We start from the raw sequence: 226,882 nt of genomic DNA on the forward strand, positions 1-226,882 counted from the left end.
CACTATTATCCTTGAGTTCTAACGTCAACCTATCCATTTCAGCACAGGATAAAGTCTTCTGAGGGTGTCTCATTATCTTTCCATCTCTGTGCAAAGACTAATCTTGCTGCTGTTAGCATGTGTAGTAATAGGTATGGGGATCCTTTATTGTATTTATTCTTGGTAATAACCAACAGAGAGTTCTGGCTTTAACTGTATATTCTGCATTAGTATCTCTTCTAACCACTGTTTTATCAAATGCCAAAATTTTTGTGCTTTTGAGCATTCCCACCACATATAGTAGTAGGTCCCTAGCAATTCTTTGCATTTCCAACATTTCGGTGAGGTCTTTTTATCCATTTTAGCTAATCTCATGTGGGGGGAGGTGTTACCTATAGAACATCTTATATAAGTTTTCTTTGTACGCAGTAGCTATTCCTTTCCCATAATTCTTGCCAGTTATCTAAATCAATACCATAACCAAAAGTTTTACTCCAAATTAACATTGTGTCTTTTACTTGCTCTTCCAACATATCCTGTTCCAATAAATATTGATATATCCTTTCTATCCCTTTTTCCTCTGTTCCTAATAAAATTTTATCTAATTCTGTACGTTGTAGTTTTATTCCCCATTCTTTTTTATCCTTCATATATGGCAATTGTATTTGGAGGTACGCCCACCATTCAAGTTCTATCCCTTCTTCTAATAACTTTTTCCTCGATTTTAATTCTCCTCCTTTATCTAGGATGTCTTTGTATATGGTCACCTTTCCTAATTTCATGAAATTTGGGTGTATGAACATCTCCAATGTGGATAACCAATTAGGGATTTCCATATAATTGCGTTTTTTGATTCTAACCCATACATCTAATAGTGCCCGTCTGATGTAATGTTTCTGGAAGTATTGATGAGCCTTGTGCTTTCCTTCCCAAAGAATTGCGTGCTACCCTATCTGCATATCATGGCCTTCTAAGGCTAGTAATCTCCTGTTTCTCAAATGTATCCACTCTTTCACCTAGGTGAGCATGGCTGCTTGATAATATTTTTCCCAATCTGGAAGGCCGAATCCACCTCTTTCTTTAGAGTCCTGTAAGAGTTTAAATTTGATTCTTGATTTTCTCCTTGCCAATTAAATTTAGATACAATTTTATTTAAATTTCCAAAGAACTCCTTTCCTAATCTGATTGGTATACATTGAAATAAAAAAGAGTAATTTAGGTAGTACATTCATCTTTATTATTGCAACTCTTCCCATAAAGGAGAGCTGCAAATTTTTCCATCTGTCTAAATCTGTTTTAATTTAATCAACTAATTTATCATAATTATCTCCTTTAAGTGTGACACATCTTGCCATCAATTGGATCCCTAGATATTTTACCTTCTTTGTTATCTGAATATTTAATTTCCCAACTAGCTCTTTTTCTTGTAGTTTCGTCATATTCTTAACTAACATTTTAGTTTTTTCTTTATTAATCTTTAAACCTGCTACTTCTCCATATTCTCCCAATACTTCCAACAACCTTACACCAGACTTCAAGGGCTCTTCCATGATGAAAACCAAATCATCTGCATAGGCCTGTAACTTAAATATTTCCTTTTTGGTTTCTAAGCCTTTAATTTGTTCTTCTTTCCAAATTATTCTAGTCAAGACTTCTAGAGAGGGGACAAATAGTAATGGTGATAATGGACAGCCTTTTCTTGTGCCTTTTTGTATTTGAACACTTTTGGTAGTTTCTCCGTTTTTTACTACTTTTGCTTCCTGTTTGAAATAAATTGCTTTGAACATATTTATAAACTTTTCACCAAATTCCATATATTTTAACTGATTCAACATGAAATCCCATTTAACATTGTCGAATGCTTTCTGCACATCAACAAAAACAAGCACCATATGTTTTTCATTGTGGGTCTCATAGTATTCCAACATGTCTAATATAATCCTGACATTATATCTTATCTGCCTGATATTATATCTTATCTGCAAAAAACCATTTTGATCAGAATGGATAAAATCAGCCAAAAACCTTGTCAATCTTTCTGCCATTATCGCCATAAAATTTTTATAGTCCGAATTAAGTAATGATATGAGCCTATAGCTTTGGATAAGTGTCAAATCAGAATTTTCCTTGGGTATTAATGTAATAATTTCCTCTTGCTTTTTTTAACACTTCATTGAATACATCTAGTAAGATTAGACCTAAAAATTCTTGAAAGTTCTTATATATTTCAGATGGTAGTCCATCTGGGCCTGGCATCTTGTTGCTTTTTTGCTTTTTAGTTGCCTCTGTGATTTCTTGGCATGTTGTATCTTTGTTTAAGATGTTTTGGACTTCTTCTGGGACCTTCAGTAGGTAGGCTTCCTGGAGGCATTGTAATATTTTATCTTCACTAATACTTTCTTCATCTTTATAGAGTTTCTTATAAAATTCATACGTCACATTTTTTTCCCTTCACCCTGATAGATCATCTCCCCCTCTTCATTACATAATTTACTACTCCATCTTTTGTCTTTTTGTTTCTTTAATCTGTAGGCTAGCCATCACCCAGGTTTGTTTGCATGTTCAAAAAAAATTTGTCTAGCATCTTTTATTTTCTGCACCAGTTCCTCCTTCTCCATAATATTCAGTTTGTGTTTAATTAGATCTAATTGTTGTTTCAGATCCTGACTTTGTGGGTTTTTTGTAGTTGTATTTCCAATTTCCTATGTTCTTCCTCTAAGTTTTTTTGGTGTTGCCTTTTTGTGTTGTTGTCATTGGCCATATACACAATTGCAATTCCTCTCATAACTGCTTTGGCCATATCTAATAGGTTTTGGCTGTTTGTATCTGCCCAAAGAAGTCCACATTAGATTTGTTAAAAAATTGATCAGAGATGAAATTTTACACAGAACCAGAGATGATCCGATAGAATTTAGAGGAAAACAACTAGTTGTTCTCAAACAAATCCCTAGAAGAGTAAGAAATCTAAGAAGGCCATATCAACACATAACATCTAAACTAACAAGACAAAACATTAACTTCAGGTGGTTGACGCTGGAAGGAATCATGGCGACATGGCAAGAAAAAAGATACAGGTTAGACACAATAGATAAGGCAGAAGAGTTCTTTAGGCAATATGTTGGTAGTGAAGAAGAGTTAGAAATAGGAGAACTGAGAGAAGAAGGTGCCACAGAAGAACAGGTTATAGAAACAAGGGAATTACAAAGTAAAGAAAAGGAAACCGTGAGAGGGGGAAAAGTGGATAATGGAAATGGCGATGAGGGCAGATTTAAAGAATTTAAAGAGATCAGACCAACAAGGGTGACAAGATTGAAATATAAGCAGTGATATGGAAGAAACGGCGATTTTATCCTTAAATATCAATGGCTTAAACTCCCCTGCAAAGAGGAATAAAATTCTCAATACGCTTAGTAAAATGCATCTGGATATAATAATTCTACAAGAAACACATATAAATAGGCAACATAAAGACTTACTGAATTATCCCAAGTTAGGAACTATGTTTGTGTCATCATCACAACAGAAAAAGGGAGGAATAGTGGTGTACATTAGGGAAGGAATCTCGGCAAGACAAATTTATAAGGATGAAGAGGGTAGAATATTAATAATCAAGGTTCTTCTGAATCAAAAAAAGTAGCCCTCATTGGAATTTATGCCCCAAATGAGAGACAAAAACAATTCTATAAAAAATTGCATAAGGCTAGTGAAGAAATCGAAAATGAGAACATTTGCTTAATGGGTGATTTTAATGCAATAGAGGATAGAGAGTTAGATTGCAAAAGTGGTATAACAAGGAAAGGAATTACAAGAACACTACCAGTACCTTTTAACATACAGGATACCTGGAGAGAGAGAAATTTAAAAACAAGGCAATTCACATACTATTCTGGTCGCCACCTATTGTGGTCTAGAATTGATATGGTCTGGATATCAAAAGAACTAAACCTGAAAGTGTCAAGCCCCGCCGGTCCGCCGCCCGCTCGGGCCTCGACATTGCCACCGTCGGGCCCCGGAACCTGCCGCAATGGGCGTGGCCGCATCCAAACACTGCGGAGCGCGCCGCAGCTCCGCCGAACAGCTGGACACTGAAAAGATGGGCGTGGCTTTGCCCGAGCACCGCGGAGCGCGCCGCGGCTCCGCTGATCAGCTGGCCAGCGCCCAGCTGATCGGCGCACCCCGTCCGGATCGTCGGGCCCCGGGCAATCGATCGAAGGGCGTGGCTTCATCTGCCGCCACAGCATGCCGCCGCAGCCCCGCTGAGCGGCCAGCCGCTCCCCAGCTGATCGGCAGAGGACGTCGTGACAGTAAGTCAGCGTTATCCTAGGATACCTACTGCTGTTACTCACGTTTTGGGCATGGCAGAGGATCCATCGGGGCTTGATCTGGCAGCCGAGGAGGAAGGGGCTGTTGGGGCTGAAGATGCAACCCCCCCTGATCCTGGCGAGCCGGAGGGGCCAGCAGTGCGGCCGAACACCAAGGGGGTTAAAGCCTCGGCTGAAGCTGGTGACAGTTGGGAGGTAGGGTCTCTGGCTCAGAGCGGGGGAGGGTGGCAAAGCCCTCCCTTGGAGCGTTGGGACCAAGACCGTGGTGAGGGCCGTCCACGGGCTGGTGTGCCGGCTTGGAGGGAACAGCGGCTGACGGAGGAGGAAGGCGAGGAGTGGAGCTACTCTACGGCCCCAGGGGCCTACACGATGGACGTGTTGCGGGACCGTTTTGGGGAGTTTGGCTATCAGGACACTGCACCTTGGTCACCTGCGGGACCGGCTCAGGAGTTGCGGCGGTGGTCACTACAGAGGCTGACACCCGGCCAGGCGGGCCAGCCCAGTTTCCGCCTGGCAGGCCCAAGGTTTCGGGCCCCACCATCACGGCTGACGGAGATGGGAGCTGTTCAGACCGAACGACAACGCCCCGGGGTGTCAGACCAGGCAGAGGCCACCAGGTGGGCAACAACGGCCGGGGCTTCCGCCCGGCCATGGAGCGGGCGGCACCAAGCGCCAGGTACAAGGGGGGCCAGGCCCCAGGTGGGCCCCTGGGGCCCGGGGGTGTTCTGGGGCCCTCCACCACTGCCGGTTACGTACGACGGCCACCCTGACCGGCTTGCCATGTTCCTAAGCCACACCATTCACCACCTGGACCAGTACGGTGCAGCCTATACCTCCCAATGGGCCATGGTGGTGGCTATCACAGCAAGCCTGCAGGGAGAGGCCGCGGCATGGGCGGCTGACCTGTACGGCGAGCATGCATGGGAACTAGCTGACGTCGGGTTGTTCCTGGAGTCACTGCGGACGCAGTTCGAGGACGTGGCCCGTACTCACAGAGCCGAGGCGGAGGTGGTGGGGCTGCGACAACAAGGCAGGCCCGCAGCGGAGTATGTCGCTGAATTCCGCCGGGTGGCTTGTAAGCTCCGCTCTTGGCCGGAACGCTTGCTGGTTCACCACTTCCAGTCGGGGTTGGACGGCGCGCTGCGGAGGGCGTGCGTGGTGCGTGGAGTGCCCGAGCGACTGCTGGAGTGGTACCAGGTCACCGTAGAACTGGACGTCCGGCTGCGTGAATGCAGGGGTAAGGCGGAGGGGGTGGTCGGGACCCGTAGGACCCCCGAAAGGCCGAAGGAGGAGGGTCGGAAGGCCGTGACCCCAACGGCAAGCCCACCTGTGGCACCTCCAAGACCGGCTATAAGGTGTTTCCGGTGCGATCAGCCGGGGCACCGAGTGGCTGCTTGCCCCTTGCCGGCACCTCGTGCCGCCGCAGCAACTCCCGCCGGAAAAGGCCCTACCGCACGGAAGTCGCTGGAGCGAACAAGAGCAGCTCATCAGCTGGCATCCCAGATGACCACAGCAGCAATCGGCACAGAACCACCCGAGGCCAATGACCCAGAACCCTACGAGAGCCTGGAGGAGGAGGAGGACCCTATGGTGAGTGACCCAGTGGTGCCCTTCACAGTACCGGTCGTACTCGTCAACCTGCGTACGGGACGTAGGGAGGCTTGCCCAGCACTGATCGACACAGGCAGCACCCGGTGCCTTATCAGCCAAGTGGTGGTTGCTCGGATGGGATTGGAGGTACGCCGCCTGCCAACTCCTCTTCGTTTCCAGCAAGTGGACGGATCCCTTTTGGGGGGGGCTCCAGTCACTCGGGTGAAGGGTCCTATTCGATTAGAGATGGGGACCCACTGGGAGACTTTGCGCTTCCTTGTCGTACCATCAATGACGGAGACAGTGATTCTGGGACTGACATGGCTCGACAAGTGGGGTCCCACGATCTGGTGGGGGGAGGGTTGCCGGCACCTGCGGTTGGGGACAGGGCCACAACCACCACCACACGCATATGTGGGCCCTGCAGAGCGGCCTGGTGGTGAGCGGGTCCAAGGGGCAGAGGGGGTGGCGGAAGCCTGCTTCCCACAGGTGTACGCCGACCTAGCAGAGGTTTTCGACGAAAAAGAGTGCGACGCTCTGCCTCCCCACCGAACGACGGATTGTGCCATCGAGCTGGAGCCGGGCGTAAAACTGCCGAAACCGCGCATGTACGCGCTGACGCCTCGCGAGATGCAGGAGCTACGTCGTTACATCGACAAAAATCTCACGAGGGGGTTCATCCAACCTGCCCGATCCAAGATAGCAGCGCCAATACTGTTTCGGCAGAAGAAGGATGGCACGCTTCGCTTGTGTGTCGACTTCCGAGGCGTCAACGCGGTCTGCGTTGAACATCTGTATCCGCTGCCACTCATGAAAGATCTTCTGGCACACCTGTTGACGGGACGCATCTTCACGAAGCTAGACCTACGGGAGGCGTATTACCGGGTGCGGATCAGAGCTGGGGATGAGTGGAAAACGGCGTTTAACTGTCCGCTGGGCAGTTTCCAGTTCCGTGTCATGCCGTTCGGACTCCAGGGGGCCCCAGCCATTTTTATGCAGATGATAAACCAGGTGCTTCACAAGCACCTGTACCGCGGGGTGTTAGTGTACCTGGATGACATTCTGATATACACTAAGACTATGGAGGAGCACGTTGCCCTCGTGCGCCAGGTGCTTCGAAAGCTGCTGGCTGCCCGCCTCTATGTGAAGCTCACCAAGTGCGAGTTCCACAAGACGAGGCTGGATTATCTGGGGTATCGCGTGTCGGCGAGAAATGGACCCTCGCAAAGTGGAAGCCGTCCTGCAATGGCAGGCGCCGCGGACGCGGCGACAGCTTCAGAGTTTCCTGGGGTTCGCGAACTTTTACCGCCAGTTTATTCCAGGTTTTGCAGCGACAGTCCTGCCGCTGACGGACCTGTTGCGGACGCGGAACTCCGGGGTGAAACCACGTCTAGGGTTGAAGCTGGCATGGACCACCACGTGTCAACGGGCGTTCGAGACATTGAAGACCCTGTTTGCGAAGGAGCCGGTGTTGGTACATCCTGATCCCGACCGTCCGTATGTGGTCCAAGTTGACGCCAGCGATGTCGCGGTAGGGGCTGTGCTGCTGCAACGGAACACGAAGGGCGTGTTGCAACCCTGTGCCTATTCTTCCAAAAAACTGTCATCGGCGGAACGTTCATGGGCGATCTGGGAGAAGGAGGCGTTCGCTGTGCGCGCGGCCTTGGAGACGTGGCGACACCTTCTGGAGGGGGCTGTCCATCCCTTCGAGGTCTGGACAGACCACAAGAACCTGGAGGTTCTGCAGTCCCCGAGGAAACTGGCGCCCAAGCACGTCAGATGGACTCTCTTTTTCCGGCGCTTTAATTTCGTCCTGAAGTACGTACCGGGGGGGCGGAACTTCCTTGCTGACGCACTCTCACGGCTGCCGCAATACGACACCAAACGAGAAGCAGTGGTGCAAGAGCTCATCCCGCCCGGCGTATCCCCGAATGCGACCCAGGCAATTTGCAGTGTGGGGGACGACTTGTCCCGTGCCATGGGTGAAGCCTTGATTACAGACTCCTGGCTGAAGGAGCATCCTGGTCTTCTAACTGTACGTGACGGCTTGGCCTGGCACGGGGATAGGCTGTATGTGCCCCAGGCGCTACGCCCCGCCATTCTGCACCGATGTCACGATGCCAAGCAGGCCGGTCACTTCGGCTTCCTGAAGACCTTACACTTAGTACGCTGCCAATTTTGGTGGCCGTGCATGAAGGCGGACGTAGAACAGCACGTCCGGGACTGCCACGTGTGTGCCACAGTAAAACCCCGCGTCGGGAAGCCATTAGGTCTGCTACAGACAGTTTCGGATCCCGTGCGGCCGTGGCAAGACATTGCCATGGACTTCATCGTCGGGTTGCCGGAGAGCAGGGGTTGCACGGTGATCTGGACAGTCATCGACCTTTTCTCCAGACAAGCACACTTCGTCCCCTGCAAGGGGTTGCCGTCCGCCAAACGGCTGGCACAACTGTTCCTGACTCACATCTATCGGCTGCACGGGGTCCCCCGACGGATTATTTCAGACCGTGGGGTCCAGTTTACAGCACAGTTTTGGCGGGAGTTCCTGCGGCACATTGGGTCTACCCAGGGACTCAGCTCCGGTTACCACCCGAGCACTAACGGGGCCGCAGAAAGGGCCAACGCCACGGTGGAAAGGCTCCTCAGGAGTTATGTGTCGTACCAGCAAACGGACTGGGTAGACCTCCTGGTATTTGCTGAAGTTGCTCACAACAACGCCGTGCATAGCAGCACGGGGTTGACACCGTTTCAGGTGGTGGCAGGGTATGATTTCGTCCCCGTCCCTGAGTGTGGACAGGGATCGACGATACCCACCGGGTTTGGGGAGTGGACACACCACTTAAGGGCCGCTTGGACAACCGCTAGGGAGGCGATGGTGAAAGCCCAGGCACGGGTGAAGGAGCAGGCAGACAGGAAACGGGAACCCTTTGACACCCCCAAGGTCGGGGAGTGGGTGTACCTGTCGACCAAGTATTTGCAGTTACAGGTACCGAGCAGGAAGCTAGGGCCCAAGTACCTTGGCCCGTTTCAAGTGGTCCAAGTAATCAACCCTGTGACTGTTCGTCTACGATTGCCAAAGTTCCTGGGGAAGATCCACCCTGTCTTCCATAGTAGCCTACTAAAGCTCGCTAGAGGAGTTCCAGGGAAGGCGGGTGGGAATGCTCCGGGACCTGTTCACGGGGACCGGTACGAAATAGAGGCAATCTTAGATTCTCGGGTACGGAGGGGGCAGATACAATACCTCGTGATGTGGAAGGGGTATCCACTGGCAGAGGCCTCATGGGTGGAGAAAGGGGATGTGCAGGCATCTCGCCTGATCACGGCTTTTCACCGTGCACATCCGTCCAAACCGGGGGGTAGCGCTGGGGACTCAGCAGCCTGTCTTCGCAGAGGTCTATCCTGTTGTTCTTCTTTTGCAGGAGGGCAGGTGGTAGGGGAAGCCGACTGTCAAGCCCCGCCGGTCCGCCGCCCACTCGGGCCTCGACATTGCCACCGTCGGGCCCTGGAACCTGCCGCAATGGGCGTGGCCGCATCCAAACACTGCGGAGCGCGCCGCAGCTCCGCCGAACAGCTGGACACTGAAAAGATGGGCGTGGCTTCGCCCGAGCACCGCGGAGCGCGCCGCGGCTCCGCTGATCAGCTGGCCAGCGCCCAGCTGATCGGCGCACCCCCTCCGGATCGTCGGGCCCCGGGCAATCGATCAAAGGGCGTGGCTTCGTCTGCCGCCACAGCATGCCGCCGCAGCCCCGCTCAGCGGCCAGCCGCTCCCCAGCTGATCGGCGCGCCCGGGCAGCACCTTTCCCGGACCCCGGACGCCCATGTAGGGGGCGTGGCTTCGCCCGGACTTCACGGAGCGCGCCGCTGCAACCCCGCCGAGCAGCTGGCCGACGCTGGACTGCGGATGGCGCCCGGGCAGCAATGGGCTGAACCAAGCGGGCAGTTGGACACGCTCCAGCAGACTGTGGAGGGGGGGTGTGGCTGTGCCTATTTCGCCACCCTCTGTTACTGGACTTGGGGGGAGTTTAACGCCCGCAACACCAGCACGGACTGGGGCGCGCAAGGGAGCGGAAGGACAGAACTCACCTGGGAGGGGCTTTGACGGGCTGCAGCAGTGCACACGATGGGTGGTGGCTATGCACGGTGATGGGTGGGGTGTTTATGGGGAGGTGGGCGGATGCCGGTTTGCTTTGAAGGGGTGGGGTTAGGGTGTGGTAACATGATAAAAGAGCGTTGAGGCTAGGTGCCTCAACGCTGACTTTACCGCGGTTTGCTTTGGAGAGGAAATAAACCTTGTTACCCGTTCCTTTTGAAGTGCCTTTGTTTCCTGGCAGAGGACGTCGTGACAGAAAGTAGAGGATGTCACAATAGATACAAATCTATGGGCAGATCATAATGCAGTCACAATCAGATGGAAAGGACAGAAGAAAAGAAGGAGGTGGACCCTAAAAAGAGCAATTTTGAACCAAAAGCAATTTAAATCTAAGATGGAAGAGCAAATGCGTATGTTCCTCCAAACAAATAAGACAATCTTATTCTTGAGGATCTCATGCCAGTTTTTGGTGAAGGTGGCTTTCTTTTCTAAGTTATTTTTGAAATTTCATCAGTGCAGCCACAGGACAAGGCATCTGCAGTAGAGTTCATCCTGGTCTCCTTGCCAAATGACATGTGTCATTCAAATGGCTCATCAATGCCAAGTCTAGAAAGGCTCTGACTAGAAGCGAGTTCAGATAAAGTACTTCTAGCATTTCAAAACTGGAGGCATTGTACAACCTTCCTACTTCTTCCTCTATGGGAGTTTTTCTTTGTTTTGTTTTTTAAAAAGTAGTCAGAATATAAGACAGTTGAACACAAAGAAGTAGTCTCTGTTCTATCCATAACACTCAGTGGATGAGGCAGAGTATTCAGTGCCATTCATTAATTTCTACAGCAGCAGAAACTTTTTTACAGCAGTAAATTGCAGTAAGGATCTAGATACTGCTGTTTGTCAACCAAATTCTTGCAACTCCCATTTGGTACTTCTAGTACAGTCACACTCATGAATTGATGATCTGTCCAAAATGAGAGCCTCACAAACTAAAAGTTCATTGGGAAAAGAAAGAGAGTTTGTACGTTCACTGAATATTTTTTATAATTTCTGAACTTCACATTTCATGGAACTTTTAGACAATCTCCTAGAAAGAGTGAGCCAATTCAATATGTGGTTATGCAACAAGAATAACAGTTGTTTAATTAAGCTTCCAAAGGTATTGTGTGGGTGTCTTATTGACTGAGTTCTCAGCTTACTCTGAGTTATAATTACATATGGTTAGTTTTGACATAGTATATTGTGCAAATCTATCTCCTGTGGTGCATAAATGATTTAATGTGTAATGCAAAGCCAGTTAATTATGGCTTGATCATTAAGCCATATTTCAACATACCATAGTTTGAAATGGCAGTTGAACCTGAGGATGCCATCAAGGAGAAGGAAGACTCTTCCTTATAAAACCAATAAGTGTGGGGAAAAGATTATATTCTTATTGCCATTAGAATGAAAAGAGAATTAATAGAATCTCAGAGAGATTCAACTCTGACTGCATGGTGGGGAATGGAAGGATTTATATTCCTTGCAGATAGCTGATCATTTGCATTCTTTTACAGAGTTGTTGAGTCATGATCTGGATGACTGAGAATCTCCATAGACATTTAGGTATGCACTTTGGGATGAACACCCTTCAAATGATGTGGGAGCATGAACGGATTTCCAGAAAAATTGCAGGATCCATTTGCACTTCAGTTTGACATGCAGACAACACAGACTCATCCCCAACAGGCTGTGCTTGTCTTCAAAACAGTGAAGGGACACAGGACAGAAAACATCCTGCAGAAAGCACAGCTCCACAACACAGTCTTTTCAGTAGTTCCAAGAAGGCTCCACACCCATTTGCATTACTCAGGTGACCCCAAGGACACAGACAAACCTCCAAGTGGCCTCAATGACTCTCTAAAAGAATGCTAAAGACCAGCTGTCTGCAAGGAATATAAATCCTTCCATTCCATACCATCCAGTCAGAGCTGAAGAAGTTTCCTGGATGAGAAGTGAAACGTCTTCAAAGAAAAACAAGAAAGTCCAGCTGTCTCTTGAAAAAGCACCTACGGGACAACCATGACCTGGATGACTGAGAATCTCTATAGTCACTGGGACATTTTCCGGCTCTGCCCTTAAAGTGCTATCCTTCCTTGAATCAGAACTAAACAATAGCTATATACATTTACAATTAAAAATGAGCCTTGGTGGAGCAGTGGGCTAATGCCTCCTTAAGTAACACCAGCTGCCTGCAATTAGTGCAGGTTTGCATCCCACCAGGCTCAAGGTTGACTCAGCCTTCCATCCTTCCGAGGTAGGTAAAATGAGGACCCAGATTGTTGGGGGCAATCAAGCTGACTTTGTAATAATGCCGCTTGGGGGGGGAGGGTGAAAGCCCTAATAAGCAGGCATATACATAGAATGAAGGCTACTGCTAAGCTTGTAAGCCGCCCTGAGTCTTCGGAGAAGGGCGGGATATAAATGGAATTTTAAAAAAAATTATCTTTTTTGTTCCACTTATTGTGTGTGTTTGTTTGTGTTGGTATGCAATGTATTTATGCAATGTATTTATAAGAGGTCTCATGAGGAAGGAATAACTTACTGTTGGGATAAAATTTAAAATATTAAACCTTCATAGAGTTGTGTTACAATGAAAGGATGATTATATCATTTGTCTAGAAAAAAAGTCAGGTAAGTTAGAAGTAGCAGGAAGCACACTAATGGATTACAGGAAACAGTCTTTTAGTCATTGGGTGTTTTACAACTAGCCATGCACATTGCTAAGCCTTCTGTTGCAGTGATAGTTGCCAAAAACATGTTCACAAAATTACCAGTGCTCTCACAAATCAATAAAATAAGGAACCTCTTGTATAAATATGAAAACATATTGTAAGGACTTGCCCCAGCTGGCCCCTCAGAAAAGCAAAACTCTTGATTCCATTGAATTGGATCAAAAGAAAATTTACTGAGAGAAAGTGGTTGCAGTAAAATCAGACAAAATCTGAGAGCCCCATGCAAAGTTCAAAGCAATTTTTCATTTTCCCAAATCCATCCCCCTTGACCAGTCCACCAGCAGCCAATGTGATGTCACAAGATTGTTTTGAAAATGCTGAGGTGCTGGGTAGATAACAGGACACCCTCATGGTGCAACAGCCTTGAAACCAGGCTAGAATCAGCTGGGAGAGAGTCTTCTTCATCTCCAATGGAATAGGACCTTTAGGCTCCCACCCTTGCCCATGCTTCCTTCTCCCTCCTCCCACCTCTGCCCATTTTCCTCCAGTGTTCCTCCTCAGCTGGTCCTCCCTCACCCATTCTCCCTAGCCAATGGGCCCCTTTGCCCTCCACCCCACGCCCTTTGGCCTGGCCCTTTTGCCGAGGCACACTTTGTCCCGGGTCTTTGGCTGCACAGGACAGATAGACACCAGTTAATTGGGTGGGTGGCAGGCAGAAGCGGAGGTGGAGGTGGTAGAACGGAGGGGAAGGAGGCGTGGCCAAGGGTCCATGTCTGAAGGTCCTAGACCCGCCTCCAAAGACAATCCCCCTCCCTAATTCCCAAGCAGTTACAGCAAAAGTGAAAGCATGTGATAGATGCCAGCAAACTGTAATGGTTCTGATAGATGAAACCCATTAAAAACTTTAAGGCAAGAATTCTTCCTTAGAGAACATTTTATTCAGGAAACAAAATATCGGCATAGTTGAACATAGTTGAACCCAAAACTAGATTCCCTTCCTCAGATACAAAGTAACAAGTTGTAAGTTCCACCCCTACGAAGCAGTCATAAATCACATTCTCCAATTAGCCCAGAGTGCAGGTTCTCTCCCCAGCGCCTCAGCCTGCCAAAACATTATCAGTTTGTGTCCTTGAGTTCTCACGGAGCTGCATTATTATTATGGCTAGCTGAGCTCAAGCATTCTCCCCATTCCCCCTTCAACACCTGATTTCTAAACAGAAGAAAAAGCATGTTAAAAGCAAAGTAAAAATGGCTGCAATTTCCATCAGTTGTCACAGCAGGAACTTCCATTGTTACAGCGTTGACATCCAGCCCCCCTTTACAAAAAGGATAAATCCTGCAATTCAAACAAAACCATAGGTTAGGGGTTGCCTCTCAGTTTATTAGGGTGTTTATCATAGAATTTATGAATGAACCTGTCAGCTTTTACATCACTAGATTTCACCCAAGTGGCCTTGGGTAATGGGTATCCTTTCCACTGTACTAAATACTGCAACTTTCCCTGTAAAGTCTAGAATCAAGAATACACTTCATAATGTGTCTGTCCAGCTATGACCAGCAGGCCAGGTGCCTTCTTAGGGGGAGGTCATAGAGTAGAACCCTGAAAAGGTTTCAATAGGCTACAATGGCACACAGGGTAAACTTTCCCTAAGAGTCTGGGAAGCTTTAACTCCCTTATGATGGGGAAGGGACTGAGGTATTTAGGTCTCAATTTCTTACTAGGCAACTTCAGTCATAAGTATCTTGTGGACAAGTAAACTTTCTCCCCAACTTTTTCCTGGAATGACCTTTGGGGAGCCCTCTTTTTATCCACTTGTTTTTTATATGTCTCAGAAGCCTTTTTCAGAGCGACTTTTGTTTTGTCCTAAACCTCTCCCCACTCCTTCACCCACTGGTCAAGAGTTTGGGAAGCAGAGGGTCCCTGAGGATACTCAGATATTGGGTTGAATTCTTTTCCCATGGCAATCTTAAAAGGCATGAAACCGGTGGTGCTGTGAACAGTGCTATTATAATCCATCTCTACAAAAGGGAGGAGATCAGTCCAGTTCCTTTGCTGATAATCCACATAGCATCTGAGGTACTGCTCCACCACTGAGTTTTCCAGCCGCCCCATTCATAGATGGATGAAAAGCCGATGACAGCCCCTGTGATGAGCCAATTAGTTTGAGAAAAACCCTCCAGAATTTGGCCGTAAATTGCACTCCCCTATCAGAGATTATTTGCTTTGGCATGTTGTGTAGCCTGTAAATGTGTTTAAGAAACATCTTAGCTAGTTTCTGGGCCAATGGGAGTCCTTTTTAGGCAATGAAATGAGCCTGCTTTGAAAAAAGATCAATCACAGTCCAAATCACCGTCTTTCCTCTACTCTCAGGTAACTCAATTATAAAATCCATAACAATTTCTTCTCATGGCTGGGAAGGGTCTGTGACCGGTTGTAGTAGTCCAGGGGGCTTTCCTGGAATCCTCTTCATGGTGGCACACACCACACAGCTTTTGACGTAGTTCTATACATCCTATTCAAACCTGGCCACCAAAATTGCTGATGAACCAAATGCAGTGTTTTTAAATAGCCGAAGTGTCCAGCTTGCTTCACATCATGACCGTGCTGGAGAGCATTGTGATGGAGGGTTTCGGGCAAATACAACTTCCCCCCTTTGTAGGCTAATCTGTCCCTACGCATCAGGGTGGTTTGTCCTTGAACCATAAATCATTGAGGAGTTCCTATTTTAGTTTTCTTGTCCCAGGATAGTCGGGGTTTGGGACTCTCAAAGATGGGGCTCTTGGCAGCATTAATTGAGATGCAACTTAGGGTGTAGGTATGATTGATTCATTAATCTCTTCATGCTGACTCTTGTATTGAGGCAATCTGGATAAAGTGTCAGCTAAAAAGCTTGCGAGAAGTTTTCAGTGCCTCTTTGTGATCAGCCCATACTTCGAAAGGCACCTTGCTCCCCTCTAGATAATGCCACCAGTATAACAGAGCCCAATGAATGGTGAAGGCTTCCTTCTACCACACTGCCCACTTTCTCTCACAGTCAGTGAACTTTTTTGATGTGTAGGCACAGGGTTGCAGGACCCCCTCATGGTTCTTTTGCAATAGTACAGCTCTGATGGCCATATCGCTGGCATCAGCTTGAATCACAAAGGGCTTCCGTGGGCAGGGATGCTTTAGGACTGGCTCAAATGCAAATAGTCTTTTCAAATTCTCAAAAGCAGTTTGACAGTTCATAGTCCATGTTAGAGGCTGGCCCGGTCGCGGCTTTTCCCCATCTTTGCCAGTTTATAAAAAATCCATGAGAGGTAAAGCAATTTCAGCAAATGAGGGGATGAATTGTCGGTAAAAGTTGGCAAACCCCCAAAAGCTTTGAAGCTGTTTGTGAGTCTTTGGGGATTGCCATTCGATTATGGTTCTCACTTTTCCAGGATCCATTTCAATACCCTCACTGGAAATTCTGTAGCCTAAATAATCCAGTTGGGTCTGATGGAATTCACAGTTTGACAATTTAACATATACTTTGGCTTTCAATAATTTCCTTAACACCTCTCGCACTAGCTTTACATGGTCAGCTATGTTATTGTTGTATATCAGGATGCCATCAAGGTACACCAAAACCCTCTTGTATAAATGATCGTGTAGCATCTGTTTGATCAGCTGCATGAAGACAGCTGGAGACCCTGTAGTCCAAACTGATAGCTACCCACAGGACAGTTAAAAAGCAGTCTTCCGTTCATTTCCTTTTCTTATTCTCACTCGGTAGTATGGTTCTTTTAGATCTAATTTGGTGAAGATGCACCCCTTTGCAAGATGGCTTAGTAGGTCCTTCAGAAGGGGAGGGGTACTTGTTTTCTATAGTCATAGCATTTAACCCTTTATAATCCACACAGAGATGAAACATCCTGTCTTTTTTCTCTTTAAATAACACCGGATCCCCCACCTGGGATTTGGCTGGCTTAATGAAGCCTCTCGCTAGGTTTTTGTTCACATGTTGCTGTAGTATATCCATTCTGAGGGGGGACATAATGTACATTCTCAGCCTTGGGAGTTTAGCCCTCACTAATATTTCAATGGCCCAGTCATTTGGCTGATGGGGCAACAGGATGTCACATTCTTTCTCACTAAACACCTCTGCTAAATCTTGGTATTTGCTGGGAATGAGTGGTTCACCTGGCCAGGGAATGGCAACTATCTTTGCTGATTTGGTAAATGGCTTAGACCCTCCGGTAATGTTGGGAGACTCAAGAGGGGGCTTGGGCCCTATGGGCAATTTCACAGTCCTCATCCCCTTTTTCCACCAGATAAAAGGTTTCCACTTGTCTAACCAGGCTAGACCTAAAATCACAGCCTCAGTCATCTTCAGGGCCACCACGAAATGGATGAACTCCCAATGTTCACCTATTTCTAAGTGTACAGGTTCTTTCAGATGGGTGATTAAAGTCCCTCCCATTAAGGACCCATCTGCCTGTTCAAACCTCATGGGCCTAGAAAGCATTCTTGCTCGTATACCCATCTTGAGGGCAATTGGGAAACTGATAACACACCAGAACATCCTGTGTCCACTAGCACTTTCAGATCCATTTGTACCCTTGTCTTAGGGACTACAAACTTAGTGAGAGAAAAAGGTGGAATGGGTCGACTCACCATCAGGTCGTTCTCCCCTTCGTTGTTGCTGTCATAGGAGGGCAGAGCGATGGTAGGCTCAGCTTGGGCCTTGGTGCTCTCCTGTGTGGGTGACGTGACCTTGGTAACAGGTTCTTATGTGATCCAGCTTGATTTTTCTTTTGCCAGCTGTTGGGCTGGTTTCTTCCTTACCGGTGGCCCTGATCTACCTCCCTGTTGGGGGTATGGGATCAGACAATTTGCTGCTTGGTGTCCCTGTTGTCCACACCTGAAGCATTTGATTGGTGGACCAGCAAGTGGCTTGAGGGTTTCCATGAATGCAATGGCTGGGGGGTCTTCATGGAGGTGGCTGCCTGGTCTGTTCTGGTTTCGGCTCAGCTTCTGGAAGGGATGGTTTCTTGTAATGAGCAAGCTCGACATCCAATCTCACTGCCGCTTGATACCACTCTTGCAATTGATCAGGGACAGCCCAGTAGACACAGGCCTGGGAAAGGTGGTCATCTAGCCCCTCCTTGAAGTGATGCACTAGGGATTGCTTAGGCCACCTTTCAATCTGACCTGCTATCTTGCAAAACTCTCGTACTTACTCCAATGCAGGTCTATTGTCTTGCTTTATTTTGTGAATTTGTTTCTCTGGTTTGAGGGCTATGGATTGGTCCTTGAACCTGGCCTTCAATCCAAGGAGGAAGAGATGGAGATTTCTTAGTTCAGGCACTTGCTTGTTGTACAAATTGTTTAGCCACTCAGATGCTTCCCCTTCCAGATTAGCCATGACAACGTCGACCATAGCAGTTGGATCTGGGTGAAAATTGGCATCGCGATTCATGTGGGAACATACTTGATTAAGAAAAAAAATCAGCTTCTCCGGATTGCCATTAAAAGTTGCTTTAAGGGGTGGTGCCATCATGGGCTGCTGCCCCTCCCATTACTGCTGCACCCCTAAGGGTTGTTGTTCTCCCTGCATTGGCTGTTGTCCTCCCTGCATCGGCACTTCAATGGCTGTTGAGCCCCCAAAGGTGGCTGTGGCATTCCCAATTGCTGCAGGCCCCCCATCAGCTGCTGTACATTCATGGGCTGCTACCCCCCATAGCTTCTGCACTCCTTATGGTTGTTGACCTGCTGGTGGCAGCAGCATCCCCAATTGCTGCAGGTCCCCCAGCGGCTGGGGCACCCCAACCTGTTGCTGTCTTTCCAACAGGTCGCGCAGTTGTTGAATCAAATCTCGTTGCATGCCCACATTGGGATTTTCTCCTTGTGCAAGCCTCAGGCTTGTGTGACCAATAGTAATGATGGTCAGGGCTCCCACGATACCTGTGACAATCTGGGCATGGACTGTACTGGTGGTGGCTCAGGATTTGGTAGCGAGGGCATCTGTCGAGGCTGTCATCATAGTCCCGCCATCTGGAACTATTGTGGCAGTGGCACCTGTTGGGAGATTATGATGATAGATGCCGACCAGGGCTTTTTGGGTGGCTGTGGCTCTTGTGTCATGAGCGGCGCTCTGGAGTTCTAGAGGAGTGGCTACAACCCAGACTGCTGTGTCCCGAGTGGCAGCCAAGACTCTCCTTCCTTACTGGGCTGGAGGCTAGCGCTGATGGCTTTGAATGCGGGGAAGCCGCTCACTCTCTGTTGGTGGGGCTGGGGTTTCTCTTAGTTACAGATTGGCATCAGCCCCTCCGGTTTGATTACCTGCAGGTGAGGAGTGGGAGAGTTGTTCCCCGTTTCTCACCTCTAGCCCCTCGAATCTCTCACTACCTTCTCCATCAATTGGCTGTGGACTGCAGACAGGTACTTCCATTCTCCAGAGTTCTCAATGGCTACCAATCTCTTGGCTCCCTGTTGGTCCAGGGAGTGTGATTCTTGAGAGGCTCCTGCCTGCAAATCGGCTTCAGGCACTTTCAAAGGGCTCAACTTTGGCAGGGTTGCCTTGAGATGCTTGGAAACTCCACTGGGCAAGGTCCATTCTGAGGACCAGATCAGCTCTTGTGTCTTTGGTCTTGCCCCCATTTGCAAGGCCTCCAAACTTTCTTTCTCTGTCAGTGTGATGGCTTGCACTTCCTCCAATGAGGCAGCAGCCTCGGCCGGGGTGCTAGTTACAGGTGCTTCTTCCTTTTCCATGCTGAGATCTTCCCCGAGTCTTTGTCAGCCTATTCCTCAACTTAGGAAAGGTCACTGAACCTCAGGACCCCAAGGTGGTCAAGGTAGAAAGGAGTTTTGGGTTAATGTCATGGTTCCGATAGATGAAACCCATTAAAGAACTTTAAAGCAAGAATTCTTCCTTAGAGAGCATTTTATTCAGGAAACAAAGTATCGGCACTACATAGTTGAACCCAAAACTAGATTCCCTTCCCCCAGATACAAAGTAACAAGTTGCAAGTTCCACCCCTATGAAGCAGTCATAAATCACATTCTCCAATTAGCCCAGAGCACAGGCTCTCTCCTCAGCTCCTCAGCCCGCCAAACGTTATCAGTTTGTGTCCTTGAGTTCCCATGGAGCTGCCTTATCATTATGGCTAGATGAGCTCAAGCATTCTCCCCATTCCCCCTTCAACACCTGATTTCTAAACAGAAGAAAAAGCATGTTAAAAGCAAAGTAAAAATGGCTGCAATTTCTTTTTTTTTACTGAAAATTTTTAAAATTTTTAAATACAATAAACTCCCTCCTCCCCCTCCCCTCTCCCCAACCCTCCCCTCCCCTCCCCCCTCCCCAACTTCCCAGAGCTGAATACAGGGTATAATAATACAAACATAAACTAAAATGCTAAATGAAACTTTTTAGTCCCATATTTATTCTGAATATATTCAATCCATCTTCTCCATTCTACAATATATCTCTGTTGCGATTGGTCTTTCAAATATGCTGAAATCTTTGCCATTTCCGCCAAGTTGGAAACTTTCAAAGTCCACTCTTCTATAGTCGGCAATTCCTCCTTCTTCCAATATTGCGCAACTAAAAGTCTTGCCACCGTAATTAGATGCAACATCAACTTAGTGTCTATAACAGTAGTATCTGTAATAATACCCAATAAAAACAATTGCGGAGAAAACTTTATCCTTTTCTTAAATATCTTTTGCGTATTCCACCAAATTTTAATCCAAAAGGATTTAACCTTTTTACAAGTCCACCATATATGAAAATATGTTGCATCCTCACAACCACACCTCCAACATTTGGGCTGGCAGTTCGGATACATGCTTGCTAATTTTTTAGGGTCTAAGTGCCACCTATAAAACATTTTATAAAAATTCTCTCTTAAGTTTTGGGCCTGTGTAAATTTTACATTTCTAACCCAGATCTTTTCCCAATTATCCATTGTTATAACTTCTTGAAAATTCTGGGCCCACTTTATCATACAATCTTTAACAAGTTCCGTTTCTGAATCAATTTCTATCAATGCATTATATATGTGCTTTTTATATGTGCTTGACCTTGATCTCTAATTTGTTTTACCAAATTTTCATCAGTCATCGAAAAGCCAGCTTTCTGGTCCTCTTTCCATCTTGCCTGTAATTGCCCATACTGGAACCAAGTTTGTACAATCTTTTCTTCTTTTAAAATATTAAATGGCTTTAATTGCCAAACATTCCTTTCTAGACTTAAAATTTCCTTATATGTAGTCTCATCCTGTTTGAATCCCACATCTATATTTTCTATTGCATGTTTAGGTATTACCCAAATTGGTATCTTATAATTTAACTTATGTCTATACTTTTTCCAGACTCGCAACAGAGCGTACCTTAAAATATGTATCTTAAACACATTATCCACCTTCTTATCATACAATAAATATGCATGCCAACCAAATAACAAATCATGACCCTCAAGATTTAATAATCTCCCTTGTGTTAAATTAAACCAGTCACTTATCGATGACAAAGCAGCAGCCTCATAATATAATTTAAAATTAGGCATTTTAAGACCACCTCTTTCACGCGTATTTTGCATTATCTTAAATTTAACTCGTGGCTTTTTCCCTGCCCAGACAAATTTATTAATTCCTTTTTGCCATTACTCCAAATTTAAATCCTTTTTAAGTATAGGTATCATTTGAAACAAAACCAAAATTTTGGCAAAACATTCATCTTCACTGCTGCAATTCTTCCCAATAAAGACAATTGTAATTTTTTCCAACTATCAAGTTCTTTTTGTATTTTTCACCATAACATTTCATAATTATTTTTATATAATTTCACATTTGAGGCTGACAGATATATCCCCAAATATTTAATCTTTTTAACTATTTCAAATCCCGTTAGCTCTTCTTGAACAGCCTTTTGTGCTATGGTCATATTCTTAGACAGTATTTTAGTTTTTTGTATATTTATCTTAAATCCAGAAACTTTCCCATATAACATTATTATCTCCATCAATTCTACAACTGAATAATCCAGCTGAGTTACTGTAATAAACAGGTCATCCGCAAATGCCCTCAATCTGTAATCCTGATCTCTTATTTGAATTCCCCTAATTTTATTTGAATCTCGTATTTTAATCAGTAATATTTCCAATGTTAAAACAAACAATAAAGGTGACAGCGGACACCCCTGTCTTGTACCCTTTTCAATATTGCATGATTCTGTCAAACTGTTATTTACTATTATACGAGCTGTTTGCTTCTGATATATTGCCCTAATAGGTTGTAAAAATTTTTCCCCAAATTCCATTTTCTCTAATACTTTCATTAAAAATTGCCAGTCCAATTGATCAAAAGCTTTTTCAGCATCCAAAAAGATCAATGCTGCGGGGATCTGATTATTTCTTTCCAAGAATTCCAATAGATCTACAATATGTCTCACATTATTCTTCATTTGTCTACCACTTATAAATCCAGTTTGATCACTATGAATCACTTGCTGCATTACCTTCATTAATCTGTTGGCTAAAATTTTTGCAAATATCTTATAGTCAGTATTTAAAAGCGATATTGGTCTGTAGTTTTTGGCTTGGGTAGCATCCTGATCTTCCTTCGGGATCAACGAAATAAAGGCAGTTTTCCACAATGGAGGCACTCCTCCCAATTGAATTGTCTTAAACAATTCTCTTAAGGGTTCCACCATTTCTAACTGTAAATTTTTATAATAAACAGCAGTCAAACCATCAGTTCCCGGTGCTTTACCCACTTTTAATTGTTTAATTGCTAAAAAAATTTCTTCATCAGTTATCAATTGGTTCATCCCTTCCTTTTGTTCTTGCGTAAGAACAGGAATATTAGCTTTCAGCAAATATCCATCTATATCTACATCTCTAATCTTATCTCTAGCATACAACTTAGAATAAAAATCAACAAAAGTCTTTTTAATAAGATTCTGCTGATACACTACTTTACCCTTATGTTCTATTCTATCTATATTGCAAGCTCTTTGCTTCTTCCTTAACAAATAAGCTAACCATCTACCCGGTTTATTAGCATTACAAAAAGTGTTATGTCTAGGTTAGTTGCCACTTGATCTGCCATTAACATATCAAACTGACCCCTTAGTAAAGTAATTACCTCTTTGATCTTCCCATCAGATGGATTCAGAATTAAAGCCTTTTCTTTTTCCTTAATTTCATCCTCTAATTCTTTCCTCTTAAATTCCAATTTACGTCTATGTTTATTGTTCAAATATATTAATACACCTCTCATATAAGCTTTACTTGCATCCCAAACCATCTCAATAGAAGTAACTTTATGCATATTAATTTTAAAAAATTCTTTCATCTGTTTTTTACACTCTTCCACATTTTCCTGGTATCTAAACAAATTTTCATTTAAACGCCAAGACCGTCTGTCTCCATTATCTTTTTCTATCTCCAACCATACTGGACTATGATCAGATATAGTTCTTGGACAAATCTTGATCTTCTTAATCCTAGAAAAAAAATCATTAGTAATTAATACAAAGTCAATCCTGGAGAAAGATTGATGCCTGTTGGAGAAAAAAGTAAAGTCTTTTTCTTGCAAGTTCCTTTCTCTCCAAACATCTCTCAATTCCAAGTCATCCTTCATCTCAAAAAAAGATTTAGGCAATTTAGCATGACTTGGTGTACTTTTAAAAAGACCTCCCTTGTCCATCTGTACATCCAAGACACCATTCCAATCTCCCATAAAAATACAAGATTTATAATCCCACTGAATAATCTTGCTGTGTAATAAATTGTAAAAATCTCCTTGCTGCTGATTAGGAGCATATAATCCAACCAAAAGCGTTTTCTTGCCTTCTATTAATAATTCAATTATAACATATCTTCCTTGTTTATCTGCTTCAATTAAACTCGCTGTTAAAAGTATTCTTGACATAAATAACAACTCCATTTTTCTTATCAGGCACAGAAGCAATAAACTGTGTGCCCAACCTAAAGTTTACCAAGTACTTTTGATCAACCGCTCAAATATGTGTTTCCTGTAAGCAAATAACATCGTTTTTAAAATTGCTTTAGATATTGAAATACTTTCTTTCTCTTATGTGGTGAATTTAGACCATTAACATTCCAGGTTAGAAGCTTTGTCACCATCTTTTGTGACCTGAAGCTTTTGGAGCGCCTCTTCCAACATCACCTGCACTCTCTTTGGCTTCGCTTCTCCCACTGCTTCACTGTAAGTAAGTTTTTGAGATGCAATCATAGCTCTCTGCTGTTCTTGCTCTTGTCTCATTCATCTAGCACTAGCTGCAGTGGGTGTCATTCTTTGGTCTCTGACCTCCTCCGTTGATACTAAAATCTGATCCACTCCTGTAGCTTTCTGGAATTCTCCATCTTTCAACTGCGTAACTCCTTCAGCACCTTGTATACTCTCACTTTGTGGTTGACGCTCTCCTTCACCATTCTTCCTTTTAGATTCCAGAAATGGTATGGGGCCTGCCTTCAAAATATTGGCATAAAAATCACGTGCCTGTAAAACTGTGAGGAAATGGCTGCAATTTCCATCAGTTGTCAGAGCAGGAACATCCATTGTTACAGCATTGACATCAACATTGTCCCCCCCCTCGCTTTCCACAGAATGACAGGACATGCTGGTGGACCTGACATGGTGCCCCCCTGAACAGAAACATCACTCCAGTAGGTCATCATTGGAGTAAAGGTCAGTTAGCCCTCAGTCTAACTGATGGGCCTGACACATAATACTCATAAAATTGCTTATCAAGGACCATTGGTCTCTGGTGTGTTTTAGAGCTCTGGGAGACAGGGAGAATCAATTTTGCTCAAGCCACAGTTTGGAGCCTTCAAAGAGACCCTGGGTCTGGCCACTTTCTTAATCACTTTCTCTGTAAATAGCTTGTAAATTGCTTTTTGAATATTAAGAATATTGGAAATGACAAGTTTTATTGCACTGGGTGATTATCCTTCAATGCTCATTGAAAGAAGTTTCATGTATGTTTAAGAATTCAAAGAAAAACTTTGTTATATGGAAATAAGCAGCAAAAGGGTGATAAAAATAGTGATTTTAGAAAAAAATTTAAACAGAGTAAGATGCAGATTGACTAAAAATAAGAATATGAAATCAGTTTAATAATATTTCATCTGGTTTATTTAAAATTATATTAAAATACATGAGGATTTTGAACAAGTGTAAGAAACCTTTCCCTGGGAAAATGTGAACTAGAGAAAAACATGAAAAGAAGAGACTTTAAGCTTGGTTACTAAAGGCAACCAGAAATCTAATTAGATCAGAAGAGCCACCAGTACAGGATGGAAAAAAGTATGTATCTCTAGAATAATTCAAGGATATTTGGCAACAATGTACCCAAAACTTTCTTTTCAGATTGTCCATTACTATAAAAATGTGTTTAACTAAAAATCAGGATATATGGGGTATAGATATAAAATTGATTGGATGTAAGAATGATATAAAGATTTATTTATTTATTTATTTGTTTGTTTGTTTTTATATACCGTTTAATAACTAAAAAGTTCACAAAAATAATACATTAAAAGAATAACTTGCATGTTGGATTTCATCTTGGAAGAGCAACCTGGACAAATGTTCTATTTTGGACTTACAAAAGATTCTAGTCAACTAAAGTTCCTGTGAAAAGAAAGAGAGAATGAAAAGAAATCAGCTTATTGGACATTATTTAAAAGGAATAAACATCATGACTTCTAAAAGTAAAAAGATTTATAGTTGGCTTCTTTGACCAAGGTTAAAATGTATATGATTTATTTTTTCTAGCAGATTTTGATGGGTTTTTCTTGTTCATGATTGAGTGTGAAGCTTTAACAATTTGTTTATACATAACATATGGGAATAATAAGTTTATAATAAGTTTATTTCTATATTTTTAGAGAAATTGGCAACTATGGTATTAAAACTGAAGCAAAGTGTTAGACCTGTGAAGTAGTTTCTGAGAGGAGATGAAGATAAGAAATTATTATTTGATGGAATTAAATTTCAATATGTTGTTTTTGAATGGAAACTTTTCTGATTAACTAAATGATGAAGCTTTAAAAATTTATCGATATATGATACAGGAAGAGGGTATTTTGTATTTTTAGAGAAAATTGGTTACTGTTTAAAGTAAATGAAAAGAACATAAACTTGATTTACCTCTTTAAGGTTAAAATATATATGTTGTTATTTTTGATGGCTTGATATAGGAGAAGAGTAGGCAGAGCTGGGGGATGGAGTTAAGCACATCATCAGCTTAGACTCAGAGTCATCACGTTGCCACAAATGGTCTAAATCCACCCCTCTTGATTTCTGTTGACCCTCATCTTGCGCCAATTCAATATTTAACTTTCATTGACTAGAATCTTGTGTTTAGGCTTGAGCAATATATCCTTTTTGAACTGCAACTTAACATATGGTCCTGATCCTTTGTGCCTGACACTTTTAGTGGATTTTTTGCTGATAAAGATTGAATGATGAGCCTTATTATTTGCTAATAGAGAAAAGATAATATATGGGATGAAGAGATTTTAGGTTGAAATGTTAGAGAAGGTAATACATTATCAAAATTTTATCTTGCTTGCTGAAGAAGGAAGTCATATCTTTCTATACATATCTTTTTTACATTTTTTTTCCTTTCCCCTTTTTTTCTCTGCAGTTTTTTCTTTTTTGTATTTTTCTTGCTTTGTATTAATTTTTTATCTTTGTATTTTAAAACTTCGATAAAATTATTATTAAAAAGTGTTTCTGTCATGAAATGTAGGATTATAAAGAATCACAGTACACATTTTCTGATACTTTCCTCCAGGCTGCTTCAAGCTGCTGTTGCTGACATCAAAGTGACAGGTTTGACGACTTTCTTTCAACTCTGATCTGTGTCCTTCTGCCTTATAAGAGCAAAGTTCTGCTCTGATAGCAAGAAACTTCAGCAGAAAACAAGGCAGGCAGCTCTCCAAGATGCAGCACAAGCCCCACACTCACTCTCCTTATCTTTCATGTGTGGTAAAAAAAATATTTGGTCTTCATCCAGTCATCATTTATTTAATTTGCATCTGCCCAGTCAATCTTGGCAGATTATAAGTCAAGCATTCAATGATCGTCCCTGCCTGTGGCCTCCACCTGGCTATCCAGCTACATTTCTGGCCTGCTCTCTTGAAGTAGTGCTGTCCCCCTGACAATACCCAAACTATCAGAGGACCTTGATAGACAGATACCAGTGGTATCACAGGCCAGCAAGTGGGATAACGAGGAGAACCAGGATCAGGCCCAGCTGCAGTCAAGAGCAAGCCATGCTGTCTCTGACCAGTGTCTCAATAAATCCCCACCCCCACCCCAAAGAAAAGGTTAGAGATAGGTAATGGCTGACAGTTGGATCTCCTCAGATATGGGCATAGCCTCCTGCAAAGATTATGTGAACCACATTTCTGTTACTGATCACTACAGCAATTCAGAGGGTAGTTCTGTAAAATATTATCAGATGGCTGCAAAAATGCAGGAGCTGGCAATGTTCAGTGAGGTCATGATGTCAGCATTACTTAATAGCCATACAATTGCATAGCTAGATAGTCATTTGTTACATCAGCTGCCATTACACAGGCAGAGAATGGCATACAAGGATGGCAAAGTAGGTTTGAGCTACTTAACCGCAATCTCACACATGTGAAAGTTTTGTTAAAGATCAACTTTAAAAAGCTTGTTTGGTTTAGTAATTAAGAATCTTGGACACAGCCCAAAGAGACCCAGGTTCAGATTGACTCAGCCATGAAGCTTAATGGCTGACCTTTGTCATCCACTATCTTACAGCTTAACAACTGCACACAGTTCTTTTAATAAAAAATGGAAAAATTATGAATGTTTTCTAAAAGAAATTAGTTCACCTCCATGTGCACTGTAACAATTAACAAGGCAAGGGAATGTGCGTTGGAAGGAACAGTTAGCACCCCTGCCTTCCCTATGCATGGCACTAAAGATCAAATAATGTGATATCTATATAGCAACCAAAGGAGGGGGGGTCAAAAAAGTCAAAATGGTGACTGGGACAATTTGATTCATGCCATGCCTGTTTAGATGCAAATGAAAGGATTAGGGTTTCAATGACATATCTGCCATCTTGACTTTTTAGCCCCTCTCCCTTCCTGCCAAACACCTCTGGCAAACCTCAGAAAGTGGTAACCTCTTTCTCCCTTGTGAGCTCTTTTCTTTATGAATTTTCCACTCATATACAGTCTATCTCTTTATAAGTTCCTCAAATGGTAGTAAGTGTTGTTGTTGTAGTAGTTGCTTTATCTCAATTTTAATTTTTTTCATGAGGCAAATTCCTAGATATTTTTTTTAAAAGTTAGAGATTTGTGATGAAATTTCCTGTTTATGCAAAACATATGGTTGCAAATATTCTCTGTTTTATAGTGCTCCTAATAAAGAACTTATATTGAAAGTCTTTTATTTAAAAAGTGGAGTACAAAACTGAAAAATATGCCTTTTGGTAGTAATTGTGCTTGCCCTTGTTCAAGAATCTCAGTCCTAAGAAACTAAAATTTAAAAAATCCCCCATACTTTAAAAGAATTGGGATATTACTTTACCCTAGAAATTTATTATTATGAGCCCAGAGCTCTTTACTGTCTTTCCAATTTGGCAAATATTCCTACCTAGAAGTGGATAGCATCCTTTTAAAAAGATACCTATTTATTCCCTTGGAAATAACTTGCAATAGCAATAGCACTTAGACTTATACACCACTCCACAGCAATCTCTCTGCCATTTGCAGAGTCAGTATATTGCCCCCAACAATCTGGGTCTTTATTTTACTAACCTCAGAAGGATGGAAGGCTGAGTCAACCTTGAGATGATCTGGCTTTGGACAGAGTTAGCCTGCAGTACTAATTTCCACTGTGTACATTTTGTGTTTGTGTGTTAAAAAGAGGTCCTCCTGGCTTTCTTAAAAGCAGGATCCTGAAATTCTTTTTGGGACATTTGCTCCATTCCTGAAATTTGGATTTAGAAAGTCAAACATTGAGAAATTATATTAGAAAGTAAGCATCAAACTACTTGGAAGAAACTTTATAACTGGATAAAATAAATCAACTGCTAAAAAGTTAAATGTTTTCCATATTAAAATATGCCACCAGTCTTTAGAAGGTACCTCAAACTCTATCTTGGTCCCAGTACTCTTCAATAGCTTCATAAATGACCTGGATAAGCAGTGGTGTGAACAACCAGTTCTCTATGTGGATGCCACTTCTGGAAGTCCATTCTGGGCCTGGGCAACAAAAAATTAGCTACCAGTTCTGCCAAAGTGGTGCGAACCAGCTGAATCCCACCACTGGGATAAGGGAATCAAAGGGGCATCAAATTTAGTTTAGTTTAGTTTAGTGTTATTGTATTTGTATACTGCCCTTCTCCCGAAGGACTCAGGGCGGTGAACAGGGCATACATAAAAATACAGGATACAAAAATTAAAAAGAATTAAATAGTAGCCCAGCTAAAACAGTTGATAACAATATAAAAATCCCCATTAAAACCCCAACATATCCCCATCAGGCCAGGCCGGCTTGTTCAAAAAGATGGGTCTCCAGACCGTGTCGGAAGGAGCGAAGGTCAGGTGCCATCCGGAGCTCGACCGGCAGCTGATTCCATAAAGCCGGAGCGCCCACAGAGAAGGCCCTTCCCCTGGGGGCCACCAGCCAACATTCTCTGATCGGAGGCACCCTGAGGAGGCCCTCTCTGTGGGAACACACAGGGCGGAGGGAAGTTGACGCCGGCAGCAGGTGGTCCCCGAGGTACAATTTGCAGATAACACTGAACTGGAGGGAATTACTAACACTTTGGAAGGTAGGTTCAAGATCGAGAAAGAAGCTTGGCAAACTTGAGCATTGGGCCCTATCCAATATGATGCAGTTCAATGGTAAGGGAAAAATAAGATCTTGCACTTAAGCAGGAAAAACCAAATGCATTGGTACAGAATAGGTGGCCCCTGACTCAACAGTAGTACATGTGAGAGAGATCTGGGTGTCTTGGTGGACCACATCTTAAGTATGAACGAGCAGTGTGCTGCAGCTGCCAAAAGAGCCAACACAGTCCTAGGTTGCATCAATAAAGGGATAGCATCAAGATCACGAGATTATCACCAGTTTTAAATGTAGGGTATTCTTTCCCCCTTTAGCTTGGGATTACATTTCTGCTAATTCTGAGCCTTCCACACTGCATGGGCCACAGAGAAAGACACTTATAAGTTAACAAATAAGGCAATATATAAAAATGAGAGCTGTTTGCAAAAGGGGATGTGTTTTCAGAGTCCTGGATTGCTCATTTCAAATTAAGAGAATGTTAACAGACCATTTATGAAAGGTTGCAGGAATTGGGTATGGCCAGTCTAGAGAAAAGAAGGACTAGGGGTGACATGATAGCAGTCTTCCAGTATGCCACAGAGAAGAAGGGTCAACTTGTTTTCCAAAGCATCACAAGGCAAGACAAGAAACAATGGATGGAAACTAATCAAGGAGAGAAGCAACCTGGAACTAAGGAGAAACTTCCTAATAGTGAGAAAAATTAACCAGTGGAACAGCTTGCCTTCAGAGGTTGTGGGTGCTCCATCACTGGAGGATTTTAAGAAGAGACTGCCATTTGTGTGCAGTGGTGTAGGGTCTCCTGCTTGAGCAGAGGATTGCACTAGAACACCTTCAAGTTTCCTTCCAGCTGTATTCTGATTGATTGGTAGTATGGCTCTGTGCTGCAGTAGTGAAGTCACTTGGAGTACTGCATCCAGTTCTGGTCACCACAATGAAAAAATAGATGCTGACATTGTGGAAAGAGTACAGGGAAAAACATCAAAGATGATAAGGGTTCTGGATGCTAAACTGTATAACTGTATAAATATGTCTAAAGAAAAGGATTAGGGGTGACATGAAAACTGTCTTCCAGTACTTGAGAGTCTGTCACATAGAAGTGGGGCTGACTTATTTGTAAAGCATTGAGTGTAGGATAAGAAGCAATGGTGGAAGCTAGTTAAAGAAAGATCCAAAGTGGAACTAAGAAGAAATTTCTTAATATTGAGAACAATTAATCAATGGAACAGTTTGCCTCCTGAAGTTGTGGGTGCTCTATCACTGAAGGTCTTCAAGAAAAGTTTGGACAACCATTTGTCCAGAATGGAATAAGGTCTCCTGCCTTCGGTGGGGGGGCTTAGACTGGAGGACCTCCAAGGTCACTTCTAGTCTTATGGTTCTATGTTTTCTATTTCCATAAATATTTCAGATTTGAAAGTGACTTGTAGTGTTAGGGCAATGAGATTGCAAAAGCTATCAAACTGTAAAATTAAAGAATATTTTTGCTGTTTGTCATCAAATACACTGATGATTTATCCCTCTATCTGGGATCCACTGATGACATCATTCTCATCTGAGCCACATGAAAGAGGGTCTGCAGAAAAGCCACTAAATTTCAGTACAAGTTATCCCTGTGTTTATTTATTTATTTTGGAAAAGTTATATTGCTGCCTATTTGGGTAGCGTACAGGAGATAAAAACACAGTAGAAAAGAAATAAAAATAATAAAAAATAAAAATAATAAAATAGCAAACCCCCATCCCCTCACCCCAGTGACAACACAGACTCATACATGGGCTCCATCCCACTCTGGGTTCCCCAGGCCCACTGGCAGAACCAGGTCTTCAGGGCCTTCCAAAAGAGTGTCAGGGTGGGGACCAGTCTAATATCCAGAGGGATGCTGTTCCAGAGGGAGGGAGCCACCACGGAGAAGGCCCTTCTTCTGAATCTGCCAGATGCATCTCCTGAAGGGATGGGACTCCCAACATTCCTTGCCTCCTCAGTCTAGTGGGTCAGGTGGATGTGATAGGCAAGAGATGGCCCCTCAGATAACCTGGTCCCAAACCACAAAGGGCTTTAAAGGTAACAACCAGCACCTTGAATTGTACCCGGAAGGAAATCAGCAACCAATGCAGCTCCCGTAGGAGAGGTGACACATGTGCACACCGAGGTCTGCATAAAACCATGTGGGCATCTGCATTTTGCACCAACTGGAACTTCCAGATGCTCTTCAAGGGCAGCCCCATGTAGAGCGCCTTGCAATAGTCAAGGTGGGAGGTGATTAGGGCATCAGTTACCATGAGTAGGGATTGTTGGTCCAGGAAAGGACATAACTGGCATACAACTTGCAGTTGCGCAAAGGCCTCCCTGGCCATGACTGCCACCTGTTCTTTGAGCAAGAGTTGTAAATCCAAGAGAATCCCAAGATTACACACAGGGTCTGTTAGGGGCAGTGCCACCCCATCCAAGACCAAAGGTGGGAATTCTTCATGGGCCAAAGAACCCCAAACCCAGATCCACTGGGTCTTGCCAGAGTTCAATTTCAACCCCTTCCTCCCCATCCAGCCCCTAATAGCCTCCAGGTACTGCGAGAGGGAGGTCCAGGCATCACTTAACTCACCATGGGCTGAGATACACAGCTGAGTATCAACAGCATATTGATGATATCTCAGTCCATGGTGATGAATGATCTCACTCAATAGCTCCATGTAGATGTTGAATAGGAATAGCAAAAGTACTGAGTCCTGCAGCACCCTGCAAAGCAGTGGGTGAGGACTGGATCTCTCACCTCCTATTTACACTGACTGAGAGCAGTCACAGAGGAAGGAAGTGAACCAGAATTGCACAAAGCCCCCACTCCCAACCCCTGAAGCTGCTCCAGAAGGATACTATGGTCAATGGTATTGAAAACCACCAAGAGGTCAAGTAGAGCAAGGATGGATGCACTACCCTCATCCCACTCCTGCTAGAGAGTATCAAAAAGTGCAACCAATGCCTTTTCTGTCTCATATCCAGGCATGAATCCTGACTGGTAGGGGTCCAGGTAATCCATTTCATTAGAAACCACTGAAGCTGCCGTACAAACCACCTTCTCAGCCACCTTCCCCCAGAAAGGGAAGATTGGAGACAAGTTGGAAATTATTCAACAGGGTGGAAACCAGTGATGGCTTCATGAATAGAAGGTGGACCACAGCCTCCTTAAAATGCTGGGGCACTACCCCTCCTATATGGAAGCATTAATCTCTGCCAGAATCCACCTGCATGTCACCTCCCAGGAAACTTGCACAAGCCAGGAGGGACATGGGTCTAAACACAGGTGCTTGCTTGCATATTCCCTAGGATCCTGTCCACTTCCTCAGGATCAACAGGGTCAAACTGTTCCCAGATAACAGGGTAAGAACCTGCCCCAGGGTCCTCCACCAGACCAGCAACTACACCGACATCTAACTGGGAACAAAGTCAAGTGATTATGTCTTCCAGAAAATTTGCAAATTCCTCAGTGCACCCCTTCAGGTGAACTTCAGTTTCCTTTTTTTCCCCAGGAGAAGATGGTTCACCTTAAAGAGAGTTGCTGGTCAATTATCTGCAGACGCAATTGGAGTGGAGACATATTTACACTTCACCGCATGAATTGCCATGAAGTAGTCCTTAATAGCAGCTCCTACCCATGTTTGATCAGGTTTGTCCCTTGTCTTCTGCCAGCAGCGCTCTAGGCATCTCTTCATTCATTTCATCCCTCTCAGTTCCTTCATATGCCACAGAGGACAGAGAGGTCTACAGGTGAGGCATAACTGTCTACATAGTAGATGCACAGGAATAAGATATTGACTCTCAAGTATGATAGCAGAAATTGGACTATCACTACAAGTCAAAACAGTTCCTGTTAGAGACTAATATGCCTAATTGCTCATTAGATGATGGTTAGAAAGGTAATTTTAATTGAAATAAAGATCCTTAATTTTCTTTTGGATGGTTAGAGAATTGTGGAATATACTCCTTGAAATTGGCCTACAAGACCTATCTTTATTTTTCCTGACTTTTAAAACAAAAAAATGACTTTAACCATTAATATTAATCTATTCAATTTAGTTTTAATGAAGTAAAATTGTTTAAACTTTAAGGTCAACCACATTATCTTAAAAGTTTGATATAGAAATGAAATAAACTGAAGTTCTAGTGTTTCTCTAGTTGATTTTAAACTTTCAGTACATTCAGTGGAATTAAAAGTTTTATCCTTCCTAAATTCCTTTCTGTACAGAAATTTTCTCAACTTTCAACCTTGTATTCTTTCAAATTTGTACTGCTACAAAAGGCATAAGAAATTAGGAGGCAAGGAGAGAGGAGGAGTATATTGTAAGTTAGCTTTGGAAAGAACCATGGCCCTTGTTCCTCATAAACATTCAATAATGTACTTTATGATAAGAAAATTGCTATCTACCCAGAATCATATTCATTTTATTTTCCCATTCATTGCTTTTATGGGAGTCTAATCTGATTAATCATGCCAAAGGAGTGGCAAAGTACAAGTTGTCCTTAGCAAAGTAACACTGAGTAGACCAAATATGGATTCTTCTTTTGCCTCCAGAAAAGTCACTACCCTCACCTGGGGCCAGCAGAAGGCAATAAATACTTTCCCTGAGCAGATGAACAAGACTTTGGAGGAGGAGATTAAGAGGGATGCTTTCTTTCTTTCTTTTTTTTCTGATCATGCACAGAATGAATTAATGAACATTTTACTACAATCCAAAAGCAGGTCTCAGTTGAAACAAGAACAGATCAAGTTAAAACAACCAAATACAATTTAAAAATACAGTAAAATTTCATTAATTAAATCAGTTACGTATTTATTTTATGGCTTGGGCTCACAATTTAGCTATTAGCTAGACAATTTCAGAATGTCCCATGGTACTTTTTCAGGAGGCAACTGGACTTTCTTGTTTTTCTTTGATGATGTTTCACTTCTCATCCAAGAAGCTTCTTCAGCTCTGACTGGATGGTGGGCAATGGAAAGATTTATACTCCTTGCAGACAACTGCTCATCTGCATTCTTTTAGTGAGTTGTAAGTGCTATCTGGAGGCTTATCTCTGTCTTCAGGGTCACCTGAACAGTATAAATGGGTGTGGAGTCTTCTTGGAACTGTTGAAAGGACTGTGTTGTAGACCAGGGCTTTTCAACTGGTGGTACACGTACCACTTGTGGTACTTTGCCACATGGCAGGTGGTACGCAATTGCTAGCCAAGTGTAGCAGGGGAGGGGAATGAGCCTGAGTGAGCCAAGCCTTAGGGAGAGGGAGAGGCAGCTGCAGCTGCAGGACTGTCTGGGCTCAGCAGAAGCCCCAGGAGCTGGCAGGGCTTCAGCTGATTGTCTCCAGCTGATTGGTGTTTCCAGAAGCAGCTCAGAGCTGGAGGTGAACTGAAGAAAAAAGGGGGGGAAAGAGAGAAGAGGCTGTAAAAGAATGTGGTTTGGGTGGGGGAAGGGGAAAAAAGACAACAGGAAAGGTTTAATCCCTTTAAACAAATGTAATTAGTTTTACCCCCTTTAATTGAGTCTGTCTGTGGCTTTTAGAAAGTTTTCTTTAAAGGTAAACTGGCTTAATTTAAAGCTAAAGCTTTTCTCAATTGCTGTAGCCTTTCTGTCTTGGCTTAAAACATTGTGACACATGACACCGTGAGGTAGCTTAAAGAGAGAAAAAATGGAGTTTGTGTTTCTTTATTTTCTTGCTTTGCACTTGATTACTATGTCTTTAAGGGTACAAGGAAGGGATTGGGGGGGATGCATTCTTACTACACTGTGGAAGAACTAAGAAGGGCCAACCAGCTAGCTCAGGAGTCTACAAACTTAGAAACTTTAAGACCTGTGGACTTCAACTCCCAGAATTCCTCAACCAGCCATGATGGCTGAGGAATTCTGGGAGTTGAAATCCACAAGTCTTAAAAGTGCCAAGTTTGAAGATCCCTGAGCTAGCTGGTAAAGGTAAAGGTTCCCCCGCACATGTGTGCTAGTCGTTTCCGACTCTAGGGGCCAGTGCTCATCTCCATTTCAAAGCCGAAGAGCCAGTGCTTGTCTGAGGACGTCTCCGTGGTCATGTGGCCGGCATGACTAGACACCAAAGGCACACGGAATGCTGTTACCTTCCCACCATAGTGGTCCCTATTTTTCTACTTGCATTTTTATGTGCTTTCGAACTGCTAGGTTGGCAGAAGCTGGGACGAGTAACAGGTGCTCACTCCGTTACACGGCACTCGGGATTCGATCCGCCAAACTGCCGACCTTCTGATCAACAGGCTCAGCGTCCTAACCCACTGAGCCACCACGTCCCTGAGCTAGCTGGTAGTGGTGCATATTAATAAACATGGATAAATTCATCATACATTAGTCAGTGCAAAGGGAAAGTGATTCAACAAAGCAACAGCCACTAAAGAAATTAAAACTGGTTCTTTTTTCTTTTTTTTCTACAGTTTGTAATAGTTTATTAGATTATAGAATAAAATACAAAAATACAAAAACAAATAGTAGAACACAGTGGGGAGGAAAAAGGGGGGGAAACTGAGGGGGAGAAGGGAAAAAGAACAGAGTTCCTCTATTGCAGTAGAAGGAAGCATTAACATTAAACCTCAACTTTTTACTTTTCCATAATATTATAAACTAGCCATTTCTATAAAAACAAATGAATCTAATCAGTAAAACCCAAAATCCCCCCCTTTTTTTAGTCATCACGTTTTTGACACCTTGCTAAGCACTGGTGATACTCAAATATTGTCATGTCCTAAAAGTGGTACAATCTGTGAAAAGGTTGAAAAACCCTCCTCTAGGCAAGTTCTCTTTATAAAAAATCTGCTTCTGTACACCATTTCTGTGCAGCTGCCCCTAAAGGCAAACTGTTTTCCTTTTAGGAATAAATATTTCTTCTTTCCTCACAGATGTCTGGATCTCATTTTTATTTATTCTTGTGCAGCCCCAGCTCAAGTTGGAACCCCAAATTATTCTTATGACAGGGGCATCTTCCATGATCATGGAGGCAAAGAGATCTGAAGGTAAGGTGCCATGTTTTTTCTTCCCTGAAATTTTGACAAGAAATATACATGCCGCAGGTGAAGTGTTAGAGGCAAATTTATCCATCCTGATGAGGAATTTTGTATGACACAGAGGAGCTGCTGGCACAGGGACAACAGGAAGCCCCCCAGAAGGTATAAATAAATTAGGCAAAGTAGGTGAAAGATGGAGAATCCTGGCGCAAAGAACCATATCTGCCAAGAAGAACTCTTTGAAGTTTCCAAATACATTTGTCTCCCTAAATTGTCAGCTAGAACAAGGGAGGGAATAAGGAATGTATCCTCAGTGCCTGGTTTATTTCTACACGCTCAGAGGAAGGTGTGAAGGGCCGATGTTATCTCCCCTTTTCCCACGATGGACCTAACATCTGGGGATTGGCCGTCCCATACCAGCTGGGCGGACTATGGGGTGGAGTCTTACTTGGGGATACCTCAATCTATTGTTCTGCATGGGAAATCTCAGATCCTGTCTATTATACTAGCTATCAACTGCTCTTAATAAAAGTTCCTGTTGGAAGAAATTGTTTCCAAGAGTTCTGCTTTCTTAAGATGTGGGATTGAAGTTGGTCATGACAGTCTGGTTTTTAATTTAAGTCTTCATAGAAAGAGTTATGCAATGGGGTATCTCAAGTTTCTTTCCTGGTCGCAACACATTTCACCATTTTTATAAATAGTAAAGAGGATAGTAACTTTGCAAATTATACATGATCAGGGTGGATCAGTAATATACCAGTAGACAGGCTCATGGTTCAAAAGGATCTTTATCATGGGACTTTTCCAACAAAATGCAGTTCACCAGTGAGAAGTATAGAATATTTCTTTTAATTAGGCTAAACCAGATGTACAGATATAACATAAGTGATTCAGAAGTAAAATTTGTGAGAAGAATCTTGATAAAGCACAATTTAAGCATGAGCCAATGTGCTGAAACTGCCAAATAGCCAATACAAGTTTAAGCTGCATCAAAGTATAACGTTGAGATCACAGGAAATAATAATTCCACTCTGCTGCATCTGGTGTCTAGTTTTGGTCACCACACTACAAGTATAATATTGAAGAACTGGAAAGAATGCAGAAAAGAACAACAAAGATAGTTAGGACTTTAGTATGTTTAGCCTAAAAAAAGGAGGCTAAGGTGAGATATGATAGCAGTCTTTCAGTAGTTGAAAGCTATCCAAGGAAGAGAGTGTGAATTTATATTGTGTCCGAGGGTCAGTGAATGACAGATTTACAGAGAGAAATTAAAACTCAAATAAAGAAATTTGTTGACAACAAGAGCTATTAAGCAGCTTTCCTCCTGCAGTTGCAAGTGCTCAATAACCAGAGATTTTCAAACAAAAATTGGGCAGGCCTTTGTCTGGCATAGTCTGAGGATTCCTGCCCTGAGTAGGGGGTTGGAAATGTCAGGATCTCTTCCAATTCATAAAGTATCCCTTTCTGCTGATCAAATTGGGCACAAACTGTGAAGGAATAAAGATTTGACTTTGAGATTAGAGAAGAAATAACTGAGCCAATAAAGGAGGAGCTTCTGTTCTGTAAAAGAGAAAAAAATGAGAAAGACATTCAGAATAGTTCTGTGCCAGGATTATTTTTGAATGAGGTAGGGGGCAAGGAGAAGGAGCGGAAGACAAATTGGTTATGCAGAATTAATGTGGGACAGATTACAATACTTTATCAATTAAGATTGTACTCAGTTTTTTAAAAGTTGTTTTTTTATATTATCTAGGATTGCCTGAAACATTTTGATATATGTGAGTTCAGCATCTGTTAAGCAATATTGAAGTCAGTCTTGTTTTCCAAAGTAGTCACTCAACTATTCTGTCAAACTCTAATCTATCCATCCCCAAACATGTAAGAATGTCATTGCTCTAACATGTATTTTTTTTACTATTATTGACATAGTGTAATCTAGAAAAAGCTTTAATTTTTAAGGACGATTTGGATAGGTTGTCAAATAACTTATGTTACAGATGGCATGATAGCTAATCCGGACTGTTCAATTCTTTCTGAGTTATACTTCTTTACTTGTTAAGGAAAACTTGCAGTCATCTGAATATACAAGATTAAGCCACTAGACCCAAGATAGTTCCATTTTAGCTTTCTGCTACGTATTAAAGGCTGCCAAGAAATAACGCAATATGGCACTTTTAAAACATCTGAATAAAAGTACACCAGAGTGACAGCTTTGCACAAGTGTAAATACGCATTGCTTTTCCTGAAATCACTGATACTATGGAATGCTGCACTTCCTGTTCCTTCATTATATGCTTTGACCTTTTCACTTATAAGACCTCTGTTTCAGTGTAAAAGCAGTTATGAGCCAATCCATTCAGGGGGAGGGTTGTGAATAATTGTCCTTTGAACTATTTTCATTTTTTGGTGACAAATTCATTTCACATGAGAAAGCTGAATACTTTACTGTACATTTTGTTTCTTGTCATCTCATCAGATGGGTAAATATTTAACAGTTGGAAGAACATTACTTTCCAAGACAAAACCTGTCACATTAATTTCTTTTCAGAGTACATTAAAATCACAGATATCACACGGGCCCTGGGCTGCTGCTGCTCCCTCCCTGTTGCTGAAGGAGGAAAATAAATACATTTATTGATTACATTAATTAAGTCAGTGTTGACTCTTAGTGATCTTTCTCCAGAATGATTTGTCCCCAACCTGGCTCTTCAGCTCCCCCAACAGTCCACACATCACCATGTTAATAATTCTATAATTATTCATTCTATCCGCCCCACTGCTAGTCTTTATCTTCTGTTTCCTTCCACCTTCCAGTATTATAGGTTTATATGAGAGAGCTAGGTCTTCACCTAATATATCCAAAATATAATCTAAGCCTGATTATTGATGCATTGAGTAAGAACTCTAGGTTGATTTGTTCAAATATCTGCTTGTTTGCTTTCTTGGCTGTTCTTGGAATTGTCAGGAGTCTTCTTCAGCACAATGTTCCTGTAAGGACCTGCCTCAATTAATTCTCCCAAGAAAGCAGAATTCTTTAAACTTGCACTGTTTCAAGAGGAACTTTTATTGGAAGTTACTGATAAAAGAAGCCTTTCAAACCCCACCCCAAATGTCCAACTGGCTGATTTGAATTGAACCAATTCATAGGTGTTAGGTTGTTGTGGGAAAGATCTGATAAGGCACCTTTCTCAAGCTTCCAGGTTTCTCCACGGTTTCTTCCTATCTGACTGGAGATAAGGCAGAAGGCCAGAGGCACATTCCTATCTTACCCCAAGTAAGATACTTCAAAGAGGGTAGAACAAAGCAAAGCAAATACATTGCAGACGACCCATATGTCGTTCCCCTCCTTTCCAAGCACAAACTTCCCCCCCAACAGAATGGCAGAAGCCAAAAATGAAAGCATAAGAAAGAAATACATTGAGAGTCTGACATGCTGCCCCCCCTTAAAAAAGAGACATCCACCTGTAGAAAATAATAACAGGAGAGAAAATGAAACATTGCAGTTAGTCAGGTTTATCAGGGTAACAAGTATGAAAATGTTTGAGCAGTCTAGGGGCCCTCACATGCTTCTTGTGTGCCCACTCATTCTGGGATGTTGGGAGATCCTTCCCTGCCACTAAGTATTGGGTGGCCCCATGGTGCTTTCTGGAATCTAAGATTTCCCTGGTTTCAAAATGTTGTTCACCTTCCACCATAATAGGTTGTGGTGGAGGGGCTACTGCTGGCCTTAGGGGCGAACTCATCTTGGGCTTTAGCAAGCTACAGTGGAATACCAGATGGATCTGTCTTAATGTTTTGGGGAGTTCAAGTTGTACTATGACTGGGTTGATGATGCCTTTAATAGGGAAGGGTCCCATGAATTTTGGGCCTAACTTCTTGGAGGGCTGCAATGACTGAAGAAAACTAGTGGAGAGGTATACACTGTCCCTCACCCTAAAAGGCTTGGGCTCCACCCTTTTTAAAATCTGCCTGAGCTTTATAGGCTTCTCTAGCTTCATCTAAGGTTTTTCTGACAACTGGCCACATATTTTGCAATTGTGTGATCCATTCTTTAAGGGAAGGGACAGGTTCATTGACAGGTAATTCAGGCATTGGGTTGAAGCTCTATCTTGTAGCCACTTGGAAAGTTGTGTAACCAGTACTAGAATGCACTGCATTGTTATAGGCTACTTCAGCGAACAGGAGCAGGTCAGTCCAATTGTATTGTTGATAATTTATGAAGCACCTCAGGTATTGTTCTAGTATTGAGTTCATTCCTTCTGTCCACCCATTCTTTGAGGATGATGACTGGATGACAGGCTCTGGTCAGTGCCCAGTAGGTCCAAAAAGGCTCTCCAGAACTTGGGGGTGAATTGAACCCCCCTATCTGAGATTATGCATTGTGGGACCCCACGTAGTTGATAGATGTGTTCTACAAATATCTTAACCAAGGCTTTAGCACTGTGGTGGTGAACCTATGCACGCATGCCACAGGCGGCATGCAGAGCCATTTCTGTGGGCACGTGCACAGCTGCTGACACCAGCAGCTCGCACAGGTCCATTAGGCTGCTGCCACCCAGAGCAGCAGCACTGCCCAGCACAAAGGAGGTGAAGCAGGCAGATAGCCAGCCCCATGTAGAGGTGCATGCCCATGCCCAGCAGACAAAAGGCCACCCTGAGTGGGGAAACCCAGATTCCCCATCGGCGTCATGGCTGCCCAGGCCCAGCAGAGACTGGGAGGGGGAAGGCACGCAATCCTGGCTGGGACTGGGGGGCCATGGCACCAATGGGGCTCTGGCTTGGGGTGGCCTTTGGCTTGCTGGGCATGGGCGTGCTCTACTACCTCTATGCAACGCTTGCTAGCTGGCCCTTTTGCCTCCTTTGTGCTGGGCGGGCCAGGCCTCCAGGTGGCGGTGGCAGCCTAATGGACCTGTGGACCCCAGCCCAAATCTGCCTCCCATGCATGTCACCTCGCGTTCCTCTTCTTCTATACCCACTTGCCCGGAGCCTGACCCGGGGGACCTCAGCCACCCATGCCATGCTGCCCTGGCCCCACTGCTGAGCCCTCCACCAGCAGCCGCTGCCAGCACAGCAGCAGCAGGAGCAGCCGCTTCTTGTGACCCAGCTGGGAGCTCACCTGCTGCCTGGCCCGCCTGCCAGCATGGAGTCCCAGTGCGACTACTTCATGTATTTTCCGACTGTGCCCTTCCTGGCCTGTGAGGTGCTCCTGGGGGAGCCAGGCTGGTACCAGGCCTTGCTCTGGAGGAACCATCTCTATCTGAGTGAGACAGTCTGCTTCCTGCTGGTCCTGCAGTGCCACTTGGGAGCCGGCAGTGCTCCACATCTGCCCTGGCAGGAACTGGTAGTCTTGCTCTCGGTCCTGACCAGTGTCAGCCTGGCTGGCATCGGCATTGGCATTAGAGACGAGGCCCTCCTTGGTGAAGCAGTGAAGGAGGGCACAGCTGGAGCTGGAGAGGCAGCTACCAATGGAAGCATCTTCCGGGAGTGCCGGGTGCTCCTGACCCACAGCCATGGCACCCTGGGAATGACTCCAGTGGCCGTCCAACCCAAGGACCCCATCAAGTCCATCGACAAAGTCATCTTTCCACTGACCATTTCTCTGGACAGGCTGACCCCCCAGCACCGTCAAATCCAAAAACGTGCTGGCTGTCTGGAGATGTGACCAAGACAGAGGCGAGGTCCGGGAGTGCAGCTACCTCAGCATCTTGCAGGATCAGATCTTCCATGAAGAGCAAGGCTCCTTTGAAGGGGGGAGGTAGGCAGTGCAGATTCCCTGTGCACAAGACTGGGATTTTCCCCCGCTATTGGATTTTCACTACCAGACTGTTTAACTTGATGCAGAAAGGGAAGGATATGCATTCTGCATCAAGTAAAGTTTTAAGAAGTTAAAGAGTTAAAGAGCCTGGCAGAGAAAATCCTCCCCCTCCCCCCTGTGCCCCGAGCTGGCGCCACCAGCAGCTTGCTCAGGTCCATTAGGCTGCTGCCACTGAGGACAAGAGTGGTGAGTTTTTGTGCCCAGCAAGCCAGGCAAGGAGTAGGTCAGGGTATGGTGGCTGGCTGGCTGGGGAGGGGGAATCATGATCATGGCTGCTGTGGGGGGAGATTTGCCAAGCCTCAGGGCAGTGGCATTGGCATTTCTGCCCACTCGGCTTGTTTCCCCAGCTCTGTTACTCTTTGCGAGCCTGCCTAGTCCGCATCAGTCTTGCTCTCCACAGCGCACTGCAGCTGATCTGAGGCATTGAGAGCACAGCTGACGGGTCAGCGCATAGCAGATGTGCACAGACTCTGCTGTTTTGGGCAGTGCTTCTGATCAGCTGCAGCATGCCATGGAGACCCTGGCAGATACAGGCAAGGCAGGAGCACACATAGACTCCACTTTTTTCCTTTGACAGTGATGGGGTTAGGGTTGCTGCAGCTGATCAGAAGCGCGCCAAAAACAGTGGAGTCTGTGTGCACATCTGCAATGCACTCACCCATCAGCCATGCTTTCCATGCCTCAGATCAGCTGCAACGTGCTGTGGAGAGCAAGTCTGATGCAGGCTAGGCAGGCTTGCAAAGAGACTTCACTTTTTTCAGCGGGGCTTCGGTGCCTAGCCAATTTCCCTCTTTCTTTTCCCCATTCCTCCTCCTCCTTTGACAGTGGTGGGATTTGGGGGATGATCAATCCCCATTTGTGCTGTGGCTGCCAACCAATCACCACACCTTCCTCTCAGGAGGGCAACACCAGCAGCCAATGCCACAGCACCACCCACCAGACCCACCTGGCAGCACAGTAACTGCACTTCTTCTCAACTCCAGGAAGCTTGTGCAATGGAAACTTGATGGTGAGGGCCGTGGGGCACTCGCTGAGGGAGCTGCTACCAGTAACAGAGCCGGGGAAATGGGCCAGGTGGGGGGAGCTGCCAATGCCGCTGCCCTGAGGCTTGGAAGATCCCCTCCAAGCAGCCATGATTCCCCCTCCCCAGCCAGTCAGCCACCATCCCTTGACCTACTCCTTACCTGACTGGCCAGCTGGCACAAACCCTCATTACTTGTCTCCTCAGCAGCAGCAGCCTAATGGACCTGAGCAAGCTGCTGGCAGCACCGGCCCGAGGCACAGGTGGGAGGGGGAGGGGAGGCAGGCAGTGCAGTGGCTTGGGTACCTCAGCTCCATCCAAGTTGAAAGCAGAGGTGCAGCAGCGGGATTGCTCTCAATAAGAGCTGGGTACATTGCTCGCTTGTGTGTGCCCGCCCTTATTGAGAGCAATCCCACTCCTGTGCCTCTGGTTTCTTCAACTCGGATGGAGCCAAGGAGTTGCTGGTGGCCACTTGAGTGGGGAGGACAAGCTTTGCTGCTGCTGATATGCCCTGCCACTGCTTTCCAAACTCCACCTTCGCCACTGGGTGTGAGCAGTGGCAGGGCGCTCTGTCTTGGGGGGAAAGCAGTGGTGGCCTAACCCTAATCCCTGCCCTGCCCCCTCCATCACCTCGCCTTACCCAGCAGGACAAGCCTCCTGCCCACCACCCCACCTGCCAGAGACCCCCTGGATCTCCCCCAACCCTGGCCCCCACAGGCATCCCTCCCCAGGAGCAACATCAAGGTGGCCACACCCACTCTGGCCATGCCCACCCAGTCTGCCATGACCACCATAGCCACACCCACCCAGAGGTCCTCACCCATCCAGCACCTGGCGATGCATAAGTGGTTTTGGGTTGCAGTTTGGGCACTTGGTCTCTAAAAGGTTTGCCATCACTGCTTTAGCAGTTGGAATTTTCTGACAAGGGATGAAATGGACTTGTTTGGAGAATAAATCCGTTACCACCCAGATGACAGTGTTTCCTGCACTTTCTGGTAGCTCTACAAAAAAGTCCATAGAGATCTCTCTCCAGGGTGCTAAAGGTTTTGCAACTGCCTGCAGAAGGCCAGGCATTTTTCCCTGTCTCCATTTAGCTGCTGCACAAATGGGTCAACTGCCCACATAGCTCTCAATGCCCTTTTTTAAAGATGGCCACCAAAACTGTCTCTTTATTAGCTGGAGGGTTTTCATGAACCCAAAATGTCCCACTAGGTTCAAATTGTGGCAGAGCTGCAGGAACTTTAATCTAAGGGTTGTAGATGTATAATTTCCCCCCTACTCAAGATAATCCTTCTTGCATCGAACAGATGTTTTTGTGGCTAAGGAATTACTTGTCCTTCTTCACGGCTTGCTTGAATTCAGTGACTGATGTGCTGCCCAGTGGTGGAATGCTTTTAGTTTGCACCCTCATGGTGACTGGGGCTGCTAATTGCTTTGTGGGTAACAGGGGTTTGACTATTTCAGCCCTCATGCTGTTGTATTGTTGTACTGTACTGTGACAGGGCATCTGCCAAAAGGTTTTTTCCCCCAGGTAAGTACCGGAGAGTAAAATTGAATTGGTGGAAGTGCTGGGCCTATCGAGCCTGTTTAGGGGACAGCTTCCTGGGGGTCTTTAATGCTTTGAGGTTTTTATGATCAGTTCATACTTGGAAAGGGATCTTGTTCCTTTCCAGAAAGTGCCTTCAGGTGAGGAGGGCCCAGCGCACAGCGTAAGCTTCCTTCTCCCAGGTGGCCCATCACTGCTCAGTTTCTGTGAGCTTCTTTGAAGTGTAGGTGCAAGGTTGCAACTGACTTTCCTGGTTTTCCTGGAGTACCACACCCACCACTACATTGCTGGCATCTGCCTGAATGATGAATGGTTTTTCCAGAGCTGGGTGTTTTAGCACTGGCTCTGCAGAAAAAAGTCCTTTTGATTTCTCAAATACCACTTGGCAGTCCATAGTCTATTTTAGTGGCTGGCTAGGTTTTGGCTTGTTTTCCCCCTTGGTTTTCAGTAGGTTAGTAAAGGGGAGTGAGATCTGAGCAAAGGAGGGGATGAGTTGCTGGTAGAAGTTTGCAAAGCCCAGAAAACTTTGCAACTGTTTCCGCCTGCATGGTGGGGCCCACTCCAAAACAGCTCGCACCTTTTCTGGGTCCATTTCCATCCCTCTGTGGGAAATTTGATAGCCCAAATAGTCAATTTTTTCTTTGTGGAATTCACATTTCAAAAGTTTGGCATACAGACTAATTTTACATGCTCGGCTTTCATTTCAGTATAGATTAATATGTCACCAGGTTCACAAAAATCTCCTTGTACAAATGCTCATAGGGGACCTCATTAATTAGTTGCATAAATATTGCAGGTGCTTCCTATAGCCCAAATGGAAGTACTTTGAATTGGAAGAACCCCAGGGGGCAGTTGAAAGCGGTTTCCCACTAATCCCCCTCCTTGATTCTAACCTGGTAATATGCTTTCTGCAGGTCTAATTTGGAGAATACCTTTCCCTTTGAGATGTGGGCTAGCATGTCTTTCATGACGGGCAAGGGATATATATTGTCCATGCACATGGCATTCAAACATCTATAATCCATGCAGAGATGAAGAGGCCCATCTTTTTTTTCTCAAAATATCACCGGTGTGGCCATTTTCGGTCTAGCCAGTTGAATCCCCCACTCTAAATTCTCTCTGGGAAGCTCTTCTCTGATCTGCTTGCCTCTTTTGAATTTCCCTAGTCTTGTTAAGTGCCTCACGCATGGTGCCCCATGTGGATTTCAAAGTATCTATCCACTCAGCCAACAACAGTGAGGATGGGATACCCTTTGGGAGCTCTGGCATGGACACAAACTCAGTTCCCTTGGCTACCTTGAAAGGGATAAAACCTGTGCTACTGTGCACCAAGTTATTATATGCCACCTCCAGAATTCAGCCCACTCAGTCTACTGATAATTCACATAACAGTGCTCTACCAAAGAATTAGTACGCTTAGCAGCTCCAATGGTACTAGGATGATAGGTGGAGTTAAGTTCCTGTGAGGAGCCTATCATTTTCAAGAATTCCCACCAAAACGTGGCTGTGAACTGCACCTCTTTGTCTGAGATCTCATGTGGTCTGTAGATGTGCTGCACAAACATCTTGGCAAGGTCCTGGCTGAAGGAATCTTCGGACACACCACAAAGTGCTCTTGCTTCGAGAACAGTTCAACGACAGTCCAGCGGTACCTGATCAGCTGCAAGCAGGCGGTGGTAAAACTGGACATTCAGCTTGCCTGCTTTAAGAAACCTCCCCCACCTGAAGCCAAACCGAGGCCAGAGCAACCCAAACAGCAACCATCACCCTAAGATCTCCAACTGCTGCAGCTGCTGAAGGACCTAGGCCACCTGCAGGCCTGCCAATCAAGTGCTTCTGATGTGGACAGCAGGGACATCAAGCAGCGAATTGCCCTGTCCCCTACCCCCAATCGCAGAATAGACCAGGACCAGCAGTAATAAAGAAACCTTCCCAGCAGCCAACAAGAGAGAAATCCAACTGAATCACACAGGAACCTGTTGCCCAAGTCACATCCCCCACACAGGAGGACGCCGGGATTCAGGCTGGATCCACCCCTGCTCTACCCTCTTTTGCCAGCGACGACGGAGGAACGACTCGATGGTGAGCCGACACATCCCACCTTTCTCACTACCTGTGAAGCTCATAATCCCTAAGTCGGGTATGCAGGTAGATTTAAAAGTGTTAGTTGATTCTGGATGCTCCTGATGCATCATTAGCTTGCCATTTGCCATGAAATTGGACATACAAGCAAAACTGCTTTCCAAAGCTGTGAGGTTTGAGCAAGCCGATGGCTCCCTGATGGGAGGGACTTTAGTCATGCAATTAATGGAGCCACGACACCTAGAAATAAATGAGCACTGGGAGTTCATTCATTTCCTCGTGGCTCCAAAAAATGGCTGAGGCTGTGATCCTAGGATTAGCCTGGTTGGACAAATGGAAGCCATTTAACTGGTGGGAGAAAGGAATGAGAACTATGAGACTACACATAGGGCCCAATCCCCCCATTGATTCAACATATGTTACAGGGAATTTTAGCCCACCCAATGAGCGAGCACACATGGCTGCCTCACGGCCACCAGGTGAGCCACTCATCCCCAGCGAGTACCGGGACCTAGTGGAGGCATTCAGTGAGAAAGAATGCAATACCTTGCCTCCTCACCAGCCCAATGATTGTTCCATTGAACTGTTGCCAGGGGCCAAACTTCCATGACCAAGAATGTACGCTATGTCTCCCCTTGAAATGGAGGAGATGCAGTGATACGTGGATACAAACCTAGTGAGGGGATTCATTGAACAGACCAAGTCTGCTGTGGGAGCTCCTGTGTTGTTTAGAGAAAAGAAAGATGGGTCTATCCACCTCTGTGTTGATTATAAAGGTCTGAATGTGGTGAGTGTGGAGAATACCCCCTCCCCCTCCTGAAGGACTTATTGACCCACCTGGCAAAGGGGAGTGTCTTCACTAAACTAGACCTGAGAGAAGCATATTACCAGGTGAGAATAAAGGAGAAAGATGAGTGGAAAACTGCCTTCAACTGCCCCTTGGGAAGCTACCAGTTCAAAGTCATGCCATTTGGGCTGCAGGGGGCTCCATCCATATTCATGCAGTTGATTAATGAGGTCCTACATGATCATTTATACAAAGGGGTTCTGGTGTATCTTGATGACATCCTGATATACAGTACGAACATGACTGACCATATAAAGTTGATGAGAGAAGTGTTAAAGAAACTATTGAATGCCAAGCTTTATTTCAAATTGTCAGAATGTGAATTTCACCAACTCGGGTTAGATTATCTTGGCTATAGAATCTCCAATGAGAGCATTGAAATGGACCCAGCCAAAGTGAAAGCTATAATTGAATGGCAACCCCCAAAGCTTCCTAGGTTTTGCCAGCTTCTACTGTCAATTCATCCCCTCCTTTGCCGAGATTGCCCTGCCCCTTACAGAACTACTTAAAATGGGCAAAGGAGAAGGGAAATCATGACTGGGCCAACCACTAGCATGGACTAGGTAAAGGTAAAGGTAAAGGTTCCCCCGCACATATGTGCTAGTCGTTTCTAACTCTAGGGGCCGGTGCTCATCTCCGTTTCAAAGCCAAAGAGCCAGTGCTTGTCCGAGGACGTCTCCGTGGTCATGTGACTAGACACCAAAGGCACACGGAATGCTGTTACCTTCCCACCGTAGTGGTCCCTATTTTTCTACTTGCATTTTTACGTGCTTTCGAACTGCTAGGTTGGCAGAAGCTGGGACGAGTAACAGGTGCTCACTCTGTTGCAAGGCACTCGGGATTCGACCTGCCAAACTGCCGACCTTCTGATTGACAAGCTCAATGTCCTAACCCACTGAGCCACCACATCCCTTTTTTAAGTTTTACCTAATTGCAATAGAATATCCTGGAATAGCCTATTATATATGTTATATAGTGTTAGTGGAATGAGAAGAAGAACATGCTGGCTTGACAACATCAAAGCTGATACAAAGATGAACATCCAACAACTGAAAGAAGCTGTGCTTGATAGGGTAGCATGGAGAGCAATTTAAAAAGACTATTTGCTGCTGAACCAGTTTTAAAGCACCCCCGCCCAGGGGAGCCCTTTGTAATTCAAGCTGATGCCAGTGATGTGGCAGTCAGAGCTGTATTACTTCAAAAGACTAAAAGTGGGGTCCTGCAACCCTGTGCCTACACCTCTAAGAAACTGAAAGCAAGAGGAGGTGGGCAGTCTGGGAGAAGGAGGCCTTTGCAATTAGGTGGGGACTACTAAACTGGCAACACTATCTAGAAAGTAGCAAGGTGCCTTTTGAAGTATGGACAGATCTAGAGGCACTGAAAACTCCCCACAAATTGTCCCCAAAGCAAGTGCGATGGGCACAGTAGTTTAACTGTTTCAACTTCACCCTAAAGTACATACTGGGAGGAAAAAACTTCCTAGCTGATGCACTATTGAGATTGCCCCAGTACAAAAGTGAACGTGAAGAGGTTAATAAGGCAATTATCTGTAGTCCACAAACTGCTGTTCAACTCATGCTTCGCAGGACCCCTAATCCTGATAACCCTGGGGCAAAGAAAATAAAACAAGAGCTCCTCACTGATCAATGGTTCAAAGACAATCAAACCTCCCTAACATGCAGGGATTGTTTGGCTTATAAGGGGTGGGGACTGTATTTGCCTGAAGCCCTCTGCCTTAAGGCTCTAAAACACAGCCATGACATAAAACAGGCTGGACACTTTGGATATCTAAAAACTCTACATCTCATCCACCGGCAATTTTGGTGGCCAGGGCTAAAACGGGATGTGGAAAACTATATCAGGAGTTGTGCTCTATGTGCCAGCATGAAAAGAATTCCAGGGAAAACCCCTGGGTTACTGCAGCTGGTGGCAGACCCTTCTCAACCATGGGAAGAAATAGCTATGCACTTTATAGTAGACATACCTGAGAGTACAGGAAATACTGTCAACTGGACTGTGATAGACCTGTTTTTGCAACAGGCTCATTCCATTGCCTGCAAAGGACTTCCGTCGGCCCAACAACTGACTAAATTGTTCCTGAAACATATCTACTGGCTGCATGGCACCCCTAAGCAAATAATTTCGGACAGGGGGGTGCAGTTCACAGCCACGTTTTGGAGTTTTCTTAAATTAATTGGATCATCTTAAGGCGTATCATCTGCTTTTCATTCGATTAACAATGGGGCCACAGAATCCACTAACAAAATGGTGGAGCAATATCTCAGATGCTATGTTTCCTACCAACAAGCAAACTGGACTGACCTCCTTCCTTTCGCAGAGGTGGCTTACAATAATTCTGTTCACAGCATCACTGGCTACATGCCTTTCACAGTAGCCACAGGAAAAGACTTCAGCCCAATACCTGAATACCCTCAGGTGCCCTCTGCTTCCCAGACACTTGATCAATGGGTGAGAGGGTAGGAAGAAGGTTGGAGAAATGTGAAAACTGCTTTAAAAAAGACTTCTGAGACTTATAAAAAGCAAGCAGATAAAAAGAGAGCCCCTCAAGGAACATTCCAAGTTGGGGGGGGGATTTATCTGTCAACCAAATACTTACACCTTAAATTACCCAGTAAGAAATTAGGACCAAAAGTCTTGGGGCTATTCCCCATTGTAAGGATCATCAACCCAGTCACAGTAGAATTGAAACTCCCTAGGCTTTTAGGGAGAATTCACCCTGTCTTTCACTGCAGCTTGTTGAAACCTTTTCGAGAATCCACTTTAAGACCTCCCCCTAAGAAGGCACCTGGGCCCCTCGTAGTGGCAGGCCAAACCCACTATGAAGTAAAGCATATTCTTGATTCTAGAATTTTTAAAGGGAAATTGAAGTACCTAGTACAATGGAAGGGATACTCGCTATCAGAAGCCACTTGGGTGAAATCTAGTGACGTGGAAGCTGAGAGACTCATCAAAAAGTTTTCGAAGAAACACCCTAACAAACCAAGAGATAGTCCCTAACATGTGCTTTTAATTACACTACAGGGTCTGTCCTTTTTGTAAGGGGGGGCGGATGTCAATGCTGCTAACATCGGATGTTCTTGCTTGACAACATAGGGAGATGTAGCCTTTTTCTTTAACCTGCATGTTACTCTTAGAGTTAGAATTAGTGGACGCTGGGGTGGGGGAGAGCAGGGAGAATGTATCTCAAGACTGTAATAAGAGAAGATAAGAATTGGTGGGTTAATTAAGGGAGGGAATTGTGCTTTGATACAATGTGTTTATGGGAGGAAAATTCAGATCCTGGCTTCCAACATGTATGTGCCAAAGCTATGCTACTCTATTAAAAGATTCTTTAAGGTAAACAATGCCTTGAAGTTCTTTGAAGTACTGCATTTGTCGAAACCATGACAGTCTTGTTGCCAAATGAAGGGTTTTCACAAACCTAAAATGCCCTGTGGTTTTTGCGTTGTGGTTCCTCTGCAGGACCAAAGTTCTCTGGCTGGCTGATATGTACAATTTGCTCCCCTTCCATGCCAAGCCCTCCTTTAACATCAAGTCATCCTTATGCCTTTGGGGGGAAAAAAACCCACAAGGCATCTTTTAGTGGCTACATCAGAAGTCTCTAGCCAGCTTCAGATAGGCCGTTCTCTGCTGCCTCATAGGTCCTGGCACTGTGTGCTGCTGGACAGGAGTTAACAACTTCCTTTCAGGGACTTCTGTATTGCGGCATATGAGAGAGGGCATCTGTTAGGAAATTCTTTCCTCCCAGCAAGTAGTGAAGGGTGAAATTAAAGCAGTTAAAATACTGAATCTACCAGACTTGCTTTGGGGATAGCTTCCTCAGGGTCTTTAATGCCTCTAGGTTCTTGTGGTCTGTTAACATCTTGAAGGGGATCTTACTACCCTTTAGAAATTGCCTCCATGTCAGAAGAGTCCATTGGTGATGGGCAGGGCTATCTGGGCAAAAGTGTGGATGAATTGCCAATAAAAGTTCATGAACCCCAGAAAGTTCTGCAGCTGCCTCCCACTGCCTCCCTCCCATGGGGCCTCCCACTCCAGAATTGCCTTCACCTTACCCAGGTCCATCTCCACCACATCCTTTGAAATGCAATACCCCAAGTACTCTTAGGCTGGCCTTGTGAAAGTCACATTTAGTCAGCTTTGCCTTACCTTTCCACTTACCCTTTGGGCAACAGAAAGGTAAACCAATCTAAAATTTGCTGCCACTCTCTCCCCCCCGCCCCGTTGCATTATGCCATAATCATATTGCTTGCTGCATGCTAAGGTAGGGACTGAGGTTTGACAAATTTTTGAAGAGGGCTAAAATGGCCAAAACCAACTCCAGGAAACATTCAAAATGGTCCAGAAATTACATAGTAGGACAGGTGCTAATGGCTGCTGCTGTAGTGAAGTAGAAGAGTTCTAAACATTTGTTTAGCAGATGCTTCAATCAACATTTTGATATTGCCTGACAATAGCTGACAGGTATATTTTTATTTATCCCCAACATTCATAGTTAAGCTAAGGAAATTGCCCACTTCCCATTGCTTGCTTCTTCATCCAATTCCTGTCCATTCACTGGTAGTTGGCTCTCTGCCCTCCACTGTATAATAAACCAGAACCTCTATTATACCTCCAAAAGCATGGGTTTACCTGAGGGCAACTTTTCTGCCTTAAGAAAATGTCAGAGGGCACCTGTAGTGTATGCTCTTAAGCATACACGGAATGTCAGCACAGCAGGGGGCTGGACAGCTCCAGGCTACAACCACTTTTGGCGGGAAAGCCTGAATAGAGCAAGCCATTGACAGCCCCAGGGCATGGTCAGCTCTGGCGGGAAGCCAGGGTTTAAATCCATTGGCCACCTGCACTGGCGGGAAGCCCAGGTTTGAATCTATTGGTTGCGATTCACCTGGGCAGGTATAAATAGACGCGAGGTAACCCCTTTGCCCAGCTTCATTCCGATCCAATAAAGAAGTTACTACCCAGCTCAAGTGTCCATCTCTCTGTGTGACCACGCGACTTTGCAGCACCAAAGGAAAGTAAAAGTTCTCTCTTGTGCATAGGAACTGACTATACCTGCAAGCAGGGCTTTTTTTGTCATAGAACGCTCAGAACGGAGTTCCGGCACCTTTTTTGGGTAGAACATTGTAGGGTAGGCAAGGCGGTTTGTATGACGTGTGAGTTCCGGCACCTTTTTCTTTTACAAAACAAGCACTGCCTGCAGGTCCCATACTTGCCAAGCTAGTTACCCCTAAGTTATTGTGCCCCTCACTTGATCTTTGTACCTATGGAATTTCTGCATGCCCTGGAAAAACAGCAAAAGCTGGCATTCAAAGTTTATCAGCACCAAAAATGGAAACATGTCTGTCCATGTTATCTGTTCAAACCTTCCTAAATGTGCCCCAAACTTCATTGAAGTGATTTGGCTTACAATTAGACAAACAAAATAAAATTGTCAGAAAACAAAATATTTCTACTGCAACAAAATTAATCATATTAATCATGATAATTGAGATTTAATGAACTGACTCAAGAAATTTAATCCATTCATATTTTTAACAGATGATTATTTAGAAAAGCTACTCAAATAGTCTTGATATGCTACAAATTATGCAAAGATTAATTTCTTAATTACAATGGTTATTACGAAAAAGGAACGAAATGGGGAGGGAAGGGAGGGAACAATAAATAGCAGCCCAATTCCTTGCCAGAGGCAATCTGACTTTGGAGGTAAGACTAGTTGGAAGCAGCAATAACTGCCTTAGAGCAGAGACTGAAAGTTTAATAGGAAACCAGCTGACCTGAAGGCGAATAATTAGAAAGGTTAAATGACTTAATATTAGATTAATGTCTACCTGGAGGAGAAAAGCAGATTTCTGAAAGAAAAAAAAGCACTGCAGCAAATTTGTGTTGTGGTCTCACAGTCCCCCCCCCCCCCGCCTCTTCTCTCAAGGACAAGTTAGCCTCTCCTTCCCCACTTCCCTCCCCAAAGGACAAATCTGCCCTATAGACAATTTATCCTCAGACATATGAGTTGTCAGCTCAGCACAGTTTCCAGAAAATGGTATCTAGTCATCTAACGGCTTTCCTCTCTATGGGGAAATCCAGACTCACATTGCCTGGAACTCTGAAAAGAAAGAAAGAGGAGAGTGTTTCCTGGCAATGTGTATCCCCCCACATGCCTATGTGAATGACAGAAGCCAGAGGCTGAAGAATCTTAGCAAATATTAAACTATAGGCAAGTGTGCTTGAGTGGGATGTTGGGAGTTACCCTTCAAAAAATTGGATTTAAATTAACCTAAATTGGAAGAAATACATTTAATAAGAATATATCACAGAAAGTTATTCATTTCACTCTTTTGTCATATTAACAATTAGAATTCATCAACTGGGATTAGTGGCAATTTGAAAACTAGGGGTATGCTATTGAATGCCCTCACCAAAGGCTCTTGGAGAGGCTTTGGCCTGTCACAGAACAATTATTTCCTATCCAGAAAACCAATGAAGTTATTTTCCTCAAGTGCAGGGGTTTTCAAACTTTTTGAGGCCATAGAACTTGTTAGTAAAATAAAAAAGTAAAAAATCCATGAGCCCCTATTCTCTGCCTCTTAAGACACACAGAGAGCAAAGAATCATGATGAGCACAAGAAACTGCCTGGGGAAGAGGAAAAGGCTTCTGAAGATCACCTGGAAAATCCACCCTTTCCATTGTACCATAGAAAAATGATTAGGGATGCTGCCTCTCATGGAACCCCACTGAGTTCTCACGTAACCTCCAGGCTTCCACAGGACATACCCTCCCTAACACACTAGAAGCTCCACAGCTGAACTTAACTTAACTTTGGCTCTGACTTGTGGCATTTTTGGATATAAATATAACAGTCACTTAATTTTACAACATGCAACTTTCAATTTATTTTCCTTTAATTAAAGAATTGTATTTTTAAAAATCAGTTAGATGGAGAATCTGGCAGGTGCTATGGAAGGAATAGTATTCATTTTTATATATTGTTGAATGTTCTGGTTCTAATTCTGAATCTAGTTTTGGAGGCAAATCAGTTTACAGTACAGAAATTTTCCAGACAACTTCAAAGTTGATCTCATCTAAAATACTTCTTCCAATTCTCTACCATGATACAATATGTCATGTGTGTCATTCATTATCTGAGTTCATTTTAGAAGGAACATCTTCCTTCCAGGACCTGAAAGAGGGGAGGTCCAAGACTGAATGATGCACTAGCCCAAAGAACTGGTTTTTGGTAATTGTTCTTCCTTTAAATTGCATAATATTAGAGTGGGGGACAGAGTATCGATTTCATTTTGATCTGGCTTCATGACAATCTCACAGAAGTTCTCTTCACTGATAAACAATTAATACAGTTCAACAAATCACTGCTGCAATATCAGTTTGAAACTCCATTGGTCCTCTAATAATCTCTAACAGGATGTCCTAAGAAAGTTTAAATTCTAGATAACTGTAGCAAGAAACAAGCAAATCTATCTTGTTTGATACTGATATGGCATGCTAATGCCCCCTGGCAGGAAATATTAAGAGTTGTAGGACATATTGAATGCCACTAGACTCTCGTTTTTGTTGCAGAATACCCTGCTGGTCTGCTTTCATCAGTTTTCATAACCCAATCCTATTGTGTCTATAATGGAAAAATTGTATTAGTTTGGCAAACAATGGGAAAACAGCACCACCAATTGACCAAGGCAATCCTTGTTCCAAATGAAGATCTAAATAAATATGGCCACCTGGCATCACCACTCTTTGTGCAATCTTTTATGTAATAGGGACCTCTAGTGATCTGCTAAATTGTGAACATCATTCATAGAATAGAATAGAGCTGGAAGGGACTTTGGAGGTCCAGCCCCATACTGAAACAGGAGAACCTATACCATTTCAGAGAAGAGACTGTCTAGACTCTACTTTAAATTCTCCAGTGATATAGCACCCACGATTTCTGAAGGCCAGCTGTTCCACTGGTTAATTGTCCTCACTGTCAGGAAGTTTCTCCTTAATTCTAGGTTGCTTCTCTCTTTGTTCAGTTTCCAACTGTTATATATGCAGGCACCTGCATAGCAACAGCCACCAGAGGGCGTTGGCCTGAACGGTTTTGGCGGAAAACCTAGTTTCGGTGGGAAATCTAGGGCCAACCCCATTGGCTGTCCGCCTACCTGGCTAAGTATTTAAGGAGGCCAGGTAACCCTCATTCTCCAGTACGCTACCCCCCCAATAAAGAGCTGAACACGTACTCCAGTTGGCGTCTCTTCCTTGCGTCAGACCCACTACATTACAGTGGCAACGAGGGTGGGATCTGCTGCCGACAAGGAGCTGAAGTCACTTGGGGAGCGCACCACACGCTGAAGGAAGGAGGAATCTTCCCTTCCTCCCAACGCGACCGCCAGCCACCGCCACCGGCCACCGCGAGACACCAGCTCAGGCCACCACGCTAGCAACAGAACCACATGCCGCTACGACCGATGGGACAATGGCACGAGCTGGGCAACCCCGCAAGTTTGACACCCGCCACCCAGAGAAATGGGCCCGGTACCTGTTGCACGTTGAGCTGTACATGAGATTTAACCAAATCTCGGAAGACGGCTCGAAAGCGGCAGCCCTGCTCTGCCTAGGCGGACCAGCACTCCTCGAGGTCGCCACAAACCTGTTCGCTCCAGAGGCCATCGATACCGTCTCATACCGAGACCTCGTAGCTAAGCTGAATGCCAATTTCCGGCCCCGCAGATCCAAGCTGGCTGCCCGAGCCCAGTTCGAGAGGAGGAACCAGCGGCCCAATGAGTCCGGGGCCGATTTCATCGCTGCCTTACGTGAAGCCGCCGTCGCCTGCAAGTTCTCAAATTTGGAGGAGCGGCTATGAGACAGGCTGGTTTGCGGCCTACGGGACATGAGGCTGCAGGAGCGCCTGTTCGAGAGGGAGGAGGTTTTGCTCCAGAAAGCCCAGGACGCCATCCTGGCCCACGAGGCAGCCCGCGGGGCCATCCAGGCCATCCAGGAAGCCAACCCCAGCAGCCTGGCAGCCAGCATCCACCAGCAGGTCGCCTCAGATGAGGACGGACAGAGCATCAACCTCCTCCAGTGGAAGTCAATCCTCGACCATTGAGGCGGACGCCCAGACAAGCCCAGGCCCTCTAGCAATGCTACCAACCCGCAGAAGTGCGCAGGGTGTGGTGGAAACCACGTGCACAGCCTCTGCAAGTTCCGGTCGGCCACATGTCGGGCCTGCAAGAAAACAGGCCACATAGCCGTGGTTTGTCATAGCTGCCACCCCCGAGAGGAGATACACGAGCTGCAACCGGAGGAGTCGCCGTTCGAAGGTACTGGGGCCCCAACCAAAACGCGAATTGGCTATGTTGAGAGCCAGCTGGCCATCCACCACACGGGTAGCCGCTGGCTGCTCAAACCCAAAATTAGATTAACAATCCGCTTGCAAGGCATTCCTTGCAGCATGGAGCTTGACTCTGGATCCGCAGTCTCCATCATTTCGGATGAGACCCTTAACTACATTAATGGCCGGAGCAAGCAGCAGATTAAATTACACCCTTCACATTTAGCCCTGACCGACTTCCAGAACTCACTGGTCAAGGTAAAGGGGGAGGCCACCGTTTCCATGGGGTTTAAGAGTCGTGAAGAGCACCTGGAGGTAGTAGTGGTAGAGGGCCGGAGAGCCAGCCTAGTCGGCCTGGACTGGTTTGAGGCCCTGGGAATCGCCGTCTCTGGGATCCACCGAATCCAGGGAGAATCCATCGAGGCCGTCTGCAAAGAGTTCGCAGATGTCTTCTATGGGACGCTGGGCAGGTACACAGGGCCCCCTATCTCATTCAAACTAAACCCGAACATCCCCCCCTGTTAGGGTCAGGCCGCGGCGAGTCCCCTTCGCGCTCAAGCACAAGATCGAGTGCGAACTGGATAAGCTGGTGGTCCAGGGAATCTTAGAGCCCATAGATGGGGGGAATGGGAGACCCCGATAGTCACCCCACTCAATCCCAACGGGGAAGTGAGGATCTGCGCCTACTACAAGTGCTCGGTGAACCACGCCCTAAACCTGCACGCTTACCCGGTCCCCACGGTCAGCCACGTTCTCGCTTCCCTCCAAGGCGGCGCCATCTTTGCAAGGCTCGATCTTGTGCAGGCGTACCAGCAACTCATGGTAAATAGGCTGCAGTTTGGGATCAGCGTAGCTCCTGGCATTTTCCAGGAGATCATGGAGAAGACGCTCAGGGGCATTCCGGGGGTTTGTCCCTATTTTGATGATCGCAGGAGCATCAACGGAAGAACTATCTGGTAGGCTGAGGGAGGTTTTAACCAGGCTGCGCACTGCTGGGCTCAAATTGAAGAGGGAGAAGTGCAGCATAGGGGTCCAATCCATGGAGTTTCTGGGATTCAGGGTAGATGCCAAGGGAATCCACCCCACAGAGTCCAAGGTAAGGGCAATCAAACTGGCACCCACACCCAAGAACAAGGCGGAGCTACAGGCATTCCTGGGCCTGCTTAACTTCTATCACGCATTCCTTCCACACAAGGCAGCCATTGCAGAGCCACTTCACAGGTTACTGGACAAGCAGGCAGCATGGGTCTGGACTTCCGTCCACAACCAAAGCTTCAGGGCTTTAAAAGCACTACTGTCGGATAAGTCCACAGTAACCCACTTCATCGAGACAAAGCCCATATGCATTGCATGTGATGTGCACCCCCTTATGGTGTGGGTGCAGTACTCAGTCACGTTGAGCCTAATGGGGCTCAAATCCTCATAGCCTACTATTCCAGGACGCTGTCTGGAGCAGAGAGGAACTACACCCAAATTGACAGGGAAGCCCTGGCAATCGTGGTCGGAATCAAGAAGTTCCACGATTATCTGTATGGCAGGGAGTTCACTGTCTACACAGACCACAAGCCCCTGCTAGGCCTATTCACCACGGACAAGCAGACCCCCCAAATACTGTCCCCCAGAATGCTCCGGTGGTCCATCTTCCTTGCAGCTTACAATTGCAAGCTGGTGCACAAGCCAGGAAAGGAGATGGGCCATGCAGACGGCCTAAGTAGGCTACCCATAGACACTACTGAGCCAGACCCAGCACCAGCAACACAAATCCTAGCCCTGCAGGAATGCCCAGTACATGTCAAGGACATTGCAACCAGCACAGCTGCTGACAACATCATGAGCAGGGTACACTCATGGGTTTGCACAGGGTGGCAGGACAAGTCTCCGGGGCCTGAGTTCCAGGCCTATTTCACCAGGCGACACGAGCTCTCCACGCACTGGGGTTGCCTCCTTTGGGGAAGCAGGGTCATCATCCCCACCGCAGTCAGGGGCAGGGTATTGGAATCCTTACATGAGAGACATCCGGGGGTGGTTAGGATGAAGGCACTGGCCAGAAGCTATCTCTGGTGGCCAGGGCTGGACAAGGACATTGAGGAATGGGTCAAGGCCTGTTACACATGCCAGAGATCCAGGCCAGAGATGCCTCATGCCCCAGTGCACAGGTGGGAAGCCACACACACACCCTGGTCCCGCATTCACATCGACTATGCGGGGCCGTTCCAGGGCCAACTGTTCTTAGTGGTAGTGGACAGCCACTCAAAGTGGTTGGAGGTAGTCCCTGTCCCCAACATGACCTCAGCTAGGACAATCCAGGTGCTCAGAGCTCTCTTTGCCACACACGGCCTCCCCGATGTCATTGTATCAGATAACAGGCCTCAGTTTACTGCTACTGATTTCCAGGCATTCTTGAAGGCGAATTGGATTAGGCACACCACCTCTGCGCCCTTTCATCCATCGACTAACAGGCAAGCTGAACGGATGGTAAGGACGACCAAGGACGCACTCCGGCACATCATCAGCGGGTACTGGCATCACAGAATGGTGAAATTTCTACTTGCCCAACACACTACACCATGCGTTGCTACCGGAAAGAGCCCAGCAGAACTTCGATGGGGACGGCGTCTCATCACCAAGCTGGACCGTTTACACCCGGACCAAGTAGCAGCAGAGACGGATAGGCCACCACCATCAGCAGCAGCAGCAGCACACAGGGTTCTCAACATGGGAGACCTGGTCTGGGCAAGGAACTATGGGGCAGGGCATCCATGGATTCCGGGGACAGTGGTTGAGAAAACTGGACCCCTCTCTTACATCGTGGGGGTGGAGGGGGACAGACACATAAGGCGACACATCGACCAGCTCAGAGGAAGGGTCCCTGAGTGCACCACACACGCCCAACAGGATAGCCACACCCCAGGGGAGGTCAGCCCAACCGGAAACAACTCAGAACCAGAACCAGAGGAGGAGGGCCTCCTGCAACCAGCTCTGCTCAAGCCAGCACAGAGGCTTCACGAGCCGGCTGTCCAAATCCAGGGCCAAGCCACACCCAGACAGTCCACCAGGCCCCACAGGACACCTGCCTATTTAGCGGACTATGTGTGCAAGTGACCACCCCACAGTTGCATTGTATTAACACACAGTGTATATAGTTATAATATTGTTCTATAGTTGTTATGTGGTTCTTCTCTAAGGGGAGGAGGGGTGTTATGTATGTAGGCACCTGCATAGCAACAGCCACCAGGGGGCGTTGGCCTGAACGGTTTTGGCAGGAAACCTAGTTTCGGCGGGAAATCTAGGGCCAACCCCATTGGCTGTCCGCCTACCTGGCTAGGTATTTAAGGAGGCCAGGTAACCCTCATTCTCCAGTACGCTACCCTCCCCCCAATAAAGAGCTGAACATGTACTCCGGCTGGCGTCTCTTCCTTGCGTCGGACCCACTACATTGCACCAACCATTGTTTCTTGTCCTGCCCTCTGGTGCTTTGGAGAATAATTTGACCCCCTCTTGTTATATTACAAATATGGAATACCGCTATCATGTCACCCCTATTTCTTATTTTCTTTAGAGTAGCCAAGCCCAAGTCCTGCAGCCATTCTTCATATGATTTCATCTCCAGGCCTTTGATCATCTTAGCTGCTCTTCTCTGAACTTTTTCCAAAGCCTCAACGTCTTTTTTGTAGTATGGTGACCAAAATTGGTTGCAGTATTCCAGGTGTTGTCTCACTAGGGTTTTAAAAAGGGTACTAATACTTTGTGTGATCTTGATTCTATGCCTCTGTTTATACAACCCAGGATTGTATAAGATTTTTTGGCTGCTGCTGCATACTGCTGGCTCATAATCAAGTGATCATCCACTAGGACTCCAAGGTCCCTCTCACAGTTACTGTTTTTGAGCCAGGTCTCACCTAATCTGTACTTATACCTTTGATTTTTCCTGCCTAGGTGTAAAACCTTTGCTTTTATGCACATTAAATTTCATGTTGTTGGATAGGGCCCATTGTTCAGGTTTGTCAAGATCTTTATGGATCCTGGGCATGTCTTCTGGGATCTTAGATATTCCTACCACTTTAATGTCATCTGCAAATTTGATAAGTTTCCTTCTATTCTTTCATCTAAACTTTAAAAGAGCTGATTTTAACAAACTCAGAGCCAGAGAAAAATTCCATGGATAAAAATCCTAAAGAGGAAAACAACTCAAGAAGCTTGGGAAAATCTGAAAAATATGATCCTAAAAGCCCAGTCCAACGCAATACCACTGAAAAAAGAAAAACAAGAAATCCAAGAAGAACCCAGAATGGTTGCACAAAGATCTCTCTGACAAACTGAAAGACAAAAAGGACAAGTACAAAAAATGGAAAGAGGGACACATAACTAAGGCAGAATATCAGCATATAGCCAGAACCTGCAAAGATGAAGTCAGGAAAGCTAAGGCTTAGAACGAACAAAGACACTTGCAACAAAAGTCAAAGATAAAAAAGTCAGTCCACTAAAGAGAGAAGATGGCAAGGAAGTAACAGGCAGCAGAGAGAAAGCAGAGCTGCTTAACTCATTCTTTGCATAGGTCTTCACACAAAAAGAAACCATAGCCCAACCTACCAAAAACATAACTGTAAAAGAGAGACTAGAAACAGAAATTAAAATAAGCAAGAAAATGGTAAGAGAACACCTGTCTGTCCTTGATTAATATAAATCACCAGGACCTGATGGATTACATCCCAACATTCTGAAGGAGCTGGCAGATGTTATCTGAGAACCATTGAACTACCAGAGGATTGGAAAAGAGCTGATGTGATTCCCTTCTTCCCAAAAAGGAAAAGACCTAGGATACTACAGGCCAATCAGCCTCACATCAATACTTGGGAAGATACTGGAAAAAATAATTATTTTTTAAAATTAAATAATTAAAAAACTGATATGTTAACAAATAAAGTTATAACTAGTAGCCCGCATGAGTTTGTTAAAAAAAGATCATGTCAGACCAATCTTATTTCATTCTTTGGCAAAGTGACTAAATTAGTAGACCAGCAAAATGCTGTGGACATAATATACTTAGACTTCAACAAGGCATTCAACAAAGTAGGCCACAACCTACTTCTTGGTGAACTAGAAAAATATAAGATAGTATCATCACCAGATGGAATTGTAACTAGCTGACAAACCATACTCAATGAGTATGGTACTTTAATGGTACTATAACTACACAGATGGAAGTAAGCAGTGTGTCAGAATCCATTTATATTTCATTTCTAACTCTCTTTTCTGTGGAAACCCAAATCTCTCTCTCTCACACACACACACACACCCTTGGATTCTGCCATTCCCAAGGAGGAGAGGGAATAAACATGGGAGTTTATTGCTTTCACTTCCTTTCCTTAGATGTAACTTTTTGTTTATTTCCCCTGCCTTGTTATTCATCACAATAAGATCAATGAGAGGCATTTTCCCTCTCATCTTACGAGCAAATAAGAAAGGGGGTAGGGAAAAAAAACCCTCCGGAATCTGGTTTGTTTCTCCAGATAGAATGTGAAGGGGTGGGATTGATTCTGCTATGAATGGACTGATGTTTCTCCTTTTCCCACGAGGGGCTTACCACCTAGAACCTGGCTGATCCGGAACTGATCGAATGAACTGTGGGGTGGGGCTTGCTTGGGGACATTTAAAAATATCGATCTCTGAAGCAATTTCTCAGATCCTGTCTATTATACCCTCTATAATCTATATCTTAGTAAAAGTTCCTGCTTGGATAATCTTGTCTCCAAGAATCTTTCTTTCTTAAAATGTGGATTGAAGTGGGTTCTGACATTAGACAGGATCAGCATTAAGAGTCAGCCTGGAAGGAAGAACATTACTGGGGGACTTTGCAAAAAATACAATGTCCAGTGATAAGGCAGGGAAGGGGGAAAGCCCCATGGAAAGGGAACTATCCCCCCGACTGACATCCCACCAACTATCAGAAGCTGAAGCGGCAATTTCCTCCGGGGAAGTAGTGGTGGAGATGCACGACCACAAACCATGGTGGTTGATGGGCATTGGAAGGAAAAGCAAGTGGGAAAAAGCATCAAGGAAAGTGACCCTCAGATAGGGTGGCCACCAACCCAAATGGAAGCAAGAGATGGAGACCTCCCTGCACGTCAGCAAAATGGACAGGAGTTATGCACCACAGGCAGACTGGATCCTAGAGAAAGCTATTGACCTGATGAAAAAAGCCCTTGGCTCACTAAGGGAGGAGAAAGCTGAGTCTCGCAGCCGCACCAGCATGCAGCTGGAGAGACAGTGGGGGGATCTGGAACCTGTAGCACCAGGGGTTTCTGCGGAACCCAGAGCTACCACCTCAGCAGCACCCACTCCCCACCGACTCGCAGACGGGGATCAGAATGGGGGGCAATACCGCCAGTGGCATAGGCACCAATCCATTCAAAGATTCCTGCCTCTGAAAGCGAAATTCAAGGGGGAGCCACCACGCTTGGGGTTTTTCCTAATTCAAGTCCTCAGTTATATGGAAGAATATGGACAGGACATCCCCAGCGGCAAAGCCCACATCCGCATTGCACAATCCACCCTGGACAGACCGGCTGCAAACTGGGTGGTGAACCTGCATGACTCCAATGCCCCAGAACTCAATGACTGCAACCGGTTCATGTCATCCTTGAGGAGGCAATTTAAGGACCCTTTGGCTGATTGTAAGGCCCGGGAGAGAATCAAAATGGTGAGGCAGGGCAGATGGCCAGTGGCTGAATATACACAAGAATTCTGGACCATTGCCAATAAATTGAACTAGCCAGAAGACATCCTCCTTAGCCATTTCAAAGACAGGCTAAACTACGACCTGTATGATATTTGCCTGCCTCGAGGAGACCCACACCACCTCGATGACTGGTATGTCCTGGCAGAGGAGGCGGAGATAGACCTACTGAAGAGGCACCGCCAAGGGAAACCATGGGCCCACCTGCCTCCCGAGCAAACACGTGAGCCAGTGAAACCAGCGTCTATGGCTAAGAAATCAATGGGCTGGTTCAAATGTGGGAGAGATGGCCACCATGCTGCAGAATGCCACTCAAAAGCCCCTCAGTGCAAATCAGACCCATCACCAGCCAGGAAATCAGGGAAGTCCCCAGCCAAACAAGAAGAACCCACCATGTGGGGGATAGAGGCTGCAGAATCCCAAACCCCTGAAGGAATGGGAGAGAACTCTGGCCTACACCACAGGAGTGGTAGACACCTCGGAGGACAGCTCAGAGGGCAAAACCCTGGTAACTGGATCCATTCCACCCATCCTCAAGACAGTAACTATATTAGCTCCCTCCATGCACACAGCTGTCAAAGTGAAAGCCTTAATAGACTCTGGCTGCACCCGCTGCCTCATTAGCCCGACACTAATGGGGAACTTGGGCATCCCAGTGAGGAGACCAAAACAACCAATCTCCTTTGGCCAGTTAGATGGGTCAATAGCAGGGGGGGGGTCCCAGCTACCCTAGCCACCTTACCAGTTCACCTGTCCCTGGGACACATGAGGAAGATATAACATTTGTAGTGACCCCAGGCATGGAATGCCCAATGATTTTAGGGTTGGAATGGTTAAAGAAATGGAACCCCTGGGTAATTAAAGGACAGCAGAACTCAACTTCCCAGAGAGAGAGTGTGTGAACTCAGAAGCCCCAAAGCCCCCCCCAAAAAACCTGAGGAATGGAGACAGCACCAGTGGGAGAAGAGAAGGGGTTACCAGAAATACCGGAAGAATACTGGGACCTTGCTGAAGTTTTCAGTGAGGAACGGGCGGATGAGCTCCCTCCTCACTGACCCACAGACTGTGCTATGGAAATCAAATCTGGGGCAAAAGTCCCAAAGCCCAGACTGTACTCCATGAGCCCTAAAGAGATGGAGTAGATGGAAAGAATCATAAATAAAAATTTAGAAAGGGGATTTACTGAACTTGCTAAATCCAAAGTGGCCGCTCCGGTCCTATTTAGAGAGAAGGACAGCACTATGCACTTGTGCATAGATTACCATGCCCTAAATGCAATTAGTGAAAATAATCTGAATCCTCTACCCCGCATGAAGGATATGCTATCCCACCTATTGAAAGGAAGGACTTTTACCAAACTAGACCTAAGAGAAGCATACCACCACATTAGGATCAAGGAAGGGGATGAATGGAAGACTGCATTTAATTGTCCAATGGGTTGCTACCAGTTCAAAGTTCTGCCGTTTGGACTGCAAGGGGCCCCTGCAGTTTTTATGCAATTAATCATTGAAGTGCTAAGAGAGCACTTATTTAAGGGGGTCCTGGTTTACTTAGATGACATCCTTATCTTCACTGAGACCAAGGAGGAGCATATTAATCTAGTCAGAGCAGTTCTAAAAATGTTGCGGGCCACCCACCTATATGCAAAATTATCGAAATCTGAATTCTACCAGGAAAGAATAGCCTACCTGGAATATCGCATATCCCACAGGGCATCGAAATGGACCCTGAGAAAGTCAGGACAGTATTAGAATGGGTACCCCCCCGCACACGGAAGCAATTGCAAAGTTTCCTGGGGTTTACATGTTACTACAGCCAATTCATCCCTTCATTTGCCCAAATAGCCCTGCCCCTCACAAACTTGTTGAAAACGGGGGGGGGGGGCAGTGAAACCCAGCCAGCTCCTGAAATGGACAATGGAATGTCAAGCGGCATTTGAGAGGCTTAAGAGGCTTTTCTCTGCCGAGCCCGTACTGCGACACCCAGATCCTGATAAACCTTTCATAATACAGGCAGACGCAAGCGATGTGGCGGTGGGAGCTGTATTATTACAGGAAAATGATGAAGAGGTACTGCAACCATGTGTACATACGTCCAGGAAACTCTCAGAGACAGAACAATGTTGGCCCATCTGGGAGAAGGAGGCTTACGCTGTGAGATGGTCATTACTTACATGGCGTCATTTCCTTGAAGGAAATAAAATCCCCTTTCAGGTTTAGACAGACCACAAAAATTTGGAAGCGCTAAAAACACCCAGGAAACTCTCTCTTAAGCAAGCCCGCTGGTCTCAGCATTTTCACCGATTCCATTTCATACTTAAACACTTACCGGGGGAAAAGAATTTCCTGGTGGATGCACTGTCTCGCATGCCACAATATAACAGCACATGGGCCACTGACTCTAAACCACTTATGCCTGGACAACAACTGGCAGCAGCAATAACACCAGGGCCCAAGCTAAAATGAATCCGCAACTGGATAGTCAAAGTGGGATCGAATTCCGGAAGTCTTTGGAAAGTGATGAATAGTTCCAGAAAAATAGACATGTGTGCACAATCAAAGATGGATTACCCTGGGTGGGGGAGAAGGTGTACATACCGGCCACCCAGAGGATCAATTTCATGCAGTTGTGCCATGATACAAAATCAGCAGGACATTTAACTAACATTTAACTAAAAGGCAATTTTGGTGGCCATCCATGAAAAAGAACATAGAAAGCTATGTGGCCAGCTGCCAAATGTGCATGATGGCTAAGAGGCTGCAAGGAAAGTCATCCAGACTGTTACAACCAGTGGCGAACCCCTCAGCCCCCTGGAAAGAAATAGCCATGGACTTTATACTGGAATTACCAGAAAGCAATAGGAACACTGTCATCTGGGGGGTTATGGATCTGTTTTCTAAACAAGTACACTTTATCCCTTGCCAAAAGATTCCCACTGCAAAAACCTTAGCGAAACTATTCATGCAGCACATTTACAGTCTGCATGGGTCACCTCAATGCATCATATCTGATAGGGGAGTACAATTTACGTCAAAGTTTTGGAAGGAATTTTTATCCCTCTTAGGGATAAAAGCCACCTCTTAGGGTGGCTTTTCAAATAGCCACCAGTCAAAGTTTTAACCCTATGCCAGAACTAATCCCAACCAAACCGGAAATCCCGTCGCTGAAAGAATGGATGGCACAATTGCAAAACACCTGGCCAATCGTTAGGAAAGCATTAGACAAAGTTAGGCAAGCATACAAAGCACAGGCAGACAAGAAGAGATTTGAACCCACACCATTCAGGGTAGGAGAGATGGTATATCTATCCACAAAATACCTAAAATCTCTACAGCCCTGCAAAAAACTTGGATCAAAATATATAGGACCTTTTTCTAATTAAAGGAATCATAAACCCAGTAACAGAAGAATTAGAATTACCCAAAAACCTTTGGCAAATACATCCAATCTTCCACTGCAGTTTGCTAAAAAGGGAAACACAGTCACCCTTAGAGCCACCTCCACCTCCAATCATGGTTGAAGGAGAAAAACACTTCAAAGTAAAATAAATCCTAGATTCTAGAAAGTATCATAGGGGGATTCAACATTTGGTAGCTTGGAAACGTCTTCCCTCTTCAGAAAACGAGTGGGTCAACAAACACCACATCAGAGCACCGAAGTTGCTAAGGAAGTTCATACAGAATACCCCTACAAGCCTGGCTAACAATTATAATTTATCTCCTCTACAGGTGGATCTTTCCCATCTTTAAGGGGAGCAGAATGTCAGAATCACTTTATATTTCATTTCTAACTCTCTTTTCTGTGGAAACCCAAATCTCACCACCACCACCACCTCCCTTGGATTCTGCCATTCCCAAGGGAATAAACATGGGAGTTTATTGCTTTCACTTCCTTTCCTTAGATGTAACTTTTTTTTATTCTGCTTGTCTTGTTATCCATCACAATAAGACCAATGAGAGGCATTTTCCTTCTCATCTTATGGGCAACTAAGAAAGGGGGTGGGTGAGCCTTGGTGGAGCAGTGGGCTAATGCCTCCTTAAGTAACACCAGCTGCCTGCAATTAGTGCAGGTTCACATCCCACCAGGCTCAAGGTTGACTCAGCCTTCCATCCTTCCGAGGTAGGTAAAATGAGGACCCAGATTGTTGGGGGCAATAAGCTGACTTTGTAATAATGCCGCTTGGGGGCCCCGGAAAGCCCTAATAAGCAGGCATATACATAGAATGAAGGCTATTGCTAAGCACATTGGTTTGTGCTTAAATTGTAAGCCGCCCTGAGTCTTCGGAGAAGAGCGGGATATAAATGGGATTAATTAATTAATTAATTTTTTTAAAAAAACCTCTGGAATCTGGTTTGTTTCTCCGGATGGAATGTGAAGGGGTGGGATTGATTCTGCTATGAATGGACTGATGTTTCTCCTTTTCCCGCGAGGGGCTTACCACCTGGAACTTGGCTGATCCGGAACTGACCGAATAAACTGTGAGGTAGGCCTTGCTTGGGAACATTTAAAAGCATCAATCTGTGAAGGGATTTCTCAGATCCTGTCTATTATACCCTCTATCATCTATATCTTAGTAAAAGTTCCTGCTTGGATAATCTTATCTCCAAGAGTCTTTCTTCCTTAAGATGTGGATTGAAGTGGGTTCTGACACAGTGGGTTACCACAATATTCCATCATAGGCCCAGTACTCTTCAATATCTTCATAACTGACTTAGATGAGGACATAGAAGGGGAACTCATCAAATTTGCACATGACACTAAGTTGGCAGGAATAGCCAACACCACAGAAGAAAAGCTCAGGATCCAAAAAAATCTTGACAGACTTGAACAATGGGCCCTATCCAACAACATGAAATTTAATGTGCAGAAAAGCAAGGTTTTACACCTAGGCAGAAAAAATCAAAGGTATAAGTACAGATTAGGCGAGACCTGGCTCAAAACTGTGAGAGGGACCTTGAAGTCCTAGTTGATGATCACTTGAAAATAATAATAATAATAATAATAATAATAATAATAATAATAATAATAATAATAATAATAATAATAATAATAATAATAATAATAATAAAGTTGGAAGGGACCTTGGAGGTCATCTAGTCCAACCCCCTGCTCAGGCAGGAAACCTTATACCATTTCAGGCAAATGGCTGTCCAGTCTCTTCTTAAAAACCTCCAGTGTTGGAGCATTCACCACCTCTGGAGGCAGGTTGTTCCACTGGTTAATTGTTCTAACTGTCAGGAAGTTTCTCCTTAGTTCTAGGTTGCTTCTCTCCTTGACTAGTTTCCATCCGTTGCTTCTTGTCCTGCTTTCAGGTGCTTTGGAGAATAGCTTGACTCCCTCTTCTTTGTGGTAGCCCCTGAGATATTGGAACACTGCTATCATGTCACCCCTCACCCTTCTCTTCATTAAACTACACATACCCAATTCCAGCAACCGTTCCCTATATGTTTTAGCCTCCAGCCCCCTAATCATCTTTGTTGCTCTTCTCTGTACCCTTTCTAGAGTCTCGACATCTTTTTTACATCGTGGTGACCAAGACTGGATGCAGTATTCCAGGTGTGGCCTTACCAAAGCATTGTAAAGTGGTATTAGTACTTCACTTGATCTTGATTCTATCCCTCTGCTAATGCAGCCTAGCACTGTGTTGGCTTTTTTGGCAGCTGCAGCACACTGCTGGCTCATATTGAAGTGATTGTCTACTAAGACTCTGAGATCCCTCTCACAGTTACTACTATTGAGCAAGGTACCACCTATACTATACCTATGCATTTGATTTTTCCTGCCTAAATGTAGAACCTTACTTTTTTCACCATTGAATTTCATTTTGTTAGATAGTGCCCACTGTTCGACTCTGTCCAGATCCTTCTGTATCTTAAGCCTATCTTCTGAAGTATTGGCTATTTCTGCCAGCTTGGTGTCGTCTGCAAATTTGATGAGTTCCCCATCTATCCCCTCATCCAAATCATTAATGAAGATATTGAAGAGCACTGGGCCCAGAACAGAGCCCTGGGGCACCCCACTACACACTTCCTTCCATGTAGATGCGGTTCCATTGAGGACCACATGCTGAGTACGGCCTGTCAGCCAGCTACGAATCCATCTGGTGGTAATGCTATCTAACCCATATTTTTCTATCTTATCAAGTAGTAGGTTGTGATCTACTTTATCAAATGCCTTAGTGAAGTCCAAGTAAATTATATCTACAGCATTCCTCTGGTCCACTAGTTTTGTCACTTGGTCAAAGAATGTAATAAGATTTGTCTGGCATTATCTGTTTTTGACAAACCCATGTTGACTTTTAGTGATGACTTTGTTTGCATCAAGGTGTTCGCTGATTTGTTGTTTGATTATCTTTTCCAGAATCTTCCCAGGTATTGAGGTCAGGCTGATTGGTCTGTAGTTTCCTGGGTCTATTTGTTTCCCTTTTTTGAAGATGGGAACTACATCAGCTCTTTTCCAGTCCTCTGGTAGTTCCCCAGTGCTCCAGGATCTTTGAAAAATATAGTTCAGTGGTTCTGAGATCACATCTGCCAGTTCCTTGAGAACCTTGGGGTGTAATCCATCTGGTCCTGGTGATTTGAACTCGTCTAGGCTGGACAGGTGCTCAGTTACCATTTTCTTGCCTATCTTAACTTGCGTTTCTATTCTGTTTTTTTATGGCACTGGTTTGGGTAGGTTGGACTGTTTTTTCCCTTTGTGTAAAGACAGATGCAAAAAACGAATTAAATAGTTCTGCTTTCTCCCTATTGCTAGTCACCTTCTTGCCACTTTTACCCACTAATGGACCAATCATTTCCTTAACTTTTTTCTTGTTTTTTATATGTTGAAAGAAGCATTTTTTGTTATTTTTGACTTTGGTTGCAAGCCTTAGTTCATTTTGAGCCTTAGCTTTCCTCACTTCATCTTTGCAGGCACGGGCTATTTGCTGATATTCTGACTTAGTTATGTGCCCCTCTTTCCAATTCTTATACTTGTCCTTTTTATCTTTCAATTTATCAGAGAGTTCTTTATGCAGCCATGGTGGTTTCTTTTGAGAGCTGTTATTTTTCTTCTTTGTTGGTATTGTACTAGACTGGGCCTTTATTATCTCACTTTTCAAAATTTCCCAAGCTTCTTGAGTTGTTTTCCCCTTTAGGATTCTCATCCATGGAATTCTTCCCAAGGTCTCTCTAAGTTTATTGAAATTAGCTCTTTTAAAGTCCAAGACTCTAGTTTGGCTGTGTTCTATTGCTTGTGCCTCCAGAATGTTGATTTCCAATATTGCATGATCACTTCCCCCCAAGGTTCCTGTGGCTTCGACACCTTCTATCATTTCATCTCTGTTTGTGAGAATTAAATCCAATATGGCTAATCCCCTAGTTCCCTTCTCTACTTCTTGGGAGAGAAAGTTGTCTGCTAGGTTTGACAGGAATCTGTTTGATCTTCCACTTGGTGCAGAGTTTGTCTCCCAGTTGATATCAGGGTAATTAAAGGACTGCAGGACTGTCTGGGTTCAGCAGAAGCCCCAGGAGCCAGCAGGGCTCCAGCTGATTGACTCCAGCTAATTGGTGCTTTCAGAAGCAGCTGTAGCTGGAGGTGAACTGAAGAAAAAGTGGGGGGGGGAGAGGAGAGGCTATAAAAGAATGTGGTTTGGGTGGGGGAAGGAGACAAAAGACAATAGGAAAGGTTTAGTCCCTTTAGCAAATATAATTAGTTTTACCCCCTTTATTTGAGTCTGTCTGTGGTTTTTAGAAAATTTTCTTTGAAGGTAAACTGGCTTAATTTAAAGCTAAAGCTTTTCTCAATTGCCAGAGCCTTTCTGTCTTGACTTACAGAAGTCAAGTGAGGGGGAGAAGGGAAAAAGAACAAGTTCCTCTGTTGCAGTAGAAGGAAGCATTAACATTGAACCTCAACTTTTTACTTTTCCATAATATTATAAACTAGCCATTTCTATAACAACAAATGAATCTAATCAGTAAAACCCAAAATCCCCCCCTTTTTTTTTAGTCATCAAGTTTTTGACACCTTGATAAGCACTGGTGGTACTCAAATATTGTCATGTCCTAAAAGTGGTACAATCTGTGAAAAGGTTGAAAAGCCCTGCTCTAGACAGGTGTGCATATCATGTATGTATGTATGCATGCCTTCAAATCAGTGGTGACAATGGTGACAGCTTGGAAAAATCCCTACAATATTTTCTTGGCAAGGTTTCAGAAGTGGTTTGCCCTTGCAACTGAGGGAGAGGGACTACTCCAAGGTCACCCAGCTGGCTCTATGTCAAAGGCAGGAGTAGAATTCCCAGGCTCCTGGTCTCTAGTCTGGTGCCTTAACTACTACAGTAAACTGGTTCTCATGTATGTGAATAATTTTGCAATATTTTATGCAATGCATTATAAAATAATACATGTTATACATGCAGGCATGTATGTGAATAAGTATTAAATTTTCTACATGTGCCACTTGTGAATGATTGTGAGGTGAACAAATGTGCTGTTTAGAATAATTAGGTGGGTCATTTTTGTGTAGGAGGCTATTCAAGTAACCTTTTTTCCAGTACAGACTGCATATGTAAACTATTTTCCTCATATAAGAAACATAATTGCTGTACTATAGTTTGTAACATTGAAGAAACATTAGCATCTCAAGTTGTTATTAAAATGTTTATATATATCTGTAGTTAACTCCCAAACGTGTTTTAAATCTTACATGATGGACTTGTTGACTATGCTTTTTTTTCTTGATTCAGAATTGCTAAGATGCTGTTGCAAACTAGATCAACACACTGGTGGAAAGAGAAATTGAGGTCATTGTTATCAACATATCTCTTTTCAGAAGAATGTTTTCAATCTTATAAACAGTTTACTTAGCTGAACAGAAACTTGTTGTTAATACACATGTGAAGTCACTAATATTATAATTCTATTGAGCTAATTTATATTTTATATTGAGATTCTGGTCTGGCTTCCTGTGGTCCAAGTGCCATAATAGAGATGTAGTTCCAGAACATAGAACCTATACCTATAGCCACCTGTTATAATGATTGCAATCTCTTCCAAATAATCACCGCTGAATTCTGGTTCTTAATGAAAAAGAAAATGATGAGGAACCCAGCTGATGAACATCCCCATTATATTCTGTGTGAATGTAATGACCCACCTCAGCTAACCACCCAAGAAATACACACAAACAAACACACACACACACACACACATATGTGGCTGACTGATGAGAACAAATAAGTTTGAAATAGCTATATCAGTCTCCCTTTAATTCTTTGTTAGCAATCCAAAAAAATTACACACCACACACACACACACACACACACACACACATACATACATATATGTTCACCTATTTCTAAATGTATTGATTCAGTTAGGTGGGTGATGAAAGTTCCTCCCATTAAAGGTCCATCCACTTGCTCAAATCGCATGGGTTTGGAGAGCAATCTTGGTCATATGCCCATCTTAAGGGCAATCGGCAAAATGATAATGCATCAGGAGTACCCTGAGTCCACTAGCACCTTCAACTCCATTTGTACCCCTGTCTTGGGGACTACGAGCTTGGCAGCGAGGGAAAAAGGTGGGATTGGACGACTCACCATAGGGTCGTTTTCTCCCTTGTTGTCGCTGTCATAGGAGGTCACTGTGGTGGTGGTTCCAGCTGGAGTCTCAGCTCTTTCCTGCGTAGGTGATGTGATCTGGGCAACAGGTTCTTGTGCGACCCAGCTTGACTTTTCTTTTGTCGGCTGCTGGGCAGGTTTCTTCCTCTCCAGCGATCCCGATCTAACTTTCTGCTGGGGATATGGGACTGGACAATTTGCCGCTTATTGCCTCTGTTGGCCACATCTGAAGCACTTGATTGGCAGCCCCGTAGGTAGCTTAGGAGATTCCAAACCTGTGATTGCTGGGGTTCTCCACAGTGTTAGCCATCTGGTTTGTTCTGGCTTTGGCCTGGTTTCTGGAGGAGTCAGCTTCTTATAGCAAGCAAGCTCAATGTCTAGCTTCACTGCCATTCAATACTACTATTGTAGTTGATTAGGAACTCCCCAAGTGATACAGGCTGGGATAGATGGTCATCTAGCCCCTCTTTGAAGTGATGCACCAGGGAGTGCTCTGGTCACCTCTCAATCTGACCTGCCACCCTCCAAAATTCTCATACATATACCAATGCAGGCCTGCTGGCTTGCTTCACCTTGTGAATGTATTTTTTGGCTTTGAGAGCTATGGACTCGGCCTTGAATCTGGTTCTCAACCCTTGGATGAAGAGATGGAGGTTCCCTAGTTCAAGTGCTTGTTTGTTGTACAAGTTATTTAGCCACTCAGATGCTTCCCCCTCTAAATTGGCTGCAACAACATCAACCAGGGCAATGGGGTTGGGGTAAAAATTGGCATTTGGTTCATATGGGAACATTCCTGATTGAGGAAGAAAATCAACTTCTCCGGGTCACCATCAAAAGTGGCCTTAAAAGGTGGTGCCATTATGGGTTGCTGCCTGCCTAATTGCTGTTGTCCTCCCAGCTGCGGTTGCATGCCCAACTGCTGCTGGCCCCCCAGTGGCTGCTGTGTGCCTAGCGGTTGCTGTGTGTCCAACAGATTGTGCAGTCACCCCAGCTGTTGAACCAAGTTGTATTGAACCCCCACATTCAGATTAGCTCTAAGCGCAGGTCCTGGGCTTGGGTGATAATGGTGGTGATAATCGAGGCTGTGTGGTCTATGGTAGTAACGGTCAGGGCTCTCATGGTACTGGTAGTGATCAGGGCTCTGATGGTATCATTGATGGTCTGGACTTCAGTAGCATGGGCATCTCTCGGGGCTGTCATAATGATCTCGTCTTCTGGAGCCTTCACGACCGTGATGCCTGTCAGGAGACCGTGATGAATGAACCTGATTAGGGCTTCTCTGATAGCCAATGCTGTCATGTCACAACTGACATTCTAGTCTTCTTGACACTCAGTGATGGTCTGGACTGTTGTCCTGTGATTGATGGTCAGGACTCTTCCTTTCCACTGAGCTTGAGGTCAATGCCGGTGACTTTGAACATGGAATAGCTGCCTGAGCTCTGTCACTGGGGTTAAGGCTTCTTCTGGGCATAGATTGGTGCTGATCTCGCTGGTCATCACACTCACTAGTAGGCAAGGAGCGGGTGACCTGTCCCTTGCTTCCCACATCTAGCTACTCAAACTTCTCTACCAACCTCTCCACTGATTGGCTACGGACTGCAGACAGATACTTCCACTCATCCGAATCTTCTGCCACCACCAACCTTTTTGTTCTTCTCCAATTGGGGGAGAATGATTCCTGTGAGGCACCCACTTGCAACTCTGACTCAGCTGCTCTCTGTTGTGATTCAGGGTCAGCCTGTGGGTTCAGCAGTTGGGTCGGATGATTCAGAGGAGGAGGAGGAGGAGAGCCTGCAGAGGAAAGTTCTGAGGCTTCGCAGAGCTCTCAGCCAGGCCCCTCCCATCTGGTTACTACTCGGACCCAGCTGTGTGAGCCTGACAGCGTGGATGAAGATGACCCACAGCTGGCCCTGTTCAAGGATGCCCGACGCAGGAGGCAGTCAATCAGGAATAACAGAGGAAGGCAATGGGGCACCTTGGAAGGAGGCAGAGAGAAGCCACACCTTGAACTGTTTAAAAGGGGAATGTGTGGAAGGGCTAGTTGCTGAAGGCAACCGTTTGAGCAGCTTCTGTTTTTGTGGTTCGTATTTTGTTTTGCTCAGTTTGCTCTGTTTTGGATCTGTTTTGTGTAAATAAATTTGGTGGGCTCACTTCCAGCCTTTTGCCTTTTGTAAAGGGGTTGTCCCTGACTTTTCTGCAGGGCCGGTAGTAGGCTGGAACAGAACACTCTTGAAGAACTCTTCCTTGATTGGGCTGTCTCAGGATGCTTAGGGTCTCCACTGGGCAGGGTCCAATCCGAGGACCACAATAGCTCCCGTGTTTTGGGTCTTGCTCCTCCTGCCAGAAGTTCTGAACTCACCTTTTCCAATGACACAAGGGCTTGCACTCCCTCTGCTGAGGCAGCTGCAATGGTCAGGGTGTTGGTTGTGTGTTGCAGCAGCCAAAAAAGCCAAGGCAGTCCTAGGATGTATTAATGGAAAGATAGAATCAAGATCACATGAAGTTTGAGTACCATTTTACAAAGCTCTAGTAACACCACACTTGGAATACTGCATCCAGTTCTGGTCATCACAATATAAAAAAGATGTTGAGGCTCTAGAAAGAGTGCAAAGAAGAGCAACAGGAATGATTAGGGGGCTGGAGGCTAAAACATATGACTGTCAGAACCCATTCCTATTTTATTTCATTTCTATCTATCCTCTCTGATCCAAAAATGAATCCCACCTTTCACTGGGTTCTGCCATACTCCCAAGGGGGAGGGGGGGATGTGCCTGCAAGGCTATTACTTTCACTTCCTCTATTCACTACAATGTAATCCTTTACTTTGTTTATTGGGTCTGTATCCTCAACCACCCACTGAAATGTAACAAATTGTTTCCTGCGTTATCTCTCTCTCTGAACTCTATCTTTTAAACTGTCAGTTAAGAACAAAGGAGGAAATAAGGAATGTAACCTCAGTGCCTGGTTTATGTCTATGCTGTCAGAGGAAGGTGTGAAGAAGCCACCAACCTCGCTGCGTGAGCTGGAGACTGGCCAATGTTATCTCCCCGGTTCCAACAATGGATTTAACACTTGGGGATTGGCCACTCCACATCGGGCGGTTGATCTATGGGGTGGGGTCTTTCTTGGGGATACTATAATCTACTGCGCTGCATGGGAAATCTCAGATCCTGTCTATTATGCCTGCTATCACCTACTCTTAATAAAAGTTCCTGTTTGGAAGGAATTGTTTCCAAGTGTTCTGCTTTCTTAAGATGTGGGTTTGAAGTGGGACCTGACATTAGACAGGATCTGCAGTACCTGGAAGGAAGACCCTTACCCGGGGACTTTGTAAAAACTACAACGTCAGACACTGAGGCAGGGAAAAAGGAACCCACTGTGAAGGGGGAGTCCTCCCTCTGGCTGGGACCCTGCCAGCTGTCGGGATCCAAGACATCCTATTCCTTGGAAGAAGAAGTGGGAGAGATGTGCAGCCACAAACCTCAGTGGTCAACAGGAGTTGGGAAGAAATACGAGTGGGAGAAGAGATCAAGGAAGGTGACCCTGAGATGTGGCAGCCACCAACCTGGATGGAAGCAAGAAATTGAGGGATCCTTTCACCTTAGCGAAGAGGAAGGAGATCATGTGCAGCACTTGAATTGGATCCTAGAGAAAGCTATTGACTTAATGAGGAAAACCCACAGCTCTTGGGGATGAGAAACCCGGCACTCTTGGGGATGAGAAACATGAACCCAGCAGCCACTCCACTACCTTGGACCGCAGCCAGAGAAACACTGAGGGGAAATCAGAAGCTGAAGTCCCGGGGACATCTGCTGAGGCAGTAGCCACCTAGAAAGGGGGTTCATTGAGCCAGCCAAGCCTAAAGTGGCCGCTCCGGTCCTCTTTAGAGAGAAGAAGGATGGCTCTTTACACTTTACACTGGATTATCACCTATTGAACACAATCAGTGAAAGCAACCTATATCCCTTACCCCTCATGAAGGACATGTTATCATACCTCTCAAAAGGAAATTTTTTTTTACTAAACTAGATCTAAGGGAAGCGTATTACCACATTAGAATTAAGGAAGGGGATGAATGGAAAACCGCATTTAATTGCCCAATGGGGTGCTACAAATTCAAACTTTTGTCATTTGGATTACAAGCCCCCCCCCACAATATTTATGCAATTAATCAACAAGGTACTAAGGGAGCACATATTTAAGGGGGTCCTGGTTTATCTAGACGACATCCTTATCTTCACCAAAACAAAAGAGGAACGTGTCAACCTAGTCAGAGCGGTTTTAAAGAAACTGCGAGCTGCTCACCTATATGCCAAATTATCAAAATGCGAATTCCACCAGGAAAGAATAGACTACCTGGGTTATCACATATCCCCATAGGGCACTGAAATGGACCCAGAGAAGGTTAGAGCAGTATTAGAATGGACACCACCTTGCACAAGAAAGCAACTGCAAAGTTTCCTGGGCTTCGCAAACTTTTACCACCAATTCATCCCCTCATTTGCCCAGATAGCCCTGCCTTTCATGAACTTATTAAAAATGAAGGGAGTATCCTCAATAAAACCTAGCCAGCCACTAAAATGGACAATGGAATGCCAAGCGGCATTTGAGAGATTAAAGAGACTCTTTTCTGCAGAACCTATTCTGAAACACCCAGACATGGATAAGGCATTTGTAATACAGGCAGATGCAAGCGATGTGGCAGTGGGACTGTACTATTACAAGAAAGCAATGAAAGGGTATTGCAACCCTGCACATATACATCCAAGAAACTCACCAAAATGGAACAGCGCTGGCCCGTATGGGACAAAGAGGCATACGGGATACATTGGTCATTACTTAGTGGCATCAGTTCCTTGAAGGGAATAAAGTCCCTTTTCAGGTGTGGACAGACCACAAAAATCTGGAAGCATTGAAAACATCCAGGAAGCTCAGCCCCAAGTAAGCCCTCTGGTCCCAACATTTTCATCAATTCCACTTTACACTCAAGCATTTGCCAGGGAAAAAGAACTTCCTGGCAGATGCCCCAATATAACAGCACGAGCCACCAATTCTAAACCACTTACGGCAGAATCACAACTGGCAGCACCAGTAACTACCAGAGCCCAAGCTAAATTAAAACTGCAGCTGGATAGCCAAACCGGAATTGAATTCTGGAAAAATTTGGAAATGGATGAATGGTTCCAGAAAAATAGATACATGTGCACAATGAAGGACGGACTACCTTGGGTGGGGGAAAAGTTATATATACCAACCACCCAGAGGGTCACATTCATGCAGCTTTGCCATGACCCCATATCAGCAGGGCATTTTGAATTTGTAAAAACATTACACTTAATTAAAAGGCAATTTTGGTGGCCATCCATGAAAAAGGACATAGAAAGTTATGTGGCCAGCTGCCCGACTTGCGCTACTGCAAAGAGGTTGCAAGGGAAATCACCCGGACTGTTACAAACAGTGGGGAATCCCTCAGACCCCTGGCGGGAAATAGCCATGGATTTTATAGTGGAATTACCAGAAAGCAATGGGAACACTGTAATCTGGATGGTCACAGACTTGTTTTCCAAACAGGTGCACTTCATCCCTTGCCAAAAGATTCCCACCACAAAAGCCTTAACGAAACTTTTCGTGCAGCATATTTACAGATTGCATGGGGCACCACAACACATCATATCTGATAGGGGAGTGCAATTTACATCGGCATTTTGGAAGGATTTTTTATCCCTTTTAAGGACCGCTCAAGGACTGACATCTAGTCATCATCCTCAGGGAAATGGTCAAGCTGAAAAATCTAACTCAGTACTTGAGCAATATTTAAGATGCTTTATTAATTTCCAGCAAACGAATTGGATGGACCTACTCCCTTTCGCAGAAGTTGCCTATAATAATGCAGTCCACTCCAGCACAGGTTACACTCGTTTTCATATAGCTATCAGTCAAACTTTCAACCCCATGCCAGAACTAACCCCAAATGAACCGGTAATCCCATCACTGAAAGAATGGATAGAACAATTACAAAACACTTGGCCAATAGTTAGAAAAGCCCTAGACGAAGCTAGGCAAGCATATAAAGCACAAGCTGATAAAAAAAGAATTGAACCCACACCATTCATTATAGGTGAAATGGTACATTTGTCTACAAGATACATAAAAGCCTTACAAGCCTGTAAAAAACTTGGACCAAAATATATAGGACCTTTTCCAATTAAAAGACTCATAAACCCAGTAACAGTAGAATTAGAATTACCCAAAAAACATAGACAAATACACCCAATTTTTCACTGCAGTTTGCTGAAAAGGGAACAACAGTCACCATTATGGCCAAAAATCCCCACATACACAAACCTCCAATCATAGTTTGAAATAAAGTGTTGATTCACTTCAGGTCTGCTAACCATAACAATGTGTATTTGGCTTTCATCCTATGCCCCTCTGAAGCTCTTCTCTTTACTGACAGTGAGGGAAAAGGGGAGGGGGAAAGATGCAACACCTGGAATCTGGGTAATAAGAGGATTGATTGATCATGCCGACGGAGCCGGACTGATGTTATTTTTCCTGAAGTTAACACCTAGAAATCTGCCAATTTGAATCACCCGGAAGAACTGTGGGGTGGGGGGCTGCTTAGGAACACTTTAAAACATTGAATGGTGGGGGGATCCCTCAGATCCTGTCTAGCATGCCTTTAGTCAATTTCTCTTAATACAAATTTCTGTTGGAAGAAACCGTTTCCAAGAGTTTTGTTTTCTTAAGATCTAGATTGAACTGGGTCCTTACAGGTGCATACTGGCCCCCTTGCTCTTCAATTTTTATATAAACAATATGGTAAAATGGTTAAATAATCCACATTAAAGGTAAAGGTAAAGGTTCCCCCGCACATGCGTGCTAGTCGTTTCCGACTCTAGGGGCCGGTGCTCATCTCCGTTTCAAAGTTGAAGAGCCAGCGCTTGTCTGAGGACATCTCTGTGGTCATGTGGCTGGCATGACTAGATGCCAAAGGTGCATGGAACACTGTTACCTTCCCACCATAGTGGTCCCTATTTTTCTACTTGCATTTTTTTTACGTGCTTTCGAACTGCTAGGTTGGCAGAAGCTGGGACAAGTAACAGGCGCTCACTCTGTTACGCAGCACTTGGGATTTGACCCGCCAAACTGCCGACCTTCTGATCGACAAGCTCAGCATCCTAACCCACTGAGCCACTGCGTCCACATTACCACCCCAAAAAAATAGGTGACTGAAGCATTGCTCTGCTGCTATATGCAGATGATGCTGTGATTCTCTCCAGGACTCCAGTTGGCCTTAAAAGAGCCTTGCGAGCCCTTGTCCAGTATTGCAAATATAATAAACTGGACATAAAGTATGAGAAAACAAAGGTTATAGCTTTTGCAAAAAGGCCTAAACAGTACACATGGTATTTAAATAGCCACAAAATAGAGCAGGTAACTACCTTTAAGTACCTAGAGGTGGTCATCCATGCCACCGGCTCACAAAAAGCCCATGGAGAATACGTGGCTGCCTCCGGCCAACAATCAGCAAATGACATTCTTAATTTTTTTCACGCAAAGGGAGGACACTATGTTCCAGCTGCAATTAAGCTCTTTCTGGCCAAGTCACTACCACAGCTTCTCTACAGGACCTTGCTCAGACCCTCAGTTTCGTGTTTTACATCACTGGAAAGAGTTCAATCCAAATTTATTAGAACAATTCTCCAGATGCCATGCTGTGTCCCAAATGCACTTCTGCACCTGGAGACTGGATTGATAAAAGTTGAAGCAAGAATCTTTATAGCTTCCTTAAACATCTGGCTAAGGCTTAATTGCTTTCTGCAAGGTCTTGCTCCACTGATTCTACAAGATAAATTTTCCTCTTCATGGATCAAGGCAGTCGAGTCCAACCTTGCCAAACTTGGCTTTTCATCTACCTCAATTCTCAAATTGGACTATGACCAAGCAAAACAAACCTTGCGTCAAAGGGTAGAGGACATCAAGAGGCAAGCGGACTTTGGTTTAGCTCCGCTGTTTCTGGCTCCAGACTCTGTTAGATACGTGGTTACACCTGCCAGGTATCTTAGTCAGTTGGAGTCAGTAAACCACCTGAAAGCATTCTCGCTTGCACAGTGCCATGCATTTCCTTTGGCCATCTTGTACGGCAAGTTCAACAAGACACCACTGTCTGAAAGACTCTGCCCCTGTGGCTCTGGATAGGTGGAGACCATTGGTCACATACTCCTTCAATGCTCCTTCTACAGAGCCATTCGGAAAAACTATGTCCTCCCCATTATCGATAGGCATCCCGGTCATTCAGAAAATATTTATCTCCAGTGGCGGCTTAAGGATGAGCAGGCAAAGATCATGGCACAGGTGGCCAGATTCTGTGCAGCAGCATTGGGGATTTGCCAGAAACTTAAATAATCATTGTAGATATTTTTAATAATCTTTTGTAATTGATTTTATTAAATGAGTACCCTTCCTTTAAATATTATTCTTGGTTTACTACATAAATTGTTACAACATATATGGTTTCTATTTTATACCTATCAATATTTTAGATTTATACTGTATCCACCCGTGGAACTGTATTAATATAGTAATAGAACTTCAAAGAGTTATAATGTGATTTACTTTTCTAGTTGTTCATATATTATTAAATTGATTTGCTCTATTTTTGTTCTTTTAAACTTTTCTGGTCATTGACTGAATAAATATTGAAACTAAAATAGGAAGTTTACAGTTTTCATAAAACTTGAATGTATCTCAAAGGACTGATATTTCCCTATGAGCAAAGTTGGTGAGCAGTTTTCAAGTGCCCTTCCCAACAACCAGTCCTCCAGCCCAATCTCAACTAACTCCCTGAAACTGAGCAAAGAAATCAAGAATTCATACATCAGACAAGATACAGTCAAGGCGTTCCACATTCTAAGACTTGAAAAAATAGGGACCAATATACAGTACTACTGGACACAAAAATTGCTGGCACCATGTTAGAGTGAGACAGTGCAGACATTTCCTCAGATCCCTACAATATTTGAAGACGTCTGCTCAGTTGTATCACTTTGCCATTAGCAAAAAATAACACAATTTTCTTCCTGTTTTTTTCTTCTACAAAATCAGCCAGCCATGGCTAGACCTTTCTTTCTAGCAGGTTACAACAAAGAATACTCTGGTGTTTACATTCGGAAGATGCAACTTTCAGCATATAGTCAGAAATGTGTGACTGGAGTAAGCCCTTTGTCAGGTAACTAGGAGAGAAGTACTTTGCAACATGGAGAGGCATCAGCTGTGGTAATGCCACCAAATGTCCAACATCTGATACAAGTATCTAAATTGTGGTATTTACATGATAACTTCATCATTTGCCCCCAAGAACAAGACATCAATCTCAGGTACATTGACAGTGAAATGGAAACCTGTTGTCTTTTTATAGTTGCTTTCACATTTATTTTAATATAATAGAAACAAACCCCAATTTAAAATACAATAAGTCAGAATTAACATTTTACAATCCTGCTCATGTAAGCTCTTTGAAAAGGGCAGACTTCCTGTTTGGCAGCCGTCAGGACAAGTTGGGAAAATCAGTGCTTGGCTTTCCAGCTTGGTTTTTCTTCATCTAGCTACCCTTAAAGGGTCAGAAAGTTGCCCTGGAGGGGCAATGAAGGAGGAGGGATACTTCAGGAGCTCAGATCAGGGGGCACCCGATCAGAGCAAACTGTAGGACCCTCTGGAAAATGAAGAGAAAGGCTGTTTTAAATCTTTGGCCATAGATGTCTCCAGCGGGAAGCAAAGGATTATAAACCAGAGGAATTTCAGCTGCGTGCTGAAGCTGGGTGAGCAAGATGTTTCCTTTTCTTCTCTTAGAGGACTATAAATGTTGAACCCCTGAGTGGAAAAAGCTGGAAAGTAAAGATCCCCAGAAGATTTACGAGCGGCGAGTAATTACACAGGTGGTGGTGGAAGAGGCTCTTTGTTAAAAATACTGGACATTGATAAATAAGCCAAGGAGGACATCTAGTGGTGAAAAAAGAATGAAATTTTTGCAACATTCTCTGTTGATTGAAATTTAACCTTGAAGAGAACAGCTGCAGCTGATAAGGCTGCTTTGTTATGAGACTGAAACTCAAAGTTACTTCTATTGAATTTGACTAAATTTAAGCAGACATTGTTTTGGCTATAGACTGTAAACTTCAAAATGACTTCATCCAATATTACTACTTATGAAAAAACTTCTTCTGCACCCTCAGTAGGACAATCTAGTCCTACAACACAGGGATTTATTGAAGCCATGTTGCAAAGGGAAAAGACCACAGCTCAAAGTGAAACACAGACTTCATTAAAATTTCTTCAGGATCTTATGTTAAAGAATCAAGAGACTTTGGAAAGGAACCATTTAAAGATACAAGAGAATCATAAAAGCACACAAGCAACACTGGAGAAGTTAAATGAAGAAATTTTGGATATAAAGGGAAAATTGGAAACTCAAAATCAAATGATAATAAAAAATCAACAGAAGATACATAAGATTGAAGAAAAAACAGATGATAATGACAAAAAGATAGAAATGTTATTGTGAGAAAATGAAAAATTAGATAACGAAATTAAGACTTTAGAGATGGCAAATGCGGAACACTATTTAAGGTTCCAAAGTATTCCTGAAGATAGAGCGGAAAACATAGAAGAGGTGATTATTGACATCCTAGAGGAGGCTCTGAAAGCAGACTGAGGAGAAATTCAACTTGAACTAGATGGGATATTCCACTTCAACTCAAGCTATGCAAGAAGAAATAAGTTACCAAGAGAAGTACATGTACGGTTTGCAAGGAAGACAACAAGAGATGAAATACTGCGGAAAGTAAGAGATGAACCAATACAATATAAAAATAAAGAAATTGTGGTCTTAAAACAGATACCTAAGAGAATCAGAGATTCACGAAGACTACCATTTTTTGACAACGAAATTGATGGCTAATGGCATAAACTTTAGATGGCTGATGCCAGAAGGCATCTTAACAAACTGGAACAATGCAAGATATAGACTTGATTCAATTTGGAAAGCAGAAGACTTTGAAGAGAAGAATAGGTCAATTTTGGATGAAGGAGTAAAAAGAGGTCAAGGGGAGAATAAAGAGCAGAAACAAACAGAAGAGAAGACTCAAGGAGCAACTGCTCAAACAAAAGAACAGAAAGAGGAAGGTCTCCAAAAGGGGGAGGATGAAGGACCTGCTAGAGAACAAAGAACTACTAGATCGGTTAGACCGAAATATAAGTAAACGGAAATGGATAAAGAAAGTGGAATTTTTTCAGTAAACATAAATGGACTGAACTCTCCAATTAAAAGAAACAAGATTTTTAGGAAACTATGGAAACTGAATTTGGATATAATTTGTTTGCAAGAAACACATATAAAAGTACAACATCATAAACTATTGGAATATCCAAAAATTGGAAAACTTTATTATACATCAGCACAACAGAAAAAAGAGGAGTAGCTCTATATATTAAAGAGACAATAAATTCAAAAATGGTATATTCAGATGAAGAAGGAAGAATACTAATTGTAGAAATGTATCTGCATCAAAAGCAAATATTATTAGTGGCAATTTATGCACCGAATAACAATCAAGAAAATTTTTATAAAAACCTACATAGAAAAATAATAGAAATAGAGTATCAAAATATCTGTTTACTAGGAGATTTCAATGCAATAACAGATGGAAAAAATGATTATAAAAGTAACAAAACAAGGAAAAATGGTAGAGGAAGATTTCCTAAGACATTTTTGATATGGCGGAGGAAATTGGAATTCAAGATATTTGGAGGGAAATAAATCCACAAAAATTACAATATACTTTTTACTCAAATAGTGAGAAATCCTGGTCAAGAATTGATATGATTTGGATGACTGCTGACTTGAGAATGAATGTGCGGGACATTGAAATAGAAATAGGCACATGGGCAGATCATAGCCTCTGAAAATGACTTGGAAAGGGACACAAAAAAGGCTAAGATGGACTCTAAACTGTTCCATACTAAAGGAAAAAGAATTTATAGAGTTAACAAAAAAAGAAATGGAACTCTTTTTTAAAGAAAATAAGAAAGAAGATACTACTATACAAAATCTATGGGACACAGCTAAAGCATACTTTAGAGGTATAGCTATATTGTATATGGCAAGGAAAAATAAGCAGAGAAAACAGCAATATGCATTATTAAGAAAAGAATTTGGAAAGTTAGAATTAGAATTGCAAAAGAATCCACAAAAAAGACTTTAATAAGAGATATGGATATGATAAAACATAAATTAAATTTGTTAGATTCAGAAAAAATGGCAGAACAGATAAAAAGAGCAAAGCAGAATTTCTTTGAAAATGCTAACAAGCCGGGAAGATGGTTAGCTTACAAACTTAAAAAACAGAAAGAAAAAAAATGATATATAATTTACTGGGTGGGAAAGGTTATTTACAATATAAAAATGAAGAAATAAAAAAGATAGTTAAAGAATTTTATAGGGAACTGTATGATAAAAAGGAGACTTCAAGAGAGAAAACTGTAAAATACTTGAAAGATAGTAACCTTCCGAAGATTTCAGAGACATTTAAAAATATGCTAGATGAAGGAGTTACAATGATGGAAATAACAGAGGCTATAAAGAGACCAAAAAATGGTAAAGCTCCTGGTCCAGATGGACTTCCGGCAGAACTATACAAAAGTTTACAAGAGATATTAAGTGATCTGTTGAAAGATGTTTGTAATGGACTTTTATTAGAAGCTAAAATGCTGATGACATGGATTGAAGCAAACATTACTTTAATACGAAAAGATGATTCAGATTTGACTCAGATTAAGAATTATAGACCGATTTCATTACTTAATGTGGATTATAAAAATTTTACTTCAATAATGGTGGAGAGACTGAAAAAAATATCTGGTTGAATTTATACACCCAGATCAAAATGGCTTTTTACCAAAGAGACAAATCAAAAACAACTTAAGAATGATAATAGATGTACTGGAATATTATGAACTACATCCAGGGAAACAAATGGCATTAATATTTTTAGATGCTCAAAAGGCATTTGACAATCTTTCATGGCAGTTTTTGATTCATCAATTACAAATAATGGATTTTGGACAGAATTTCATAAATATGGTAAAAACAATATATAATAAACAAACCGCCAAAGTGATTGTGAATGGAGATTGTACTGAGAGCTTTGAAATAAGGAAAGGCACAAGGCAAGGATGCCCTCTATCTCCTCTGTTATTCATTTTCACTTTGGAAGTTTTAAATCAAAACATAAGACAAGATGCAGAAACTAGAGGTTTGGAGATAAAGGGTGAAACATATAAATTACAAGCATTTGCTGATGATTTGGTATTTATTTTGGAAGGTCCCTTGGAGATGATTCCAAAATTGTGGGGGAAATTAGAACAATATAATTATAATTATAATTAGAACAACAATAAAGTAGCAGGATTAAAAATTAATAAGGAAAAAACTAAGATAATAGTTAAAAATGTTACGGATAAGCAAAAAAGTCGAATATCAGAAGTGACAGAGGTACAGATAGTGAAATAGGTAAAATATTTGAGTATATATCTATCAGCTAAATGTTCAACATTAAAAGAAGATAACTATACAAGATTACTGAAACAAATAAAGTTAGACCTGGAAAAATGGAAGAATTTAAAATTGTCTCTATTAGGAAGGATAGCTACAATTAAAATGAATATATTGCCTAAGATTTTATTTCTGTTTCAGACAATTCCGATAAAACTTGGGGGAATTTTTTTTAAAGAGTTGAATTCTTTAGTTTTGAAGTTTGTATGGCAAGGAAAAAAAGCTAGAATAAAGAGGAAAACTTTGTAAGATACTAAAGAAAATGGAGGTTTTGGTTTACCTGAGTGGGCTTTGTACTATCAAGCATCTGTATTGACATGGGTGAAAGAATGGATAATGCTTAGGAATAAAGGGTTGTTATGCTTGGAGGGACATGATTTACAGCTGGGATGGCACGCATTTTTGTAGTATGGGAAAAACAAAATTCATGGATATTTTCAAAACCATTGTATTAGAAATGCTTTGATAACAGTATGGGGAAAAATTAAAATGAAAATATATGTAAACATTCCAGGGTGGTTATCAAGAATTGAAGCTTTTTCACATGTAAACTTGTTAGATTTTGAAAAAACGTGGACATATAGAGACATTTTAAATATCGATGGGACATTAAAATCGAAACAAGAACTGGAACATCAGGGTATCAACATGTCATGGTGGGTATGCTTACAAATACAAAACAGATATGAAAAAGATATCAAAATGTATGGATTTTATAAAGAACAAAATGTGTTTGATATTATTAACTTCTGATGAGAAATTAATTAAAAAATTGTATAATTTTTTGTTAAGTTTAGAGATGGAAAGTGAACAAATTAAAGGGACAATGATAAGGTGGGCGGAAAACTGGTTATAACATAGAACTAGAAGAATGGCAAAAATTGTGGGAGAGAAATTATAAATTGACAATGTCAACTGCATACAAAGAAAATTTGTATAAAATGTTTTATAGATGGCATTTACCTCCAGCTAGATTAGCAAAAATGTTTCAAAATGTTATCAGGCAAATGTTGGAAATGTAAACATAACTTAGGTACATATTATCATATTTGGTGGACATGTGATAAAGAAAAGGCTTATTGGAAAAAATACATGCTTGGCTAGAAAAAATATTAGGAGAACATGTAGCATTTAATCCCGATTTTTTTTAATTAGGCATAGTACCAGAAAAGACTAACAAACAAAATTTATACTTGGTTTTACATATTGTAACTGCAGCAAGAATAAGTTATGCGCAATGCTGGAAAAATGAATAAATACCGTCAGAAGAAGAGGTAATAAAGAAAATATTGGAATGCGCAGAGATGGACAGATTAACTATGAGACTAAAATACAAAGAAGAAACAGAATACTATAAAAGTTGGAATCTATTTTATAAATGGTTGGAAGAGAGAAGCAAAGAGTGGAATTTGTATATGTATTAGCATGTTATGAATCCAGCTCGCATGCTGTTTGAAAAAGTAACATATGTATGTAGAGAATAAAAAATAACAATAAAAAACTTTATACAAAAAAGTAAGTTCTTTGAAAAGAAATATGACATGTAGGAATCATTGCACTGATTTTCCTTCCATTTGTTCAGATAAAAAATTAGTCCTGAGTTTGCCCAGAGCAATGCACTGATTTCCTTCTATTCAGGTCTCCTTGAAGAGATCACCTCTGGAATAAGACTGTGCCAGTTTTCATGTCTCAGATATCTGCTATATTTTTATTTGCACCTATGCATTCACGCACAAACACACTTGTTTGTACCTTTACTCTTTCTATCACTCATAGTCCCAGAGTTAAGGGGGAAAAAGATTTATAGGATTTCTGTGAATTGATTACTATCCAAGCACCAGCATTCCTGAATAAAAACCCAAAGCTTAACTTTAATTGCAACTGCTGTAATGAAATTTGGAAGTCATTTCTTTAATTATTTTTTCTCCCTTTCTTTTAACTATATTGTTTCCTGCAAAAGATAAGGAGAGGTATAGTGCCGATATATCTCCTTTTCTTATGTCATGCCTTTTATCTTATGGAATCATATTGTTGGAAGTGATTTTAAAGATCTAATCTCATCTTTCTCTTCTCTGAAATAACTCCAATTTTGGGCTGTTCTTTCATATCAGACACAAAAACCTGTTCCCCTTCAGAACAATGGATGCTTCCCATTTTCTCTGTCATTTTGACTTCAGACCCATAATTAAGTATTGCAATAGTTACACAATAAGTTAAGTGAAGAAAGAGAAAATGTTTTCTGTTGAACAATGCAGTAGTCAAAAATTGAGCCATCAAGATAGTAAGTAAATCAACACACTGCCATGTCAAATTGGCAATTGGCATCCATTAAGCCAATGCATCATTAGAGAGAGAAATGTGCATCCTGCAGGGAACACTGTAGAAACACAGTGGAAGATAAGGATAACTGCTGTCTAGTTTATTGTGGCTCTTGAGCAGCAGAAATTTAGATTTGAGATTTTTCCCATAATTATGAGAACTAGGAACCAGTTTTACAAACATTTTAAATACCAAAGCTACCAGTGTAACCAGTGCAGTTCAGATAAATTATATATATATATATATATATATATATATATATATATATATATATATATATATATATGAGTGTCAGTAAAAAAATACAAATGTTTCATTTCTTCATAATTTTTGAAAAAGTCACACCTTTATGAATATTAGTGCAAACATGTTTGAAGGAGGCATTAAATATGAAAAAGTGTATTTAAAAGAATTCAGTCTTCAAAGCCTCATTTATAAATTGGTGCAAAAGAGTAAGGAAAACTTTCAGGACTATTAAAAATAGGCAAAAAGGAAAGGAGTATGGGTTTTATAAAGTAATCCTTATGAAGACCAAAAAACAGGCACGGTGTTGTCATGTGAAATTCTTAACACCAGAATTTTTCCATCTCCTACCTCCTTCCCATGTACAATTTTGATTTGTTTGAATGATTTTGAGTAGCTCTGTCAAAGATTTTCCCCCAAAGTATCTACCTTACTATTTATTTGTTGTTGACAATTGCTCAAAAATAGAAAGGACTGTCTGTGCAATCAGAAGGCACTGGATTACTATGAAACTTATTTATTTCTTAAATATTCAAGTTGACCCGATTTAGAAAAAGATGGAGGGGGTGGCAAGGAGTGTATCAGCCTCAGGGTGAAGCTCTGCTGTTAAGTTGGTATGATTCTTCCCAGGGAGAAAGAAAGATCTAGCAGTTGCTGATACTCAGTCTCAGTTTTTAAGTCCCATTCCAGAACATCACAGCCAATGAAAACATCATTAGAACTTCTTGGTTTTATTTTATTAGTGACTGAAAGATTTTTTGCTCTTTGTTGCTAAATATTCAGCATTTTTAGGCTGCTTTGATGGTTTTGAAGAAGCCACCAATTCTGAGTTTATTCTGTATCACTCCATTTTCTTGCTGTTTCTTGATTGCTTTCATAGTGGTACACAGAAGAGCTTGTGCAATAAATAAAGCAGTCCACAACCATTTAAAATTCCACCGTAGATTAGAACTTGATATGAATAAAAAATAAAAATAGTTGAAAGGCAAAATAAAACAAATTATACAATTCATCAAAATTGATAAAAGGAGTTAGTGCATGAACTGGACTGAAGAGAGTCTGCAGAGGTACTTTCATGTTGTCACCTTCCATCCTTGGAAAAGTCACGCCTGACTCCTTTCAAGATTCAAGCTTAGAAGCTTCTGAAACAAAGAACAGCAAGTAGAAATCCTTTAATCCGGTTCTCATGTAACTAAACTTAAATCATGAAGGCAAAATACATGGCTGTACTTGGCTACACTAATATACTTACCTCAGAGCTTCAGGGAATGGGTTGAAGGAAATTGGTTCCCACAAAATAACATTTCTAAACTGAATTCAATTAAACTAAATTAAATTTATTTTTTAATTGTTTAATTCTCTAAATTTTAATAATATTTAAAAGAAAAAGGGATCCAAAGACTAAAATTAGACCAATTTATTAACAAAAAACCACATTTTTTTAAAAAAATTACTTTTGTAATTTAACATTTAATTTTTAAAAAAAAATCTAAATCTTTAAAGTTTTTAAAATTTTAAAAGAAAGAAGGGACCCAAAGTGAGCAACTGAGAATTTATAACTTTTCTATACCCTTTCACAATTACTAAGAGCTGAGAGGGTTTTTTTCTCCCTTTATTCCTTTTGCTTTTTCCCTCTGTGGATTACAAACTACCGTACTGTATATCTTGAAGGCAATTTGATTTGCCTTTGAGCTGTTACATTTAAATTTCACTTCAACATTAGAGAATATTGAAGTATTTTTTCAAGAGTAACCAAATTTGGAAGCAAAGTAAATGTTTTAAAACCAAAGGATGCAGTATTGATAAAATTGTTTAAAAAATAAAATCCTGCATTAAACTAAATTTTAAAAGAAGGAAGGAATCATGCATTGGAACTACTCAGAGCATTGGCAAGACTATTTATAAGAAGAAAAACATAGTCATGGGGGAAAAACACTGTTGTGATTTGCCAAATATGTGCCATGTGTGTGTTCATGCCTAGAGAAGACCCAAATTATATCTGTACTAAATGTAAACTAAATGAATGACCTGAAGAAAAAGTTAAGGGTCTATAGACAAGTCTAGCCAGACTGAGACTCAAAACAACAAAATGAGAAACTAAAGGAAAAAGATTGTAAACTGAACACAGTAAGGAACAACTAATTTTCAAAAAGAAAAAAAGAACTCTGGAGATAGACCAATGGCAATATGACACTCACAGGAAAAAATAAAATAATAATAATGTCCCAACCCAGGTCAGACCAGCCCCGCTGGAGCTAAGCAATCAATTTTATATCCTCTTCTTGTAAGAAAGTGTGCAGACATCTGAAGAAAAGCATCATGAACTGTACAGTGACAGGAATAAAAGTAGACAAGATTTCCCCAAGGAAAAAAATCCATGTAAATCTTTTGAAGTTCCCAAAGCACCAAGGAACTACCAGAGAACTGGAAAAGAGATGATGTGGTTCCAACTTCAAAGGCGGTGGGGGAAATGGATTCAGGAAGCTACAGACCAATCAGCCTGACCACAATACCTGGGAAAATCCTTGAAAAGATAATCAAGCAATGGATTTGCACCTAGAAACAAGTAAAACTATTACTAAAGCCAACTGGATTTGTTAAAAACAGATCATGCCAGAGAAACCTAACTACATTATTTGATAAAGTGACTAAATTAGTGGACAGCAAAATGCTGTGGACATAGTATTTTTAGACTTCAGCAAGGCATTTGACAAAGTAGATCACAATCTACTTCTTGATAAGATAGAAAAATGTGGTATAGACAACATCACTACCAGATGGATTTGTAGATGGTGGATCAACCGTATTCAGTGTATAGTCCTCAATGAAACAACAACTACATGAAGGGAAGCATGCAGTGAAGTTCTCCAAGGTTCTGTCTTAGGGCCAGCATTCTTCAACATGATTTGAATGAGGGGATAGAAGGAGAACTCATCAAATTTGCAGACAACATGAAGCTGGCAGAAACAGGCAATACCCTATAAGATAGGCTCAAGATCCAGAAAGATCTTGACAGATTTGAACACTGGGGCCTATCCAACAAAATGCAATTCAGTGGCAAGAAAAGTAAAATTTTACACTTAGGCAAGAAAGATCAAATGCACAGGTATAGAATAGCTAGCATGTGGCTCAACAGCAACAACTATGAAAGGGATCGTGGACAACCACTTAAGTATGAATTAACATTCTGCTGCAACTGCCGGTAAAGCCAGTGCAATCCTAGGCTGCATTAACAGAGGAATAGTATCATAATCACTTGAAGTGTTAGTACCAAAATATACTGCCTTGGTGAGGCCACACTTGGAATAATGCATCCAGTTCTGATTGCCACAATACAAAAAAAGACATTGAGACTCTAGAAAGAGTGCAGAGAAGAGCAACAAAGAATTAGGGGTCTGAAAGCCAAAACATATCATGAACAGTTGCAGTAACTGAGAATCTCTAGTCTAACAAAAAGGATTGGGGCAACATGATAGGCAGTGGATGGGGGCAGTGCAGAAGTGGCAACACAGAGCCACTGACCAACGAGGCATCTGGGAACAGCGTAGAGGCGGTGGGCAGTGGCAGCAGTGGACTGGGAGGCCTACAGGCAGTGGCGAGACAGCACAACAGAGGCAACAGAGCAGTGGAGGACCCGACTGGCAGTTTGAGAGAACCAGGCTGCATGTCAGAGACAGAGCAACAGCTGGAGATGGAGTGATGGAGCGACGGAGCAGTTGGTGGCAAAGCCAAAGCTTTTAGCTTCAATTCTGGGAGTTGAAGTCCATGAGTCATAAAAGAGCCAAGGTTGCCTACCCCTGGGCTAGACAATCACTTGTCTGAGATGGTATAGGTCCTCCTGCTTGAGCGGGGGGCTGGACTAAAAGACCTCCAAGGTCACTTCCAGCTCTATTCTATTCTATTTGATAGCAGTCTTCCAATATTTGAGAAGCTGTCACAAAGAAGAGGGGAATAACCTTTTCTTCAAAATACCTGAGGGCAAGACAAGATGGAAGCTAATCTGGGAAATATCCAGTCAGGGAGAACAATTAATCGATACATTGGCTTGCCTCCAGTAGTTGTGGATGCTCCATCACTGGAAGTTTTTAAGAAGAAATTGGACAGTAATTTGTCTGGAATGGTATAGGATCTCCTGCTTGGATTAGATGACCTCCAACATCCCTTCCAACTCTATCATTCTATATTCTGTATTCATTCTCTTTTCTGTTGTGCTTTAATGGGCAGTGATGCAACATTCCTCACCTTCACTTTCTTCCTTTTTTTCCACACTCTCCAATTCAGATTTAGTAAGTGACTTTCTTTCTTCTTCTGGCAACTCAGAACTCTCTATCAAACAGGAAAAGCAAAAAGAAAAATGCAACCATTTGAAACTCTAATCATACTTATTAATCACCTGCCTTTTGGATTGTCTTTTTCCATGAGGTTAGATTGGTTCCTATCCTTCTGACCTTCCATAAAAGGTCTGAAGACCTGGCTCTGCCAGAGGTCTTGGGGATCCAACAGGGGAAGCATCACACTGAAAGTGGTTGGTGAATTAAGAGGCAATCCCATCTCCTCCCTGCTACTCCTGAACCCTCCCTCTCCATCTTTTAACTATAATTTTATTTTTAGCATAATTTCCATTTTTATTGTTTTAGAACTATTTATCTTTTATGATTTTAATGTAAGCCCCTGCAGTTGCTTCAAAATGAATGGATGGCAAATAAATTTAATAAATTAAAACACATTTATCTTTTTGTAGCAATTTATCAAACAGAGCCAATGAACCGACAATCCTTTGCATTATTTACTGAAAAATATTGATGTGTAAAAGGCTGCTCGGGTTAACAGAGACACATATTATACCTGCAGAAAACCAGATGTAAGCTCTTACTTGTGAGGTTGGGCTTATGTTGAATTTATGATACTTCTGGTGGTAAACTATATGTAGAGAATAAGAAAGAACTTTGACAGAAAAATACAAGAATTGCTACCTAATCAAAGAGGGCTGAAATAGTATTTAAGTTCCCAGAAGCAAGATAATATTCAGAAAAGATTCAGGCACATACCTCACTGATCATTGGCATGTAAAAAGGTTGGGAGATACAGCACAAACAGATCTGTAAAATTCTGTTACTATAGCCAATATCAATAAAAGTAGTCCTAGTTTTCTTGTAGAGTTGATTTTCTAAACTGGTTTACCTAGTGGAGCTGATACTATGTCACTGCTTGAGTTGCTGGATCTCACGACTCTCTACTAGACTGATCAATTTCATGTGCTAGGAGACTTGAACTTATGCTGGGGTAGAGGCATGATATGAAGCCACCTGTTATACCTGGTTACAGTCTTTAAACAGATGAGATCCAAAAGTGAGCATCACTGATGTTAGTCTTTGTTAGATAATTATCTGCAACCTATACAGGATCCACTGAGTTAATCTGCCTCTCATATCTTATGGATTTGCTCAATTTCTAGAGGATGCTTGAGAGTTTCCCAAGGACTTGATGGGCAGTTGTGTTGATCTCCTAACTGCGTAGTACAGGTAGTCCTTGCTTAGCAACTAGCAATTTGGTTAAGTAAAGCAGTCACTAAGTGAAACCACAACTATGTTTATGATCTTACTTTACTGGTCTGCAAAAGTTGTAAATGTGAGAATTGGTCACAAAGTTACTTTTTCATCACCTGATACAGTCACTAAACAAGGACCACGTGTACAGCAACTGCTTGATGGGAAACTGCCTTGGTATACTCAAGAGTTCTTGAAGATGAAGATTCTGTAGCAATGCTGATGGACAATAATGGGTGAATATGACCAAATATGGGTACAACTAAGGTTCAACCTTACACAGCAAGAATCAGAGCTTGTTTATGTCAGATTACTACCCAGTAGCCTTCTCAAAGATGACCTGGACTCTTTTAGGAAAAGATGGAACAAAATATTGGTTATTCTGATAAAGTTGCAAAACATCTAAAGGATAAAATCCTTTACATTCACTTGGAGCAGGACATTGACTGGGCAAGTCCAATAATGATGCAGAAGCAAAGTTTGTGGTGTTATGAGGGATCAGTCTGAACACAATGACTATGAAGCCAAAAAGGTTCACTTTGATACCTGTGGAAATGACAAGGTTGTCTGGGGAAAGTGGTTCATAGATTCTTGGGAAACAGAGTGATACATCATCCTTGAAGAAGACACGGATTTCTCCCCCTTCTCAAAAAAATATATATTACAGGTAGTCCTCACTTAATGACTAGTTCCTTAGTGACCAGTCAAAGTTAAAACAGATTCCTCCCCCCCAAAAAATGACCCAATTTTAATTTACTGAGGGTCACACCTTCCCTGTGGTCATGTGATCACATTTTGAGCACTTGACAACTTTATGGCCATTTGTAGTATCTTGCAATTGCGTGCCTGTGATTTTTGCCATTTTTTTCACTGTTTTCCAGTGTATACTTTCAATTTGCCGCAAAAAACCCCCCACTTATAGGATAAAATGGATTTGCTTAATGATCACCACCAAAAAGTTCTTAAAATCAGACATGGGGGCTTCTGGTTTGCGTGCACAGTGTTTTCGGATGCGCAGAGGGAGCTCCCTCCCTGCCATCCGATATTTCTTCATTGGAGGACCCTGAAAAGTGTTGAAAGTCGCCCTGGAGGGGCGACCACCACAAGGAAGCCCTCCTGTGATCATGGAAGCGTGTCAGCCCTCCGCTTGAATCCGGAGCAGCTCCTTTTGGCCTGAAGAAGAAGAGACTGGCCATCAACATGGCCGATCATTAAACCATTCCCTGCCGAAAGCCAAAAGCACCATCTAGCACAACGAAGCAATCTGGAGGACCTCTCCTTTCTTATCCCCCTAACTGCCTGCCTGTGGGACTTTTCTGAAAATTTCCTCCCCCCCCCCTTTTTTTTTTTTGAAAAAACAGCTTTTGTATACTTGGGGGAATAACATTTTAAGCCTTAAAGCGAAGGGAAAAAAAACCCACACCATCTGATTAAGCAAAGAAACTAAGCAATCTCATTCCTACCTATTAAAAAGCTCAAAGTTTTGTGGGGATCTACTACCCTATTTTCTGTTTAAGATGTGAACTAAGGGAAAAAGAATGGACTAATTACATAAAAAGCTTTATATTAATTTGGAAAAAAAAGAATTTTACAACTTATTTATATGCTACTGATGACATCCTGTGGCTAAACCTGGAATTGCAAGTAAACCTTTTTCTTATTCTGACAGCTGACTGAATAACAGAGTTGTCCTTGATATTATCTTCAAAGACAAGTGTGGGAACACCTGGCACTGAAAACAACTTTTAGGAGCATAGGAGGTGGAAAATTACTGACTTCTATTAAAATAGCCTCCATAGAAGACTTAGCTGTAAACACTAACGAAATGGATGACTATATCCCACCACTTAACTACAAATTGATTTTGGACATAATCTTGGCTATAACTGAGCAAATTAAAGCCAAATTGCATGATAAACCTGACAACTCAAAGCCACCAGATGAAACTTTGATCTTAAATGATGAACTGACAACCCAAAAACAAATAGAAGAACTGGAAATTAACACTGAAATAGGAGACTTCAAACAGTAAGAAACAGAGAACTTTGAAGTCCAAACTCCAACTTCAACTACAAAACTTACAGTTCAAAAAACAACAACACCCGAAGAAAGGAAAGCAACATTAAGAGCGAAGATATCAAAGGCCTTCAAATACAGTAAGTTGAGGATTCAGCTAATCAAACAATAACAACATTAGCTACTACGTTCTACCTAACCCAGATGGAAATGGAACAAGAATTACATCAAACATCAAAAACTGAGCTATTAAAGCAATATTTCAATGATTATAAAGGGGACATCAGCTTGGCAAAACTATCATTTGGATGGTCTCCGTGGATTCAAATAAGAGGTGGAGGGAGACACATCTGAGAATTTAAAGACACTAAGATGGAAGCCTGATTGCCACAAAAGGAAGGCGAGAGTTAGATTTAAAGATTTAGACTTGTCCTATTTTTGGGATTTGTAAGGACAGAATTTAAAAAATCTTTTCTGATGGACTAAGGGGAATCTTTAAAAAAATATAAACTGATTTCATATTGAGGTTTTAGATTTTTAAAGGAAAACAAAATTAAGCTTTTAGAATAAAACTTTGAATTATACTATAGAATTTAGAATCTTATAAGATAGTATTTTAATAAGTGTTGAATGGTTAAGACAAAAAATAGTTTCTAACAATTGATGATTTGTTAAGATGAAAACTAGAATTTACTGTTAAATCATAAGAACGATTTGTAATGAACAATGCAAGTTTTGTAGACAAAAGAATTATTCTTTACTGAAATAGAGAATTGTAGGTTACCCAAAAAGTAAGCTTTCTTCTGTATATTATAGGCCACTTTAGAGTATTTTTTTGCAATTAGGTAAAACTTAAAAACAGGATTTTGATATGTATTAGTCTAATTACATTGAAAACTTTCTTGATTGATTATGTCATATCTAGAAATGTACTAACTTGATCACTTTGACTATGTGAAAACTAAGGGAATCAGAGAGGGAATCTTTATTGATGCAACCTGAACTATTTACAAACAACTTGTTATTTGTTACTTTTCACTACCCAACCACCATATTGTTTCACAAATATATGTATATGTAAATATTGAAAAACCAATAAAACTTGAATAAAAAAAATCAGGCATGGTTACATTGGTGACCTGCTTAATGACCACAACAACTAATCACCATAATTTTCAGCTCAATTACAGTTGTAAATCAAAAACTATCTGTACTTGAGCCAATTATTTTGGACCCTAGTCTCTCTCCAATCTTTCATTTTTAGGGGAGGTTGTTCAAATAGTGGTGTGCAGTTTGATTAATTAAGATTCAATCATTTTAGAAGATGCTTAGAACCCACCAATACACTAACAAATGAAAGTAAAAAAGCAAACATTTCAAAAGAAACTCAAAAGCATGTTTATGCAGGGGGAGGTTATTATACAAATGCAACAACATTATTACCTTCCTTATAATTTCCTCTTACATTCTTTACTTCAGATTGTGATTCATTAAGATTCTTTCTTTCTTTCCTTTTTTTCAGATAGTTCTCTACTAGAAAACAAAAGGAGCCAATTTAGAATAAACCATTAAATAGCATTTATTAAAGAGACTCCTCATGATAAAATACAGTAAATTCACTTTTAATGTTGATGTTCACGTGTTTCAAAAATTAACAGAGAGATGTATCTGGGGAGGTGTAACTGGGGAGAGACAGTCACCCCCAGCCCTTGTAGGGCTTTATAGAGTATTGCCAACACCTTAATTGAACTCAAAAACAAACTGGCAGTCAGTGCAGCTCACAAAGCAGGGATGTAATGTGTACTGATCAAGGATTGCACACAACTGTCTCCGCCACTACATTTTGCACCAGTTGTAGCTTCTGGATGCTCTTAAAGATCAGTTCCATATGGCATGCCTTTCAATAATCTATTCTGGAGGTGAACTTAGAACCTCTTCATCTAGGAATGGGTGCAACTGACACCCATTTATGACACTCATAAAGTCAAGGAAATAATCAGTCTACTAATAAAAGAAGATGGCAAGGAAGTGATGGGCAGCAAAGAGAAAGTTGAGCTGCTTAGTTCATCTTTGCATTTGTCTTCACACAAAAAGAAAAAGTAACCCAACCTACCAAAAACAGAACTGTAAAAGACAGATTAGGAATACAGTTTTAAATAGGCAAGAGAATGGTAAGAGAACACCTGTCCACCCTAGATGAGTTCAAAGCATCAGGGTCTGACAGATTATATCCCAGAATTCTGCAGGAGCTGGCAGACATGATCTTGAAACCATTAAACTCTATTTTTCAAAGATAAAGCACTGGGGAACTACTGGGAAAGAGCTGATGTGGTTCCCATCTTCAAAACGGGGGGGGGGGGAAGGATCCAGGAAACTACAAACCAATAGGCCTGATGTCAATAACTGGGAAGATCTTGGAAAAGATAATCAAGCAACAGATCTGTAAACACCTAGAAGCAAGCAAAGTTATAAGCTACAACTAGAAGCCAAGAGATCATGCCAATCAAATATTATTTCATTCTTTAACTAAGTAAATTAGTGGACCAGCAAAATGCTGTGGATTTCAGTAAGGCATTTGGCAAAGTAGACTTCTTGGTAAGATAGAAAAATATGGGACAAACAGTATCACTACCAGATGGATTTGTAACTGGCTGACAAACCGCACTCAACATGTATTCCTTGAGGTAACTACATTTTCATAGAGGGAAGTAGTAGTGGAGTACCCCAAAGCTCTGTCTTAGACCCAATACTCTTCAATATCTTCATAATTGATTTAGAGGGAATAGAAGGGGAACTCATGAAATTTGCAGACAACAGCAAGCTAGAAGGAATATCCAATAACCCAGAAAATAGGCTCAAGTTCCAAAAGGATCTTGAACACTGAGCCCAGTGTAATAAAATGAAATTCAATGGAGAGAAAAGTAATTTTTTACATGTAGGCAAGAAAAAACTACATGTATAATTGGTGGAACCTGGCAACTGCGAGAGAGATCTTGAAGTGCTAGTGGTAAAAGGTTTCACCTATCCAATCATGTCTGATTCTAGGGCATGGTGCTCATATCCATTTCTTGGCCAAGAGAGACAGAATTGTCCAGAAACATTTTCATGTTCATGAGGCCAGCATGGCTACATGTCAAAGGCACATGGAACAGTTACCTTCCCACCGAAGTGGTACCTAGTAATCTATTTGCATTTGCATGGTTTTGAACTGTTAGCTGGGCAGGAACAGGAGCTCATCTCATTCCATCTCTTGAACCCAGGCTACCACCCTACCAACCGATAAGCTCAGTGTCATTAACCGCTGAACCATAGAAAATCACTTAAATATGAGCCAGCAATATGCTGCAGCTGCCAAAAAAGCCAACACAATCCTAAGCTGCATTAACAAGAGGGATAGAATCAAAATCATTTGAAATGTTAGTACTGTTTTATAATGTCTTGGTAAGACTACACTTAGAATACTACATACAGCTTTGGTCACCACAAAATAAAAAAGATGTTGAAAGTCTGGAAAGAGTGCAGAGAAGAGCAACAAAGATGATTATGGGCTTAGAGGCTAAAACATATGAAGAATGATTATAGGAATTGGGTATGTCTAGTCTGAGGAGACATTCATTTTAATTGGGGTTTTTAATAGTACAGGGTTGATTTAATATTTTTTAAATTGGGTTTTAACTTTTGTATGGTCGATTTTTAACTCCCTGTAAACCGCCATGAGTCCTCAGGAAAAGGGCGGTATATAAATGCAATAAAATAAAATAAAATAAAATAAATAGTCTAGTAAAAAGAAGGATTAGGCGTGACATGATAGTAGGGTTTCAATATTTGAGGGGCTGCTACAAAGAAGAGGGTGTCAACCTATTTTCCAAAGCACCAGAAGGTAAGACAAGAAGCAATGGTTGGAAACTAATCAAGGAAAGAAGCTGCAGTGTATGCCTCCCAGCATACACAAAGAGACAGCACAGCAGGAGGCTGATGGTGCAGATCAGCAGAGGGGTTGGACAGCTCCGGGCGTTAACTGTTCACTCAGGATAAGCCTAATGACTTAAGCTGTTGACAGCCCCAGGCATGGTCAGCCTGGTGGGAAGCCAGGATCTACACCCATTGTCACCTGCACTGGCAGGAAGCCCAGGTTTGAACTGATTGGATGCCATCCACCTGGGCAGGTACAAATAGACACCAGGCTTCCCTGTTTCCCCCGTTCGTTCTGTTCAGAATAAACTCATCTCTACCCCAGCTCTGTGTCCGTCTCTATGTGAAGCATGCGACTTTACAGAAGCAATCTAGAACCACAGAGAAATTTCCTGTCTGTGAGAACAATCAACCAGTGGCTTGCCTCCAGAAGTTGTGGGTGCTCCATCTCTGGAGGTTTTTAAGAAGAGAGTGGACAGCCATTTGTCTGGAATTGTATAGGGTTTCCTGCTTGTGCAGAGGGTTGGGCTCGAAGATCTCCAAGGTCCATTTCAACTCTGTTATTCTGTTATTCTGACACACAACCTGAAATTGTGTAAAAGGCCTCTTAGCTACAGCTACCACCTGCTCATTGAACAGAAGGACCTCCCCAGTGGTGTACCGGGTCTGTTTGTGGCAGATAGACTAAAGAAGGCAAGTTCTCAAAACTTGATAGTCCCCAAACACATGTAATGTCTTGTTAAGGTTGAACTGAAGCCAAAAAATATGGGAACTCAGAGGTTTGTTTCCAATTCTCATGATTAGTATACACTCTTAAACATTTCAGGTTCCTTTTCATTGGAACATGGTGTACATGGAAAAATGAGTTTTCCTGAATCAAAAAAATGCTATGTGAGACTTTCAAGATTTTTTCACTGCAGTACTCTGACTGACACCTGCCCATTTTAAACACATGGGTACTTGCACAGAAGGGGAGGGAGAATTTAAATGTCTTAGAATTAATTTCAAGCTGTTCACACAGTAGGTTTACAAAGAAAGTGCAGTGTATGCCTCCCAGCATACACAAAGGACAGCACAGCAGGAGGCTGATGGTGCAGATCAGCAGAGGGGCTGGACAGCTCCGAGCGATGACTGCTCACTCAGGATAAGCCTAATGACTTAAGCTGTTGACAGCCCCAGGCATGGTCAGCCTGGTGGGAAGCCAGGATCTACACCCATTGTCACCTGCACTGGCAGGAAGCCCAGGTTTGAACTGATTGGATGCCATCCACCTGGGCAGGTACAAATAGACACCAGGCTTCCCTGTTTCCCCCGTTCGTTCTGTTCAGAATAAACTCATCTCTACCCCAGCTCTGTGTCCGTCTCTATGTGAAGCACGCGACTTTACAGAAAGAACTAAAAGCAACAATTATAGCAGGTAATTTCTTTTAGGTTTGACCGAAGACGTTGCTGTAAGGAGAGATGACCAGATGGGACATGTATCAAAGGAAGCCGGAGCCAGACAAACCGTAGTCAAAGGGAAGAAACAGGAGGAAGCCTGAGGCAGCTGAAGCCAAAGAAGAATCTGCAGAAAAGAACCAGCAGAGAGAAAATTCAATTCTGAATTCAAGGAAGGAAGGAAGGAAGGAAGGAAGGAAGGAAGGAAGGAAGGAAGGAAGGAAGGAAGGAAGGAAGGAAGGAAGGAAGGAAGGAAGGAAGGAAGGAAAACAGTGGAAGATTTTTATAGTATAAGTAAAGTGGCAGAAATTTAAGTCATTTAGTTAAGTTCTAAAAATTAGGAATTAAGTTCTAAGAATTAATTTACACTTGGTTACTCTAGATAAATGTGTCTACAAAATATATATTCACTGTCTTGTAAGTATACTTTGTCTTATGTTTATACAGTATTAAGCAGCTTTTCTTCTGCTTGCTAGCTATGTGTGACTGTGTCTGTGAGCTCAGAACAAAACTCAGAATTTCTTACTTATTTCCAGAAAAAGAGTAGTAGAAGAAAAATTAACCGCAAAAAAATTCACTTACTTAGCCAGCAGGAAAACATTGCAACTGGAATTATTAGTACTCCAATTAAATGAATCCTACATCTTGACTGATGATCAGGTTCTTAAAAGGCAAATTTGAAAATATTATTTTAAAAAATAATCTAAAATCAGAAAACATCCTTATGTTCATGTGCCCAGAATGTTAAATTTAGCATTTTGTTTGCTGACTCGTTCAAGTTTTCCAGACAACATACATCAGTATTAATTACATTGCAACAGAATACAACTTGTACCAAAAAATAAAACCAATAATTATTTAGGTTATGAACACAATCATGAATAAATATAAAAGGAGGGAAAATATCTTGAAATTAAATAATAACAGAAGAGACAAACATACAAACTGAAATGAGATAATTCAGACAAAGATAAGGAACCTGTCTCTTACAAACACAGAATTAGAAGGGGCTATTTAGGCACTGAGTCCTCCTCCTGTCTTCCAGGAATCTAAATTGTTGTACAAGTAGTCCTCAACGTACGATCAAAATTGACCCCCAAATTTCTGCTATTAAATGAGACTGTTGTTAAGTGAATTTTGCCTCATTTTATGACCTATCTTGCCACAGTTGTAAAATGAATCACTGTAATTAAGTTAGTAACATGGTTGTTGAATGAATCTGGCTTCCCCGTTGACTTTGCTTCTCAAAAGGTCACAAAAGGGATCACGTGCACCTAGGACATTGCAATTGTCATAAATACATGCCAGTTGCCGAGCTTCCAAATTTTGATCATGTGACCACGGGGATGCTGAAATGGTTGTAAGTGTGAAAAATGGTCGTAAGTCATTTTTTTCCAGTGTTGTTGTAATTTCAAGCAGTCATTAAATGAACTGTTGTAACTTGAGGACTACCTATACTGCAATTTTATTAAGTCATCTGCAGTGAATTACTAATCCATCTTCTGGGCCCATTTCAGTTATTCCTCTTGAGCGCTTTGGGTGCTTTACAGCAGTTTCAGCATCCTGCAGTCAAGGGATCACCATTTGTGGCCTTCTCAGCTGGCTTCCAACCAGGAAAGGCAATGGGAAAGCTAACAGAGAAAGTCACAATTGTCCCATTTAACAACTGTGATTTGCTTAATGACTGCAGCAAAAAAGGTCATAAAACTGGGTGCAGTCACATGATGTAATGACCATACTGTTTCACAAAGAATTTTCCAGTGTCTATTGTGGTTTTAAGGCAAAGACTATCCATAAATAATCCCCAAACCTACCTTCTATAATACAGTCACTCAGATTGATGGAGTTGCTGGCGGTTGAATTGGAAGCTATAACATAACATATAATTTTCTGAAGATGCTTTGAGTTCCTGTGAAGCTGAACAACCGAATCATTTACATAGGTAATTTCTTCATTTCTGATGTAGTCCCAAGAATAGTTCAAAGGTAGATCCTGACTTGCTGACGTACAGCTTAATTGAATGGTATCATTGTTAACAGTGCAGTTTATATCAGGCCGTACTGAAGATGCAAGAGAAGGACAAAGTGATAAATAAAATAGAAGTTTCAGTTACATATATAAGGGTTACATGACAATATTTTTATAGCTTCGTTTAAATTGGGTTTTTAGCCAAACGCCTCCCCCCGCCACTTCTTAGAACAGGTACTCATTTTCCTATTCAAAATAAAAATATTTTTCGCCTCTCTCCTGATCAAAGTATTTTCAAACTTTGAATTATCGGATTGTGAGGACAAAGACTCATTATCAGGTAAATAATATTGTTCATTGCACATTATTTTGTTTTTAATGAACTATTGGGATGGCACGTAGACCTAAATGTTCAACAGGTAGCTTAATTTAGCTGCACAATCTGCTGGGCATTAAAAAAAACAACCATTAGTGAGGGATTAAACAATTAAAACTTATATGTAAAAATGTATTGAATAGACTTCTGGTATTTGGTGTAACCACCAAAAGAAAATACATTTTATTCAAGTGTACATCAAATTGTTTTAGGCTTGATTATTTTTTAATAACATTAATTTTATATCACCAAATTAAAAATGTAATATTGATGTTTGCTATTGATCATACCATAGTGTAATTACCTTGAAATGTGTGTTTCAGAAACCAATAAAGTCAGTAACTGGTAGAAACTTTCAAAGGCAAAATGCATTTCATTTTAATTATGTCTCTTTTATGTGGTTTTATGGTTGTATAAATGGGGCACTTCCTGCTGCCATTCTCTTTCTCAATTTTGAAGAAAAACAAAAAAATGCACTGGTTAAATCTGGCCTTTTTGATCCTGAATTTTGGTGATATAACACTGAGGGATGTTTGCTGCTTCTATGGATAATCAGCTGAACTGTTGAAAGGTACATATAGAAATCAATAGAGACATTCTAGATCAGGCATGTGAAACTTGCAATGTCACATGATATTGTGTGATATATCACGACTTTTTTCCCATTGCCAGCAATGGGGTGGGTGCAGTTTTGGTGTGATGCATCCAGCCCAGGCGCTGGCAGTTTGACATTCCTGTTCTAGATACCTTCCCCCATAAAGCATGATGACTCCCTCAGATGATTCCCCAGATACCTCTCTGGATGTTAATTGGGAGGAGGATGAACCAATCCCAGGCACATCAGGAGGGGAATCAGCTGATGGCTCTGAGGTGAGTGTTGCACGTCCAAGCAAGGTGGAGCAGTTGATGAATAAGCACAACCGTGGCTCTTTTATAACTCATGGACTTCAATTCCCAGAATTCCTCAGCCAAGTCATAAAAGAGCCGAAGTTGCCTACCCCTGGGCTAGACTCAAGGGAGTTGGCTGAAGCACAGCTGCAGCAGGACAGCTCTAAGGCTTCAGGTGGGGAAAGCATGTAGGTGTAGCAGGTGAGCAATGAGGAAGAGGAACTGTCTTCTGCACCTGGTCCAAGAACACGTAGGACAGAAAAAAGGCAGGAGCGGCGAAGGTCATCCCAATTACTGGCAAGGAGGCAGCCTCATCCCTCTTGATGGGATGCACCAGAAACTGGATATTTAGCACAGCAGACAGATGGAGATAATGTTGGGAACAATATATTCATTTCCTAGCTGTGTGTCTCCTGATCATTGCGATTCCTGCCTTGCTTTGGACTGACACTGTGCCTTGACTTTGGACTGTGCCTTATGGACACTTCTTGCCTTCTGAACCCTCTTGTATTGCAGATTTAATTTAATTTCCCTGGTGTACTTATCTTGTTTGGGAACTTTTGAGTACCTTGTGGACTCATTGGCCATTGCTCTGTGGACTAGCATTGGTTTGTTTTTGGCTGTTCTGGGTTTTTGATGAAGGGAATTGCTGGGGAATAAAACCACTAAACCACCATCATGTGTGCATGTGCATGTGCGTGAGCAGTACATAAAGACTTGACCAAAATTTGTGTTTTAATTATATTGGGTTTTACAGTTATGCCAAATATTCATTTTTATAGTTATAAAGTCTATTAATACCATTATATTACAGCACATTGTGATAATGTAAGCATTAATGTAATGTTAATTTAAAATGAAAATAGAACCTTTCTGCCCCTTTAGTATATGATCTAGTGTACTGCTACTTACCTAGTATTTTCAGATCAAAACATGTTACTTTCATTTCCTCGTTAATGAAAGCTTCTGCTGTGTAATTTCCAGTATCCTCTTTTGAAAGGTTTTTGAGAAACAAATTGCCAGAGGAAGAATCAAGACTCAGTCTTTGATTTTCCATTCTAGGAGGAATACTGAATCTGGATTTAGCCACTATATTTTCTCCTTTCTTCCAATAAATTCTTGTTAGGTTGTCTTTAACTGATGGTGACAAAACAATGTCTTCCCCTTCAACACCAACTATGAATTTATGATTACTGCAACCTACAATCAAAGAAATAGAAAAATAGAAAATAAGCTGCCTGTGATAATCAGCTACATCATAACCATCACACTATGCTTTTAGGTTAAGCATATTGTAAAAATACAGAAAGGGAGCAAGAAGTTGTGTATTGACATGTGTGATCTGTAATAGACTAGCAGTCCAGAAATTGTAATATGAAGCAGATGAGGTACTAAGAAGAGTCAGGTCTGCATACAGAACTTCAGCACGGTAGGTCAGTTCCAATGGCTTTAAATCCTAAAGATGGGAAGGTACTGAAAACACAATGTTGTTGTTGTTGTTAGCTGCAAAGTCATGTCCGACCCATCGCGACCCTATGGACAACGTTCCTCAAGGCCTTCCTGTCTTCTACCATCTTCTGGAGTCCATTTAAGCTCACACCTAATGCTTCAGTGACTCCATCCAGCCACCTCATTCTCTGTCGCCCCCTTCTCCTCTTGCTCTCAATCTTTCCCAGCATTAGGCTCTTCTCCAGTGAGTCCTGCCTTCTCATTAGGTGGCCAAAGTATTTGAGTTTCAACTTCAGGATCTGGCCTTCTAAAGAGCAGTCAGGGTTGATCTCCTCTAGGACTGACCGGTTTGATCGCCTTGCAGTCCAAGGGACTCGCAGGAGTCTTCTCCAGCACCACAGTTCAATTCTTTGGCGCTCAGCCTTTTTTATGGTCCAACTTTCACTGCCATACATTGCAACTGGGAAGACCATAGCCTTGACTATACGCACTTTTGTTGACAGGGTGATATCTCTGCTTTTTAGTGTGCTGTCTAGATTTGCCATGGCTTTCCTCCCGAGGAGCAAGTGTCTTTTAATTTCTTGGCTACAGTCCCCATCTGCAGTGATCTTGGAGCCCAAGAAAATAAAATCTGTCACTACCTGCATTTCTTCCCCATCTATTTGCCAGGAATTGAGAGGGCCGGATGCCATGATGGTGGTTTTCTTAATGTTAAGTTTCAACCCAGGTTTTGCACTCTCCTTCTTCACCCGCAACAAGAGGCTCTTTAGTTCTTCTTCACTTTCTGCCATTAGAGTGGTATCATTATTTTTAAGCTGAAAACACAATAGCTGCCTAATTTTGATAAGAGGTTAAAATGGAAGGAATATACAAAGGCCATCATGGATACACAGAGAACTCTGGAACACTGAACATAAAAAGGGACAAAAATAAGTAGTAGGAGAAGGAGCACACAGTCTCTTAGAAGATATAGACCTATATCAGAAAGAACAGTATTCAGGGTGCAGAAAAGTGATGATTAGAAGGCAGAGCTTCGTAGCTCCTGTTTTGCTCCTTATAGAAGGGAAACGGAACTTTAACTGTAGAAACAGAGACTTGCAGTGTCCTGATTTCTCAGAATGGATCAAGTAAAACACAGCACCCAAAGCCCTTCTTGTGAATTGGATCTACTTGTTTTCTTTGTTCTTTATGTAGAAAAATATTTGTCTATGAATTTGATTCTTTTAGGTAGATAGCAATGCCAACTATGATCATCTAATGGATACAAACAGAGCTTCAGCTACCCCAATTCTGTTATCAGCATTCAAAGGATCATTGTCAGGCCTAAGCCCAAAGAGACATAGTGAGATCCAAGCCAATTCTTTATTTGCTTACACCTAATAGACAGAATCTTGCCAGACTAAGGATATAACTATCTAACCTAGTAGATGCCCTGAACCTTTTCCTTCCTCCCACATCCAGTTCAGGACTGTGCATTCTCCTGTCTTGGCCCCTTCTCTTTAAAGCAGGGGTGTTAAACTGCTGGCCTGCGGGCCGGGTGCATCATGTGGAAGCCATGCCCACCCCATTGCCGGCAATGGCAAAAGCATCCTGATACATTGCGCAATGTCACTTGATATCGTGAGTTTGACATGTCTGCTTTAAAGCATTGCTTCTCCCTGTGAAGCCATGAGGCTACTAGTGGCATTCCTTCCTCTTCCTCCCTCCTTCAGCTGCAAATTCCATGACAATGATAGCAATAACAATAGCACTTAGACCTATATACTGCTTCAGAGTGCTTTACAGCCCTCTCTATGTAGTTTACAGAATCAGCATACTACCCTCAATGATCTGTGTCCTCATTTTACCAACCTCAAAAGGATGGAAGGCTGAATCAACCTTGAGCCAGTCAGGATCGAACTCCTGGCAGTCAGCAGAATTAGCTTGCAATACTGCATTCTATCCACTGCACCACCATGGCTTTTTTGGTGATGCATGATGATGGAACAACTTCTTTTTCCTCCTTCTCGAGTCAGTGTTGATTCCTAGCTGCAGCCTGGAAAGTGCCTGCACATTTCAGAAGCAATTTGTTCTTGCCTGCTTCCTAAAGCTGAGAGAGAGTCACTGGCCAAGATTACCCAGCTGGCCTTGTGCCCAAGAAGGGACTAAAACTCATAGTCTCTTCGTTTCTAGACTGATGCCTTAACTACCACACCAAAATGGAACATAGCAAATACTTTGATGGCCTAATCATCTATTTTGAGATATTAGAAATTTCTCTGCCTACAATGTTGTCAGGGGCCTATACTAGAAACTAAAGCTAATTGTGTAAGTGTGACAGGAAACCCGGCAGTGGCTAGAATAACCTGGTCCTTATTTGTTTTCCATCCTTGGAATTCAAGGCAATCTGAGGACAATTGGACCACATCATATTTCCAATTGTAAAAGGAAAGTGCGGATAGCATAAAAGCATTGGTATATTGGAGAAAGAGCTGCCTCCAAGGGCAGCAGTCCCCAACCTTTCCAGCTTGGCAGCCTGGCCCAGCTTGGTGTGTGCATGAGAGAGAGAGTGGCAAGCACACGCATGCACGTACAGCTCCATTTGAGGAGGTGTGAGTGGAGGGCGCTTGAGCAGAGGGTGCTTGTGCTCACGTGCAAACCTGCACTTGTGGATGTAGAGAGCGCTTGCATTGTGAAGCTCCACTCATGCAAGCAGAGGGTGGTTGTAATCACATGCAAAGCTGTACTCCATGCAAGCACCCTCCATTCACACAAGTGGAGCTTCATGCGCGAGCATGAGTGCCCTCTGCTCACACAAGTGGCACTTCGTGTGCTCTTGCCCATCTCTCCTGTGGTTTAGAACATGCCGCAGCCTAGTAGTGGGCCATGGCCCAAGGGTTGGGGACCCCTGTCCTAGGGGAGAGCAGAGAGGAAGAATTTGTAGTCTGGGGGGGAGGGCAGAGAGACAGCTTAGCAGATGGCTAAGACTGAAGGAGGAGTTGCCTTGACAAGTCAATAGCATGAAATTTGAAAGGGAAAGCAGAACCCAGCGGTCTCAATATTCCTGCAGAGATAATTGAAAGTCTAAGCCAGCCGACAGGTGATAAGACACCTTCCTTTCCTGTCCCCTGGCTCCTCCCAGTGCAAACTGAGAAACTGGTTGAAACTGTTTTTGCCAATGTTTCTGGCAGCAGTTCAGGGTAGCTGGCAGCATCAGAAGTCAAAGAAGGTTGTTATAAATTCAGGCAACAAAGGACAACAGAAATGTGCATAGGATTGTTTAGGAACTAGATCAACACAGAGGAATAGACATTAATGTTAAGTGTAGTACAATATAGCACAGGTTTAGTATTTATTTTTATTTTTTTATTTTAATCCCATTTATATCCTGCCCTTCTCCGAAGACTCAGGGCGGCTTACAATCTAAGCACAAATTAAATGTGCTTAGCAATAGCCTTCATTCTATGTATATGCCTGCTTATTTAGTTTAAAGCTCTTTAAATTTAGAGATTAAGATTTTTATTATAATAAAAAACCTCTCTAGAAACAGGGAAGATGACAATAGTATCTCTGCTAGTGGCCCATATATTCCATTTCTCAAAAGAGCCTTCGCAGTAACTGTTGCTAAATTCTCCAAATCAAGGCCTTCAGATAAGACTTAGCTGGCTGTCTCTACCAGCTAGCACAGCCTTAATCTTCTTTCTGATGTCTTTAGACAATCTCCCTACTCTCCTTCTCTCTGCCTGGGAGACAATCCTAGGCCCTATCATTCTTCTCTTTGTGTACCAGTTACTAGGTCAACTCCCTTACATTGATTCTGAATCATGCATCTCTTCTCGTTTAGTCTCTAGCCCCTAGCCCATTTCAAAGTTTATTTTGTAACTACTCTCTTCATATGAGAAGCTCTCTGTAAAACTTTCTGTCATCTATTTCTCAAACTCAAATTATCAGCAAAGAAAGTACAGTTTGTAAGTCTTGGTGGTTACATAACAGGGTAGCAGGTAGCAGTTTTCCATTTTCTCACGTAGCCCTTCTTTTGGGAAGGGTGGGGTATGCTCTCCAAACCTTCCATTGATTCCTGTTTTGCAGATAGCCAGCTCTGAATCATTTTCATATCTAAACAGATAACCATCCATTTTTGTTGTTTCCTGACTGATTTGCAAAGTTTGAATTACAAACTTGTATGGCTATAGTGTGAGATATCACTGGGTGAGTCTTCAATTAGTGACTTTAATTTTTTCAATATAAAGTTATAGTTGGTATTCTATGACTATAGTAATTTACAATCTCATTGTTTTTTAATAGATACACATGAATCAAAATTCACTTCAAAATTTTCCACCTCCTGCTCCAGAACAAAATTTTCCACCTCCTGCTCCTTCTTTTCTGAATACTTTTTTTTACTTAAGCAAGAGCTTTAAAAAAAATTGAATACCCTCCATCTCTAAGTGTGGCAACAGGTTTGCTCCTAATTCCCCATCAGATACATTTTAAAAAATGAAAGATTAAAGTCCAGAGCTCTCAACATAAGCTGACTACACAAAACAACTTTTAAACTCTTAGAAGGCTTTTTGGCATTCAGGAATCCAATGAAGCTTCAGAGGTTTACTCTTCTTAATTAAGAATTTGAAAACTTTTTCTTTAGTGGAAAAATCAGATATAAACCATCCACAATAACTTAAGAATAATTTTACATTTTTCTTAGTCATTAGAGTTCAATCTATTGATTAGCTTGCACCTTTTTCTCTTCTAGTTAAATTACTTGACCAATTACATAGCTGAAATATTGCAGTTCAGAATAATCTAGATGACATTTGGCTGAACTGATGATAAAGTCAGCTTCTTTGAAACTGGAAATGAGATGACATTATTTAATTGCTACAAATGTTCCTTATGGATAATACTGTAAATTGCAGCATCATTCAGACAAGCTCCATAGTACATTCAGAATAAGAGAACAACAGGATTGGAAGAGATCTTGGAGGTCTTCTAGTCCAACCCCATGCTCAGGCAGGCGACTTTATACCATTTCAGACAACTAACTGCCCAGTCCCTTCTTAAAAGCCTCCAGTGATGGAGCACCCACAACTTCTGAAGGCAACTTGTTCCACTGATTAATTGTCCTCACTGTCAGGAAATATTTCCTTATTTCTAGGTTGGTTCTCTCCTTGATTAGCTTCCATCCACTGCTTCTTGTCTTGCCTTCAGGGGCTTTGGAGAATAGGTTGACCCCCTCTTCTTTGTGGCAGCCTCTTAGATATTGGAACACTGCTATCATATCACCCCTAGTCCTTCTTTTCATTAAACTAGACATACCCAATTCCTATAACAGTTCTTTATATGCTTCAACACTTTTTATAATGTGGTGACCAAAACTGGATGCAGTATTCCAAGTGTAGTCTTACTAGGGCTTTGTAAAGTGGTATTAATACTTCATGTGATCTTGATTCTGTCCCTCTGGTAATGGCTTTTTTGGCGGCAGCTGCACATTGCTGCAATTCTGCCTAGAAGAACTTTGTCCATAGTTTCTAAAAGGCTGTTGGTGCACCATGACAAAAGTTATTTTTCTAGACAACTATTTGAGTTGTTGCAAAGGCTGTCTTTTCCTCAGAATTCCTTTCCAGAGATATTCAGTATCTCATATTTGCATTTGGTTATGCCCTTGAGTAGGTATTTAACTCCACATACCTACAGTAGATCATCTACTCTAGGCATCAGGAAACTGCTGTATTGTATTACTACTAGTCATGGACTGCAATAAAAAAATATTTCAAACTATTTTGAAGTTTTGTTACATGAGACATCTTAGATCTATATAAGGTCACACTGTTCCATAAATATACCAAAGGTTTGTACCAATATAAGAGAATATTTGTATTTCAGAGTTGAACTGTGGCTGCTTGGTGCTTTCTGAGCTTGGTTGTTTTTTTGCAGATGATTTATTATTGTCAGAACCTCAATGTATATCTTTCTTATACTTTCATTTTTCGGCTCTGCCATTCGATGTGGGGGGAACGCTTGTGCTGGGAATGGGGAGAAATGACCTGTGGGATTTCTGCAATGTACTTCCTTTGCTTTGATTTATCCTCTTTGAAATATCTTACTTCGGGATGTGAAAGGAATATGCCTCTGGCCATCTGCCTTATCTCACGTTGGATGGGAAGAAGCTGCAAAGAACTTGACAGCCTTGAGAATGGCATCTTATCGGTTCTTTCCCACAACAACTTAACACCTATGGATTGGCTCAATTCAAACCAGCCGGATGGGGTGGGGTTTGAAAGGGCTCTTTTAATGTAATGTTTTGTTCAGGAAATCCTCAGATCCTGCCTTACTATCTTGCTATCAATGCCTTCCAATAAAAGTTCCTGTTGAGACAATGCAAGTTTCAAGAGTTCGGCTTTCTTGGGAGACTTAACTGAGGCAGGTCCTTACATTAGGCAGAATCTGTAAAGTGGTCAACCCAGAGGGAAAAAAACCCCTACCATGGGGACTATGTAAGTGATGTCTAACCACGGCAGTGAGAAATGAGCACTGCCCCTCCTCAAGGTTTGCCCAAGCAACAGCTACTCCAACTCCTTTGGCTCAGGAGATGAGGCTGCAACTAGGGAGAAACTCTCGAAACTGAGATGGTCGATCAGTGTCAGAAAGAAGGAGGAATGGGAAGGAAGGTCCTGGAAAGTGACCATTGACCAGGGCAGCCGCAAGCTGGGTTGGAAACTTGAGATGGATCGGTCACTCAACCTCAGCAAAGAAGAGGATGAAAGGCCAACCTGATCTGATTGCTTCGTTAAGCAAGCCATAAATCTGATGGTGGAGGCTTTTTTTTAATTGAAAAGTTTTACAATTTTTAAATACAATGAACTCCCTCCTCCCCCTCCCCTCTCCCCAACCCTCCCCTCCCCTCTCCTCCCCTCCCCGACTTCCCAGAGCTGAATACAGGGTATAATAATACAAACATTAACTAAAATATGCTAACAACAAAAATAAAACATTAAGTTCTATCGGAATTTGACTCTCCATAGTCATAATATTAATAAAGTAACAAATAACTAATCATACATCATAAAAATCCACTACTTATTCAAATGCTAAATGAAACTTTTTAGTCCCATATTTATTCTGAATATATTCAATCCATCTTCTCCATTCCACAATATATCTCTGTTGCGATTGATCTTTCAAATATGCCGAAATCTTTGCCATTTCTGCCAAGTTGGAAACTTTCAAAGTCCACTCTTCTATAGTCGGCAATTCCTCCTTCTTCCAGTATTGCGCTACTAAAAGTCTTGCTGCCGTAATTAGATGCAACATCAACTTAGTGTCTGTAACAGTAGTATCTGTAATAATACCCAATAAAAACAATTGCGGAGAAAACTTTATCCTTTTCTTAAATATCTTTTGCATATTCCACCAAATTTTAATCCAAAAGGATTTAACCTTTTTACAAGTCCACCATATATGAAAATATGTTGCATCCTCACAACCACACCTCCAACATTTGGGCTGGCAGTTTGGATACATACTTGCTAATTTTTTAGGGTCTAAGTGCCACCTATAAAACATTTTATAAAAATTCTCTCTTAAGTTTTGGGCCTGTGTAACCCAGATCTTTTCCCAAGTGTCCATTGTTATAACTTCTTGAAAATTCTGGGCCCACTTTATCATACAATCTTTAACAAGTTCCGTTTCTGAGTCGATTTCTATCAATGCATTATATATCCTTTTAATATGTGCTTGACCTTGATCTCTAATTTGTTTTACCAAATTTTCATCATTCATCGAAAAGCCAGCTTTCTGGTCCTCTTTCCATCTTGCCTGTAATTGCCCATACTGAAACCAAGTTTGTACAATCTTTTCTTCTTTTAAAATATTATATGGCTTTAATTGCCATACATTTCTTTCTAGACTTAAAATTTCCTTATATGTAGTCTCATCCTGTTTGAATCCCACATTTATATTTTCTATTGCATGTTTAGGTATTGCCCAAATTGGTATCTTATAATTTAACTTATGTCTATACTTTTTCCAAACTCGCAACAGAGCATACCTTAAAATATGTATCTTAAACACATTATCCACCTTCTTATCATACAATAAATATGCATGCCAACCAAATAACAAATCATGACCCTCAAGATTTAATAATCTCCCTTGCAGTGGCGTAGCGTGGGGGGTGCAGGGGGGGCCGGCCGCACCGGGCGCAACATCTGGGGGGGCGCGCTCGCACTGAGCTGCTCAGGGAGCCCCAAGGGCTGCACAGAGTTGGCTTGGCTCCGCTCTTGAGCTGCTCTTTCTTGCAAAGCGAAATGAGTCCGGCAGGTGAGATGGGCGGCCACATAAACTGAATAAAATAAATAGAAGTGGCCAACTCTCCACCCAGGCTCAGGCCAACCGCAAGCGCCCCGCAGGTGCCCCGGCAGGCTTGGCCGAGCGAAGACGGACCCGCCGGCTGGCCGGCCTAGCTTTGTGCGCATACGTGGCTTTATTTAGCAGGGCTCACGTGCGAGCTTGAATGCAGCGGCTCTTGCAGGTCGGAGCCCCGCCCAGCCGCCCTCGAGAGGGACCCGGAAGCATCCCGCATGCGCGCGACTCTTCTTGGAAAGTCTACGCCGCTGCGGGGCGCGTCTTTTCGGCGGTGCCGTGACATCACCGCCCGCCCGCCCCTCTATTTCTGCTTCCGGTTGCCTTGCCCCGGGTGCTGACAACACACGCTACGCCACTGCTCCCTTGTGTTAAATTAAACCAGTCACTTATCAATGACAAAGCAGCAGCCTCATAATATAATTTAAAATTAGGCATTTTAAGACCACCTCTTTCACGCGTATCTTGCATTATCTTAAATTTAACTCGTGGCTTTTTCCCTGCCCAAACAAATTTATTAATTCCTTTTTGCCATTCCTCCAGATTTAAATCCTTTTTAAGTATAGGTATCATTTGAAACAAAAACAAAAATTTTGGCAAAACATTCATCTTCACTGCTGCAATTCTTCCCAATAAAGACAATGGTAATTTTTTCCAACTATCTAATTCTTTTTGTATTTTTCCCCATAACATTTCATAATTATTTTTATATAACTTCACATTTGAGGCTGACAGATATATCCCCAAATATTTAATCTTTTTAACTATTTCAAATCCCGTTAGCTCTTGTAGAGCAGCCTTTTGTGCTACAGTCATATTCTTAGACAATATTTTAGTTTTTTGTGTGTTTATCTTAAATCCAGAAACTTTCCCATATAACATTATTATCTCCATCAATTCTACAACTGAGTAATCCGGCTGAGTTACTGTAATAACCAGGTCGTCCGCAAACGCCCTCAATCTGTAATCCTGATCTCTTATTTGAATTTCCCTAATTTTATTTGAATCTCGTATTTTAATCAGTAATATTTCTAATGTTAAAACAAACAATAAAGGTGACAGCGGACACCCCTGTCTTGTACCCTTTTCAATATTGCATGATTCTGTCAAACTGTTATTTACTATTATACGAGCTGTTTGCTTCTGATATATTGCCCTAATAGGTTGTAAAAATTTTTCCCCAAATTCCATTTTCTCTAATACTTTCATCAAAAATTGCCAATCCAATTGATCAAAAGCTTTTTCCGCATCTAAAAAGATCAGCGCTGTGGGGATCTGATTATTTCTTTCCAAGAATTCCAATAGATCTACAATATGTCTCACATTATTCTTCATTTGTCTACCACTTATAAATCCAGTTTGATCACTATGAATCACTTGTTGCATTACCTTCATTAATCTGTTGGCTAAACTTTTTGCAAATATCTTATAGTCAGTATTTAAAAGCGATATCGGTCTGTAGTTTTTGGCTTGTGTAGCATCCTGATCTTCCTTCGGGATCAACGAAATAAAGGCAGTTTTCCACGATGGAGGCACTCCTCCTCCCAATTGAATTGTCTTAAACAATTCTCTTAAGTGTTCCACCATTTCTAACTGTAAATTTTTATTATAAACGGCAGTCAAACCGTCAGTTCCCGGTGCTTTACCCACTTTTAATTGTTTAATTGCTAGAAAAATTTCGTCAGTTATCAATTGGTTCATCCCTTCCTTTTGTTCTTGCGTAAGAACAGGAATATTAGCATTCATCAAGTATCCATCTATATCTACATCTCTAATCTTATCTCTAGCATACAACTTAGAATAAAAATCAACAAAAGTCTTTTTAATAAGATTCTGCTGATACACTACTTTACCCTTATGTTCTATTCTATCTATATTGCAAGCTCTTTGCTTCTTCCTTAACAAGTAAGCTAACCATCTACCCGGTTTATTAGCATTACAAAAAGTGTTATGTCTAGCATACCGTAGGTTAGTTGCTACTTGATCTGCCATTAACATATCAAACTGACCCCTTAGTAAGGTAATTACCTCTTTGATCTTCCCATCAGATGGATTCAGAATTAAAGCCTTTTCTTTTTCCTTAATTTCATCCTCTAATTCTTTCCTCTTAAATTCCAATTTACGTCTATGTTTATTGTTCAAATATATTAATACACCTCTCATATAGGCTTTACTTGCATCCCAAACCATCTCAATAGAAGTACCTTTATGCATATTAATTTTAAAATATTCTTTCATCTGTTTTTTACACTCTTCCACATTTTCCTGATATCTAAACAAATTTTCATTTAAACGCCAAGACCGTCTGTCTCCATTATCTTTTTCTATCTCCAACCATACTGGACTATGATCAGATATAGTTCTTGGACAAATCTTGATCTTCTTAATCCTAGAAAAAAATCATTAGTAATTAATACAAAGTCGATCCTGGAGAAAGATTGATGCCTGTCAGAGAAAAAAGTAAAGTCTTTTTCTTGCAAGTTCCTTTCTCTTCAAACATCTCTCAATTCCAAGTCATCCTTCATCTCATGGAAGTTCAAATACTTGCTCTGACAGCTTTTTCAAGATGGCGGACGTGCAGGCGGACGTGTTGGGCTGAGCTCTGCAAGTTTCAGAGACTAGGCGTCCTAGGAGCCCCTCAGGGGTGCTTTATGCCCTCTGTGTTGGGGGGGGTAGTGATAGGCAATGAATTAGGCAGCTAGACAACTGCTGTCTGCTACCTGCTAATTTTACCGTTTGGCTGTCTGCTGGTCTGCTGGTCTGCTGGTCTGCCGGCTCATCGTTTACGGCGTCTTCCTGCCGCTTCAGGCTGTTTTTTGGGCCGTTCTCGGTGCCGGCAGCGCCGGCGTCCTCAGGTGGTTTCTGACTGTTTGCGATGTCAGCGGAGGCGTTTTTGGGCCGTTTCGGGCCGTCTTGATGGTCGTTTCGGTTCGCTCTCGGCTACGGCGGCGACGGCACTTTTGGACCATTTTGACGGTGGTGGCGGTGGCGGCGGCAGCGTTCCCGGGCTGTTCCAAGACATACTTAACAGCGTTGGCTGTGTTTTGGGCCGTTTTCGGGCCGCTTGCGCCGGTGGCGATGTCCGGGCCTTTTCGGCCCGTTTTCCTCCGGCTCCGGTGGCGTTTTCAGCAACAACGGCGGCGGCGATGGTGCTTGTAGCGGCGTTTTCAGCAGCGGCAGCAGCAGCAGCAGTTTCGGTGGCTTGGCGGCGGCATGGCTCGTCACTTGTTTCGGTCCCCTGATGGCTCTGCTTACCCCAGACGGCCAGGCATCCTCAGTGTTCTTGGTGGCCCCGAAGGGTCCCGGGTTAGCCGGTTAACCCCGGTGAAGCCCAGTGGAGCCTAGAGGACTCTGGTTGTCTCGGAGGAGCCTGAAAGATCCGTGCTCTGTGCGGCACCTATTGTCAACTGGTTGGTGCTGATGGATCCTGACGGGGCCCGGAGGAAACTAGCAGGCCTGGAGGAGTCATACTCTGCAGGCCACGCTCTGGAAGGCCCCAATTATTAGCAGAGTGGACTATTATGGCTTATTGTATCTTAGCCTGTACGAACTATTGCCTACTGCCTACACATCTTCCCCAAAGGATTCAGAGGACCCTGGGTATAAGCCACCGTGAGAGGGTGGCTTGAACTTACATCTGCTGCCCCTAGAGGTGAGAGCTCTATGGGGCATGCTGTACCTAGAGTGTGTGTTCCAGACCACCCCCGGGAGCAGGCTCCACGACCGTCGTGAGAGGATGGTGGTCAGCCTGTCCTGGGGGTTTGCCCAGCTTGAGTGGCAGTGAAGCTGGGTGGAGGGTCTGGACACCCATTTATCCTCTGTTTTGGACCCTCCTTATTAATTATGGACTGCCTTTCACCTGGATTTGCTCCTTATGCCTTGTTCTCGTTATACTTCCACGGACTTGTTCGCCCTCAGGGGTCCCCCCTTCCTGGGTGCGACCCGCCTTTCTGGCCACTTATAATCTCGATGAAGGGCCCGATTGTTGGGACCCTGAGAGATGGCTGGGCACGGGTAGGGGCCTCTGATATAAATCTAATAAGAGGCCCCTGGTTAGTTTTTTATCTAAATTTTTTGGGGGTTAGGGAAGGGGGTGGGAATTTCTTTTGGTCGTTTGGATATGGGGGGTAGTCCAACTACCGTTGTTCAGGCCAGGTCCGGGATTGATCGTGGGGGGGAGGAGCGGGGATTGGTTGCCCCCGGGGCTCCAGGGCAGGTCGTGGGACTACATATTCCCACAACGTTAGGGAATGGCAGCAGGTGTAGGAACAGAGGGCCGTATCGATCTCAGGGAAGGCCTTTCCGCTGCTTGCAAGCGGTGAGGCACTCCGACCCTCTGTCTCTGCCCCGAGGTCCCGGGAGCGAGGATGTGCAGCCTCCTGAGCTCCGGTTGGTGTACTTGAATGCCAGGTCTGTTGTTAATAAAGCTCCTCTTGTCCGGGATCTGGTCGAGGGTGAGCAGGCGGACCTGGCTTGCATCACGGAGACTTGGTTGGGCCCAGAGGGCAGTATTCCTCTGGTCGATCTTTGCCCACCAGGTTTCCGGGTGCTACACCGGCCTCGGGCTCAGGGTAGGGGTGGGGGAGTGGCAGTTGTTATGAGGGAGACCTTGTGTCCGCGGGAGGCCACCGTTCCCCAGATAGTCGGGTATGAGTCTCTCTTCCTGAGATGTGGCCCGGGTGCGCAGTTGGGCTTGCTGCTGGTGTACCTTTCGCCCAGTCACGCAGCAGCAGCCCTGCCTGAGCTTCTCGATATCCTCTCTGGGCTGGTGATTGAGTTTCCCAAACTTATAGTTTTGGGGGACTTTAATCTACCATCCCTGGGAGGATCATTTGAGCTAGCTTGGGAGTTCATGGCTTCCATGACGGCCATGGACCTGACGCAAGTAATTTCGGGACCGACTCATGTGGGAGGCCACACCATTGACCTGATTTTCTTATCTGGACGGTGGTTAGATGATCTTGGTGGGGGCACCCCAATTGTTACGCCCCTTTCATGGACCGATCATCATCTCCTGCGGCTGGTCTTCCGTTTTGCCACTCCCCACCGTGGGCGTCTGGAACCAACTAGATGGTACTGCCCCAGATGCTTAATGGACCCTGAGAGGTTCCAGGCAGCGCTGGGGTCCCCACCTGCCTCCTTCGCTCACAACTCGGTGGATGCCTTAGTGGAGGCCTGGGAAAAGGCTGCCACGGAGGCTCTTGACCGAGTTGTACCCTTGCAGCCCCTGACCCGATGCAGATCCCGTCGAGCTCCATGGTTTTCCGCAGAGCTTCGGGAGATGAAGCGTTGGAGACGGGGCCTAGAGAGTGGTTGGAGATCCAGCCGATCCGAATCCGACCGATTGCGACTAAGAACCTACATTAGGTCTTATCTCGCTGCGATAAGGGTGGCGAGGTCTAATCACTTTGCTACCCTTATCGCGTCCGCAGATAATCGCCCGGCCGCCCTGTTTAGGGTGACTCGCTCCCTCCTTAATCAAGAGGTGAAGGAGGAACCCTTGCAGAGTCGTGCCGAGGAGTTTAACCAACATCTGTTGGACAAAATCGCTCGGATTCGGACCGATTTGGACTCTGACTGGGCAGAGTCTGATGATCAGGACACAGGCGGTCTTGTCAGTATTACCTGGGAGGAGTTTGATTCTGTGACTCTGGAGGAAGTGGACAGGATTATGGGGAGGCTGAGCTCCACCACATGTTTATTGGACCCGTGCCCTTCCTGGCTGGTTTATGCAGCCCGGGAGAGGACACGAAGCTGGTTCCAGGCGGTTATATCTGCTTCTTTGAGTGAGGGTAGTTTCCCCGCCGTCTTGAAAGAGGCGGTGGTGAGGCCTCTCCTCAAGAAGCCTGCCTTGGACCCAGCTGTGTTGAACAACTTTCGTCCGGTCTCCAACCTTCGCTTTCTTGCGAAGGTTGTTGAGAGTGTGGTGGTGCATCAGCTCCCTCTGGTCCTGGATGAAGCGGATTATCTGGACCCGTACCAATCGGGTTTCAGGCCCGGGTACAGCACGGAGATGGCATTGGTCGCGCTGGTGAATGATCTCTGGAGGGCTCGGGACAGGGGATATTCCTCTGTCCTAGTCCTATTAGACCTCTCAGCAGCTTTCGATACCATCGAACATGGTATCTTGCTGCGCCGTCTCAGGGGGTTGGGAGTGGGAGGCATGGTTTTGCAGTGGTTCTCCTCCTATCTCCAGGGACGTTCGCAGTCGGTGTTGGCAGGGGGGCAGAGGTCGACCTCGAGGTCTCTCGTTTGTGGAGTTCCTCAGGGGTCGGTCCTCTCGCCTCTCCTGTTCAACATCTATATGAAACTGCTCGGTGAGATCATTCGTGGCTTTGGAGTTGGGTATCATCAGTACGCTGATGATACCCAGCTTTTCATTTCGACCCCAAACCACCCCAGTGATGCCCTCGATGTGATGTCCCGTTGCCTGGAGGCGGTTCGGGTCTGGATGGGGAGGAACAGACTTCAACTCAACCCCGACAAGACTGAGTGGCTTTGCATACCGTCATCCCGGGTTATTCAGGATATTCCACCTCTTTCTATGGGGAGTGAACTATTACCCCCCGTAGATAGGGCTCGCAACTTGGGAGTCCTCCTAGATTCACGGCTCACTCTGGAAGACCACATAGTGGCTGTGACTAGGGGGGCCTTCACCCAGGTTCGCCTGGTGCGCCAGTTGTGGCCCTATCTAGACCGGGATGACTTATGTACGGTCACTCACACGCTCGTGACCTCTCGTCTAGACTACTGCAACGCTCTCTACATGGGGCTGCCCTTGAGGACCACTCGGAGGCTCCAACTGGTACAGAATGCAGCCACGAGAATTGTGTTGGGAGTCTCCCGATACTCCCATGTTACACCTCTGCTCCGTGAGCTGCATTGGTTGCCAGTTGTCTTCTGGGTGAGATTCAAGGTACTGGTAATGGTGTTTAAGGCCCTACATGGCATGGGTCCGGAGTACCTTAGGGAACACCTGCTGCCGGCATCAACTTCCCTCCGCCCTGTGCGTTCCCACAGAGAGGGCCTCCTCAGGGTGCCACCGATCAGAGAATGTCGATTGGTGGCCCCCAGGGGGAGGTCCTTCTCTGTGGGCGCCCCGGAGCTATGGAACCGGTTACCGGTTGAGCTCCGGATGGAGCCTGACCTTCCCTCCTTCCGTCACGATCTAAAGACATTCTTATTTGAACAAGCCGGCCTGGCCTGATGGGGGATGGGTGGGGTTTTTTACTGTTATTTTAATATTTGTATTTACTGTTTTTAGTTGGGCATATATTTAATCCTTTTTAACTTTTGTAATTCTGTATTTTTTATGCTTGCCCTGTTCACCGCCCTGAGTCCTTCGGGAGAAGGGCGGTATATAAATAAAATTATTATTATTATTATTGTTATTATTATTGTTGCTGTTGTTATTATTATTATTATTATTATTATTATTATTATTATTGTTATTATTATTGTTGCTGTTGTTGTTGTTGCTATTATTATTATTATTATTATTATTATTATTATTATTATTATTATTATTATTATTATTATTATTCTCCTGCACAGCTCTGCCTGCATCCAAGTAATCCAAAGTTCACTCTCGCTGGCAGGGATGGTTGCAGCGTCCTGCTCTGCTCCAAAGCCTTGGAGCAGAGGTGTCCCGGAGTCCGGAGCAAACTCAGGCTGCGGGGGGGCTCAACCCTTCAACCACCAGAGTTTCAACTCTGGCTGTCTGGGGGAGCTCTACCCCTGCCTGGGCGCTCACCTCCTCCTCTTCTCCCGAGGAGCGGGCTTCCGAGCCGCCAAACAGCTGATCGTCGCTGTTTTTGGCGGCTCTACGAAGACAGCGGGGCTGACAGCCGAAATGGCTGCCGTCAACAGAGCCTTGCCACCCAGAAGCCGAGGCTTTTAAAAAACCTTAGAGAGGAAGAAACAGACCCCTGCTGAGGCAAAATTGAGGAAAGGCTGGAGGAAGAATAGGGAAGGGGAAGAGCAAACCCACCAACCCAGCACCTCTGCCAGTGCCACAGATACCACAGGAGCCACAACCACAGCAAAGACCCCAGCTCAGGCCACACCAACCAGAGGCAATGGGCGCAGAGCCAGAAGGAAGGGGGCTTGCCACCCCAAGCGCAAAACTCTCCCCCTTGGCATGAAGCATGATGGGGATCCCCAGCAACTGGGTTTCTTCCTGGCCCACATCCTGAGCTACATACAGGAGTATGGCCAGGAGATCCCTAGTGAGGGTGCCTGGGTCAGAAACATCACCCTGGCCCTAGAAGATGCAGTGGCTCAATGGATGATCACCCTGCACAATCCTGATGCACCTGAACTTCAACCAATTCATGGCAGCGCTGAAATGGAGATTCGAAGACCCTTTGGCCAACTGGAAGGCCAGGGATCGCATTAAGACTGTCAGGCAGGGCCAATGCCCAGTGGCTGAATACAGTGAAGAATTCTGAGATCTGGCTTGCCATCTTTAACTGGCCAGAGAACATCTTGGTGAGTTGTTTCAAGGATGGGCTGAATGATGACCTCTTCCATGCTTGTATTGCCCGAGGAGCCCCTGCCTGCCTCCATGACTGGTGCATCCTAGCCAAGGAGGGAGAGATCGACCACGCCCAAAATCAACATCATTTCAGTCAAGTGTGGAAATGTTCCCCACTGGAGAAGAAGCGAGAGGCGACAAAAGCCCCTGAAGCCACCCTGTGCTCATTTGCTTTAAATGTGGCAAAGAGGGCCATTGATCTGCAGAGTGCCAAAGACTTTGGTGAGAAAAGGAGACCATTCTGGGGGGGGCCACTAACCACCACCCCCAGCATCCCAGGGAGACAGTTATAAAAAGCAGAGATCATGGAGTTCCAATACTCTGAAAAATCAGGAGGGGTAAATCCGACCCCACCGGACAAGGTTCAGAGATGCCCGACAGCAACTCCGATGATGAGCCCTTGGTAAGTGAACCCATCACACCCATTACCAGGCCCATAAAACTGCTAATCCCAGGGATGGAGAAGAAGGTGGCCCTGAAGGCTTTATTGGACTCGGGCTGCACCAGATTTTTAATAAGCCAACTCTGGTGGGAAATCTGGGGATTCCGGTGAGGAGACTGAAGAAGCCAATTTTCTTTGGTCAGTTAAATTGGTCTATTGCAGGGGTGCCCCAGCCACCCTTGCCACAATCCCTGTAAAATTAACCATGGGGGAATCATACTGAGACTTTGACTTTTATAGTGACCCCTGGCATAGAATCCTAATCCTAGGACTGGCCTGGCTAAAAAATGGAACCTACAGGTAAACTGGAGAACGGGGGACCTGAGATTCCCAAAAGGGAAGTCCCATTCACCCAATAATCACTGCAGCCCCATAATGAAGCATAGGCACGAAGTAGTGGCAATAATCAACGATCGGGAATTAGGAGGCATACTCAGGGAGTACCAGGACCTGGCTGAGGTCTTTAGCAAGAAGGGCTCTGATGAGTTGCCCCTCACACCATCCCACAGAGTGTGCCATTGAGATTGTCCCCAGGGCTAAGCTGCCAAAACCATGAGCCGCTCAATAAGTGGCACGGAAGGATCTTCCAGCATCCCAAAATGAGTGGGTACACAAGAAACATGTGAGGGTCCCTAGATTGCTCAAACATTTTCATACTCATTACCCTGATAAACCTGACTAACCGCTATGTCATATTTTCTCTGAGTTATTATTTTCTCTTCTCCAGGTGGATCTCTCTTTTCTTTAAGGGGGGGGTGGCATGTCAGATCCTCAATGTATATCTTTCTTATGCTCTCATTTTTGGGTTCTGCCATTCTATTGGGAGGGGAACGCTTGTGCTGGGAATGGGGGGGATGACCTGTGGGTTTTCTGCAATGTACTTCCCTCACTTTATTGTATCCTCTTTGAAGTACTTTACTTCAGGGTGTGAAAAGAATGTGCCTCCAGCCTTATCTCAAGTTGGATGGGAAGAATCTGTGGAGAGACCTGACAGCCTTGAGAATGGTAACTTATGGGTTCTTTCCCACAATAATGTAACACCTATGGATTGGCTCAATTCAAACCAGCCGATTGGACATTTAGGGTGGGGTTTGAAAGGGCTCTTTTAATGTAACATTTCACACAGGAAATCCTCAGATCCTGCCTTACTATCCTGCTATTAATGCCTTCCAATAAAAGTTCCTGTTGGGACAATGCAAGTTTCAAGAGTTCTGCTTTCTTGGGAGGTTTAACGGAGGCAGGTCTTTACAATTATGTAAATAGGTAACTTCATCATTGTTAGATGATGCAATGATGATGCTACCTATTGGGAAATGAAATGTCTGCAAGAAAACAACCAAGCTCAGACAGCACCAAAGACCCCACAAACAAGTTTGTCTACTGTGGTTTTTTACTCCCCTTTTCTCTCTGATGAATTTCTCACTCCCTTAAGGGTTTTTCAGTTTGACCCTCTGCTTCTCCCTTGGAGTTTCACTTCCTCTTCTGGGACTTCTACCAAACTTGGAAACTCCCAGTGAACTACTTCTGCTTTCGAAGAAGGTGTTCTATTTTCCTCCTTTGCTGACTTAGGACTCCTTATATGGTAAGAAATTTCACTAGGGGCAGGACTAGCATCTGAAGAATGTGGTCTACCCACACCTACACTTTTACTTCCCCATTCTCCAAACTTTAGAGCTTGGACTAATTCTTGTAACAACTTTCTGCCATCTTTTCTGTTTCAGCTGACCTAGGGATATTATTCTGATTCATTCCTGGTAGTCTAGTATACTACTAGTATAGCTCATATAATCCATGTATTGAACTCAAAAGATATGCTGTAAACATTTACTTTTTCTCTCTTAGAGAAGCATTTTTCTTCATATTACAGTAATACCTATGCTACTAAATCAATTAAAAGCACCTGAAATAAAGTCCAAACTTTCCAGTTTTAAAGAACTTTAATAACAGGTTAGATAAACCAGAAAAACAAATCTATAGTTACAACACATAAACATTATTCTAGCAGTAGCTTGAAACCAAAACAATAAGTTGGAGCAGTTTGGTGAAGTCCTACCTCTCAAATGCTGTAGAGTTTTTGGTAAATGCTGAATTCTGGGTGACAGATGGTTGGGGTTCAAAAGGGTGTTAATGAATGATGGAAAGTCAACTGGGCTCAATTATTCTTTTGAGATTACTGTTGAATTCCAAAGCAGTCCCTAATCCCGAAGGTGAAATTTATCTATTTTCTATTTGGTTTCATAACCAAAAGCCAACTTGGGTTTGTCAAAAACAGATCATGCCAGACAAATCTTACAGCATTATTTGACAAGGTGACAAAATTAGTGGACCAGAGGAATGCTGTGGATATAATTTACTTGGACTTTAGTGAGGTATTTGATAAAGTAGACCACAACATACTACTTGATAAGATAGAAAAAATGTAGGTTAGACAGCATCACCACCAGATGAATTCATAACTGGCTGACCAACCGCACTCAATGGATCTGCATCTACATGGAGGGAAGTATACAGTGGGGTACCCCAAGGCTCTGTTTTAGGCCCAGTACACTTCAACATCTTCATCAATAATTTGGATGAGGGGATAGATGGGGAACTCATCAAATTTGCAGATGACACCAAAATGGCAGGAATAACCAGTGCTCCAGAAGATAAGCATAAGATACAGAAGGATCTTGACATACTTGAACATTGGGTGCTATTTAACAAAATGAATTTTAATGGTGAAAAAAGTAAGGTTCTACATTTAGGCAAGAAAAACCAAATGCACAGGAGCAGTATAGGTGGCACCTCGCTCAGTAGTAGTAATAACTGCGAGAGGGATCTTTGAGTCCTAGTGGACAATCACTTAAATACGAGCCAAGAGTATGCTGCAGCTGCCAAAAAAGCCATCACAGTTCTAGGCTGCATTAACAGAGGGATAGAATCAAGATCACGTGAAGTATTAATACCACTCTATAATGCCACACTTGGAATATTGCATCAGTTTTGGTCACCACAATGTAAAAAAGATGTTGAAAGTCTGGAAAGAGTGCAGAGAAGACTAACAAAGATGGTTAGGGGACTGGAGGCTAAAACATATAAGGAACAGCTGCTGGAATTGGGTATGTCTAATTCAATGAAAAGAAGGACTAGGGGTGACATGACAGCAGTGTTCCAATATCTCAGGAGTTATCACAAAGAAGAGGGAGTGAAGCTATTCTCCAAAGCACTTGAGGGTAGGACAAGAAGCAGTGGATAGAAACTAGTCAAGGAGAGAAGCAGCCTAGAACTAAGAAGAAATTTCCTGACAGTTAGAACAATTAACAAGTGGAACAACTTATCTCCAGAAGTTGTATATGCTCCAACACTAGAAGTTTTTAAGAAGAGATTGGACAACCATTTGTCTGAAATGGTATAGGGTTTCCTGCCTGAGCAGGGGGTTGGACTAGATGACCTCCAAGGCCCCTTCCAACTCTGTTATTCTATTCTGTTCTGTTCTATTATTGTTTTCTTATTATTATTAATATTATTAGTTAAAGTAATATTAATTAAATTATTTTCATATAATAATTGTTTGAGGGCTTATAAACAATCTGAAACTTCAGAAAGGGAGTGTTGATATCCCTCTCCTAGGCAATTAATTTTCAAGCAAGTAATCTAATTTTGTGTCATAAAGCAGAAATGATCAGATATTCTTAATTTACAATTTACCTTTAATAATAGATAAAACATATGGAAACTTTTTTATTATATCCTTTAAGTATAATAGGTAGTTATAATCAACTGCAGCCTTATATTTGAATTAATATTTATAAAAATAATAAAGGCAGGATATAAATAAATAAGCAATGAATTAAAAATTATAAAAGTCACTTGACATGCATCAGAAAACAGAACTTTTTGTTAATTTATGTTACATATCAATTAAGTTACTTTGATTTAAGTAAATCCAAACTTTGTGTACCAGCAACTGAACAAAGCTTCTATCATAAAATCTTTTTATTGCAACTAAAATGTGAAGTTATTCTTAATGACAGCAATTTTGGGAAGGATTTTCTCATTTTCCCTTCAGTAAAAATACATGGTATTAGTGTAAACTAGCCCAGACTATTTTATTTCAGTTGATTTTTAAACATAAAATGGCAGAGCTAGTGTGATGGATTTTGTCTTTGCCACTGTCTCTTACCTCCTCCCCAACTTACTTAATAGAGTTGTTGTAGGGAAAGATAGCAGTAGAGAGTACTATGAATATAACTGAGTGAAAGGGAGAATATAAATATAAAAATAATAATAATGCCAAATCACCCAAAGTATGCCTTAAACCTCAGTTGTTGGAGTGGAACAATAGGAGAAAGAGGAATACTGTATACTGGTTTAGGCTTTCAATTGTTAGAACAATTAACCAGTGGAACAACCTGCCTCCAGAAGCTGTGAATGCTCCAACATTGGAAGTTTTTAAGAAGAGACTGGACAGCCATTTGTCTGAAATGGTATAGTGATTCCTGCTTGAGCAGGGGGTTAGACTAGATGACCTCCAAAGTCCCTTCCAATTATTATTGTTGTTGTTGTTGTTAGTATGTATTGGGCAGGACTGAGTTTCAAGGTTTAGTGACTGCAGTCTAGAGCCTAGACAGATTTCCTGATATTTCGCTGGCAACTCGGTTGTTCAGACTAGGGTCACTAAACCCTGAAACCCTTTACCCAATGATGGAAAGAGAGTTATTGCTTTCTGGAGCTTCTTAAATGCTTTTGGTTGGACATGGTGTGATCCAGCATGGTTCCTCTTTTCTAAATTGCTCAGAGAAAATGCATTATGCTTGCTCTAAATCCTTCAGTCCTGAAGTTCGCTAGCCTTCAATCAACAACTTATTTCTGCCATGGCTCCGGCTATTATTAAGGTAACATTGGGAAGAGAAAGCAGCACCAAAGTAGCTAACGACAAAGTGAGTTTCTATCTGCCTCACAAACTAACTTTTTAAACTGAAGGATGTGGTGAATAGAACCAATGTGGATACAATAGGGTACAATTTAATGTCATGAAAAGTAAATAAACGGTAACTACATTTACGGAGAGCGCTATTAACACCATCCATAAACGTTTGTAGCAGAAATTTCAACAAATAAAAGACAAGCCACTTGCAGCGAAATCGCAACCCTGTTCCCGGCAACGCTCGCCGTTCCCAGCCTTTCCGGTTGCTCGGAGGGCAGTGAGAAAAGAGAGGCTCGGCCTTTCAGTGTTATTATGGCACAGATCAAAATTAAAACACTGAAATAAAATGAAACAAAGCAGAAAAAGACTTAATACTATAGTGTAGTTAGTGCTGAGATAATGGGATAACAGTGGCTAAGTCTGCCTAATTTTACAGACAGTAAAGCAGAACTTAGCTACATTCAAAGAAACTGTGTCATATTGATCTGATAGTAATAGCTGCATATAAAAAAGATCAGAATTTCCCGGATATTTTACCAGGTAACATGTTGTAAAATGAGTCCTTGAATTCATATAGAAGGTGCCATGTCAGGGAAGAGGAGCTGTGGTTTCCATGGCCCCTTGTTATTCTCAGCTCATGTGGGACTTTTTGGGTTATTCCCCCCCCCCAAAAAAAAAAAAACTGCTGTAGGGGAGAGCGTTGTGAGTGCCAGAGTTCGTCTCCTCCGGATTTGGTCTTTGGGAGCGCTTTAATCCTTGAGAAACGGAAGGACTCAAACGTTTGCCCTGTGGCCAAGGGCAGCCCGAGGATGGCAGACAGCGACTTGGCGCCTCGGGTGCATCATAAAATCCCCACAACACGTTTGTATTCTTCTTTTCTTAAAAGTCCGCGCCCTCTCTAACCGGGCATGCGAGGAGGCGGCGTAGGTCACCTGTAAGGACAGGCCCCTATCAAACCCCCACTTCTGTGATGAGGAGGCCCGTTGGTAAGAAGGCCCCGCTGAAACCGGACTCCGTTCCGGCTAGCCAAGCAAGATCGGAGTTCGGAGACGGAAAACAAGGATGCGGACAGGGGGGCGAGCAAAGGGAGCGTCTCCTTCCTTACCTTTCGCAACACAGAGCGCGGCCGCTGCCCCCAGGAGCGCCCAGAGGAGACGTTTCCAGACTGTCATAGTCGGAACTGAATAGTGAATATCGAAAGTGAAAATGAGCGAAGCGACTTTGCATCGGCCTTCACGAAAAAACAAATTATAGCCGAACCCACCAAAAACGTAACTGAAAAAGACAGACTACTTAAAATAAATAAAAAATGGTAAGAGAACACCTGTCTGGTCTTGATGAACATAAATCACCAGGATCCGACAGATTACATCCCAGAGTTCAGAAGGAGCTGGCAGATGTCATCTCAGAACCACTGCACCATATTTAAAAAAATCCTGGAGAACCCGGGAAGTACCTAAGGATTGTGAAAGAGCTGATGTGGTTCCCACCCTAGATGATAGGCTCAAGATCCAGAGGGATCTTGACAGACTTGAACACTGGGCACTAACTAACAAAATGAAATTCAGCATAGAGAACAGTAAAGTCTTAGACAAGAGGGGAGGGGAAGTACACATATATATTGGGTGAAATCAGGCTTAATAGCAGGAACTGTGAGAGGGATCTTGGAGTCTTAATGGACAGTCAATTAAATATGAGCCAACAGTGTGCGGTGGTAGCCAAAAAAGCCAATGCAATCCTAAATTGCATTAACAGAGGGATTCAATCAAGTTCATGTGAGGTACTAATAGCACTCTATAAAACCTTAGTAAGAACACACCTAGAATACTGCAATCAATTTTGGTCTCTATAATATAAAAAAGAAGTTGAGACTCTGGAGAAAGTACAGAGAAGAGCATCAAGGATGATTAGGGGACTGGAGGTTTAAACATATGAAGAACTGTTACAGGAACTGGGCATGGCTAGTCTAGTAAAGAGAAGGACCAGTGGAGACATGATAGCAGTGTTCCAATATTTGAGAAGGTCTCACTGAGAAGAATGGGGTCAACCTATTTTCCAATGCACCTGAAGGCCAGACAAGGAATAATGGATGGAAACTGATCAAGGAGAAATTCAACCTGGAAATAAGGAGAAATTTCCTGACAGCGAGAACAATCAACCAATGGAACAGATTGCCTTCAGATGTTGTTGGTGCTTCATCACTGGAAGCTTTCAAGAAGAGACTGGATTGCTGAAGTAGCCGAAGGACCACTCGGGACGACAGGCTAGTAACAACAGGTTTATTAAGAGCAAGGCAAACATAGAATAACTTGTCCGGCTTTTATAGCCGGCAGCTGGTAGCGAGGACCAATCAGAGGTGTTTATTTTGGCGCCGTGTCAGGCAGGGACCAATCCGCGTCGTCTTCTGTTGACAGCTCCGGCTTCCGCGTGGCTTGGTGTTTTGACAGCCGCGAGCTGTCAGCGGTCGCGCCTGCGCTGTGCGGTGGATGCTTTGACAGCTCAGGCTTCCTCGTAGTCCGGGGTTTGACAGCCGCGAGCTGTCAGTGGTGGCGCCTGCGCTGTGCGGGGAACTTTGACAGCTGTCAAAGTTCCCGCGTGTTTTCCTGTCAGGAGGCTTTTAGTTTATACACTTTGCTGCTGCAGTATTATTTGAACGGTTAACATATATACATATCTATTACGGAACTGTTTACATATATAATACACCCCTTACCCCTCCCCTGGTGCGTTTCTTTCCTCTTGGATGTTTGAACCTGCCCACTGATAGTCTTTTAGATAGGTGGGTGGTCTTTGATCCCATGACCACCTCCAGAGCTAATCAGGCTATTCAGACCGCACCCAGCCCTAGGAATAAACAAGAGCTTCAATCCTTTTTAGGATTGTTAAACTTTTACCACGCCTTCATCCCCCATAAAGCCACTATTGCGGAGCCTCTGCATAGACTCCTAGACAAGGGTACAACTTGGTCCTGGACCAAAGAACATGAGAGTAGCTTCCAATCGTTAAAAAAGATTATCTGTCACAGTTCAACTATCACCCTTTTCAGGGAGGACACCCCAATATGCATCGCTTGCGATGCCTCTCCCTATGGAATCGGGGCTGTCTTAAGTCACATATTCAAGGACGGTACACAAAGACCCATAGCCTTCTATTCACGCACTCTAACCAAAGCTGAAAGAAACTATGCACAAATTGACAGGGAAGCCCTAGCAATAGTAGCAGGGGTCAAAAAATTTCATGATTACCTATATGGAAGACCATTTACTATAATTACAGATCACAAACCCCTGCTAGGCATATTCACGTGGAACAAAACTACTCCACAAATTCTCTCCCCGAGAATGCTAAGATGGTCAACCTTCTTAGCAGCCTATTCCTATCAACTAATACATAAACCAGGTAAAGAATTGGAGCCTCTTTACCTTAAAGGCACCGCGGTGGGTGACAATTGTCTGGGCCTCCGCAGTGTCCTCAGTGACAGGCAGCTGCAAATACGCCTGTGTGAGATCAAGCTTGGCGAAAAGGGCGCCAGAGCGGATGGAAGCAAATACGTCCCTTACCGCTGGCACCGGGTAGGCATGGGGGCTGAGGGCTAGGTTGACTGTTGCCTTATAATCAGCGCACAGTCTCACTTCACCATTAGGTTTGATTGGGGTGACAATAGGGGTCTCCCAGGTTCCCCCTTCTGTTGGCTCAAGCACCCCTAGTCCTACGAGGCGATCAAGCTCGTTTTCGATTTTTTCTTTAAGGGCAAAAGGTACCCTCCTGGCTCTTATCTTAATTGGTTGGATTGCAGGGTTTAACTGTAAGGAGATGGGGGGACCCGTGTATTTCCCTAAAGTGCCATCGAAAACGTCGGCGAACTTATCGCAAACGGCTTCTAGGCTGGGTGTTAGAATGGTGTTAACCCCTGTTAAAGCAATGCCTAGTGGACTGAACCAGTTTAGTCCTATCAGATTGGTGCGGTTCCCTGGTGTAACTAAAACCTCCAGGGGACCCTTGAACCCCTTGTACTGCACTATGACCTTGGCTTTCCCCTCCAACGGAATGGGGATTTTCTGGAAGTCAGCTAGGTGTACCTGAGTTTGTTTCAGGGGAATTTGTCCTCGGCCTTGCTGACAGATCTCCTGATAGGTTGTCAGCGAAATTAAGGAAACTGCCGACCCAGAATCTACTTCCATGTGGCAGGGCACCCCCTGAATTCTGACCCAGATCTTAACCTTGGCGCTTATGCTGTTTACCCTGTCCACTGTCTCTACCAGGGGGCCTGGGTGGGGTTCTCTGCTGGCCTGGGCAGCCGGCCTACCTGGGGGGTTTGCCTCCACCTCATTGATGTTGTCCCGGCCCTTGCTGCGGCACACCGGGTTGATGTGGCCAGTCTTCCCGCAATTGTGGCATTTCGCGTTCCTAAAGCGGCAACTTCCTCGGGCATGATTGCCCCCGCAGCTGGCACAGGCGGCTCGTTGCTCGTAACGCGGTGGTGGCGGTGGAGGGTTCCTGGACCCCCGGCGGTCCGACGTTTTGCCCCTTCTCGGCTGTCGGTGCTCCATTCGGCGCTGTAGGGCTTCTCCGTCGGTGAAATCTACCGACTCTCCACTGTCGCTGAAGGCTGCGCTTTCCTGGTAGACGGTCGCGGGGGTCTCTGGGGTCGTGTTGGTCGGCTTCTTCTTGTGGCTGTGTTCGTATGCCATGATCTCCCTGGTCAGCTCGGCCAGGTTCATGTCGGGTTTGGACGTCAGTTTTTTCTGTAGCTTCTCGTCCCTCAGACCGATCACCACCTGGTCTCTGATGCGGTCTTCCAGGTCGGGGAAGCAGCAGTTCCTTGCGGCGTGTCTGACCCCGGCGATGAACTCGTTGGCGGGCTCGTCCTGCCGTTGTTTCTTTTGTGCGAATTGCACCCGCCAGTACAGCTCTGATCGAGCCGGCATGTAGTACTTGCTCAGCTGGTCCACCAAGTCCGCGTAGGATACTTCAGTGATGGGCACTGGGCTGAACAACCCGACGGCTGCATCGTACACCGGGGGCCCGCTGATGTACAGCAGAGCGGCGGCCTTTGCTCGGTCGTCAGTGATTTTACTGACGAGGAGGAATCCCTCGACTTGGCCGAGGTGTGATTGCCATCTCTCGGGATGGCGGGTATCAAACTCCCTCACACGGCCGAAGTTTGCCATGTCGTCCGGTCCTGGGTTGCTCCGATGGAAGTTAAAACTTCCGTGACAGCTCTTGCCGGGAACTTCCTTCCTCGGCCGTGACTTCAGCTCCGGAGCGATCCCACCTTCGTCGCCAGTGAAGTAGCCGAAGGACCACTCGGGACGACAGGCTAGTAACAACAGGTTTATTAAGAGCAAGGCAAACATAGAATAACTTGTCCGGCTTTTATAGCCGGCAGCTGGTAGCGAGGACCAATCAGAGGTGTTTATTTTGGCGCCGTGTCAGGCAGGGACCAATCCGCGTCGTCTTCTGTTGACAGCTCCGGCTTCCGCGTGGCTTGGTGTTTTGACAGCCGCGAGCTGTCAGCGGTCGCGCCTGCGCTGTGCGGTGGATGCTTTGACAGCTCAGGCTTCCTCGTAGTCCGGGGTTTGACAGCCGCGAGCTGTCAGTGGTGGCGCCTGCGCTGTGCGGGGAACTTTGACAGCTGTCAAAGTTCCCACGTGTTTTCCTGTCAGGAGGCTTTTAGTTTATACACTTTGCTGCTGCAGTATTATTTGAACGGTTAACATATATACATATCTATTACGGAACTGTTTACATATATAATACAATTGCCATCTGTCAGAAATGGTGTAGGGATTCCTGCTTGGGCAAGGGGTTGGACTAGATGACTTACAAGGTCCTTTCCAACTCTGTTATTCTATTTTAGATTCTTCAAATGAAACAAGATGATCATCTCTTCCTCTTCTCTCCCAATGCCCGAGTGTCTAGGAAATTTTTCATCTTAATCCTTTATACTTTATTCTGTGATTGCACCTCTTTCAACATAGCCAGTCCTCTGTACCAGAGGAGAGAGCAAAGACCAAGTGAAGAACAACCCCAACTTGCTCAAAGAGTGATCTGTCCTGTCTGGCAACTCTTCTCAATCTGCTGGATGATATGAATACCTAGAGCTGAAGATATAAATTCTCTGAATACCACAGCAATGAGCCACATACCGGTCCTTCCTCCTTTCCTCTCCCCCTGCTTAGTCATCCAATTTATACTGAATGATTAATTTAACAACATTATGTGCATGCAAAGAAGACCTCAGTAGTAGCAATCCAATGAACCAGTAGACAAAACCTATCATTATAATACCTATAGTTCCAGGCACAAAAATTCACAGAACCCATACTGACCCACACCAAGGCTCCTGCAAGGGAAGAGCCCAAGGTTCAGGGTCTTTTTAAAGCCCAGCAGGATCAAGACCATCCCAACTGCAGTGCAGACACAATGATAGAGAAGGCACACTTCCTGGGTCTCACAGTTCAATAGAAAGGACTCAGGGCATACTGTTTCTATATGAATTTGTTGGGTGGGCAGAAACCATTGGAGCGAGGGGCCTTCAAATATGTTAGCCCTGTGCCATGGAGAGTGACAACCAATAATTATACCCCTTTTATTTAGTGATCACCATTACTGACTTTACCTGAAAAGGAAGAAGGAATCAAGGATAGCTTTTTGTCCCTACTTTTATTTCCCCAATTCTACATGACACCCCTTCCTATTTTCATGTTAGCTCCTAACAAAGAAGACAAAATGGGAAAATCCCAACAAGATCAGGGACAATACAAACTGGTTAGCCAAGTGAGTAGTATTTTGAATGGGATATTTTGAGGAACAGCTTCCCTTTTCACAGAAGACAAAGCAGCTCTAGATAAATTTGCCCTGCCCCTGCAGTACATGAAGAAGACCTGGCTGATAGAAGAGGACTCTCTGAAGCCCAGCAGAGAAAGGATGTTTAATATTTTCTCTCAAACTGCAGCAGGACAACATTCACCCTTCTTCATTGTGAATACAGTAGGCCATAGTCCACTTGAAATAATTAGAACATTCAAGGCAGGAGACTTTATACCACCTTGGTGAAATGGTTGTCCAGTTTATTCTTGAAAACCTCTAGTGAATGGAGCACCCACAAACCCAGGAGCCAAGCTGATCCACTGATAAATTGCTCTGACTCTCAGAAAATATCTCTTTACTTCTTGTCCTGCCCTCAGGTGCTTTGGAGCAAGGCTTTTCAACCAGTGGTACAGGTACCACCTGTGGTACATTGGAACCTGCCCAGTGGTACGTGACCATCCTAAAAAAGTGGTAGCGGGAGAGGGGAATGAGCTGAACCGGTGGCAGCACTGCACAAGCCTGAATGAGAGATAGTTGGAGCTGCATGGCTATCAGGGCTCAGCAGAAGCACCAGGATCAGCACTGCTTTCCAGCTGATTGGTGCTTGTTCAGGGCTGTCAGAGCTCAGTGGAAGTGCCAGGATCAGCACCAGGCTCCAGCTGGAGCTCGGCGCTGATCCCGGCATGTCTGCTGAGCCCAGAAGAAGCACCGATCATCTGGAATGTTGCAGCATCTCCAGGCTCTTGTGATTTACATTCAGATGCTTGGCAACTGATTCATATTTATGATGGTCACAGTGTCCCAGGGTCTTATGAAGTGACCAAAACCTGCTGCAACCACCCAGCGGGGGGGGGAAATAAAAACCAAACTCCCACCCCCACCTGTTGTGATTCAGGGTCAGCCTGTGGGTTCGGCAGTTGGGTCGGACGACTCAGAGGAGGAGGGGGGTGTTGAAGAGCTTGCTGAGGGGGTTGAAGATCTTGCTGATGACAGCCCTCAGTCAGGCCCCTCCCACCTGGTCACGATGGAGACCCAGCTGTGTGAGCCTGACAGCGTGGATGAAGATGACCCACAGCTGGCCCTGTTCAAGGATGCCCGACGCAGGAGGTAGTCAAACAGGAGTAAACAGAGGAAGGCAATGGGGCACCTCGGAAGGAGGCAGAGAGAAGCCATGCTCTGAACTGTATAAAAGGGGAATGCGTGGGAGGGCTGGTTTGCTGAAGGCACCCGCTTGATTAGTTCCTGTTTCATAGCTCCTGTTTCATGGTTGGTGTCTTGTTTTGCTCTGTTTTATGTTAATAAATTTGGCAGGCTTAATTCCAGCCTCTTGCTGTTTGTAAAGGGGTTGTCCCTGCCTTTTCTGCAGGGCCGGTAGCAGGGTGGTACAGAACACCACCCCACCCCCACTGCCAATCCTCAACAGAAATGCTCACAACAATGAAAACCTCGGACAGGAGGAAGAGCACTGCCAGGCGGGCAGGCAGGTGTCTTGCTTGGCTGTGGCTTGGGGGGCACATTTTTCAGTGCCATTGTAACTTCAAACAGTCACTAAGCAAACTGTTGTAAGTTGAGGACTACATATACATCATCACCTTTTTCCTTTTTTTTTGGTCATCAAGTTTTTGACACCTTGCTAGGTGACTGGTGGTACTCGGATGTTGCCATATCCTAAAAGTGGTACAATGGGTGAAAAGCCAGTGAAAAGCCATGCTTTGGAGAATACGTCAACCCCCTTTTCTCTCTTACAGCCCCTCAAGTACTGGAAGAAAGCTATTGTGTCCCTCCTAAACCTCTTTGGTGGGCGAGGCATATTTAGTTGCTCAACCATTCATTTCATTTTCATTTCATTTATTGGATTTCTATACCGCCCTTCTCCCTAGGGACTCAGGGCGGTTCACAGGGCATATATAAATAGGTCTACAAAAATTAAAAGAAAATTAAACCATGCCCAATTAAAATACAACAATAGTAAAATGATAAAACCAATTAAAAAACCCATATTCCCCTTCAGGCCAGACCAGATTACTCAAACAAGTGGGTCTTCAACCCGCGACGGAAGGATCGGAGGTCCGATGCCATCCGGAGCTCAACCGGCAGTTGGTTCCATAGTGCCGGGGCACCCACAGAGAAGGCCCTCCCCCTGGGGGCCACCAGTCGACATTCCCTGACTGGAGGCACCCTGAGGAGGCCCTCTCTGTGGGCACGCACAGGGCGGAGGGGAGTTGATGCCTGCAGCAGGTGGTCCTTGAGGTATCCCGGACCCATGCCATGTAAGGACTTAAAGATCATAACCAAGACCTTGAACCTCACCCAGAAGACAACTGGTAACCAATGCAGCTCGCGGAGCAAAGGTGTAACATGGGAGTACTAAGAAACTCCCAAGACAACTCTCGCGGCCGCATTCTGTACCAGTTGGAGCCTCCGAGTGGTCTTCAAGGGAAGCCCCATGTAGAGAGCATTACAATAGTCTAGGCGAGAGGTCACGAGCGCATGAGTGACCGTACACAGGGCATCCCGGTCCAGATAGGGCCACAACTGGCGCACCAGGCGAACCTGGGTGAAAGCCCCCCTAGTCACGGCTACTATATGGTCTTCCAGGGTAAGTCGTGAGTCTAGGAGGACTCCCAAGTTGCGAGCCCTATCCACGGGGGGGTAAGAGCTCACCCCCCATAGAAAGCGATGGAACATTTTGAATGTCCCGGGATGCCGGAACGTACAGCCACTCAGTCTTGTCAGGGTTGAGTTGAAGTCTGTTCCTCCCCATCCAGACCCGAACCGCCTCCAGGCAGCGGGACATCACAGCGAGGGCATCACTGGAGTGGTTTGGGGTTGAAATGAAAAGTTGGGTATCATCAGCATATTGATGATAACCAACTCCAAAACCACGAATGATCTCACCCAGCGGTTTCATGTAGATGTTGAACAGGAGAGGCGCGAGAACCGACCCCTGAGGAACTCCAAAAACGAGAGACCTAGGGGCCGATCTCTGCCCCCCTGCCAACACCGACTGCGAGCGTCCCAGGAGATAGGAGGAGAACCACTGAAGAACTGTGCCTCCCACTCCCAATCCCCTGAGACGCCGCAGCAAGATACCATGGTTGATGGTATCGAAAGCCGCCGAGAGGTCTAATAGGACTAGGACAAAGGAATATCCCCTGTCCCGAGCCCTCCAGAGATCATTCACCAGAGCGACCAATGCCGTCTCCGTGCTGTACCCGGGCCTGAAAGCCGATTGGCAGGGGTCCAAATAATCCGCTTCATCCAGGACCAGAGGGAGCTGATGCGCCACCACACTCTCAACAACCTTCGCAAGAAAGCGAAGGTTGGAGACTGGACGAAAGTTGTTCAATACATCTGGGTCCAAGGCAGGCTTCTTGAGGAGAGGTCTCACCACCGCCTCCTTCAAGACGGTGGGGAAATAACCCTCACTCAAAGAAGCAGATATAACCGCCTGGAGCCAGCCTCGTGTCCTCTCCCTAGCTGCATAAACCAGCCAGGAAGGGCACGGATCCAATAAACATGTGGTGGAGCTCAGCCTCCCCATAATCCTGTCCACTTCATCAGGGGTCACAGAATCAAACTCCTCCCAGATAACATTGACAAGACTGCCCGTGTCCTGATCGCCAGACTCTGCCCAGCTGGAGTCCAAACCGGTCCGAATCTGAGCGATTTTATCCGACAGATGTTGACTAAATTCCTCGGCACGACCCTGCAAGGGATCCTCCCTCACCTCTTGATTAAGAAGGGAGCAAGTCACCCTAAACAGGGCGGCTGGGCGATTATCTGCGGACGCGATGAGGGTGGAGAAGTAATTACACCTCGCCACCCTCATCGCTGCGAGATAAGACCTAATATGGGTTCTTAACCACAACCGGTCGGATTCAGATCGGCTAGACCTCCAGCAGCTCTCTAGGCCCCGTTTCCGACGCTTCATCTCCCGGAGCTCCACGGAGAACCATGGAGCTCGCTGGGATCTGCACCGGGTCAGGGGCCGCAAGGGTACAACCCGGTCAAGTGCCTCAGTGGCTGCCCTTTCCCAGGCTTCCACTAAGGCATCCGCCGAGTTGTGAGCAATGGAGGCAGGTGGGGACCCCAGCGCCGCTTGGAATCTATCAGGATCCATTAAGCGTCTGGGGCGGTACCATCTAATTGGCTCCGTACCCCCAAGGCGGGGGGTGGCAAAACGGAAGACCAGCCGCAGGAGGTGATGATCGGTCCATGACAGGGGCATAATAAATGGAGAGCCCCCACCAAGATCATCCAACCACCGTCCAGATAAAAAAAAATCAGGTCAAGGGTGTGGCCTCCCTCATGAGTTGGTTCAGAAATTACTTGCGTCAGGTCCATGGCCGTCATGGAAGCCATGAACTCCCGAGCTAGCTCAGATGAGCCTCCCAGGGATGGTAGATTGAAGTCTCCCAAAACTATAGGTTTGGGAAACTCAACCACCAACCCCGAGAGGATATCGAGCAGCTCGGGCAGGGCTGCCGCTGCGCGACTAGGCGAAATGTACACCAGCAGCAAGCCCAACTGCACCCCAGAACCAAATCTCACAAAGAGAGACTCACACCTGACTATCTGAGGAACGGTGGTCTCCCGCGGACATAAGGTCTCCCTAATAGTCACCGCCACACCCACACCCCTACCATGAGCTCGTGGCCGATGTAGCACCCGGAAGCCTGGTGGGCAGAGGTCAACCAAAGGGACCCCACCCTCTGGGCCCAACCAAGTCTCCGTGATGCAAGCCAGGTCCGCGTGCTCACCCTCAACTAAATCCCTAACAAGGGGAGCTTTGTTAACCACGGACCTGGCATTCAGGTACACCAGCCGGAGCTCAGGAGGCTGCACATCCTCGCTCCCGGAACCTCGGGGAAGAGGCAGAGGGTCGGAGCGCCTCACCGCTTGCAAATAGCAGAGACAGCCCTCCCGGTAACGATACGGCCCTCTGTCTATCCACCTGCTACCATTCCCCGTCGTGGGAATTGGTAATCCCACGACCCGCTCATGAGCCCCGGAGACAACCACACCCCATTCTCCCCCCAAGCGGTCGGACCCAAGTCTGGCCTGAGCCATGGTTGATTGGCCACCCCCCATAGCCAAACAACCCCTATCTCCCACCCCTCTCCCTAACCCCATAAAAAATTTCGATAAAAAAATAATCAGAGGCCTTCTATTAAATTTGTGTTGACGGCCCCTGCCCCTGCCCAGCCATCTCTCAGGGTCCCAAAACTCGGGCCCGTCATCGAGGTTAAGAGTGTTTAAGGAGGCGGGTCGCACCCAGGAGAGGGGGGCACCCCTGAGGGCATACAAGTCCGTGCTGGTGTATAGTCGCATGAGTCTAACAAGTCCAGGATAGGCATCCCATTAGTTATGTCCGTGGGAGGATCGAAATATGGAGACAGATATCTGAGTCCCCACCCAACTTCACTGCCACTCAGTTGGGTGCCCCCAGAGACAGGCCGCCCCCCGCCCTCTCACGATGGGTTGCGACTCTGTTCCTGGGGGTGGACCAGATATCCTCTGGGTAGGCAAACCCCACAGAGCTCCCACCTCTATGGGGCTGCAAATGGAAAAGTCAAACCACTCTTCCACAGTGGCCAGTACCCAGGTGTGTCCAAAATCCAAGGGGAGAGGGGGGAGGGGTAGGCAGGAAGATGATAAATATATATGTCCAAGGCAAAAAGGGTAGGCAGGCCAGGATAGTAGGGATGGTCTAAGGTCGCCGTCGTCGCTGCAGAAGCAGTCCAAAGGCAGTGCAGGAGCCCCGTGTCGTCCTTGCTCCAGTAAGATGACCCACGGTCGTCTTCTTCACCACCAAAACGGCCCGAAGACACCGTCGCCGCAGAAGGCGGCCCGAAGCAAGGATAAAGACCACCATCGCTGCTGAGATGAATAATAGTCACCCTCTCCGCCGCCAAAACGGCCCGAGGGCGACACCGCCGCCGAAAGCGGCCCAAGGCGGCCTGGGGCAACATGGGAGTCCCACCGCCAGCGAAAGGGGCCAAAAGCCCAAAAAGCACCAAAGCCAGCAGCCGGCCCCCGCAGACGGGGCAACAGTCCCAGAACGCTGGTGCCGATGAAAGCGGCCCAAAAGCAGGCCCCAGAAATGACCCGCCAGCTGTTAAATTCCAAAAGCGTCCAGAGCATGCCGCCATCGCCGTCGCCGCCAGACTCGGGCCACCGCCGCCGCCAAGCGCGGCCCGAAAGACCATCGCGCGGGCCGCAACCCGTGCCGAAGCCGACGCCCACACCATCGCCGCCATCATCGCCGCCACCCGGACAGCCTCACGGGCATCCTCCTCACCGACGGGCGTCCTCCTCGCCGACCAGAGCCAGCCCGAGAACGCCGAAGCGGCCCAGACGGCCCGAAACAGCAGGGAACGCCAACGCCGGACACGAGCAGCCACGGACAATCCGGAAAAGGTGAAACGGCGAGAAGAAACAGCCAGAGGGCAGCAGGGCCAGCAGCCGGTAGCTCGAAAAACAGGAGTCCAAACAGGTCACTGCCGGCTTTGTCAGCCTCCAAGTTGCCTCTCTGCCACTTACCACAAACCCCCAATCCCCATCTCAGAAGACCACAGGGCTTGTGAGGGGCTCCCAAGGGACGCCTAACAGCTGGAGCTCGCGGAGCTCAGCCGCGCACGTCCGCCATCTTGGGCATGCTCATTATTGAATTCATCATATGATTTAACCTCCAGACCCCTTATCATCTTTTTTCCTCTTCTCTGCACACTTTCTAGGGTCTCAGAATCTTTTTTGTATTGTGATGACCAAAAGCAATATTCCAAGTCTGACCTCACTAGTGCAATATAAAGCAGTATTATCACTTCTTGATGCTATCCCTTTGTTTGTTTGTTTTAGATAATTTATATAGTCACCTACTCGTTTACAGCAACTTTAGGCAGCTTACAGATAATAAATCTGTTGATGCAGCCTAGGACTGCACTGCTAGCTCATATTTAAGTTGTGATCTGTTACAACACTTAGATCCCTCTCACAGTTAGTACCATTGAGCCAGTCTGAACTACCTTGATATGAATTTGAAGGCACTTTTTATTATTTTTATTTCAATTCTTAGGCGATCCTATGGCTATAAAGGTGAGATATAAATTATAACAATCAATGAATGAACAAATAATATCCTATTGAAATGGGTGATGAATGTACAGTAATTATCTGTATGAATTGCTAATTATACCCATCATCCAAACCTTCAAAGACCTTCAAGGCTTAAGATGCCTATCTTGTGTCTTAGCCAAATTCCCCCCCAAAAGAAAAACAATTCCCCACCACCACCACATTGGCCTCTCCTACTCTAGCAGCTACAAAGGGAACACAATAAAATTGTGTATGCCAGACAACACTGACTGGCCTAAACCCATAACCTTGATTTCAGATCTCTAATCAGTTGCCTCGTTTTACCGGTCTTTGAAGAAGAGATGGTAAATAGTACTTTGATACTTTGCCCAGATGGTTATGAAGCTTGGATTCATCAGTGTTTATCCAGCAAACTAAACAGAGAGCTATTGAAATGAACCACTCTTAAAACCAAAACAGAAAACAGGGCTTGTAACTCCTCCTCCTCCTAGCATATTCCTGCAATTGAATAAATTCTCTTTCCACAAATGGTATTGCAAGCAAAGAAAGAGAGAGAGAGATAAACGTTTCAATTCTTCCCTCATCCCCAAGTCTCAGGGCATCTGGATAATTGACCAGGTTTAAAAAAAAATAGACAAGAAGAAGAGCTGGAATTCACACACTGTTTCATCTACTTTGGATTTCATCATCCTGCAGGAAGGATGAACATGAATCTCAGAAGATGGTCAGCTTTGGTACTCATGGTACAACCACTTTTCATTTTTGCAGGTAAGGAAATTATGGGTGATAGTTAGGTGGAGGGTCAACTTATTCAGATGGCAAGCATCATTTTTTAAATAAAGTTATACAAAAGTTCAGAGCAATTTCAAGTTTAACATCTATTTGGATAAATGAGTGAAAAGCTTAGATGTAAAAGCAAGTCTGGTTAAAGAAGAATCAACATTACTTTGATAAAAGTAACTACTGTACCATATTTCAAATAGTTTTTGGGAAGTTGCTTACTACAAAAGTCCTAAACAAATGTAATAATTATTAGATAATAAATTTTTTATGGAGCATACCTGGAAAGAAGCAGAAACCAGTGGAAAGCTTTTGCAATGGAAGGATACAAGAAGATGGACTCCTGACAATGAATTTATCTAAATCTCATGCTTTTTCTTAAAAGCTTGCCTTTGCCAGTGAGGTGGCTGCTCTTACTGACAACAGCTAATAATTCAGAGTGTCCAAAACAAAAAGGGATTAGGCAAGAAATTTCAAATTCTGTAAAGTGGATGAAGTTTAATAAATAGCAAAAGCCTCTAAAATCAAGGACACAGAAATAAGATTGGGTAATGCACACAGAGCAACACTCCATCACACAAACAGTATAAGCTTTGCAACACTTTTTGCAAAATTCTTCATAGAGAACCATGGAACATTTAGGAGAGCAAAAGTCAGAATATTCTAATTTGCAGGACACACTGTGCCAGGGGAAAATGTATGCAAAGGGAACAATGTTTGGGGGCTATTAGCTATATGGATTAAATTCTCTTTTTAATAAAGGAACAGAAACAAATCATGAAAAGGAACATTATTTTCTCTCAGTTTTAATTTTATAGTAACAATAACAAAGGTAAAGTTTCCCCCGCACATGTGTGCTAGTTGTTTCCAACTCTAGGTGCCAGTGCTCATCTCCGTTTCAAAGCTGAAGAGCCAGCGCTTGTCTGAGGACGTCTCCGTGGTCATGTGGCCAGCATGACTAGACGCCAAAGGCTCACGGAATGCTGTTACCTTCCCACCGTAGTGGTCCCTATTTTTCTACTTGCATTTTTTATGTGCTTTTGAACTGCTAGGTTGGCAGAAGTTGGGACGAGTAACAGGCGCTCACTCTGTTATGCAGCACTTGGGATTCGACATGCCAGACTGCCGAACATTTGATCAACAAGCTTAACCCTAACCCTACCCACTAACTAACAATAGATAAACTTTAAAACTTACCACTCAAATAATAAAACAGAAACAGATATAAGTAAAAGTGATAGGTTTTATATTCAAGAAGAATATTTGTGAACTTTTTGAAAGAGGGTATCATTTAAACATTTAAACCAGCCTTACAAGGATTTGTATTAGTAGCTTTTTGCAATTACATTTAGGGTATTAAACATGTCTATTTACTTTTGAGGGTCATTCAATCATTCATTCATTCTATGTACATGCCTGCATACATATCATGCCCTCAGTTGTGGCTCAGTTCAACAATCTCTTGAGATGCTGATGAACAAAGGTAATTCTCCTGAGACTGCTAAGGGCTGGTAGCCATTAATGCTGGGAAAGATTCCCGCTTGGGAAAGAAGCATTACATGTTCTGGTTATAAGATTACTTTCAGTACTCTAAATGTTGAATGCCAGTATTTAGACAGCCATCTGAGCTTAGAAATTATTCACTCAGCAAAAATTGGATTCATGTGAGGATTTGAACAATTGTATAAGAAAAATCAAGGATCTCAAGAAACTTTTAGTTGTTAATTTAATTTCTAAGGTTACAGTTTTAGGAATTATCCTGATAAACCAACTTTATCTTCTCGTTATTTTTCAGTCTATCATGCTTGATTAAGTGTTATATATATTTCTTTTCTTTTTCTTTTTGTTTTTTGGCCTTTGTAGAACAAACAAAGTAGAGATAAACTTTTATAGAATCAGCATAATAGGGATGATCAGGAATAGAAATTAAGTGTTGTGAGAAGAGAAAGAAAGAACTGGGAATGTTCAATAATTTTGACACGTTGAAGGAAAAGTCTTCATCGTCGTTCAGTCAAAGCTGGGAATAAACAACATGGCGACTGCTTTAGAAAGAAGGTTGCAGTTTATTGAAGAGGAGACCCAGACAGAAAGATAGCTCTGGATGAAAAAAAGAGAGCACGTGTAGGGAGTAGGTTTTTATACCCTGTGGAGCCTTTTGTTTGGAGTTGTTCCTGTGGCATGAATTTTGAACTGAGTGTGCCTTTCTGATATTCTGATGGTGGTAGTGTTCTGAGTGAAGCAGATGCTGTTGCTGTTGATAAACTCCACAGAAAGGATTTCATGCAGATTATTTTAATTCATCAGGCATTCTCTAAACATTAACACACAGTTACTGAAGAGATTCTTCTGAGGCACATTTCATAATATGATCCCATATACGTAGTGTGAAAAGAAATCATCTATCCCACATTTAAGGGAACAAAGGCTGCCATGGCTAGCTCCATTAAAAACTCTGCTGGATTGCATGTAGCCAGGAAATCCTCCGTTATGCAAATGAAAGTCCCTCCCAGTGGCCAATCCAAAACACAGATGTGACCAAGTAACTTAAAACTACATTACACAGAAGGCTATCCCTTAAGGGGACAGTTCTTAATTCCTAAAGTAACTGTTTATTCTAACCAGCACACTCTCCACCTGGAATTATAAAATTTCCATTATTAACTAACTATTAAATAAAATAAACAAAACATAGCATCAAACAATGTGACTGAGGTAGGCACAAATATGCATAGCTCAAGGTTCAATCTTCAAGTTCGGTCTTCCTCAACAGCAGTACCAAGTCAGTGTTCGGTCTGGTGTAAAGCCTTTTAACGAAAGTCCGTGAGTCATGACATAACTCTTGTGGCTTCACGATCTGGACTTCAATTTGTTGAACTAGTCCATCAGAGCTGGGTAGAACTTGGTGCACAAGCCCTATGGGCTATGAATTCCAATGTGTGTCTTTGTCTTTCAACAAGACAAGGTCTCCTTCTTCAAATATTTTTTTCTCAGGGAGAAAAAAGGGCTGACTTCCCCCAGACAGAAGAACCAATTTACTCAAAGAAGTTGTGGGTGCCTCTTCACTAAATGTTTTCTTGTGGAGGTTAAGTTGTTGTGGTTACTTTAATTTTAATTCCTGCACTGAGTAGGGGCTTGGATTTGATATTCTAAATGGGCTGTTCAACTCTATGGTTTTAATCCTTGTTCTTGGCTGTCCTTTACACAATCAGCCAATGCATTCTTTTCTTCTTCCACAGTTTGTGTGACTTGAGGTAAACCTCTGGGCTTATTTCTGCCGGGCAAGCATAATCTATCAATATTAGTACAGGAATGTAATTCATAATGTTAAATCATAAGTTTTCTTGATTTTTGCTCCAAACTATCCAGTTCAGCTTGTGTTCAGTTATTAATCCAGCAATGTATCATATCACAGATTGCATTTCATTGCATTTCTAGTGTTCAACTTTGATTGCATTTCCTGTTCTTTCAGTCTTTGGATGATTCTTTACTAATCACATTTTTAACTTATCCATGCTTGTATGTTATCCAAGTGTAAAATACCCAGATACCTGTAGGTTTCATCCTGGTGGTTTCTGATGTTTGGCCATTCAGCATTTCAATTCCATTTACCTCAATTTATTGCTACTATAGCACATTTCTCTAGACCAAATTTCATTGCTATAGTTGTGCTAACAAAATTTTATAATGTGTGTCGATAACTGGATTTCAGTTCTAATTGTTTATAAAGCTTCTAATCATCCATATAAAGCACATATAAAGCACACGGTTGCTGGAATTGGGTATGTGTAGTTTAATGAAGAGAAGGGTGAGGGGTGACATGATAGCAGTGTTCCAATATCTCAGGGGCTGCCACAAAGAAGAGGGAGTCAAACTTTTCTACAAAGCACCTGAAGGCAAGACAAGAAGAAACAGATGGAAACTAGTCAATGAGAGAAGCAACCTCGAACTAAGGAGAAACTTCCTGACAGTTAAAACAATTAACCAGTGGAACAACCTGCCTCCAGAAGTGGTGAATGCTCCAACACTGGAAGTTTTTAAGAAGAGACTGGACAGCCATTTGTCTGAAATGGTATAGGGTTTCCTGCCTGAGCAAGGGGTTGGACTAGATAACCTCCAAGGTCCCTTCCAACTTATTATTACTATTATTATTTTATTAACATTTTTTGCTATTTGATAAGCAAGATTTGATTTCTTCAAAATCATTGAAAGTGGGATCATAACAATGACAAATAATAATGATATTAATGAGTCTCCCTGGAAGATGCTTCTCCTACTGTTGCCATAAAAGGTAAAGGTAAAGGTTCCCCCGCACATGTGTGCTAGTCGTTTCCGACTCTAGGGGCCGGTGCTCATCTCCGTTTCAAAGCCGAAGAGCCAGCGCTTGTCCGAGGACGTCTCCGCGGTCATATTAACATTATTATTAATGTTTATTATTGTTATTGTTACATTTCAGAGTCTAAAAATATTATGAAAAATCAACAGTGTGCTGAGTTCCAGTCTGCACATTTACTATGGGGTACAAATCTCCAAGTTCGATTTCTTCTGTTTCCCTTTTCCAATCCCAGCTGTGGACGGCTGCTTTCACAACAGGAGGACATCCAGGAGGCCGGATTCAATGCCAGCTTGGGGACTAAGATAATCATTCATGGTTTCAGGTACAAATATTCAAAAGTGAACATATGCCCTCCACCAGTTATCTGTAATGGTATGTGGGAATGATCTTGGAAGGCAGGAGGAAGAGCCACAGCCTAGGTAACTGTCATGCAAAAGGCATCTCAGACCACAGAAGGAAAAGGGGTATGAGAAGCATCTCCAGAAGGGCCCCTCCCTCGTTTTCTGGAAAGTAACAGCGAAGGAGGGGATAAGTGCTTTCAGACTTGCTAGACACTATTACTGTAAACTTACAATAAAGGTAGTGTTAATATTCATGGTTTGTGCTTCTCGTCTGGACCACCTTGAAGGGCTGACATTATGGGACTAAGTAGTGTATTGATAATTGGGATTGCTTTAACTGTGAAAAGTAATCTCTACAATCTATTTGAAGTATATCTATGAATATACTGTACATACATAAGAGAATAGATCCATTGAATTGATCATTAATGACTGACTCTCCAAAGTCGGTGTACTGCTAAATCCTTAAGAACTGGCTCTGCTGGCTCAATAATCCTTGTACTGCACTGCTAGCTACACTGGGCTAGGCATTGAGGTTTGCCTCAGCTGTTGACCAGCTTACAACATTCCAGAAAATTTAACAATCAGCATTCTTGAGCTGGTGTAAGCCAATTCCAGCACCCCATTGCTTCAATGGGAATGTCTCTGAGAATAGTCTGTATCAGTGTTTCTCAATCTTGGCAACTTTAAGCTGCATGCATTATAACTCCCAGAATTCCCCAGTCAACATCATTTATGCTAAATGTCATTTTCAGGAAGGGAACCCCACCCATCCCCGTCCATGTTGAAATTCACATCTTGTTTTCTTTCCAATTTCTCCCTTCTACATGCTTTTCTAAGAAACTATATGCCCATCTACTGTAGTTAGTCCATTCTTTGTAGCTACACATGTCATTCTTGTGACCTTTTGCCTGCAGCTTCCCCTCACACACCTAGGTATGTTCACATACCTAGTTTTCCATCATTCTCTCTGGGTCCTGGAAGAGCCCCCCCCCCTTACTTTTGCATATCTCTTCCCTCAAAGCTCCCACATCCTGTGAAGGGAAGAAGAATCTAAGTACTTATATTTTGGACTCAGTGCAGGAAGTGCAGGCTGAAATATTTCATTTGCTGAAAAAGATACCCAGTTACTGGCCATTTTGGGAAGTTACCAGATGGTGTTCATGAAGCTCATCTTCTTCATATTCATTCATTCCATCTGCAGTTCTCAATCACCTGTCAGCAGTTCCGACATGTTTATGTACAGGGAGGGAGTCGTTTGTATGACTTTATCAGAGGCAGAAATTGCTGCATCTGAAGATGGTGGGAGAGTTCTGGAATGGAGAAAAAAACAAAAAAAACTAGGAGAGATGAAAACATCCACATTTCCTGCTGATAAGTGACAGAATGAGTGATGGATAGAGATGCACAAAATAATGGAAATTCTGACTGATAGAAAAAATAGAAATGGAAGGAGGCAGGGACAGAGGTGGTGGTGGGGAGTTCCCTTCCTGACAAGAACATTTAGCATAAGCATATGCCAATTCGTACACTTAGAAAGTTTTTTTTAAATGCACTTGGAAATGATGCTGGCTGGGGAATTCTGGGAGTTAAAATCCACATGGCTTAAAGTTGCCAACATTGAGAAACACTGATACAGACTACAGGCACCTGGCACTTCCAGACCCATAAGAGGAAGGGAAGAAGAATATAGAGAAGGATGTTCTTCAAGGGATGAATGAAACATAGTCAGGAAGGAGCCAGAGATTGCTAGGCTAGACAGAACTTTTATGTCAACACAAAGCACATCGGTGCCTTTCAAGGCCACCAAGAGAACAGCAAGGTATTCACTGAATAGTGAACGAGGAAGGAATAACTTTAGAATCTTAATTCTAGCCACAGATCTAAGTGTGGTCCTTGACTTCTGTGTACTGCAGTAGACAGATCTCTGTATACAGTATATGGCTTCATTATTGTCTTGTAAAGAGACAAATCTTGGTCATGAACATGCTGTTGAATAAGCCAAATTTTGAAAAAGTAAGTTTCCAGGAAACTGAGGTATCTGCTATGAACACAGCTTGAGCCCATCAGCATTACTGTAAATTGAGGGTCTCATGATTTGTTGGACATTAAACCTTGTGGATCAGGCTTCACCTTTCTTTTATAAATAGAGATGCCCTCCCACATCACTTGCTTGTATTTCTCTTTAGGGCACTAGGCACCAAACCATCATGGATAGATGCACTAATTCAAGCCTTCCTAGAGGTAGCCAGAGTCAACGTGATTGCTGTAGACTGGGTTCAGGGAGCCACAGCAGCCTATCCTACTGCAGTGGAAAATGTTATGAAATTGGGACTGGAAATTTCTAGTTTCATCCGCAAGTTACTGGTAAGTAGAACTCCCTGAGAAAGTACTGGATCAAACGTTTCTCAAGTAGAATAGAATAGAGCTGGAAGGAACCTTGGAGGTCTTCTAGTCCAGTGCTTTTCAACTGGTGGTCCACATGCCACCTGTGGTACATTGGCACCTGGCAGGTGGTACGCAACCATCCTAGAGAAGTGGTAGCATGGGGAGGGGAATGAACTGAGCCAGCAGCAGCACCGCACAAGCCTGAGCGAGAGATGGCTGGAGCTGCAGGGCTGTCAGGGCTCAGCAGAAGCACCAGGATCAGCGCTGGGCTCCAGCTGATCGGTGCTTCTTCTGATCGGTGCAGACGGACACGATGTGGCTGGTCTTCCCACAGGCCCGGCACATGGCTGTCTGGCACCTACAGTCCAAGCTGGGCCCAACACTGGGCCCAGTGTTCTTCAACATCTTCATAAATGACCTAGATGAGAGGATTGAAGGAGCACTCATCAAATTTGTGGATGATATCAAACTGGACGGAATTGCTAAAACTTGGGAGATAGACTTAAGTTTCAGAAGGATCTTGATGCTCAAGCATTGGATCCTATCCAAGAAGATGCAGTTCAGTTGTGAGAAAAGTATGGTCCTCTACTTAGGCAGGAAAAACCAAATGCATAGGTACAAAATAGGCAGTACTGGCTCAACAGTAGTGCCTGTGGAAGGGATCTATGTGTCCTGGTGGACTATCATTTAAGTATGAGCCAGCAGTATGCTGTAACTGCCAGAAAAGCCAATGCAGCTGCCAAAAAAGCCAATGGGCTGCATCACAGAGAGATAGCATCAAGATCTCAAGAAGTTAAAATATCACTCTGTATTGTATTAGTGAGGCCACATTTGGAATACTGCATTCAGTTCTGGATACCATGATACAAAAAAGATGCTGAAGCCCTAGAAAGAATGGCAAAGCCCAACAAAGATGATAAGGGATATGGAGCCATATGATGAACAGCTAAGGGAATTAGGTATGTTTGGCCTAAAGAGAAGCTTAGAGGGGAGAGGTGATAGCAGTCTTCCAATACTTAAGGGGCAGTCACAGACATGAGGGGTTTGACTTATTCTCCAAAGGACTTGAAGGTAGGTCAAGACACAATGGGTGGAAACTTATCAGAGACAGATTCAACTGGAGCCAAGGAGGAATTTCTTGTTACTGAGAGCAATTAATCTATGGAACAACATTTCTGGGAATTGTGGGTGCTTCATCATTGGAGGTTTTCAAGAAAAGATTGGACAACTGTTTGTCTGGGATAGAATAAGAACTCCTGCCTCAGGGAGAGGGTTGGACTAGAAGACCTCCAGGGTCCCTTCCAGCCTTATGAGTCTATGATTCTATATCCTCTAGAACACACAAAAGTAGCACCTGCATTACCTTGTGATTATGTGATTGTGAAGAGACTAATTTTGTTTAAAGAAATGCAGATAGGTATCACATATACTTTTTACCTTCAAACGATACATATTTTAAAATATAATATTTCTGCAACCATGTTTCTGATTATTGCCTTGCAGAATAATCCTGTCCAGATTCCCTTTGTCATACTACATATATGAACTATGCTTACTTCGTCTGTATTTTGTCTATTTTCTAATGCTGTTCATAATAAATTTTAAAAAGTATTGCTGCAACTACCAAAGTCTTATTGCAATAAACTATATTTGAAACTCTAACTCTTTTAGAGTTGCCTTCATTTTGCTTTTTTTTTTTTGCCATCTAAGCAAAATAGTCCAGAGAAAAACATGAACCAATTGATTAGATTGTTGGGGGATTTATCTGTGTGTTTTAAGGGCATTTAGAACAAAAATTTGAAGTCCTAATGATTATTATTCCCAATCTTCAGGCTGTAGGGGTGCCAGAATCATCCATCCATCTTATTGGGGTGAGCCTTGGAGCACACGTTGGGGGCCTGGTGGGCCAATTCTATGAAGGCCACCTTGGAAGAATTACTGGTAAGGAAAGCAGCAAGGTGAAAATATGTTAGTATGGTTTATGCCATTTTTCTTAATAATTGATATTTGAAGAGTGCTTTCTTTAGCTCTTAACTAATTATATTTTGGAGCACAATGGTTCAGTTGTTAAAGACAGTGAGATTGCCAGCTGGTAAGCTGATAGCCTGGGTTTGAGATATGAGCACTGCGTGACAGAATGAGCTCCTGTTACTTGTCCCAGCTCCTGCCCACCTAGCAATTCGGAAGCATGCAAATGCGAGTAGATAAATAGGTACTACTTCAGTGGGAAGGTAACAGCATTCTGTGTGCCTCGGCATACAGTCATGCTGGCCACATGATCATGGAAATATCTTTGGACTATGCTGTCTCCCTTGGGTAAGAAACAGTGATGACCACCGCCCTTTAGGGTCAGACACAACTGGAAAGGGGAAAACTTTATGTTTAATTATATTTTATTAATATTTTATTGCTAACATATGATTTCTTTTAGTATTTTAAAGACTGCACTTAAAGGTTTTTATGCATTTTATCCATCTATTTCTTTAGTCCTTTTTCATTGTTCTTAATTTCTTAGTATTTTATTATTTTAGCTTTGTATATAGGTTGGTCAGTACCTGTAATAAACCTGAATTGAATTGAACATATGCTTACAATAGCAAAAAGTAACACATTTTTCTTATAACTTAATATATAAAATTAAAAATTATAATCCTGTGATAAGTAAGGGAATGGGTGAGCCTTTGGCTATGGTACTTTGAAGAAACAAGAATGTCCAAACATTAGGCCAATGTGAAGCCACAAGATCCGCATTGTAATATATCTTTAAATTTGTTACATGTTTATTTTGTTCTTACATATCTAAAAGCTTTATGGATTTGGTATCCTTCTTCATGAGAGCTTGATGAATAGTATATTGTTCTATTTTTCACTTTTCCAACTTTGTAGAAGCATATAAAGATTGTTTAACATAATTCAACATCATATTGGAGATCATCCTAAGGGGCTCAAGGGGCTCAAGGCTTTGCCCAAAAGAGAGTTGGCAAGGCCCACTTACAGTAGTCCAGAAAATGGACTTTTTAATGATAAAGTAGATAAGTGGCATGCAAAGAGCAAGGTCTATCATGTAAACCAATTAAGAGAATAGACTTAGAGAAAGAAGCCAACAGAGGGACAGACTGAACCATACAATGGAGTTTAGGAGATCCTTAAAGCCTAGAGCAGGGGTAGACAACCTTGGCTCTTTTATGTTGTAGCAGTTGAAAGTGGGGGAACTTTGAGTCAGAGTAGGTGGATTCTACTTTTGGTCAATTGGAGGGGAAACTGACTAACTCATTGCAAAAGTTACATAGATGGGAAGGTGCAAACAGAGTGAAATCTGTGCCCTGTAGAAGTATCCACTGTATTAAACAACACTTTCAGGAGAAAAGTATAACTCAGAGAAATATTTCTAGGAGAAAACCTGTATTAGGTTCCAAAGATCTTGCAATATTTTTTTTTCAAAATGAAGAGATTGTGGACATTTGTATATTACATAATTAATGTCATATAGATTTTGTTCCTTTTAGATTTCTCAGTCAATTGTGCCATCTTTCTCTATAGCTTTGATTAACCTTCTGTTAGGCTATCTTGCTGACAAAACAATTGGTTGGTTTTGCAAAAGATTTAAGCAGTTCCCAATAATTATAGATGTAGAGGTTTAGCAGTAGTATTGAATAAAAGTCCTATAAATAAGGGACATATATTTTTTAATATTTTATTCAAAGAAATGTTTTCATTGTGATTTGGGTTGTTTCCTAATCCCATCTCTCAAACCGTTTTTCAAACAAAATAATAGTAATAGCAACACAGAAAGGATTATGATGATTGAAGAATTTAGTATTGTTTTTGTTTCTTATGAAAAATGCCATAAGTTCAATTATGTTTCAACAGTTCTGGCTCTGTCTTCTGAATCACAAATGGTCCATTTCAGGTGACCTTGTATTACACAATCACTTGCTGTCCTCCAAATTCACCAAACGAAAAGTGTAATTGGTTGCCACTTATTTTTCATCATGTTTCAGCTCTGGATCCAGCGGGGCCAAAATTCACCAGAGCCAGCCCTGAGGAACGTCTGGATCCTGGAGATGCTCTCTTTGTAGAAGCCATTCACACAGATTCAGATAGTAAGCTAATGACCTGCTTTCCAATGATATTTCAGGTTTTTTTTTTAAGACAGTAACATTTCAGGTGTATTCATTTCCAAAATTGTTTTTGTATCCTTCTTGAAAATCATTGTTTACTATTAGCTTCTACTTTTTAAGATGTAATAATTGTAAATAATAGGTGCTGTTTCTGTGTCATAGCTCTACTATTTCATCTTAGTTCTTCTGATGGGTTGACTTTGGGTTTATGGACCAACAATTCCAGAGTAGTACTATACTACCTGAATGGGGTTGAAATCCCTCTCTCAGAAGTGGTTTGCAATCTAGGTTTCCTCTTGTTCCTGCTGAAGCAGCAGTCGGTTTTGTGGCCCAAAGGGCTTTTTTGTACAATTACATTTTGGGTGTTAATTGTGATAATTCCAGAATTGAGAATTCTTGCTCATAGTCATGCCCTAGTCAACTCCTGCTTAGATTATTGTCACTGCTGTACAAATGGGCTGTCTGGAAAAGCATTTGAAATATAAAGCTGGCATAAAATGCAGCGGTCTGGGCTGTGATGGGGTATCTTGTTACACAGGGATAACACAATGCTTTGGAACTGCACTGGTTCCCATTCAGCTTCTGGTCCTTTAAGGATTCAGATATTCTCTTCTATGCATCTCCTCATCTAATCAAATCAAAGACTATCAAACATCTTCTAAGTCCCATCTGTCTAGGGATGCCATCTGATAGGACCTTGGAAACAAACATTCTCAGCATTGAATGTTAATTTTAGAACATCCTCCCTACAGAAATCCACTCTATTCTTTGTCTCTTGGATTTCAGGAGAACAATTTTGACCTAGCTATTCCATCTATCCCAGGAGCAATGTATTTTGCAATTGTTGGGGTGATCCGGCACACAAATGGTTTGGGGTCCCCCCTCCCCCGTTACTGTGGTACTGTTAGGATTTTTTGCCTTTTTAAAAACTTCAGTCTTTCAAAGTTTAAACTTCTTCATAATGAATTTTACTATTTGTAATTAATCAGTAATTATAATACTTTACACAGCTCAAATGCATGCATATTTTGTGTATTTCAACAGTTTGCTTTCTTTTATTTGCTTGGCCACTAATTGGAACAGAATTAGATGAAATATTCTGGGGGGGAAATCTTGTGGAAAGATCTGTTTTATGCCTGTATGTATCTACATATGTGTGATCAGTGCTTCCAGCTGCAGCTTTGCTATAGATACTTGCATGTTTTTAAAAGCAATTCTAACAGATTTTTTTTTTTAGATTTTGGTATCCGAATACCCGTGGGGCACATTGATTACTATCTTAATGGAGGGAAAGATCAGCCTGGATGTGCCCGTCTCATATTATATGGTAATAATGGTTTTTGGGTGATTATTTGAAGCTTCCTTTCTGTCAAAGCAATGTACCTTGCACAGATACAGTAGCTATAATCTCATCAGGGATATCTGTATTAATAAATGGGGATTAACAGGAGGTTTCAGAGGAGCTCAGTAAGGAATTTTAAAGGGAAGTCTCTGATAAATTTTCCCTTTGAGGGTCTTTTCCACTTTCTAATAAACCACAGCACAAACTGAGCAGGTAGCACTCTCTTTTTTTCTGTGGAGTTCTCATGTGTATGACAGAGGGGGCATGGTTTTACATGCTGCCTATATCCAGTGGATGGGGCTTCACATGTTTGTGAAGTGGCTGACAGACCACTCAGAGACAGCAGGCTAACATTAACTGGTTTATTAGGGAATCGGACAAACAGGTGTTTGGGGTTCGTACTTTTATAGCCGGCTGCCGGCCAGCTAGTCCAATCAGCGGCCGTTCTTCTCCCACCAGGATTCTGTGGCCAATCCGCTGTCAGCTGTGTTTGACAGCTCCTTCGTCCACATGGCTGGGCAGTTCCGCGTTGTGTTGACAGCTGAGAGCTGTCAACTGGCTGTGCCTGCGCCTTCGCTGGGGAGGTTTTGACAGCTGTCAAAACTCCCGCATGTTCGGCTGTCGTGGCGTTTACCTCACGACTAAATATAACTGTTTAACTCGTATCGATAACGATCTTACATATAACGATCTTACATATAATACACCCCTTACCCTTCCCCCGGATTAGTTCCTCCCCCCTGTTGTTGTATGTTGCTTCCTTCCCACTCGTAGTCCTGGAGGTAGGCAGGTGCTCTCCTGGTTCGGCTGGAATGTCGTGGGGGTGTTTCGTTGTAAGGCTCCCTTTCCTCTTGCTGTAGTAGTGGCATTCCGTCATCGTCGGGTGGGGTTGGGTTATCAGGTGTGGGGTTGGTCATCGGCATCCGGCCTCGGCATTGAGACGGTGACTGGGAGGTATTTTCGGGTCTTCGTGCTCTGAGTTGGTCCACATGTCGTCGTAGATGACCTTCGGAGCCCGCGTTTATTAGGTATGATAGGGGCCCCGTTTGGTGAAGTATGACCCCTTGTACCCATTTTTGACTACTTGTGTAACTCCCTGCCCAGATGGCTTGTCCTGGGCTGAAGGTTCGAGGTGGGGAAGGCTGCTCTGGGTCGGTGTTTGCCCTGTCGGGGTGCAGTCTATCTAACCTGGTTATCAGCCTCCTGCCCCACCTGAGTTCCGCCGGGGATTTGCCCGTGGTTGTGCACTGGGTGGTGTGTTGGGCGAGGAGGAACTGGCTGAGGCGACGGTGCCAGTCTCCCTTTACGAACTTTTTTAATGCTTCTTTTGTGGACCTCACCATAATTTCTGCCATTCCATTCATCGACGGGTGGAATGGAGCCGACGTGACATGTCTAATAGAGTTCCTCATAGCGAACATCTGAAATTCACGAGAAGTGAATTGTGGTCCGTTATCGGAAACTAGGACGTCAGGGAGGCCGTGTGTTGCAAAGACCCTCCTGAGCGCTTGGATGGTGGAGGTTGTGGTGGCTTTATTGATGGGAATGACCTCGAGCCATTTCGAATAACTATCTACAATTATCAAGAAATTTTGTCCCCGTATAGGTCCGGCAAAATCTAGGTGGATGCGGGACCAAGGGTTCTTGGTGGTTTCCCATCTATGGACTGGGGCGTGGGGAGGGTCTGATCTGGCTAATTGGCATGGGTAGCATCCCCCTACGTGGTCCTCGATATTGCTGTCAATCCCTGGCCACCACACGTAACTTCTGGCAAGGGACTTCATTTTAACTACCCCCAGGTGCCCCTCGTGAAGTGTATTGAGTGTCTGGAGCCTGTTTTTTCCTAGAATCACCACCCTATTTCCCCATAGAAGGCAGCCTAAGTGGGATGTTAGCTCTTGTTGTTTTGTAAAGAATGGGCGGAAGTCGGGGTCGGGGCACTTTGCTGGCCAACCTGCGGTGACCCAGTGTAGGACTCTGCTAAGGATTTTGTCCCTAGCGGTGTTGGCTGCTATATCTTTGGCTGTTCTGAGATGGCCAGTATGTTCCCGGCCGGGGCTGGGTCTGGGTCCTCTGTTTGTAGGGGAAGCCTGCTGAGGCCGTCTGCGTGTCCTAACTCTTTTCCCGGTTTGTGTATCAGCTTGTAAGAGTATGCTGATAGAAAGGTAGACCACCGTATAATTCTTGGGGACAAGATTTGTGGGGTCGTTTTGTCCCACGTAAATATGCCTAACAGGGGTCTGTGGTCAGTGAAGATTGTAAAGGGTCTGCCGTATAGGTAATCGTGAAATTTCTTCACGCCGGCGACGATAGCCAGAGCCTCCCTATCTATTTGGGCGTAGTTCCTCTCTGCTTTGGATAGTGTTCGTGAGTAGAAAGCTATTGGCCTTTGCGTTCCCTCTTTGTCTAGGTGGCTCAAGACGGCTCCTATCCCGTACGGGGAGGCATCACAAGCGATGCAGATGGGAACGTCTTCTTTGAATAGAGTGACTGTGGAGCTATTACAAATGATGTCTTTTAGGGATTGGAAACTGTTTTCGTGTGTCCTTGTCCAGGACCACTGAGTGCCTTTATCTAATAGCCTATGTAGGGGCTCCACAATGGTAGCCTTGTGAGGCAGGAAGGCATGATAAAAGTTCAATAACCCCAAGAAAGCTTGGAGTTCTTGCTTGTTTTGGGGACTGGGGGCCATTTTGATGGCTTTGAGCTTTTCATTAGTGGGGTGGATGCCCTGGGCGTCTATCCTGTACCCCAGGAATTCCGTGGAAGGAACTCCAATGGAGCATTTCTCCTTTTTTAACTTAAGACCAGCTGTTCTGAGCCGGTCTAGGACAGCTGACAACCTGTCAGCTAGATTGGCTTCTGTCTCTCCGGCGATGAGTACATCGTCGAAGTAGGGACAGACCCCGGGAATCCCTTTCAGTGTTTTTTCCATTATGCTTTGGAATATTCCCGGGGCAGCCGAAATGCCAAATTGTAGCCTATTTATTTTGAATTTACTTTGAATCGTGCATGACGATCGTCTGTGTGTCCGCGGTTTCTTTGGTTACAGGCAATTGCAAGTACGCCTGCGTGAGATCCAGTTTCGCAAAGATGGCGCCCGAGTGGATGGAAGCAAGGACGTCTCTCACCACCGGGACCGGGTAAGTGTGGGCGCTCAGGGCCAAATTCAGGGTGGCTTTATAGTCGGCGCAGAGCCAAATTTGCCCATTGGGCTTGATAGGAGTCACTATAGGGGTCTCCCAGCTTCCCCCTTCAGTAGGTTCTAATACCCCCAGCTTCACGAGGCGTTCCAATTCATCCTCAATTTTCTTTTTGAGGGCGAATGGAACCCTACTGGCCCTAATCCTGATGGGTTGTACGGTTGGGTTAAGATTTAAGGAGACGGGTGGTCCTGTATACTTCCCCAAGGAGCCATCAAAGACGTCTGCATATTGTTTGCAGACAGCTTCGAGGCTTGAGGCCTGTACTGCGTTGACCCCCGTGATTGCGATGCCCAAGGGGCTAAACCAGTTTAGCCCTATTAAGTTGGTGCATTCCCCCTGTGTTACTAACACCTCTAGGGGTCCCTGAAATTTTTTATATTCTACCCACACTTGGGCTTTACCCTTAAGTTGGATAGGGGTTTTTTGGTAATCAGCCAATTGTACGTGGGGGGGATCTAAGGGAATTGCTTTGTCGTTGCGCCAGCAGATTTCCTTATACGTTTTAAGGAGATTAGGGACACTGCTGACCCAGAGTCGACCTCCATGTCACAGGCGACTCCCTGGAGTCTGGCTTTAATTTTTACCTTAGGGCTTGGGAAGTGGACCCTGTCTACTGCCTCCACTAAACTTCCTGGGGGTTTCTTCCTATAGGCTCGGGTAGGGTTCATACCTGGGGGGGTAGCCTCCACTTCGTGCAGGTTGTCGCGGGGGCGGCTCTGGAAGACTGATTTGATGTGCCCGGTCTTCCCACAATTGTGGCACTTCGTGCTGCGGAAACGGCAGCTGGCTCGGGCATGGTTGCCCCCGCAGCTGGCACAGGTGGCTCGTGGGTCTCTGTTGTGGCTTCGTGGAGGCATGTGGCTCCTAGTTTTTTGTTTATCGTTGAGATCGCTTCGGCGGGTTTGAAGTGTCTCCATCCGGCGTTGGATGGCATCTATGTCTGTTAGGCCTACGGTTCCGTCGTCATCACTGAGGGTTGTCTCGTCCTGATGCACGCTTCTGTGGTGTTCTAGGGTAGGATGTGCGGGGTCTTTCCAATGGCTGTCTTCATATGCCAATACCTCCCGGGAGACCTCAGCTAGGTTCATTTCAGGCATGGCGATGATCTTTTTTTGGAGACGTTCGTCTCTCAGCCCTATGACTATTTGGTCCCGGATCCAGTCTTCTAAGTCCGGGAAACTGCAACTTCGTGCGGCGTGCCGGACTCCTGCGATGAAGTCGTTCGCAGATTCCTCCGGCCGCTGTCGTGGATGGGCGAACTGCACTCGCCAATATAGTTCTGAGTGGGCTGGCATATAGTGTTTGTTGAGCCTGTCAGTGAGCTTGGCGTATGGAACCTCTGCGATCGGTGTCAGGCTGAACAGCCCCACGGCGGCGGCGTAGACTGGAGGCCCGCTTATGTATAGGAGGGCAGCCGCTTTCGCTCGATCGTCAGTAATTTTACTGACCAAGAGAAAGCCCTCGACCTGCCCCAGATGCGACTCCCAACGCTCTGGATGGTGGGTGTCAAATTCTCTGACGCGTCCGAAGTTGGCCATGCTGTCGGGGTCCGGTGATCCGCTCCGCTGTGGAAGTTATAACTTCCCAGTGACTTAGCCGTGACTCGCTCGGATGGCCGGGAACTCTCTTCCCCTGGCCGTGACTTCAGCTCGGCGGAGCGGATCCCACCTTTGTCGCCAGTGAAGTGGCTGACAGACCACTCAGAGACAGCAGGCTAACATTAACTGGTTTATTAGGGAATCGGACAAACAGGTGTTTGGGGTTCGTACTTTTATAGCCGGCTGCCGGCCGGCTAGTCCAATCAGCGGCCGTTCTTCTCCCACCGGGATTCTGTGGCCAATCCGCTGTCAGCTGTGTTTGACAGCTCCTTCGTCCGCGTGGCTGGGCAGTTCCGCGTTGTGTTGACAGCCGAGAGCTGTCAACTGGCTGCGCCTGCGCCTTCGCTGGGGAGGTTTTGACAGCTGTCAAAACTCCCGCGTGTTCGGCTGTCATGGCGTTACCTCACGACTAAATATAACTGTTTAACTCGTATCGATAATGATCTTACATACAACGATCTTACATATAATACAGTTTGTGCAGCCTGGTTGCTGGTATGCTGCGGCCCAGTGCCAGTCCACGGATTGGGGGTTGGGGACTACTGGTCTATGAGATGCTATTAAGTAGTTTCCAAAAGTTAAAATAGCTTTTTCTCCTTTCTTCTAATACTGTTCAAGGACAGTCTCAAATTATATACAATTTGTCACTCATTATTTTGGAACAAATACAGAAGACTATAGTAACTGCAGAGGCAATAGAAGCAATCAGGGTAACTATCAGCATTGAGGATATTAAAGGTCAGGCTGTTACAATGCTCTATTGACTCAAGGATAAGTAGTGAGCAGCAGTGGGAAAAAGCCCTTAATTAAGAATTTGTACTTAAATTTGGGGAACTGAGAGCCTAAGAAGGGACAAGGAAAATGCTTTTCAAAGAGTTTGGCCTAATAAGATAATGCCAGCATTGTAGTCATGGCCTGCAAAGTTTGTAGCTTGGCCAGCTAGCTGAAAAAAATCTGAGATTTATTTGTAAAAAATGCAAGAGCATTTGGACAGTAGATATTTGAACTGGACATAGGTTTAAATGGAGGGTATTATGGGAAGTCAGCCCCCTCCCCAGAGAAAGAAATATTTCTGGAAATATTTAAAAGGCAGAATATATTTCCCTAAAGGATTTTAAAAGCAGAAACCAACCCTGCCCCCAAGACTTTCTGTCCCAAATAGAAACCAAGTCTGCAGAATTGCAAATGTGATAATCTTGTCAGAAAGACTGGAGTCAGGAAACTGGGATTAAGACAAAAGATCCCTAGAATCAACACCCTCACACCAAAATCTAAGAGTCATCAGCCACAACTCCAGGGAAGCAGGATATGACCTTTGGGACATAATAGGATTAACCACCTGTGCTGGTTAGAGTAAACAGTCATTTTAGGAATTAAGAACTGTCCCCTTAAGGGATAGCCTTCTGGGTAATGTAGTTTTAAGTTACTTGGTCACATCTGTGTTTTGGATTGGCCACTGGGAGGGACTTCAGTTTGGATACAGGGGGCGGCGGGGCGGGGTTCCTGGCTATGTGCAATCCAGCAGAGTTTTTAATGGAGCCAGCCACGGTAGCCTTTGTTCCCTTACATGGGATAGATTATTTCTTTTCACACTACATGTATGGGATCAGATTATGAAATGTGCCTCAGAAGAATCTCTTCAGTAACTGTGAGTTAATGTTTAGAGAATGCCTGATGAATTAAAATAATTTGCATGAAATCCTTTCCATGGAGTTTATCTGTCTGAATCATAGCAACAGCATCTGCTTGACTCAGAACAGTGAAAAGAAATAATCCAAAAGAAGTAATTACCTTCCCAGTGAAAAGAGATTGTGTCTTCGCTCAAAGTAAAAGAGCTCTGTTTACATTTAACTATGAGATTGCTCTGAAACCCAGAATTTGCATGACATAGCTATCCAGCCGTTCCCTGGACTCTTGCTTATTTACATGACAAAGCCAGCTCTTTCTGTTACAAGAAGTTTCCTGCGTTGAAATGTTTACAGGGGAGAAAAATTAATCCAAGCCTATGTTTAACTGAAGCCAGCTATTTAGCTGTTTCCTTGACTATTGCTTAAAGAGAAATAACAAAGCCAAAACCCTTTAGAGTTGCAAGACACCTACAATCCAAATTGGGATTTCAACCTCGGGGGTTCAGACCCTTAGAAATTCCAGAACCAGAGTCAGCTTACAAGCCTCATCAGAAGGAAACCGGCAGCAGCCATTGTTTCCAAGTGTGGTCTAAGTGCAGCGCCCTCTAGTGGCTAATCTGAAAACAACAGGCTTGTATTTATGCTACCCGCATACAGTGCACCCTAGTGTTCAAAGAGTGAATTTTATTGAAGTCTTTACTGCAAACAGCACACCCTGGTGGTCAAAGGGTGACATTTACTGAAGTCCTTTAAAATATCCAGGAAATCCTCTGAATATTCCCTAGTCATGGCAAAGTCCTCTAATGGGCCAGAAGAGCTGGTCCAACCAACTAACCTCGATGTGTGCAGAACCTGATGTCCAAAATTTAGAAAAGGCAGAAACACCCCAGAAACCTTATGTTTTGAGGCAACAAAGAAAGCCTACTGAAGCCATGTGGTCAAGCCTGATGAAGAATTGGGATAGGTTCTACCAACATCATGAAAAATCCTGGGAGAAGTTGCAGAAACTCTATGACGCCTCCAAATATGAGCCTTTCCTCGACTGCATTCACTCATTGGAAGAGGAGATGGAAGGTCTTTCCTTACAATGGACAAGCTATGAACATCACCTCAAAGACGTCCAGTCGCAGCTAGGAGATCCAACACTCAAAGAGGAAATACAATATCTCAAGCTGATAAACAAAGAGCATGAGAAGCCCCTATAAAGTAGTAAAGACCTTTTCCAAGCTGATTTTCAGGTGAAAGACACACCAATCGAGAAGGCCGAGTCCAAAGTGACCCATCATTTGCATGCACCATCCCAGAGGTCACATGTAGCTTCCTCTCACTCATCTAAGAAAGCTTCATCTTAAGCCACAATGGTATCAGGCGTGTTCCAGCATGTCACAGCAATCTTCTGTCTCAGGCTCCTTCCATCCTTCTAAAGCATCTTCTCATCATAGCCATTCATCCTGAGTCTCAAGGGCAGAGAGCTTTGCTGCTCAAGTTGAAGGTGAAGGCGCTACCTCTATGCACAATTTGGAAGGGGCAGAAAATGGAAGCTCATACAGCCATGTCAAGGCCTAAATGGATGACCAGAACACGCTAGGACATGAGCAGGAAGGAGTGATGCGGTCGACCACAAATCTCCCAAAACCAAGTGAACAAAGTGAACAAAGAGGAGAATCTCAGGCACCAGATGTATAAACCAGTCAGAAATCTGACATTGTACCATCTGAATCACGAGACCTCCCCCTCAGATCTGTAAAACTCACCCCAACAAACCAAGAAGCAAGGGGTAATAGGATTAGCCCATCTGCAACAATGAAGACTACTCAGCAGGTGGGCACACAAGAAGCCACAATTTCTAAGCTCAATGCAAAGGCAGAGGAATTCTGGCCAGACCTTCAAGACAATTCGAAAATGGATCGGCAGCAAGGAGAACAACCCCCGTCTGGGTCATGGGAAGATACCCTCATCAGGAAGTACTCTCAAGAAAACTACCAGGCATCTTTAGCACATGCCCCTGCTCTTGGGAGCAATGCCTATGAGGATCAACGAGAAGCCACTAATAATGCTCCTAATGACTCCAACACCTTACCACCTCAGCCTGACTACAATCCCTATACAGCACCTAAGTATCCTCCAACATCCTGGAGAAGAAAGTTGGATTTGGCATCCAGGGGTGTGCAGAAATTCTCTGACAAGCTGGGGAAGGAGTATTTATTATGGAATCATATCTTCAAGAATACCATTCGTGATCAACTTCCGGTAGCGCTGCCATGCCGAATGGCAGCATTTCAGAAGCCGCCCGATCTTGGGAAGTGTTAGAGCGCTCGGAGACAGCGAAAATCAGCTGTCCCGTGGTGCCAAAGCCTCTCCCTCAGGAGAAGATGGAGAGATGAGCTTGTCTAGGTAGAGGTAGAGCTCCCCTGTGATTCCCTCAACCAGCTTGGGGGTTAACAGGGTGAGATCCCTTGGAGCCCAGGCTTTCTCCGTTCCCAGGACACTTTCGCTCCATAAGGAAGTGGAACTAGACGCGACAACTACATCTGCTGCTTAGATGGGACTGTGAGTATTTTTTTCTTTAAGAAGCAGGCAGAGCGAAACAGGAGGATTTGAATTTTCAAGTTGGATTTTAACTTTAACTCAGACTCATTATCTTCTTCAAGTTTTAAGCTGATGGAAATGGAGTAAAAATGGTGCTGGAATGTTGCTTTCTTGTATGAACTGATAGTTTTGGAAAGTTGCTACATTTTGCAACATAGCAAGAGATACAATCTGCAATTGATTCTAACCAGTACCGGATTTTGTGTATTTGAGAGCTTGCCCTTTTTTTTTTACTGAAGGATAAGGAACTTTGGGAGAAAAACTGTATGTATTCTATGTATTAGAATATGTATTCTAAATTTTTTTTGTAAAACTCTTTAATAAAAAAAAGAATACCATTCGTCATGAAGGGTTGCAGCCAGCCGAAGAGCTCGGACATATGATAGCATGGCTGGGACCAGAATCTACAGAAGTAGTGAAGGACATCTACTCATCTCAACTAGGTAACCTAGACACCGCCCTTGAGCAAGCTTGGGATATGCTCGATCAGCAGTATGGCACATCTACATTGATAGAGTCCTCATTCTTGGATTGTATCAATGAATTCCCTGACATCAGTATCAGTGAACCTCGCAAGCTGTGGAAATTCCCTGCCCTCCTTACACAGCTGCAGACAGCACAAAAAGATCCCACCTTGCAAGGACTTATCTGTCTTGACCAGTGCAGGACGCAAAAGCCTATCATTCAAAAACTACCACATCAGTTAAGGGAAAAATAGATCAAGTTATTTGACACTTACCAGGCAAGGAACCGAGGCAGGGACACACACACCCTTGCTGTTCTTGCAGAATTTGTTGCCCACCAAACAAAACTGTGCAATAACCCTCGACACCTCAGCATCAGAGAAAAATGGTTTCCAGCTGCCAAAAGGACCAGTGAGAACTCTGGTGCAACTAAGGGTCCATTCCAAACTGCAAAGGGAAAAACCCTTGTATTCATGCATAAAACAGAGGTCGCTACCTTGCCCACGAAGAATTCAGATGAGCAATTGGTGAAGAAAGTTCAATCTAAACCTCTGCAAACAAAGAAAGACCTGATCTGTCCATTCCATAAGTCCTCGCATTCTCTGAACAAGTGCAGAGATTTTGGAAAGAAGTCTCTGGACAAAAGAAAAGCTTTGATCAGAGAGTACAAGGTCTGCTACAAGTGCTGTGAATCTATGGAACACATGGCCAAAGCTTGCGCAGCTAAGATGAAATGCCACCTATGCGAGAGTGACAAGCACCCAGAGCCGCTACAATGAGCTATTTCTACTACTTCTTCGACCAAGGAGCCTCAGCATGCCTCCAAACCACAGCCAGAGACAACCATGAGTGTCAATTGCATGTCAGTATGCGGTGACTCACAATTCCCTCATTTATGCCACCAGATCTGCTTAGCTAAAGTCTACCCCACTGGACGCCCAGAAGAAGCCGTGAAGATGTATGTAATATTGGATACACAAAGCAATCGCCCACTAGCTAGGTCAGCATTCTTTGACCTCTTTGATGTCCCTAGTGAAGAAATGCCTTTCACAATATCAATGTGCACTGGACCCCAGAGCACAGTGGGGAGGAAAGTCACTGGACTCTGCATAGAGTCATTAGATGGGAGTTCACGGTTCCCACTGCTGCCATTGCTAGAATGCCTTACTAGATAATCTCAGTCAGATTTCAACACCAGAAGTAGCAAGCACCATACCTCATGTGATGCACATGGCTGATCACTTTCCTGCCCTAGATCCTGAAGCCAAAATCCTGCTTATGTTGGGAGTAGATGGCCCTGATGCTTTTGCTTACCGTGGAATGGTCAGAGGCCCAATAGGCTCCTCAATTGCCTTTAAGATGGAACTTGGATGGGTCTTCTCAGGAACTGTCTGTGTCTATTGGGTGCAAGGTCCAACCCAGGTGAATGTCTCAGAGACTTCCATTCTTAGTAATGGGAGAGCATCCCACTTGAAACCATGCCAAGAACACTTCATGCTTTCGACAGTCAAACCCGTTTTAGGAGTGACAGTATTCCAGACCAGCAAAGATGACAATGACTTGGCCTTGTCGATAGAGGACAAAGAATTTCTGCAGCTCATGAATAAGTAATTTCTACAGGATGCCACCGGGAGCTGCGTAGCCCCATTACCCTTTCGCATACTGAGGCAGCGCCTGCCGAATAACCATGAGCAAGCTCTCTCTCATCTCAACAGTCTGAGGAGAATCCTGAACAGGAAGCCCGAAATGAAAGCTCATCTAGTGGAGTTCATGGATAAGATGATCTGGAGCAGACATGCCAAGCTTGCCCCACCTCTGAGGAAAGATGAAGAATGCTGGTATCTACCATTCTTTGGAGTGTACCATTCACAAAAGCCAGGTCAGATACGAGTACTTTTCAATGCCAGTGCGCAGTTCCAAGGCATCTCTTTGAACAAAATCCTTCTTACAGGGCCTGATCTCACCAACAGTCTGCTTGGCGTGCTCATCTGCTTCAGAAAGGAAGCTATAGCAGTCATGGCTGATATACAACAGATGTTTTATTTATTCTACATCAGGGAAGATCATCGCAATTACCTGCACTTCCTGTGGTTCAGGGATGAACAGCACAGCTAACAAATAACAGAATACAGAATGTGAGTGCACGTCTTTGGGAATGGTTCTTCCCCTACAATCGCTAACTACGGCCTACAACACACCACTCATGTAGGCGAAGCCAAATAGGGTGCAGATGCCAGAAGCTTCGTAGAATGGGATTTCTACATTGATGATGGCCTAAAATCTGTACCTACTCCAGTAGAAGCCATAGATCTATTAAAAAGGATACGCCAGATGCTAGCAGTAGCCAACCTTAGGCTGCCCAAAATTGTATCCAACAGTGAAGAAGTGTTGGAAGCCTTCAGTCCTGAAGACCATACTAAAGGTTTACAGGACCTTGATTTTGGCACAGATGCCCCTCTTATCCAGTGCAGTCTCAGTCTGTGTTGGGACTTGAAGAAAGACATCTTCACCTTTAGAGCTCCGGCACAGAACACCATCTTCACAAGCAGAGGAGTTTTGTCAACAGTAAATAGCCTGTTCGACCCTCTAGGGTTTGCTGCACCTATAACAGTCCAAGGGAGGCTCCGTCTGTGTGCACTCTCCCAAAGCACCACAGACTGGGACGAGCCACTTCTTCCAGAACAGAAGCAAGACTGGGAGACGTGGCGTAGATCCCTAAGTTGTCTCCAAAGCATCCACGTGCAGGAGACGGTTGGCCAGGCGGGCCCGGAAGACGCGCTAGAGAGCCGGGCTTGGGGCGGCCATGCTGAGGCCGGCTGGTGAGGGCCGCTGCATGGTCTGCAGGCAAGAGGGGCGCACTCCGTGACCAGGCAAGCGATTCTTCCGGTCGGTGCGAGTAAGGCGGTGCCTCGGCAGGAGCAAAGGTGCTCCCTTCCTACTGTCTGTCGCGGCCTACGGGCGCGACATTCAGCGGGGCCCCTCTCTGCAGCACGCCGCACGGGCCTCACCCATCTCCCCATGGACGCGCCTCCCTCGCTACGGGAGCCACCCCCGCCATCCCTGCACACCACAGACGCAGGCCCACCTCGACTCGTCGTGAGCCTGACTTCCGTGCGTCGGCTGCTTCCTCTGACCATCCGACGCTGCCATGGAGATCTCCTGGCAGCTGGCCAGCGCACGCACACCGCACGGGCCTCACCCGTCTCCCCATGGACATGCCTCCCTCGCTACGGGAGCCACCCCCGCCACCTCCACGGCATCTGATCTTGGAGGCACGTCTGATCCTCCCTGGCAAGCCAAAGGGGATTTCAGTCCATGCCTTAATTAACTCTGGGGCCACCACAAACTTTATGGACTCAGCATTTGTGGCCAAATGGGCTGTTCCCCAGTGCCTGGTGGAACCTCCCATGTTAGTGGAGACTATCAATGGTCGAGTGCTCCTGTCTGGGCCAATTAAGGCTGCCACGCAACCATTATGTATGGCCATCAGTTCCCATGAGGAGGCCATCCAGTTCTATATCACCTCAGATTTGCATTTTCCCATGGTCTTGGGACTGGTGTGGTTCTGGGCGCATAACCCACAGATCTATTGGCCACAGAACTTGGTCACCTTCCCAAGCTTGCAGTGCGTGGACCACACCCGCCATATCTGTGCTGGTCAGGTGGAGGGTTCTCCAGGGGCTACCTTGCCTTCTGAACTGACTGAATTTGCTGATGTGTTCAGTGAGACAGAGGCAGATCAATTACCCCTGCACAGGCCCTATGACTGCCCCGTTGATTTAGTCCCCGATGCACCTCTCCCAGTGGGGCGTTTGTACTCCATGTCGGACCCTGAGTTGGCTACATTGCGGGACTTTCTGGAGAAGAATTTGGCTCGAGGTTTCATCCGGCCCTCGTCCTCACCAGTGTCTGCACCCGTGCTCTTCATCAAAAAGAAGTCCGGTGAATTGCGGCTTTGCTGCAATTATAGGAAATTAAATGCCATCACAGTGTGCAATTATTACCTGCTGCCCCTCATCCCCAAACTCTTGGATTGACTCTGGGAGGCTAAGATCTTAACGAAACTGGACCTGCGTGGAGCTTACAACCTTGTCAGAGTTCGGTCAGGTGATGAGTGGAAGACGGCATTTGGTACCCATTACGGACACTTTGAATACACGGTGATGCCGTTTGGCCTGACCAATGCCCCTGCCGTGTTTCAGCATTTTATGAAAGATATTTTCCGGGATTTGTTAGATCAGTTTGTTGTGATCTACTTGGATGACATCCTGATCTACTCCCCGTCATGAGAGGCACCATCAACATCTCCGTCAGGTCCTGCAGTGACTTCGAGAACATCGGCTGTATGCCAGATTGGAGAAGTGCCAGTTCTACCGGGTGACCATCGATTTTCTGGGTCACTGCATTTCTCCTGAGGGCATCGCCATGGAGCCGAGTAAGAGTTGGCAACCCCCACGTTGTGTGAAGGATGTTCAGCGACTTCTTGGGTTCGCCAATTATTATTGAGCTTTCATCCCTGGGTTTGCTACCCTGACAGCCCCCTCACTCGGCTCCTGAAGAAGACTTGGTTTCAGTGGAACGCTCGAGAACAACGGGCTTTCCAGGCTTTGAAGGAAGCCTTCATGAAGGAGCCCATCTTGAAGCATCCTGACCCGCAACGGCTGTTTGTCGTGGAGGCAGACACCTCCATCATTGCCATTGGGGTGGTGTTACTCCAGGCAATGAAACCCAGTGGTACCCTCTTCCCTTGCGCATACCATTCACGAAAACTGAACCCTTCGGAGCGGAATTATACAATCTGGGAGAAGGAGCTGCTGGCCATCAAAGTGGTGTTAGAGGCCTGGAGGCATCATCTGGAGGGAGCGCAGCATCAAATCGAGGTCCGGACAGACCATAAGAATTTGGAAAGCCTGCAGACCGCTCGGAAATTGAACCAACGCCAGATTCGGTGGTCTCTTTTCTTTGCAAGGTTCAATTTCCAAGTCAAGTACATACCCAGCGGTCACAATCAAACAGCAGATGCTCTGTCCAGGAAGCCCGAATATTCCCGAGCAGAAGACAAGCTTCTGCCCAGGACAGTGATCCCCAGCGAGTCTTTTGCTGAGGTGCGGGAGCCGATTGATATATGGGCTCCGATCCAGGAGGCACAGCAGCAGGATGTGTGGGTGGCTCAGCGGAAGGAGGAGGTGGGGCCAGATTCTCTTTGGATGGTCACGGATGGACTCTTGTATTATCATGACCGGCTCTACATTCTGGGAGGGCCACTCAGGGGACTCATTCTCAGCCAGTGTCACGATAACCCGGCGGCGGGGCATTTTGGTCTGTTCAAGACCCTGAACATGGTCTCCCGTACCTTCTGGTGGCCCTGAGTCTGACATGACATCCAGACCTATTTCACTTCCTGTATCCCATGTAGGCAGGCCAAGTCAGCGACAGGGGCCCTGCCTGGATTACTGCAGCCCTTCTGACACCCAAAAGACCCTGGGGGCCTGTGTCCATGGACTTTCTGATAGATTGATCCCCATCTTCTGGTTTTACAACAGTGTTTGTAGTGGTGGACATGCTGACCAAGATGGCGCATTTCATCCCATGTTATGGTTTACCGTCAGCCCGTGCCACTAGTTGTATGTTCATTCAGCAGGTGTTTTGGCTGCATGGCCTCCCTGATAGAGTCGTCTCTGATAGAGGGGCCCAGTTTACAGCCCATTTCTGTCAGGAGTTGATGCATGCGTTGGATATCAAGATTTGCCTCTCATCTGCGCATCATCCTCAAACTGACGGGGGAACCGAGAAGGTCATAGGTATTCTGGAACAATATCTGCGCTGCTATGTCAATCAGCAGCAAAACAACTGGGTGGACTATCTGGCCATAGCTGAGTTTGCATTCAACAATTCACAGCACACCTCCACACAGATAACACCATTCTTGGCCAATGTGGGATATCACCCCCAGTTTTTCCCCCTTTCTCCAGTGGACTCACCAGAGCTGGCAGAGAACAAATACATGGCAGAGTTACAGGCGATCCATCAATTGGTGCGGCGTCAGTTAGAGAAGGCCAAGGCCGATTACAAAAGGTTTGCTGATCGGTCAAGGCGGGATACGCCTCCACTATCAGTGGGAGATTGTGTCTGGTTGTCCACCAGGAACCTACTGTCAACACGGCCAGTGAGAAAGTTAGATCACCGATATTTAGGACCATTCCCTATCGAGGCTGTCATAAATCCGGTCGCCACATTCCCTGCATGTGCATCCAGTCTTTCATTGGTCTCTGTTGGTCCCCGAGCAACCGGCATGTCCACTCCGCTGAGCAGAACCTCCCCCACCAGAACATCGTGATGAAGACAGCGCCCCCGAGTATGAGGTCGCCAGCATCAGGGACTCCCGTTGGCTGAAAGGACGTTTCCAGTATCTGATTGAATGGAAGGGCTACGGGCCAGAGGAGTTCACCTGGGAAGACCCGACCACCATTCATGCTCCTGCTTTAGTGTCTGCCTTTCATGAACAATTCCCATCCCGACCGCATCCAGATCGTTAGACCCGGGGGAAGGGCCCTGCAGTGCGGGATAGTGTTCTGATTCAGTGTCAGCCTGTGGTTTCGGCAGCTGAATCAGACAATTCGGAGGAGGAGGAGGAGGATGGGTTTGGAGAGCCTTTGGTTGCAGATGCATCGCAGAGCTGTCAGCCAGGCCCCTCCCATCTTGTTCCTCCTCAGACCCAGCTGTGTGAGCCTGAAAGATTAGACAAAGACAATCCACAGCTGGCTTTGTTCAAGGACGCTCGAAGCAGGAGGCAGACAAGCAGAAGTGAACAAAGAAAAGCAATGAGGCACCTCAGGAGGAGGCAAAGAGAAGCCACGCCCTGAGACTATTGTTTAAAAGGGGAATGTGTGGGAGGTGCTGGTTGCTGAAGGCAACCGTTTGAAGAGCTTCTGATATAGTCTCGGTCTGTATTTGTTTTACTCTGTTTTGAACTGTTTCGTTTATTTTTTGCGAATAAATTTGGTTGGCCTAATTCCAGCCTATTGAAAATAACAAAGGGGTTGTCCCTGACATTTCTGCAGGGCCGATTTTAGGCTGGAACAGAACACTCATCCCCAGCGAGTACTGGGACCTAGTGAAGACATTTAGTGAGAAATAATGCAACTCCCTGCCTCCCCACCAACCCAATGATTGCTCCATCAAACTGTTACTGGGAGCCAAACTCCCATGACCTAGGATGTATCCTACATCCCCTCTTGAAATGGAGGAGATGCAGTGATATCTGGACAAAAACCTAGTGAGGGGATTCATTGAATGGGCCAGGTCTGCTGTGGGAGCCCCGGTGTTGTTTAAAGAAAAAAAGATGGGTCGCTTCATCTCTGTGTGGATTATAAGGGTCTGAACGCGGTGTGTGTGGAAAATAAATACCCCCTCCCCCTCCTGAAAGACTTACTAACCCACCTGGCAAAGGGGAGTGTCTTCACTAAATTATACCTCAGAGAGGCATATTGCCGGGTGAGGATAAAGGAGGGAGATGAGTGGAAGACTGCTTTTAACTGTCCCATAGGGAGCTATCAATTTAAAGTCATGCCGTTTGGACTACAGAGGCCCCCAGCTGTCTTCATGCAGCTGATTAATTAGGTTCTACATGTTCATTTATACAAAGGGGCTCTGGTGTATCTTGATGACATCCTGATATACAGCATGAATATGACTGACCACGGAAAATTAGTGAGAGAAGTGTTAAAGAAACTGTTGAATGCCAAACTTTATGTCAAACTATCAAAGTGTGAGTTTTATCAGACCTGACTAGATTATCTTGGCTACAGAATTTCCATTAAGGGCATTGAAATGGACCCTACCAAAGTGAAAGGCATAATTGAATGGCAGCCTCCAAAGACTCGCAAACAGCTCCAGAGCTTCCTAGGATTCGCTAACTTCTACCGTCAATTCATCCCCTTCTTTGGTGAAATTGCCCTACCCCTTAAGGAATTACTAAAAACAGGCAAAGAGGGAGGAAAGCCATGACCAGCCAACCACTAGCATGGACTATGAACTGTCAGACCGCTTTTGAGAATTTAAGAAGACTATTTGCTATTGAACTGGTCTTAAAGCATCCCTGCCCAGGGAAGCCCTTTGTATTTCAAGCTGACGCCAGTTATGTGGCCGTCGGAGCTGTACTACTACAAAAGAGCCAGAGTGGGACCCTACAACCCTGTGCCTACACCTCAAAAAAAATTACTGAGTGAGAGAGGAGATAGACTGTGTGGGAAAAGGAGGCTTTCACAATTCGCTAGGCTCTTTTAAACAAGAGACACTATCTAGAAGGGAGTGAGGTATGGACTGATCACAAAAATCTAGGAGCACTGAAAACTCCCCGCAAATTGTCCCCAAAAAATGTACGATGGGCGTAGTACTTTAACTGTTTTAACTTCACTCTAAAGTACATATCAGAAGGAAGAAACTTCTTAGCTGATGCTCTATCCAGACTGCCCCAGTACAAAAGCCAGCGTGAAGAGGTTAATGAGACAATTATCTCCAATCCACAAACAGCTTCTCAACTCATGCCACGCAGAGTCCCACCTTCAAGAGCCCCTAACCCTGATGACCCTGGGGCAAAGAAAATAAAAGAAGAGCTCCTCGGGGTTCTACTTTAAGACCTCCACCTAAGAAAGCACCAGGACCCCTTATGGTGGCAGGACAGACTCACTATGAAGTAAAGCGTATTCTTGATGCTAGAATTTTTAAAGGGAAATTGCAGTACTTAGTACAATGGAAGGGATATTCGTTGTCTGAGGCCACTTGGGTGAAGTCTAGCAATGTGAAAGCTGACAAACTCATTAATAGGTTCTATAAGAAACACCCTAATAAACTGAGAGGCAATCCCTACCTGTGCTTTTTTTACATTACAGGATTTGTCCTTTTTGTAAGGGGGGGAGGATGTCAATGCTGCTAACATGGGATGTTTTTGCATTGACAACAGATGGAAATGTAGCCATCTTTTTTCCTTTTTGCTTTAGATGATGCTGGGGGGGATGTGAATGAGAGTCCAGCTAGACATAACAACACTAAACGTAGCATGAGAATCAAAGTTATTGAGCCCAGAGCTGATAAAGAATTGGTGGGCTGGAGAGCTGGAGAGGAAGCCCAGGCTTCAAGCTAATTGGGGAATGTGATTTATGACTGTTAATTGGAGGAGGGAATTGTGCTTTGATACTATGTGCCCAGGGGAGGGAAATTCAGTTTTTGGCTTCGATTATGTAGTGCTGATATTTTGCTACTTGAATAAAAGATCCTTTAAGGCAAACAATGCCTCAAAGTTCTTTTGAAGAGTTTCATCTGCCATAACCATGACACTAGCATCTTCCTGAATTAAAAATCTCTTTCTCTTAAGTTTATATTTAAGCTTTTCATTTTATTTTTTTAACAATTTTTTAAAGATTTTTTTTAAAAAATGATTTGAAAACAGTTGAGTTAAGCTTTGATGTGTTTTTTTTAAAAAACAAGGGCAAGGAAAGGACCATTTTTAAAGAAAATATTCCTATACATTTCCACAGAGAACTATTTAATGTACTGGTTTAGGCATCAGGCCAGAAATTCTGAGAACATAAGGCACAAAACCAACTGGGTGATTTTGGGTCAGTCATTCTGTCTAAAAAGCAGGTAACCCATTTTGGAAAAGAAACCTTGCCATGAAAACTCCAGGGATTAGTCCAAGAAGTTGCTAGCAGTCAAGACTGACTCAAAATCACCAATAACCCCCCTTCCCCATTGCCAGGCCATTTCCTCCTTTTTATTGTTTTTTGATTGTTGTGCCAATTAACTTTAAAAAAGTAGTGAAACTGTAATCAGATTCATATTTTGATGGCCAACAAAGAAATTAAAAATAATGAGACATGGCATCATCCACCAAAATGATGACTGATAAGCAGTTTCATAGGTTCCATATCTTTCCCTTTCCAGGCTACCAGTACCTGATCTGTGACCATATGAGAGCTGTGCATTTCTACATCAGCGTCTTGAAAGATTCTTGTCCAATGATGGCTTTCCCTTGCTCCAGTTATAAGAATTTCTTAGCTGGTCACTGTTTAGATTGCTTCGATCCTTTCCTGCTCTCCTGTCCCACATTAGGTATGTTACTTCTCCAGTGATTTCAGAATCTAAACTTTGAAAATTTGGAATGTGAATGGAGTCAGGATATGGCAGGCCTTCCATCTTCTGTGAGAAATGTGCTTCCCATTAAATGATAAATGAAATCAAGGTCTCTGTTGAGGACATAATATTTTATTGAAAATTCTGTCAAAGTTAAAACTTGCATACCCAAAATCTGAACAAATTCTAAAATGCAAGTTGTTGAAATGTTTGATTCCAATTCCGCAGCAGAGTTTGCTGTTTACTTTCCAAGTATGTACATAGTAAATCAGAGTGTAGCAGCAATAAAGCCATTTTGTTCCCATTCCCTTATTTAACAAAAAAGGAACAGAAAAAGAAAGAATGGAATATCCATAGTTACACGGGGCGGGGAGGGGGAGAAGAGTAGGAACCAATTTTCATATTGAAGAACTCAGTCCAATCCTAAGATTCAAAATAGTAGCGGCCCGCGAAGTGGTTTCATGTGGCCCACGAAGCCATCCTGGAAACAGTAAGGGAACGGCCCCCGCTGTCTTGGCCCCGGCCCAGGCTGGCCAGGAGCCAATGTACAATTTCGTGGTGGTCATCTATGCTGAAATACATTCAGTCTTAGCTCCACAAGGCCATCTGGAAACAGCGAGGGACCGTCCCGTGCCGTGTCGGCACTGCCCCCTCGGCGCATACCAGGGAGGTATCACCCTTTGTGAGGAATGAAGAAATGCACCATTGCCTGGAAGTGGCCAGCACATGGCCCTGCCTACTTCGGGTAGGCTAGGGATTGGGCAACATTGTGCTTCTCTTCAGATTCATGCCACCCAGCTCATCCTCTCGGCACTGTGAGTAGAGCACCCCGCTACCTGCCAAAACTGGGCAGGCTAGGGGCTGGGCAGCAATGCGCAGGTAACATCGACTCTCACGCTGCTCATGGCATCCCCTCCCATAGAGCCCACCAAGCTGATATGTGAAGTAGGCGAGGGCCATGTGCTGGCCATTTCCAGGCAATGGTGCATTTCTTCATTCCTCACGAAAGATGACACTTCCCCAGTTGTGTTTCTTGTCTGTTTTTCTCCCTCCCCCATCTCAAATATTTTCCCCCCACTCTGTTCTTTGGAAGGAAGGAAGGAGAGGGAAGGTCTGAGGGAAGTCCTACCTTAGTCCTGCCCTGCTGCCCTTTCAACATCCCCTTGCCTCCTCCTCCTGGCCTATCCTGGGGGGTCTCCCTATTGCTAACGAAGCTTTGGATACAAAGCCAGGTCTCCTCACATGGAGAGGGAATGGGCCTCCCTCTTGATTTTGCCCTCGTACCCATCATGAGCAACCTGGCTAAGGAGAACAAGCACAGCAGCAGCCTTGAGGAGGTAAATGCAGCTGGGCACCCCCTTTGGGAAGTGGAGCTGGGCTTATGCCGTGGGTGCTTGAAGGCTGGGCTAGGCATTTGACCTCCGTGCCACTGTCCAGCCCCCGCCCCCATGGCCTGAGAGGAACAATGAGGCTCCTCCGGTGGACCATGCCTTGGCACTTCCCTGGTCCCATCTTCTTCTGCCAGAGACCCTCAGATCTGTCCCACTCCTGCCCAGGCCCCCATAGGCACCCTTGACACAAATGATGTAGAGCTGGCCACACCCACCCAGTAGACCACGCCCACCCTGGCCACACCCACCCGGCCCCCTGAGGGCAACCGCAATGCTGATGCGGCCCTCAATGAAATTGAGTTTGACACCCCTGGCCTAGAACCTGCATTTTGACTCACACCACGCAAGATATTGCTTGCCCCTACTGGAAGAGAAATATCCTGTGTGTGAATTCTTCTAAGAGTCAGTGTTATAGCTGGTATAATTAATGGATAGGAGGGAAAGGATACAGATGCTGCCTTTACCTTGCACACCTTGAATTTCACCTGATTCAAACATTTAAGTTTTCCCTCTTCATACCTCATTGTGCTATTTAAATGAAAAGTGAGACCTACAAAATCTCAAATTCGATACCCAGTAGTAACTGCATGTTCACTCTTTAATTATGCACTTCTGTATTATAATGTTGATTTAGGACTTTTGGATAATGGAGGACTCAGCATGAAAACATTGCCTAGAGAGGTTAAAGTTTACTTGGCCACAGCTGCATCAGCACCATACTGTGGTGAGTAACAGAAAATTGAAAACTTTCTTCGTAATATCAGAGGACAACAATTTAGAATTCAGAACCAAAGATACTGATAGCTTTCAAGTGTAAAATGAATACATAGTATGGATAATCTTGTTGATTTCGTAGTTAAAGTTCTGCTTTAAAGTTCCTTACTGAGATTGAATTATTTACATCTGTCTCTACTAGAAAAGATCTAAGTACCTAGAACAGAACAGAACAGAATAGAGCTGGAAGGAACCTTGAAGGTCTTCTAGTCCAGCCCCCTGTTCAAGCAAGAGAACCTATACCATTTCAGACAAGTGGCTGTCTAGTCTCATCTTTAAAACATCCAGTGATGGAGCATGCATGGTTTCTGAAGGCAAGCTATTCCACTTGTTAATTGTCCTCACTGTCAGGAAGTTTCTCCTTAATTCCAGGTTGCTTCTCTCTTTGTTCAGTTTCCAACCATTGTTTCTTGTCCTGCCCTCTGGTGCTCTGGAGAATAATGAGACCCCCTCTTCTTTGTGGCAGCCCCTCAAATATTGGAATACTGCTATCAGGTTACCCCTAGTCCTTCTTTTCTCTAGACTAGCCAAACCCAAATCCTGCAACCATTCTTCATATGTTTTAGTCTTTAATCATCTTAGTTGCTCTTCTCTGAACTTTTTCCAAAGTCTCAACATCTTTTTTGTAGTGTGGTGACCAAAATTAGTTGCAGTATTCCAGGTGTAGCCTTTCTAAGGTTTTATAAAGTGGTACTAATACTTCATGTGATTTTGATTCTATGCCTCTGTTAATACAACCCAGGATAGTATTAGCTTTTTTGGCTGCTACCGCACACTGCTGGCTCATATTCAAGAGATCAGGACTCCAAGGTCCCTCTCACAGTTACTGTTTTTTCAGCCAGGTCTCACCTAACCCGTACTTATACCTTTGGTTTTTCCTGCCTAAATGTAAATCTTTGCTTTTCTGCACATTAAAATTCATTTTGTTGGATAGGGCCAATTGTTCAAGTCTGTCAAGATCTTTGGGCATCCTGAGCTTGTCTTCTGGTGTGTTGGCTATTTCTGCCAACTTAGTGTCATCTGCAGATTTGATGAGTTCCCCTTCGACACTTATTTTCTCCTGGTCTGAGAATAACAACATACCATTGAGCTCAGGATTTTTCAAGAATGGGAAAAAGGAGAAAGAGACAGCATGTATATTTGGCAGCACAGAGTTCTTCCAAGCCACTGAAACAGCAGAAAATGGAAGATTTTGCTGCAAATAGACAGTCTGCTCCAGTAAGTAACTCATCTGTATGTGACTCATTGGAATGGGATTTACAAACTGTACTTGAAAGCAAACAGCATATAGAACTTTCTGTTCACTCACAGAAAATATCTCCCCCCTCCCTTGGAACTCAGCACCTGCTTTCCATGCACAGGATGGGGTAATAACAAATTTAGAAAGGGAGAATGGAATTGATCTCCTTTCCAGACGATGTTTGCCTACAGTTCAAACCATAAATTCAATCTACGAATTTTTATCAACTGTCACAAATAAGGTTGACTGCTTGAAAGAGTCTTTTGCAAAGTTTATTACAAGTCACCCAAACGTTGCAGAAGGACCCAGGAGGACACCTAACGATAGACATGGGATGACTAATACAGAAATGGAAACTAGAACAGGCCCTTCTCTCCCTGCTAAAAACATGAGAGGAAAGAATATCTACAAAGAAAACAGCACTGAATCAGATAGCTCAAGAGGTGACCATTATAACTTCAGTTTGCAGACCAACCACATTACCTTGCAAATTTACAACAACAGAAGGCATAGAGCACACTGGAGTGATAGAAAAGCTGTTAGGCTGTCTCTGAGCCAGCTGCTCCACTGCGAGTACACTCTGATAGATTTACTACATGCAGAATGGTTGCCAGCAAGAAGACAATGTATGGAAATTTTGTTATCTTTCAAGCAGTCCATATTCCTTCAATGCTTTTTAGAATGAAGCCCTACCTGAGCAGTTTTTCAATATTTCCAATACATGTCTTCTGCTCAGAGAATGTGTGCCCACTCCTGGATCCGTCTCTCCATGAGGGAATTATTGCTTTACATTCAAGCAGCAACAGACCTCATACTGATAAGCTTGAAGCAGCGGCAGCTGAATCGACCTTGAGAAAGCAGAGAAGTGATCCACAAACTGAGTTACCCACAGCTACTGAATCTGCTGAGGATGTGCCAGAAGAAATGTTGATAGACTTTATTGGTGTATTGCCAGAACCTGAGCAAGCTAATAATACTCAGAGACTGGACGATTTAAAAGAAGCATTGACAACAACTCAATCTACAGCAAAGCCTCTATTTAATTTGGCTTCACCAAATGCTCAGACTTGTGGCAATATAGTTATCCAATCACCTACCATTTCCTCAATAGTAAAAAAAAGTATGGTTACTCAGGCTGACAGTGGGGTAACTGTACTGACTTACTCAGACCCTGATAAACAGCAAAAAAAACCAAACTATTCCAGCATTCAGCACCCTCTAGGTGTGCAGACTCTAAGGATACAATCCATCTTCCAACTTCACTTGAGTCAAAAGTGCCTTTAATATTCCCTAACAAGATGAACCTCCAACTGCACCCCCCCCCAAAATGGACATGAATCTACATGAGCTCTAGATGGGGATTCTGCTGAGAAAGGTGAAGACTCTCTGCTCCAGCTATCTGATGGCAACCAGAGGCAGAGACAGAGTCAAGCTTCCTTCCCCCACATAAATGGTGGGGCTAAATTTGCTGTTATGGATGATGTCCCCTTAGTCTTGCAAAACTTGCCTAATTCTTGGTTAAATGCATCAAATAACAATTATTATAACTATCTTCCAACAAGTGCCCCTATGGAGAACTTGAACTGACTATACGAAGGCCAGTGCAAGAAAAGCACTTTAAACATCATGTAATGGAATGTAGCCGGGTGGTATCGATTTAGAGGCCTTAATTACTCTGATCCTCTGATAGATAAGGATATTATATTGGTGCAAAAGACCTGGACTGTTGATGATCTCCTTCTTAATGGCTATCATTTATATAAGCTAGAAGCAAGGCCAGGCAGAGTCACAGGGAGACTGAAAGGAGGGCTGGGTATATTTATTTTTACTAACTTGAGAACAGAGCCCACACTTATTACCCTTTTAAAACATACAGCTATGGCCCTTCTTCTCAGGTTGGACTTGGTCCTGCTTTTAATAATTAATGTTTATTTCCCTCCTTCACTAAGAAAAGCTGAAACCACTGCTGTATGGCTGGAGTTGGAACACTATGTTAATAAACAACTTATGGAACACCCAAATACCAGGGTCCTACTAGGGGGAGATTTTAATGCTAGATTGGGACCAGATGAGTATACATTATTTATGAAATATAATCAGTATCCACCATTGGAGGTTCCTATACAAACCAGCACTTCCTTCATACAACTCTCTAAAGACATTAGAGCTAATTATGCTGGCCTCTGTCTTGCAAAGTTGGTGAATAAATGTAATCTTTTCATATCTTATGGCTCATGGGCTGGCGACTATCCTGGCGAGTTTACATTTATGACAGGGACCAAAACTAGCACCATTGATTGTATCTTAACTTCTATAGACTTACTACATTATATAGAAAATTTTGAAGTCCTGCCTTACCTAGAAAGTGATCATCTGCCACTGTGTATACACATGAAGCCCTTTATCTGGCAGATACCCTCCAAAGACTGTTTTGTCCCTGCAATCACTACACTAGACCTAACAAGATGTCAGGTCAAATGGACCCAACAACTTGATCAGAAGGTGAGGAGAGCCCTAACAGAGGATAATTTTTAAAAAAAATCTGTGCAGCCTTTATATCAGCCAACCCGACTCAAAACTTATTAGAACTATATAAAAGCTTAGTTTATGAGCTACAACCATTACTAGCACATGACCAAAATTTCTCAGTTAAGAGGCTCTGCATTGCCTCCAAACGATGGTTTGATAAAGATTGTGTAGAAGCCAAGAAAGCTCTTACCTTGGCATACAAGGAGTACAAAAGCAAGAGTGGATGTGGCAATAAAGCAATTCTTAAACAGTTACTGACACTCAAAAAACAATTTAAGCAATTGATTGCACTCAAGAAGAGACAAGACACAAGGTCTTCCTGGGAACAGCTCATTGTGGCAGCAAACCAAAAGAACTCTTCTTTATTCCCACGTCTAATAGCTTGCCAATCTGAAAGAATCTATACCCCAATAAACTGCCATATATCTCCTATAACTTGGGAACTTCACTTTTGGAGAATGTATGAAGACCCCTCCTGTGAGAGTACAATGTATACAATGAAGGATTTACCTGAATGACCTCCGGTTTCAGACTCTGAAATTAAATCCCTCATTGGCCAACTCGTGATCGAGAAGTTTCCAGGAGCAGACTTCATTTCGGCTGAATTACTAAAGAACAAAATGGAATGGCAGTGCTATTCACCTATATTGACTCCACTGGCCATGGCCCAGAGGATTGGAGCTTGGCAATTGTGGTCCCAACTTATAAAAAGGGAAAGAGACACAACCCTGCCAATTACAGACCAATATGTCTGCTAAATATAATCAGCAAACTCTACGCCAAACACCTCCAAGATAAATTAAAGGAGTGGCTGGATCTTGAGAACTTGATTGCTGAAAAACAAACCAGGTTTAGAGAAGGGAGAGGCACCATAGATCAGTGTTTAGTTCTTCATCATTTGATTGAAAAATATGTATCAAATAGACCTGTATCATTATACGCCGCCTTTATAGATCTCAAGGCAACTTTTGATACGGTTACAAGGACTAACCTATGGGAGAAGCTGGAAGCTGCTTCAATTGATCACAGGCTTCTCCATTTGTTACATGCCTTATATACTAAAACATCCCTCAAGGTGAGGTGCAATATGCAAGGGTTCCTCTCAAGGTCAGTCGAAACTCAAAAGGGGGTTAAACAGGGGTGCATTTTGGCCCTCTTGCTTTTTAATTTTTATATAAATAACATGGTGAAATGGTTAAATAAGCCAAATTACTACCCCAAAAAAATAGGTGATTGAAGCATTGCTCTGCTGCTTTATGCAGATGATGCTGTGATCCTCTCCAGGACTCCAGTTGGTTTTCAAAGAGCCTTGCGAGCCTTCGTCCAGTATTACAATTACAATAAACTGGACATAAATTATGAGAAAACAAAGTTTATGGCTTTTGTAAAAAGGCCAAAACTATACTCATGGTATTTAAATAGCTATAAAATAGGGCAGGTAACCACCTTTAAGTACCTAGGGTTGGTCATCCATGCCACTGGTTCACAAAAAGCACATGGAGAATATGCAGCTGCTTCTGGCCAATGATCAGCGAACACCATCCTTAAATTTTTCTGCACAAAAGGAGGACATTCTGTTCCAGTCACAATTAAGCTCTTTTAGCCAAGTCACTAGCACAGCTTTTCTAAGACAGCGCTTTTCAACCGGTGGTACACATACCACCAGTGGTACATTGGCACCAGCAGGTGGTACGGGACCATCCTAGAAAAGTGATAGTGGGGGGAAGGGGAATGAACTTAACCGGTGGCAGCATTGCACAAGCCTGAGCGAGAGGCTGGAGGTGCAGGGCTGTCAGGGCTCAGCAGAAGCACCAGGATCAGTGCCAGGTTCCAGCTCTTTCCTTTGTGGGGAAGGGGGCAGGAGGGGGGATGAGACTTCCACGTTTCTCCAATCTGAGGCAAAGCAAAGCAATAGGGGGGGAAACTGCCTGGAAGTTGCCAATCGCCTGGCTGACAGTGGTGAGCTTGGCTGCACTGCGCTGGAAGCGCAAGGCAGAGGCACCCCTGAAAATGGACTAGAGGGAAAGCAGATCAGAAGGGAAATCTGAAACCACCCCCCAAAAAACCCCACTCTCCACACAGCCTTTTCCCATCCTTTCTGAGTGTGAGGATTTGATCCCCTGAGAAGCCATTGCTGCTGCCGCCTAGCCATCTGCTGAAGGAGCTTGGGAGGAGCAGAGCCCCAGGACCTTCGCGGCCTTGGGCTGCCTGGATTTGGGAATGCCTTGTGCAGCACAGAAACCTCTTCCCTGGGCCTTGCAGTGGCTCTTCCTGGCCTCCCTGATGGTCCCCTGTGACGGGCGAGGGGGGCAGTGAGAGAAGAGGGGCACCGCCTGCTACAGGGGCTTCGACCTGTACTTTATTTTGGACAAGTAAGTGGCCAGGCATTGCAGCAGCTATGCAGGATGAGGCTGGGCTGCACAGGGTGCTTCGTTTCGGGAAGGAGTGTAGTAGCCCTGGTATTTTTCAAACCTCCACAGCAGTTTTTTGCCTTTGCTTTGGGTGCCTAATTTGGACAAAAAACACCTGGTGGGTGCCGTGTTCCTCTTTACTCCAGAGAAGGTAGAAGGAAAAAGTCTGGCTCCTTTGCTGGTTTCTCTTTTTGCAGCATTGCTTTCTTTGGGAAAAGTTTAGCAAAGAGTAGCTATCAGCTTTGGCCTGTTTGGTTAGACTTACAAATGCCTGTTTCCAAAGCCTTAGTAAATCCCTCACTCGGCTTCCCTCATGGGATGTAATTCCCATGGAGCAACCATTTAAGACAGGGATGGGGAACCTTGGCTCTTTTATGATTGTGGACTTCAACTCCCAGAATTCCTGAGCCAACCATGCTGAGGGGAAAGGGAGAGGTTTCCAAGCTGAGCCATGCTAGCTCAGGAATTTTGGGAGTTGAAGTCCACAAGTCATAAAAGAGCCAAGGTTCTCCACCCCTGGTTTAAGATCTCTGAACTCCAGAGTCAATTCGAAACTTGCTCCATGGCAGAAAATATGTTGTTGTCATGTGTCTTTTTAATTTTATTTTTAGCCTATTTTTCCCCTTAAGTCTCAGTCACTCACTGTTCCTTTGTTCTCCATTAATGAAATGCACATTCTCTCTTTTTCTATTTTTGCTGCTTTTTCTGCAGTTGCAGGAATTGTATCCAGGGAGGAAATAAAATGCTTGCTCATGTTATTTGTCCTACAACTGACATGTTGTGTTTGTGTAAGAGATTTGGGGCTGTATTCTTAAATATTGGCCAGATGCATCGAAGAATGAAGCTGCCAGAGAGCCTTAATAATGCCTGACATTTAAAAACAAAACAAAACAAAAGTTTCCAAAGAGCCACATTTTGCATAGGCTGTGAAAAGATGATTTGGGTGACAGCCCTGACAGCCCTACGGAAGGAAGGAAGGAAGGAAGGAAGGAAGGAAGGAAGGAAGGAAGGAAGGAAGGAAGGAAGGAAGGAAGGAAGGAAGGCACACACCCCCCCGATGGTAACCACAATGCTAATGGAGCCCTCAATGAAATTGGGTTTTGGTTTGACCATTAACTTTGCTTGTCAGAAAGTTGCAAAAGAGGATCACATGACCCTGGGGTACTGTGACCGTCATAAATATGAATCAGTTTCCAAGTATCCTAATGTAAATTACATGACCCTGGGGATGCTGAAATGGTCATAAGTGTGAAAAATGGTCATAAGTCACTTTTTACAGTGCTGTTGTAACTTCAAACAGTCACTAAGCAAACTGTTGTAAGTCAAGGACTACCTGTACTTTATCACTTTTTTCCTTTTTTTTTCAAGTTTTTGACACCTTGCTAGGCAACTGGTGGTACTTGGATACTGCCATATCCTAAAAGTGGTACAATGAGTGAAAAGGTTGAAAAGCCTTACTCCACAGGACCTTGCTCAGACCCTCAGCTTCATGTTTCACACCATTGGAAAGAGTTCAATCCAAATTTATTAGAACAATTCTCCAGATGCCACGTTGTGTCTTAAATGCACTTCTGCACCTGGAGACAGGATTGATAAAAGCTGAAGCAAGGATCTGTATAGCTTCCTTAAATATCTGGCTAAGACCTAATTTCTCTCTGCAAGGCCTTGCTCCATTAATACTTCAAGACAAATTCTCCTCTGCATGGATCAAGGCAGTCAACCTTGCCAAACTAGTCTTCTCTTCAGCCTCAATACTCAAATAGGACTATGACCAAGTAAAACAAAACTTCCAACAAAGGGTAGAGGACATCAAGAGGCAAGCGGACTTAGGTAAAGCTCTATCTGTTTCTGGCTCCAGACTCTATTAGATATGTTGTTACTCTTGCTGGTTATCTTAGCCAGCTGGAGTTAGTAAACCACCGGAAAGCATTTTCTCTCACACGGTGCCATGCATTTCCATCGGCTGTCCTGTACGGCAAGTATAAAAAGACACCACTGACTGAAAGACTCTGCTCCTGTGACTCAGGAGAGATGGAGACCATTGGACACATACTCCTTCGATGTTCCTTCTATAGAGTTATTTGGAAAAACCGTATCCTCTCAATAATCAATAGGTATCCTGGTTGTTCAGAAAGTATTTATCTCCAGTGGCTGCTTAAGGACGAGCAGGCAGTGATCAAGGTGCAGGGGGGCAGATTCTGCACAGCAGCACTAGGGATTCACCAGAAACATAAATAAATATTTTTAGATCTTTTACAATTAATTTTATTATGTGTTTTTATTCATCATTAGACCATACTCAATGTATTTTTATTGTCAGGTCAGCATGATTCAGTTTCTCTGAAGGTAGCTAGGTTTTGTTATACTGTCCGTAAAATTAGGCAGACTTTAGTTACCCATTGATTACATCATTAATTGTAATATATTGCTATGCCTTCTTGTGTTCAGTTCTGTTTAGCTTTGTTTTATTTGAACTTTTAATTTTTTGTGTTGGCCCATGGCTGTAATAATAAACATCAATAAAGGACAATAAAGAGTTCCCCTTCTATTCCCTCATCTAAGTTATTTATGAAGATATTGAAGAATACTGGGGTAAGATGGAACATTGTGGTACCCCACTGCTTACTTCCCTCCATGTAGATGTAGTACCATTAAGGACTACTTTTTGAATACAGTTTGTCAGCCAGCTACAATTCATCTGGTGGTGAAATCTATTCTACATTTTTCTAGCTTACCAAGAAGTAGGTTGTGGTCTACTTTGTTGAATGCCTCACTGAAATCCAAGTATACTATGTCCACAGCATTTTGCTGGTCTACTAATTCAGTCACTTTATCAAAGAATGAAATAAGATTGGCTTGACATTGTTAAGTCGTGGGCTCTTGGGTGCAGGAAGGAAGACACGAGGCTGAGTACAAGATAACACATACTTTATTCTTGCTAGAACTGTACTGGAACTTGGGCTGCAATCAGCTACAATATATAGTCTAGCCCCTAGGTGGCAGCCAATAGGTTTGAACCCACTCTTGCTGCCTGGGGCTAACCAATTGCAGGACCAGAAACAGCTAGTCTGTGTTGCTGGAGAGCTGTTAGCTGCTCCAGCAACGCACGTGGTGTAACACCACAAGCCCAATACATAACACCCCTCCCCCCTTAGTTCAGACTATGACAACCGCAATTTAGTCTTGACAGCTGTCAAGACTTATTAATCAACTCACATACAACTGTAGTGATAATAATAAAAATAATAAAATAATTAATAATAATAAATTCACTGTGCTACAATGAGATTAAACAACGTCTAATGAAAAGGCTTACATTGCAGTAATGGCAGTTTCACAATGCACAAGTTTCTGTAGTTAGTGGTACAGGTTTTACAACACTATACATCACTTTATTTTTACAATGTAATCTGTGAGGTACGCAGGAGGCTTGTGTGGCCTAGAGGAACATCTTGGAGTTCCCATCACTTTGTGGTCTATCAGCTTACCCAGTGGGCTGGGTAGACCTATGTCCTTTTGTGCTCCAGTGTCAAGGGGAATCGAAACGCTCTGGCTGGCCTCACCAGGTCGTCCCACCCGAGAGTCAGTCTGTTCTGCAGAGTAGGCACAGCAGTTGCTGAGGTTCAGCTGGCTCGCCTGGTCAGGGGTTCCATGTTGCACTCCCGTGCTCCCTGGTTCTTCCTCAGATTCCACCTCCGCTGAGAAGGAAAAACCCTGGTGGTTCCAGTGAGGGCTGGCTTGGCTGCAAGTTTGAGGACCTTGGGAGGGACTTATGATGCAGTCCTCACTTAGTGGCCATCCTGGAAACCTTTTCCTGAGTTGATCAATATGTCTTCTGATAACTCGCCCTCCCTCCAACCCCACTTCATAAGATAGGGGTCCGGATGCCTTGGTTATTTGACCAGGAACCCATAAATTCCCTTGACCATAGTTCCTGGCACAAACCCAATCGCCCATGTGCAGCCCCCTCGGAGGCGTTGATTGAGAGGCTTCTGCTGCCACTCTGTCTGGATGCAACCTGTCCAGTTTAGTAATTAAACGCCTCCCCCAATGTAGTTCTGCAGGACTTTTACCTGTGGCCGTGCAGGTTGTAGAATGCTGGCAGAGTAAAAAAATCTGCCAATCTGTGATGCCAGTCACCTGTGACAATGCGCTTGAGTGCCTCCTTCATTGTCCTCACCATGCGTTCAGCTTGACCATTAGAAGATGGATGAAAGGGTGCAGACGTTGCATGTCTGATGAGATTAGCTCTAAGGAAAGCCTGAAATTCAGCAGCAGTGAATTGGGCCCCATTGTCAGAAACTAAGACATCTGGCAACCCATGTGTTGCAAAGAGTTTTCTCAGCACCTGGATGGTCCTAGCAGTAGTCATGTTAGGAACTGGAATTACTTCCAGCCATTTTGAGTGGCTATCCACTACTATCAGGAAAAGCTGCCCCTGAAAAGGCCCAGCGTAGTCTATGTGAATCCTAGACCAGAGAGTGTGCGTTTCCTGCCACCTGTGAACTGGGGCCTGTGGCATTTCAGGCCTCGATTGCTGGTATGTATAACAACCATGGACTTGACCCTCAATGGCCTTATCAAGGCCAGGCCACCAAAGGTAGCTTCTAGCTAAGGCTTTCATTCTAACAATGCCTGGATGACCTTCATGTAAAGAATGTAAGACCCTGTCTCTTAGAAAAGTGGGAATTATGACTCTGTCCCCTCATAAAATGCACCCTTTATTTGCAGACAACTCATGTCTCCTGACAAAAAAACTTTGAAACTCAGAGCCTGGACTTTTTTCCAACCAGCCCGTGTATACCCATGACAACACTCTACTAGGTATTTTATATGTGGCAGTTTCAGCAGCAATGTCCCCTGCATGGAGGGGAAACTCAGGTATGTCCTGTATGGACAGTATTCTAGCAGCAGGAGCTGGATCTGGATCCCTTAGTGGCAGTGGTAGTCTGCTGAGGCCATCAGCATGGCCCATTTCCTTCCTTGGTTTGTGAATTACGGTAGTTTAAAATTATATGCAGACAGAAAAATAGACCATCTCAACTTTCTTGGAGATAGTATGTGGGGGGTTTGTTTGTCTGTTGTGAACAGTCCCAACAGAGGTTTGTGGCCAGTGTAGACAGTGAAATCCCTGCCATATAAGTAATCATGAAAATTTTCAATTCCAGCAACTATGGCCAGGGCCTCTGTCAATCTGGGCATAGTTGTGCTCAGCAGAGGACAAAGTTCTTGAGTAAAATGCTATAGGAACCTGTTTCCCATTTTTCTCTAAGTGGCTTAAGACTGACCCCACCCCATAAGGAGATGCATCACATGCAAGACATACAGGTTTAGACTCACAGATTGGCAGATTTTCTACTTTGCCAGCATTCTATGCCCTGCACTGCTACAGGCAAAAGTCCTGCAGAACTGCATTGGGGGCGGCATCTGATCACTAAACTGGACAGGTTGCATCCAGATAGAGTGGCAGCAGAAGCCTCTCAACCAAAACCCCCAAGGGGGCTGCAAATGGGCAATTGGGTTTGGGCCAGAAACTATGGACATGGGAATCTGTGGGTTCCTGGTAAAATTACCAAATCATCTGGGTCCCTGTCTTATGAAGTGGGGCTGGAGGGAGGGCGAGTTGTCAGACGCCACATTGATCAACTCAGAAAACGGTTTCCAGAATGGCTACTAAGTGAGGACTGCATCATGAGTTCCTCCCAAGGTCCCCAAACTTGCAGTCAAGGACATGGACCCTCAAGACTCTTCCTTCATAACCAATGAGGAACTGGGCATAGTAGAGGGGAGTCCAGAAATGCAACATGGATCCCCTGAAGGAGCAAGCCATCCAGACTTCAACAACCGCTGTGCCTACTCTGCTGATCAGTCTGACTCTGGGGTGGGCCAACCTGGAGAGACCAGCCAGAGAGCATCTAATTCCTTTGACTCAGGTGCATCAAAGGACAATGGTCTACCTGGCCCGATGGGTAAGCTGGTAGACCACAAAGTGACTGGAACTCCGTGGCGTTCCACAAGGGCACGCAAGCCTCCTTCTTATCTTGCTGATTACGTTGTAAAATAAAGAACTATAACGTTGTCTGTACTCACTCGTTGCTGTACTGAAAACTGGAGTTATGATGTTAACTGTCTAGTGTGCTGTCAATGAAAGCTTATTCATTCAGATGCTATAATGTTAACCCTTGTAACTTGTATTGTTTTTTTATTTAAGGTTGCTATGATGTTAAGTCTTGTTAATTGTATTAAGGCCAACTATTGCTTTGATGTTGTCTGATCTAAGAGGTGAGGGGTGTTATGTATTGAGCTCAATTGTAATACCACGTGGTTAGCTGGAGCAGCTAACGGCTCTCCAGCAAACCAGACTCCAGGTCTCGAGTGCTGCTATTGGCTGTCCCTAGGTGGCAATGGTTGCTTTAAACCTATTGGCTGCCACCTAGGGGCTAGGCTATAAATGGCTGCTAGTTGCAGCCCAATTCCCAGTTCAGATCCTGCAAGCAATAAACCATGAGCTTTGTTGAACTCACTTGCCTTGTCTCCTTTCCTGTGCGAAGAACCCGCTACACAATATTACTTTTTTAGGGAGATTTGATGATGTCTCTTTTCTAGGTGTCTGCATGTTTTCTTTGAGGGGGAGGTTGTGGGTCTGCATATTTTCATCTGGGGGAGAAATAAATTGCTCAGTTTTAATGGAGCTGCTTCTAGATGGGTTAGATTGGGCAGTAGGGGTTTAATAGATGCATGCTGCTTCTTTCTTTGATTATTGTGTTTTCTTCTATGTGTGACATACCTTCATTTGTCTTCCTCTAAGGGTTTATCCACAGGGTCATTATTTGGTTTGATTTTGGTAAAGCTTTCTTGCGTAGGTTGGAGTTTGGCTAGAGTTGCCTCTTGATCCTTTACTTTTTCTTCTAGTCATTATATAGTTTACATTTAATATATGTATAATTTGGGTGTTCTTTGGGCATAAGCACATACATGGAACATATACTGCACACCACAATAGTATCAGTCACCTCTTCCGTGAGTTTATTTCTTTTTGCTGGTTCTTTTAAGGATTATAAAATGTAAAAGTGGGATCTTTTATCTCAGTATATATTGAGATAACACTAATAGGTTCAAATGAGGAACAGAGGCAAGACTAGATCTGGGAGAAAAACTAGTATTTCATTTAGGATGATAAAAATTGTTAATGGTCTGGCTGGATTCATTGTCTTTGAGATATAAGGAGAACAAAAGGAGTCAAATCTTTTTCCTATCTTCAAAAACAAAACAAAACAAAACAGGATCTGGATGACCAGAGACCAGTAACTCTGCCATTGATACCTGAGAAGCTTATAACATTTTAATTGACTATTTGTGGTGTATCACTCAACAGCTCACAGACAATATATGTTTATTGTACTACAAACCAATTATTAATTGATTTTAAAGGATCTGACTGATGAGGGAGAGGATACTCTTGGATGAGTTTACAAAGAACCTAGCAACAATTTTCTTTTTAATAATGGAGGCTCATTATGTTTAGTGCTTCCTGCCAAGAATGTGTTTTCTCTGTTGCTTAGTACACCATACACTTGTGAAATTCCACTTGCAGCAGAGGAGAGCTTCAGATACCAATATTGAGATAACGTTTCTCACGAGCAACTCCTCAGCTAGCACCAGCTTCATCATGTGAGTAATAATGGACAGTTCCAATGTCCTTTTTTGTTCCTTTCAATCTGCACAATTCTCCTAATCCTAACTAGCCAAAATGAGCTGTCAGACTTGCTGAATCTGTTCTGTGTCAAATCTACCTACCTCCTGGCTCCAAATATGTGGTGCATGTTTGCTTGTTTTAAGCTTCTCTTGGATTCAGTGTATCAGTGGATTCAGATAATAGAAAACTATCCCAGCCTGGCTTCAGTTGGCACTAGCATTGTGAATATCTACCCAGACTGACTAAAATTTGGACGTGGTATAACATGTTTGTTCTCTTAGCCCACTCTCATCACATATTTTATTTTTCACAGCATATATTGGCAGATCTTTTTTTCAGAAAAAAATAATCTTAGTTAGTAGAAATGATTTCTGGAGCACAACCTAACAAAGAGGTCCCCAACTTTTTGGACACCAGAGACTGGTTCAGTGGAGAGAGTTTTTCCATGGACCGGAGGGTGTGTGCTTTTGTGTACTGCCCTGCATCTTGCGGATGGGGCTTTGCTTATTTGAGCAGCCCGGTTGCTGGCATGCTGCAGCCTGGTACTGGTCCACAGACCGGGGGTTGGGGACCCCTGCCCTAACACCACCGACTAACACTTATTTAATTAGGATTGTGCCTTGGATTTCCACATAATAATATAATAACAATAAAACCAGATACATTTGTATTCGAAACATATAGATTTGCGGTGTTAGTCTATGAAAACGTGAGCAACTGTGCAATTGTAGAATTTTCTGTAATGTTTAACTAAATGTTCAAAATAAGGGTTTACTGAAATCTCAGAAAGCCATGACTTTGATTGCTTGTGTAAGTAGTGGAGCCCCATCAACTTTCTTTACCATCAGCTTCTTAACTGTGCATCTAAATGAATAACCAAGAAAATGCTAAGTGCAATTATATATATGCATTATGTGCACACTGACAATGTTGAATTTATAGCCCAGAGAGAGTTAGCGAGATGCTGCCAGATGTTGAAGCAAAGCAAAGCAAACTGCAGTTATTTGGGAATGCTGGTTTTTGCTTTTCCTTCAATGCTTGATTCTTCCCAATGTGATTTTCTCTCCTCTTGCACTTCAGCTATTATGTACAAAATAAAGGTGCTGCAGAGCACATAGAATTTCCTTTGGATCTTCATGGAAAATGGCCTGGATTGCTTTAAGAGTGATTCGGTGCTCACTCTGCAGCTTAACTACAATGCATTTATGTTTCTACAAAAAGTCAATAAAATTTTGGTTCCTCTTCTCACACTTTATATTCTATTGGGCTTCATAGACCCAAACAGCAAATGCTGGGCAAAGGCTTGCTGATTCATTCTGCTCCACTATGCCAGATAGAAAGTGTGATGTTGCAGCACCATCACAAGTTCTGGAAAAGGAAGAAAGATGAGCCACCTATTGTTGGGCACTTTTGTACGGCACCTCTACCTGTGGATAAAAAGTAAGCAAGAAATACTGTTTTTCCCTTAGCAAGAAAAGTATTGAAAGATTCTTTGTCTGAATTTAAATTTATTTGGGGATTCTGCACAAAGTTAATTAAGATGCATTTGAAGAACTTAGTCTATATGGTATATTTATTTTAAAATACATGAGTTTGGAAGTCTTTGTTTGCTTTTAGCTTAAACAGACTCAGAGGCAGCCTCAAGAAGCACCATTTCCATTGCTTAATCCCTCTTTTTTGAAAGCCATAGCAAAATAATTTTGCTTGTAAATTGGCATATTTGCTTGATATGACCTCAATCTTGTCCCATCACCGTAACTATTGCCAAGAGGTAGCATTCGTATTTGTGGTATGCAGGGGAAGTTAAGAAAAGGGATTAGGGATTTCCTTGGTTTCCTTTCCACCCATGAAACGTCACCAGCCAGAATTAAAATATCAACCACTTGCTCTCCTTAACATGTTTTGACAGCTGACAAAGGTTGCTAAAACAAACTAGAACAGGTGAAACTGTCGTAATTTAAGGTTTTTCAAGTATGAATAGTGAATGAGATTAAATCAGTTTCAATACAACAGGAACCAAACTTAAAATTAAGGATAACACAAATTGACCCATCTCCATTTCTTCATATTACTACTGGTAATGTTGGTTGCAACCAGGGCTTTTTTTGTCATAGAACGCCCAGAACGGAGTTCTTTTTTGGATGAAACCTTGTAGGGTAGGCAAGGCTGGTTGTATGACGTGTGTGAATTCCAGCACCTTTTTTTTTTTTTACAAAAAAAGCACTGGTTGCAACTGTCATCCTTTCTTTGAGTAATTGCAAAAGCAGTTTAGAAAATGAAAGTTGATCAAGGAGCTAATACATTCCAGGAGCTATTTGTTGTTTCTTTTTCCCAGTGTAGCCTTATCTCCATACCTTTTATTTTTCTTGATGTGCCTTTTCCATTGCCTGCTGAAATTCTGAGAAGTTGCTGTTTAAAGAGACAATATAGCCTAACATGTCATGTTAGATCAACATGTCCTTTTACAAGAGAAAAATAAAGAGTGGCATTTGGGAGAGAAATAGATTGGAAGAACTAAGTACATAAGAACTTAGCCCAGGTGCTTAGTCCAGGTGCTTAATGCATCTATTTTGCATATTGCCAAAAACTCCAAATTTATCCTAATCATATGCCCCTTGGTGGCCAAGAGCTGCTGCTTGCAAGCAGAAGGTTGCTGACCTCTTTTATAGAAGATAACACATCTTAGCAAAGATAGCCCAGGACTGAAAACCTACCACTACCACCACCATCACAAAAAAGTGTTCTGACAAAACAAATTATTAAAAATAATGTCACAGAGCAGAAAGGTATCTGCTATTAATTCAGAAAGGCGGGATGAAGAACTGCAATTATAGTTCTTATTTTAAATTATTATTGTTGCATGGCAATTTACCAAAAATGCATTACAAGCTTAGTAGTATCTTTTAACTTTATTCTGTTCTTTCTTCAGTGAGAAGATGATGTGCTTGCCACAAGTGATGACTATTACAAACCATAACCCCCTTCTCCAGAACCTCAACATTCAGTGTGATTAGCACAGTTTTCCCTTGTGGACACAGAGATTTTAACAGGTAGACAGTTAACTTAGAACAGGGCTTTTCAACCAGAAGCACCAGGATCAGCACTTCTTTGGGGCTGTCAGGGCTCAGTGGAAGCACCAGGATCATTGCCAGGCTCTAGCTGGAGCTCAGCACTGATCCTGGCACTTCTGCTGAGCCCAGAAGAAGTGCCGATCAGCTGGAATGTTGCAGCATCTCCAGGGTCTTGTGATTTACATTCAGATGCTTGGCAACTGATTCATATTTATGATGGTCACAGTGTCCCAGGGTCATGTGAAGTGACCAAAACCTGCTGCAACCACCCAGCAGAGGTGGGTGGAATAAAAACCAAACACCCACCCCACCCTACCCCATCCCCGCTGCCAATCCTCAACAGAAATGCTCACAACAATGAAAACCTCAGAGAGGAGGAAGAGTACCGCCGGGCGGGCAGGCAGCTGTCTTGATCAGCTGTGGCTTGGGGGGCACTTTTTTCAGTGCCATTGTAACTTCGAACAGTCACTAAGTGAACTGTTGTAAATCAAAGACTACCTGTACTTCATCACTTTTTTCCTCTTTTTTTTGGTCAAGTTTTTGACACCTTGCTAGGCGACTGGCGGTACACAGATGTTGCCATATCCTAAAAGGGGTACAATGGGTGAAAAGGTTGAAAGCCCTGACTTAGAAGGTATTTTAAAATCAAATGTGTGACGTTAATTTTTTGAATATGTGTTTTCTGTCACAGAATACTTGTTTCACTTCAACTATTAATAATTTAAGCCTGTTTTAGTAAAAATTAAATAGTTTTACAACTATGAAGAAAATAAATGCAATGTACATAAAATGGAACAGCACCTAATTGAACAGGACCTATTACTAATAAATCTGGAGTGAAAATGTGTACATGGCACTGTGCGTGGTGCTAATTGTTTGAAGTGTTCCCTACATCATACTGTTCACTGTAAATGTAGTTCTCCATTTAGAAGGAAACAAATGGCATGTTTTTAAGAGTGGAAGGCCATTATCAAGGAAGAGGGCATTTCATGAATTTCTCTTCTAATGTTCATTAGCACATTCAATTCAATTTTCTGATCCACTAGATCAGTGGTGTTAAACTGCCAGCTCGCGGGCTGGTTGCATCATGTGGAGGCCGCACCCACCCCAGCTCCGGCAATGTGAAAAAAACCATGATACGTCGCAACATGTGATGTGACACGGTGTGTTTGACACCTGTGCATTAGATGAAGACTTTACTCAATACAGCAGAAACTTTTTCCTTCATATCCAACTAGTATTTTGCAGTAAATGGAAGTAAAATTCTACCCCTTAATCTAAAATCTTTGCTCAAGACAACTGGCATGTTGAAAATATAAAGATTTTCTATGTCATATAACCTAATTCAAAACAGGAAAAGCATAGAAGATGGACATATACATGTTTTGTCTGATCTTGACTTCTTTGGGAGGAGTGAAGATCTTCCTTCTGTCTCAGCAAAATCCTTTGGTATTAAAACAAAGACAGTAACAGTATCAGGACAGGTTACCAGACTTGGCATCACTATTTTAATTTTATTTTGTAAAGATGTTTTTGTAGGGTTTAAAAGCAACACCCTCCAAAGTGCTAACTGTAGAACCGTTGTCTCTCATTAATAACATATAAAATAAAGTTTTCATTTAACTTTCCATTCACTTGGGCTTCCTAGAGTCATTTTGTAAGTCTTTTCATCACACCAGTGCTTTCTGCAGAGAATCTGATGTCACTGGGGCCAACCCTATTGAAAAGCAACTTCATTTCTGTCATGCAAGTTGGGTGAATTATGGAAACTAATAGTGGCATATACTATATGCTTCATTCTCTCAATTCATTGCATCCCTATAATTGGTATATTATCCTCTGCAGGAAGAAAGAAGACAGTGTTGCTATATTAATTTATATCCTGATTTTCTCTCCATAAGTTACTCAAAGCAGCTAAGGTAACAATTAAAAGCCAACACTTAAAATATTGTAAATCACTATAAACTAGCCCAAATTGGAAAGGGATATATTGATCTTTTCTGAAGACGAATGGGGAGCAAAAGGAAAGCCTTTTACTCTGCTCCTATTAAACAGTTTGGAAAGCAGATGCATCTTCAAGAGAATTTCTCCAGTTGATGTTACTGTCTTAATAGATTCATCCTGTGGTCCCTAGGTAGTTATGTTGTGAACTGTTTAAAATTTAAAGACAAATCTTTAAATTTTACCCTGAAAGTGCAGATCTTGCCTCACAGTTATAATATGTATCTAGTATTATACACCAGATGGCAGCCTACTTGTTGCATGTTATACCAACTGAATCTTCCAGGTATGGGGGGAAAGTTTATTTAAGGTCTGTGTTATCGTGGGATGCCTTTGTGAAGAATATAGCTTTGGTGAGAAGAAAGACTCCTCATATTAGCAAACACACTAATGATTACCAAAATTGAAGGAACAAGTGGAATATAGTTTTCTTCCTTCTTTGATTTACGAAAGAAGAAAATCAATAGAACCTCTATCATGATCCATCAATTAATTATACCATCATAATTCCAAGACATGTAATATATTTAACATATATCAAGTGTTCAAGAATACAAACATCCAGGTGGCAGAGCAGACTGATATACTCTGGAAAATATCCCATCACTGCCTCTCTTTTCTATGCATACCTTTCAAAGTGCATCATATGGACAAAAAATTTATATATGCTTTGACAGACAAACAATGAAGGGCATCCTGATTGGCAATCAGTGACCTGATTGCTTCATGCAGGTCTTGGATTCCCAATAGCTGTTCTCTAGAGTTCTGGGGTCTGAGTTGGAGCCAGAGGGGCTCGTCCTTTTGCAAGGGCAGGATGATTAGTCCTCAGGTGGTTTCCCAAAGCTGTATGAAAGAGAATCCATAATTATTATAAGAACTAGCTTATGCCCAGTTTTAAAGGAAGCAACTCTATTGCCTAAGCTAATATTATCCTAATGTTTCACCAAGGAGATGACCAGACTGAGCCTGAGGGGGGGATGAAGTGCATCATCAGCCTTGGGTCCCTTTATACCCACAAGAGATCTAAGTCCAGCCCACCTTGAATATGCAGGGTGTCCCAAGGAGAAAAGCTTTAGAATTGTAATCTTGTTGAATCAAATCCCAACATTGTGATGTAACTCAACAGATCTGAGGGTGCACAGGTTGCATTGCAGGAAATCAGAGCAAACCTTACTTTTTCTTTTCTTTTCATCACTCTTCCGTGCAATAGATTTCCTGTTAGAACTGACAGAAGATATATTTAAAATGTCCCAAAGGTGCTTTTCAAAAGGCAACTGGACTTCCTTGGCTTTTTCCTTGAAGATGTTTCGCTTCTCATCCAAAAAACTTCTTCAGTTCTGGGAGCTTCAGTTCATTCCAGCCAGAACTGAAGAAGCTTCTTGCATGAGAAGCAAAATGTTTTCCAGGAAAAAAAACCCAAGGAAGTCCATTTGCCTTTTGAAAAGCACCTTTAAAACAGCAATGGCCTGGATGATTGAGAATCTCCACAGACATATTTAAAAATAGATTTTCTCAATGACTTTTACAGTTAGTGCTAGCCTTTTAATATCAGAAATGGAAAGTATAACCAATAAAGCACTCAGCCTCCACCAAAAAGCTGTTTTCAGATTAATAACAATTAGTAAAAAATATTCTTAAGGTGAGTTTGAATCTATTTTATCAGGAGACCAAGATCTTCTCTTTCAGATCCTTTGCTAAAGTGAATTTTGTCTGCTTCTCAAGATAACTTGTAATTAGCTAATTTAGATCAATAAATGTATTACTGGAGCCTTATTTTCTTCCTATTTTCCTATGCTCACAAACTCTTTTCCAGAAATTTATATTTAGTTTGTACTATGTTTAAAGAAACTGTCTTACTAAAACCTTTCACATGTTCTAAGCTGAATCATAGTATTACGCATTCATGGGATTTTTAACAAGAGTTTTGTTAATTTGTAAAGTTGTTATTGTTAAGAAGTGTAGCTATGGCAAAATGTGGTTTTAAAATGCAGCCTATAAAAGATTTTAAAATAAAATGAACAACTTTTTGCTGCCCAAAGTTGCCTTATAGGGGAGATAGACGGTCTAAACATTTATAAATAAATAAATTTTGAATTCTTGATCTTTGGTCAAGTAACTCCAAATTGGTGGGCAAAGGAGAGCAGTTAAAATTATGTCAGTTGAAGATTTCCATTTTACCCAAATTTCCTAAAAATAACATCACCAAATAATGGCACTTTTGTCATCGAATTGCATGTATAGGAACTGAAAAATCACAAAAAAATGGGGTGATGAGGAATACAGCCTGATTTGCCTAGACCTGCTCTGCAGAATGGTTTCAAACACAAATTTAAAAACAAACAAGTATATTAATAATATTCAGCTTCAAACCAAAGCCTCAGGAAAACATCAATAAATAGGACATAGTATGCAGCACATGATTCTAACCATTTTTGAAACAGATATTAAAGCTGACAGAGATAAATATGACAAAAGGATCATAGTAAAAATCCAGTCTTGGTGTCACCTATGAAAAATGAAATGGTGTAATTCAATCTTCTTGTGGACAAGCACATCGACAGAAGAGTGAATCTGTTATATTATTCACTCCAATATCCGTTCCTTCCCCTTCCTAGGATGGGCACTGTGTGAGGGATACTGTAAGATTGCATGGCAACGGGGCATGGTTCCAAATGATTCCTGCAATGATTATCACTGTAGTAAATCTAAATTGCTTCATAGAAGCCTAATATCATTTTATGTCATCTCTAAATGTAATAAGTATTCCTTCCACCTCATCCAAATCTCTAATAAAAATATTGAAGAGTAACATGCCTGGGATTGAACCCCATGGCATTCTAAGTAGTATCTTCTCTCTAGTTCGATGAAGAATCATTAATGAGCATTATCCAAATTCAGTTTTTGAACTAACAATGTATTGAACCAATTCTCAAACCATTTAGCCTACATTTAGTTAATTAGCTAAGCAGAATGTCACGGCTATGTTGTTAAATACCTTACCAAAATCAAGATATAATGTCAACAGCATTCTTACAGTCATTAAGCAAGCTAGTAGTTCATACAAAAATGAGATGAAGTTTGACAAAGCCATGACCCAAAGCAATCTTTTTGCAGCAAATGAGCTAAGAATTGATATACCACAGGTTCTAAGGAAATGTGAGGTACCGGTAATCAGTATGCTGGATACATCAGTTACCCTTTCCTTGCATATCTTGATATGTTTCTTTCTAAAGGCACAAAGAATACTTACTTATTCAGGGTGAAGTGTGCCCATGTTTACTCACTTCAAATACTCCCCTTCACTCATATAGTCCATAAAAGACCCTGTCAACTCAGCAAAATCTTCCAATACAAGACTGGTAGAGTCCTCACCAGACAGGTCACTGTCAGGCCGAGATTTCCTAGGATGAGTAGAATGAGACACAGTGCAAGAAACCCCAGGAGCTCTTTGGCCAACCGCAGGTAAATCACCTACACGCACAACTGCCTCTTCGTACTCTGCCTTTTCTACCTCTGTGTCTGAAGTAGGTCCTAAGACATGATAGAGGCTGGGTAAGCGGATGTCAAATTGAAGGCCAAACTTAGCAAAAAGCTTTTCATTCAAGGCATAGAGCTTTTCTGAGATGTCATAGCCAAGGAGGACAGAGAAGAGTCGGGCAATGTAGCGCTCCTTAGCCAGAAGCAAGTAGAGCTTTTTTCTTTGCCAACTGATAAAACAGGAGTCAATCTCTGCTGTCAAAGTTACCTGCCAAAGAAACAAAAGAAAAAAGTTCAAGTGTTTGTTTTTAAGGATAACAAAGTCATGTATTATCTCACATTTTGTTAGACTTATACAAATATACAAGAAATCCACATTTGGAAAGAAATTCATGTTGAATATGTTTATTTGTGTGCATTATCTTTGAAAATGAGTTTTTACAATACATTGGTCAAATATTTCTTGAATAATTTGGAATATTGTATACAGTTGTTGCAAATCTGTGTTTACATTTTTACATTTATTTATTTATTTATTTATTTATTTATTTATTTATTTATTTTTATTTTTATTTGTTTCGATTTATATACCGCCCTTTTCCCAAAGGACTCACAGCGGTTTACAGGGCAAATTAAAACAGTGCAATGTACAAATTAAAATAAAATTAAATTAATAGCCCCAAAACAGTTTAAAATTTAAAATTAAAACCTTAAAACCCCTCAGTCCAGGCCGGCTAAGTCAAATAGCCACATTTTTAGGTCCCGGCAAAACGAGCGAAGATCGGGGGCGATCCGGAGTTCCACAGGCAGCTGATTCCATAGGGCAGGCGTGCCCACCGAGAACGCTCTCCCCCTGGGGATCGCCTGCCGGCACTCCCTGACCAACAAGAACCTGATGAGGCCCTCCCTGTGGGAGCGCACAGGACGATGGGAAGTGGCTGCTGGCAGCAGGTGCTCCCTAAGGTAATCCAGACCCATGCCATTTAGGGCTTTATAGGTCATCACCAGTACCTTGAATCTCACCCGGAGGGCAACTGGAACCCAATGCAGCTCATGGAGAAGAGGCATTACATGGGAATATCGGGAGACCCCCATCACAACTCGCGCAGCCGCATTCTGCACCAGCTGAAGCCTCTGAGTGGTCCTCAAGGGCAGCCCCATGTAGAGAGCATTGCAGTAGTCTATCCGGGAAGTCACAAGTGCATGAGTGACTGTACGTAGGGCATCTCGGTCCAGATAGGGCTGCAACTGGCGCACCAGGCGAACCTGGGCAAAAGCCCCCCTGGCCACAGCTCCTATATGATCTTCCAAACTAAGCCGTGAGTCCAGGAGGATGCCCAAGTTGCGGGCCCTATCTACCGGGGGTAACACCTCACCCCCCATGGTTAACGATGAAATAGAATGGTTAATCCGAGATGCCAGTATGTACAGCCACTCAGTCTTGGCAGGATTGAGTCGAAGCCTGTTTCTCCTCATCTAAACCCGAACCGCCTCCAGGCAACGGGACATCACGTCAAGGGCATCACTGGGTTGGTTCGGGGTGGAAAGAAAAAGCTGGGTATCATCAGCATACTGATGATACCCCACCCCAAAACCACGAATGAGCTCACCCAGTGGCTTCATATAGATGTTGAACAAGAGGGGAGAGAGGACTGACCCCTGAGGGACTCCACAAACGAGGGGCCCCGGGGCAGACCTCTGCCCTCCCATCAACACTGACTGCGAGCAGCCCAGGAGGTAGGAGGAGAACCACTGTAGAACAGTGCCACCCACTCCCAACCCCCTGAGGCACTGCAGTAAGATACCATAGTCGATGGTATCAAAAGCCGCTGAGAGGTTTAATAGGACTAGGACAGAGGAACAACCCCTGTCCCGAGCCCGCCAGAGATCATTCACCAGCACGACCAATGCTGTCTCCGTGCTGTACCCGGGCCTAAAGCCCGATTGGTATGGGTCCAGATAATCAGCTTCCTCCAGGAACAGAGGGAGCTGATGCACCACCACACTCTCAACAACCTTCGCAAGAGAGCAAAGGTTGGAGACCGGACAATAGTTGTTCAAAATAGCCGGGTCCAGGGCAGGCTTCTTAAGGAGGGGCCTCACCACTGCCTCCTTCAAGGTGGCAGGGAAGGTACCCTCCCTCAAAGAAGCAGTTATTACTGCCTGGAGCCAGCCTCATGTCCCCTCCCGAGCTGCATACACAAGCCAGAAGGGGCATGGGTCCAATAAACACGTGGTGGAACTCAGTCTCCTCATGATCCTGTCCACCTTCTCCAGGATCACAGGATCGAATTCATTTCAGGTAACATTCCCAAGACCGCTCATCTCCCCCCCCCATCAGTCTCTGCCCAGTCAGAATCCAGACCGGCCCAAATCTGAGCGATTTTATCCGTCAGATGCTGGCTAAACTCCTCGGCCCGCCCCTGCAAGGGCTCCTCCCTCACCTCCTGATTAAGGAGGAAGTGAGTCACCCTAAACAGGGTGGCCGGGCAATTATCTGCAGACGCGATGAGGGCAGCGAAGTAGTTAGACTTCGCCGCCACCATCACCGCAAGATAAGACCTCGTAGAGGTTCTTAACCGCAATCGGTCAGGTTCAGAATGGCTGGATCTCCAACAGCTCTCTAGGCCCCGTCTTTGATGCTTCATCTCCTGGAGCTCCACAGAAAACCATGGAGCCCATCGGGATCTGCACCAGGTCAGGGGTCGCAAGGGTATAACACGGTCGAGCGCCTTGGTGGCCGCCCTTTCCCAGGCATCCACCAAGGCGTTGGCCAGGCTGTGAGTGAGGGAGATAGGTATAGACCCTAGCGCCGTCTGGAACCATTCCAGATCCATTAGGTGCCTGGGGCAGAACCATCTGGTCGGCTCCACAGCCCAGCGGCGAGGGGTGGCATAGCGGAAGGCCAACTGCAGGAGATAATGATCGGACCATGACAGGGGGACAATAGCTGGCGAGCCTCCTCCCAGATCATCAAACCACTGTCCAGATAAAAAGACAAGGTTGAGAGTGTGACCCCCCCCATGAGTCAGACCCTGAATTACTTGAGTCAGGTCCATGGCCGTCATGAAGGCCATGAACTCCCAAGCCAACTCTGAGGACCCTCCCAGGGAAGGCAGGTTAAAGTCACCCAAAACTATAAGTCTGGGAAACTCAACCACCATCCTTGAGAGGGCGTCGAGAAGCTTGGGCAGGGCTGTTGCCACACAGCTGGGCACCAGGTATGTTAGAAACAAGCCCAACTGAACCCCAGGGCCGCACCTCAGGAGGAGTTACTCCCGGCTATCTGTACGACAGTGGCCTCCTGCAGAGATAAGGTCTTCCGTATAACCACCGCCACCCCCCCCCCGCCCCTGCCCTGAGCCCGCGGCCAGTGAAGCACATGGAAACCTGGATGGCAAAGCTCAGTCAGAGGGACACCTCCCTCTGAGCCCAACCAGGTTTCCGTAATGCATGCCAGGTCCACGCATTCCTCCTCGATCAAGTCGCGAACGAGGGGAGCCTTGTTCACAATGGACCTGGCATTAAAGTACACTAGCCTGAGCTCAGGGGCCTGGTCCCCCTCACTCCCAGATAAATGGGTACTGACCGGAGGGTCAGAGCACGCCACCACTTGAAGACAGCGGGGGCATGATCCCAGGTGATGATATGGCCCTCCGCTGCCATTCCCAATCGTCGTGGGGATTTGAAAACCTACCCCGCTGCTAGGAAAACCAGAGGCCCCCAACCCCATCCTGCCAGGACCCATCTCAGGCCCGGACTGACAACCGGCTGGTGGAACACCCCCCAATTCCCACCTAACCCTACCATCCACCCCTCTCCCTAACCCCTTAAAACAACCAGCTAAAAACATACCAGGGGCCTCTTAATATATTTCCACCAGAGGCCCCTGTCTATGCCCAACCACCTCTCGGGGTCCCAACAATTGGGCCCATTGTGTAAAATCTCCAAGGATATATAAGCCACATACAAAGATACTGAAGAAACTCTCTGATGGTCTGGCTGACATTTTCTGAATTACAGTTGAGAGAGGTGGAAGAATTCTTTTTTTTATATAGATATTTTATTAGTTTTTAACTATAACAGTCTCCAGTGCCTGGTGTACAGCGTGTTGTCTTGGTTTATATTTTAAGAAGAAAAAAAGACAATAATAATTAATTATCAGTCAATAATAATTAAATTTGATAATTCCATAATTAATATATACAAATAATAATAATCTCTCTATATAATGTTTTTTTCAGCTTGTATTATTCTCATAACCATCATCTCATTAGTTCAGCATACATCCTATTTTTATAATTTTTGTTCACTTAAATTCCCTTATATTCAATCCAATTCTTATCAGTCATAATTTCTTCATATTAGTCATCTAACTGTCCAAATTTTCCCATTTAGGTACATCCTCCCAATATTTTATATCATGCATTATAAAAATACTATACTTTTTATCTCTTATATATCTAGATATATTTCACTTAAATATTAATAAAAGTTACATCAACCTACTATTTTAACATTTCATATATTATAAAACATACTATATTACTTAAATCTCTTATCCTTGTTATAAGGCCCCTTTGTGTTCAAAATTCTCTGTTCTTTTAGCCATATTCAAACAAATGTTTATTCACATAATAGTCCATCTGGTAGGGCGAATCAAATCTCTTGTATCTGTCTCTGGTCTTCTTCTTTTGCTGAGTAATTTTCCAAGTTGATGTAATCCACTTACCCAGCAGTTCCTGTATTTTTACAAATGTGGTTGGGAATACAAAAGATGAAGTAAGTAAGATATATACTTTCTGTCTCCCAAACTTTGATGGTTCTCCTGATAATTTCATTTTTCTTGTTGTATCAGAACCTTGAAGATTTTTTCCTGTTTGTGTCAAATTGTAATTCTTTTCCTTTGTTGTTTCATCAATTTGATCATACTCTTCTAATTTGTAGTCTGCTGTCTGATTTATTTGTCCCTTTGTTGTCATTTCCTGGGTATTTTTAATTGTAAATTTAGATTGGAAATATGCTTATTTAAATCATCAAAGTTGTTTCGGATTTCCTCGTGATTTGAGTCTATTGTCATTTGTATTTGTCCTAACATTTCATATATTTCCTCCTTAAAGTATTGCTTCTGGAGGCCCTTGATTTTCCAGGCTACGTCCTTCAGGAGAAAATATTGAATGTGGCATCCTGTCATTTTTTGATACATATGTGGTATCCATGTTGTCTCCCCCCTTCAAATAATCTTTCATCAATGTTTTAATTCAAAAGTCAATTTATCAGTCAAAATTACAGTTCAGTATGTTAAGCCACTTTAAATCCTTCCTACAGATTCTCCTCTAAAAGATTAGCCAAAAAGCCAAGGTTTTTCTTTTCCATAAACAGTTCTTAGATTTAAGCAACAGTCCAGGTGTTTTGTGTTGTTTTTCTTTCAAACACTTTTTAATCTTATAGCTGGGCTCTTCCTTTGTTCCCAGCCATCTTCAAGGTTATTTGCAATTCAAACGAACAACTTTTTCTTTGTTTCTAGGCACTCTGCCAATTTCTGAGTCCTTATTGTTAGTGTTCTATTCTCTGAGTCTTCACTAGATGTCAGCAGTTATTTCTTTTTTCAGGTTTTTTTTAAATCAAGTTATTTTTGTTATATATTTTTATAATTTCATCAAAAAATAGGGTATAATCTTGACAGTTTTTTAGTTCCTAAATTTGTCCAGACTGAAGTATTTTAAATCAAATTTTAATATATTTTTTAATATTAATATTAATTTGCTGCTTCTATCTGTAAGGGAATGGGGATATAGTCCCCTCCCTTCACTTCTGGAGGTTTTCTTGCAATGAGATCTTTTCAAGGATTTAGATAGTAGATAGAAGAAAGAAGATCAGTACTCTCACCGATTCCAAGCACACTGTTCACCGATGTTTAGGTCCGTGCTCTGTGACTTTGGCTGCAAGCAGCTTGGGCTAGACGCTGATCTCATGCTAGAATTTCTCCTGTTGTGTTCGAAGGGCTTTCCCCAGATCAAACGAAGCGATTGCCATTGCTTTGTTATCAATGGGGCACCCCTCCTTCATGGTCACCTCTCAGGGGCAACTTCGGATCCATCCATCCCAAGCAGGAAGAAACTAGCTGTGTGGAGTGAAGGACCACTCTCACATGGCCATGCGCTGCAGGTGCAAAACTGGAAGTCGGTGGAAGAATTCTTGAAGTACTAGATGACTGAACAAAAGCCAATATTATTTGTATCTTGAAAAAGGAGAAGAAATAGACCCAAAGAGGTATAAAGCTGCCAATTTCACATCAGATAATCACATAATTTAATCACATAATTTTATATACTACAGACCACTCAACCAAGCAGAACAAATAGATGAACTTTTTCCTAATCAGTTAACAAATGTATGTAGGACCACAGTAGTAATAGGGGATTTTAACTACCATGACATCAACTGGGAAACAAACTCTTCAACAAGTGGGAATGGATTCCTAACCAACTTAGCTGACAACTTTGTCATCCAAAAGGTAGAAGAGGGAACTGTAGGAAAAGCTATACTCGACCTTTTTCTTACTAACAAAGAAGTGATAAAGAGAAATGAAGTTGCAGGAACTTTAGGGGATAGTGACTATGTCATATTAGACTTCAATATAATGCTGACACAAGCAACAGAACATAACTTTAAAAGAACTAATTTTAACAAACTAAGAGTGAGTTTGGGAAGGATCCCATGGATGAAAATCTTAAAGGGGAAATAAACTCAAGAAGCCTGGGAAACTCTGAAAAATATGGTTATAAAACCCCAATCCAGCTCAATCCCAATGAAAAAGAAAAACAAAATAACTAAGAAAAAACAGCATCGTTGCACAAAGAACTCTCTGATCAACTGAAAGAAAAAAAAAGATAAGTACAAAAAATGGAAAGAGGGACACATAACTAAGGCAGAATACCAACTAATAGGCCGAACCTGCAAAGAAAAGCCTCGGAAAGCCAAGGCTCAGAATGAAGTAAAACTTGCCACAAATGTCAAAAATAATTTTAAAAAAAAGTTTCTTTTAATACATGAAACAGAAAAGTCAAAGAAATAATTGGTTGAGTAATAGGAGAAGATGGTAAGGAAGTAACTGGCAGTAGAAAGAAAGCAGAACTGCTTAATTCATTCTTTGCAACTGTCTTCACACAAGAAGAAAATACAACCCAACTTACCAAAAACAGAACCTTAAAAGACAGACTAGCAATGCAAATTAAAATAAGAAAATTAAGGAAAAAGAACACCTGTCAACTCTAGACAGATTCAAATCACAGGTCCTGATAGATTGCATCTCAGAGTTCTGAGGAAACTGGTAGACAGGATCTTAGAACCATTGAACCAGGTCTTTCAAAGGTACTAGTTATGGTATTTAAAGCCCTACATGGCAGGGGTCCGGAGTACCTTAGGGAACACCTGCTGCCGGCGTCAACTTCCCTCCGCCCTGTGCGTTCCCACAGAGAGGGACTCCTAAGGGTGCCACCGGTCAGAGAATGTAGATTGGTGGCCCCCAGGGGGAGATCTTTCTCTGTGGGCGCCCCGGAGCTATGGAACCAGCTACCGGTTGAGCTCCGGACGGCGCCCGATCTTCGCTCCTTTCGCCGCGATCTGAAAACATACCTGTTCGAACAAGCTGGCCTGGCCTGAGGGGGGACTGGTGGGGTTTTTTATTATCATTTTATTGGGGTTTTATTAATGTATTTATTGTTTTTTATGGGCATGTATTTAATAACTTTTTAATTTTTGTAACTTTGTGTTTTATTCTTGCCCTGTACACTGCCCTGAGTCCTTCGGGAGAAGGGCGGTATAGAAATATTAATAAATTAAATTAAATTAAATTAAATTAAAGTTCTTGGAGCACTGGGGAACTACCAGAGGACTGGAAAAGAGCTGATGTGGTTCCCATCTTCAAAAAATGGGGGGGGAAACCAGACCCAGGAAACTACAGACCAATAAGCCTGACATGAATACCTGGGTGTCTACACTGCTAACATTGGATGTCTTTGCTTTGACAACATATGGAGATGCAGCCTTTTTCTTTCCTATGCTTTATTCTTAGAATTACATGATACTGGGGAGGAGGAGGAATGTGATGAGAGTTAGTTAGACATAACAATATTGTAAAAGTGTATGAATTCATGGGCTTTTGAAATAAGAGATGATAAGAGATGGTGGGCTAGAACAGGAGGGAAAACCTGCAATTCAAACTAATTGGAGAATGCTAATGACTGCTAATTAGAGGAGGGAACTGTGTTTGATACTATGTGCTAAGGGGAGGAGAATTCAGATTTTGGCTTTGACCATGCATGTGCCAAAGATTAAAGATTCTTTAAGGTAAACAATGCCTTGAAGTTCTTTGAAGAGTTTCATTTGTTGGAACCATGACATTAAACCAAAATCTCCAAATTTTCCAAACTATCTAGGGGTCCTGAGCCCCAATTGGTGTCCCTAGACTTGAGGGAAGCTGACAAAGATTCAGGAGAAGATTTCATCACCGAGAAAGAGAAACTGCTTGAAGCCAGCAACCTGGCAGCAGCTGCTACCCCAGAGGGGGATGTGACAGACAGCAAGTTGGGGGAGGAAGAGCTTTTGCAGGACTCCCAGCTGGAGGCAAAACTCAAGCAGCTAGGAGAGCTGATCTGGTCATCAGATTGGGCCCAGCCCAGCGGAGACTCCAGACACCTCGAGACTGCCTTACCACCCTCAAAGGCTTCAAAAGCAGACCGGTGGAGAGCTACCAGATCATCTGCCACTGAGGATTTGGGTGAGTGGAAATACCTGTCTACAGCTCATCAGTCAGTGGAAAGATTTGAAGAGCTAGAGATGAGAAGCAGGAATCAACTCCTGCCAAGAGAAGCCTTCCAGTCCCTGAAGTCCCTGGCCAGGGCCTCCAGCCACACAGAGAAAGACAGCTCCAGTCTCCGGGACAGCCAATCCCCAAACCAGTGTGCATATCGATAACCCAGTCTGGGCCCCCTGCAGCAATGGGGAATATGCCAGCCCCTACAGGTGGAAAGTCAGCAATCCCTGAGCTTGCAGCAGCTAACAGAAACCTTTACAACTGCTTGGGGTGGTGCAGAAGCCAGGAGATCAGCAGCTGGTGGGAGGATGTCCACAGCCCCCAAACGTGCAACCCCTGGGAATACGGCAGCAGCCAGAGTGGGGCCAGCAGCAACTGGGAGTGCAACAGCCACAGTGGGGGGCCCAGCAGCCAATGATTGCTCCACCTTTCAGAGCAAACTTCGATGGGGACCCAGAGAAGCTGATTTTTTTTCCTCAACCAAGTGTGCTCTCATTTGAACTGCTGGGCCTATCTCTACCCGGACCCAGGCACCATGGTCAATGTGAATGCGTCCAGCTTAAAGGGTGAGGCAGCCAAATGGCTGAACAATTTATATAATGAGCAAGCCCCCAAATTGGAGGACCCCAACCTCTTCCTCCTAGGACTGAGAGAAAGATTTGAGGATTCATCCATTGCCCTCAAAGCAGAAGAACAAATCCATAAAATAAAACAGGCTGGCAGACCTGCTCTGGAGTACATAAGAGAGTTTTGCAAGATAACTGGTCGCATAGAGAGGTGACCTGAGCAGTCCCTAGTCCAGGGGTCAGCAACCTGAAACAGTGAAAGAGCCACTCGGAACCAATTCCCTCACAAAAGGAAAAACTGGGAGCCACAAAAAATATGCAAGATATGCAAGGCGAGATATGCACCTACCCTGCATATTTGAATTGATTGTTTGAACTTTTTTAGTCCCACTTTTTTTTTTTTTTGGGACTGCACGTGGCAGAGGACCGGGAGCCACAAGAGATGGCCGAAAGAGCCGCATGCGGCTCCGGAGCCGCGGGTTGCAGACCTGTGGGCTAGACATTCACCTTTCTGAGGCAGTATAGGTTGAGCAGGGGGTTTGATTAGAAAACCTCCAAGGTCCTTTCCAGTTCTATTCTATTCTATTCTATTCTATTCTATTCTATTCTATTCTATTCTATTCTATTCTATTCTATTCTATTCTATTCTATCCTAGCTAGGAAGAGTGGAAGCAAACATCCCAAGACATAGTAAATAGGCTGAACTACACAAACATTTTCTTGGACGCTCACACTCTTTGCTCCTCAATAGAAAATGAAAGATGGAACTTATAAAGAAATCAGAACGTTATGAAGAATATTACCTGAAATGTTCCCTCTTCAGAAGGCTGTAATGATTCCCACTCCGGAGAATCCAAGAACTGATATGGGAAAACATAATGTAAAAACTGTCCATCCTGACTTACTTTAACCCTGCAGAAAGAGAAAAAGGAGGGCAGGGAAATTATTACAATTAAAAAGGCTGTTGTACAATTGCTGAACAATTAAAAGACATATGATAAGGTCCACGCAGGTGGTCATTTAGATACAAACAACACCTTCATATAAGATAGAGTTGTTTTAGACATCAATATCTGTGGAAACAAAGTGGCAGTTTAAAAAAAAATACTGTTCAACAATAACAGATTGTTCTGCACACAATATAAGTAACATGAAGACAAGGCAGACAGGTGCCTGGAAGAAGGAAACAATAGTGAGGCTTCAAGCTCTGTGTGCAAACTGCTATTCATTAATATGCTCCCAAAAGAAGCAAGCATTTCACAGGAAGCAAGCTTCACAGCTCTAACCAGGGCTAGTAAACAATGACTCATTGCAAGCGGAAGGTTTGATGCAACAGCTCCCTTCCCCTTCTCGCTTCGTCCTTGTTCCAAAGCACATGTTCACAACCGAAGAAGGGGAATACTTTTTGTCAGAGCAATGATACCCCATGTGTCAACTACCCTGTTTTAGACAGAGCTTTTTCAGAGTTCGCCTCCCTCATCAGGTGTGGCCATTTTGTATACTGGACAACCATTTAGTTCAGCCCTGTATGCATCTACCCATGTTGTCTATGATGAAAAAAAGCAAAGGATATGTGACAACCTATAATCTTGTCCCACCAATCAAGAGACTTTTCCCATCTAAAAAGAGACCTTAGAGAAGATGAGGCAGGTCCTTGGATTCACCAAGTCCGTTGCCTAGACAGCATTCCCACCTTCCAGACTGAATCATGACCTTCACCTTTTTCTACTGCAGAGCTGCTTTTCTACATTGTTGCTGACACTTGTATATGAACCATATAACGCTGCCAAGGTACTATTCTTTCTCAAAACAGAGGACAAATTTATCCTAGGGTTTTAATAAACATTGCATTATTGAATCCTTCCAGGGAAAAACACATCAATTGTCTAGCAACTGGTCTAGGAACTTTAAAGAGAAATTTAAAATATTTTGCATTCAGGCTGACTAGTCTCTTTGGTTTCCTTCAACAGAATAAATTTTGAACAGTATGATTAAAGATACATACCTGGTAAAAGTTTTCTGAATTTCATCACAATGACAACAATTCCAGAATACCATCCAGTATTGCTATATTAAAACATTATCATCAAGAGTAAAGGTTAATCTTGTGACTTCCTTTGTCTTTGCTATTGTTCCAGACTGCCTCCGTTCACTTGGCTGTACTGCTAATTTGAACACATTCCTAAAAAGGGACTGAGATATGGCAGATAAAGAATAACACTAGAGGCCAAGTTTTAACTTTTAGATATCTTATGTAAATTTTTTCAACACTCTAAAGTTGGGTGTGAACAAATTCAATCTATTTCCAATAATGCTAATAATCATATTACTAAGGCTATATTCAGTTTCTTTTACTCTAAAGGAAATAAGAATATGTTCATGCAATAAGGGTCTTTATAGCAAAATTTCTCACCCAGATATTATATGGCATATGTGGGAAATTTTATATCAAAATATATTTTATTCCTTATACTGTTTCCATCTTCCCTGAAACATTTACAGAATCCACACTGGACTGAGAATCTGTCTCCACTAGATAACTGACAGTCAAGCTGTCAATTAATCAAGTAAGTTAATCAAGTAAAAATAGCAAACGGGGAAAAACTTTTTTTACTCAAACCTCTTCAAACCCCCAAATAAATTACCCAGACCTAACTCACATATCAAAGGAGAAGATCTGTAAACACAAATAAATTAAAATGGTCATCCAGCGGAACTTCACGTTCACAAGAATAAACATCATAGGTGACATCTATCTACACATACCCACACCCCTCAAATATCATCCTAGAATCAGCACGTATGCACTTTCGTACTCAGGACAAGCTCCCCTATAAAACAATCTTGCTATATCCCATTTTTCTGCAGTTGCCCCCAAGGCAACTCTTTGCTTTTGGAAATAAATAAATACTTCTCCTTTCCTCACAGCTGTCTGGATTTCATTTTTATTTACTCTTGCACAAACCCGGCTTGAGTTGAAACCCAAAATTATTCTTCTGACACACACAACAACCTATAATCCATAGAAATAGCACAGTCCAGATTCTTAGAAGTGATATTTGGAGGACTGTCCTGCATTTCAAAGGTAGCATTTAACTCAGAAACTGTGTTAATTCCCTTGGGTTTCAGTGGCCATTTACCCCAGCTGTATTTCTGGCATAAACTTAATTTTTCTAGTAATTCCCTGGCTACCATGATCCTTCTTGATAACTGTCTCTTCTGGGAAAGTCAGGATCCAGCATGACTTATATCAGCCTGTTTTCTCACATTCTGCTCTTGGGGATTCCCAGTGCAGCAGTGGGAGTTTGATACTGCTTTTCATTTAGAGCAGGATATATTAGGATTCTGACATTGTCAGCCATTTCAGTTTCTTGCCCTTTGTTATACTAGGGAGAAGACACAACCCTTTTTGTCGAACAAACTTGTCCCTATATACTGCAGGGAGCTGCAGCCCTGTTGGCAGAAATTCAAACTTCATCCTCAGATCTCTACCTGCCAACATAAGTCTCTTTTGCTCTGAAGACAATTTCATCTGCTCTTTACTCTCAGATCAGAACTTAAACACCACCAGGAGAGTCACAAAATTGTCTTCAGTTGCCAGTTGTCTATGCAGGATTTGGCTTTCCAATTCGGACAGCATGCCAGTTTAATTAATTACTCAATCATTATTAAATTTTGTCACTTCCAATATACATTTTCACTCATACATATTTATTCTGAGAAAAACACATATTTATACATTTACTTCATAGCCAAAGAGGTAGAACTTAAATATTCTATGTTTAAAGTATTTTTTATTAATTTATTTCTCTTATTTAGGGTTTATTTTTAGCATCTTGTCACTTGTATTCACTGTGGAATACACAATGTATTTTGTGAGAATTGTACTGAGACTGTCTGAAAAGTATGGCCTTTAAGATGAGTCTCCTGATTTGGAACAACAAATAATTCTGCTCTTTTTTCCTTTGCTTTCCTGTTCAAAGGAAGCAAAGGTCCATTGTTAGAACTGGTGTGTGTGTGTGTGTGTGTGTGTGTGTGTGTGATACCTAAGTTCAGCTAATCATGCAGATGCTGGATATGCTCTTCTTTTTTTATAATCTATGACAGTTTCAAATTTTGTTAGCATGTTAGCTGTTTTTGTGCATGTTATTGTACTTTTGTGAAGTTATTTCAACTTAACCTTCACCTTACAGGTCTGCACCTGCCCCTTTTTGGACCGAGATGCCCTATGCATGGTTACCCACACCCTCGTCACTTCTCGTTTGGATTACTGCAATGCTCTTTACATGGGGCTGCCCTTGAAGAGCACCCGGAGGCTTCAACTGGTGCAGAATGCAGCCGCGCGGGTGCTTATGGGAGTATCTCGGTACTCCCATGTTACACCACTCCTGCGTGAGCTGCATTGGCTTCCAGTTGCCCTCCAGGTGCGATTCAAGGTGCTGGTTATAACCTTTAAAGCCCTACATGGCTTAGGCCCGGGGTACTTGTGAGACCACTTGCTGCCATTGTCAACCTCCCATCTCCCGGTTCGCTCCCACAGAGTCAGCCTCCTCAGGGTGCCATCGGCCAGGCAATGCTGGCTGGCGACCCCCAGGGGGAGAGCCTTCTCTGTGGGCGCGCTGACCCTCTGGAATGAATTGCCCCCGGAGCTGCGGACGACCCCTGACCGTCACCTCAAGACGTGGTTGTTCCAACAAGTGGGCCTGGACTGACTACGGTTTTAATTAGCTTTTTACTGGTTTTTAAATTGTCATATAATTATTGTATTTATTGTTTAATTCTTTTTTAAATTTTCTATTTTATGTTTTTAATTTTTATTGTTGTGTGCCTCCCTGAGTCCTTAGGGAGAAGGGCGGCATATACATTTAATAAAATAATAATAATAATAATAATGTGGAAATTTTAAGTTCCATATTTAAGATAATATTGCTACAGCATATGAAAACTGCACCAACGTGGCTCTATTATAGATAACAAGCTTTTCTTCATAGCAGATCTTGGCCTGGGGCAGAACTGTCGTGTAATCTTAGAATACCTTTCTTCTCTTTGGAGTGCTTGTTCTAAGAATCATTCCAGTTACTATTTTTGTAAGGGAGATCTGTTTGTTTTTACCAAGCTGCCATCACCTCCTCCATCACGCTTGATAAATCTGTCAAGGGCTACAATAATGTCTTGAAGAGGGAGGAAGGGAATATCACAGCATCTGTTCAGGCATTACTTCAATATCTTCCTAGATAAATTCCATTTGTAGTATCATTGCTTTAAACCTGTTAACAATATTTGAGAAAGAATTTCATTTTGGTACTCTACAAAGCCTCTCCCATTTAAATTCATAGTCTCAATCTGTTACATATTGTGTCATTTTGTCTCTAATCTGTTTTCCATCTGCAAGTCCATAAATTTTGACTTTCATTCTTTGCATATATTTAACACTCAACAGGCTTTTTGTAGTTTCCTTAATGTTTTGCTTATCAACATTAATTTTCCTCTAAAGGTTTAGTAGATTGATCCCATTTCCCCAATATTTGGGTTTGAAAGGAAACCCATTTCATGATAGGTTCCTTGGGAGTTGTGTTCATCGCAGGATGGAAGCTGTTCCTAGTAAAGTGGCCTTTTGCAATTGACTGATGGCGAATTTGTCAATGCCAGTGGTGTTCAACTGGCGCTCCAGACCCAAGGCGTCTATTAATATTGGTACTACTGTACATTTGCTTGTTTTTGCCACAGTTGTTCTATTTCTATTTGTAAGACTTTGTGTTTTGTTATCGACTCCATTTCTTTCTCTTCTATGCTGCTGTCTCCAGGCACTGCCACATCCACTATTCAAACTTTTTCATCTTTCTTATCGACAATTGTTACGTCTGGGATGTTATGTGACAGATGCCTGTCTGTTTGAATTCTAAAGTCCCAGAGTAATTTAGCTTCTTCATTTTCTATGACTTTCTCTGTTGTTGTTGTTATTACCTTCAACAGATTTCAGTTATATCAACAATTACTCCTAATTCTTAGTATAATTGTAACTATCCTGCCTCCTTCTCAAGGACTTTGTTCTACAACAGTGAAGGAAAAAAAGTAATTATAAAATAAGTTATTAAAAATAAAGTTATAAATAAAACAAATATAATAATTTTAGCTTTACTTAGTCATTTAGAGTCAATATTAAAGGAGAAAGATAACACGAAACTTTATTTAAAGAGTATGAAACCTGATGTTGAGACTCTAGAAAGAGTGCAGAGAAGAGCAACAAAGATGATAAGAGTCTGGAGGCTAAACTGTACAACGAATCAATACGTGAGCAGGGCGTTGTATTAGAAGATGTCCAAGCGCCCTTCCAACTCTGTTATTTTATGATATTATCTCCTTAGAGAAGTAGATAAAGTTAATGAAAAGCTGCTAGTTTTTACAATATGCAATAAGTGATTTGGAAAAAATATAAAGAATATATCAAGTATAGATTTTCCAATTCCACAATTGCATTTCAACCATTTAACAAGCTAAAAAGGAGATATATTTTTTTATAAAAAGTTTTGTAGAAAAGAAGAACTAATCACTAAAGGAAATACAGGAGGTCCTCAGCTTATAACCACAATTAAGCCCAAAATTTCTATTGTTCAGTGAGACATTTGTTAAGTGAATTTTGCCCCATTTACGACATTTCATCCCACAATTGTTAAGTGAATCACTGCAGTTGATAACTTAGTAACATGGTTGTTAAGTGAATCTGGCTTCCCCATTGACTTTGCTTGTCAGAAGGTTGCAAAAGATGATTACAAGACCCCAGGACACAGCAACAGTCTTAAGTATGAACCATTTGCCAAGCATCTGAATTTTGATCACATGATCATGGGGATGCTGCAAAGATTGTAACTGTGAAAAAGTTCATAAGTCACTTTTTTCAGTGCCGTTGTAATTTTGAACAGTCACTAAATGAACGCTTGTAAGTTGAGGATTATCTGTATATGCAAATACAAATTGCATTTTTCTGCAGAAAACATTTTTATAAACATAGTAGGTTTTCCACAAGGTCTGTGAAAGGGGGAGGGTATATGAACTGAAATTCAAGAATAGCCTAAAGCCCACCAGTTTCCATTATCCTATCTACCTCAATTAAGAAAACTAATTTACACCAATGGAAATTAAATCCTACATTATTTTTTTAACCAGTGATGTCACACATTCTTAAATAAGATATTAAACAATTATTTAATGGAGTATGATCACATATCACTAGATATTCACAGAGGTTTTTAAAGCTGGGATGCAAGGTGCATGGATAAAACTTCTTAGAAACCTCAGGAAAATCAAAAAGTTTATCTAGATAAACTAGAAAGGGAAGTTAACAAATTATTACTTTAAAAAAAGCTCTTTGAAAATATAACATAGAATTGATGCTAAAAAAGGACTAGAACTATGAGATTTAATATTTATAGTGATAAAATTGTTACATAATGAAAGTATTATAAATATAGTGATAATATTAGATTTGTTTCTCATTGTCAATGCAAGGCAGCAAACATGCCTATTTCTCTTGCCCACAACAACAGCCCAGTGAGGTGGGTTGGGCAGAGAGAAACAGTGCCCAAAGTTACCCAGTAAGCTTATGTGCCAAAGGGAAGCCTTGAACTCCATTTCCTGGTTTCTGGACCAGCATTTTCACCACAACACCAAACTGGCTCTCAGTATGTTAGTGTGAATATATGTATCTATGTTTATATGTATATGGGTGTGGGTGTGTATTGGTATGCTAATACACTGATAAAGTCTTAAAACTCAGTTAATAGTAAAAAACAATAAGACAATAAAAGACTTTAGGCGGTGCTATATGATGGAAAGTTTTAAATAGGTCACAGTTCACTGCAAAAGAACTCCAGAATTTTATTTTAATTTATTCATATTCAAACAAGCAGATAAAACTAAAAGTAGGCTTTAGTTAAAAAGGATTAATATAACATCTATATACAATCAAAAGAAGAAAGGAATAGGCCAAATACCCAGAGTAATAAAAGAATGCTAATAAAAGAAACTATTAAAATGTTAACTAAATCACTAGACCAAATGAATTTACATCATTTTTATATATTTAGCATTTAAACTATTATTGACAGTTCTATGGAAATGTGGGCTGAACTGGATGTAATTCAAATACTTCTAAAATAAAGCTATCTCCTTTCCTGACAGCTTTTGACTTTTGATTTAGAGCCATTATTAATAAAGGCAGGAAATAATGATTTTAAATGCCAGAAAAAGATCCTCTTCTAAATGCCTATGTGACTGATACTGGGTTTTGCTTATCAAGCCCCTCAGCTACTACAGTAGTCTGCTGGTATGCGAGGCCAGAAGCATTCTTGCCCCCAGCCAGAACTCCTCAGAAAGCACCATCCCTGCCTCCTCTGGAGCAGCAAGTGCAACAAGTGCCAGCCTTGTCTCAAGGCATCAGCTCTCCTGGCCTCATTCCAGAGGTTCAGAAAGTGACATGATGTTTTGAGCCTGAAGCATTTTCCTCTTGTCTTGAGGGTAGGGGGAAACTCCTTCTGGCTATTTGAAAATAACCTGTGAGATCACCCTGTTTTCTGCCACTATTTGTATATTACCAGGTAAACCATTACTTAGATTTGGAACTTCTTATACAAGCATTTTATTTAGATTTATTTTACTATCTTTGTTCTTATTTTTTTTTAGATTCTATTGCATTTTTTTGTTATGCATAGAACCTTTTATTAGATACTGGTTTGTATTTGACCTTAGGACTGTAATAAATTTGATTTGATTTGAAAAGGAGACTATAAAATCTATGGATCACACAAACAAATTGGAGGACTGTGTCAACATTCAGCATTCAAGAAGATTTTAACAAAGTGAAGCACCAAGCAGTAATAGACAAGATGAATTTCAACAGAGAGAAATGAAAATTTGGCAGGAAAAATGAAATGTTTGGCAGCAAAAATAAAAAAAATGAAAACCAGACCAGGGGGTTGAACTAGATGACCTCCAAGGTCCCTCCCATCATCATTATCATCATCATCATCATCATCATCGTTATTATTATTATTATTATTATTATTATTATTATTATTATTATTATTATTATTATTATGAGGAGGAGGAGGAGGAGGAGGAGGAGGAGGAGGAGGAGGAGGATCAATCAAAAGTTGCATACAATCAAAAGTTTGCAATAGTGGTGAATATCTGTAGTTCGGGTGTAGGATGAGGGTGAAATGTTCAGAAACCAACCCACAAGCTTGGAGAATGAACCTTCACCCACAATCAAAAGTGTGATGCATCTCCAAGAGAGGGAGGGAGGACAAAAAAAAGTGAAACTGTAAGCTGCATCAACAGCAGGAACAGTGTCTGCTAGATATTCAACAAAGTTTGAAAGTATAGTTTTAGATATATGGGGCTAGCAAATCTTTTTCAAACACTTATGGAAGATATTTGTAGAATATATGAAAAATCACAAAAGTAAGATGGTAATACTGGAAGTGTGTAAGAAAAACTGAGAAACATAACGCATTGCCTCAACCAGAGCAGTTATATTGCAAATATTGTTTTGTGGGATTTTAAATAGCTACTGTAAATGAACGTGTTATCTGTTGATGCTATATACAATCCTACACATGTTTCATCTTCTTGAATAAAAATTAGGTGTTTTAAAAAAATAGTTTCCTGGCTCTGCTTTTCTTTATTCTTTGCCAGAGACTCTTGATTACTCTATCAGTAAATTTTTTAGCAAAGACATTTTTAGCAAGCATAAAAGGTAAAAGTAAAGGTTCCCCCGCATATGCGTGCTAGTTGTTTCCAACTCTAAGGGCCGGTGCTCATCTCCGTTTCAAAGCCGAAAAGCCAGCGCTTGTCCGAGGATGTCTCTGTGGTCATGTGGCCGGCATGACTAGATGCCAAAGGCACATGGAACGCTGTTACCTTCCCACTGTAGTGGTCCCTATTTTTCTACTTGCATTTTTACGTGCTTTCGAACTGCTAGGTTGGCAGAAGCTGGGACGAGTAACAGGCGCTCACTCTGTTACGCGGCATTCAGGATTCGACCCGCCAAACTGCCGACCTTCTGATCGACAAGCTCAGCGTCCTAGCCCACTGAGCCACCGTGTCCCTTAGCAAACATAAAACAGATCCCCAAATCCCTGCATTCCCATTGCAGGCATTTGCCTTTCTTTCCCTGTCTAAATACACTATCTCTGAGTCACAGTAAGACTACATGCTGGTAGTTTTGAATGCCTTTTTCTCAAGCAAATTTCAGAATATATTCCTACCATTATTAGGTTTTATTTTGCTTAAAAGGAAAGGCAATTAATTATTTCTGATCATTTCTCTGCCTGATTCTTTAATATAAACCTTCAGTTGATTAAAGCCTTCTGACTTACGTTTATTTATACAATAGTTAACTACTACAATTAGAGAATGTTACAAATATAACAAGATCTAAAATAAGAACTTCTCTGGAAGCTAGGAAAGAATAATTAATAATTACATGTAATAATGATATAAGTGATATATAAAATATTTTAGAAGCTGTATCTTTTCTAATATACAATACTTCGTGGCAATAGGGATTAGAGGTGCAGACATGCATTTAATAGGGCCGATCTCTCATTATTTACTTCAGAAATTTCTCATTAAGTAATATGATTGTATAAAACCTATCATTTTTAAAGCTTTTTTTTTAAAAAAATCTGCCATTTGTGACATATATATTCATACATAATATACAGTATATTCAGCTTCAAAGATTGTACATAGGAGTGAACGGTCTTCAGGGCAGGAGGGTCTACTTTGTTTTTTATTAAAAACTTGGACACCACCACCCCAAAATCTGGAGAGAAGTATAGGAAATAGAATTAAAGAATTCTGAGTTCAACAATGGTTTGAACTCTTAACTTGAAATAAGTCTCGTCTTTCTAACTAACAATGAAATCCTTTTGACTCACCAAATATTTTTCATTCAGCCATTTCATTCAGCCATTTCATTCAGCCAAAAAGTTCTTTTTATTATTGTTAAATAACTGCAAATATATTGTAAATCACCCCAGTATCTCCCAGAAATGAAAACCCACGTTCTGCCTCCCATGTTCACAATATATTAACCTTCCTAAATTTGGAGGAGTCAGTTTGCAACAGAGAAGCAATGGGGTCTCAGCTCATTAGTTTTCATTTTGCCACTGATCACCCTCCTTTTATATTTTATATTCATATTTTAAAGTTAAGAGGGCTAAAGGCCTTCACTTAAACTTTGTTTCTGGACTGTTCAAATACACACTGAAAATAATGAGTCACATGATCAAATGCTTCCTCATATGCACCCCGTCCTCATTTTATCCAGGTAAAAAAGCCATTCTCAGAAATAATGACCATGCACACACTTATGCAACTCCTCAGGATGCAGATTGGGTTAAAAAAATTGGGTTTTTCTTCCATAGTGTGAGAAAGAGCAAAGCATGCAGCTCCTTTGCCTCTCTACCCTTTGAAACTCCTTAGTAGTGTTCAAAAGCATCACTATCACAGGGTATTTTTTCAGGAGAAAGAGAGACCTACCTGCCAGAGAGCAAGAAGGACAAACGATCTATGGATGTCTTGCCCTCCACAGTGTAGGTTTGATCTTTGGCCAAAGACAAGACCTGTTCTTCACAGCACTTGACTATTTCTTTGTAAGTTTGGAGAGGCACTTGCAAAGGCTGGCAAATTTGTTTGTATAGGAGATCAAATTCTTCAGAAAAAGTGTCTTTACGGAGTTGGTAAATTAAATGCGATAGCTGAAACAAGCAGATCAGAAATAAAAGCACATTCCAAATAATGATGTCTAATCCACAAGCATTGAGCCAGCCCCATATGGCAGAGCAAAGAAAGCCAATGGACAACAATCCAAAAATATAGATGGCACCAAAGGTTCCACTACCTCCCATATAGCCAAAGAGGAAGAAGAAATTAGCGACGTGATAGACTGCTCCTTCCATAACGTATTTCCAGTTCTCACACAAAACTGGATTAAAAATTATCCGATCCAAAAGAGTGTTTTCTTCACTCATTTTCCTGTAACTTCTACACCTAACTCACTCTGAAATTAATGGAATACACTGAAGCCAATTCCTACACCTACACCTCTATGGAGATTTTAGAAGAACATTTCTGAAATTATGTATTTGTATCCAACAACTCCTGCAGTTATTTTCCACCAATTGCAATCAATACCCAGCCTTCTTGATGGGATTTGAGACCTGGCTGATGAACTTGTAGAAGCATGAGAAATTCTATCCCAAAAGTGCCTTTTGAGAACTGGAGTGGAAAAAACAGAGTAGCTAAGAGTATTTGCAGCTTGTTCTCTCCCCTGCCTTGAGATAAATTAAAATAGACACAGTGAAAGAGCAGCAGGGAGGGCTAAAGGGGTGGGAAAGACAAGCAGAGGGCACTAGTGTTTAATTTGGAATGTATAGCACTGAGGCATGAAAGAAGAGCAAGGCACTACATAGATAACCATGTTTGGAATTGAAATCCAAGAAGCAAAGGCTAGAACGGGAAGAGAGACCAGCCAGACATTTGCCACTTAACTCTGAGAACTAGAATACAGAGCAGTTTGTGAATACTGCAGAGTTCAGTTTGTTCTGATATCCTTTATTACCAGAGTATTTTTACATGGAGGAGGAGGAGGAGTAGTTCATTATTACAACTAAAGCAATAAATTAAAATACTAAAAGGATTTGAATAAGTATCTTCATAATATGATATATAATGATACAGAAAGAGTGATGTGGTGTCCACTCAGAAGGTTGAGAGTTCAATCGTAAGTAGTGGCAGATATTTCTCTCCTAGACCGCAAAGAAAAAATATCTGCTGCGAACTCTGTGGCATCAGGAAGGGCATTCAACCAGTAAATGCTCAGCTTCATCCAGTCATTCTGACTCTACCCCAAATTAAAAGATTATAAGATCATAAAAAGGGAGTCTTATATAATAATACAGAAGATGCAGACAGCTGGGATACTTAAGAGAATATCAGCAGAAAATCAGGATAGGCAACGATGATTCCTTTTCTGAAATTGATGCTGGTTTCTCCCACCCCAAGTAATTTATGATTAAAGTGAGAAGGTTGTCTTCAATTAATTGAGAATACATTAAATGAAGCAGGTAAGAAGTTTGGTGTCCAATTTTCCATTTGAACTGGTGTAGCTTATATTCAGAGTTGTCTTTGGGAAAATATCACTTATACTATAGAAAGAAAATATAGTCTTTATAGTACTTTCTAGCATTGCTGGCTCCCTTGTTTTGTGGAATACTTTGAATCTATTCCTGGCAACATGGGTCCAGAAATAGGGAGAGTTTGTGAATGTGCTGCATCTTGCATAGTGCATTCTTTGTTTCTTCACTCCCCAGTGTGCATTCTTGTCTAATTCTAAAGGGATTGACTGATCCAAACAAGCATATTAATAACTGGTGTTGAAGCACTCAAGTGTACAAAAGGAACAATTCTCCCAAATCCTAAACCAGATACTTTTTGTCAAATCTGCTCTGTACTCGGCGGAAAGTTTTAGTTTTGTCATTGTTGTTTAATTATCAGAACTTTGTGATAATTGTTTTGGGATGGCACCAGTGTATTCTTTTTCCAATACAGTGAGATGGAGGCCTTGTGAGTGGCAGGCGCACACATTTATTCACAGCTCCATTCATGCGTGAGTGGAAGGCACTCATGTGTAAGAGCCCACTTCAAAACCTCATCCCAAGAAAGCAGGACTCTTGGAACATTTCCATTCCAAAAGGAACTTTTATTAGGAGTTGACAGTAGACAAAGAAGGTAGAATCTGAGGGTTTCCCGCTCAGATCAATAGGTTAAAAGAGCATCAAGCAAACCCCACCCCAATAGTTCATCCGGTCAGTTCAAACAAGCCAATCCCTAGGTGTTAGGTCCGCTGTGGGAACGGAGGTAATAACGGAGTCTGTTCCCATGCCTGTGAAGATGTTGTTGAGTCTTCGCACCTTTCTCTTCCGCAGCAAGAGATAAGCCAGATGGAAACAGGGGAAACAGTTCAAAGAGCAAGCAGAAAGGAAAGGTAGAGGAACAGAACCAACCCCCCCAATAGAGAAATGGATTATGACATGCTGCCCTGCCCTTAAAAAAGAGAGAACCCTACCCCCAGGAGAATGACAGAACCCACAGAAAGAACCTGAAAGGAACAGAACCAACCCTGCCATAGAGAAATGGGTCCTGACATGCTGCCCCCCCTTTAAAAAGAGAGATCCACCAATAAAAAAACAAAACAAAAAGAGAATAAACAATCAGTCTGGTTTATCTGGATATGTAGCATGGAACTTACTAAGCAACCTAGGGCAGACATGTCAAACTCAAGGCCCGGGGGCCGGATCCGGCCCGCGAAGTGATTTCATGTGGCCCGCGAAGCCGTCCTGGAAACAGTGAGGGAATGGCCCCCACTGCCTTGGCCCTGGCCCAGAGACCCTCTTTCTGCCAGATACCCTCAGATCTGTCCCACTCCTGCCCAGGCCCCCATAGGCACCCTTGATGAGAACGATGTAGAGCTGGCCACGCCCACCCAGTAGGCCGTACGCACTCTAGCCACGCCCACCCAGTAGGCCACGCCCACTCTGGCCATACCCACCCGGCCCTCTGAGGGCAACCGCAATGCTGATGCAGCCCTCAATGAAATTGAGCTTGACACCCCTGACCTAGGGGCTCTAACGTGACGTTTCTGAACCCATTTGTTCTGGGAGGCAGGTGTTTCCACGGTACCAGATATTGGGTGGAACCATGTTTCCTAGAATCTAAAATCTCTTTGACTTCAAAATGTTGTTCACCTTCTACCATGATTGGAGGAGGGGGAGGAGCTGCAGCCGGTCTTAAAGGTGATTGCAACTCACGTTTTAAAAGGCTGCAGAAAAAATTGGGTGGATTTGTCTGAGCATCTTGGGGAGCTCCAACTCTATAGTAACTGGATTATTCTTTTAATGGAGAAAGGTCCCACAAATTTTGGCCCTAGCTTCTTTGAGGGTTGTAGATATTTTAGATACTTTGTTGACAGATATACTTCCTCCCCTACTTGGAACGGTTTGGGTTCCATTCATTTTTTGTCTGCCTGGCATTTATAGGCTTCCCTAGCTTTGTCTAAAACCTTTCTCACAACCGGCCAGGTGTTTTGGAGTTGTTTAATCCATTCCTTCAGGGAGGGGATGGTCAGCTCATTAGAAGGTAGTTCAGGCATAGGGTTGAAACTTTGTCCTGTTGCTACTTGGAATGGGGCGTAATGCTGGAATGCACTGCATTATTATAAGCAACTTTTGCAAATGGGAGTAGGTCGATCCAATTGTCTTGTTTATAATTAATGAAGCATCTTAAATACTGTTCCAGTACTGAGTTCGAACATTCAGTCCCACCATTGGTTTGGGGATGATAACTAGGTGACAGTCCCTGAATGGTCCCCAAAAGTTCCAGAAATGCTTTCCAAAACTATGAAGTGAATTGCACCCCTCTGATATGATCCGTTGTCGGGCCCCACTAAGTCGATAGATCAGCTGAACAAATAACTTACTAAAGTCCTTGCTGTGGGGATTTTTGTGCAAGGAATAAAATGTACTTGCTTGGAAAACAAATCCGTTACAACCCAAATGACTGTGTTCCCCCACTTTCCAGTAATTCCATGATAAAGTCCATAGAAATTTCCTTCCAAGGTGCTGATGGGGTCGCTACTGTTTGCAACAATTCCACAGTTTTCCCGTCTCCTTTTTGCAGCAGCACATGTTGGGCAACTAGCTCAATGTCCTTTTCTATCAATGGCCACCAAAATTGCCTTTTTACTAGGTGCAAGTTTTTCACAAATCTGAAATGCCCTGCTGATTTGGAGTCATGGCAAAGCTGCATAAAAGTCAGTCTCTGGCTTTTCGGAATGTACAGTTTGCCTCCCACTCAAGGCAGTCCATCAATCATTGCGTATTGGAGCTTCACATGCATGCTTGCCTGCCGCTTGTGCAGCCCAGTTTTGAACAGTCTGCAGCCCAGTAGTAGGCTGCGGCCTGGGGACCCCTGGTTTATATGACACCTATACTTTCCCCTAAGAATATCTACTGGTCTACCAGGTCAGAGAGGGTGGGTCCTAAATATTGCTATCTAATGGAAGCTAGGGAGTGTGTCTTTCTTATGGCAGTCTCTTCCCTATATAACACTCCTGAAGTTCACATTACTCCTTTTTATATTACTCCAGACTGCAGGCTAGGGATAACTCTCTTAACTTAAGGAGATTCCAGTAAAATGTTAGGCAATTCTTAATGATGGGAGAAGGTGGTCAAATCTTCTTTGCTTGTTCTACTTTAAGCTGAACAGAATGTTGTTGTCAACACTGTAAACATTGGATGTTTTTGCTTTGACAACATAAGAGGCAGCCTTTTCCTTTAAATTGTTTTGCTCTTAGAATTAGATGAAGCTGGGGGGAGGAGAATGTTACCCCGGTTGTTTTTAATAAGATAAGAAATGGCCTGTTATAGAACGGAAGGGAAGCTTTGCCCTTCAAATTGATTGGAGAATGTGATTTATGACTGCAAATTGGAGGAGAGAACTG

At 43.3% G+C, this 226,882-nt stretch overlaps 3 protein-coding genes across 6 annotated transcripts; 1 reads left to right on the top strand and 2 right to left on the bottom strand.

Annotated features, from left to right (window-relative positions):
* Positions 1 to 90,408: 90,408 nt before the first annotated feature.
* Positions 90,409 to 130,788, bottom strand: LOC310636423 (lymphocyte function-associated antigen 3-like). Of its 3 annotated transcripts, XM_083356239.1 has the most exons (7): positions 130,618 to 130,788; positions 106,749 to 107,036; positions 104,419 to 104,664; positions 103,187 to 103,267; positions 98,699 to 98,788; positions 93,936 to 94,019; positions 90,409 to 90,835 (listed from the first exon to the last, which is right to left on the bottom strand). In XM_083356239.1, exons 1-7 carry the CDS (start codon positions 130,682 to 130,684, stop codon positions 90,813 to 90,815), a joined length of 879 nt encoding a protein of 292 aa, XP_083212365.1. In that variant the 5' UTR covers positions 130,685 to 130,788; the 3' UTR covers positions 90,409 to 90,812. The 3 variants fall into 3 exon arrangements, 2 of the variants coding, with proteins under 2 accessions (XP_083212365.1, XP_083212366.1); XM_083356240.1 differs by lacking the exon at positions 93,936 to 94,019; XR_014491720.1 differs by lacking the exons at positions 103,187 to 103,267; positions 104,419 to 104,664; positions 106,749 to 107,036; positions 130,618 to 130,788 and adding an exon at positions 101,592 to 102,026.
* A 13,336-nt stretch (positions 130,789 to 144,124) lies between these two features.
* On the top strand, positions 144,125 to 195,511 carry PLA1A (phospholipase A1 member A; the record flags this gene model as incomplete). Its single annotated transcript, XM_083350971.1, has 11 exons — positions 144,125 to 144,191; positions 148,657 to 148,858; positions 151,067 to 151,244; positions 153,098 to 153,206; positions 155,267 to 155,368; positions 156,624 to 156,713; positions 176,156 to 176,323; positions 178,370 to 178,459; positions 192,252 to 192,360; positions 193,661 to 193,825; positions 195,315 to 195,511. The coding sequence occupies 11 exons, from the start codon at positions 144,125 to 144,127 to the stop codon at positions 195,397 to 195,399; spliced, it is 1,365 nt and encodes a 454-aa protein (XP_083207097.1). The 3' UTR covers positions 195,400 to 195,511.
* A 2,140-nt stretch (positions 195,512 to 197,651) lies between these two features.
* POPDC2 (popeye domain cAMP effector 2) lies at positions 197,652 to 222,353 on the bottom strand (the record flags this gene model as incomplete). 2 transcript variants are annotated; one of them, XM_083356522.1, is made up of 4 exons in its annotated part: positions 197,652 to 198,300; positions 200,708 to 201,202; positions 211,122 to 211,230; positions 221,863 to 222,353. In XM_083356522.1, the coding sequence occupies 3 exons, from the start codon at positions 222,351 to 222,353 to the stop codon at positions 200,738 to 200,740; spliced, it is 1,065 nt and encodes a 354-aa protein (XP_083212648.1). In that variant the 3' UTR covers positions 197,652 to 198,300; positions 200,708 to 200,737. The 2 variants fall into 2 exon arrangements, with proteins under 2 accessions (XP_083212648.1, XP_083212649.1); XM_083356523.1 differs by lacking the exon at positions 221,863 to 222,353 and adding an exon at positions 212,324 to 212,431 and having other exon boundaries at positions 200,830 to 201,202.
* Between the last annotated feature and the right edge of the window lie 4,529 nt (positions 222,354 to 226,882).

The sequence above is a fragment of the Vipera ursinii genome, assembly GCF_947247035.1.
Source record: "Vipera ursinii genome assembly, chromosome: 2".
Lineage (NCBI taxonomy): Eukaryota > Metazoa > Chordata > Lepidosauria > Squamata > Viperidae > Vipera > Vipera ursinii.

Coding starts and splice junctions, on each gene's coding strand:
- LOC310636423 (XM_083356239.1), bottom strand. CDS start 130,684: ATGACAGTCTGGAAACGTCTCCTCTGGGCGCTCCTGGGGGCAGCGGCC. Junction 107,037..130,617: donor CGCGCTCTGTGTTGCGAAAG/GTAAGGAAGGAG, acceptor CTTTGATTGTAG/GTTGCAGTAATCATAAATTC. Junction 94,020..98,698: donor AAGAGGAAATTATAAGGAAG/GTAATAATGTTG, acceptor CCTGTTTGATAG/AGAGTTCTGAGTTGCCAGAA.